The sequence below is a fragment of the Balaenoptera borealis genome, assembly GCF_965194805.1.
Source record: "Balaenoptera borealis genome assembly, chromosome: 1".
Classification (NCBI taxonomy): domain Eukaryota; kingdom Metazoa; phylum Chordata; class Mammalia; order Artiodactyla; family Balaenopteridae; genus Balaenoptera; species Balaenoptera borealis.
Window position 1 is genome coordinate 149158783 of NC_138860.1, and position 285279 is coordinate 149444061.

The 285279-nt window shown below is 50.4% G+C and overlaps 2 protein-coding genes and 1 long non-coding RNA gene across 8 annotated transcripts; 1 reads left to right on the top strand and 2 right to left on the bottom strand.

Annotated features, from left to right (window-relative positions):
- Positions 1-5823: 5823 nt before the first annotated feature.
- Positions 5824-232423, top strand: GLIS1 (GLIS family zinc finger 1). 6 transcript variants are annotated; one of them, XM_082370805.1, is made up of 12 exons: positions 5824-5903; positions 6923-7211; positions 121388-121468; positions 143396-143573; positions 147852-148734; positions 208888-209049; positions 213882-213980; positions 218071-218203; positions 223165-223321; positions 228136-228314; positions 228839-229006; positions 231457-232423. In XM_082370805.1, the coding sequence occupies exons 2-12, from the start codon at positions 6965-6967 to the stop codon at positions 231612-231614; spliced, it is 2445 nt and encodes an 814-aa protein (XP_082226931.1). In that variant the 5' UTR covers positions 5824-5903; positions 6923-6964; the 3' UTR covers positions 231615-232423. The 6 variants fall into 6 exon arrangements, with proteins under 6 accessions (XP_082226931.1, XP_082226929.1, XP_082226932.1 ...); XM_082370803.1 differs by having other exon boundaries at positions 213882-213992; positions 231457-232422; XM_082370804.1 differs by having other exon boundaries at positions 5837-5917; positions 213882-213992; positions 231457-232422.
- On the bottom strand, positions 143621-148285 carry LOC309618455. Its single transcript, XR_014238496.1, has 3 exons — positions 148178-148285; positions 145899-146141; positions 143621-144877 (listed from the first exon to the last, which is right to left on the bottom strand). It is a non-coding gene; the product is annotated as an uncharacterized lncRNA (long non-coding RNA).
- A 26637-nt stretch (positions 232424-259060) lies between the features above and the next one.
- Positions 259061-282655, bottom strand: DMRTB1 (DMRT like family B with proline rich C-terminal 1). The gene is made up of 4 exons (XM_082371339.1): positions 278920-282655; positions 276775-276980; positions 273400-273565; positions 259061-272039 (listed from the first exon to the last, which is right to left on the bottom strand). Exons 1-4 carry the CDS (start codon positions 279785-279787, stop codon positions 271975-271977), a joined length of 1305 nt encoding a protein of 434 aa, XP_082227465.1. The 5' UTR covers positions 279788-282655; the 3' UTR covers positions 259061-271974.
- Positions 282656-285279: the final 2624 nt, after the last annotated feature.

Below are 285279 nucleotides of genomic sequence, written 5' to 3' on the forward strand. Positions count from 1 at the left end.
AGTGAAATTCATATAACATAAAAGTAGCCATTTAAAAGTGAACAATTCAGTGTCATTTAGTACATTCACAATGTTGTGTAACCACCACCTCTACCTAGTGCCAGCATTTTTTCATTATCTCAAAAGGAAACCTATACCCATTAAGCAGATACTTCCCATTGGTCCCTCCCCCAAGCCCCTGTCAACCACTAATCTGCTTTCTATCTCCTATGAATTTACCTATTCTGGATATTTCATATAAGTGGACTCATACAATACATGGCCTGTTGTGTCTGGCTTCTTTCACTTAGGGTAATGTTTTTGAGGTTTATCCATGTTGTAGCATGTGTCAGTACTTTATTCCTTTACATATATTTTTTCACAATTTGTTTATCCATTCATCCATTCATTCTTTGATGAACATCTGGATTGTTTTCACAACAATGTTCATTTGGGCATATACCTAGACGTAGAATTGCTGGGTCATATGGTAATTCCATGTTTAACTTTTTGAGGAATTGTCAAACTGTTTTCCAGTTGTGGCTAAACGATTTTACATTCCCACCAGCAATGTATGAGGGCCCAACTTTCTCCACATCCTTGCCAATATTTGTTATTTTCTGTTCTTTCGATTTTTTTAAAATAAATAAATTTATTTATTTATTTATTTATGGTTGTGTTGGGTCTTTGTTGCTGTACGCAGACCTTCTCTAGTTGCGGCAAGCGGGGGTTACTCTTTGTTGTGGTGCGCGGGCTTCTCATTGCAGTGGCTTCTCTTGTTGTGGAGCACGGGTTCTAGGAGCATGGGCTTCAGTAGTTGTGGCACGCAGCCTCAGTAGTTGTGGTTCCTGGGCTCTAGAATGTAGGCTCAGTTAGTTGTGGCACATGGGCTTAGTTGCCCTGCGGCACGTGGGATCTTCCCCGACCAGGGCTCGAACCCGTGTCCCCTGCATTGGCAGGTGGATTCTTAACCACTGCGCCACCAGGGAGGTCCCTGTTCTTTTGATTTTTAATTTTTAAAATTATAGCCATCCTAATAGGTGTGAAGTGATATCTCACTGTGGTTTTGATTTGCATTTCCCTAATTACTAATAATGTTGAACATCTTTTCATGTACATACTTGTTGGCCATTTGTGTATCTTCTTTGGAGAGATGTCTATTCAAGTCCTTTGCCCATTTTTTTTTTAACATCTTTATTGGAGTATAATTGCTTTACAATGTTGTGTTAGTTTCTGCTGTATGACAAAGTGAATCAGCTATATGTATACATATATCCCCATATCCCCTCTCTCTTGCGCCTCCCTCCCACCCTCCCTATCCCACCCCTCTAGGTGGTCACAAAGCACCAAGCTGACATCCCTGTGCTGTGCAGCTGCTTCCCACTAGCTATCTGTTTTACATTTGGTAGTGTATATATGTCAATGCTACTCTCTCACTTCATCCCAGCTTACCCTTCCCCCCTCCCCGTGTCCTCGAGTCCATTCTCTATGTCTTTTGCTCATTTTTTTGATTGGGTTGTTTTTGTTGTTGAGTTGTAAGAGTTCTTTATATATTCTGGATACTAGACTCTTATCAGTTGCATGATTTGCAAATATTTTTCTCCCATTCTCTAAGTTGTTTTTTCACTATCTTCATAATGTTCTTTGATGCACAAAGGTTTTTAATTTTGATGAAGTCAATTTATCTATTTTTTTCTTTTGTGCTTGTGTTTTTGGTGTCACATCTAAGAATCCATTGCCAAATCCAAGGTCACATAGATTTCCCCTATGTTTTCTTCTAAGTGTTTTATGGTTTTAGCTCTTATATTTAGGATGTTGATCCATTTTGGGTCACTTTTTGTATATGGTTTGAGATAGGGATCCAACTTCATTCTTTTGCATGTAGATATCCAGTTGTCCTAGCACCATTTGTTGAAAAGATTATTCTTTCCTCAATGAGCGATCTTGGCACTCGTATCAAAGATCAGTTGGCCATAGATGTATGGGAGGCAGACACTTTTGACTGTGAGAACTTTGGCAAATCAATTTTGAGCTTTTATTTTTTTCATCTATAAGATAGGAAAGATATCCTCTTTTTCTCAGAGTTGTCAGAATTAAATGAGATTACATATGGAGACTATTAGCCATAGTACCCGGCACATAGTAGTTTCCCCAGTGAATGTTAATTCTTCCCTTGCTGCAAGAAATAGAGGGAGGATAAGCAGTGTAACATCTATCACCTCTATTCCTTCTCCTTCCTCATGTCTCCAGGACACAGGAGACCCTAGACATAGAAATGTCTATTTTTTCTGAGTATATGCTTATAAAGGTGGTGAGGGGGGAGGTCACAATGGGATGAAGAAGCACTTAGCCAGAAATTCAGGCAAGCAAAGGAAGTAGTGGTCATTCTTTAATAATTCAATCGACATTCAATAAACACTTACCTAGTGCTGACTTTGTGCCTGAATCATTTCTAGGCTCTGGAGTTACAAAGGCAAAAGGTCCTCCTGCTCTCAGAGAGCTCTCAGTCTAGAGGGAGAGACAGATAGGTCATTATAAAGCAGTGTAACAAGTTCTGAGATAGAATGAAGCAGAGATTGCTGTGAGAATATGCAGGAAGAAAATAATTCTAGCCAGAGGATTCAGGGAAGTCTTCTGGGAAAAAGTGATGCTTGAGCTGGGTATTAAATGATTCTTAGGAAGGAGTGAACCAAAGGGAAAGTGTTAGCATAGGAAACATCATATACAAAGCTATGAAGGCATGAATATATGTTCCAGGTTCTAGGAGATGAAAAATATTCTAAGGTACTTGGAACATAGGATAGAGCTAAGAGGTGCAGTGAGAAAATGGTTTGACTTTATTTAGATGGCCATTGGAAGTTGTTAATGAGGCTTAAACAGGGAAGTGACATGGTCAGATCTATATTTTAGAGATTTATAGGGAGACCAGTATGGAAAATGAATGATTGGGAAGAAGATGAAGCTGGAGGCAGGAAGAAGAGTTGGGAAGAGATGTAGCAGTGAGGAGTGAGGATGGAGAGGAGGAGGACTGTTAGGTGTATTCATGGCAGACCAGATACAGGAGTATGGGAGAGGAGGAGGGACAAAGTCAGAGAAGAAATAATGATGTTTGTTTTGGTAGATGGATACAGATGGAGTTACCTAGTAGACAGACCATATGTGGGACCAGAGGGCAAAAATAAAAACCAAAAAAACCCCAAAACAAGACAGACTGTGTTGAGCAGGCACATTGGTTAGTGTAAAAAAGCACACATTATTGCCTGGCTTGCTAAAGGGAGAAGTGGATTTTATTTGTTTTGTTCTTGACAATTAAAATATTAATGAATTTTATTTTCATACTAAAAGTATAAAGAAAAAATTACAGTCTGTAATCCTACTACTCTTAAATAACCCTTGTTGAAAGGGAGAGAGGAAAATATATATTGTTAGAAAATGCAAACAGTTCAGAGAAATGTAAAATGAAAAGTACAGGCTTCCCCCCAGTCCTCCATTCCCTTAACCACTGTTAACACTTCTTGTGTTTCCTTCTAGGAAAAAAAAAAAGTATATACCCACTGGATTCTGTATATCCGCAAAGAGGTCCTGCCACATACCACGTTTAAGAGGTCTGTTCTATTGAGTAGATTAACCTTCTCATTGCTTTGCCAGGCTTCACAAACCCATCCGTCCTGGTAGGGTGGAGCTGTGAATTCACTGAGGGAAAGGCAGGATCTCCACGTCCCTAGCTCAGGCATGGGACTTGCATCAGGGTAGGTGCTCAGCAAAGAATAACTAAATGAGCTGTTGCTGTAACTTGGAAATTTGGAGAATCTTTGCCTGCAGTTCCAGTTCGTTAAGTGACTTCTTCAGCAAATGTTTCCTGAGTTCTGACTAAGTGTGCAGTGCTGTGTGTGTGGGTACGTGTGTGTACGTGCGGTGGGGAGGGAAGGCAGAGGACTTGGTTCCTGGCCTCACCAAAGAGCAGAACTGGAAAGGTCAGTGATCTCCCAGTCCTCTTGCTTTTTGAGGGGGGAACTTAGGTGCAGAATGAGGTCCTGATTTACCTAAAGCCGCAAGGCTTATTGGTGCCAGAACCAGCCCTAGAGCTTCAGAAGAGTGAGGGGGTGGGGGAGGAGCACCTGGTGGTGCGTTGGAGGTGGAGGTGTTCGTGAGCTACTCTTACTCCTTCCATCCCTTCCTCTCCTGCCATATAAGTAGCAGTAATCCCCAACTCCAGATCCTCGGGTAGAGGCAAGACCTTTGTGCTGTCTTATGTAGCCCATGGCCCTTGGCCTGTGTGCAATGGGTGGGATTGGCTGACATCCTGTACCTATTAGAGGCATCATGGCTGGTAGAGAGGAAGAGTGCTGGACTAGGAGTCAGGAAGCCTGGATTCCAGTGCCAGCTCTGCCTCACCCCACCATATTGTTGTGGGCGGGTCACATCCTCTCTCCTCTGAACGTGGGGTTGGGTCTAACGAAATCTCCAAGGTCCTTCCTACCTTTATTGCTCTCTAATTGTAAGATGCTATATTTAACCAATGATAGGAAATCAGATTTTAGGATTCTGTGATTCTGAAATCCTGGTTTTCCAAGAATCCGGGGATGCTGCTTGAGGTGTCTTACTCCGTGTGGACTCCTATGTTGTGAGGCCTGACCTGTTGAGTAGTAGGGAGGTGCTCCATATACATTTTTCAATTTGAGACCAAGGCCAAAGAGACCAGACCCCTCTCTTCAAAGAGTGCGGAGCCAGGCAGGGTCTTTGGAGTGGGCCCAGATCACAAGTAAACAGTGTGGCGCGGGGCAGGCCGACATGAAATGCAGGGACCGTCTCAAGGACTTGGGTGGAAACTCCAGTAGTCTTTGCAAATAGACCTGGCCTGGGTGAATAACCCCATTTTACACAGGAGGAAACTGAGGCTCAGAAAAGGGAACTGAGCTACCGCTTCCAGTCACCCTGAGGTCTTGTTCTTGGTCCAGTGTTCTTTGTACACGTTGGGCAGGACTCGCTGGGACACTGCTGTCTGTGAGGGGAGCCAGAATGCAGGGGAACCAGGTTGCAGGTCCTGGAGGAACTTAGAGGAGTGGGTCTCAACCCCCAGGGCTGTAAGCGCCTCCTGGGGGCTCGCTAAAATTCGAGGTGCTGGGACCCTGCTCCCAGACAGATTCACAGATTCACTTGGGCTGTTTTCTAGTTGGGATCCGGGTATCTATTTTTGTTTAACTTCGGAATGAGACCCTCTAGTCTGGTTCCTTTTTGGTGAAAAACACCACAGAAACAAAAACTTAAGACAAGTGGTCTGAGAGCCGTGGGTTCGGTCCCAACCTCGCTGCTGACCCGCTGTGAAAGCTGTGGGAGCTCTGGAGTGAGGGGTTGGATTCTGCAGGAAAACTTTGAAAGCACTTTCACATCCATTGTCTCCGCGGTAGCAGGGTTGGCCGTTCCCATTTGACCAGGAGAAAACTGATGCTGGACAGGGCAAGAAGGGTCTTGTCTCAGCCACTGGGAAAGGCGGAGAAGAGCCAGGTTGAGCCCGGCTTTCCTGATACCCAAGGCGTTCCGCCGCCCTGGCCAGCCCAGCCCCGACGACAGAGCCCAGGCCCTGCAGCCCGCGGCGCCGCCCCGCGGGCCTGCCCTCATCGGCAGCCGGAGGAGGGGGGCCGCGCAGCACCGGGCGCCGCCGGCCGCCGCCTGTCAAACCCTCCGCCCAGCCTTGTGCCCGGCTGGCCCGGGCCCGAGGACGGAGGCTCCGCCCTCGCGCCGCGATTGGCCTTGGCGGGGCGGCCGCAGCGAGCCAGTGGCTGGAGAGGCTGTCAGGCAGGCCGCGGCCCCGCCCCCGCCCCGGGGTGCCGCCCCGCTGGACTCTGCTGCTGCTGGGGCTGCGGCGCCAGTGGAGGCGCGCCTAGCCTCGCGCCCCGGGAGCAAGCTGCTGCGGTCGCCGCGAGGTGAGCGGGGCGAGGTGAGAGGGGGCGCGGCCCGCGGCCCGGGAAGCGGGCGGGCGTCCGGCCAGACATCCGAGGCTGGCGTCCCAGGGAAGGTGGAATTGGGGAGCTTTGGGGTGGCGCGGGGAGCGCGAGGGGAAAGGAGAGTTTGGGGGCCCGGGGCCCTTTTCCAGGAGGGACGATGGAAGGCCCAAGGCTCTGTGGAGGGGCAGGCAGCGCGCGCGCGCGGGGAGTGTGAGACCGTGCGGCTGCTAGTGTTGCTGAGAGTCTGAGCGGGTGAATGAGGGTAGTGTGTATGGCACGTCGTGTCCCCGAGTGTGCATTTGCGGGGTGTTTGGTGTGTGTGGGAGCGGGCGTGCATGGGCTACCGACTTTGTGCAGGTTTGCACGCGCGATAGGTTCGTTTTCTCAGCTGCGCGTGGGAGTGTGCGTGTCTCGGTGCGTGTGATGGGTTCGCGTCGCGGGAGTGAGCGCCCATCCTCCGACTCCCGTTTTCGCAGCTTGGGTGGTGGTGGTGGGATCTCAGAGGGTCTGTCCCCCGGCCCGTGGGTGCTCAGTCCGTGGTCCCTGCGCGCAGCCGGCTCCCAGAGCGCCCACGAGGCGAGGAGTGCAGCGGGTGACCCACCCCGAGCAGTCTCCGCGGCTTCTCCAGAGCCCTGCTCCGGGAATCTCTGGTTGCCGCCCGCTCTGTATCTCACTGGGTGACGCGCACAGGCGCTGTCCCTTTTCCAGGCCTCAGTTTCCCCATTCGTCCAAAGAGGGCTTGGTGGGGGCGTATTGGGTGGCCGGGCCCTCCACAAGCCAGGGAAGGACGGCCAGCCGCTCCTGCGCCCTGGAAGGGGCTTTTACGCGGATCAGGTAGGTTAGGGTGAGTGTCACGTTAGGGTGAGTGTGGTGGCGCGAACCCGTTTCAAAAAGGAGGAATAAACGGAGGGATGGTGACCTGCCCAAACCTCGGCCTCCAGACGAGAAGGGGACCGCTCCGCTCATTCTAATGCGCCTGTGCTTTCTCCCCTCCGCAGGAGCCCGGCGCGACCTCCAGCGGTGCGCCCCGCCCCGGCGCCATGCACTGCGAGGTGGCCGAGGCGCACTCAGACAAGAGGCCGAAGGAGGCCCCCGGCGCTCCGGGTCCCGGCCGGGGGCCCGCTGGCCTCGGCCCGCACATGGCCTTCAGGGTCACGGTGAGCAGCGGGGGCTGCGGGGATGGGGGTCCGCGTGACTTGCTGCCCGCGCCACCGCGCGCCCACGACCTCCTCGAGCCCCGGAGCCCCCGAGACTATGGTCCGTCCAAGGCCTCTGCCGCCGGGAAGGGTAAGTCTGGCCCCGCCGACGTGCCTGGCCGTGGGTGTGGAGAGATTTGGGCTCTCTGACGTTTCCACCGCAGGCCTTTGTAGGAATCCTCCGGAGAAAACTTGGTAGAACCTTCTCCGGAGTTCATCAGTTTCTCTCAAGTTGTTTGGGACTCCCTTGTCATTCTGAAACGATGATTGTTTAGGAAGCATCTAATTTAAACTCAGTAGCCTATATTGGGGGAGATGGGTGTATAGACAGCTCAGATTACATAATTTTGCTTCTGTATGTTTCTGATAAAAGTTGTGTGAAACTTGTCAAAATCTTATTATAAATTAGGATGAGTAGCAACTCGAGTATGTCTATCTCTGAGGCTGCTAAAGGCATCCTTTGAAGTATTCCAGTCTCCCTCAATAACAAAAACCAGAAGCCTTCAGCAAGACCCCTCGCCTGTTGGGACCTCAGTTTCCCCATCTGTCAAGTAAGGAATTAATTATACCAGATGATTTCTGGATTCCTGATGGAAAATTTTATGAATCTATAATCTAGCCTGAGTCAAGTCCCGACTTTAACAATGGCTGTTCTGTATTTGATGCTTCAGAAGCATAGTTTTGGGTCAAAAGTTAGTTTGCCATACCCTTCCTCTACCCAGTGAGGCTGGTGGGTATAAGGTGCAGGCTCCAGTATAATTAATGGGTCAAAGTCAGCGATGAGGCTGGATTCTCATGAACATGTTCTTCTCATCACAGTTAATTATTATTGAGCCATTATTTATAAGTTTCATGCTGACAGATAATTAACCAGAAATTGGGGAAATTGTTGAGGCACCGTGTCCTCCCCCCTGCCCCCACCTTTTTTTCCCTGGGAGAAACCAAAGCTTTGGGGTTTCATTATTTCAGTGTTTGGGACCTCTTGGTTCTATTTCCAGCTGATTCTTAAGGAAAGACAAAAAGTGTGTTTTATGGCTCTGTAGGCATCACTACTTTAGCATCAATGAGCCCCAGCAACTTAGAAAAGGTAGGGTGGCTTGCTTTTAGAGATGAGAGCTCCTTTTAGGTTAAAAAAACAAAAACAAAAAAAACCCCAACTCCCCAATGCAAAGACTGGTAAAATGAAATAAATATAAACACTTTTTTTCTTTTTAATGAAAACACCTGACTTTGTAGGAGAGCACTATTTCTTGTCTCGTTGTTTTAAATGTCAGTCTCTTCTCCAAGAGACAGAGGTCATTTTTTAAAGGGTAGATATAGAAAAAAACGCCTTTAGCGTATTATTACTGGAATACACACGAGGTTCTCTTTTACTAGGGAGAGAGAGGGCTGTGCAGCAAGACATGAGTAATATTTGCTGCCCTGAGCTCCCTCGCTTGCCCCCTCCATACACAACCCTCCCTTAAGTAGATACCCTCCTGCAACATTTTGTGTTTAAAAAAAATAGCTGTCAATTGGAGATCGAGTTCTCTGCAGACCTAATAAATGGCTCTCCCAAACATAGCCTTTGTTCCAAGCCATAGTTAGAGACCTTTTGTCTGGATGCATTGTGTACACCTTCTGACTTCCATTCCCCCAAATCCCAATTATTTTTATCCACACCCCCACAGTGTCTAAAACGTGAGATCTTTAAATCAGGATTATATTTGAAAGGGGCAGAGAAGGATAAAAGAATGCGAGGAAGCACCTCTTTCTTTGTACCTTAAGATGGTTGTACTGATTAAACTTTTTTAAGATGCTTCTGTTTTCTTCATAGCCCCCAGCAAGGCTGGTGGGGTAGGATTTGTCCCACCCATTTAAAAGATGAGGAAACTGAGGCCTACTGGGTGCGGGGTTTCTGGCCAGCCCATTGCTTATGGACCTGGGCTTGAAGAGGTTTCCGACCTGGCCTCTGTCCCTCTATGTGAATTTTTCCCCATAGTCAAGCCAGGCAGTGGCCTGACACAAAACCAGAGCTGGGCAGCCCTCTTGAAAATGCCATAAAGGAAACCTCTTACTGCCACCATTCCCACCCAAATATTCCCTAGACATCGCAACCCTTTGAATATTTGGTGTCTAGCTCCAAGTCTCAGGCTTATTGGAAACAGACAGGTAAGAATACCAACTGAAAAATATTTATTGACCGTGCTGGAAATTGTAAGACTCTGCCATCCAGGATCTGTGGGACCGGGGGAAGTTATTTCCCCTCTCTGAGTCTTAGTTTCCTCATTTGTAAATCTACCGTGAGACTTACTTGGATAGACTGAAGAGAGCATTAGTGATAGAGTGTGAAAGGACCGCCTCAGTGCCTGGTTATTTTGGAGATTACTCTTGTAATGTGTCTAACGTTCTCAACTTCTGGTTTTCCATTTGCACGAGAGGTAATAATGCTTCCTCCCAAGGGAAAATGAAACAGTTGTTGTAAGAATACTTTATAAACTAAGAAGGAAAAAGGGGTCACTTTTATTAATTCATGTAGGGCACCGTGTTATGGTCAGCGATACTTGAGATAAAGAGGGTAGGGTGAGGAGGGAGAGAGGTTTGATTTTTTAAATGTTGACTTTAACGACTTTAACTCTGGTGCCCTAGCCAGAGGAAGCTGAGAGGAGCCAAGCTGCAGGTCTTTTGTGGCCACTGCTGCCTGGTGACCGGAGAGAAGACAGTATTGCTTGGTTTGGAATCAGGTTTCAAATGATCTGCCTTCCGTTTCGGACAGACCCTAAGCCGAGGAAGGGAGTGAGCTCTTGAATCCAGCAGCTTATCCGTAAATGTTGGGGTCCTCTGCGTTTCCAGATCTGGAGTTAGGAGGCACTGGGGATGGTGCGTCGTCATGGACTAACATTGTCATCATTTACAATAAGAATCACGATCTGTTTATGACAGAGTCCTGTTTATCCAGATTCCAAACAGCTGAAAAGGCCAAATTACCAGATGCTACGTTTTTTCTTTCTTATTATTAAATACCCGACACTCGGCTTTTGGAAGTCCTGACAAGGAAAGAAAGTAAACATCTGGACTTTATGGAGGCGGTCAGCTTTGTGGCGATGGCCCGATGATGCTCGCTCCCTGTGCACAGTGCTTTACAGTTTTCAGCATGTGTCCCCCACACGTTCCCTCATCTGCCCTCATGCCAGCTGAGCTCTGCCTACCTTGTGGGCTGTTCCGAGGGGACAGATGTAGAAGCGCTGGCTTCTTATTACTGTGATTCCCATTTTATAGATGAAGACATTAAGGTTCAAGGATGTTCTCAAGGCTACAGACAGTAAGTGGCAGTTTCTAAGGCTTCCTGTTCCAAAGTTTGATTCTGGTTCCACAACTTGTACCTTCTATGTGTGTGTGTTGGGGGCCGAGAGCTGGGTGTTCATGACGGCCTCCCGAATGTTCCCAGAGAATTTAAAATATTTTTGCTTTTGGTATTTCTTCTGTCTCGAATCTTTGGAAGTTGGTAACTAGTATCTATGCCATCATTAGATAACTTCGTAGTTTACCAGAAGATTCCGTTTGACCAGAATTGCTTTTCTCAGACCAAACCAGATAATGAGCTCACTATTTAATTCTCAGCGACTCACTGGGCCGTTTTCATTGTGCTCTGAGGCTAGACACGTCCTAGCAATAAAAAGGAGGCTGACGATCATGACAAATGTGGACTCTGCCATTAGTAAAAGGCCACCATAACGTGGCTGGAAATTCCAAAAAGTAGTTAATCTTGTAACTTAAAAAAAAGTTAGTATATATATTTTTCTTTAAAAATGAAAACAAAAAAGGAAAGCAGTTGTAGATTGCATTAGGGGCATTAGGGGCATTAGGGGCTGGTGGTGGAAAGTAAGACATGACAGTTTTGGTTGGCATTACCTGGTAGAGTTTCTTCATCTGAATCAGAAGCCACTGTGATGTTCTGGGGAGGCTTTTGAGGGGCCAGCACATCCATAATAGAAAGGTATGAGTTATTTTGAAAGCATTTACCCCCTCCGGCTCTAGTGGGCAATTTGCTTGCATTTCATCCATTTTAAAGTGCTGGTCCTGTGATCCGGAAATAATCAGATCCAAATTTTTTCAGTGCTTGAGGTTTCAAATAAGGGGGAGAAAAACCTGCTGGCCAAATGTCAGGCTCAGTGAGACAAAGAGAAACATGTATGTGTGTGGGTACACAAATAAGATAGGAACATGTTGCGTCTACAGTCATAAGAATTATGTACCCGACAAATCTTTTATAGACATGTAGCGGAAATATAATTCCCAAAGATTCCCTAAGAATCTTGTGTGGCTAGAATTCCTCTTCCCTTCCTGCCTCCTAAGCTCTTTAGAAGCTGCTAAGACTTGGCGTGCAAAATGGAAAGGGGACCAGCACCTGAGATCGTAACTTAATTTAGGCTTAGTTGTTTCTGAGTCGTTTACCTGAAGTGCTCAGCTGGGCTGAGGTCTCAGGACTGTCTTGGCTGCGGAATCATATCCATAGGCTGTGTTGCTCCATCTGTGATGAAAATACACGTTTCTTTATACACCGTGGTTATACGCCGTGGTTTTCCTTCACACTTCTCCTCCTTCTGAAAAAAAAAAAACCAAAAACCTCACCCCATCTTTGAGTTCTTCATCTCCCTGCGTTACAGTTGCATGAGAAGTGAAGTGAGCCAGCACACTTATTTTTACAGTGTGTTAAAATCCCATTACAGGCATAAGTGCACAATGAATCATTTAAAAAAATATATTCTTATGTTCTTTGTTCTGAATGTTGCATAATTATCATCATTTTCTTTGGTTTTATTTTGTGGAGTTTGGCCAGCATCCTAGAAAAGGGGAGAAACTAAAGTTTGGAATGGGGTTTTCAACCCTTTTTTGGATAGGAATAGGGAAAAAAAAACAACAAACAAATAAATACCAACTTTATTTGTAAATTGACCAGTGACTGTCGCTAACTGTGACTTTTGTATAGAGAGGATAATCTCCCTTCTTTCTCTCAATTTTCTTAGAAAAGCAATTCCTTGTTTTGAAGCTGATATGGTAGTATTTCAACAACCTCACCTTGTATCTGTGATTACATTCAAAGTTAAATTACAGGGTGTGGTTTGCTAATTTTTTTTTCCTAATACAGATTTTAGTTGCAATTAGTTTAGACCTGGAGACTTGCAGTTGTTTCTTCTGGTAGGGGGTAGTCTATTTTTGTGTTTAAAGAAACAAAGACATTCAGTTCAAGGGGGAGAAGAAATGAAACAAACTCTACCCTGGGCTTTGAAAAATTCAGCTGCAACATGCAGAAAGCCCAGCTGCGATACCAGGGCCAGGAAAAAAGAGCAACCTCCTGAAATATTTGTGCTGCTCGCCTTCCCTGTGCTAATGATTCTAGCAGTTTAAAAACGGACTTCTTGTTTATCAACAGCCGCTGCCTGAATTAATAGTTTACAATGAAAAAAAAAAATGCTTTGGCGTTAGAAGCAAAGTCCGGGACTGATAGCTGAGTTACTGAGTTAAGGGAAGCAGAAAAGAGGGGGGAAAAGTTTTGTGGCTGCTTTGGTCTCCTAAAGCCTTATTTATAAGAAACTGAAAGAAAACAGAGACCTGGGGTGGGGTGGGGTGGAGAAAATACAACCCTAACCCAGTGTCTTTTAGTTTAAAGTCACTTGAAGCATCTGTTTTCTTCTTTTCCCCGTCTTTCCCTAAACTCCAAAGGGTTATTCCTTCAGAAGGTTTCCGGTGGATTGAGGCGGATTGTGTTAGCATTACGAGCTGTGTTTTTAAAGTCAGCATTTGAGTCAGATGCACTGAGAGGAGCCCTTCAGTCCGCTCACTGAATAATGCATTTCCTGCATGGCCTGAATTTTTTTGGTGGTTATGGTTGGGCCTGTCTGGAGCAAACACACGCGCCATTGTACAGCCTCAATGCATGTGGGCCATGCCCTTGGCTTTGAGTCTCGGTTTCCCCATCTGTAAAATGGGAAGCAATTCCATAGGATGACCCATAGTCTCTTCCTACTCTGTTGCTCCGGGATTCCACATGAACTTCGCTGGGGCAGTTGGGAAGGATCTAGGGTATGGAAAGAGGTCAGGTTCTAGATTTGATCTCTCCTTGGAACTCTTGACTCCTGAAGTAGAGCACAGAAGGAACCGGAAGAGGGAGGGAGGTCAACTAATCTTTATTGAGCACCTATTCATTGCCAGGCCGAGCAGTTTATAGCTGTCATTGCACTTAATAAAGCCCAACAACCCTATGAGGAAAGGAGGCATTATTCTAAATTTACAGATGGGGGAAATGAGGCTTGGAAAGGTTAATTGATTTGTCCAAATAATGAGCCTACGATTTAATTCACAGTGACTCACTGTATAGGTAGCAGGTAGTAGAGGCTGGAATTTGAACCCAGCTCTGTCTGACTGCAAAGCCTGTGCTTTCCCCCTAAAGTACAGAGCTCTCACAGACAGCCCTTAAAACCCAAGTAGTGGCAAGGAGTCGCTGTGGCTGCAGAGTGTGCCCCGAACCCTGGGGGAAGGCAGCAGAAGGCCACAGGCCGGTCCGGATGACCAGTCCCCGGAGCAGACTTCTGAGTCTCAGCTAACAGGCCGAGGTGTGATTTTAGGGGGGGCTCTGCCTCCATTGGGCTCTGCCCACCGCTCTGCTGCAGAAGTGGCGGAAGGACAGTGGTTCCTGGTTGTGACATGGGGTCCTCAGGCAAGGAGTCCGAGACCGGAGGGCCTCTAGAAGCAGCCCCTTCTCAGAAGCAGCGCATACACGCATCCCGCCGGTTACTGCAGCTTCAGGTCCCTCTTTGAGCCTGTCATGCAGTTTGGGGAGCTTCGTTGCCCGAGCCCTGGCTGCAGTCGCCCTTCCACCGGTTCTGAAGACATCTGTTTGAAGAGAATTCCTCATGATCGCACCACACGTCGTGTGTAGAATGCATGCTTCACTGGGCATGATGGCTTGAGATCTATTAAATAATTATTTCTTATTAAACGCTTGGTGGGATGAAGAAAGGCTTGTGGGGAGAACAGGCCAGGGATCAGAGTGAACTTGAGAGTTTGTGGGAAATGGGTCTTTTGTGTCAAATGATGAATGAGTCAAATGACCCTCTATGGAAGGAAGAGGTCCCACGGCTGGGTTGTGTCTGTGGTCTTGCATGGGGGTGTGTGCATTCATGAGAATGTATGTGAGTGTGGACATTCTCAAGGGATCATACTTCTTCTGAAGTGGAAATTGCAGGAGTCTTTATTGCCCAAAGCTTCTTTGCCTTTGGATGTTGACCCTGGGTCTGAAAGGGAGAGTATGAAGGGGTATCAGGGATGGCCTGCTTGCATTGTGGCCCAGTCTCTTCCTATTTGTGTCTTTTCTAGCAGCCAGATTACTCTTTTAGATGTTGTTGCTTTTGTTTTTAAATAACAGGTTTGATGGCAAATAAGGCTTTAGCAAGAAACCAGGGCGTGTTATAAACCCAGCTTTAAAAATACAGATCCCATTTGCTGTTTTAAGCTCTCCGGAGGGCCTGGAGATTGGGTTTATTTTGGAACGTTGGTGGACTATATGAATTACTTCTCTGAGGCTTGGGTATTTAATACCTAATAGAAGTTTGTATAAGAGTTGATGATGTATTTTGCCGACTTTCCAACCCTGTAAATAAATTACACGTGCCGGCAGAGGCTGCCAGGATCCACTGTGTCAATTGAAGCTTAATTTTTATCCCAAACCACTTAATACTTTTGTCCTAGTGAGTAGAGAAAATTCCCGGGTTTCGCCCAGCACCGGGCCCATTCTGAGATGTAGACGGTTTCATGAGCCCACGAACAGGCCTCCGTGGATTCACCGATCTTGACACAGTTTTCAGTGGTTAAGTAGCTTCAGCCCTCTCAAGTCCAACCCCCAAGGCAGAGAATGATAATATAATTTTAAGTGTATCGTAAAAATGAAACTCAATCGCTTCCACTCCGCAAACCTGTCTCGCTCCCCTTCTCTCTGGAGAAAACAGCCGTAATTGTGTGTTTAATCTCAAGACCGCCTGTGCATTTTATCTTATTTGAGTGCAAAGCCCAGGTAATAACGTTGGCATTTCCAGTGCGAAACAAAATCGGGTTTCTAATTTGGAGACACTATTAAATATTTCATGCTTCAACCAAACTCAATTCTTTTTTCCTATAATAAGTTTAAATATTAATTCTCTGGAATGTCAGATGCCTAAAGCTAGGCATTTAGTGATCTGCAGTTTCAAGTATCTCGAAGAAGGTTTATGAAACAGGATATTTCACTGGGAGGGATGAGTAGTGTGTTTCAGAGATATCTGAATTCAAGGCAGCGTCTTCTGATTTACTTTTTAAAGGGAAAAGGTCATAAAATAAGTTGCTTTATGTGCTGAAGTATTAAGTGGCTTAGGCTGAAATAACAGCAGAGACTTTACTGTTTTTCCCCGTTATATTTTAACAATGCTTTTTGGGGGAGGGGGTGGGTCATTTTCCCGCCTGCTTGTCTCCTCCCCCAGCCACCCGCCCCCCCCCCCCAACCAGATGGCTTTAATTCTAACCAAATCCCACGCTGAGGCCAAATGATTGATCAAACAGTCATTTGTACTTACGTAGCTCTCTTTGTGAGAATATCTCTGCATCGGAGCTTTTTGCCGGGCTCGGCTCATCTTTGGGACTTCAGATGGTTGATTTCCAGCCTGGAGAGGTGGAGGTATAGGGGTAGGTGGAGGGCAAAAATCCCAGACCTTCAATCCAAAGAATTCCTTGCTTAAAACCTTTTTGTTACTTCCCATCCCTGACAGCAGGGGTATCCAAGTTTTCTAAATACAAGGACAAAAATCGATCCCCTGTCCAGATAGCTGTTATATTTTTAGTATCTGTTGATGGAGAAAATACCTGGAGGTTACTAGTTTTAAGGGCTCTTTTAAATAGATTTGTATTTTATCAACCACTCACATATCTGTAGAGACATCGATTTGTTCTATAGACAGTCTTTGCCTTCAAGCTCTCCCCTGAAATTACAACTTGGCATGTAGATTCGCAACCAGTTGACTGATGGAAGAAATCTGAGCCCCTTGGTCTGGTGTTCAAGGCCTTCCCGCCGATCCAGTTCCACCTCTTCCTAATGTCTGCTTTGCTTGTCCTCCAGCAGCGTCGGATTTTTCTTTTTCTTATAAATTTATTTATTTATTTTTATCTTTGGCTGCGTTGGTCTTCGTTGCTGTGCGCGGGGTTTCTTTAGTTGCGGTGAGTGGGGGCTACTCTTCGTCGCGGTGTGCAGGCTTCTTATTGCGGTGGCTTCTCTTGTTGTGGAGCACAGGCCTAGTTGCTGCACGGCATGTGGGATCTTCCCGGACCAGGGCTCGAACCCGTGTCCCCTGCATTGACAGGAGGATTCTTAACCACTGAGCTACCAGGGAAGTCCCAGCATCGGACTTTTCCTTGTGCAGCTTCAGACCTGGAATTTTCTCTTGTCCTTCTGTCCTTACACACTTTGAGCTTCTTTTTATTCATTTTTGTGCCTCTTTAAATCATTTTTGGAACATAAAATAGTTCATATTCAAATATTCATCTTTGTAGCCTTACGTCCAGTACCAGGTCTGGCAAAGTACATATCTGAGAAGCAAATAGTGTGCTGGTTGGGGCTGTAGGTGTGGGACCAAACCACTATGTTTGAACTCTGGTTCCAGGTACAAACTTCGGGATCTTGGGCAAGTTATTAAGCTCTTTGGGCCTCAATATTCTTACCTGTAAAATGGGGATAATAATAGTAACAGTCTCAAAAGACTGTTACGAGGATGAAACGAGTTAACACATGTATAAGTGCTTAAATACAGAGATAGGCACATGGTAAGATGCTCAATTAATGTTGAGGTTATTATTGTTATTGTTATTGCTACCATGTAAATGTTTGGTAAACAGAATCTCTTAGAAGGGCCTTTCTTCCCTTCCTTTTCACCAGTCTGACTCCTACTTATTCTTTAAGACCCAGCTCAGGTGCCACCTCTTCCTGGAAGCCTTCCCTTTCTCCCTTGGCCTGGTTATGCTAGAGCTCTGGCACCCACACCTTTATCCTTCCTTCTGTGGTAGCACAGGTCATACTCTGTGGCGATTTTCCATTTACTTATGTGTCCTTGAGGACAGGGGCAGAGTCTCATTATTCCTGCATCCCAGTGCCCAGCACAGGGCCTGGCTCAAGGTGGGTGTCAAGGAAGGTTGGGAATGGACTCCAACCAAGTCTCTGCCCTCAAGGAGCTTGTAGCCTAGAAAGGAGAAGCTGAGTTTTATGTCTTTGTTTTTCCTACAAGGTTAATCACATGGTAAGGTCTCAGCACATGTGAGACTCCAGTGAATGCACAAGGAGTTCTCAAGTACAGACACAGCCCTATCCTCCTTCCCACACCGTCTTGGGGCACTTCACAACGAGGTCTGTCCTACTTTTCTAGGTGACATTGGGCAAGTCTTCTCACCTGTCTGGGCCTCCCTTTCCTCTCCTTTCTGGGAAGAGTTGGCTTCAGTGATCACAGATCTTTCTTGGTGGCTGCCAGGCCATGGGCCAGGTGGAGGAGCTAGGGGCCTGACGGCTGTCCCGAGTGACTGGCCTGGATCGTAGGCACACTTTGCCACACACCTGCCCCCCTTCTAGGCAAAGTCCCAGGTGCTTTAAAGTGTGTCTCATCTTATGGTTTAAAGAGCAGGTATTGGTGGTTGCAACACATCTGACCCAGATTTCTCTACGATGAAGAAGAACCTTGGAAATGAGAGCGAGGAGCCAGCTCTTGGTCACCCTGCTGGGGTGGAGATTGATGTATACACCCTGGATCCCCACTTCAGGACAGGCTTAGACAGACCCCGGGGGGATTGTGTTGGCCTCCTGGCCGCTCTCTGGGTACTGTTGTGGTTTGAGCTTTGTGAACTGTAGAGCTCTGCTCAAATCACTATTATTCATTCAATCCCCCATGAACAGATGGGAAAACTAAGGTTCAGAGAGGTCATGTTACTGTGCAAAGGTGGCCACATGGCTTTTGGAGTCAGAACTGAGTTCAGATCCTGATTATACCATTTGCTGGAACTTGCTTGGGCAAGTTCATTGGACTCTGAGTCCCAATCTTTCTCATTTATAGAATGGAGATAATGCCTATCTCATAGAGTTGATGAGGGGCTTAAGGTGAGGCGTCTGTAGAGCACCTAGCTCAGGGGCTGGCACATAGTAGGTATGTAACACAGGTAAGCTGCTGTTACTGCTCTTACTGATTGGCAGAGCTGGGCCTAGGTCCCCAAGCCTGACTTGGTCTGATGCTGTTTCTCCTCTACACTGCGGTGTCCCATCCCCTTACTCTGGTGTTTTGTTTTGTTTTGTTCTTTCTTTCTTTCTTTCTTTTTTTTTTTGGAGAAATTAGAAGAATAAGGACTTTGGGGTTTCAGAGACTGAGGTCCTAACCCCAGCACTGGAGGACACAGATCTGAAGCCCCTTGGCTTCACTTAGGGTTAGGGGAAGGTTAGGAGCTGTCTATGTCCCTTGCCCAGGTGGGCATGGGCTACCTCACTCAGCACAACTGTCTGACAGGTCCTGGCCCTGGGGTCAGTCCAAGACATTCACTCAACCTGTGGTGGCTCTGGTGTCTGGCAGGAGGGGGCTGTTTCTGGGGTGGGTCAGGAGGTACAGACCTCCCTCCCCCTGTTCCTGGTTTATTGGGTTGGGAGTTGCCTTCGGACTCTAATATCCAGGTGAATTACCTTGCTTCTGCCTCCCAAACTCATGATGCTGTTCCTGTTCTGCTCCCACATCCCTGTGCTTGCGGGTCTCTGCAGCACTGTGGAGGCTTCCATTTGTTGGGCCCTGCTGTGAGCAGATATCCCCTGAAGCCATTCACTCCTCGTGAGGTGAGTATCATCACCCCCATTTTACAGATGAGAAATACTGAGGCCCAGAGAGACCAAATGACTTGCCCAAGGTTCTAGAGCTGGTAGGTGGTAGCTGCAGGCCTGACTCCAAGACCCCGCCCTTTCTCACACCTTGCCACTGCTCTGGGCCTTTCCCCAGGCCCTCTGAACTCTGCTGCCTTGGGTCCAATCTTCCCCATTCGTCACGGTCGAGAAACTGCCTCCTCCAGCCAGAATTACCGTTGCCCTCCTTCATCTTCCACTGCCCTTTGTCACTTTTCTCCCGTTGAACAGTTGGGTATTATAGATGCTTCCTCCCTGACGAGACTGTGAGCTCCATGGAGCAGGGTCTGTAATGACTGCATCTCTGACTTGCAGAAGGAGTGTGGACCAGAGAAGAGAATGAATGCAGGATCCCAGCAGAATTAATCTGTCCCTCTGCAGTCCAGGTGTGGCTTCCTGGGGAGTTCCCCAAGCAGATTTTCAGGACAGGAACCCAGAGTGGCTCTCTATGTCTGAGCCTCAGATAGTGATCTCTGCCTGGCCAATTGTCAGGAGCATATGGGATGAAGTGTGGGGAAGTATCTTGAAAATGGAAGGGCTGCATCCGGGTTTGGTTGTTGCTTGGTTCGTTCATCAGTGTTTTGAATGGCTGCTATGTCCCAGGTATTGGGTTGGGCCCTGGGACACTGTGGTGGGCTAACAGATAGAGCCCGTGCCTGCATGGGGCTGTCAGTCAGGAGGGCTGGGGGACAGTGGGCAAGTGTGTGCAGGTTCCCTCCCAGCCTGGCCGGGTCCCCAGTCCTCACCTGTGCAGCTTCACCACCTCATCACCTGGCTTGCTGTCCTAAGCAGACTCCTGAGCTCCAGACAGTCTGAGACCCATGACCTCAGCCAGTCTCACGGAGCCTTGGTTTGCCAGCTTATAAAATGGAAATATTTACTAGCTAGCTCCCCTTGTGAGGCCAGCGTGAGAATCAGTGATGTCGGCAGGGAAAGGGCTGACTGCGGGGCCTCTGAGGTCGGGCGGGAACAGGGGTGTGTAGAGCAGCTCTCTGCAGGACACTGGTTGTGGAGCCGCACAGGTTACCCAGTCCCGGGGGTGGGGACACCTCTGCCAGCCCTTTTCCTGCACCTGTTGCCACTTCCTGCTTGCATAAGCCTTCCTCTTGGAGGGAATATCCTTTCTCCTTACCTGTGGCAATAAAAAAAAGGCCAGAGTTTTCCTTTTGCAACATGTTTAGAGTCTCTCCTGTCTCAGCCTCACACCCCTCCCTTCTTCTCACTCATCCCAGTCTTTCATTCTCTCAATGGCTCTGGCTGTTGGGTACTCAGAATACAGCAGAGCTACTTGCTAAGGAGTCATGGAGACAAGTAAATTCCCATTGTGTGATATTGGCCAGGTAGGTGGGGGCTTGGGGGCTGTTGGGGACCTTCCTTCTCTTCCCCCTCCTCCTCCTCATTTTCAGTATCCTGCCGTGATCATCTTTGGACTACGGCAAGACATTGGATCATCTCTTTTTTTTTTAATGGATCATCTTATAATTATCCTGTGATGTAAGTGTTCTTATGGAAGAACTTATGGCGATTTACATTTAAATTAATTACAATTAAATAAAATCAAAAATTCAGTCCCTGAGTCTACTAGCCACATTTTAGTGCTCAGTAGACCCATGTGGCTAGTGGCTACCATATTGGGCAGCAAATATAGAACATTTCCATCACCAGAGAAAGTTCAGTTGGACGGTGCTAGTCTAGAGTATCTTTCTTTAATTTATTCATTTGTTCGGCAAACATTTCCTGGAGCCCTATCATATACTAGACTCTCTGTTAGGCTCTAGAGAAGTAGGTATAACCCAAGCGCGGCCTCTGCTTTGGGGAGCATCCAGTCTAGAGGGCAGGCAGATGGACATACCAGCTTGGAGGTGGGGCCAGCGTGCTGGTTACTGGGCTCCTGCTGGGGATGCAGACGTGAATCTTAGGGTCTGCCTGCTCTCAGAGAGCTCACCGGCTACCACTGACAAGACAGAGATCAGAGCAGCCTTCCTGGAAAGGTAGCATTTGAATGGCTGGGCCCTAGTGGGTGTGTTCTACTGATTCCCCAGGAAGCAGTCCAGAGAGGGCAAATGGTTCATGCAAGTACATCTCTGAAGCTGGAATCACACACAGGGTCTCCTGACGGCATCCCGCATAGCCACTTAGATAGGAATGGGTTCCTGCCCTCCAACAAATTACTTGATCTTACTCCTAATCCTTCTCTGGGAAGTGGCTGACCCTTTAAAGATAATTTAATAATCGTTATTTTTCCCACTTATATCAGTAGTATATACTTATTGTAGAAAATTTGGAAACTATAAAAACATTTAAAGATGGAAATAATCTCACCCCCAGAAGTGATTACCATTTACATTTTAGTATATTTCTTTTTAGTCTTTTTTCTGTGCTTATCTGTATATTAATAGTTTTCATTATCATTGGTATCATTCTGAATATAAAGCCTTGTGTACTTAAACTTAACATTCTAACATAATAAATCTTTTCCATGCTGTTAAATTTTTTTGTGAACATTCAAAAATGTATTGCATTTTACTACATTTGTTAAATTATTTTGAATAGGTGATACATTTAAAATGGTTCAAAATTCAGAAGACCCAAAAAAGGGTTCTTAGGAAGAGCCTTCCTTTTCTCCCCCCAACCCCCAGTTCCTCTTGCTGGAGGCAACTAGTAACACCCCCTCTTCCTTCCCCCATTTTTATTTAGCCTCTCAGATAGTTGATGTGAGTACAAACAAATATGTATATATATTACTTGCGTGTGCATGATGCTTAGAGTTTTTCATCTTTTCCCTTAGTATAGATAATGCTGCAGTGACTATCTTTCTGCAGTAATCATCATTTGCATCTATGATTGTTTTCTTAGGCTAGATTACCAGAATTGAAAATTACTGGGCCAAAGGCTAAGTGGCATTTGACACACATATTACCAAATAGCTCTTTAGAAGGTTGCACGAATTTTCACAACTGCAAGCAGTGTCTTAAAGAACTTACTTCCCTGAATCTTCACCAGTGTTTCCAAAGTAATTTCCTAATTGGAAGGTGGAAGTGACAACTGGTTATTGTTTCACCTTACGTTTATTTGATCGTTAGTGTAGTGGAATATGTACTGTGTATTGATTCACAGTTCATAGCTCCTCTTTTGCAAGTTGGTGTCTGTGTTGTGGTCTGAACATTTTACGTATAAAATGTAAAACTTTACATATTTTAAAGTGTTCAGTAAGTTAGGAATGTTAATATTTTGTTCATATTTGTTGCTAATATTTTTATGAGTCTGCTGTTTCAATGTTTTTTATGATGATTTTGAAACAAAAATTCAAAATTTTTATATAGTCTTAATTCCAAGATTTTCTTTTGTCATTTCCTCCATTGCTTTTCTTTTTGTCATTGGCCAAGTCCTATTGTTTGCTATTATTACTATTTTGGGGAGCTTGTTTTATTAACATTCTAAAAATATTTTTATTTTCAGCAAAATAATGCTAAACATAGTTTTAAAATCATCTAATACTGTAAGACTTTACAGGGAGTCAGTCCCTTGCCTTCATTGTCACACTGCTGAGAGGCAGCTGCCTTCAGCCAGGGCTGCTGGGACGCTCACTTCCAGCGGGCATCGCTTACCCCCATCTACGTGGATGGTGCTCCCTGGACTTGCGCAACACAGGGGTCCTGCCTTCAACTCATTTAGTTGTCATTTTCTAGTGTTTGCTTCCATTTGTCTCAGTTACAAAAATAAAAGCAATAATAGCTAAACATGGTGCTTATTACCATGGTCCAGTCATGCTCTAAGAGCATTCCGAACGTAATGCCTTTGATTCTCCCAACAACCCTGTGAAGGAGTTGCTGTTATTATCCCTGATTTGCAGATGAAGAAACAGACCCAGAGGAGGGAGCCATGTGTCCAAGGTTGCACAGCTGGTGAGTGGTGAAGCCTGAACTGCTAGGCTCCACAGCCTCTAAGTAAGACTTAGGCTGCTGTTTCTGGATCAGCTGTGTTCACTGGCTGCGGGCTTCTTGTGTGATGGGTGAGGATTTAGTTCTCTTGAACCCCCCACTCCCCCCCACACCCCCCGCCCAGTTCTTATCCCGCTCGTGCTGGCCCTCTCCTCCCTCCTGCTCTGGTTGTCGCAGCAGCCTGTGCACAGGTGGGACTGTGGGTAGCAGGATGCCAGTGTGGGGACTTTGCTTGCTTGGTTCTGGCTGAGCCCCAAGACGATGGGTATTGATAATAGGCATTGGCTGCTACCTTCTAGAGCAGGATTTCAGGTGCCTAAACTTAACTCTGGTTTTGAGATCCTTAACTGGCACACACTTTGAGGGTGTCAAAGGGTTGAGATGGAGGAGACGAGGGAGGGCATTTCCTTAGAGAGAGCTGTTGAGAAAGCTGTGACACTTCCTCCCCCGTGACAGGTGGGCGGGGAGGGGATTGCTTTCTCCTCACGCAGGACTCAAGTGAGAGGGGCTCTGAGAGCCCCACTCAGAGGAACGACGTGTTTTTCCATGCCTGAAGGTATTGAAGATGAAAGCTGTGGTTGGAGCCCCTGCCTGGAAGCAGAGTGAAGGGGGTGGCTGCACTGTTGTTGTGATGGACAGAGGGTTCTGTTCCACGGGTCCTGCCTGGTGGTCATTTTCAGACTGACCCACCCTGCCAGAGAGGACTTCTTGCCAGGCAGAGGGGAGAGAAACTGGAGGTGTCCCGTGGGACACAGTGGGGTTCTCTCCTGGGAACCCACGGAAGTGGGCACTGAACACGCAAGTCCAGAGAGCTCCCCTGGTACCTGGCAAGTGAGTCCCTTCTTGCCACTCCAGTAGACAGAGTAAGGGCACTGGAGACATTGCCCCTCCACCCCTGCTCAGGGACCCCACCAGGAGGCAGGCCCCAGCTGGGGGAGGGGAGGAATTTGGCTGTAAATGAAGCTCAGAATTGAGATTATTAATCTGCACGGGACATCTTAATCGCTAAGATGAGATATTCTTAGGACTGAAAGTGTCTGGAAGATGTTTTATGATCTAAGAGTGGTTCAAAGAGTTAAGGGAACTTCTGGAGACTTCACAGGGGTGGGGAGTGGGGACGGGGAACAAATCTGCAGATTGGGTTTTAAATAAGGGCCGGTGGGGTCGGGTGGCACGGGGTAATGACATTGTTTCTGGAGCACCCTCTGGGGTCCACTTTTTCAGCATAGGGTTGGTTACATTTGAAACAGGATGTTGAATTAAGTCATGCACTGTGGGAACTTTCCCTTTGGGGTATAGCATTTTGTTTTCCTGGGGTTAAATAGGGTCTCTTTTTTTCATTTGCTTAGTTTTATACTTATGTATCTATTACCATTTTCCCCTAAATACTCCATCAGTTTTGTCAAACATCTGTCAGTCATACTTTCTTAAATGCTCAAATGCATCAGGTTATCTTAGTTCCATTTCTCATGCACCCCAAAGAAGTGGGGAGCACTTCTATTGCACCTCCTGGGATTGTCACTGATGCTCTCCTATGTAGGATTCCCTAATTCTTGCCTCACACATGTATCACATTATCTGGCTGATTTAAGCAGAAAAGAGATTTTATTAAAAGGATGCTGGGTGGCTCTCAGAATTACTTACTAAGGTTTGGAAGCTACGTAGCTGAGAACTGTACCCCAAAGTCCGCCACAGGGCTGTGCAGTGAAAACAGTGGGTGCCAGACATTGGCAGCAGAGCCCCATCCCTGGTCACTGGCTGTCGCTGACTCCTTGGTTTTGCTTGTGTAGACGGATTTGAGCCATCCCCCTAGGTTTATGCTTCTAATTGGCAGAGCCTGGGCCGTGTGCCCATGCCTCATCTCCAAGGGAGGCTGGGGAAACACAATCTTTTCATGCAACATATTTTTACTGAGCACCTGCTAGGCACCCTTCTAGATGCTGGGAAAACAAGCAAACAGGCAAGAATCTCTGCACTTACATTTTAGAGGAGGAAGATACGATGATCAAATAAACAATCAAATATAATGTTTACCAAATGATGGTACATACTTTGGAGAAAAAGCAGGGAAGAGGGCTGGGGACTTATGCTGAGCAAAGACAAAGTACGTGAGGGATCTGACACTTTCAGCTTCGGTGTGCATTTTCAGTGTGCGCGCGTATGTGTGTGTGTGCGCGCATGCGTGTGTGTGTGTGTGTTGGAGTGGAGTGGGGGTTTTTTGCCTTGTAAGTTGAGTGATTTTCCCAGTAGAAAGGTGTTCAGATGCTGAGCACCCAAAAGAAAGACAAATGTCCTTTGCATTGTATTTTCCTTTTTCTTAGTTTAACCCCATAATTTGCTGGAGCCCATCCTCCAATGACTTTGTAAGAAAGGTAAGTAAGGGTGTTTGTCTGAAAAGTGTCTCATTCCTGATTAATAGTTTGGCTGGAGAACTTTAATTATAAGAAGAACTAATCTTTAAATGCTTATTATCATGTGCCAGGCATAGTTCTGAGTGCCTTACATCAGTTAATTCATACTCACAACGGTCCATTGACTGTTATACCCGTTTTACAGATGAGGAAACTGAGATCCAGTGAGGTTAAGTAACTTGGCCATGGTCACACAGCTAGTAAGTGTCAGGGCCAGGATCTGAACTCAGGCTGTCTGGCTTCAGAGCTGATCCTGTTAAGAATTTTGACGATAGTGTCCCATTGTCTCCCAGCTTCCCTCATTGCTGTTGAGAAGTCAATGCCATGTGATTCCTGAAACTCCACGTAGGTCCCCTTCCCCTCCAATCTATTTTCTAGCTTTCGGGTTATTCTTTTCATCCCTGATGTTCTGAAGTTTTCTAGTGATGTGCCTTGGTGTGGGTTTTTTTCCATTAATTGGACGGAGTATGTGTTGTGCCCTTTGTTTCTGAAGATCCATGACCTTCAGTTCTAGATGTTTTTATGTAGCAGGTCTTAGATGGTTTTTTCCATGCCATTTGTCTATTTCTTTTCCTGGAAATCCCACTAGTTGCATGTTTTGCTTTCTGTATCGATCCTCTCGTTTTCTTATCTTTCTTTAATATGTAGCTCTTTGTCTTTTTGACCTGCTTTCTGAGAATTTCCTTGACTTTCTCTCCCATTTTATTTAAAAATTTTAGTTATTTTTGGTTTGCAGAAGTACTTTCTTGGTCTCCAACAGTTCCTTTTCATGCATGTTGTCTCTGGTTATGGATGCAATATCTTATACCTCTCTAAGGAGATTTTAGGATTTTAAACCATCTTTTCTCCTATCCCCTGTGTTCCTGTTTTCTGTTTGTGGATTTCCATTTGTTATTGTTTGGTCTCATTCTTTCAGGTTGGGGCTTTCCTCCCATGCTGGTGACAATGACCTGACCTTATGAAGACATCTCGTCTACTAACCCTATCTCTTTTTGGCTGCCCAATGCCCCTTGCGTCTGCTCTCCTTGCCCAGCTTAGAGTCCATCCCTATACTTACTCCTTTCCAAGCAGCTCTTCTCACGTCAGGCCCCAACCCTGGTTCAGACAGGACCACCTGAGCCTGCCTGTTGACGGGTGCTGCTGGAGACAGCCGTGCTGAGTGGTCGGGTCTGCATCCGTGAGCTCAGCTCCAGCAGGCCTCTCCGCAGCCCGGCCACCCGCTCCTCCTCGCTGTGTGCCCGCAGGGACCCTGCTTTGGTCAAGGCCAAACTGTCCTTACTTGTTCTTCTCATCCTGTTCTCTCTCATTTTCCTCACAGACTTTGCTTCTGCACTTCCCTTTCCTGCAGTGTGAATTTCGCCCTCTCTAGAGGTCCTTCCCATCAGCATACAACCTGCTCCAGAACCTTCCAGCCTGAAAAGCAGAACCAACATTTCTTCCTTGAGCTCACACTCCCTCCTGCTACAGCCCCCTTTCTCTGCTTCTGCTGAGGCTGAAACTTCCAGAAGGAGTCACCTCGGTTTACAGCCCTCCTTCGGTCACGTCCCAGTTTCTGTCCTCCTCTGTCTGCAGACTGCTCGTGTCAAGGTGCCCGTGGCCTCCGCGTGGCCGGAGCTAGCCACTGTGCCCGTCTCCGTCTCACTGCCCACGCAGCAGCATCAGTGCAGTGACCGCTCCCGGTTCTCCCTGGCTGCCCCCCTGCTCTGGCTGCCCCTTCTCACTGCCTTTGCCGGCTTCTCCACCTGCAGTGCCCAAGTTCTAGAGTCTCTGGGCTCCGGGCTCAGCCCTGCGTCTCCGCCACCTGGTCCGTGTCGCTCCCTGGCACCCCTCTCCTGGGAGTTGCAGCAGTCACCTCACTGGCCCCCTGCTGCCACCCTCACCTCTCTGGAGTCCAGTGCAGGTATGAGCTAAAATGCAAGTCACGCCACGACACTTCTCTGTTTAAAGCTCCCCATCAGTTTTCTGTTCTGTCCAGGCCCATGAGGCTGACGTGATGTCTGCCCTCATCCTCTACATCCTCTGCCTCCCTCACTGCACTCTAGCCACACTGACCTTTCTGTCCTGTGAGCACGGTAAGCTTGTCCTCTCGTGAGGGCCTTAGCACGGCCTGTTCCCGCTACCTGACTCGCTTTTCTAGCTCATCTTCGCACGGCAGACCCAGGTGTCTGCTTAAGGGTCACCTCCCAGAGAGGCCTTCCCTGACCACCCAGTTTCTTTGTGTTATTTTACTAGTGGGTTTTCATCGGAGCACTTGTTATTACTCCATGTTTTCTTTTCTTTTTTTTGAGGGGGGCAGCGTTGGGTCTTTGTTGCTGTGCGCGGGCTTTCTGTAGTTGTGGTGAGCGGGGGCTACTCTTTGTTGTGGTGCGCGGGCTTCTCATTGCGGTGGCTTCTCTTGTTGCGGAGCACGGGCTCTAGGTGTGCGGGCTTCAGTAGTTGTGGCACTCGGGCTCAGTAGTTGTGGCTTGCGGGCTCCAGAGCGCAGGCTCAGTAGTTGTGGCACACGGGCTTAGTTGCTCCGCGGCATGTGGGATCTTCCCGGACCAGGGCTCGAACCTGTGTCGCCGGCATTGGCAGGTGGATTCTTAACCACTGCGCCACCAGGGAAGCCCCTACTCCCTGTTTTCTTGTTCATGGTCATCCTTCACTCCCAAGAAGGAAAACTCCACGAGATGCAAGGACCCCGCAGGGCCCAGAACAGGTGGGCAGAGTGCCCTCCCACCGCTCCTGTCTGTCTTGGCAGTGGTCACACTGTGATGTCTGTCTCCCAGGGAGGCAGGGCCACGCTTCATCCACCTCTGGGCCCATCTTTGCACGGGGCTTGCGGCTTCCGCAGAGGCGTGGCCACTTTTTGTAGGAAAAAAAATGCATTTCTTTTTTTCTTTTTAAATTAATTAATTAATTATTATTATTATTATTTTTTGGCTGTGTTGGGTCTTCGTTTCTGTGCGAGGGCTTTCTCTAGTTGCGGCAAGCGGGGGCCACTCTTCATCGCAGTGCGCGGGCCTCTCACTGTCGCGGCCTCTCTTGTTGCGGAGCACAGGCTCCAGACGCGCAGGCTCAGTAGTTGTGGCTCACGGGCCCAGTTGCTCTGTGGCATGTGGGATCTTCCCAGACCAGGGCTCGAACCCGTGTCCCCTGCATTGGCAGGCAGATTCTCAACCACTGCGCCACCAGGGAAGCCCCAAAAATTCATTTCTTGTTAATCCTGTGTGGGCCTTAGTTTTGATGCTGCCTGCAGCTGGTAGAGTAGAAAACGTGGGGCCATTGTGGACCTGAACATCCATACTGTCTTGAGCACTGGGGGGCTGCCATGGAAGATCTCTCAGTTTTTTCTTCTGTGAAATGGGGCAATAATCCATGCCTGGGCTCCCGTGAGGCTCGGGAGAAACAGGATAGGAAAGGACTTAAGAAAAAAACAAACCTAAAAAGAGGGTGTTTGTGTAACCCATTCTGCAGTTCAAATGCAGTGACCATTTATGAAGCACCTACTGTGTGCTGTACTAAGGGGCTGTTCTCATGTTTACATAATTCATTTAATCTTTAAACACTCTTGTGAGGCTCCTGGTGATTTTGCACCTGAAGAAGCCGAGACTCTGAGAAGATGAATGACTTGCTGATAATTTGCAGAGCTTGTGATACCTGTGTTTTCTTAGGCTCAGCTCAGTTTCCTACTAGTTTTGGACTTTGTCTTTAGACCAAAAAAAAAAAAAAAATTCTAATTGCTGTTTCCAGTTTCTTTCTTCATTTAGTAACTTTACGGGGAAGGGGGAGGATTAGGGAAGGTAGAGGGAAATGGGGAGATCTCAGGACTTTCCCTGTCCAGCCACATACCCCAAATCCCATCCCAGCATGAAGAGGCTAAGGCCCTCAGGGGACCAGACATCCTTTTGTGAGGAAGCTGTCATACACCCTCTGGATTCATGTCTTTTCGGGATGAATTAGCTATAATCTTAGGGGCTGTCCCCTCCTGCTCCCTTTTCAAAATTCTCTTCTCCCCCGTTTCTCTTCTCTCCTGCTCCTGAGCATGTGCTCTCTGTCTCTCTATGTACTTGGTCCCCTCTTCTTTCTGTGGTCCCTATTTCCCTCCTTTTTGGTGTCTCTCTTTATACTCTCTCTATTTCTGACTTTCCCTTTTTTCCCTTCTGCATCCTTCTATGTCCTTTTATCCAGGCTTCTTTCTGCCTCACTTTCTGTGCTTTTTCCTTCCTTCTCTCTGGTGCTGCCTTTCTGGGTCCATATTAACATTTAGGTTCCTGCTACCTGCTATTGCTGAAAGGTCCCCCTTTGGAGTTGTGTTTACAAAGAATCCATGTGGTGGCCCACGGCCATGGCAGCTCTTCTCTGCACCTGAACTGCCTGGAAACCGGCCCCAGTGGGCAGGTCTGAGAACGACCCTGCTGCCCATGACCATATTCAGCTGGGGGATGCTCCTGCCTCTCCCTCTGTGCAAGTCCTGTGCTGGACACCGGGACATGCCCCACCCTCAAGGGGCCCTTGCTGGGGACACAGACAGAGACGCTGCTTGTCGTGAGCATCGCTGGGCGGTGATCATCAGTTCCACACACAGGAGTACTGCTGGGGCTTTATGAATCCTGCTTCGGGTGCAGGTGTCTCAACAGAAGGGTTGCTTGAGCCAGGCTTTGAATGGTGAGGAGGCCCTTTAACTAGGTGGTGAGCAGGGAGAAGGCATTCTAGGCCCTCGCTACTCAAAGTGTGATTTGCAGACCAGCAGCATGGGCACCACTAGGAGCTTCTTAGAAACGCAGAATCTCAGCCCTACCTCAGACCTGCTGAACCAGAATCTGCTTTCTAACAAGATTCCCAGGTGATTCACGTGCGCAAAAGCTGGAGAAGCACTGCACCAGCCAAGACTGTGTAAAGGTCTGGTGGGAGAGAGCCCGTGTGTTGGGCAATGGGGAGGAATTTGGTGTTGCAGGAGATTGGCTGAAAGTGGCCAGAATGAAGCTAGAAACAGAAGATGGACTCAGGTTGTGCTGGGCCTTAAATAATCCACTCAAGATGAGGACAGAGCTGGAGCCATGCTTGCTGCTTCACGGTACCTGCCAGACCCCCCAGGCCACCGTTTCAGTGAAGCCCTTTAGGGCAGGGGTCCCCAACCACCGGGCCGAGGACTGGTGCCAGTCTCTGGGCTGCTAGGAACAGGGCCGCACAGTAGGAGGTGAGCGGAGGGTGAGCGAGCGAAAATTCATCTGCTGCACCCCATCGCTTGCATTACTGCCTGAACCATCCCCTCCCCCTCCACCTCGGTCCATGGAAAAATTGTCTTCCACGAAATTGGTCCCTGGTGCCAAAAAGGTTGGGGACCACTGCTTTAGGGATCATCAGGTCCTGTCTTCTCACGAGATGAATGGGGAGACTGAAGCCCAGAGATACCAAGTGACTAGCTTAAGATCACACAGCAAATAAGATGAGGGATGGGATGAAAAATCATGGCTCTCAGACTCCACAGTTCTCTGACTCTTTTGGGAATGTGTTTGCTTGTAATAAGAATGACTACTGCTGGGACTTCCCTGGTGGCGCAGTGGTTAAGACTCTGCACTCCCAATGCAGGCGGCCCAGGTTTGATCCCTGGTCAGGGAATTAGATCCCATATGCATGCCGCAACTAAGAGCCCACATGCCACAACTAAGGAGCCCGCCTGCCGCAACTAAGACCCAGTGCAACCAAAATAAATAATAAATAAATAAGTATTAAAAAAATAAATAAATGCATAAATACAATTAAAAAAAAAAAGAATGACTACTGCTTATTAAGGTCATGCTATGGGCCAGGCGTGGAACTAAGTGCTTCCCATTGGGTTAATGAAATAGTTCATTTCCCTATTGTGATCTACATTTAACACGCAAGAAACTAAGGCTCTGAGAGGTAAAGTCATTTGCCTAACGACAAGTGACTTAAGAGACAGAGCTGGGCTCTGAATTGATGTGTGGCTGATTCCAGGGCCCGCTGCTCTACCCACCTGGAGGACAGGCAGAGAAATGTGAGCTTTATCCTAGAGGGGATGGGAAGTCATAGAGGCTTTTGAGCAGGGGAAGGAGCTGGTCAGACCTGGTTTCTGGGAAGCTCACACCAGTGTGGCAGTCCCTGAGCTCTTTGGATGGCCTTGGGTGAGCAAGTCCCTTCTTAGTTTCCTCACCTGTTTGGGTTCTAGTAGAGGCTCTCGAAGGTCCATCCTGAGTCTGGCTTTGGGTGTGTCATGCTGTGACTGCAGAGCTGCTGGTGGGTGGCGTGGCCCTGGACCTACCAGCGTGTGGGTCGTTTCAGTCCTGGGGTGGGAGGTGGGGGGGGTGTGTAGTCAGAGAAACGCAGAAGGGGTGGTGGTTGTGGGGGGGGAGACTGACCAGCCTCCCCTCCAGCTCAGCCACCATCGCCAACTCCGTCCCACATGTGATTTTGATTAGGGGGCCTGTGTAAAAGTTACCTAAACACCACTCTAATTACTCTGTTTAGGAACATTCACATGCGTGGGAGGGTTCCTGGCCCTGGCTTCCCACATATGCTGGGGGCCTGCGAGGAGGCACCACGTCTGCACGAGCATGAGGGCGCTGTGTCGGAGCTCCGTAGCTGCCCGGGCACAGGGACCCTGCAGGACCGGCTCAGGGAGTTCCTCCCGGGCCCTGGCAGGCGGAAGGGTGGAGTGACTGGTCTAGGCAGGCGCTTGTAGAGGAGAACTTGTTTAGAATCTCTCATCCTCCCGTGAAATAGGTGGTGTTGTCCCCGTGAGGAGTGAGAGACAGCCTCGGAGGAAGGTATCGCGACAGAGCACGGGACTCGGAGTCAGCGAGACAGCCCTCTCACTGTACGACCTTGGGCAAGTGCCCTCACCTCTTTGAATCTCGGTTTCTTGGTTTGTCTAAGACCGCCTGTCTTTCAGGCTTGTGAAGATGAGATGAAGCACGTGAGAGGACTTGAACTGTTGTCTGACCGGGGCTGCCGTAGCTCACAGCTTCCCCGGGCTCCACTTGCAGTGAGAGTGCACAGCCTCTGCGCCCACACACAGCTCCTGCGTGTGACGTGTAAAAGGCCGTGGGGCTGTTTATTTCATTTACAGCCTGGTCGGGGAGACAAGACACCTTCCGGCCGAGTATGCTTCAGAGCGCCCCCTGGAGGCGGAGAGGCATGGCGTTTGGGGGCCTTGGGTGAGCAGAGAGCCGCACCCAGGACTCTTTGGAGCTTCAGGAAGAAGGAGCCCCCTCCGAGATGAATGGGTGGTCCCAGCAGGGGTTTGCAGCTAGTGGGCTGTCAGTGTTTCCCTACTCCTGTAGGGTTGGATGAAGGGGTGTGGGCAGCATGAAAAATGATGACATAGATAAAGGTTTCTTGTGCCTTGCGCTTCCCCGCCCAACCTCCCTATTCTTCTGTCCAAGGATTCCCCTCCCATCCTTCTGTACATCTGTGGGTACTCCCACGTGCCTCCGCATCTGTCCACCCACCATTCCCCCCAACAATAAGGCTTCCAGATACCCACTGTTCTTTTGCCCACCCAGCTCCATATCCATCTTCATGCCTCTTTGTGTGAACACCCATCAGTATTTGTATCCATCTAGCTAGTCACCATCAGCCAACATTCACCAAGCCCCATCATGAGCCCTGCTCTTGCTCTGTACTAGATTACATGAGATGAATCAGATTTGCCTCTGTGAGGAATCATTGGAGGTGCTTGTGGCTTTCTGTCTTTGACATCAAAGAAGACCATAAACTCCTTGACCTTCCTTTAAAGATGAATCAGATCAGACAGTAAATCTGAATAAGTCTTTCCCTTCCACCTTTCCTTTCCCTTCCACCTACTTGTCCATTTACTCATTCATGTGTCCATCCATCTTGCCATCTATCCACCCACCTACCCACTCACCCACCCACCTATATAACCCACCATGAAGCCATCTAACTGCCACGAACCACCCAACTATCCTGCGACCCATTCACCCACCCAGCTACCTATCAACTCATTCACCTTTACACCTTACTTTCAAGATCCCAATAGGTATGTATGAGGTACTGTATTAGATTCTGGAATACTAGCCTGATATATGCCCTGGGTCAGTTGAGTTACTGGGATTTACTTTTAAAGTCCCTTCCAGCTCTGACATTCTGAAATACATAGAAGCACAAGGCAGGGATCCTACTCCCATTTATTCAACAAATCCACATATTCAGCAGTTGTTGAATGCCTACTGTGTACCTGATACTTTTCTAGACACTTGGGATACTGTGGTGAACAAGACAGATAGTCCTCAACCTTGCTGAGTTTATATTCTAGTGGGGGAGACAGACAGTAAAGGAGTAAATAAATTGCAGTAAGTGCCTCTGTGTGCCAGCTGTGGGTGAGGCTCCCTCGGGGAGCTTCTAGTCTAGTTGGCAGTGAGACAAGTTTGGTCAAAGATAAAACTCCCAGACTCTGTCTGTGTGTGCTGTGTTCCAAAGTGGAGTGCACCTGTACAGCAGGGACTCCAGGTGGTCAGAGGGGTAGCTGAGGAGGACCTCCTGGGGAAGGGAAGCCAGAGTTTAGCCTAGGACATTACAGTACCCGGGGACCTGCCGAAACACGCAGATGAGGTCCCTCAGTGCCGTCTGATTCCCGGATCCAGTGTTCAGTTCACTAAACTTGCTGGATGAAGCCAGAGCCTTGCCTACTCTGAGCCCCTGGTCCAGAACCACAAAGTGAAGGGGTGGGATGAGATGAACTATAAAGTCTTCTGGACCATGACTCTGAGATCTATGAATCTAATTAGTAGGGGAGACATAGTTATGTCATATTTTATGGTGGCATTCTTGAATATACCATTTCGAGTAATAATCCTTGTAACAGTCTTGTGAGGGAGGAGGTGCTACCCCCATTTTGCATATGAGAAAGCTGAGTCTTCCCCCTCTATCAAGCTGCCTTTTAGCCTTTGATTTCCTTTCAAAGCTTCAGGGAAAGCTTCACTGCTGGGTGGATGGACGTGTGTGTCTGGAAGCACCTGCCCTGAGCAGGGCACGTGTTAGGGGTACAAGAGCTCTGCCTTCACCTAGTAGGTATCATCTTTGAAGATGGCAAATGCTTTTTCATTTCTTTTTGAGGGAAGAAGTCAATAAATGGTTTCGATGTCTTTAATAGCAGGGACACTGGAAAAGAACATATTGTAATTAACTGCTTTCCTATTAGATGAGGGTCAGACAAGAGGCTGGCAGTGGTCACTTGGTCCTAAGTGGCAGAACTGGGACTCAAACCCAAGACTGTTTGACTCCCCAAGCCTCATCCTCTTTCCCTGTCTCCATTTCAGGGCTTTCTGAAGAGCCTGGGAGAGTGCCAGGGAGGAAGGGGATTGAAAGGGAAGAGGGAAGGTTTTTATCCTATCACCCTCTCCTGTATTTTCCCTATGAGGAAAATGGGGAGTAACACTCCTTCTTTTACAAAAGAAGCTTCTTGGGCCCTCAGAGCCTTTTTGCAGTGGAGATAGCCAGTTTTTGGTCCAGCTAGGAATGCTTTGGAATGATTTAACAGGTGCTGCTGACGCAGAATCTTTTGTTGAAGGGCTCTGCGTGCACTTTCATTATGCACGGGACCAGCTCCAGTCTCTCTATTAATTATGAACATTTAGAAATGTTCCTCACTATACCCAGAGTTCCCGCTTGTGAAACTCCACACAGGTCAGAGGCCACACATGTTTTGATTTTCTTATTTGAGGTATTATGTGTTCAAGGTAGATTTATGCTGCAACCTTTGTTTATTGACTTGTACTTTTCCCTGTGAACCTAATGAAACATGACAGATGATATTTACAAGGCACGTGTTTCCGATTAAATCATGTGAGACATTAAAGCCCGATAAATGAAAGCCCCTTTGAAAGGCCAGGTTCAGAGAGAAGGAGGCAGTCCCTGATGGGGCCTGGATGGTGGAGTCGCCCCTCAGCTGGCTGCAGGAAATGCGGAAGGTGGCAGGCAGTCCCTTTGCTAGGGTGGGACCCATTTGTCGCGATTTCCCACCTAGGGATCTAGGCTGCATAGAGGTCTGAAAAAAATGGTCACAAAGAGCCCCTCTTAGTCTCAACCGCCTGAGGAAGAAGGAAGGGAAAGAGTGCTCCTTTTTGGAGCGCTTACTGTGTGCCAGGCTCTCTTGCAGAAGTGCTTTCCTGCAGAGTCTAGCTGAACCTCGCGACAACTCTGAGGTTGTTACCTTCCTGAAGGGGAATCCGAAAGGCATGGGGTTGAGAATGTTGACTGCAGCCCGCAGGGACTGCTTTCAGGTCTTGGCTCTGCCAATTCACTGTCACTAAGCCTTGGTTGCTTTACCTGTAAAGTGGGGACAGTAATACCATTATTGTCTGTGCTCCATGGTACATGAGCCAGTGTTATCAAATGGAGGCACCGAGAGGCTAACTTGTCAAGGTCACTGCCAGTAGGAGATTACAGCCAGAACCCAGGCCTTCAGGTTCCACAGCCTTTCCCGATGCTGTCCAGGCTGCTCTGATGGGGCTGTGCTGGGCAGCAGATGGCCAGCAAGGGCCTGCCTGCTGACTCCTGCACTGGGAAGTGGGGTATTCCCTTGGCCTTCCTGAGACTTCCCAGGAGCATTAATGGGAAAGCTTGGTAGGCAAGATTAGCCTAATCGGGAGTCTTTCCATGGAGGTCAATTAAAGGATTTGGGTAAATATAAAAAGTGGAAACAGCTTGGGATGGGAGGCTTTCCCTGCCCCCATCTCCCTCCCTCTTTCTCCCTCCCTTCCACTTCCTCCCTACTTCTGCCTCAGAAGGGATGGGATGGGGGTGGGGGGGGGGTGGCTGCTGACCCGTGGGACTGAGCACAGCCAGAAGACTCACCTTGTTTTCCTTTTCTGGACACCTGGTGGCAGGTGACCTGAGAACTAATGAGAACAGGATTGGATATTTTTCATATTTAAAATTTCTTTTTAGGACCTCAAACTAGCTTAGCTGCTTTATAGGAGCAGAGACTGACAAAGAGGAGAGAAGGAAAGATGCCAAGCCACCTCCACTTCCCATAATAGAAAAGCTTGCTTTTGGAAACATTGATTTCCTTTCTGTGTAAGAGCCTTTATGGACCGTCATTGGCCATTTCCCTGGAGATTAAACATCTGATTTTCATCGCGATGCAGGGGTAAGGCAGGGATCTGTGGAGTAGTGGGGAGGCTGGCTCTGGAATCTGCCAGCTTGGATTTACCCCCTGGCCTTGCCATTTGCCAACTGGGCATCTTGGGCAGGTTGCTTTCTCCCTCTGGGCCTTGGTGTCCTCATATGATAAATAGTTGTTATGGGAGTCAGATGCCATAGTAGATGTGAAGGTTCTGGACTGGGGCTGACACCACGTTAGAATTTGCCAGATCTTCCCGGGAAGCAGCAGGGACCTAGGAAAAGCCCTAAGGAGCCAAAGCCTCCTTCATTCACTGCTCAGTGCCGTAGGTGTGTGCAGGGAGCTGGTGTGAGTGCAAGCTCCCCTACTCATTTCCCCTCCCCTGGCCTCCCTTTACTCATCTGCAAAATGGGGATGAGAATCCCTCTTCTGCCTCCCAAGAGGTAGCTCTTATGAAAGTACTTGGAAAACTGCAGACCCTACAAATAAAATAATGATAGCAATGATCATGCTTCCCATGGAAGGTTATAAAGAACATCCTCCTTTAACTTCCCAGCACTCCCCTGGGGTGGCTGTCATCTCTCTCACTATGAGGCAGTGCTGGGAAGGGAAGTGATTTGGGGACTACGAGGTCCCACAGAGCCAGGAGCTAACCTGAGGTCTGTCCCACTGCAGGTCAGGCCTGCTTCATCCCCGCCCTGAAGCCCCACCCACTCTTGCAGAGACCCTGGATTCCTGGAGTTGGAAGGGCTCATTAAGCAGGAGGTTCCTCTAGTTCCCTTTATCCTAAATGAGCTCTCCTCTTCCCCCTCCCCCTCTTCTCTCATCCTTTCCCCTCCCCCTTCTTCTCCACAGTCCATCTACTGACCCAGGCTTAGGGTGGTGTGGCTGAGTGGTGCAAGACGGGGAGTCCACTGAATTAAAAGCTCTGTGTACGAACACGTGAATGACCCTGCCGCTAAATCTATGTGTCCTTGGGCAAGTTACTGTCTCTCTCTGTGCCTTGATTTCTCCAATAGTGAAATAGGATTGATAACATCTGCTTTATTCCTGCCACAAATTTGTTACAATGGATTAAAAGTAGTGCCCACAACGTGAGCAGGTGGGACCCAGTTAAAGGAGTTGTCGCACAAGGTGCCCTTATGGCACGTTGATCCTGGGAGAAGACCCTGTGTCTGCAGCCTCGGCTGTGACCAGACATTTCTAAGTGGAGAGAGAAGGATTTTTAAAGGCCACGTATGGTCTTTTTTTTTTTTTATTTAATTAATTTATTTTTGGCTGCATTGGGTCTTCGTTGCTGCACGCGGGCTTTCTCTAGTTGCGGCGAGCAGGGACTCCTCTTCGTTGCGGTGTGCGGGCTTCTCATTGAGGTGGCTTCTCTTGTTGCGGAGCACGGACACTAGGGCGCGTGGGCTTCAGTAGTTGTGGCATATGGGCTTCAGTAGTTGTGGCTTGCAGGCTCTAGAGTGCAGGCTCAGTAGTTGTGGCGCACGGGCTTAGTTGCTCTGCGGCATGTGGGATCTTCCTGGACCAGGGCTCGAACCCGTGTCCCCTGAGTTGGCAAGTGGATTCTTAACCACTGTGCCACCAGGGAAGCCCCCACGTATGGTCTTAAATGTGCAAGTGGGACCGGGGGGGGGAGGGAGAAGGGTTTTATTTCTTTAGTAGGTAACGCTGATTCTCAGAACAAGCTAAATGAATCCCCCTTTACTGAAGAATGTTGCTCGAGGCTAGGCTTGATTAGAATCGGAAAATCTAAGAGGCTTAAATGTGTGCGGTTTGGAGCGATCCGGAGTGCTTTCCCTGCCCTGCGTCTCCCTGGCCATGGTTATAGGATCAGGAGGCTGCAGAGGGTCTGTGGCAGTGATCAGCCCATCCAGCACCACAGTGGGGAACTGGAAAGCCTTCCCCCTGGGCATGCAGAATCCACAGCACCTCCCCTGGCTCTGGATGCCTCGGGTCGGGTCGGGAGGTTTGTGTTGAGGGCTGCATGGCAACCAGTTTGCTCTGTGGACTCTTTGGAACAAGGGCGGTCCTGTTACTCTCAGGGACCCCAAGCCCTGCCCCCATCCAATCAAGGAGAGAGGACTCATGCTTTGAGCAGCTCTAGATGCCAGGGCTTGTGCCAGGCGCCCTGCATACGTGTCGCCTGTACACCTCTCTCTGTCTTGTTCCTTCCTCTGTAAAGTGGGGATCCTGACAGTGTCTACTTCATAGGGTGGTGGTGAAGGTAAAGTGAGTTAATACATAGAAAGAGCTTAGAGCAGGGCAGGGCACAGGGTAAATGCACAGTAACGTCAGCTCCCTTGAGGACCCTGCCAGGAGGGATGAAATGACTTTTTTTTCTCTTGAATTATGGTTTATTTCAAGATATTAAATGTAGTTTCCTGTGTTATACAGTAGGACCTTGTTGTTTATCTATTTTATATATAGTAGTTTGCATCTGCTAATCCCAAACTCCTAATTTATCCCTCCCCTATCCCCTTTCCCCTTTGGTAACTGTAAGTTTGTTTTCTATATCAGTGAGTCTGTTTCTGTTTCATAAATAAGTTCATTTGTGTCATATCTTAGATTCCACATACAAGTGGTATCATATGGCATTTGTCTTTCTCTTTCTGACCTACTTCACTTAGTATGATAATCTCCAGGTCCATCCATATTGCTGCAAATGACATTATTTCATTCCTTTTAATGGCTGAGTAATAGTCCATCATATATATATATATATATATATGTCACATCTTCTTTATCCATTCGTCTTATGATGGACATTTAGGTTGCTTCTGTGTCTTGGTTATTGTAAATAGTGCTGCTGTGAACATTGGGGTGCACGTATCTTTTCGAATTATAGTTTTCTCCGGATATATGCCCAGGAGTGGGATTGCTGGATCTACTTTTAGGTTTTTTAAGGAAACTCCATACTGTTTTCCATAGTGGCTGCACTATGGAATTACTGACACTTACATGGAAGTGTAAGTGTCACTTACACTTACATGGAATTACTTTTACATGGAATTACTTTTTACGTTGAATGTGGATGAAGCTGACAGAGGTGAAGTCATTTGCCCACGCTGGTGAGTGGCAGACCAGGAGTTCGAGCCTGGGTCTGGTCAATTTCAAAGCCAGAGAAAGTCTGTTGGCAGACTAGAGCTTTGACGCCACGATGCGTCTCCGGCTGCACGAGCATCCCCACAAGGGACGTGCTGTCTCCAGTGCTACTTCCCCCACGAGCCCTGTGGGCAGGCTGGGCTTCTGAGGACAGGATCCCGAGCGTGTGGGAGGGCTTTAGCAGACTGGTCAGGGCTGGCGCTTTGCTTAGAGTTTTATGGCCACGCAGAGAATGCGACCAGAATCTTCTGTGGCTGAAGTCCCAAGGCAGATGGTCCCTTGCTGACAATTGTTCCTCATTACTTGTTCAGGGCAGACTGCCAAGTGGAGAGCAGCCCCGCACCCTTGCACTTCTGCTACCTGGGATTGCCAGCAGGGATGCCCTGGTCTGGGCTGTGAGTGTGACTCGGATTGGGGGTCGATGAGAAGAAAGCTGGCCTATGGCCGGGTGGCTCAGGGTCGGCATCTCTCTCTCTGTTCCTACCACAGCCAGGAGGCCCTGCCACCCACTCCCCCGGGCTGAAGATCTGTGCTCCCCACACTTTGGCGAGGGGGCAGATGCAAGGGAAGCCTCCCTTGTGGGAGCCGATGGTTACTGTACATTCGTCCTGAGCCTGGCCCTTTTCTAAGCTCTTTCTTTGTGTTAACTCACTTAATCTTCACTGTAATCCTGTGAAGTAGCTGCTATTGTTACCCCATTTTACAGGTGAGGAGAGAGCCTTGGCATCCTCCTGGAGAGGCAGCCTGGCGAGGGGAAGGAGTACTGACCTCGGAGCCAGGACGGAGGTCTAGCGCACGTCCTGTCTTGACCCTGTAGCCCTTGATGGAAAGGAGTGGGAAGGAATTGGAGTAGAAGCAAAGCTCCGGGAGCAAATGCAGGGAGGGAGAAATGCTTGAAGCCTGCCTGTCTCCTATAAACATTTACTAAATGCCTACTGTTTGTTGGGCATTGTGTCGGTGGCTGGGGCACTGGGCTGACTGCAGAGGAAGCTGGGCTTTATGGTAGCAGTGACTGCAAGTGGTGGTGCAGTCCTTTAGTTTCCAAACCAAGTGTGTTCCCAGCATTGTCTTTTTTGACTCAGGAGGCAGAAGATGCTAGTGGTTAAGAGCCAGCCAGGTCTCTGGAGCCAGACTCCTAGCTTTGAACCCCGATTCTACCACTTACCAGCTTGGGTAATCACTTCTTTCTGTGCCTCAGTTTCTGTATCTGTACAATGGGGATAACAGCAGGGCTTAGGACAGTACCTGGCACATTGTGAGCACTCTCGGTAAGTGTGCCTTTTTGCAGGAGAGGAGGGTGTGGAACAGGAGGGAGAGGAGGTGGAGCAGATTCTGGGAGCCTCTAAACCCCAAAGTTATTCTTTATGGGGGAAGAGGACTATCCCTGAGTCAGGAGTTCACAGCCCTGCCTAACCACAAAGAGGTGCCGTGGCATACCCACTAGGATGGCTCTGGTAAAAAAGATGCCAGCAAGTGTCAGGCAGGACGTGGAGAAACCAGAATCCCTGTACCCTGGTGGTGGGAATGGAAAATGGTGCTGCAGAAAACAGTCTGCAGTTCCTCCAGAATTTAAACATAGAGAGACCATATGACCCAGCAGAATTGAAAACATGCATCTACACAAAACTTGTACATGAATGTTAATAGCAATATTATTCATCGTAGCACAAAAGTGGAAACAACCCAAAATGTCCATCGGCTGATGGATGGACAAACAAAATGTCATCTATCCATACAAAGGAATGCTATTCAACCATAAAAATGATTGAAGTACTGATTATGCTACAACATGGATGAACCTTGAAAACGTTCTGATAAGTGAAAGAAGTCAGATGCAGAAGGCCCCATATTATATGATTCTATTTATAGGAAATGCCCACAGTAGGCCAATCTATAGAGATAGAAAGTAGATTAGTGGTTGCCAGGGGCTGGAGGGGAAAATAGGGAGTGACTCTTAACAGGTATGAGTTTCTTTTTGGGCTGATGGAAATGTTTTGGAATTAGACAGAGGTGATGGGTGTACAGTTCTGCAAATATATTGAAACCACCAATAGTACACGTTAATAGTGTTAATAATAACACTTTAAAAATAAAAGATATCTCAGTTTTTAAAAAACAAATAAGTAAAACAAAACCCCTCCCTGACCTGACCCCTTCACTCGCTCTGGGGACACATCTCGCTCTGTGCTCCAGGCAGTAAGATCTGGTGCAGCCAGGCCTGTGCTCATCTGGTTCTCCATCCCATTCCCCCTTGGCAGGCTGTCTGGGCCAAGAAGTAAACACTTCATAGATGATATCTTGGGAAGAAACCCATGGCTTTGGAGCCACCGAGCCTTGCATTTTCCCATTCGTGCCCCTTCTTCTGAGTCTCAGTTTCCTTACCTGAAAGCGAGGAGGATAGAATCTCTGGCGTAGGACTCTTGTGAGGGGGAAATGAGGGCAGGCAGCGGCTTGGTATAGGTATCGAGAGCAGGAGCATCTGCATTCTCCATCGTGCGTCAGTTCCTCCAGGTCAAGTGCCTTGTGCACGGTAAGTGTTCCAGAATGTTTGGTGTAGTGTAGGACAGTGGCCGAGGCCCTGGGTGAGCAGAGAGCTGGGCTCTGCCATCACCTGATAGAGGCAGCACCAGCTCTGAGTCCCAGCTAGGGCTCAGGAAGGCCTAGATTTGAATCCCAGCTCTTCTCTTCCTAGTTGAGTGACCCTTTGAGATGGCTCAGCTTTCTGTGCTTCAGTGTCCTCTGTAGTAGACACGGGTTGTGGTAGGCATGCTTTGGACTGAATTGTGTCTCCTCTCCAATTCATATGTTGAAGCCCTAACCCACCATTGTGATGATATTTAGAGATAGGGCCTCATCTAAATCAGGTTTAGATGAGGTCATGAGGATGGGGTCTTCATGATGGGATTAGTGCCCTTATAAGAAGAGACACCAGAGAGCTTTCTCTCCTCTCTCTTTCATCTTTCTCTGCCATGTGAGGACCCATCCAGGAGGTGGCCATCTACAAACCAGGAGGAGAGCTCGCACTAGAAATTGACCATGTGCCATCCTGATCTCAGACTTCCAGCCTCCAGACTGTGAGAAATAAATGTCTGTTGTTTAACCCCCCCAGCCTATGGTATCTTGTTATGGCAGCCCGAGCAGACTACAAGAAGACATTAGAAACAGTAGTGCGGATGTACAGTGCGGAGTGCAGTGCTTGGCATGTGGCAGGCATGCCTGCTATTACTCCCAGGTGTCTCCATTTATGACTGTGATGGTCACTAGTAGCTGTGGGGCCTTGGGCGAGTCACTTGACTCTCTGAAGTGTCGTCACTTCCTCCTCTGTAGAATGAGGTCAAGACGCCACCCACTCAGGGCTGCGGCATGGTCAGATAAGATAATCTAAGTCGAGGGGCTCGTAAACAGTGAGATGGCATGCCTGTCGAAGGGGCTGGGTGTTTATGGAATGGAGCTTGGCAGACAAACGTGGGATGGAGTGTGAGCGGCACCGTGATGCAGTGGGTCTGGCGGGCACTCCTGGCTGGGAGGCTCTCCGTGTGGTCCTTTCAGGAAGTCTCTGTTTTGGCAGCAGCATCTGTCTCTACCTGTACCCAGGTGGCTGAGCAGAAGTCCCTAGGCTTGGTGTTCTGGGCTCAGTGTCTCGTCACTGAATGGGGAGCCAGGTGGAAGGGAAGAGGGGCGCGTGCCCAGAGGCAGTGGTGTGTGCTCAGGACTCGGGGTGGAGGAAGACCTGCAAACAGCTCGTGACCTTGCCGCTTGGCAGTGTCGGACCCTGAGTAGGGGAGCACCCTGGATAACAGGGAAACCTCACAAGCTGATTCCAAAAGCTGCCTTTGGGGAGCTGAGGAGACCTAGAAGCACCAGCCGAGCTGGCTCCTGATCCTGCTCGGTGACATCAGGAACTCGGAAGTCTTCGGATGGAAAAGCACTGTCTGGAACTCCTTCTGCGTCATCCTCTGGAGCGCGTCCCGAGGGGCCCTAGACCATTGCATTTGTCTTCAGAGCTGTGGGCTGAGGTCGTTCCCCAGCTCAGACGTCCCACACCGGGCGGCGGGAGGGGCATGTTCCCGGGAGAGTTTATGGGATTTTCTGGTTGGTTCTTTAATCATGTCCTGTTTGTTTGCTGTCTGGTCTGGGGCTGTGGGGTGGGGAGTCCTCGGAATGTTGGCCTGGGCAGCACAGAAGGCCTCTCTGGGGCAGAGGAGGGCAGACGTCAGAAAACGGATGTGGAGACAGGGAGGTTTTCAGACATAAGGGGTAGGGGGTTTGGTTGCTAGAATAGCTCTGGTCTAGCCACACCCCATAGGTCCTTGTATTTCAGAGAGGCGTTGGCTGTAGTGGTTAGAACCACTGGCGCTGAACCCAGTTCCACCGCTGATGGGCTCTGTGACCTTGGCAAGTTTCTTAACCTCTCTGTGCCTCCATTCCCTCATCTGTAAAATAACAATAGTAGCACCTATCTCATAGACTGTTGTTAAGATGAAGTGAGGTGATACAGGCAAAGCATTTAGAACAGTGTCTGGCACAGAGTAATGCTAAGTAAACCTTCACTGGACTGTGCAAGAGGCATGGAGGACAGGGCGGTCCTTCCAGAAGAACTGTTTCTCCTTCTTCCTCTGAGTTCCTGTTTAGTTCAGCTCCACTGATGATCACTGAGCCCTTTGCAGGGGTAAGCGCTCTGCTGGGAGTGGATTCAATCCTCTGAGCCTATCTGGGAATGCTCACAGCTTGGGTGAAGGGAGGCTCAAGAACAGACAGTGGCCCTCCAGGGGAGGGAGGGATTAGGGAGGCGACAGTGGGCTCTGTTTTGAAGGATGGATAGGAGTTCCCTAGGCAGAGTGGAGGGGAGCAATTGCACACGTAAGGCGACTAGGTTCGGAAGTGCAAGCGGAGAATTGGGTGACGAGGCTGGTAATCTGTTCACAAAGGGCCTTGAATGCCAAGGTAAGGAAATCCAAACTCTGCCCAGTAGGCAGGGGAACCATGGGGGATTTGTGGTGTCGCCTTCCCCTTATTTTGCTTAGTGAGCCATTGCATCATTCTCAGGGTTATATGCGTATGGCTGTCTCCCGCACTTCCTGGTTAGTGTCCTGAGGGTCCTTGTCCTGCCTCCTCCCTTCCTGGTCTTGAGGGAAGTAGGCCTCAGTGGTTATGGAGTCCATCTCTTAGTTCATGCAGTGGAATTGGATGCAACTCCTGGAAAATCCTGGGCACCATGCCAGGCCCAGTGGAGGGGTGTGCAAATATGAGTCAGTTGCAGGGTGATACCATGTTGAAGGTGTTCGGTTCTAGTCAAGGTGGCTCTCGCAGGAGGCTATCACCCGAGGCCAAAAGGAGAAGGTCTTCATGAGACAGAGAATGCTGCGGGAGTTACATGAGTGGACGACCTGCTCCAGCTCAGGAATCGGGCATTGGCGGGAAGGGAATTCCAGGCAGCGCCGTTGGTATGGGCAAAGGCACGGCGGTGGGAAAGCAGAGGGCGTGCGTGAGGAGCAGCCATGGGTTCTGCTTGGCTGGAGAGAAGGGTCTATGGAGGGAACAGAGAGAAATAAGGTTGGAGGGCCTTGTGTGCCAGGGCAAGAGGAGGGGTGAGGGGTAAGGGGAGTTTTGTTTGTTTGTTTGGAGAGCTTTTTGCTCTGGTACCCTTAATTTTTATAGACTATGATTCTTTGGAGAAGGGGTAAGGAGTGAATTTATCGGTCTTTAAGATGGGGGTGGGTAGAAAGGTAACTTGTAATGAAACCATTATAAAAATCCTCAGAGATTTCTGCCTTAATGAAGGAGGCAGGTCTTCTCCCACAGATTCTTTAAAACTTTGGTTTCAAGGGGGGGAGTAGCGATACATAATTTATTTCTCCTGGTGCTTTATCTGAGATCCCATGGGAAAGAATAGGAAGGAATTAGTGAGCTCTATATTACAATTTAATTGCTTGGAGGAAAAATATTATTTTTTATTGTTAGCCATTAGCTGCTTCTAGTGTTATTAAATTCAACCCTCTGCCGAGCACAGCATTAGCCATTTGGAGCTTGCTGGGAGGAAAACCCTCAGAATGGTCCCACCTTGTAAAGCAAGGGTTACTGCTGGGATCCAAGAGGCCCCGGGGATTCTTGCATTTCAGGCATCTCTGTACTTGGAGTGCAGCCTCCTGATGGTGGGTTCAGCCCTCGTTCTGTCCCCCGATACCGGGAACAGAGGTCGAGGAAGGCTGAGAAAAGGATCCTGGTGCCTGGGTCGGGTCTGGGTCTCTCCTAAGATGGGTGAACTTGGCTGCGTTGCTTAATCTCACATTTTACAGATGGGGAGTTTTCATTTCTAGGGGTAATTGATAGGGATAAATGAGACACTATATGTAAACAGTATACTCTAGTATTCAGTGGTGCTCAATAAATGCCAGTTAATGGGTATGGCACACTTCTCCAGGCTGTTTCCCCTCCTTTGTTCTGACTCCAGGCTCCAAGCTCTTGCCTACCGGATCCCTGCTCCAAGGGCCAGTTCCCAACCCACTCCCCATGCACAGGGCAGAGGGGAGAGGCCCTGGCTCAGTTTGACCCCTCCACCGTGCTGGGCAGTTCACTCCCTGATGTCTGCCTTAGACAGGCCCCTGCCCTAGACAGGTCCCTGCCCTCAGGGAGCCCCCAGCTGGATGGATGAAGACAGGTGAGTGAACCACTGTGATATGCGGAGTGGCCGGGCGGGACCTCATCCTGCCTGAGGGACGGTGGAAGGTTTCCCATTCTGAGGGACCAGGGGGAATGAGCTCGCTGCGGGAGACTGCCTTCTTGGCTGTCACAGCCCTGTGGCGGCCACCTTCTGGCTGGAAGGTGTCTGCTCACCCAGCCCTGAAGGCCTCTCCCTGACCTCCACTTCCTCCCTCACCCGGCTCCTTCACTCTTCACCTACACCTCCTCCGCATTTACACACATCTTCTCTGTGGACTTTCACCTCGACCTTGGAGGCTTCTCACCCACCCTTTACAGGCGGGGGGTCACCTAGATGGGCATCCGGCTGCAGTCTGGCAGAGGGCAGCAGAGCCTGGGGCTTTCCTAGGCCCCAGCGACCCTAGCAGACCACTCAGCGGGCTTTTTAACAGATATGGGCCTACTGTGGATTGTCATGTTTTTCACTGACTTACCTTCCCCATTTATTAGGAACCATTTGCTCCCTGGCCTTGGTCCCTCCCGTAGGGGGTGGGAGAGAGCCAGCGTTTTTTTGCAGAGTGGCCTTGAGCAGCCTTCCACTGTGGTTGCCCTCTCCCCTGTCCCTGCCCCACGACTGTGGCTGCCCTCTGCATTAGAGCTGCTGCCCGCACAGCATTTCATGCTTATCGAATGACCCTATGGCCTGGGGTTTTGGAGAGATCCTCAATTTACTCAGATAGTGAGAATTTATCTCCCTCTCCCAAACACTTATGGTGCGTGCAGGACTATGCTGGAGCCTTGTGTAACCTTGTCCACAGCAACTCCCTGTACCGCAAGTCCGGGGTCTGAGCCCGGGAGCGACTTGCCCGAGGTCACACAGCCGCTACGAGGCAGAGCCGGGGTCCCCACAGCATCTGTCCAGCCTGGGCTTTCTCCCTGGGTGGCATTCCTGCCTCATCGGTCTCCCTTTGGCATCATCTTAATTAATGGGTGGGTCCCAGTTTGGAGCCCAGAAGACCGTGTCAGCAGGGCTCTCCTGGAACACTGGGTCCCAGCCCAGGGAGCAGAGAAGGCAGATGGGGTCCAGGCCACAGGGAGCCAGCTTGTGGAGAGGGAGTGCGGAGCCCTGCGCTTGGACCTGAGTCCATGGGGGCGTGCGGGGATAGGAGCCTACTGTGTGCCTTGCCCTTTGCTGCATCATCGCTCCTTGTCACCTCCCCAGCACCCCAGCTCTCCTTACTCTGAAACCACCACACTGCCTCCATCTCCACGCTTTTCCCCACACCCTGCTCTGCCTGGAGGGCCCTCCCCTCCTTCTTGATTCGGCTAACTCCCGCTGGTCTTTTACGATGCATTACAAGACCCGAGGAGACCTGCCCTGACCCCCAGGCTGGGTTGGAGCTCTTTCTCGGGGCGCCCGCAGTCCCCGGTGCATCCTTTCGCAAAGCACTGACTCACCTGTGTGGTGATCACTTGTTCACGGTCCGTCTCCCCCAACAGGCAGCAGATCTTGGGGGCTAGGACTGTGTTTATTCCTCTCTGGGCCCCCCCCAGTGCCCTTCATCAGGCCTGGCACACTGGGGGAAGGCTTGTCCAATTTGATTAGTAATGATAGTCCCCTCGTGTTTGGACTGTATTGTCTATTTTCCAAAGCATGTTCACGTCCATGGTCCCTTTGAGCCACACAACTGTTGGAGAGTTAGGTAAGGCAGCGGTCATAAGGTTCGGAAGCAGAAGCTCAGGAAGCTGCCCATGGTGATGGTGGTAGAGCCTGGCCTCCACGTCCAAGGCTCGCTGCGCTGTCTCCCCCCACCGTGTGCGTGTGCCCCGATGGCGCCCACACCCTTGGCGACCCTGAGGCCGCGACTGCTTGTAATCAGATTGCCTTCCTCCCCACTGAGCTCATGCTGCTGAGGGAATGGAAATTTGCACCGGCGGGCGGGGTGGCGGGGGTGGCTTTGGCTCAGGTGCTGGGGGACCAGGATGGGTGGGGGGTCTGGGTGAACACACCAGAACCAGACTTAGTGGTTCTGGCCTTTGGCCCTGGGGGCTGGTGAAAACCATCCTAAGTGGTTGGCCAGAGGCCTGCTGCATGCATCTGGGTATCCAGAAGGTTTTGGATGGTCAACAGCAGCAGGGAGATGGATCAGACTCCTCTGGCCTTTTGAGGTTAGGTTGGCTATGGTGGTGGCCTTCAGGCACTAACTGCACCAGGGAGACCTGGTTCAAGTTCAACCTGGTCGGTAATGCCACTGACCTGAGGCTATGCAAGTCACTTCCCTTCTCTGTGCCTCAGTTTTCTTATGTATAACGGGGATAGTAGTAATCTCAGAGGGAGGATTAAATTAGTAAACAGTGCCTGGAGCATACTGAGTGGCACAGTTATTTCCTTTTCTGGGTAATGGCCTTTTACCCTACTCTGGTCATCTCCCTGGGTTGATGTGAGGTCCACATGAAGCGGTCTGTACACTGTGAACTGCTGTGCACCTGTCTTTTTTTAGAAAGAAGCAGGGTGGATGTGGAGGACAGACCCCTGGGAGCCAACCCAGGGCCAGGCTGACAAATGGGCCAGTCCAGCCAGCAAAGCCTGGGCATCTCTGGCCAGAGTGCAGGCAGGCAGTTGGTGGGTTCCGGGAAGAGCTGGGGTGTTTCTCAGGGTGGCAATGTCCGTCCGTCCAGAGAACTGGGCCTGCAGGGATTCCCGGGCCAGAGTGTGCTTCCAGCCCATTGGGGAGAAAGGAGCCTGCAGCTGAGGTGGCCTGGATTTCTCTAACTTCCCCTCTCAACCCTGCTCCTGACTGCAGCCTCTAACCCTAAAACAAGGATAATAATAGCACCCACCTGGCAGGGTTGTTGTGCCAGTTACTATAACCCTGTGAGGTCATGGAAGTAATGTGTGTGGAGCACACAGTAAGTGCTCAATAATTGTTAGATTATATATTTTTTGTTATTGTTACATTCTTCACATTATTACTCCATTCTTTCCACACACATCCCAAGTACATTGGATACCACTTGCTGTTTTACGGTTGGGCTGAGTACTTTTATCCTTCAGGCAATGGAGAGCCATGGAGAGCTTTTGAGCAAGGCTGTGACATAGAGCTGGGCTCCAGGATGATTAACCTGGCAGTGGGCTTAAGCCTCATTACGAGGTGTGGTTAGCTCAAAAAGGGACTTGTTGTTTTATGGTATTTAAAAATTGACTTTTCAAATCCTTTCCTATTTAGTTGAGGGGAAAAGAGAGGTTGGAGGAAAAGGAAAAGAAGGTTTGTGTTAAGAAAAAAGAAAACAGTTGGAGGAGGTCAGGTATTTAGCAGAGATGGGAAGACCTGTCGAGTGGGCTGCAAGACTGGGCCTGGGGTTGCCAGTGCCCTCAGGTCAGACTGTTGTATGGAATCTCCCCACCCCATCGCCCCCACACATGTGGGACTTGAGAATAATCAGAATGTAAATCATCTCTGTGCCTTCAGGGATGCAGAAACCTGGGGTGGGGCTGCTTTGAACTCGGAACCTGGTATTGCTCCTGGGTGTGACTCTGGATTGGGGTGGGAGGAGGAGGGAGGTTGGGATTGACCATGAAAGGAATACAGAGGCCATTTAGAGAAACTGGAAGTTCGATAAGGCGGGGCTGTGTGGAAATGACGAACCCTTTTTTTTTCTTTAAGCAACCCTGGAGCCGGGCTAGTGTATGATTTGATGCTGGCTGAGCAGGCTGCAGGGGTGGGCTTTGGAAAAGGCAGAGGGGAGGCTGGAGGGGTGTGGGTGGAGGGTTGAGGGAGGAGGAGCTGAAGAGGGAGGGAGGGAGGTTTGGGAGGTGGGAGTGTGGGTGAGCAGGGCCCTCAGCTCCTCTGAATGTGTGTGCATTTGGGACCCTGGGCCTAGGGGTCTTCCCAGGCTCCTTTCTTGGTGGTTCTGACTCAGGGAGTCCAGGGTGGACCCAGAAATCTGCATTTTCAACATGATTCTGTAGACAGAGGCAAAGACCAGACTCTGAGGAACACTGATTTAGGTCCACCTCCGGCCCCCATGGTGGGTAGAGGGATGATGTGGCAGGCAGCAGATGTTGAGAGGGGCTGAGTCTGGGCATGAGGGGCTCCCAGTGGAGGGATGGAAGGGGTGGACCTAGCCTGGGTGGAGGAGAGGGACCCTGGCCTGGGTGGGTGGGAGTGAGCCTTTAGAGGGCTTTGATTAGAAGCTGGTCGTGAGAGATGGTAAAACGGGTGTGTGTGTGTGGATCCATGAGTTGGATGGGGACTGGAGCGGGGTCAGACCAGGGAATCAGACTTCGGGGGGTGTCGAGGAGCAGGGGTGCACAGTTAGGGAGACAGAGGCAGGACCAGAGCCAGCCTGATGATGGTGTGGATGGTGAGGACACAGTGGTCTTTCCCAGAGAGATGGGCTGAGGTCAGAGCGAGACCAGTAGGTCGCCCTGGGCTCCTCACTCTGGATCCCTTAAAACCGTCACCAGCAACTGGTTGGATCCCAGAGCCTGGGCGAGGATGAGTGTGCTGGGCTGGGGCGGTAAGTAGTCCCAGCCAGTGGTGAGGGCTGCTGGCGGGGAGCTAATGTTACAGAGAGGGGGAGATGCCGAGCCTCTCCATTCATTCATCCACGTGTTTGCTCATCAAATATGAATTAAGGGCCAGGCGCTGAACAGAGTGCTTTCACATGCTCCTGTACTTTTCAGGAGGCTTCTGGAGCCTGGGTTTGCATCGTTCTTGCTCCTTCCCCTGCCAGCTGCCTTGGGAAAGGTACTTGATCTTTGTGTTTCATCTGTAGAAAGGGGGAAATAATTGTCTCCACCTCAAGGGGCTGTCATGAGGGCTAAAGGTCTAAAGCCATGCAGGGTGGCTAGAGTGGCACCCGGTTTTGATTGTTCTTGCTCCAGGCGCACCCTGGGACAGCCCAGGCATCGCCACCAGTGTCTCTTCCTGCTGACGTCAGTCCCTCTGCCGCAGTGCCCTCTCTTCCCATCTCTGCTTGTTAAGGCCCAGGTCGAGTGTGCTGCCTTCTGACTCATTTCCTTAGCTGTAAAAAGGGGCTGATCATCCCTGTCCTGCTGCCTCAACGGGTGACAAAGGGAAGAGAGACAGCCTTGGCACACTGCACGGTGCTGTACAACGGAAGCTGCTCTGCAGTCTCTGACTTGTTTTCCCACGTCCCTTTCAAGGTGAGAAGTTGAGCCTGAGAGGTGCTTACTGTGTTAGAGTCCCCTCCATCCTGGGGTTTGGCAGGTCAGTTCAGGCAGAGGGCACTTTGATATTTGGTTCTGGGAGGAGACCCTGCCGTGTCCCTACGAGACCTGCTGAAGCTGTCCCAGCTGCGTCCCGCATTACAGACCTTCGGTGGGCCTTGGACATCACACCTTCCCAATCGTGGTGCTGTCGGGGGGGCTGGAGTCAGGGGTGTGAGATGACAGACACAGCCCATCCCTGCCTGTGGCCCTGGAGATGCTCCGGATGGTGCCGAGTGGGTGAGGCTCACTTGCCCGATGCCTTTATTAACAGCACATGACTCAGGCCTCAGCTGGACCTGCCTCTTTTTGATGCCTGTTCTCTGTCCCTTCTGGCTACTGCTGGATGCTGGGGACTCAGAGACAAATCAGATCCAGGCCTGTCTCGGGGAGCTCACAGCTGAGGGGTCAGACAGCCGGGTGTGAAATGATGACCACATAGAGTGACTCAGAGTCGGGGAGCCCAGAGGGAGCCAGGCCCAGTGCAGGACACGAGAAAGCTTCGTTCCAGAAGAGGTGTGCTGCCTGGAGAGCCAGGAGCCCTCTGTCTTCCCTCCCTTGCTCCCGCTAATGTCTGCACCTCCCGGCCTGGCCTGCCTCGGCAGGTGGCTCCTTCTGCCCCCTTCCGCGGGGGTGAGGACCCGGCCTGGCACACAGTGCCTGCTGCACTCTGTCTCGTCTGTCTTGCTGCCTTTACTCCAGTCACACTGAACTGTGTGCTCTTGCCTCACATGGCTGCGCCTTTGCCTATGCTGTTCCCTCTGCCTGGGCTGCCCTTCTTTATGTTGTTGCCTATTTCCTACCTGCTTTTCAATATCCAGCTTAGATGTCACCTCGGTGGGGCCTTCCCTGAGACTGCCTTCCCTCTAACTGGGCCAGTGGCCCCCCCAGTGCTCCCACCACCCCCCTCCTTTCTCGGTGTCTGTCTGTCTAATTCACTCTCTTGAATTAGACAAATGGATAAACTGTGACTTTGGGCTGGTCTCTTAACCTCCCTCATCTCACAAGGGTGGCGACTTATGGAGACAATGAAATAACCCGAGAGAGAGCACTCAGTGTCACACAGAGTGCTGTTAGAGCCAAAGGCAGTGCTTCTATTCCTGACATTCGTGTTTTATGCCCCCTCCGTGCCTGGCATCGAGTTGGCCCCTGACCTGGGGATGTGGATGGTGCCACGTGGACCCGACTCCTGGGCCTTTGAGGGCTCTGCCAGCAGGTGCCCCTCCAGAGTCCTCCGGGTGCTCACCGAGTGAATTCTCTACCATTCAGTAACAACGGGAAAACTGTCAGAGTGAGAACATTTATTTATTGACTTACTCGTGAGCAGGGTTTTCCTTACTGTGGTACGTGATGCTTTATGGGAGCTGTGGGCCTGCTGTTGAGGAGCTTGTGGTCTCGTGGGGAAAGCAAGCGTCAGAGAAAGGAGGAAGCTCAGGGCAGAAGGGCGTCATTCCCAGTGGGGGTGAACCCGGGAAGACTTCGTGGAGGAGGGGACATGTGCCCATGGCGTTAAAGAATGGGAAGGGTTGTAGGGGTGGTGATGGGAGGGAGAGCAGAGGGTGGAGGGGAGGCAGGCACAAAGGTGGGAGGAGGACTGGGGGCCGCTTGGCAGCCCCAGCAGGAGCACCTTCTCTCCTCCCACCTCTTCCCCTCTTCCCCACACTTCCCTTGCTAAGAGCTCAGAGCACGTGTTGTAGGGACTAGTCAAAATACAGACTCAGACGGACTTATCCCCCGTGAGCCCATGGTCGCATTCCTGGGCACAGGAGGGGCGGCGGGCCCGTGGAGATGTTTGCAGAGAAAACAGAGCCTAATGAGAGTCTGATGAGGGGGCTCGCCGTGAACCAGGGGTGGGGCAGGCATCTCCTGCCACACACAGGGCCTAGCTGGCTGTGCAGGAAACTCTGCTTATCTGGCGGTAGGGCCACTCTGGCCTCCGGTGGGGCGGCCCACAGTTCCGCAGCCTTGACAGTGTCCTAATGGCACGAGGGAGGGCGGGGAGGCTGGGGTTCTCCAGGCTTGAGATGGGGCTGTGTGGCCCCAGATGGTCTAGTTTACCTCTGCGACTGTTTCCTCACCTGTAACTTGATGGATGCGCTGGCCTCCCCGAGTCAGGGTGAGAGTTAGATACAGCGAGGTAAGCCCCTGGCCCAGAGCCTGCACCTGGGAGGCTGTCAGTGTCTCCTGCCAGTGGAGACAGTGATCACCATCACCTGGTGATGTGGGGCTGCCATCAGGGCCTGGGGCTGCCCACCCGGTTAACTGGAACCCCCATCAGCCAGCATCCCTGCCTCACCGTCGTCGCCATACAGAGGAGGTGACCAGATGGTGTAGAAAAGACCCCTGGGCTGGTGGCGGGAGGTGGGGGCTTTGGTCCAGCGCCGTCACTTCTTCTCTGGGTGGATCCATCATTTGTTGAGCAAACCTTGTGGATTGAGGAAGAGAATAAACAAACACATTCTCTAGCTGGGCGACCTTGGCTTGTCATTGGGGTACGGGTAACAGGGATATAGTGGTATCTCCCACGAGGCGTTCCTGTGGGGATTAAACCATACAAGGGCTGACACAGGGGTCTTGAATTTTGGTAAAAGCAGGGTTGGATGGTTGGACCAGGTGGTAGATGTTGCCTCCAAGTCTCCTTGGAATGGCTGGGGATGAGTAATTAGTGAAAGAACCCCAAGGGAAGGCCTCAGGAGATCCTCACTTTCTTTCCTCCTGCCTGAGAGAGTGTCTGAGAGACAAGGCGGGTGGGCTTTGGAGGGTGTGAGAGGTGATTCGAGCTGGGCCCACCCCCTCCGACGTCTGTCGAAGAGGCCACCTTGCAAGTCCAGTTCTCCTGCCTGGCTCTGGTTCTGGCTTCCACCTCCCCTTGCTCATCTGCCTCCATCCTGGGAACTTCTGCCCTTAACTCTGGAAATGCTGGGTTCCAGCCCAGGCTCTGCCCCTTGCAGGCTGTGTGACCTGGGCTAAGTCACTTGGCTTCTCTGAGCCTGTATCCTCACAGGAAGGATCCTGGCATTGGGATAGCTCTCAGGAGACTTGTATACACAGCTCTGGAATCCTTTGCATATAAAGGCAAGGGAAAGGCTCAACACTGTTAGGAAGTTCAGTTTGTGGCAGACATAGTGATCCTGCAGGACATGGTGCAAGCTCCCGCAGGCCCTTCATGATCTGGCCCCAGTAAACTTACCGCTCCGCCCCTGCTCCATTTAGGCCACCCTGAACTTTTTCCATTCTCTGAACATACCATGTGCTCTCGTACTTCTGGGCCTTTGCACGGTCACTCTTTCCTTGGCTAGAGAGCTCCTATTTATTGCTCAAAACCCAGATCTGATGTTCCCTCTTTGAATCCTTCCCATCTCTTTCAGGCAGTCAGTTACCCTGACTAGGTACAAGCAGTATTTTCCCCGTGTTCTAGTTTATCTGCTCCTCTCTCTGGTTCCCCCAGTAGGCTTTGAGCTTCCCAGGGAGAGGAAGAGGGCAGGGTCCAGACCCCTTCTGCACCCAGCTCAGGGTCTGGCACAGACCAAGCAGGACCATTTTCCTCTGCTCGTGAGGAGTTTTGCTCCATTCCCACCTGCTCTTCTTTTTCCCTTTGGAGGAAATAGCACTGTAGGCGAGAGCAGTGTCCTCTGTCTGGGAGGCATAGGAGCTGGTGGAAAGTGGAATGGGGCTGAGCCAGGCAGGGGAGAAGTGTGCTTTGTGGAACTGAAAGGTGAGAAGGGGCCAGGCTTTGACCACCAGTGTGCTGCCTCCATAGTGGGCTGTAAGAGATCTCCACTCATTCATTCAGTGAGCATTTTGTGAGTACCCGACTTCATGTCCAGCATTGCTCTAGTTCCCAGGGAAACAGTGGAGAACGGGAGAGAGAGACACTGCCTAGAGGAGCTCACAATCTGGTGGGAGAGATGGAGGAAACAGTGACCATAGGTGGCGCGACTGGGAGGCGGAGGGAAGCCCCCAGGACCCGGAAGCTGAGAGGAGCCAGCCGGCAGCCTGGTGTGAGAGTGAGGCAGAGCCAGGCGTGTGAATGATGGAGAGACGTGGACTAGACCAAGGGTCCGGTGGAGGGGAGGGTGTGTTTCCGACAGAACCTGTGGACATGAGAGTTGGTGGGAGGTCACAGGTCAGGCTGGAGGGGTCAGCAGGGCGCCGTTCCTGAGGCCAGACGGTTGGGGATGGGGGTGCCTCTGGTGTGGCTGTGGTGTGGGCAGGAGGGGCGAGGCAGGGCAGGAGGTGCAGACTGGGATAACCTGGTTAACCATGGCCAAGGCCAAGGCCACCAGAGAGAAGGGGATGGGCCAGGGCCCGCTATTTGAGACTTGGTGACTGACTGGATGTGAAAGATGAGGGTGAGGGAGACAGTCACGGGCAAGTGGGGAAGTGACAGTTGTCTCAGGAAATAACTCGTTGGAAGAGAGGGGAAAAACACAAAGAACTCAGCAGGAATCTCTGCAACTCAGGGTAATTTTGGCTTTGGAGAGCCAGCCCTGCTAATCAGATTGTAAAAATCAGGTACCGGGGTTTTTGCAGAAAATGAAGCAGATCAAAGCCAGGGTCGATTAGGCTCTGATTAAACATGGCTGAGGAGGGTCAGACTCATTACGGAGGAATGTACACAGGCCGGCAGCGCTGACGGGGAATAATAACAGATCGCACCCGGCAGCGCAGACACCACGGCGCGCTGGGGACGCAGCGCTCCGCGGCGGGGCGGCCACAAGGAATGGTGTGTCCGCAGGCTCCAAGGGGAATGAAGGTGACAGGGGGCGCCTGTGCAAGCCTCGTCCCCTCTCTGTGGCCTGTCTGTTTCCGCAGCCTCTGCGTGGGGACTGCTCCATCGGCACAGGTCAGCCAGAGCACTCGCCTTGCTCTTTTCCACCTCTGTGAGCTTGCTCATGCCCCTCCTGCTGTGTCGAATGCCTCCCTCACCCTTTCCTGTCTTCTGTTTCCCTCCAGGATGCCGCTTGCTTGCACCTCCTCCAGGAAGCCTTCCCTGACCCCCAACCAGGTCAGGTGTCTCCTCTGGGTCCCCACAGCCCCCATCACTCAGGGTTGTCATCATCTGTGTCCACATGTGTCCCCCAGTCCCCTCCTGACTGTGAATCCCTTGATGGCAGCATGCCTCTCCATGTCCTATGTGTCCAGCTCAGTGCCAGGCACAGAGCAGATGTCAGGCTGTGTTCACTGATGTGGGCAGAGCCAAGTCTGTGAAACCGCACAGCTGGGCAAGAGCAAAGCAAGGTCAGGCTCCACCTGCCTGTCATGGGAGTAGTCCCAGGACTTCTGCCGAGAGGTGCTCGTGGGGTGGGGACGGGGTGCGGGCCAGGGGAAGGTGTCCCCCGGATCTCCCTCACCTGCTGCCCAGCCGAGGAGAGGCAGGTGGCTCCGCCAGGCTGAAGTGCATGAAGGAGACGCACTGGAAGGGATGATGGGAATGTGGGTGCCAGGCTGAAGAGCATGGACTTGACTCTCTGGACACTGGGGAGCCATTGAAGATGCTTGATTTGGGGCAGTGACAGAAACTGAGCTTCAGGAGAAGCCTGTTTCTTCTGCTGTCAGATGGGATCCCTCTGCACGCCCAGCTGCCCTGGTGGATCTGACCTCCACTAGCTGCTTCACCTCGCAGTGCAAACTGAGGCACACCTGCACTGGTCTCCATGCGTGGCCTCAAGGGGCCTGGCCTGGTCCTGATCACAGAGAGGGCACTTCAGCCCAGGAGTGAGAGGGAGCAGGGCTGGACTAGCCTAAAATCAGGCTGAGCTTGGTTTACACACTCCAGAAACACTCACCTACTGTGTGCCACACCTACTGTGTGAGCCCTGGGGATGCTCTGAGGTTCTGGCAGCCTGGCTCCCTCCGGAGACGGGAGGAGGAGCTGGACTACAGAGGTCTGGGAGGGGGACGCCCATCTGAGGGAGACACGGATGCCCCCAGGCCTGGCTGGAAACGTTTGGGGTTTAGAAGGAAGGAACACAAAAGCCCTTAACCTCCCAGCTGGAATGTGGACACTTCATCCATCCTGCTCTTCTGTCCCTCCTCCAGCCCCATAAACGTCCAATTTGGGGAAAGGATTCAACTCTAAGCCCTGGCAGAATAAGGTTGATTAAGAAACTGAGCTCCATAAAATTGTCCTTGCTCTGGCAGGCTGGTGGGTGGGGAGAGTCACTGGAGCTCAGGCCTGGAAAGGACGGTACAAAGCCTTCCTCCTTCTAATTCAGGCCCTACCAGCACCCGAATCCCTTCTGCAGCAGCCCCAGCAAGTGATCACCCGTGTGTGCTTGAGTATCTCCACCCACCCCCACATGGTGTGCCCACTTCAGGACTGTAACACTCATTACTGGACAAGCATTTACTGGGCACCTGGGCCGTTCCTTTGTTCCACATACCTGCCCTGTGCCAGGCCTTCCCAGTGTTGGAAACACAGATTTGCTCTGGCCAGGACTGGCTTATATCCTTTGTGCCCTGTGAGCCAGACATGGTGCTGACTGACTTTTGCGATGCTCTCGTTTGATCTATGTGGGGACTCTCTGTGGTAGGTGGTACCATCGTATCCCCATTTCACAGATGGGGTCCACAGAGGTAGAGTAACTCACCTCAGGTCATGCAGGAAATGAGAAGGAGAGATGGAGCTTGAGCCCAGGATTCTGACCCACGGTCTCTGCTCTCGGTCACTGTGTACCATGGCTTGTTGAGAGGGGGGCCTTTGGTGAGGGGCTCAGGCTCCGGAGACTTTCTGTCTGGGTTACAGTCACATCCACCAGATTCGAGGACTATAGAAAGGGAGTTATGGGTGTAAGTGCTCAGAAGAGGTCCCGTACTTGGTAGATGCTTGCAGGTGTTAGTGCAGGTAGAGGAGCGAGGAAGTGGGACCCCAGACTCCACGTGCCAGGACTGAGCTCGTCTGATCTTCGCCTGATGTTTCTGGCTCAGTGGAAGGCGCTGCCACCAATACCTCAGAATTGTTCTTGAGGGCAGCTCCCTACTCCCTATTCCCAGTTCCTCTGCAGGCTCTATCCTGTAACCTCCTGGGTCTCTCTTGAGTGTGTCCACTTGTCTCCATCCCCACTGTCACCACCCCAGTCCAAGCCTCCCAGCTGGGCTCCCTGTCTCCCCTCTAGGTTGTTTCCCTCCCTGTAGTTAGGGTGACCTTTTATTTTATGACACAAATGTGATCCTGTCACATACCCTCAACCTGCTTAAGACTTCACTAGTTTGCTGCTGTTTTCAGAACAGCATCCACGTTTTGCACCTTGACCCACAGGGTCCTGCGCAATCTGGCCCGACTACCCCCGTGGCTTCATTCCTCCCTCGCTGCCCCCTTACTGTCTGTACTCCAGCCACACTAGTTCTCTTTCCTTCCCTCCCAAAGCACTGTTATCACTGCCTTGGGGTCTTTGCACAGGCTATTCCCATGGCCTGGAATGCTCTTCTTTCCTCTTCTGAAACCTTTGCTCACTTAATATTTACTCATAATTCATGTCTTGGTTCAAATGCCACTTCTGCAGGGAAGCCTTCCCTGATTTTTCTCCTGTATTCTCATTGCCCTGTCCACGCACTTCATGCCACTAACAGTTTATTCTGCATCTGTTTGTGCGATTCTTGGTTACTTTAGCATCCTCCCTAGGTGCTAAGCTCAAGGCAGGGACATCTGTTTGGCCCATCATTTTGTCCATAGTGTCCCATACATAGTAGGCCCGCAACCAATACTTGTTGAATATAAGTTCAAAGAAAAGAAATCAGAGTACCTGGGACCTTTGGGAGGAGAGGAAGAGGCTCCAGTGAAGCTGGCCCGGGTCTCAAGGTGGTCAGCGTTTCCAGGGACCCTCCCTGTGACAACTCCACTTCTTCTTGGCACCTTGCTGGGGAGCTCGTGAGCTGTGGGCCAACATCCTCCTCCAGCCGCTGGGACCTTTCTGTGGCGGGCAGGGGCAGTCTGGACTAATGAAGCTGGCTTCAGCCTTTTTGCTGGACACCACACCTGGCCTCCTGTCCAGGTCCTGTCCCTGCCTCTCTGTGAGGCCTGGGGTAGCCCCTCTTCTTTTCTGGGCCTCAGTCTCACCATCTGTAAAATGGCAGGGTTGTCTGAGACAATCTTTGAGGTCCCTTCCTACTCTTTCGTCGTATGATTTAATGCATTACTCCTGCACTTTTTTCGGGGTAGAAGACAGATCTTCATAGATTAACCGTTGGTAAAAAGGCCTCTCCTAATTCTTGTCCTCCTTGCCTCCCTTCCTTGGCTCTGTGGTTATTGCTTATGAAGAATCAGTTCACAGGAGGTAGATGTATTCTAGTAAGTGATGCCATATCCACCCTGGTGAAAAGTTACCAACCCGCAGCACCAGCACTCAGGGTCACCACTAGGGCCCTTGGCATCAGCTTGTGCCCCAACATTCCTTATGGGGATACACGTGGAAAGATAACCCACAGAGGAAGGCCCTGTTCTGATAACGTGCAGTTTATTTTAGCCACATCTACAGGGTGAGAGGTGCATAGCCCTAGGCCATCCCCCCCAGAGCACACTCTGAGCTCCTTGTGCAGGGACTTGGGGACCGTGCCCGATTCACCTTGCATCCCTGGCCGAGCCCAGGGCCTGCCACCAGGTGTCAGCTCTACGGACGGCTGTTAGCTGCGTGGCTCAAGGAGAGAATGAATGGTTGCAGAGTGGGTCCCGCCGTCGGGCTTGTTGAAGGGGTTGCAGAGAAGGAGAGAGGCTCCCCACCTTTACAACAGGAAGCATCTGTGCAGAGTTGGTGCCGAAACTGCCTGGAATGGCCCCCGCCGGCCAGATGCCAAGAGTTTATTGCAGGCAGCCTAGCAATTTCAAATTTCCTTTATTCTTCAAGAGCTGATGAATTAGTTGAAAGATTAAGAACACTTGCAAAGTAGCCGACAAAGTGGTTTAAGTTAGTGTAGAATAAACTCGGCACAGGAATGTGTGTGTGTGTGTGTGTTTGTGTGTGTGTGTGTGGAGGAGGGTGACAGTCACAGTCAGGGAAGGACCCCGAGAGAAGGAACAAATGGCTGACTGGGTGCTGTGGTTCTATGGAAAGAGATGATGGGAGATCGGAAAACAGGGTTTTGAGTCCCAGCTCCACCACCTACCAGCCATGTGACCTGGGGCACTTCTCTTACCTCTGAGCTGTTTAGGAGGAGGTGGGATGTCTGTCGTGTAAGTCCCCTGAGGGTAGGGCCGTGTCCGGGGCAGAGCGGGCACTCCACACGTGTCTGAGGGACAGCAGTGGGCCCAGGCCCTTCTACCTGCTCCTCCTTGGTAGTCCTTGAAAAGCAGTCAGCCTCCCAGAGCTCTGGAGGTTTTGGGAAGTTCAGCCTCTCACTTGGTCAGCAGAGACAATGTGAATGTTCTCTTTCTTGGCCGCCTTTGATTGGAGACATTGGTCCAGGCGGGCGGCATCCATTTCTCTCATTTTGCTCATGGTTTTACAAGAATTCTTCCAAGTCTCTTTTCGGGTCCCAGTCCCTCCTCCCGCCCCGGCTCTGATCAGCATATTCCACCCCACTTGGCATCATCCCTGGAGCAGTGAGGGGACCGTCTCAACAGCCCAGACAAGAGGCAGCGAGGCTGTGCAGCTCTGCCTCAGTGGTCTTTGCCCCACGGCTACATTCCTGGTTCTGATGCAGTTTGTGCCGTGTGCCCATCTTAGTCCATTCACAGCCAGAACACATCATGCACCCATGAACTTGGAAAAGAGCCCTACTCTCCTGGTGCAACTGTAGATCCCAGGGCAGCTGCAAGAGTGCTTTAGTTTTCTTCTTTGACTTAATTTAGGAGACCTGGGGCTTGGGTGGACCCAAGGCCGGGAAAGAGGGGTGTGCACGCCTCCCTCTGACACCGGCAGATGTTATCAGTGCAGTCAGGCCCCAGGCCCAGGAATCATTTACCCAGCTGTGTCCAGTCTTGAGATGATTGGGCCAGTGTCCGCTGCAGGGTGAAAGTGTCAGATGGCGGCGATGTGTGTGCCAACTTTTGGAGAAGTTCACCTTGGGTATGGAAGGGGTGAGGCTCTTGCCCACAGTCAAATCCAAGTCCTCAGGCATCTCACCCTGCTCTTTAAATGCAGTGTGTGTGTGTGTGTGTGTGTGTGTGTGTGGCGGGGGGATTTCCTGGTGGTTCAGTGGTTAGGACTCCGAGCTTTCACTGCTGAGCGCCTGGGTTCAATCCCTGATCGGGGAGCTAAGATCCCACAAGCTGTGCAGTGCGGCCAAAAAAAAAAAAAGGCAGTGGGATTGGATATTTTATTCCTACTGCTCTTAGGGCGAGTTAGTCTTGGCACACATTCAGATGGCCTGAGGAGCTTTGCTTTTGGAATGTCACTTATTTGTTCATTCACTCAGCCTGTATGAGGAGCATCACACACACTTGCCTATATCTAACCCTTCCCCGAATAAGATTGATTTGTTTTCTGATCATGTGAGTTTTAAAACCTTCTCTGATCATAACAGGATGGTGGCCCCTCACGTTTCCATGCTGTTTACATTTCATGGAACATCTTCCCTTCCATTATTTCATTTAATGTTCATGAGGAGAGGGGGATTTATTGTCTCTATTTTGTAAGAGAAGGCAACCGAGGCTCAGAGAGGTTAAGTGTCTTGCCCAGGGTTGTGTAGCTCGGTCAGTAGCAGAGCTCTGTGGCTGTCCCCTCTCTCTGCACTGTCCCTGTCTGGTACTGGTGCCACTGGGTGAGCAGTTCCCATGCTCACGACACAGATAGCATCCACTTCCTGCCAAAAAACAGGGATTTGTGGACAGGGAAGTAAGTTCCTAATCTGTTTGGGCCTCAGTGTTCCCATGATGATATCTGTGTGATGGAAATCTCTCTCCTTGCCTTTCCTTATGAGGACATTAAGGGCAAATGTTGTAATTGACAGGAAAAGGTTTAAAGCTATTAGCTGACACTTGATGGACAGTCAGACCCTTCCTGGAGTGAGTGGAGGCTCCCTCCCTCCCTGCCGTCTCCCTCCTTCATTCAACAGAATGTCTGGGGACCACTGCTCTGTGTCCAGCTCTGGGCTGGGACTGGGGACCAAGAGAATCCGACCTGTACCTGACCTTGAGGAGTTCATAGAACGTGGCAGTGGCCCTTCTCAGGCCAGGCTGCCTCAGGTGGGCAGCCTGGGGGTCGCTCTTTACAAGAAAAGACCGACAGGCTGGAGGGAGAAGTAGGGAAGTGGGCTTGTGTTGCTGTCCTGGAGCCCCCTGTGGCCAGCCCTGGGCCAGGGCCTTTCTAGATTTACCCGACATGTAGGAAGTGGGCGTGTGCTTTCCAGCTGAGGAGGTAGGCTCAGAGCAGCACAGTGACTTGTCGAGGGCTGCACAGCTGGCATTTGAACTTTCATCTCTGAGATTCTGAAGGCCAGACTTCTTTCTGGGACACCTTGCCTCTGAGAAAGCCTCTGCATCAGTGGAGGAAGCTGACAAACGGAGCTGGAACACTGACTTTCTGGGCCCTGGACGGCCTGTGGTTTGGGGCAGGGGTCTGGGTCTCTGGGTCTTCACTGTCTTGTTCTGGGCGGTCCCTGCTCCCCAGGCGTGCCAGGGCTCCTGCCGGAGCAGCAGATGCTGCAGGTCAGACGTTCAGCCTCACATCTGGTCTCCCTCCTACTTTCATCTGAAACCCAACTCAGATTGTCTCAGTAAACAAACAGTAAATTCAACAGTACAGTCTTCTTGAAATGCCTTGTAGTTATTTTAAGGCTGTTTGGGGGTTTATTTTAATTGCGGGCCCAGCTCCCACAGCCATCCAGCTGCTGCTGGGGGCATTCATGGCTGCCACCTCCCTCCCCTCTCCTTGTGGACTCCATCACCTTCCCGCCAGGGGCCCAGGGTGGCCTGGAGGTAGTAGTGGGAGATAAAATGAGGTGTCAGGCCGCTCCCTTCCAGGTCGCTGATGCATCTAAGAACTCGAGGGGCTGCAGTGGCCAAGAGGGCAGCTTTGGACCTGGGCCTGTGGGAGGAAGACACAGCAGAGCGGGGATGACCTCCCAGGCTGAGGAGGGGTCGCTAGGGAAGGAGCAGTCCGGCCCGGTTGTAGGCTTACACTCTGGTTACCAGGACCACAGTCACACCCCACTTTATAGCAGAAATGGGCTGGAGAGTTGGGTCTAAATAAGTCAGTTTCTGGCTAGGGTAGGGCCCTGGGGGTTATCTTGTCCAGTGCTTTCCTTTTACAGTTCAGGAGACTGAGGTTCAGAGAGTGAGGGGCTCACTTCCCCACGCCCAGAGGTTTCACTCTTACTCTGCTCCCAGCTAATTCTGTCTGTGTCCCGGCTGATAGCACCAGGAATGACTGACCCCATGCACACCCTCAGTGATGTTCCATTCAAACGAGTGGCTCTGGAAGCCAGAGCCTTTAAGTCCCAAGGGAAATGGGCACTCAGGGTGGATGTTAGTACTTGGACAGGCTGGGAGCCAATGTGCCATCAGCGCCTCCTGCATTGACCTCCCCGTCATGACTTGGGGTGGCAGGTACCAGCTCTTTCTCATTGGTGTGAACTGGAAAATATTGGGACTGGGAGTGTAGAGACCTGGCTTTCTGAGTGATGCCAGGCAAATGACCTCACCTCTCTGGGCCTCTTTTTCTTCTTCCGTGTGGTGGGGAACAGCCTGAGCTGCCGGACCTGATGGGCAGTCTTTGTGTTTGACAACAACTCCACAGCAAGTTTCCTGACGACAAGGCCGGCTCCGTCGGGGGTGTAGTGCGGGGTGCGCGGGGTACGCAGTGTGGATCCCCAGGAGGGGGCGCAGACTGTCTCCAGGGCCTGGTCTGGTGGGGAGCACAGTCAGGAGTGATGGGGGTGCTCGCTGCCCCAGGAGCTTGGGAGGACAGGCTTGGCTGAGCTTCCGGTGATCCACAGCCAGTATGTTTCCCAAGGACCTGAGGGTGCTGAGGAACAGTGGGGCCGTCTCCTAAGTGCCAGGCTCTATGAGCAGGGACTTCAGGTGCTTTTGTTCTTGTAACACCTCTGGCAGGAAGACATCATTTCCCCCATTTTACACATGAGGAGACTGAGGCCCCCCCTGAACCTCAGAGCAGGGAGGTGGGAGGCAACCACCAGAGACCTTGCTTCTCCCCTGGGGCAGGGGGAGAGGGACTGCGCAGTTCTTGAGGTGACAGCAGAGAAGGGGGTGGGGAGGGGAGGGGTGCAGCAGACCCCAGGGATGGCACGAGAACAAGTGAGAAGTGAGGGTACTCCGCGTGGCGCCCCATGCCAGAGCCAATCAGAGCGGGGCCCAGGCCCTGGGAGACGTCTGGTCTGGACCTGGCCGAGTGCCCTCTATTTATTTGTACATCACCAGATGTAAACTAATTTGTTTAGCAAGAAAAAACACATTTTTATTGCCTTCTAAACTGGGCTGTTTTTCCTCCGGTTGGCTGTCACACGTTGAGTGGCCGAGCTGGGGAGCAGAACTTTTGGGAACACGCTGAGGTGTTGGTGAGGCCAGGCTGTCATTTGCGAGGTGTTTCTCCACAGTTGACCCCGGAGCCAGCACCCAGATTCCAGCCCCAGCTTGGTCGCCACTGGCTGTGAGACTTTGGCAAGTTGCTCGGCTGCTTTGTGCCCTCATTTTCTCACCTGGGAGACGGGGACGACTGCATGTCCTGCGCAGAAAGGGACTCTGGTACCACCAATCTTGTTCATTGGTGAAAAGCCGTTTCAGCAATCATTAACTTCCATTACAACTAATCCACGCTCCGCACCCTGCTAATGGAACCGTCAGCCCCAGAGTGAAGCCTGCTATATACCCCCATGTGCGTTTGTAATTACGAGCTGTGGATAGCCGCGTGCCCTGTCCTCATATGCAGAAACAAGGGACTGCGCCCTGGGAGGGAGGAGGGGAGGAAGGAGAACTGGGGTTTCCTGGGTACCTACTATGTGCCAGTTGCTCTGCTGGGTGTAATCATTAAGTGTTTGTTTGTTTGTTTGTTTGTTTCTGTTTTGGCTGCACCGTGCAGCTTGTGGGGCCTTAGTTCCCTGGCCAGGGATGGAACCCTGGGCAGTGAAAGCCCGAAGCGCAAGTCTTAACCACTGGACCGCCAGGGAATTCCCAGTCATTAAGTGTTTTGGAGACAACTCCACAGCAAGGTTCCTGACGACAGATAGGCTCCCTCGGGGGTGTAGTGCTGGTACGCGGTGTGGATTCCCAGGAAGGGGTGCAGAGTGTCTCCTGGGCCTGGTCTGGTGGGGAGCACAGTTGGGAATGATGGGGGCACTCACCACTCCAGGAGCAAACTAGGTATTATTGATATTGAGACCCTGCAAAATCGGTATTATTGACATTCAAATTTTGCAGATAAGGCTCAGAGGCCAGAGGGCCTGCTCAAGGTTGCATGACTGGTAAGTGGGATTTGGAGGCATGTTTGTCCAAAGCCCATACCCCTTCTGGTGTAAGGCAGGAGGGAGAGAGAAATTTTAATAACTTCAAGCTCCTCAGTGAGGCCAAGGAAGGGGTTACAGCCCTGGAAGTCTCAGCCTGAGGGTTGGAGAAGGACTGGGCGCCTTGCTTGTTTCAGCCTGAGTTTTCTTAAGGAATGTGTCTGTGACAGACCCAATGGGTAGGTGATTTCTGACTGAGAGCCTGATGTGGCCAGGCCTGGGCCTGGCACGGGGACCTGCTCGCACGGGCCCCCAGTGCAGGTGGGAGGTGGAAGGATCGTTGGGAAGACCCGGACAGGCCGAGAGGGGGACGTAGTTGGAACCCTTAGGCTCAGAGGTTCCATATCGGGTGGTCGTACCAGCGTTGTCAGGGGCGATGCTGGGCTCTCCTGCGAGCGGCCAGGAGGCTGGTCCAGCACTCTCCTTGGCTGGAGGAGGAGATGGAGCTGGGCAAGGAGGGATGCTTCTCAGTCCAGGCCTGGACTGCCTGCTCTTAGAACTTTAAGGAGAACCGGGACTCCTGCCTGAATGGTCTTTTTTTTTATTCCCTGTCCCTCAAATAGAGCCATTGAGGCCGATGCCTTTGGGGCCTGTGGAATGAGGTATCCCCAATTGTTGCTTCCCACAGTCTTGACCAAAACTTCAAATCCCAAACTGGAGCAAACGGTGCTAATGTGCTGGATCCCACACCAAACCCAAAGATGAATTTTTTTCCCTTGAACTGTGAACCAAGTCTCCAGTTTCTTCCTCGCAATAAAAGAAGGCTCTGTTCAAGAAGTTTTGCCTCTTAACTGTGCCTCTTTTTGCCCTTCTGCTTTTGTCTAGGGTTCCTTGGCCAGGGTCTTGGTAGCTGCTGGCTCCAGGCTGGATTCCTTGGGCCAGGTAGGGAGAGGAGGTGGAATGGGTAGGGTGGGAGGGCCCTGTGCCAGCAGCGGTTATGGGAGGAGGTTTGGTGAAAGAGGCGGCAGGACAGTGAGAGCCCCGGTGGAAGGAAGGCGCCCTGGCCCAGGAGGTCAAATGCCGGCTTTGCTGCAGTACGCCTCTTTGAGAGCAGTGAGTCTCAAAGCCTCTATTGGAATGGGGGAACTAGCCCTTGCAGGGTGGTGAGGAGAGATCCCCTGCAGGTGTCTGTCCTTGCAGCCAGGGTGAGAGGTGACCAGGCAAGGACTCTGCATGTTTTCACATCTCCTTGTTTCCATCTTCTCGTTAGATTTCTCCAGACAGACCCGGGAGATAGATGATATTTTTCCCCCTGGCTTTGGGGCATCTGGGCTCACTCAGATGGAGCTGTGACTTGCCTAATCTGGAACCTAATGTGGGGCTAAGCCAGGCACAAACCCAAGCTTCTAATTCAGGGAAGCAGCAAGAGCACGGGTGGAGCACGAGCTTTGGTGTCAGACCACCCTACTCTGCCTCTCTTGAGCTGTGTGACCACAGGCAGGTCATGTAACCTCTCTGAGCCTCATCTCTAAAAGCACAGTGATAATCCCACATGAATGATTTTCTTGCCCTCGCTGGGATTAGAGCCACCTGCACAGAGCCTGGCATAGGAGGTGCTCAGAAAGTAATTGTCAAATGACTAAATGAATGAATGTGAGTTTAAGAGTCAGAGTTGGGAAAAGAGACTGCTTTGAGGAGGAATTCCAGGTTGCTGGAGTTATCTGGACCCCCACTTTTAACCCCAATCCAGCAAAGCAGGGGGCCCAAGAAAACCAGCTGTCACCAGCTGGGGTGCTGTGGCTCCTCACCTTGAATGTCAGCTCATGTGAGGCTCCTGGCCAAGAGCGAGTTGGCCCCTACTGTATGCAGGTAGCCTGTCCCCACTGCTCTTGGGCTGAGGTGAGTGAGGGGGTCCTGCAGTGGGCACTTCTGCTTGAAATCTGCTGCAAATAGAAGCCTGCATCTCAGGCTGGGTGACCTCAGACCAGTCTTGTCCCTCTCTGACCTCAGTTTCCTCCTGTACAAAATGGAACTTGCAGGTTCCTGTAGGTTCCTAGTATCCTTTATGGGGACAGCTTCAGCTCAATCCCGGGGACATCTGGGTCAGCCGTGAGGTTTCACTCACGTGACCCCAGCCACACCGCCAAGCACGTCATTATACCCGCCTCGGTGTTACGTGCCTTTCTGCCGAGGCTGAGCTCTGGCACACAGAACTCTGGAGAGCAGGCTGGGCTGTATCCCTCCCAGGGCCTCCCGCAGGCTGTCGCCAATTAGTAACAACAGCCTGCCTGCGACTCTCCTGAGCACGTTTCCATGTATTGTACCCGCATTGCAGAGGTCGAAACGGCAACAGAGAACTTCAGTAACGTAGACCTATGATCGAAACTAGTGTTTCTCAAACTTTCCTATGCAGTAAAATCAGCTGACAGGCTTGTTAAGATCCAGATTCCAGAGAATCTGTTTCAGTAGGTCTGGGGTGGGACCTGGGAATTTGCATTTCTAGCAAGTTCCCAGGTGATGCTGATGCCGCTGGACTTCGGCCCACACTTTGGGTGGCCCCAGTCCAAGCCACCCTCACACTGGTATTTGCAGTGTTCTCACTCGCATCTCCGCTGATCTTTACCACCGTAGGAGCCAGGCCACTCAGGTTTCCATTCATTCCTGCCTTCATTCAGCCATTAGCATCTACCTTGCACTACCAAGCATTGTGCTCGGCACTAAGGGTATAGTGGAGGGAGGCTTAATTCTTTTTCTAAAGATGAAAAATAGGCCCAAAGAGTTGAACTTTGTTTGTTCTTTGTTTTTCTATCCATCTATTCATCTACCCATCCAACCAAAGCCCACCGGTAGCTCCTCTGCCCCAGGCCCTGAGCTGAGTGTCCCTGACTGGGAAGGAAATCCCAGTGAAGTAGGAGATGCATGGGAAGCTCAAGGAATAGTTGGTGCCCATAGATAGGGGCTGGTCAGGGACAGGGGGTGGATCAGGGAAGGCTCCCTGGAGGAGGTGACTTGCCTAAGACCACATGATTGATAAGCATTGAGTCAAGGCTTGAAGCCAGGTCTCCCCTGCACTGTGCTGCCTCTCTATAAAACCCTTTTGGCTCATTTTCTCAACACGGTCTAACTGGAGGCATGGATTTATTTTGTTTTTCCTCTGTGTCTGGGGCTGGGTTTTTTTTCCCTGGGCAAGTGGCTCCAGTGTTAATCCAGGCCCTTTCAGAGTAATTTTATCACCACTATCTCTCGAGACTACTCCAGTGTTCCACTAATAAAGAAAATTCTATAGGGATGGTGTGGACAGGAGGTTAAAGACATAACACTTACAGTCCTAAACTGAGCGTGGGCTCAGGGAGCTGGACCTCAGTCTGGGGACCCAGACTGGAACGAGGCTTCCATGACCACTGGCGCCTCTCTGGCCTTTATAGGCTTGAGATTGTGGGGAACATGGCGTGCTTGCCAGCTCAGGGAATAATGCACCCAAACTGGAGTGACCTGGCTGGGCAAAGACCTGGGGACAGTCTGGCCCGGCTGGGCCTGGGGGAGGGCCCTGCACTGCTGCAGCCTGGTGGGTGGGGTAAAGATTGGCCAAGAGCCAGGCGGCCAGTCCCAGTTGAGAGGAAGGGTAGGGCCACAGCAGCTCCAGGGCACTCTCTCTGCTGTGCACAGATAGATTTGGGGAGGTGTGGTCCTATTACGTGCCCATCCCTGAGCTAGGTACTGGGGGGCATAGAAAGGAGAGAGAAAACAGTGTTTGTGTGAGGGAGGCGGGGTGAAAGGAGCAGGAGGAAAAGCTGCTCTCAGAGGCTGCAGGGAGTTTCCACAGAGATCTGTAAATGCCATGCTGGTTCTGGGTTGGCAGAGAGGCCTTGTTGTCAATCCAGCTTACCAGTCTGTCCAGCTGGAGACACACAGCACCTGCTCCAAGGCCCACAGTCACATAAATAATCCAGGGATAAGGGATGTTCTGAGTACTAGAGAAGAACAGAGTTACTCTGGGCCCAGGGATAGGAAATGATCAGGGAAGGCTTCACAGAGTAGGTGACTTTGGGGCTGGGCCTTAAAGGATGTGTAGCAGTTCACAGACAGGATAGTGAGAGGACGTTCGGGCAGAACTGCGTGCAGCTTTGAGTTGGGCCAGGTGGATGGAATGGTTCCATTTTGCACAAAGGAAAGCAGGGCTCAGGAAGATGGAGTGGCTTGCCTAGGGTGATGGAGGCCAGACCTCCTCCCGATTCCTCATCCGATGTTCTGCCCACTTCCCCACACTGTTTCCTAGGTCCACTCTCAGGCACCGCAGGAGCCCTGGGAAGGCTTAGGATGTGCCCTGGGCGTCTGTTCCACTTTAACTCCTGGACTAGGGGGAACGGCTGGGCAGGGTGGCTTCAGGGCTGCTTGGAGGCAGGGCCTGACCCCATTGGCCTTGGCCCTCCTACCCTGCAGGTGGGCCGCTGCCAGCTTGGCCAGGGCTTGCTGTGTTCCTGCCACCACAGCTCATAGATGGAGAAGTTGAGAATTGCCTCATCCTACAGGAAGAGGAAGTCTGAATGAAGACTAGAGTGTATTCTTGATAATGAAGGAAATATTTAAGAAGTTAAAGGTCGGAGTGAAGGGAAGGAGCTTTGGAGTTGGGCGGATCTGGGTTCTAATTTCTGCTCTGCCTTGGCTGGCTTTGAAAGCTTGAGCAAACCATTTCACCTTCCAAAACCTCAGTTTCCTCATCTGTAAAAATCTGTGAAGATCCCATGGAATAGTATGTATTTAAAGTGTATTCCAATTTATACAGGTGCTGAATAAATATAAGTTCTATTTCCCACAGCATGCATGAAATTCATCTGCTTATCTCCCTAAAATATTCCCAGACTGGAAAATATTCTCCAGTCTGCCCTGAATACCTGTAGTGATGGAGGAGCTTTCTACTTTCAAGACAATATTGAGCAAAATCTGACCCCTTTAGCTTCCCCCATTGATCCTGGTTCTGCTCTGTGAGGCCTCAGGCACTGGAGGCCAGTGAGCCTTCCCTTATCCAGGAGCCATATCCTTGGGGCCATCAGCTCTGGGCATCCTTCTCAGAAGGCAGGGTACCCACGCTGCTTTTAGAATTTGTTGCCAGAAGCTGAGCCTGGTTCCCCAGGTAACCTAGCTGGGCCTGGGAGTAGAGTTTTACACCTGAACATTTGCAGCAAATGCAGCTTGAGATCTCAACTTGTAAACTCAGTATATACAAGCATCTCCATCCCTCAAAACCCTCTAGCCTTTAAAGACATCCTCTGCTATTAAGACAGGTTTCCACCTTCTTGTTCTTCTGTAAGTGATTTTTTAAAAAAAATTCTTCACTGATAGCAGTATAGCAATAACTAGTTCCAAATGAGATGCATTCTCCCATTTACATCTGAGCCCAAGGCACTTCTAGAGTTTGCCCAGAATTACTCTTCTCATCCTCGTGTAATTATTAAAAGAGTCCCTTTTCACTGTCAGAAGTGTTCCTGGTGGGGATAAGTTACATTAACTTCCTAGTGTTAGTCCTTTTGGTTTGAGATAGGGAGGAGGTGGGAGGGAGAAGGAGGCAGCAGATTGCGGCTTGGGGGAGCAGTCTCACTTTGGGGGGATTTATAGTCCAAAGGTTTGTTGCCTTGTCTGATATACCTCATGCTGCCCAAGTTATTCCGTCTGTTTGGCCGTGTGCTGTGTGACTTGGGAAGCCATCTGCCCTCACTGGAGATGTGGGTTTGGGCTAGGAGAGAACTCAGTTCTTGTCAGCTGAGCCATTCTTGGCCAGAGCTGGTTGAGTATTGAATCCAGAGAGAGATCCAGTCCAGAACTAGAATTCCCGCCTGGGCTGTGGCTGCTGAGCCGCTTTGGTTTTATGCTTTGGGTCACTTAGATAAAAGCAGGTAGGGACGTCCCTGGTTGTCCAGTGGTTAAGACTCTGTGCTTCCACTGCAGGGGGCACAGGTTTGATCCCTGGTCAGGGAACTAAGATCCCACCTATTGTGTGGCACAGCAAAAAAAAAAAAAAAAAAGCAGGTAAAAAGCTTCAAGTGCCTGCTCTGCTGCTGGTCTGACAAAGCAGCGCTGGGCTGCAGGCTGCCCTGGTCAGGAAGTCCTCTCTGGAGCAGACAACGCCCCTCACCCCAATCCTGGGATGCACTGTTTGTTCATTTCAACCAGCAAGTGGTCCCTCAGGGCCAGGCTGGTGCTGGGTGCTGGGTGTGGTCACACAGGGAGGAGGTAGACCCCACCTCTGCTTTCAGGGAGCTCTCGGTTCATGTGGGGCAGATACTTACCAGGCAGTGACCAGGTGGTGGGAGGAGTTGGGACGGAGGGAAGTACGGGGGCTGTGGAGCTGGACATCCTGCCAGCCCGTAGGGTTCATGAGGGCTGGGTGGTGCCTGGCTTGTTCTCCACAGTACCTTCAGCCCTCCATGCTGCCTGACACAGAGTAGATGCCCAGTAGATATCTGTGAAATGAGTAACTAGGTAGCGCCTAACCCAGCCCAGGTATGCTTGTTAGGGGGGAATCAGTCATCACCCAGTCTCACCTGGTAGGAAGCAATCTTCCCTCCCTCTCTTTGTCTTTCCTTTCTCCCTTTCTTCCATCTGTCCCTTACTGAGCTCCTGCTGGGATCCAGGCCCTGTGCTGGTAACTGGGTATCCAGAGGGGCCCCCAGGGAGGAGGACATGGAGCCCTGCTCTCACCCCACCCCATTTCTGTGGGTCGTCCATCATAGCCCCCATGACACCTCAGTGTACTTCTCTGTGTCCATGCCTCCCACCTCGAGCTCCTGCAGGATGGGCAAGGGCTTGCGCCCAGGACCAGCAGTGGAGAAGGGATTTGGGAAAGTGCTCTCGAGGGCATGGGGGTGGGTGTACATGATTATTGCCACCGTCCAGGGGCTTGCCTGGGCTCCGCGCCTCTCTGTGCTGAGCTTTAAGTCTGCCGGACCAGGGTGTGGATCCCCAGGAATGACAGCAGACGGGTGGGAGGTGGGGCAAAAGATGAAGCTGGTGAGGAAGCAGGCCAGACTCTGCAGGGACCCCAAGAACCGCCCACAGTGCTTGGACTCTTTCAACCAGTGGGATTTGGGGGCCCCAAGTCAGGGGTTGGCCCTCTCCCTGCCTGAACAGAGTGTCCAATCCAGTGGGACCTGGGATGCCATCCTGGAAGCTATCAATTAAGGGCACAGGCATTGGAGTCACCCTGACCTGGGTTCGCATGCCGGCCTCACCTCTTGCTAACTCCGAGCCCAGGTTTCCTCATTCGCGAGGTGGGAAATCACAACTGACCTTCAGCTGGTGGGGGGAGGTGCAATGCTGCCTGAGCGGTGTAGTGAAGAGCTAGCCCTGGCACATGGCAGGTGCTCAATAAACAGGCGGCTGTATGTTCATAGGAGTGAAGGATAGCAAAGCAGAGTGGGTGAGACCAGAGGCCCTCGGGCCACCTTGCCCGGCTTCAAAGCCTGGCTGTGTGACCTTGGGCACTCTGGTTAGCCCTCCCTGAGTCTCTTTTGTTTTTGTTGTTTTTAATTTATAACGATGAGAAAAATCGTACTGACCTCCTGGGATTGTTGTATCAAGTGAGTTAATACCAGCTTTCTCTCTTCCCATTCTCTTTGAATCCTCTCCACTCAGGCTCTCGCCGCCATCACAGGAGTCACCCAGTCAGGGTCAGCAGTGCCCTCCGTGTTGCTGGATCTGGGAGTGGTTCATCGTAGTTGACCTTTCTGCAGCATCCGACACAGTTGCTCACTCCCTGGTCCTTGAAACACTTTCTTTGTCTGCTTCCGGGACACCTCTTGGCTCTCCCTCCTCCTCCCTCCCTGGCAGCTCCTCACTCACCTCTGCTGGTTCCTCCTCCTGATATCTGAATGTCCCTGTGCCCCAAGCTTCTCATCTCTGCATTCACCCTTGGTAATCTCCTCCACGCTCATGGCTTTAAATATCATTGGGTGAATTCCACATTTATACTTCCAGCTTGGATCTCACCTCCGAACTCCAGACTGCCCTGCGTTTCAACTGGATGTGTCTAATCGATATCTCAAACTTAGCACATCCAGAGCTGAACTCCTGATAACACCCCAGCCTCCCGCATTTTCCTGCTAGTTGCTCAGGCCCAAAGCCTTGGAGTCCCTTCTCTCTCCAACATCCTACATCAAATTCCTCTGTCTATCTCGTTGGTTCTGCCTTCACCACACAGGCAGACTCTGACCCTTTGCATCCCGTCCTTTCCCTGCTGTCATCCTGGCCCACACCACCATTGTTCTCACCTGGATTATTGTAGTTGCCTCCTCTCTGGCTTCCTTGCTTCCACCCTGGCCCCCTTGTGGCCAGGGTCCTGTTCTGACAGGAGCCCAGTGATGTCACTTCTCTGCTCAGAACCCCCCAGTGACTGCACACCAGAATCTCCAGTGAGCTGGGCTCTCCCTGGAATGGCTACTGGGTGGACCCTGTCAGGATATTTCAGACTCTGGCTGGGGCTTGACTGGGTGAAGAGCACATTCCGGTTGTCCCTCTTTGTCTGAGCTGGCTTTTCTGCCCCCTCCCAATCAATGGGCTAGGGGAAGGCAAAAGGGAAGGGAGGGCAGGCTTGGGATGGGGCCACCCGGGCTAGTCTTGTGCTGCTCTCCCGGCTGCTTTAATAGGTGTCTGGAGCCACATCAGAGGAGGCTTTCCTTACGACCTGAGCCCATAAATCATGACTCCTTGTAAAGGCCAGTGCCTGGGGCTGCCCGACCGCTGGCCCAGAGGGGGCCACAGCTCTGCCTCGGGACATTCTGTCCTCCTGACCCCTGGCTCCGGCACCCTTCCCCAAGAGAGACCTCTGTGGAGTATGGGCAGCCAGCGTTGCTCCAGCTCTAGCTCCATGCCAGAGCTGCGCCGGCCGCCCATTGACGTGCACTCCTCCAGCTGCCCCGACCACCCTTCAGGAAGGCATGGCTCGCCCCGCCGGACAGACGAGGAAACTGAGGCACAGCGCAGTGAAGGGCCATGAGGTGGGGCTCAGAGGTCAGCCTCATCTCCCATCTGAAATCATGCTCGTTGCTCACCTCTGCAGTCCAGAAGAGAACTCTCCAGCTGGTGGAAAAGAAGGAGCCTGGATCTGCCCAGTGGCACAGTTGTACCTGGAGGGGTCCTCACGTGAATGAAATAGGGTGAGGCGTGGAAAGCACTCAGTCCATTCCTGGCACCCACAAGCCATCCATTTGCTGCCTGTGGCCCCCTCCCCAGCCTTAGCAGCCCCCAGGCTGCCCGAGTGGGTTTGGCTTGGTTCAGTGTACTTGGTGCTCATTGATGCCAGCCTGCTTTGGGCCCAGCCTTGGGCCAGAATTTGAAAGCCTAGAAAAGAGGCCAGACAGGTCCAGGCCCTTGAGTTGCTCACCCTGGGTGTGGCAGACAGGTGGTCATACAGGCTGAGGTGAGAGGTGCTGGTGGCCTGGACTAGGGTGATGGCTGTGGTCACAGAGTGGAGATGTGAAATGCATTTAGGAGATGGGAGAGGCAGTTTGTTGGCTGCATATTGCCTCAGTTCAAACCCTGGCTCCATTATTTACCAGCTGTGTGACCTTGGGCAGGTTACTTACCCTTTTTGTGACTCTGTTTCCTCAGCTATAAAATGGGGGTGTTAACAGTCCTTTCTTTATGAGCTAGGGGAGATGGCCTTCAAAAGGGCTTAGAGGATCCCCACATATGTGGTGCTCACGTTAGCTGTCATTATTATTGGTGGCTGATCGGATGGGGGACTGGGGCAGAGGGAGGCATCTAGGATGATGCCTTGGGTATCTGGAGGTGGGAAAGGAGGAGCAGGTTGGGGGTGGGGTCGGAGGGAGCTTGGCTGAATCCGGGGTACCTGTGGGGCATCCCATGGAGATGCGCAGGCCCTTCTGGGCTTGGCCAGGGCTGTTGAAAAGTGCTTGTCAGCCACCTCCAAACCAGGAGGCTGATGGCCCCATAGGTGACAGGTCTGCTTTCAGAACCTATGGGTTGATTATTTTTGGCCGCTTGGGGTCCCTGCGGCTGGTAGCTGGGAGAACAGTGATCATCATCACCATCACCACCACCATCATCATGATAATGGCAATGATAACAACTACCATTTGTGTGGGGATTTACATTTTACAAAGTGCTTTCTCCTCCATTACCTCATTGGGAACACATGGTTCCAATAGAAGGCAAGGATGCATTTCTCTTGGGTCCTGTGGGGCCCACTCCTCTGAAAGTCTGTTTCAAATGATAATAATGCCGTGCATTTTTATAGTGCTTTGTACTTTGCCAAGTGCCCTCACGTCCATGCTCACATTTGGCTCTCACTATGGCTCCTCACAAGGCCCATCAACCAGGAATGAACATCCTGTTTGACAAGCAAATCTGAGGCCCTGAGAGTTCCAGTGACTTGCTTGAGGTGACCCAGCTTATGAGGCTGGGACTTAAGTGGTAAAATGAGGGATTTGTGGGGTCTTCATTTTCAGTTTAGCCTTCCATACAGGGCAGGCCTCCCTTCTGTAGCAGCAGCTCAGCCACTTGATTGCATACCTCTAGGGATGGGAAGCTGACTACCTGAGTCAAGCAGAGGTCTGTCCCCCAATCCATGATTCTCCGTCCCTCCCACTGGTCCTAGCTGGCCTGGCGATGCACAGCCTGGCTGAGACATCAGGACAGGAGGTTTGTCTCTCCTGATGTGCAGCCCTGGGCTGAATGACCTTTCAAATGACCAGATGTTATCCAGGCGCCCACCCCCCACCCCCCGCCCTGTGCCACTATCCCTGCCTATTTTGCCCCCTATTAGGACACATCCTGGGGCTGTCCCAGAAAGGGGGCAGAATAGAGACCACGTGGGGAGTGGTGTGCAAAGGAGCCTTGGGCTGGGCATCAGGGGATCTGAGCTCCGCTTGATCCTGGCACGTCAGTATCTTCCTAGTCCTCCTTGAATCAGAAGGTCTTTAAGGTCCCTCCGGAGTCCAAAAACTCAGTCGTGTCCTCTCTAGACCCTCCCCTTTAAGGGCCTTCCACCTGTGTGGGCCTGTGTGGAATAGTCTAGGGGAGCTTAGAAGACCAGGCATTTGGAGGGGGGTTCAGTGTTGAGGGATTGTTTTTGATAAGAGCAAATTAGGCTTTTTTGGGAATTTTGTTTCAGGAGAGAGCTCAAATGTGTAGCCAAGCAAACAAGCCATCGTGGTGGGCCTGGCCTGCCTTTTCAACCCTTCCTTTGTCTCTCTGCCCTAGTTCGCTGCCCTCAGTCTCCCCACCTCCATGCTCCTGTGCAGCTCAAATACCGCCTCCTCCAGGAAGCCTTCTCTGACTTCCTTGACTGGGTGAGGGGCCTCTTTTGGGCTCCTGCAGTCCTCAGGCATCTCTCTGTCACCAACCATTTGCTTTCCTATCTTCTCAACAGTCAGGGACCCCAGCCTTGTCCCTGACTCCCAAAAAGTGTTAGTATTTCTCACTTGGTGCCTCTCCCAATTATATCCTATGAGCCAGGCAGCACTGAAATATGTATACATGTTCGCCCACATAGGCATTTATCTCCTTTCTCAATCCTACAACCTGTGGAGTGGGTATTGCCCACGGCCCCTCAGTGGGCAGGTCACAGAGTCACATTCAAACGTGGCTCTGCCAGTGCATGTTCCACTCAGCCCGGCCACCTCCCCGGGGAATGGCACTGTGGCTGCTGAGTGGGGTCCACTCTGCCCGGCTGGGAGAGCAGGCTCGCTGGTGGACTGAGCTTTGACTTGCAGTGACCCACTGCTCTCTTTGTAGTTGATCCTTCCCACTGAGCCCTGGGGGGACACATTCCTGTAAACTTGAGCATCACAGGGAGCCCCCACCTCCCCCAACCAGCCAGATAAGAAGATGAGAGGGAGGAATGTCCAGGCTGGGCTCAGCTCAGGGGTCCAAATCTGCATGCATCCCCTGGGGCCCCGCTTTCCCCTCTCCCTGCCCCACTCCAGGCTGGCCCAGGCTGGCCCCTTTTCCCCATTCCTGGCCAGCGGTCAGGTTCAAGGGGACTGTGGTCTAAGCTCTCTCCCTCTTCCTGGGGTCCTTACTCAGCCTGGGGTCCCAGGAAGGTACCTGAGGGTGGAGTGTGTGCTTGAGGTCCAGTCTCTTTCCTGCCACCTTACCAGGGTGGCCAGGGTCAATGTGACCAGGGGCCAGTCAGTTCCCCTCTCTGAGCTGGCTTTCTCAGGGTCAGATGGGGTATGCTATCCCCATCCAGGAGTGGCTGTGACAGTTAGGTGAAATTACATAGGTGAAGGGCCTGGTGCCCAAAGTGCAACATAGTAGATGCTGAATAAACGTTAGCTCTTTTTACTGCGTTCATTAGAAACCAGCCTCTTTCTTGCTGAGAATGGGGGACGGCGGGGTGAGAGAGGCATGGGGGCGGGGTGCATGTGAAGTGAGCCAAGAAAAACCTTGCCAGAGGTCTGGAAGGTGGGAACGAGGCAGTGGCTCCCTGGCCTCCTAAGGAAGGCCCTAATGCTTTTCGGATGTTCCCCCAACCTGAGGTGTCTGGAAAAGGGGCCAGGCTTCTCCTATGCTAGTGAGATGGCTCCCCAACTCAGAGAATGTCTGGGAAAACCTGAAGTAGATGTGAAGAATTTTTGAGCTGGCTAGGACCTTTGTGATCACTTACACGAACTGCTCACTTTAGATGAGGCAAAGGGACTCAGAGAGGGAAAGAGGCCTTCCTAAGGCCACCCAGCCAGAAGGGAGCAGAGCTGGGTCCTTTCCATTCCAGTGCCTCAAATGGTTTTAAAAAAAAAGGCAACAACTGACATTTATTGAGACTTTGCAACATGCTGGGCCTGTTCTGAGTGCTTTTTATCTTTTATTTTGTTAGTCCTCACACAAACCCTTTGAGGTGGGACCTATTATTATTTCCATTTTACAGGTGAGCGAACAAACTGAGACTCAAAGTCACTGAACAGCTTTCCCAGGGTGGTACAACCCTCTTGGTGCTGCAGAGCCTTGGGGTTCGGATTTGGCATCAGTGGGAAGGGGCCTGGGGGTGTCTGGGGGTGGAGTTTGCCTATAGGCCCCCTCATAAGCATCCCTGGCTCTCTGGGTCAGCTGAGGAGGGTCTGTGGGGAGTGCTGTCTTGACTGGGAGTAGGGAGGACAGGGTGCAAGTCTTGCTCTGTCATTAACTCACTGTGTAACCTTGAGTGAGGTCTTTTGCTTCTCTGGGCCTCAGTGTCTCCATGTGCATAATGAGGAAAATTGAAAGACTCTCCAGACCTGAGATTCTGAGGTTACCCGATTGCTAAATGTCTTGTGATGGGCAGCTCACTACCTGTCCAGTCAGCCCACCCCAGTGCTGGACAGCTCTCCTCCATGTGGAACCAAACTCTTTGAGTGCTCCAGAGTTTCTCTGCTGCCTGTTGCCCTCCTGGTTCCCCTCATCTCTCCCTGAGTGTGGCAGCCAAGCCTGGGGCTTGGCCCTTGGCTGCTGCTTTGGAAACGTTTCCATCCCTTTCCTGGGCCTTCCTTGCCTTCTCCAAGGGGCCTTCAGGGCCCAGGCTCATCCCCTAGCAACCCCAGAAGCTCAGACTCGTGTCTAGTGGGCATCAGTGCGCACTACTCTGTGCCAGGCGCTTATGCACTAACCTGCCACCATCCCTGGTCCCAGAGGGGTAGCTGTGGGCTTGCAGGTCAGTGCCCTGTGGCTCCTTGGTGTGTTCTTCAGGCCTCTCTGACCCTCCTCCTCCCACAGTGCCTCCCTAACCTCCCCCTCATTCATTCAGCAACTAGCCTCTTCCTGCTTGCTCTGGGTGGGTCCCCCTGCTGGTCCCTGTCTCTGAGAGGGAGGAGAGACAAGCAACCGAGTTATTATGCCCTGGTGGAAGTCAGCTTGTCCCTAATCCCCCAGGCTGGGCGCTGTGGATGCAGCAGTGAGTGGGGAGTGGGGTGCGTGAGCAGCACCCATGATGCAGTCAGGCGAGTGCAGCTAGTGGGAGTGCAGGGGGCAGCCTCAGCACGGAGGAGGACTCTCTGGAGGAGCTTCTGGAGGAGGAGACTGTGACATCAGCATGGTCTTCCTCTTCCAGGAAGTCCTCTCTGGCTACTTGGGCCCCAGTGGCCTCTGCCTTCTCTGACTTGAACCCTTAATCTCTGCTGTGCTGCTTGTTGGAATTCAACTTGTCATGTTTTCCTTTCCTCTAGACAGGTTGGGCCAGGACGTGTACTGAACTTCCTGCATCATGCATTTATTTTATTAACTTATTCAATAAAACTCTGTTGGATTCTAAGTCAGGTGCCATGTTAAACACTGGGCAGAGAGAAACCCAAGAGTGTCTTCCTTTTCTCAAGTTGCTTTTATAATGAGAGTCAAGCGTATAATGACACTACAGGATAGTGAAGGCTAAAAATTCCCAGGGGAGGGAGCTAACAAATGCCCTGGATTTGAGCTGGGCATTGAGGGATGAGTAAGAGTTTGCCAAGAGACAGCAGGGAGCAGGGCATGAGGCAGAGGGAACAGCATGTGCAGCAGCAAGAGGGGCTTTCAAGAGTGAGCTCCCTCTGCGGAATGATGGGCCTACAGGTGGGAAGGGGAGTGGTGGGCAGGGTGTTGGAGAGGTGGTCAGGACCCCACAGGGCTTTAAGCACCAGTGAAGAGGGTGGATGTGATCAGAGCCTCAGCTTATTTAGCAAGGTCACTGGAGCCAGAGGGATCTGACTAGTAGGAAACCAGATGGGAGGCTGGGAAGCCAGGCCAGGGCAGCTCTCCAGGCTGAGATGATGAGGATGAAAGGGAGGGAACAGTGAGTCTGGGGAGGAAGGGGGCAAGGGTGGATGACTCACATAACGAGCCACCCCAAGATGTAGTGGTTTAAATCACCAAACATTTCACTGTGTCTCACAGTTCTGTGGGTCAGGAATTTGGGGCAAGGCTCTTCTGGGTGAACCTTCCCACATGACATCGACTGGGGTCACTTTGGTGGTATTCAGTTGGCATCTGGTCTGATTGGAGAGTCCAGGACAGATTGGTTGTGTGCTGACGCATGGATGAGGGTGGCTGGGAGGCTGGGCTCAGCTGGGCTCTTCTGTCTCTCTCTGCAGTCTCCATGGGGTGCCTCCAGCAGGGTAGTCAGACTTCTTATGTGGCAGCTCAGGGCTCCAGGAGACCAAAAGGGAAGCCACTAGTCCTTAGAAAGGCAAGCTCAGGAACAGGCTCACTTCCACCATGCTCCATTGGTCAAGGCAGTCACAGGCCAGCCCACATTCAGAGAGGGGACACAGCCCAACTCTTAGTGGGAGGACTATCAAAGAATTTCGGCCATCTTTAATCCACATGCAACCCCTCTCCTCCATCTCCATCAGAGAGATTTGAGTCCCTCTGAGGACTGGGAGGTGAAATCTTCCAGATGCTGTCAGGCACTTGGTAAAGAAGCTTAACTCTGTAGCACAGATTTGAATCTCTGACCAGTTAGCACACACCTCAACTCCTGAACCATTCCACACACTTGAACCTGGAACTTATTAGCATATATCAAGATCATTAGGAGTTTAAAGCACACCTGTTTCCTTCAATGCCCGAGCAACACACCACTGGTGCTCCAGCCTCAGCACACACCACGAGGCCCCCCAGTGCTTGAGCCCAGGGCTGGCAAACGGGTTTCCACTCTTAGCTCAGCTTCAGTCACTTGCTGGTGCTGCCTGGAGAACTGTGTTGAGCAGGATTCTGAACTTAGCAGGAAAGAGATGGTGTGAATTAGTGACGTCTGCTTTGTGCAAGACAAGGGCAGAAGCAGTACCACTGTCCCTCAGCTCACTGATTCTGGTGGCCTCTTTCCCCTTAGCACCTCCAGGACCACTGCCATTGTAAGGATCCCTCTAGCCTAGCCAAGTATACCCAGAGGGTCAGCAGATTTGCAAATACCTGTCCCTTCGAAAGCCTGTCAGCACCCTTCTGCCCCCAACCCATCACCACAAGCTGGGCCTCCAAACCGATGGCACGTGCCTGGGTTTCGGATGCACCAGCACACCTAGACCCTCCCCTGCCAGCTGGTACCTGAACAGGGCAGACGCCCAGCTTGACAGTTGCTAACACCAGCCTTTATCAGCCTCACACCACATTCCTTAACTTCACCATCTCCCTCTAGCCCCCTCCGACCCCTTTCTCAACCACGGAAGGTTTAATTGTTGCAAATGGAATCCGTGTTCTACAGAAGTCCAATAAATCTGCAGTCTGTCTTCCTGGTAATCAATCACAGATTGCAAATCGCACGAGGAGAAGTCTATAAGATATGTTCTTCATGTCTAGTATGTTGGGTTATTTTCATGTCTTGTGGTTTGAATTTGGCCACTGTCATTTTAGAGGAATTTCCTGCCATCTGCGTTCAATTGAATTTTCTCACAGATTTGTGCTTGCTTGTAAATACTAGGGGCTGGCAGAAAGGGGAGCTTTGTTCTTGGTGACATTTCAGAAATCCGTTAATGCAGGCTTGCCAGCTGATCTGTAGCTCGGCCGGGAGGGAGGCGTGAGATGAAGGGAAGGTGCAGATTCCCTAATGGCAGCGATGCGTCTCTGGCTCAGGCCAGGAGACTGGGTGGAGTGGGGCGGGACGGCCAGGTTAGGGTCTCTGTCTCCTCCAGCCTTTCCTGCCTACAGCCAGGCTCCATTTTCCTCTGCGCTTCTGCTAATTATGAGGGGTGTGTGCATTTGCCCAGCTAATCCTTCCTCTTCTGCTGGGGGGCTGGGGGACAATCAAGCTAAGAGCCAACCCTTGCCCCCCAAGGAGCCAGAATTCGGGCAGTATATTCTGGCTGCACCTCTGTGATGGGGAGAGGCCACTACTAGCCAGGGCACTAGGCATCCGGCTGCCCCAGCGTGGCCCCAGCTCTGCTCTAACTTGCTCTGCGACCTTAGACCAATCACCTTACCCCTCAGAGCCTCAGTCCCTCCCATTGTAAATGGAATATCAATCCCCACCTCAGTGGTTGGTGCAGGGATTAAGTGATGTGCGGCTCACGGTTGGGCCTCAACAATGGCGAGTCTTAATTCCAGCAACAGTTTGTTGCCCACTTGCTGTGTGCCAGGCCCTCTGCAAGGCATTGATGAGACGCATGGTCCTGGTCCTTGGGGACCTCATGTTGTGGCCCAGTGATCACTAAGGTGGGACACCAAGACCATCTATGGGGTGGGGGAGAAATATTAGAGAGTGATTTATGTTTATGACATAGCTCATTTTTGGTATAGTGATGTCGATGATCTTATGTGTCAGGCACTGTTCTGAGCACTGCTTGTGTTTTTAACTCATGTGGTCTTCACAACAACCATATGAGTTGGGTCTCTTATAATCTCCCATTTTATGGGTGTGGAAACTGAGGCACAGAGAGGTTACTTGGGCCACGTGCCCAAGGCTGCACACCTAGCATGTGGTAGAGTGTTTTTGATAATACATATAAGAATAGTAGTTCATGTCTATGATTTAGAAATGAATACATTTTCCCCTGATAGGGATATGAGATAAAAAAAAGTCTGATGCCTGCTGGCCTACAGCAGTGATTGTCATACTTCTGTGTGGGTGAGAAACATCTAAGGGGCAGGCTCAAATGCAGATTCCTGCCCCACTTCAGTGGGTAGAGGAGGGTTTTGAGCAGGGCGCAGGTGAGGAAGGAAGGAAACTCCTGGGTGACTGTTCTGGAGCTGCAGGATAGCCATTTCCCCTCAGTGTCCTCATCTGAAAAATGAGGACAGGCCCCCCCTACCCACCAGCCTGTGGGATGTGTGGGTGTCAGACAGACCGTGCACTCTATGCCCTTCACCTGCTCAAGGACGCGGCCCCAGCAGGCCCCCTGCTCCTGCTGTGTCAGCTCTTCCTTTCTGCTGAGTCATTCCCAACCCCACGTAAGCAAGCTGTTTTCTCTACCATATTACAAACAAAACAAACCTCTGGACCCACTTCTCTCTTCAGATACCGCCTCAATTCTTTCCTTCAGAGCAAAGCTCTTTGAAAGAGTCGGCTGTGCTCTTTGTCCCATTTCTCTTCTCTTCTCTCTGGGCCTGTGCTAGGCTTTCCCATCCGCAGCTGTACTGCTGCTGCTCCTGTCCAGGTCCCTGTGGCCTCCGTGTTGCCCAGGCCACCATCATCCCTCAGTCCCTCTGCCCATCAGCAGCGTTTGCCTGTGCTCACTCCCCTCCTCACCGACCCCGCGCTCTCCTGACCTCCCCACCTCTCTGCTGCTTCTGGCCCCCTTCCCTGGGTCCTCCTCATCTCACTGACCTCTCTCCCTCTCTCAGTGACCTCATCCAGGCTGTGGCTCTGAAGAATATCCATCTGTTGATGACTCCCCATTGTATATGCCCAGCCCAGACCTTCCCCTGGAGCTCAGACGTGTACCTCTGGCCGCCTTCCCTGCATCTCCATGTGGTTGCCAGTGGTTGATTATGTATGTTGCATGTTGTCCATTTCTTCCACTAGACTGTCAGTTCCACATGGGCAGGGGCTTTTGTCTGTCTTGTTCCCACTCTATCTAGGTTCAGGACCCAGAACCGTGCCTGGCACAGAGGAGTGCTTAGTAAGTATCTGTTGAATGGATGGGTGGAGTGTCAGGACCTTGGAAATTATGAAGTGCTGGCCTATGTGTGCAGGTGACCAACATTGCTGTTGTGCTGAGGGGTTCTCAGCCCCAAGCCAGGTGGGTTTGGTGCTGTCCCACACAGAAGGATCCCCCTGCTTCTGGCCAGGGTGGTGGTACTTTGTCTGGAAGCCCCTTAGTGAAAACTAAGCCCAGTGGTCCCATGGTACCCATTCATTAGGGTCTGGTCCAGGTGGCACCCTCTCCTTTGGGTGCCTCCCTTCCTCCTTACCCACTGCTGGCAGCCAGGAGGGCTGGGCCAAGGGAGTGCCAGGGGTGGGGAGGAGGTGTGATGCACGGGTAGGGTGGGGCATGACAGGGACGCTGGTCTCTCCCTGCTTTGACCTGGATCACAGCTGGGCTTCAGGTCATGCCCCCTTTCAACAGGGATGTCTGCCTTGCCCTCATCCTCTCTCACTGCTTACAAGCAGTGTCTCCCTGGATAAAACATCTGCAGACACACCTGTGCCGGCTGGAAGCTAGGCTTTCATGGGGGACTGGGAAGACAGATGGGCGATGGGGTGGAGGGAAGGAGAGAAGAAAAGAAAAGAGAAGACAGAGAGAGGCCGAAAAGAGAGGCAGACACCAAGAAAGATGGATAAAGATACCCACCTACTGAGAAAAACAGAATGAGACAGAAAGTCAGAGAGTGAAGGAACCGAGAGATGTCCAGGAAGAGACAAATAGGGACAGAGTGGGAGGCAGACACGTGGGCTGGGTCTTTGGGCTGTGATGCACGCTGTTTACAGGCCTTACCATGGGGTCACCAGAAGAATGTGGATCTGGGTGTGGGTTTTTGAGGACAGGGCATAGCAGACTGCCTCCATGGGAGCAGGAGGGACTGAAAACTAGAGGTTTGAGTCTTGCCCACTCCTTCGTTCATTCCTTCGTCCCCAGCCATATGTCCATCCCTCCGTCTATTTATCAGTCCACCATTTACTAAGCTCCCATTCGAGCCAGGCACTGTGTCCACTGCCGCCTTTTCTTCCCCTCTGCCTTTTCCAGGCTTGGTGATACTCAGGACCCCCACTGGCCTCTAGGCTAGCCTCCAGCCTGGGCTCATCCCCCAGGCCACAGAGTCTTGCCCACAGTAGGTGCGCAGTCGAAATCGGTTGCGAGATAGAGACAGAGAGAGCTGGAGAGAGATGGGAGCCTCCTGTGTGGCCAGCACTCCTCGTTCCCTTCTGTTAGGTCACTTGGTCCTCTCGGCAGCCCTGGCAGGCAGAATGGCTGCTTCATCATCCCCACTTACGGATGAGGAAGTGGAGGCTCAGCCCCCTCCTCCTTTTCGGTGGCCTTAGCCGGTCCTTGTGTCTCCTAGGACTGGCCCCAGAGTCCAGGTTCTTCTGCGACACCTCAGTTTTAAGAGGCCCGGGAGGCTCGTATCGCACGGGGATAAATGCTTCCACCCAGGATGCCCTCCATCCTGAACCAGAGGAAACATAGGGAAGATGTCGTTGGGGGCTCATTTGTTTATCAAGAACTGTCACTGAGTTTCTGTCTGTTCCCGGCCTGGCTGGGCACTGAGGACTCAGAGATGAGTCAGACACTATCTTCGCCCTCAGGGGGCTGATGGTCACAGGGCCTGAGGGACATGGACATATAAACCATCCATCTCAGGATGGCCTGGGGTTCCTGGAGGGTCCTTGGTTGTGTCTTCCTGGCCTGGCTTCCTCAACTGTGCTGCCACCCGCATTCCTGGTCAGCACTGGTCTGAGTGGCCAGCAGCTGAGGACACCCCTTCAGGAATGGCACACGTGGGACTCACCCCTGAGCCTCAGATCCCAGCCTCCTCTGCCCCTGAGCTCCCATGGCACGCCATGCCTCCTGCTCCAGCGAGCTGGCTGTCCACCGGGAGCAGTGACCGATTCTTGTCTCTGCATCCTCAGCACAGAGTTGGCTCAGAAGGCGAGAAAGGGCCCAACATCCGATGACACCCTGCTGCATGCCGAGTGTGTGCTGGATTCTGTATTGACAAGGACACATCAAGTTCATAGAACAGCCCCATTTTACAGATGAAGACATTGAGACCATGGAGCTAGGACGTGGCATAGCTGAGATTTAGTCCATCTGTCTGACTCCTGGTCCTGCAGTCTTTCCCCTTGACCAGCTGCCCCACAGCGGGTGCACCGTCAACGCTTGCTGACCGCATGTCCCTGGAGAGGCCTTGGGGACTTGTGTTTGTCTCATCCACTCCTCGCTACTCTGGTGGAGCCCGGGACCTCGTGTGCCTCGCTCATTCACAGATGGTTGAACAAAGAGAACAGCACGCCATTCACCAGTCCATGGCACCACGAGGCCGCTGCCCTGCCCAAACCACCTGAAGGCATCATCATGGGGACTTGGGTCTCGGTTTTGAGTGGATCTGCTGCTCCTCTGGGTTACATGTTTCAGAACAACAACAGCAACGCTGCGAAAATGTTCTTGGAAATTACGTGGTTAATTTCGTGTTTTTGTTTAGGCAGGGCTGGGAGTGGGAGCCCTTATTAGTATAAGTTTGGAAGAAATACTGAGGCATTCACGGCCAACTGCTTAATAGTTTTCACTGAATTAATTTTAAAATGAGAACCTTGTTTCCCTTATTTAATAGTGGAAAACGACTTCCACATTCTGCCCAGTAACAGCCTGGGTTACGGGCTCTCCACAAACAATATGCACATTAAAGGCATCACTCTGCCCATATGTGGAATGAATAATTTTGTGCAAACTATTTATTATAAGCACACGATGCACTTAAACTTTTTTTTTTGATTTTTATTTTTTACTGTCGTGGTGACAGATCTAGCCCAGAACTGGACCGTTAAAAAAGACTCTGGCTCTTTCAGGCTGTGAAAAAATGGACTAACATTTGAGAAATGCCATAGGGTTGAAAGGAAATTGTTAACTCATTTGGCCCAACGTCCAGGGCTCCCTGGGCCCGTGTGCGATGCTGGAGATAGGGTGGCGAGGGGGTTTGAATAGAGGCTGCACTAATTTGGCCAGTGCTAGCTGAAATGAAACATAAGCATGGGGAGAGGATGCTGGTGGATGGATGGGGTGAGACGCTCTTTGAGGGTCATGTCCTGCTTCACCTGTTGGTTTGTCCATCTGTCTTTCTTTTTTCCAGTTTTATTGAGATACTGTGGACACGTAACCCTGTGTAAGTTTGTGTGCAACATGATGATTTGATATATGTATATATTACAAAATGATTACCACAATAAGCTTAGTTAAAATCATCACCTCACATAGTTACAGACTTATATTTCCTGTGATGAGAATTTTTAAGGTCTGCTCTCTTAGCGACTTTCAAATATACAATGTGGTATTGTTAACTATAGTCACCATGCTGTACATTACATGCCTAGGACTTATTTATCTTAAGAGAACATCCATCTCTTCATGCAGAAATTATTTTTTGGAGATCTGTCTTGTTCTACATGCTGAATACAAATTTAAAAAATAATATTTATTCCAGCTTTAACAGAGCACGACATCACTTACTTGTCTCATGACCCCATGAGGTAGGTGGTGGTGTTCTGATTCCAATGATTTCCTCCTGGAATGTGGTCCTTTTTAGGTATTTATGTTTTTAATCTTAAATGCATAGAATTGGATTAAAGCCCATTATTAGTTTGTGTCACTGTCTTCTTTGGTCCGTTAATGTGCTCACCTCTTTCTCTTCCCCTCTCCCTCCTCCTCCCTGTCCTTTCTCCTCCCCCCTCATTCAACCACTAATAAGAAAATACATTTACCTATGTGCTCTCAATCACTCTACTGAATTCTGTTCCTGTTATTCCATTTTAATTGTGTTTTCACTGAAGTAAATCTTATCTGTAGAAAAGTGCACAAATCATGTGTACAGTTTGATGAATATCACAATGCGGACATAACTGTGAGACCAGTACTTACTTAGGTCAAGAAATGGAATATCACCATCACCCCAGAGAGCCTGGCTCCTCCCAGTGTCTACTCCCTGCCTCCTCCCCCAGGTGAATACAGGCCTGCTTTCCAACACCACAGCCTGGTTTTCCTTGCTTCTGAACTTTATATAGCTAGGGTCGTATGGTACATTCTCTTGTTTAGCTTTTTTCACCCAACGACATGTTTCTGAAATCTGTTCATGTTGTTGTGTAGCTATGGTTTACTTGTTTTTATAGATGTATTTTAGTTTTATAGTTGTATTATAGTTTATTGATCTTTTCTTTTTTTAAAAAATTTTTATTGGAATATAGTTGATTTACAATGTTGGGTTCGTTTCAGGTGTACAGCAAAGTGAATCAGTTATACATATACATCTATCCACTCTTTTTTAGATTCTTTTCCCATATAGGCCATTACAGAGTATTGAGTAGAGTTCCCTGTGCTATACAGTAGATCCTTGTTAGTTATCTATTTCATAAATAGTAGTGTGTATATGTCAATCCCAATCTTCCAATTTATCCCCCCCCCACTCCTTACCCCCAGTAACCATAAGTTTGTTTTCTACATCTGTAACTCTCTTTCTGTTTTGTGGATAAGTTCATTTGTACCCTTTTTTTTAGATTCCACATATAAACGATACCATATGATGTTTGTCTTTCTCTGTCTGACTTACTTTACTTAGTATGGCAATCTCTAGGTCCATTCGTATTGTTGCAAATGGCATTATTTTGTCCTTTTTATGGCTGAGTAATATTCCATAGTATATATGTATACATCCTTTTTATCCATTCCTCTGTCGATGGACATTTAGGTTGCTTCCATGTCCTGGCTATTATAAATAGTGCTGCAGTGAACATTGGGGTGCATGTATCTTTTCGAATTACTGTCGATCTTTTAATCTGCTGGTGAACATTTGAGTTGTGTCTGGTTTGTGACTGAGTAACATTACTATGAACACAGGTGTACATGTGTTATGATGCACATACACTTGTGCTTCTGTTGGGTATATACCTAGGAATGGAATTGCTGAGCTATAGGGTTCAGATGTGTTCACTTTTAATGTGTAATGCCATATGGTTTTCCATAGTGACCACACCATTTTAACTCTCCCGTTAGCGGCGAAACAGAGTTCCCATAGCTCATCATCCTTGCTAACACTTGGTGTTGCCTGTCTTAAGTTGTAGCCATTCTGATGGGTGTGTGGTGGTATCTTACTGTGGTTTTGATTTGCATTTTCCTGATGACAAATTATACTCAGCACTATTTCATATGTTTTTTGACCATTGAATATTCTCTTTTGTGAAGTGTCTATCCAAGTCCTTAAAAATTTTTTTCAGGGGGGATAATTTACCTTTTTCTATGTAGAAGATCTTCATTCTAGATCTAAGCCTTCTGTTAGTCAAGTGGGCTACAAATATCTTTTCCCACTCTGGCTTGTCCTTTTCCTCTCTTCATGGTGCCTTTTGAAGAGTAGAAGCTCTTAATTTTAAAACAGTCTTCTTTATCGGTTGTTATTTTTATGGTTAGCGCTTGAGTCCCAGTTAAGAAATCTTTGCCTACCTCAAATTGTGAAAATAGTCTCCTGTATTTTCTTCTTGAAGCTTGGCTGTTTTACACCTCATATTTAGATCTATAATCAATCTGGATTTTATTTTTGTGTACGGTGTGTGGTAGGGGCCAAGTTTCATTTTTTTAAAAATATGGAGTATAATTGGAGTATAATTGCTTCACAATTATATAATTATTGGAGTATAATTGCTTCACAATACCATGTTAGTTTCTGTTGCACAACAAAACATCAGCCATATGCATACACATGTCCCCATATCCCCTCCCTCTTGAGCCTCCCTCCCGTTCTCCCTATCCCACCCCTCCAGGTCATCACAAAGCACTGAGCTGATCTCCCTGTGCTATGCTGCTGCTTCCCACCAGCCAACTATTTTACATTCGGTAGTGTATATATGTCGATGCTACTCTCACTTCGCCCCAGCTTCACCCTCCCACCCTGCGTCATCAAGTGCATTCTCTATGTCTACCTCTTTATTCCTGCCCTGCAACTAGGTTCATCAGTACCATCCTTTTTTTTTTTTTAGATTCCATATATGAAATATATGGTATTAGCATATGGTATTTGTTTTTCTCTTTCTGACTTACTTCACTCTGTATGACAGACTCTAGGTCCATCCACCTCACTACAAATAACTCAATTTCATTTCTTTTTATGGCTGAGTAATATTCCATTGTATATATATGCCACATCTTCTTTATCCGTTCATCTGTCGATGGACATTTAGGTTGGTTCTAGGTCCTGGCTACTGTAAATAGTGCTGCAATGAACATTGTGGTGCATGTCTCTTTTTGAATTATGGTTTTCTCAGTGTATACCCCCTGTAGTGGGATTGCTGGGTCATATGGTAGTTCTATTTTTAGTTTTTTAAGGAACCTCCATACTGTTTTCTATAGTGGTTGTATCAATTTACATTCCCACCAACAGTGTAGGAGGGTTCCCTTTTCACTACACCCTTTCCAGCATTTATTGTTTCTAGCTTTTTTGATGATGGCCATTCTGACCTGCGTGAGGTGATACCTCATTGTAGTTTTGATTTGCATTTCTCTAATAATTAGGATGTTGAGCATCTTTTCATGTGCCTCCTGGCCATCTGTATGTCTTCCTTGGTGAAATGTCTATTTAGGTTTTCAGCCCATTTTTTAACTGGATTGTTTGTGTTTTGATTTTTTTTTAAAAATTTATTTATTTTATTTATTTTTATTTTTGGCTGTGTTGTGTCTTCATTGCTGCGTGCAGGCTTTCTCTAGTTGCGGCGCGCGGGGACTACTCTTTGTTGCGGTGCGCGGGCTTCTCATTGTGGTGGCTTCTCTTGTGGCAGAGCACGGGCTCTAGGCGCAGGCTCAGTAGTTGTGGCTTGCAGACTCTAGAACGCAGGCTCAGTAGTTGTGGCGCATGGGGTTAGTTGCTCTGCGGCATGTGGTATCTTCCCGGACCAGGGCTCGAACCCGTGTCCCCTGCATTGGCAGGTGGATTCTTAATCACTGCGCCACCAGGGAAGCCCCTTTTTTTTTGATATTAAGCTGCATGAGCTGTTTGTATATTTTGGAGATTAATCCTTTGTTGTTTCATTTGCAAATATTTTCTCACATTCTGAGGGTTGTCTTTTTGTCTTGTTTATGGTTTCCTTTGCTGTGCAAAAGCTTTTAAGTTAATTAAGTCCCATTTATTTATTTTTGTTTCTCTTTCCGTTACTCTAGGAGGTGGCTCAAAAAAGATCTTGCTGTGGTTTATGTCAAAGAGTGTTTTTCCTGTGTTTTCCTCTAAGAGTTTTATAGTGTCTGGTCTTACATTTAAGTCTTTAATCCTTTTGGAGTTTATTTTTGTGTATGGTGTTAGGTAGTGTTCTAATTTCATTCTTTCACATGTAGCTGTCCAGTTTTCCCAGCACCACTTATTGAAGAGGCTGTCTTTTCTCCACTGTATGTTCTTGCCTCCTTTGTCATATAAATTAGGTGCCCGAATGTGTGTGGGTTTATCTTTGGGCATTCTATCCTTGATCTATACCATTGATCTATATTTCTGTTTTTGTGCCAGTACCATACTGTCTTGATTAATGTAGCTTTGTGGTATAGTTTGAAGTTGAGGAGCCTGATTCCTCCAACTCTGTTTTTCTTTCTCAAGATTGCTTTGGCTACTTGGGGTCTTTTGTGTTTCCATACGAATTGTAAGATTTTTTGTTCTAATTCTGTGAAGAATGCCATTGGTAGTTTGATAGGGATTGCATTGAATCTGTAGATTGCTTTGAAGTTTCATTTTTTTAAGTGTAGAAATTGAGGGAGCCAGCAGCTTTTATCAAATACCATGTCCTTTCTCCACTCTCCCTTAAATCAATTCAGCGAGTGGGTCTATTTCTGCATTCTCTGTTCTGTTCCATTGGTCTGTTTCTTTTTTTTGCCAATTTCACAGTCTTAGTTACTGCAGTTTTCCAATGAGGCTTCATATCTAATAGTGGATGCCACTTCATTTTTCTTCAAGATTACCCTGGCTGTTCTTGGATGTTTGGATTTTAATATAAATTTTAGAATTAGCTTGGTGATTTCCACACATGAAAAGACCCTGTTGGGATTTTGATTTAGATTGCATTGACTCTCTAGATAAATTTGAGAAGATAAATGTAGAATTTGCAAATTCATGTTTGGGATCTTTTGGTGCATGAATATGATATATCCCTCTTAAGTCTTAATTTCTCTCAATAATGTTTTGTAATTTTCTATGTGGCGGTCTTGCATGTATTACGTTAGATTTATCCATAGCTGTTTGATGTTTTTGGATGTTATTGTAAATGCTATCTAAAAAATTTCTTTTTCTGTTTATTGCAGATTGACACCCAATTGATTTTTGAGGATTCAACCTATGTGTACTGACCTTGTCAAGTTCACTTATTAATGTTGATCATTTGTTTCTAGATTCTTTTTGTCATCTGTGAATGCTAACAATTTTCTTTCTTTCTTTTTAATTCTTACATATTTTGTTTCTTTTATCCCTACCTAATGTAATTTTATGTTTGTCATTCTATTTCCTTAAAATAGTTTTATCCAAAAAATAATTTTCATCACATACATATGTGTACCTAAACAACATATTGTTTAGTTTTAGTTGAATTTGAACTTTATTCTATATTCTGGGACTCATTTTTTTAAATCCAGTATTATGTTACTGGTCATGGCAGGTGCCTCTAGTTCATTCATTTTCTCTGCTGTGTAATGTTTCATTGTATGAATATACCATTGTTATTATCCACTCCAGTTGATGAGTATTTGGATCGTTTCCAGTATTTAGGCTGTTTTCCAGTCTTGACTTGAGTTTCCTTGTAGTCCCAGCTTCCTAACTCACGAAGAAGGCCTTATGTCATCCAACTCCTATCTCCTGTTTTAGCCTCCTCTTACAGGTGTCCATCCAGACTGAAGCATTCACCTCTGGGCCTTTGTACCTGCTGTTCCATGCATGAAATACTCCTCTTCACCTCGCTCTCTCCCCCATCCCCCTTGTTCACTGCTGCCTTCCTCAGGACCAAGCACAGGGTCACGCATGGCCTGGCAGGTCAATAAGACTTGGACTGAATAAAAACTGGAAGGATTAAATAGTCTCAGGTTCAAATCCCAGCTCTGCCATCTCCTAAATTCTGTGGTTGTGGGAAAATTGCTTAGCTTCTCTGAACTTCAGTTTTTCCTCTTGAGTAGAACAGAGATGATGATACTTAGTTTGTGTGGTTCATGAGATAACTTTATGAAACCACTTACCACGGGATGGCACCGCCCTTCCTTCTGCTCTGGCCTCTGTCTCCAGGCTTATGGTTAACAGGGGGTCTTGCTGTTGGACAGGGGTTCCTCACCATCGCTTGTTGCCCTTGCCTACCATCCTGCTCACTGAGGTTGGACGAGGGAGCAGGCAGGAGGAGTCACTCACTCATTCAGCAAACATTTCCTGGGCTCCTACTATGTGTTAGCAACTGTCCTAAATGCTGCGGCTCGATCAGTGAGTAACATAGACAAAAGTCTCTAACTTCCAAGAGCCTATTTTCTAGTGGGTGGAGACAGATAGTAAGAAAGGAAAATAGAGTGTATGTCATTTGGTAACAAGTGCAACAGAGAAAAAAATGAGCAGGGAAGAGAGATGGAAGTGCTGGAGGGGAATATTTGGCATACCCCTCCAGGAAAGGCCTCAGGGTCCATGTGATGTTTGAGCAAAGGTCCAAATTGTGGGAATAAGCCATGAAGATATCTGGGGAAGAGCATTCCAGTAAAAGTGCGCAGTAAATGCAAAGGCCCTGAGGCTAGAGCGTGTTTGTCATGTGTGAGGGCTAGCCGGGAGGCAGGTGTGGCTGGAGCACTTGTTTGCTTGTTTGGTCAGTCATCTCACAGACATTTAATGAGTACCTGTATGTGCCAAGCTTTGTTCTGGACACTGAGGAGATAATGGTGACCAACTCAGGTCAAGTGCTGCCCTCAACGATCTCATATTTTTGTGGAGGAGACGAACAGTAAACCAACAAACAGGCGAGACAGTCTACTCTCAACACAGCAGCCCGAGTGATGCTTTTATTCTGTGAGTCAAATCTGTCTCTCCTCTGTCATTGATCCTTGCTATTGTGAGATGACTCCCCGTGTCACTCAGAGCAGGAGCCCGAGGTGCTCACGGTGGCCTGCAGTACGATTCTGGAGCCCTCTGACCACAGCATCGTTTACTTCTGTCCTTCTTACTTCCTCCACTCCAGCCAAGCACACTGGAGTGTGCCCTCGCACTGTCTGTTCCCTTGGTGGGGCACGCCCTTCCCCCAGATATCTGCGGGACCAACTCCTCCTCTTCTCTGTGGTGCCCACCTCAACACCCTATTTAAAAATGCCCCCCTTGACCCACCCTGTCATGCCTAATCTCATTACTCTGCTCAGTTATTTTTCAAATAACTTTTCACATTCTAACAGCCTATACAGTTAACTTATTTATCCTGTTTATGATGTATTATTTGTCTCCCCTTCTGGTATGTAAGCTCCAGGAGGGGAGGGGTTTTTGTTTGTTTTGTTCATTTCCCAAACATCTACTACAGCTTCTTGTACATAATAGGTACTTAGTAAGTATTTGTTGAATGAGAAAAAAATTGATGTTGTGTCTGGTAGTATGATATATGGTGATTTATAGAAAAGGCAGGGTGAGAGCCTGGGGACTGACGGGGTGGAGGTGCTATTTTAGCTGGGTGGGGATGGACTCTCTGGGGCGGTGGCATCTGAGCACAGGCCTCAGTAGAGTGAGGGAGGGGCCCGGCGCTCTGCAGGGAACAGGCAGCCTGACCACAGTGGGAGCTAGCGACTGGGGTGGGACAGAAAGAAACAGAGGCAGGTCAGCTGACCCTAAGTGGTGTCTTTTAGGCACATCTTCCAGTATATTTGAGTCGACCTTAATATGGATCCTTGCCCCCTCCTCCACTTTGCCTCTTTTTTCAAAACACGTTGGCCTGGAACATTCTGTGTCAGGGGAAGAACACGGGGCTTGGCATTGGGAATCCAAGGCCGGGCCCCCAGCTCACTGAATTACAGGCAAGTTAAGACCCCTCTCAGGCCTTGTTTCTCTCATCTCTTAACACGGAGATAACATCATGTACCTCCTAGCTTGCTTGAGGGATACACTTGGACAATAGATTTGGAAGGGCCTCGTGTCCACTTGTCAGCATCTGTCGGCTGAGGACGGTGGGAGAAGACCCACGGGAGCAGAATGGGGGGCTCACTGTGTGCAGAGCGCTGGTCTGCACCCTTCTCCAGCACAAACCCCCGTAGTGCTCATGGCAGCTCTTGACACAGTTCCTGGTGCCGTCCTGACACCGTTCCCCCATATTAGAGATGTGCAGAGTGAGGCAGAGAGCCTCAATAGCTTGTCCAAATCACATAGCTAGTGAGATTCGAACTCACGGCTGCTGTTATGCTGCACCCTTGAACATTAGTGGTAGATCTGGCCTAACTTCCTCCTTCCCTAAGGCCATTGTACAGATGGGGAGACTGAGACCCAGACTGGGGAGTAGCCTGTAAAGCCACACCCATGGGCATAGCAGAGTCTGTACTAGAATCCGGGTCTCTGGGCCCCCAGCCCTCTCCAGGCCTCATCCACTGCACCTGGTTCAGGTGACTCGACCTACAGGGTTACTGGGAGGGCAGAAGCATCTGGGAGCCCCTTCTCCTCCTGAGTCATAATGGGCCATTTCCTGTTGCTCTGAAGGGTTGTTCCAAGGGCTTGCTGGGGCAAAGGTAAAACTTTACAGAGCTTCTGGAAAGAAGAAACCTGAGTGTAAATCAGGTTTATGGCCTGGATAATAAAGTGTCTATTCCAACTGATACTTTATTCCTCAGTCCTCTTGATTCCTTCCATATGAAGCCTTCTGCGCTTGGGTCATGGCAGCCCTCGGTGGTTTCATTTGTCAGTTATTAGGAGCCGGGGCTTGTCAGTCTGAGAGGACAGGATTCAGGGGATTCAGACCACAGTCTGTGGGCCTCAAATTGTCCTGCCCCTTGACTGATAGCGAGTGAATGCACGTCTTCAGCACACATTCTCTGAGCTCCTGCTGGGTTCCAGGCCTGTGCTGGGCACTGGGAACAGAGAGCTTCTAGGTTAGGATGGGACACAAATATGCAAACTGACAATCACAGCACAGTAGGCAAGTGCAGGGAGCTGGGGGGGAGGGTGGGGCAGCACCCAAGGCAGCCTGGCAGCAGATCAGGGAGGGCTTCCAGAGGAGATGATGTCTAATCCGAGGCAAGAGAGGTGAGCTGGAGTTACAGCTGCAGGGGGAAGGCAGAGGGACCGGCATACGCAAAGCCAAGAGAAAAGATGGAGTTTAGTTCAGGTGAGGCTGGAGAGACAGGTCTTACAGCAAGGGGAGGGAGTACTTTACTGTATGGAGTGCTCAGAAGGCTTCCAGGAAGAGGTGGCATTTGAGCCGGGTGTTAGAGGATGGAAAGGACTTCATCGGCACGCAGATAACCTTCGCAAAGGCCTGGAACTGTGAAGTGACGTGGTGAGTGTGGATAGCAATGGGCAGTTCTAGTTCCAGCGGGGTGTTGCGAAGGCGGGGGTGAAGGCGGAGGTGAAGAAGTCGGCGGGGTCCCGTGGTGAAAGGCCTCGTGTGCCATGAAGCAGCTTGAAACTCCCTAGCAGTGTCCTGGGGAGTCGGAGTAGAGGACTGGCTCCTCCTGCCTCCGATGTCCAGAACAATCTAAACTGAGCTGCGCTGCTGCTTGCCCCCCATCAAAGCAAGGCGGCTCCCCTGATCCCAGATTGCTGAGCTGCTGCTGTTCATAATTACAGCATCCCACCGTCAGAATCTTTGTGCATCAGGCTTCATGAGCCTGATTTGTTTGACGGGCACTGGTCCTCGCTTATAATGGGGAACAGAAGCAGGGCGGCACGCTGCCTGGGGATTCATCAGGGTGGGTGTGGCCTGGCCCAAGGGGCTCCGCTGGGCCCCTGAGGTGTACCTGGCCCTGGCCAGGTGGCCCCAGGAGCAGCCTGTGAGGCCCCATGCCTGGCAGTGCCTAAGGGGAGGCTAGACACATGGTCAAGGAGAGCTTTGGACGCAGCCTAGAGTGGGAGACGCAGAAAAGACGGGCTCTGGGGTGGGAGTGCCCTGAGCTTCAGACCTGGGCCAAGCATCTCACCTCTTGGCATCAGTGGCTGATGCTTCCTGGGGCTGGGGGATTAGCTGAGGTGCTATCTGTGGCAGTTCCCAGCACAGAACAAGTGCTCAGTGATCATTCATTCCCCTACTTTTTTCTAGCACAGGTGAGCAGACTGACTATTCCATCCCGAGAAGCTGGAGGTGAGGTGGACATGTGTCAGGAGGGCGTGTTAGGAACATCACCTTCACTCCACAACTGAGGTGGTGCCTGTCCCCATTGCCCCATCATCATTACTAGCCACCCCCCATTGTCCTTATGTATTTAAAGCGCCATAATTCACAAAGTGCCTCTGTACTCTCAATCTCATTTGATCTGTATGACAACCCCACAGGGCAGAATTTGTCACTCATGTTTTTTTCAGGTGAGGAGCCCAAGGCCCCAGAGAGGGGAATTAAGTTTCCCAAGGTCACACAGTTGGCAAGTGATGGAGTCAGGACTCACCCCCAGGACCTTTCCCAGAGTGCTTGGGCTCCTCTGGCCTTCTCTGCCCTCCTCTGGCCTTCTCTGCCCTCCTCCTTCCCCAGACACCGCTGGAGCACCTACTGTGGGAGCTGGGACATTCCTGCCTTAGAGGAGCTAATGCATGGGCGTCAACAGGTGGGCAGAGTTGTTTCACACTGTGCCACACAGGGCATGAGAGAGAGGACACACAGGAGCACAGGAGAGGGGTCAAGGAGCGTGTCTTGGAGGACGTGTACACTGGAGCAAGCCTCCTAGTAAGAGAGGGACTTCTCTGAGGGGAAGGGCTTTCCTGGCAGGGGAAACAGCATGTACAAAAGCAGGAGGCCAGCTTTTGCTGAAGGACCTTGGCCCTTTCCATTCATGGGAGGAAAACTGACATTTTCAGGACATTCTGGTTTTGCTGCTCATAGATCCCTTTGGGGTAATGGCTCAGGAAGGCAAGTAAGGCTCTTTGTCCAGATGGATGGGATGGACCAGGGGAAAGGCAGCAGGGTTCATACCAGGTCTGGGTTCAGACTGTGCCAACGCCACGACTGACCTGTGTCTTTGGGCAAGTCTTCCTGCCCCTCTGGACCTCTCTGTGAGACACGAGGTCGAAGAGTCTCATGCGGGAGGGAGTTACGGTCTGAGCTGCCATCAGGTGAGGCTCCTGGATTTTCCCAGGGCTGGGATTCTTGGGCCTTTGGTTTTAGATTTCTCCAAGTACAAAGTGTTTCTGAGCTGCTCCAAAGGGAAATGGTTGGCCAGATGCTCCCAGGTCAGGCAAGGGAACAGGCAGGAGGGTTAACAGGGCTTGAGTTGGGAGGCATTTCTGACTTTGTAGGGAGGAGAAGAATAGAGAACACGACAGTTTCTCTGGTTGAGTGGGGAGGGAGTGCTGGGTGTGTGTGTGACGGAGTGGGCACCTGACCCCATGAGGATTTTCATTCTCAGAGTCCTGAGGATGTTGGATCGGGCAGTTTGCTTCTCCTGTCAGAAAACCTACCCTCCAGGAGTTTTGTGCTTGAACCTGCTGTGGCTCCCTATTGCCGCCGATAAGCCATAAGCACCTTGAGAGGCAGGCAGCAAAATGGCAAAATGACAGGCCCTGGGGTCAGACAGACCTGGGTTTGAGTCCTGGCCTGGCCTCTTTACATGGAAAGCACTTCACACAGGAACTGGCTCTGAGTGTTCATTCTGAGGGTCCATCTGTTTGTCCAGAGCTCACACAACCACAGCGACCCTCTGGAGCCAGGAGGCCTTGATGCCGCTGGTTGTCGAGTCCCAGCTGGGCCGTTGATTGTTCAGAAGAGCTGGGGGCTCTTTCAAAGGAAACTGCAGTCAATTAGTGGAGAGTGGAATTTGAAAGGCCCAAATCCCTTTTTTTCCCCAAACTTCAAATCTGGTTTTCGTCAGTGGCTTTGAAAACAAATACTGAAAGAACCCTTTTTTTGATTATTTTTTTCCGTCTCCCCTTTTCCCTACCCTCCTTTGCATGTTCTTGTTTCCCAGGCTTTTATCTCTTTGCAGAGTCAGCTCTGGCAGCTCAGCCCGCCTGCCTGCTTTGGCCACACCATGGTGGTCAAGCAGGTGGCCATTGGGGTGGCACGGCCCCCTCCCTCCCAGTGCTGGTGGTTGCTGGGAGGACCCAGTGCGACACTTTTACCTGTGAGTTGCAGTCCCTCCTGAGCCCCTCTGGTGCATCTCCACGTTCCCTGGGCCCAGTCCAGAGAAAGGGTCAGTACGGGTGTCCTAAAGGAGCAGTGGGAGGGAGGTGGATGGACAGAATGCCGTCAGGGAGCAGAGAGGACTTCACAGTGGGAGAGGCACAGAGCTGGGTCTTCAGGGAGGTGTTCTGGCCACCCATCACTGCCTCATCCATCTGCTGAGTTACTGACTCATTCATGCCACAGACATCCACTGAACATCCACTGCTCTGGGCCAGCCCCTGTGCTGGGGACCCCAGGTGAACAGACAGAGCATTAGCCCTAGATGAGCCCAGAGCCTGCTGGAGGAGAGTATGTAACAGCTGCGTCCACCCAGGGTGAGCAGGGCTGGGATGGAGAGAGGAGCAGCCAGAGCTAGAAGAGGCACCAGCCTAACCTGTAGTAGGCTTCCTGGAGGAGGTGGCTGATGAACTGAGTCCTGAAGGGTGAGTTAGGAGTTTGCCAAGGAAAAGGGTGAGGAAGGACATTCCGGGCAGATAGGTTCAGAGAGCAGAGGCCCAGAGTCAGTAAAGAGCCAGACTGCTCTGTGGGAGGTTGGGGGTAGCTGTACCCTGAGAGCAGGTCATGGTGAGAGGTGGGCAGAGGCCAGGCTGTAGAGGGCCTTGAGGGCCAGGCTGAGGCCTGTGCTGTCTGCATCTTGTTGTAATTCTCTATGCTTGACTTTCCCATTAACTCCTAAGGGCAGGGAGGCTGTGTCAGGTTCACCTCTGAAACCGTGTGTCATCTGGTGTAGTTTAATCTATAGGACAGCCCTGTGAGGTAGGTGTTATCCCCGTTTCACAGATGAGGAAACTGAGGCTCAGAGATAATAAGGTCACAATCCTGCTATGAATCTCAGCTGAGCCTAGACTCTGGGAGCTGCCTCAGCATAGGTGGTGTGTGTGTGTGTGTGTATGTCTGTTGTATAACGGAACAGGGTAGGGGTGGGGGCAGCAGAGTGGCTGAGGGCCCAGACTGCCTGGGTTTCAAATCCTGCCATTAGATGACTTTGGGTCAGTTACTTAACTTTTCTGCCTGATAACGTTCCTCCTCTGTGTAGTGGGCACAGTGCTGGTGCTCCCCACCTTATCAGGCTGTGGGGAGAAGGGAGAGAGACAGCATGATGCCCACACATAGCGAGCGCTCAGTAAACTCTGTGGTGGTTTGACTCCACATACCCATCCGACAGGCAGGCTCAGATCCAGCCCCCTCAGACAGCTGGGCAGAGCGCTGGGGATCTCAGAAACCTGCCATCGGATGAACAGCTGAGATCCAGGGAGGGGCAGGTCGGGATTTTAGCCAGAAAAGGTGTGTGGGGACTGGCCTGTTTTTAAACCAGACGCGTAGCTTTTTTATATTCCTTCTCTTTGGTTACAACAAAAAGTAGTTGAGACCTTAACTTGTTCTGGATGCAGACTCAGATATTTTCCCTACTTACTGGACATTCTTTATGAAGGGAGTTGGTGTTTGCCTGGCCTGAAGCCTGGCCGCCCGAGGAACGGGCTGAGTTGTGCTGGGAAGGCACCTCAACTCCAACTTCCGGGTATCACATCCCTGCCTCATGGGATGGGGCCCAGCACGAAGGCACACCCATTGTGGTGTATCTTCTTTTCCTTTTCTTCTCCTTGACTGGCTGCCCTGGTGCCCCCTGTACAGGGGGAGGGGCCAGCCAGTCCAGTGGGCTGCAGAGAAAGCCGTGGGACCAGCTGGAGCAGGCGGCTGACCTCCTCCACACGACGACGACATGGTGTATGACATAGGATGACAGGGTCTACAGTATGACCTTGTCATAGGGCTAGCTATCCCTTCTCTGAGCACTCAGAATATTATTAACACTAATAGTGACAGTCTATTGAGTATCTAAAATGTGCTGGTCCTGGGTAAGCTATTAACGTATATTATTTTAATTTAAATCTCAGCTTTCTATGATTTGTCAAATGTATTATCCCTATTTACAAAATAAAAACGTAAACTGAGGCTTGGTGAAGTGTCAGACCTGGGGTTCGAATCCGGGACCATCAGGAGCAAAGCCTCAGCTTTTAGTCACAGCTACCCTCTGCTGGTTTCCTCAGGCAGAGCCTGGTAGGGAGCTTGAGGAAAGTGGAGTCCTATGGGGGAGGGTGTCGGCACACTGGGAAGCCCCACGGCAATGCTGGTCATCCTTGCTACTGGCTTCCCCAAGCCTGGGGGTCTATAAATATGCACTGAGTAAACCTGGGTTTGCTGTCAGCCCAGGATAGAGGGCTGGAAAAAAAACCGCACCCTGTCTCCGAGGTAAGACAGGAAAGAAAATATTATCGTCACCCTCTGGTGGATCCAGGCCCGGCCCCGTCAAATTGTGAATCACCTGAGAGAGTCTGGTTTCATGGCAACCGTAGGAAAGAGCCAAGGTTCCAAGCAAAACAACGTGTGTGCATCTGCTTGGAATTTATTGATTGATTTATAGGGCGCCTCCTGCCAGCCCTGAGGAGATGGACAGGCCTTCTCAGAGTTGCCACCCTGTGGGCCAAGGGGAGAGGGAAGGAGAGAAGCCCACCGGGACCAAGGAAAATGCCTCCGAATGTGGTGAGAAAGCCCAGCTGTGGGCTGGAGAGGCTTCCCCAGAAGCCTGGCCGGATGGCCGCAGACCTAGTGCAGCTCAGAGAGGCAGTGGGGGCCTGGCAGAGCCCACAGACCACATCCTCCCTTAGCCTCCCCTGGGGTCATGCTGGAGAGTGTGGTCATTGTCAGGTAGCTACTCTGCGTCACCTGGTGTAGTTCAATCTCTAGAACAACCCTATGGGGGTGTGTGTGTGTGTAGAACAACCCTATGGGGGTGTGTGTGTGTGTGTGTGTGTGTGTGTGTGTGTGTGTGTGTGTGGTATTATCCCCATTTTACAGATGAGGAAACTGAGGCTTAGAGAGAATAAGGACTTTCTTGAAGTCACATAGTTCCCAGTGGCAGATCCTGGTTTCAGTCCTTTGTTATTCAGGCTTGTGCTGTCAGTGTGAAGCTGAAAGACCCTGGACGCAACCGGTCCAGCTCACTCCCCCTGACCCCAGTTTGTGGATGAGGAAGTCCAGGCACCAAGGTGGGGCGTGACTTGCCTGAGCTCTTCTGGTGAGTCAAGGCAGCCCCTAACCCCAGCAGCCCCCTTCCCATTGCTGCCTCTGTTTTCTAGCTGCCTGGACCAGCCCTGCCTCTTCCAGTGGCCTTCCTGACCGGTTCCTCCATGATCACTTCCGGTTTTATGTCCATTGGCTCCTTCTGCCTGTTGGCTTCTGGGTGTGTGAAATTTTAGGGGTGGAAAGGAACTTACTGACTGCCATCTGGCCTGAGGCTGCAGTGAGAGGAGCTGGCTAGGGCCACACGATGGTGGCAGTTGGGACGTGGACACGGGACTCCCTGCTCCCACGCTCTGTGCTGCTTCAGTGGCCCACTGGGGTTGGGAGGCAGCCAGGCTGGGGCAAGAGGGAGGACAGACCAGATTCAGGACTGCCGTGGCCACTTATAGACTCTGTGACTCTGCAGTGGCCCCTGGTTAACCCTGTGCGGGTCTTGGCCTTATGTGTCTGCTGAGGGAGGGACCTGGACTCCTGACCAGCTGGGCCTTTGCTGACATAGAAGAAACCTGTCCTTTTCGGCCAATATCTGTTTCGCTCAGTCGTTCCTTCCTGCAGCCAATGCCCAGTATAGTTGCTGTGATGGTTAACGAGCTGGCAGGCACTCTTTCCTTTGGATCTTTGGTGTTCATCACCAAGCAGACCTGTAGTTGTTATCATCTGTCAAAATGAAAAGAAACACAGAAACCCCCCTTTCCTCAGAGATGCTCTCCCTGGTTCCCCGGCCGTGTACACTGCCTCTCGCAGGTTGGGCACTCCCTTGGACATAGCGTGGCGGTTACCACCACGGTTATGGATCCTTCTTCACACCCAACCAGAGTGCACTCTCTAAGCCTAAACTGGATGCTGGCTCTCTCCTGCCCTCAGGACAGCATCTAAGCTCTGGGGTCTGGCCCACAGGGGCCAGCTTCTCTCACACATATCCAGTCAGTGTCCTGGCATTGGATCCTCCAGCCAGGCCCCCTGAAGCACGAGGTTCTTTCATGCCCATGTCCTCTGCTCACACGCGTCCTGTTTTAGGAACTTTCTTCTCTTTCCTGTCTGCTTGGCACATGTCTGTCCATCCCTGCTTGAGTGCTCAGCAATCTTGGTGGTTATGGTGCCGCTCACGAGGGGGATGGTGACATTTCCTTCCCAGTGATGGGGTCACTGCAAGGCCTCTGTCCGGCGTGCTCTGCCCAGTGCCGGCGAGACCCTCGCATGTTGGATTGAGTGTCTGTTCCAGCCAGGAGGTCAAGCTTGGCCCTGGGGGGATTATTTTGGATCTTGGCCAAGGTCATGGGTGAAAGTGGACAGCAGTTGAAGCTCACTTGTATCTTTCTTCCCCTAAATCTGGAACAGTTCGATTTTGCCATCCTCTGGATATAGCCCAGATTCTTAGAACCCCGGGCTCCAGGGTGGGCTTCAATGTATGTGCACAATCTTATGATGCATTCATGCATTTTTCTAGCAGGAGGGTTCACAGTTCCACACATTCTAGGAGCGACGTCTCTGGTCTCATTGTTCCCTGCTGACTCTCACAGTGCTCTACCCGCAGGGACCCACTTGTAGCTCTTCAGCCCCAAACATCCTCCCACCTCCAACCTCCTTTAGACAATAACTAACACCTCTCATATTCTGTAGCTTAGTTTAGAAGCCCCCTCCTCCTGGAAGCCTCTCCTGATCTTACAGGCTGGGTCAGGCACCTTCTTGCTCCCAGTGCTCTGTGTGGCCATTGTCAGCACACCAGGGAGGGGCTGGGTCTCGGCGTGCCCCTTTATGTCCCCAGTGCCCCCAGCAGAGGGCCAGTACAGAGTAGCTGCTCAGTGCAGGGCAGCGGGAAGGAAGGAAGAAAGGAAGCAGCTGATATATGTTGGTGAAGCAGGAAGCCCTGCCTGGGAGAGTGTCTTGCTGCTTCTGTCACCTTCCATCTACTCACTCGTCGTTTAGTAAGTGGGCTGGGACATGCTGTGTGTGAGGGGCTAGGAGCCCAGGTGAATCAGACCTGGTCCTGCCCACAAGGAGCTGAAGAACCTGAGGTCAGGACAGTGCAGCTCACGGAAGAATCCGAGAGTGGTCCCGGCCCCCCGCATGCAGTCTGTGAGGAAGCGTCTTCAAAAACACACCACAGGGCAGAGCAGGGAGAGGCAGAAAATGTCAGGTGACCAGTGGGTTCACAGAAGGCCCAGCAGGCATTCGCTGAGGGAGTAGGGGGAGGACTGAAGACCGGTGAAACGGAAAAAAAAAAAAAAAGACAGGTAAAGCACAGGTTGGAATCAGAGGTGGGAGTCCTCTGTATGAGCTGGAATCAGAGAAACCTGGGTGTGGATTTCAGCTGTATTCATACATCCTAAATCTTTTTATTTCTTTTTTCTTGCCTTTCCTTTCTGGCTAGGACCTCCAGAATATAATATGTAAAATTTTTATATAGCACATACTATGTAATATAGTAGGACTGGAGGATGGAAGTCAAGGATGGAGGGCACCTTTTCTGCTTCCAGTGTCAACGGGAGATCTTTCAATAACTTATCACTAACTGTGAAATTGACTGTTAGCTTTTTCTAAATACTCTTTATCATAGTAAGGAAGTTCCTTTCTTTTCCAGATTGACTAACAGTTTTCTTTTAAAATCATGAATGGGTGTAGAATTTTATCAAATGCTCTTTCTGCAATTATTGAGATGCTCATTTTGTTTTTAAATCTGTTAATGTGATGAATAACATTAAATGATAAACCAACTTTGAATTCCTTGAATATACCCAACCTGGTCATCATGTAGTTTTCCTATTTATGTACTGTTGGATTCAGTTTATTAATGTTATTTAAAATTTTCCCATCTATGTTCATGAATGAAATTAACTTGTAGTTTTCCTTCCTCATACTGTCTTTTTTTGAGGCTTGATATCAGGGTTTTCCTAGCCTTATACAGTGAATTGTGGAGTATTCCCTCTTCTAGTTTCTGGAAGAGTGAGTATAAGATTAGAAGTGTTTCTTCCTTGAACGTTTGGTAGAAATCACTGGAAAAGGGATCTGGGCCTGGAGTTTTCTTTGTGGGAAGATTTTAGACCATTTATTTAATTACTTTAATGCCTATAGGACTATTCAGGTTTTCTATTCCTTCTTTAAAGTTTTGTTAAATTATATTTTCCTAGGAATTTGTCCATTTTGACTACGTTTCGAAGTTATTGGCATAAAGACATTTAAAATATTGTCTAAGTATCTTTATATTGCCTGTAGCATCAAGTGTTGTCTTTTTTTTTTAAATTTATTTATTTTTATTTTTGGCTGTGTTGGGTTTTCGTTGTTGCACTAGGGCTTTCTCTAGTTGCGGCCAGGGGGGGCTACTCTTTGTTGTGGTGCCCGGGCTCCTCATTGCAGTGGCTTCTCTTGTTGCGGCACGTGGGCTCAGCTGCTGTGGCTCATGGACTCTAGAGCACAGGCTCAGCAGTTGTGGCGCACGGGCTTAGTTCCTCCGCGGCATGTGGGATCCACCCGGACCAGGGCTCGAACCCGTGTCCCCTGCATTGGCAGGCGGATTCTTAACCACTGCACCACAAGGGAAGCCCTCAAGTGTTGCCTTGTTTTTCATTCCTGGTATTACTTATTTGTTCCTCCTACTTTTTTCTTGTGATCTGTCTTGTCTGTTGTTTGTCAGTCTTATTTTTGTTTTCAAAGAACCAACTTTAGGCTAATTTATTGATCCTCTCTATTGTGTATGTGCACATCTGTGTATATTTTCTATATTATTGATTTCTGCCTATATCTTTATTATTTCTCTCGTCCTGCTTTATTTTGCTCTTTTAAAAACAAAAATCTTGAAATGAACATTTAACTCATTAAATCTCAACATTTCTTTTCTGATAAATGTGTTTAAGACATTAAAAACCATAAAGTTTTCTTAAGTACTGCTTTAGCAGTATCCCACAGTTTTGATATGTAGATTTCTCATTATCAATTACTTCAAAATATTTTCTAATTTTCATTCTATTTTTTGACCCACAGTTACAGGGCATCTTTTTAATTTGCAAACATATGAGATTTCGAGTTATCTTTTACACTGTGGTCAGAGAATATGTTCTATTCATTTCAGTCCTTTGAAATGTATTCAGACTCGCTTTGTGGCCCAGTTTTGTAAATACAACTGTGGACCCTCCTCTCACTTACTCAGGGACAGCACGGCTCCAATGATTCTCCGCTCTTTCCTGCATCAATTTTTGCTTTCCCCCTGGGTCATTCCCATCAGCATACATGCCTGCTGTTATTTCTAACGTCTTAAAAAAAAACAAAACCCAAACCCTCTCGTGACTCCATATCCACCTCCAGCCTCCTTCTCCTCTCTCTCCTTCCCATTTGTCTTAGCCTGGTTTCCCCCAACAGCAGAGAGTTTCATGCTCTGGGGCAGGTAGTTTCCTTGGGAGGTGATCCCAGGGAGCAGGTATGAGAGCTGAGGGAATGAAACAGAGCGGGGTGGGGACGTGGGGAGAGCCAGTGCAAGAGTGCATTCCTGCAAACTGGTACAGCCACTATGGAGAACAGTATGGAGGTTCCTTAAAAAACTAAAAATAGAGCTGCCATATGATCCAGCAATCCCACTCCTGGGCATATATCCAGAGAAAATCATAATTCGAAAAGATACATGCACCCCAGTGTTCATTACAGCACTGTTTACAATAGCCAGGACATGGAAGCAACCTAAATGTCCATCAAGAGAGGAATGGATAAAGAGGATGTGGCACATATATACAATGGAATATTACTCAGCCATAAAAAGAAACGAAATTGAGTTATTTGTAGTGAGGTGGATGGACCTAGAGTCTGTCATACAGAGTGAAGTAAGTCAGAAAGAGAAAAACAAATACCGTATGCTAACACATATATATGGAATCTAAAAAAAAAAAAAAAGGTTCTGAAGAACCTAGGGGCAGGACAGGAATAAAGACTCAGACGTAGAGAATGGACTTGAGGACATGGGGAGGGGGAAGGGTAAGCTGGGACAAAGTGAGAGATTGGCATGGACATATATACACTACCAAATGTAAAATAGCTAGCTAGTGGGAAGCAGCCGCATAGCACAGGGAGATCAGCTCGGTGCTTTGTGACCACATAGAGGGGTGGGATAGGGAGGGTGGGAGGGAGATGCAAGAGGGAGGAGATATAGGGATATATGTATACATATAGCTGACTCACTTTGTTATACAGCAGAAACTAAGACACCATTGTAATGCAATTATACTCCAATAAAGATGTTAAAAAAAAAAAAGATGTGGTACATGTATACAGTGGAATATTATTCAGCCATAAAAAGAACAAAATAATGCCATTTGCAGCAACATGGATGGACCTAGAGATTGTCATACTGAGTGAAATAAGTCAGACAGAGAAAGACAAATAACGTATGATATCGCTTATATGTAGAACCTAAAAAAAGGGTACAAATGAACGTATCTACAAAACAGAAATAGAGTTACAGATGTAGAAAACAATCTTATGGTTACTGTGGGGTAAGGAGGGGGGAGGGATAAATTGGAAAATTGGGATTGACATATACACACTACTATATATAAAATAGGTAACTAATAAGGACCTACTGTATAATAGTGGTCCCCAACCTTTTTGGCACCAGGGACTGGTTTCGTGGAAGACAATTTTTCCACGGACGGGGCTGGGGGGTGTGAGGGGTGGGGGGGGGGATGGTTCGGGGGTAATGCGAGCGATGGGGAGCGGTAGATGAAGCTTTGCTTGCTCGCCTGCCGCTCACCTCCTGCTGTGCGCCCGGTTCCTCGCAGGCCGTGGACCGTTACTGGTCAGCGGCCCGGGGGACCGCTGCTGTATAGCACAGGGAACTCTACTCAATACTCTGTAATGGCCTATAGGGGAAAAGAATCTAAAAAAGAGTGGATGTATGTGTATGTATCAATATAACTGAATCACTTTGCTGTACGCCTAAAACTAATACAACATTGTAAATCAACCATACTCCAATAAAAAAAAAAAAAAGAGTGCATTCCTGAGCTGCCTCACCTTCCAAGGGGTCTTTAAAATTCCTCTCAAGGACTTCCCTGGGGGCACAGTGGATAAACTCCACGCTCCCAGTGCGGGGGGCCTGCGTTTGATCCCTGGTCTTGTAACTAGATCCCACATGTACACCTCAGCTAAGGAGCCCGCGTGCCACAACTGAGACCCCGCACAACCAAATAAGTAAATAAATATTTAAAAAAATAAAAATAAAAAAATAAAATTCCTCTCAGAGCACTGTCTAGGGGACAGTATTTATTCATGGGTGTCCATACTCACTGGTCAGGGGCACAGCAGAAGCATTAACCCGCCACCCACTTTAGGGTCGTTGTCTGAGGTTGCCTGGCATGCGTGTGTTTTGTAGGAGACGCTGTCAGGCTGCCCCTGCCTGAAGCCGGGAAGCATGCCTGCGCCTGGCTGCTGTGGCAGTGACAGCAGTAAGACGCGTGGCCGAGAGGGGTCTGGGAACCCATTTCAGCAAAATGAAAGAGCTGCCTTGGCTCAGCGTCTTACACTGCTCTCCTCCAGTCAAGCCCTCACTCCACCCTCACCTCCAAACAGCTCTTGCCTCTAGCCAAGGTTTCTAGTGCCTTTCATGCGGCCCAATGGACAACGCTCAGCCTTGGATGCAGTTGACCGCTCTCTACTCCCTGCAACACCGCCCTCTCACAGCTTCAGGACACGGCTCTTGCTCTTCTACTACTCGGGCCACTGCTCCTCAGCTCCCTGACTTCTAGCATTGGCGGCCCTGGGCTTAGTCCTTGGACCGCTTGCTTTTCTGTTTATGCTGTCTCCCTTGGTGGGCTCATCTTGTATCACTTCGTTTCAAACACCACCGACTTGCTGCTGATCCAGAGTCATGTCTTGGGCTCTGACCTGGGCTCTGAACTCCAGACTTGTCAATCTTGTTGCTCTGCAGGGTCTCCATTGGCATGTCTCAAACATACGTGACCAAAATAGCTCCTGGGAGTCTCCCCAAACCTGGTTCTTCTCCTGTCGTCATCTTGGTAAATGGCAACTCCGTCCTTACATATCTTAAGGATCAAGCCCTGGTGTCATACTTGACTCTTCTCTTTCACTCCCTATAGCTGATCTGTCAGTAAATCCTGGTGCCTCTACACTCACAGTATATCCAGTCCAGCCACTCCTCACCACCCTGGCTGAAGCTACTACCATCATCTCTCACTGATCGATTGCAGTAGCTGCTCAGCTGGTTCTCTGTCTCTGCCTTTGCCCCCATCAGCACAGTAGTCAGAGTGATCTTGTTAAAGCAGTGGTTCTCAACTGGGGGCATTTTGCCCCCACGAGGAACAATTTGACAGTGACATTTTTAATTGTCAGCAGAGTGTGTGTGTGTGTGTGTGTGTGTGTGTGTGTGTGTGTGTGTGTGCACGTACATGTACACATGTGAGCTACTGGGGATGCTGCTAGACATCCTGCAATGCACAAGACAGCCTCCCAGAGCAAAAAATTATCCGGCCTCGAATGTCAGCAGTGCTGAGGTTGACAAACCCTGTGTTAAAATATCAGTGATGTTGCTCTTCTGTTTAAAATTCACCAGAACTCTCATCTCATCCAGATGTGGAGGTAAAGCACAAAGGCCTGGGAGGTCCTACATGATACACACACACGCACCCTTATTCCTCTGGCCTCAGCTCTTCCTTCATGCCCTCAGGCCTGCTCCACCACAGCCACGCTGGCTTTTGCTGATCCTGGAACACGTTAGGTCTCCTGCTGCCTCAGCGCCTTGGCACTGGCTGTTTCCTTTGCCTGGATGTCCTCCCCCTACAGCCAGACATCCATATGGCTCAGCCCCCCACCCAGGTCTTTATCCAAGTGACACTTCTCAGTGAGGCCTTCCCTGAGCATCCTATGTAGAAGTGCGTGCTCCCCTCAAATACTTTCAATCCCCCTTCCTTTTTATTTTTCTCATTATCGCGAACATCCTGTATAATTTACTTACTTATTTTACTTCCCCCATTAGAAGGTGTGCTCCATGAGAGCAGAGATTATTATCTGGTTTATTCACTGCTGGATTCCTAGCACTTAGAATAGTCCCTAGTGCATAACAGGCACTCAACAAAAACGTGATGAATGAATGATAAATGAATAATGCTTTGTAAAGTGTAAGTGATATATGTGATATTTGTGATTATTATTACACTGTGGTGCTACTAAGGGAGATGGTAGAAACCGTGCTATAAGGGTCTTGAAAAAAATAACACAGATGGGGACAATTGGTTAACTATTTGGGGAAAAAAATAAAGTTAAATCCTCACCTACATTATCCTGCAAAATACATTCCAGATGGATTAAGGAGTTAAGTGTGAAAAATGAAACCACACAAAAAATTAGAAGGTATTATAGGGAAATATTTATCTTATGTCTGGTTGGAAAAGAACTAGCTTTACTTAAAGCCCATGGAAGTGATCTCAACTAAAGACTGTTGGATTAGACTACTTGAAAATTTAGAACATTTTTATGTGTAAAAATTTATAAACAATAATGAAAGGCAATAAGCAAAATGAGAAAAGTATGTAAGCCTGATGTATTTAATACCTAAGAAAAGCTCCCCAAAATGATAAGAAAAATGCAGAAAGGATGGGAACAGGCATTTGACAGAAGAAGAAATATGGATAGCCAAAGATATTTTCAAATATTTGCCTCCACTAGTAATAAAATCCAAATAAAAATGAAATCTGATTTCAGTCTCACAAATTAGCAAAGCTAAAGGAAATCCTGTTGCTTATTGTTGCAACGTGCAGTGAAGTTGGCCCCCTCACCAGTCACTGGTGGGAATGTAAATGGGGACAGTCTTTCTGGATGGCAATTTGACGATACGTTCTGTGAGCCTGGAAAATATTCAATCCCTTTGACCCAGGAATTCCTCTTCTTGGAAGTTGTCCCGAGGAAGCGTTCAGAGATGCAGACAGTGATTTATGTTCAAGGGTGCTCATAACAGCATTATTTATAATAGCAAAAAATTGGAAACACCCTACCTAAATGTCTAACAATGAGGAATAACTAAATAAGTTATGATGAATTCCATGATGGAATACTATGCAGCTGTTCAAAGGGGGCTTTTGAAGAATCCTTAGTGACAAGGGAAAAAATGCTCATGATTTGATAGTTAGTGTTACAAATACTAAACAAGTGTCAATATGTAGTAAAATGTTAAATATGTGTGTGTATGTGTATATGCACAGATACAATCACACACATAGGTGTAGTGGAAAAAAATGAACATTTTAAAACCTAAGCAGTCTGAGGAAGCAACTCAAGTGTCCATCGACCAATGAATGGATTACCAAAATGTGGTATATACATACAATGGAATATAATTCAGCCTTAAATAGGAAGGAAATTCTGTAATATTCTACGAGGTGGATGAACCTTGAGGACATTATACTAAACAAAATAAGCCAGTCACAAAAAGACAAATACTGTATGATTCTACTTATATGAGGTGCTTAGAGTGGTCAAAACCATAGAGCCAGAAAGCAGAACGGTGGTTGCCAGGGGCTGGTGGGGAGGGGAGAATAGGGAGTTCTTGTTTAATGGGTACAGAGTTTCAGATTTATAAGATGAAAAGAGTTAGGGTGATGGATGGTAGTGATGGCTGCACAACAATGAGAATGTATTTAATACCATGAACCGCACACTTAAAAATGGTTAAGATGGTAAATTTTATGTTCTGTGTACTTTAACACAATTTTTTAAAAAAGAAAGAAATCTAAGCTGTCTGAGAGATAGGGTTATGGAATTTAAAACAATTTTTGAAGATATTTTGTCCCTTAAAACTCACGACACATGAACATGGTGAGTCAGGAGAGGAAAACCCAAGACTCACATATGGAATGGTCTAGGATGGCTTTCTCAAGGCCTGTACGTGTGTGCAGGAATAATCAGGAAGGCTCTCCAGGCTTTCCAGAAACCACTTGATTTAGTAAATATTAGTCCCTGCCCTCATGGAGCTTGTGTTCAAGTGGGGCAGACAGACGTGAGCAGCCAGAATACTATGTAGGCAATGGTACGTGCTAAGAAGGGAGATGAAGCAGATGAGGGGTTAGTGAGTGGTGGGGCCTGGGGGCGGTCAGGGAAGGGCCTCTCGTAGGAAGGGAGGTCTGAATGACAGGAAGCAGGCATCCTTGAACCCGGGGCAGAGGAGACAGCTAGTGCAAAGGCCCAGAAGGAGGAGCAACCTCCCCGAGTGGGACGAGGCCAGCGTGTCTGCAGTGGGGCTGGGACAGTGGAACAAGGAGCCCAGTGATGCCTCCCCTTCTCCTCTGTATCTTTGGGTCATGGCCTGTTCTCCGAGACCATCTCATGCCTTGTTCATTTCTAGGACTCCGTTCTGAGCCAGGTGCTGGGCCAGGGAGTCAGGCTGGCGGGAGAACTGGGGAGAGGCCCTGAGGAGCCAACCGTCCAGTGGTGGGGATAGCAGGGGCCCAGCAGGGGCTAATTCATGGGGCTATGAAGCACGGAGGAGATCCGGGAGGGCTTCAGGGAGGAAATGTTTGAGCTGGACCTTGAAAGATAAGTAGGAATGGATTCCCCAGGTGGAAGTGGGTGAAAGGCATTTCGGGAGAGGGAACGGCATGGAGCATGGGGTGGGGTGGGCTTGCACATTCAGGGCTTATCAGGGGAATGGTAAATAGCTGTTAGGCCTGGACTCTATGACTGTATGGGGGGTGTGTGTGTGTGTGTGTGTGTGTGTGTGTGTGTGTGTGTGTGTGTAGTCTTGGAAGCTCAGACCAGAGGGGTGGTTTGGAGCCAGGCTGTGAAGGGCCGTGGGTGTGCCAGGCCAAAGAGGGAGACTTTCTTTTAAAGTTTGGTGGTGGCCAAACACTAGGCTAGCAGCAGGATCAGCTCAGCAGGACCCTCTGGAGCACTCATAAAAGGCAGCTTCCCTGGCCGTATCCCACGAGATTCTCATTTGCTATATCTAGGGCAGGGCCCAGATATATTTTTCATAAGTCCCCCAGGTGATTCCGATGCGCCACAGAGTGTGGGGCTCACCGCTCTGGACGAAGAGTCATTGAATTGTAAAAGAGAGATCCGGGACCCTGTTCTCTGCCCTGGGAGCCTTCCCTGATGGCCGTCCCTTCTGACCTCTCAGGGTGTTGCTTGTCCCCCTAGGTCGATAGGGTTAAATTAGTTTATAAGGTGCCTGGTACTCAGATGTAAGTTCCATGTGGGCACTATGTCTGGTTCACGATTCTATCCCTGGTGCTGGTACAGAGCGGGCACCAAAAATGTGTGAGGTGCTTCATGAATATTAGCGTCTTGCCTTGGCCATCCCCCTGCCCTTGGTAGATGTGATGCTCGTATTCAAGGTGCTGGGGCATCAGGGAATGATAAAAACAGCATTGAGCATCTCCTGGGTGGCCATGGAAGGATACAGGAATGGATACGGTCATATTTATTTGAGGGAAGCCTTCTAGGGATATATAACACAAATATAAAAATGCTGTAATTCAGGGCACTCTCTTGAGGGCAGAGACCCAGGCTGGGTACTGACATGATCGTGAGCTCAGGACGTGACCACTGAAGGCACCCCAGGCAGAGGGCACAGCAAGACTGAAGGACCAGCAGTGGAAAAGGGCACCAATCCTTGGGGCACTGGCCCCTTGGGGTGCAGAAGCTCATACACTTGCTGTTTGTCTGTCTGTCTGTCTGTCTGTCTCTCAGGTGCTCTCTCCTGTCACGTTGGGCCATCTGTTTTCCTGCATTCTTTTGGGTGGAAGGACTAGAGCTTTGGCGTCAGGGAGGCCAGGCTGTGTGGCCTGGAACAAGTTATCTTGGAGTATCTTAGAGTCTTCATCCATAAAATGGGAACAATATTGTCTCCTTCACATGGTTGGCTTAAACAAAACAAGTCACGCCAAGCCCAGTGCCTGGCACACAGCAGGTACATAATTAATGTCGGTTCTTATGTCCCTCCTCCCTTCCTGTCCCACCTCTTCTCTGGTTGATAATCAGCCATAGGAAGTCCCGGTGGATTTCCCAGCCAGGCGTGTTGGCCCGGCATTCTGCTATCTCTTTGAGATAATAAATATACGAATAAAACCGAAATCCATTATTAGCTTCTTCTAGACTGTCTGCATGATTTATGGCTTCAAAGTGTCTCTAGTTAATCTGTCGAAAGGGATTTTAAATTTCATCCGTCTTCCCTGCTGGCAGCCTCCTCTACCTTGAATTCAGCTGTTTGACATGTCTAGTACCGGGGTCCCATTTTAAAAACATTTACAGTGGGCCGGCAGGAAAAAAAATCAGAGATGGAGCAGCAAGCAGGAGGCTCAATTTGGCACATCTGCTTTTAATTCTATGCATCTCCAAAAGTGCAAGTAACTTGAAAGTTCTCCCAGGGAAGAAGTCCGCTGTGCCCACGAGGGCTACCTTAGGTGACTTTAAAGGAGAGAGGGATAATTACTGAAAATGAATTGTCACTGAAAGGGAACCCTCCCGATTGGCCAGGCTGACCATCTGCTGCTCACATGTGCAGGCAGCTCTCCACACCCCCTCCAGGACTGCGGAGCACTCAGCTCTGTGGTTTTCTTAACCTCTGCCTCCTGGCCACGCAGATAATGAGTTGTCCGACTCACGCCAACTGAGGTAGGGGCTGCACAGGGCCCATGTGTGGCTGTGACTATTGGCCTTGGAGTTAGGGCACAGGCAGAACTGCCCAGAATTCAGTTCAACAGACCGTGCGGTAAGGCCCTGTGACTGTCAGGCCCTGGAATATGTGTGTGTGTGTGTGTGTGTGTGTGTGCGCGCGCGCGCATGTACGTGAGTGCCCGCTGCACTCTACAGTTGACAAAGCCCTTTTACATTTATCACAGGTGGGGAAGCTGAATTGCATTCATTTATTTATTCAGAGAAAATGTGTTCATTCAACCCCTGAGGCGTACCGGTCCCTATATTAGGTGCTGGACACAGAGATGAATCAGCCACAGCCCGGCCTTTGGGCACCAGTGGGAAAGATTTGGGAGGGGTTGGTGAGGTCTGCACCTCTGAGAGATCTGAGCAGAGGTGTCCAGGAAGGTTGCACTGAGGCGGCGTCACTTCAGCTGGGCCTTGTGGGATTCATGCACGTGACAGTTGAATTATTGAATTCCTATTATTCTGAGGCAGTGCTCTCAGATCTAGGTGGTGATCAAAATAGACCAAGTTCATGAGAGCAGAAAATAAATAGGTGAGTAAAGAAACAAGATGCTTTTAAATAATGATGAGTGCTATAAAGATGGTCAGACTGGATGGTGTGAGGGTGAGGTTCCCAGAGCATCAGGGAAGCCCTCCCAGATGAGGTGGCTTTTGCTCCAAGATATGAATGGGGACAAGGAGCTGCACAGACATGAGAGAAGAGAGGCCAGAGAGACTAGGAAAGCAAAGCCCCTGAGGTATGTTTGGGGACAGGGCATGTGTCTTAGCCATTCAGGCTGCTGTAACAAAAATACAACAAACATTTAATTCTCAGTTCTGGAGGCTAGGAATTCTGAGGTCAAGGTACTGGCAGATTGAGTGACTGGCGAGGACCCGATTCCTGGTTTGTGGGTGGCCATCTTCTCTCTGTGCTCTCATATAGGGGAAAGTAGAGGGAAGTATGCTCTCTTCTGACTCTTAGAAGGGCACTAATCCCATTCATGAGGGCTCCACCCTTGTGACCTCATCTAATCCTAATCACTTTCCAAAGGCCCCACCTCTAACACCATCACACAGCAGGTATGGTTTCAACACGTGAATTTTGGGGGACACAAACATTCAGTCCGTCACAGTGGGTGTGGCAGGAGCAGAGCAGTGAGGGGCTGATAGGCAGAGAAGTTAGCCCGGCTAGCTCGGGGATCCTCTGGACACAGGCTGGTGACCATCAGGCCTGGGGAATGAGGGTCACTGAAAAGGGTTTGGAGCAGAAATGGGAGTCCCTGGGGTGAGGTGGCAGTGTGTAGAGCCTGTGGCCGCCTAGCTGTGGAGGACAGACTTGGCAGGAGCTCCAGAGAGAGGTGTGGGGAGCTGTCTCCTGGTGAAGCTATGGGTTGTGTCTGCTGTTTGTTTGACTTACTTCTAGATGGATTAACAACTAGCTGCAGTACTGGGAACTTCAGTATTTGGCCAGGGTCTGGTCACACCAAAGGGAGATGTGGGCTTGGTGTGGAAGAGGCTGGACCTTGGCACCATGCCTCGTTTGCACTCTGGGCCTGGTGTTTCCACCAGGAGGCAAAGGGACAGAGCATCTGTTGTCATGAGCGGCTAGAGAGGGGAGTCCATAAGACCGAGCTGGTGCCCTCCCTACAGCTCCACGGTCACTCAGCCTGGGCATGTGGGGGCTGGCCTGGACCTCTGTGAGGGAAGGTGGCTCCCCCTCTGATGGGAGAGGCAAGTCACGGGCAGACAGGTGTGAGCACTCAAGGGCAGCACTGTGAACACCTGTGCCCCTGTGCTGGTTACAGGGCCTGGCCTGCAGCCTGTACTTGGGTATTGTTTCTGCACAGATGGGTGGATCAATCTGAATGGGGGTTTGGGATTCAGTTAGGCCAAGGTTTGAATCAGTTTCTTCTCTGAGCCTCTCATTTCTTCATCTGCAAAACGGAGAATACATGAAAATTAAATAAGATTTTGCTTATATAGTATTGGGCCCAGCACCTGGCACCTAATAGGAGTTCACTCTATAGTGGCTGTATATCCCAGAGAAAGAGCCAGGGCTGGGAATGCAGGGTGCTCTCTAGGCTGGGGAGACAAGAATGTCAACAGCAGGTGCCTAGTAAATGTTTGTTGAATGAATACTTGAGTCAATGAAGAACGAATGGATAATACAGTTTGCATGTTGGGACTTGGTCCAGAACTGGACCAAGTGACAGAATCTGTGACTCCATCATGATAGAGGATAAAGTCCAAGGTTACTGAGGTGGCCCACCGGGCCCCACCTGCTCCAGCCCCTGCTCATCTTAATTCCTGGGCTTCCTAATCCCAGCTCTGAAATACTCAAAGCTCCCGATACCTCCTGCTCTTGCATGTCTGGTCCTTGCATTTTTGATGCTGTTCATGCCCTGCCTTCCTGGCAAGTAATCTTTCAGTATTTAGCTCAAGTCATCTCCTCTAGGAGGTTTTTCTGACTTTTTCCTGCTAGGAGGAAAAGGAGGTCCATACAAATGAAGCCAGGTGTGTCATCCAGACCTGGAGCTGCAGGAAGCTGGACTTGCATTTTGTTTTCTCTTCAGAACTGGCCAGCAGGAAGACAGTCCTTCATTCTAGCAGCAATCATTAGCCCTTCAGTGAGTGTCCAGTTACCCACATTCCAATAAGCCAGTGTTGCTATTGTCCCCTGGTTTTACTTTAGTTTCCCTGATGATTAGAGATGCAAAGCATCTTTGGATCTTCCTATGTGCATATCTTCTTTTGAGAAATCTATTCATGTCCTTTGTCCATTTTTCAATTGGGTTATTTATCCTTTTATTATTGAGTTGTGAGAGTTCTTTATATATTCAGGATACAAGTCTTGTTAGGTATATGTGTAGGGAATATTTTCTCCCATTATCTGCCTTGCCTTTTCATTTTCTAAATGGTGTTTCTTAAAGAACAAAGATTTTAAATTTTGAATCAGTCTAGTTTATCGACTTTTTCTTTTGTTTCCTGCTTTTTTAAAGAAACTTTTGCCTGTCTTGAGGTATACTCTATTCTAGAAGTTTTATGGTTTTAGCTTTAAATTCAGGTTGATGATGCATTATGAATTAATTTTTGGGTACAGTGTGAGATAAGGGTCAATGTTCATCTTTTCCATATAGGTATCCAGTTATTCTAGCAACATGTGTTGAAGAGACTTCTTTCCCTTATTGGTTGTCTTGGCACTTTAGGGAAAAATCAGTTGACCATATTAATGTGGGTTTATTTGTGGGCTTTCTGTTTTTTCCACTGATCTATGTGTATTCATCTATTCTTATGCCAGTACCACGCTGTCTTGATGACTGTAGCTTTATAGAATGTCTTGAATCAGATAGTGTGAGCCCCCAACTTTGTACTTCATTTTCAATATTGTTTTGGCTATTCTAGGTCCTTAATATTTTCATATATATTTTAGAATTAACTAGTCAAGCTTTACCAAAAAACCAGCTAGAACTTTGATTGGGATGACATTAAATGTATAGATTAACTTGGATAGAATTGACATCTTAACAATATTGAATCTTCCATCCATGAACATAGTATCTCTCCTTGTTTATTTAGGTGTTGATTACTTTCTCTCAGCAGTGTTAATAGTTTTCAGTGTAAAGGTCTTACAAAACTTTAACTTTGTTCCCAACAATTTTATGTTTTTTTGATGTTATTATATGTGAGATAGCTTTTTTTTTTTAATTTTTATTTATTTATTCATTTATTTATCTTTGGCTGTGTTGGGTCTTCGTTCCTGTGCAAGGGCCTTCTCCAGTTGCAGCAAGTGGGGGCTACTCTTCATCGTGGTGCACGGGCCTCTCACTATCGCAGCCTCTTTTGTTGTGGAGCACAGGCTCCAGACGCGCAGGCTCAGTAGTTGTGGCTCACGGGCCCAGTTGCTCCGCGGCATGTGGGATCCTCCTAGACCAGGGCTCGAACCCGTGTCCCCTGCATTGGCAGGCAGATTCTCAACCACTGCGCCACCAGGGAAGCCCGAGATTGCTTTTTAAATTCTATTTCCCCATTAATTCCTCTAGTATGTAGAATTATAATTGTTTTTACATGTTGACCTTGTATCCTGTGACACTGCTAAATTAATTTATTCTTTCCATGTTTTTCTTTTTGGAGATTTCTTAGGAATTTCCATGTAAGTAATCATGTCATCTGAGAGTAAAGAGTTATGCTTCTTTTTCTATTTTCATGCCATCTTCTTTCCTTCCCTAATTGTACTAGCTGTGGGACCTCTAATATGTTGAATAGAAGTGGTGAGTATCGACATCCTTACTTTTTCCCAATCTTAGAAGAAAGCATTCAGTGTTTCACTGTTAAGCTTGATGTTAGCTGTAGTTTATCATTGATGTACTTTATTATATTGAGGACATTCATTTCTTTTCCTAGTGTGCTGAGAATTTTTATCGTGAATTTTTTTTCTGCATCAGTTGAGCTGATCATAAGTCTCTTCTCCTTCATTCTTTTGATTTAGTGAATTATGCTGATTAATCTAGAACCTTACATTCTGAGGATAAACCTCACTTGGTCATGATGAATCATCCTTTTCATATATTGCTGGATTTGATTCATTAGTTTTTTTAAAAGAGTTGGTATCAAATTTGATACTTTAACCATAAATGAGAAATTGTAAAGAGTAAAAGAAGTTGGTTGTAAACCATAAAAAGTACTAAAAGATACTTAAAGTAATAAATAAACTAAGAAGTGGCATAAGCAGCCCTATCACCATTGTGTGTTAATTGCTAGAAACAGACAAACTAAAGTTAACAAGTTTTTTGAGAAATTAGCAAAAGAATCCCCCCCTCCAAAAAAAGTAATAGGCAAAACAGAAAATGACATTAAATAATGATGAAAGAAATGTGTATTAGTTTCCTGAGGCTGCCATAACAAATTAGCACAAACTTGGTGCTTAAAAAACAACGGAAGTTTATTCTCACAGCTGTGGAAGATTCTGGCATCAAGGTGCTGGCTCTGGAGGCTTGCGGGGAGCATGCATTCTTTGCCTGTTCCAGCTTCTGGTGGCTGTTGGCATTCCATGACTTGTGGCTGTGTTGCTCCCGTCTCTGCCCCTGTGGTCATGTCGTCTCCTGTGTCTCTCCTCATATGGATCCTTTTCACTGGATTTAGGACCCACCAGGATAATCTCTTCAGCTCAAAATCTTTAACTTCATTACATCTAAAAAGACCCTTTTTCCAAATAAGATCACATTCCCAGGTTCCAGAAATTTGAAATGGACATGTCTTTTCAGGAGCCACCATTCAACCTACTGCACAATATAACTTCAAGATTTCCTGTATGAAACATTGACATTTGATAACTGATAATGAAATACACTGAATAGTAAATACTAAATAAGAGGACTAAACCAACCCATGATCCTTGATTTTGACCAGCTTAATATTCTTTAAAATGCTGCTCTGAACACAAAATCAAAACTTATTAACTAAAACTAAAACCATCTCCTCCAACACAAATGGTTGTCATCTTTATAAATGGCTAAAATAAATAAGTTTTGGGTAACTGTTGAGGTAATTTGGGAATGTAGCCACTTGGCGAAGTAATTTGTGGCTAATTGGCTTTTGATGAATTGGTCATTTGACACATTGATTTTCGGCCAGCTGGCACTTGAGAATTGATGTTCGTCAAGTTGGACAGCCTCCCACACGGGCCTGGGGCTTGATGTCTGGGGCCAGGCTGTGAGGCCCACATGGGCGCCTGGCAGGCTGAGCGCTTGGTCAGGGATCCAGAGATCATCTTGGACCGGGAGGGGAGAATCCAGAAGACCTGGCCACTCCCCAGCCTTGGCCACCCGCTTCATCCTGAGAGCCTGCTCCGGGCAAGGCTCTGTGAGATTTGGGGCATACAAATCCTAACAGAATGAGAGTGACCTTTTATTACTGCATTATAAAACGCCTGTGAGCATTGTCTCATTTGCCCCTCACCACTGCTGGTGCAACAGGTATGATCATTTGAATCTTACAGATAAGGGAGGTTCAGAGAGGTTGGGTTACCTGGCCAAGAACACATCAGTGGGTGAACGGCAGAGTTCGGATTCCAGACCAGGTAAGTTGTCTGTCTCTGAAGCCCGCGCTGTTAATCACTGGGCCAAAATGGATCGGATGTAGTTCTTGTCCTCAAGCAGCTGCTGGTGCAGTCAGCTCCTTCATCAAGCATTTCTGAGGGCCTCCTTGCAGCCGACAGTGGAGCCCTTTCCTGTTTCTCCAGATGAGGAGGCTGAGGCCCGGACAAGGTGTGAGTTTTGTCAAAACAAAAGTCACCCAGTATGTGCGTCAGAGCGAAGATTGGAACCAGGCGGGGCCTCGTTCCTCCCCACCCGGCTGCCACCACCTCCAGCCTGGCTCCTGGATTTCTGTCTTTGTGTTCTTGTCTCCGAAAGTGGGACAGACCCCAGCGGCCTCCTGCCTTCCATCCCCCAGCCCTCCTTGTTTATGTCCATGTTAATGGGCCTTTGCAGGCTGGCCCAGCTGCCGAGCGCGAGCCAGCGAGCCACCTGGAGCTGCGTCTGCCACAGAATGTTTACGGTGCACGGAGCCGAACCGAAACAACATCCATCTTGTTGACTGGTCCCAAACACTGCACTCATTCACGGCCTGTCCGCTGACGGGGTCCCCATGCTTGGCAGTGAGCTGCCGTGGCTCACCAGGCAAAACCTGGCAGTGCGATGGTGAGAAGAAAGCAGGAGGGCTTTGGGGAAATCACGCCCTGAGCCCCAGGAGGCCCTCTGGCCCATTTTCTATTCACCTCATCCTTTAACCAGATTCATCCGTCAGGATGGTACACTGTGATGTCAGGGTTGGTCTGAAGAAAAGATGCTGGGCACTGAGCTGGCATCAGGAATGCAGGTCAGTGCTAGCCACAGGCCTCGGTGAGGACAGATGAGATCATCTGTGTACACGCGAAGTGCCACGTTGTGGAGGCCAGCAGCCCAGCACCCTGGAGACGGCCGGGGCTTTACCCCAGACAGACCTGGCTTGAATCCGGGCATGGCTCTCATCACCTCCCAGACTCAGTTTCCTTATCTCTCGATGATCCCTGCCTGGCAGAGCTCATGGGAGAAGCTTTAAGATACATTCATAAACCAAGTTGTCCCGTGAATGTCCCATTTCTGCCAGAACACTAGGGAGAGTGTTACCCTCTCCAGCTGCCTTTAAGAAGTAGCAGTGAGGTGCCATGGAGTGAATGCCTGATGGAGACTCTGGAGAATTGGGTCTGATCCTGACTTGGCCACTGGCTGTATAAATGTGGACAAGCCCCTTGCTCTCTGTGGGTCTCAGTATCCCTTTTCTGTAAAATAGGAGGCTGAGATTAGATTATCTTTCAGGGCCATTTTAGCCCTGACATCTTACAATAGAGTAACTGAGGGATGCTCCTCAGGGAGTGTGCACTTCCTTCCCCCTAGGAATGGCCTCTCTGGGCCTCTGGGCAACCCTGTGGGTGGGGTGTGGGATGATCACTTCAGCCCTGGCTGAGGACTGTAGTCTGGAATCACCAGCCCTGCGATCGAATCCTAGGTCCGTTTCTAAGTGTGTTACTCAGGAGAAGTCATTTTGCCTTCCTGGGCCTCAGTTTCCTCATCTGTAAAATGGGCTAATAGATCTATCTAGCAAGACTGTGGAGAGGCTTGGATGAAACATTTAGCTCTGCCCTCCAAGGTATGGACACATCACTTACATCGTATGGTAAGGACTGTGGGGGAGTGATTCCCAGAGTGCCTGGGAGCAGCCAACCACGTGGGGAGAGGGTGGCAGAATCAGGGAAGGCTTCATGGAGGCAGTGGCCATGCTAGAGGAAGGATAAGAGGAGGCAGGTATGCTCCTTCATCCTTGTAGAGGGAAGAGGGCTTCAGTTCTGGCACTGATCCATCCCAGAGTCTTTTTCTGTTTAAGGGTCATGTCACTCACGAGACTATGGGCTCCTGAGGGAAGCACCAGTGTCTGGCTCACCTCTGTGTCCCAGTGCCCAGGCCTGGCACACATAGGTGCTCAGAGTCGGGGGGTGGATGGGTGCTGACTTCAGCCCATTCCAGGGAAAGCCGTGGGAAGTGGCAGGCCTGTCAGGTAGTAAGGAGTCCCGAATGCTAGAGCTGGCGGGAAGGAGAAGTCAGGGTCTTGTTCAAGACCGGCCCCCACTCTGGGTCATGAGGCCTCTTGACAGGGCATTCATGATGCTCTTTGGGGTGAGAAGAGAACAGGAACATTTAGAGACACCTCCAGTCCACTCCCCTTGTTTTACAGCAAAGGAAACTGAGACCCAGGAGCTGGGGGCTGCCCAAGATATGTAGTGAGTCTTCTGGGAAGCCCAGAACACTGGGCTCAGCTTCCCTGCCCAGGGGGCCTTTCCCCGGACTCTTAACCTGAAGTGTGAAAAAGGGGCTTGGGACTGAACTCGGGGGCTACTGCACCAAACACACGAGCACTGATTCATTTATTTTGGATTGAGAACCCAGCTCCCTCCTCGTGGAGTGAAGTGTGACCTCGTGGACCTTTCTCCTCGGTGACGTATGTCGACGGTATGTGCCTGAATAGGCTGCCCCATCAGCTGTATCTTCCTAGACACCCTCCCTTGCAGCCTCGGAAGTCGGGGCAGTGTGGTCCTGTGTGGGCCGGGCAGTCCAGCGTAGAGCCCAGGCTGGGCCAGGGCTGGACCTGCAGTCTCCCCACTCCTCACCGAGGCCTGCTCCTGTTTGGAATGAAAACACTTCTAGGTGCTGCTTCAAGTTCCCTCAATCATGTTTTTGGAAATGTTGCTTATGTTTCCATCCCCCACCTTTCCAGGGAAATCAGTGAGTTTCAGCCAGTAGAGCTGTAATGGCTGGAGTGGAGTCTGCAGCCTGACCGGCACCCCCTCCCCCTCCCTGCCCCCACCAGGGGCCTATGTCTTTGCGAAAAGGCTTCTGTCTGTCTTGTGTTTCTAGGTCTCTCTTTCCTGGTAGCAGAGGTTCGAGTGTCATTCAAGGCCTTGCTCAGCTCTCCCCTGATGTATTGTTCTCTGCATTTGTCCTTCAGATTGTCATTTAATGCACTTACACATGGGCCACACACGCAGTGCAAAGGGAGCTGTGACGGGGGCCACACGGGGCTGGCGTAGCGCAGAGGGAGTAGTGAAGGCTGCTCCACAGGGAGATGGCAAGGGCAAGGGCAGTACTTACAGGGCAGGTCTGGGGGGCTGTGAGCAGCCGGGTGCAGCTCTAGGCTGGCGGTGTTGGGAACCTGCAGGAAAGGGACTGGACGGTGGGAACAAATAGAAGGTACAGGGTTTTATTTGCCTGGCTTAGGCATTCAGAGGTATCTTGTGGGTAGTGGGAGCCATGGAAGGTTAGGAACGGGGGAAAACCGGACAGATTTTTGTGCTTTGGAAAGATCACCCTGGCTTCAGTGGAGTGACTGTGTCACGTCTAGGTGAAAGATAGTGGTGGTTTGAACTGAGGCAAAGATGGTGAGGACGGGGAGGAAGGGATGGATTGAGAGCTGTCAAGTGTGGGGCACGGGGGCTGAGGGTGAGGAGAGAGCTGGGTCAGGGGGCACAGCAGGAGAAGGGGAAGGTGTAGGGTTGGGGGAAAGGGAGTGGGGAGGTGAGCTTGGTCCCAAAGTCTCAAGCCTCAGACTCTGCTCCCAGGCCTGGGAGACTCACCTGCCTGAGGCCCTCTGTCTGGCCTGCCTCTCCCAGGGCTTCCAGAGTCAGCCAGGCACACCCACACCTCCTGTCCCTGGCACGGGGCCTGGGCTGCCCACTCGCCTTCTCTGGAGAGCCCGCATGGGAACCGTGTGCCTGCCTTCCTGGGGGTCCTTATGGGCCCAGGGCTCTCTGTGTGTCACTGAATCCAGAAACAGGTCCTGGGAGTCAAAGACATCATACCAGGCCTATCCTCGGAGTGTCTCAGAGCTGCAGAGTCAGACACACCTGGCTGAATCCCAACCTCCCAATGCTCACCTCACTATGTGACTTTGGAGGACACCTCCCTTTCCCCATCTGGAAAACGAGGAGTTGGCCTGGTCAGTGGTTCTCAGCACTTCCTTTTTCTAACAGGACCCTCTTGTACTGCCTCCTTTACGCTCTTGAAATGAAATGGGTAGATAATGATACCCGTCGGCACCATAGTTCTTAAAAATTCCATATAATATTTCAACTGTATTATAGAGAAGAAATGAAAGGGAAGAAACCCTTAAGTCATGTGTGCTTCCCCATATAAGCGCCCAGAGAAGTCGCCAGTTGCTCACACCTGTGCCCGGCATCCCTGACCAAACCTGCCAGCTACAGATGCATAGACGTCACGAACGGAGGGACTGAGGGTGACCTCATTTTCTGAAATGGTGAACAACTGGTCAAGTTCCAAACAAAACACAGTACCGGGCTTCCCTGGTGGCGCAGTGGTTGAGAATCTGCCTGCCAATGCAGGGGACACGGGTTCGAGCCCTAGTCTGGGAAGATCCCACATGCCGCGGAGCAACTAGGCCCGTGAGCCACAACTACTGAGCCTGCGCGTCTGGAGCCTGTGCTCTGCAACAGGAGAGGCCACGATAGTGAGAGGCCCCTGCACCGCGATGAAGGGTGGCCCCCGCTTGCCGCAACTAGAGAAAGCCCTAGCACAGAAACGAAGACCCAACACAGCCAAAAATAAAAATAAATAAATAAATTTAAAAAGCAAACAAACAAACAAAAAAAACCACAGTACCATCTTTCCTCCATGTACATCATACATAGTTCCATTCCTGGAAAATTCAATGTATATTAAAACCATGAAAAAAATACTTTGTGTTTATGTGTAAAATGGGGCTATGTTCTAGACTTAGATGACCAGGTTGCTTGCTTACAGATATTTTGAATATCTGGCAACATATTCAAAAGTTAGTGTAGGGCTGACCCACCCTGGGCAGTGAGTTGGCCATCCCTGGCTCTTCCCCACTAAAAGACAGTGACTCCCAGTCATTGTGATGCCAGATATCCCCCCAGGGATATTCAGTGTGCCCCCTGGGGCAGAACCTCCACTCTGGGGAATCCCTGTTGCAATGATGGCTGAGGGAGGGTGCCTTGTGCCCTGTGGGTAAGGGTGCAGACTGGAGCACTGGCTGTGGGTCCTCGAGGAGGGCAGAGGAGGAGAGCAGAAAGCCCTGTGGGATGTGACTGATCAGGGAGGTCTTCCTGGAGGAGGGGCCCTGGGAGCTGAGTGATTTCAGTTCTGGGGCCCAGGAGAGGGGATTTTTCATAAGCCAAATCAACATCTATGACTTCCTCAGTAAGCTTTGCCAGCCTTTCTGGCCACACTGTGGAACAAATGATCTTTTCCAAGAGTCTAGAAACTCTGAGCCTCTCTGAGGTACAAGGAACCATTCTCACTGCCTGCTCCGTGCTGCATCTCTGGATGTAATCTTTTCTGAAGGTTGGGACATCTTCCTTGGGATGGTGGTATTTTTTCAGTCATAACAACTGATCCTTCCCCAAGGACGCGAGATGGAGGGAGGGGATTTTAAGGTGCTGACATCTTGCGTGCCCAGACCTGCCTGCAGCTGCCTGGAGCTGGGCATTTCTCCTCATTGCCTGTATGTCTTCCTTCTTGCTTTATAGATATTTTTAGCAGTTTGAGGGGCTGTTTCATTGGTTAGGGGGTAAAAAACTGACATGGGCATAGGAGTTAACTAATTAGCTTGATTTAAGGGGAGGGAGTTAAAAAAAAGGCCAAACATGAAATGTTAAATATATGCCTGACATAAATATTTATGGTCCTGTATTTACTGAAAAAACACAGATGGAATATGTTTGTCTTTGAGAAGTTTTATAGATTTTAACAGCCATTTCCTCTGGATTTCTTGTCATCCCATTACTCTCTTGTTTTCGTCTTGGACAAAAACAAAGGGGTTTTGGTGACCATAACTATTGCTCCCTGATGATTTAGGCCAGGCAGGGACTAATGTGGGGTTCAGGGCACCCTAGGAAGTGGCAGGCTTTCTGATCCGAGAAGCATGGGTTTTTACACCCTTGGAATCAGAGAATTTCCTTATGTCTGATCCATAACATCATAGACTCTTAGAACCATAGTAATTTAAATGCTTAGCTTTATAAAATTACATCATCTCAGAATGAGAGAGTCATGGAATTTTAGAATCCCAGATGCATGGAAATCTCTAATCTTAAATTTTGGAACCATGATGGCTCACTGTGATGAAATGTAGAATCTGAGAGTTTTAAGGGCTATCAGTTTATTTACTAGACCCCGCTTCCCTTACCCCTGGGAAATACATAAATATGCTGAATATGTGCAGTGCTTTCTTCTGGCAGCCCTGGGGCCCCTGCTTTGTGTTGCTCCCTCCTCACTCACTCACTCACTCAACCTGGAATCTGGTGTGTGTGTGTGTGTGTGTGTGTGTGTATCTTCCTGGGCACTCTAGCAGTCATTTACACCTAGTGTAAGTGCAGCCTTTCCAGGGAAGGATCTGAGAGGAGGGGGAGGAGGGGGGGAGGAGGAAGACGAGGAGGAGGAGGAGGAGGAGGAGGAGGAGGAGGAGGAGGAGGAGGAGGTGGTGGTGGGAGGCTGTGAGACTGCAGTAGGAACAGAGAGAGGACAGAGGCTCCGGCAGAGCAGCCTGAGGAGGGGAAGCCCTGGGTCCTGAAGACTCATTGGGCTGTGCATCTCTCCTGTCTGCCGTCTTATCTCATGTGAAGGCACCTGTCTCCTTAGGGCTGTCCTCTTCTGTAAGCCTTCAAGAGGAAGGGTACCCAGGGGTCCTCTGGTCCAGTGTGGAGAGTACCCACACTCCCCCTGCCTGGAATTGCTGGTGGTGGGCTGGGAAGGACGGGGCCTGTTCACAGATCCATGTGCTGGATGATGGTCCATGCCAAGTTGGGGGCAGCAGAGCTATCCCAGCTCTATCTTTGGTCTATTCTCAAGGACGGATATTGGCACAGTTTTTTAAATTACTGAAACAATATGAAATATTTTGAAATATGGAATACAGAGATTTTTAAATCTTTCAAAATTTATGTACAGTAAAAATCACTAAAACAGTGTGTGTATGAACAGTTCTGTGAGTTTTGATAAATGCAGTCATGTTATCACCATTACAATCAGGAATCAGAATAATGCACTCAATCCAAAAAGGAATGGAGGTTTTAGGAAACACTCTGATAATAAAGCCACCACTCTCCCCGCAGCTACTGTTTTTCTTCTAAAGTCTTTTTTCAACACAAACTCAGACATCTTTCCACACCATAAGTCAAGTCTGGTCTCTCACCCTTCCATGGCTTTCTGCTATGTCGGTACAAAACCCGGAGCTTCGGGAATTCCCTGGCGGTCCAATGGTTAGGACTCTGTGCTTCCATGCAGGGGACACAGGTTTGATCCCTGGTCGGGGAACTAGGATCCTGCATGGCACGCGTGGCATGGCCAAAACAAACAAACAACAAAACAACAATAACAAAAAGCATAGTGAAAAAAAAAACCTGAAGCCTCAACAGGACTCTCAAGACCCTGCTGGTCAGACCCAGCTGGGTCTCATCACCTGCCTCTCTCATCCTTGCTCACTAGGCTCCAGCCACACCTGGGCTTCTTGTGTTCCTACCCTGGCTAACACTTCTACCTCGGGGTCTTTGTACCTGCTGCTCGCTCTGTGTGAAAGCTCTTTCCCCAGGTGTCCACATGGCTCCCTTCTTCCCTTCACTAGGGCCTTTGTGTAGATGTCTGCCCCTCGGAGAGACCTGCCCCGACTGTCCCCATCTCCCTGCACTTTCTAGCTTCTTACCTTTAGTTTAATTCACATTTATCCCTACTTGATATTATAGTATATATTTATGTGTTTACTTTTGAAATTGTCTTCTCTCTGATCAGAATGTCAACACCGTGAGAATAGAGATTTTCCTTTCTTGTTCATCATTGCATTCCTGTGCCTGGTGCCTGGTCCTTGCACAAAGTAGGTATTCAATAGACATATGTTAAATGAATGAATGAGTGATTAATGTTTTTTAAAATTTATTTTATTATATTTTATTTTTGGCTGTGTTGGGTCTTTGTTGCTGTGTGTAGGCTTTCTCTAGTTGTGGCGAGCAGGGGCTACTCTTTGTTGTGGTGCGTGGGCTTCTCATTGTAGTGGCTTCTCTTGTTGCGGAGCACGGGCTCTAGGCGCGCGGGCGTCAGTAGTTGCAGCGCACAGGCTCTAAGGCGCACAGGCTTCAGTAGTTGTGGCACGTGGGCTCAGTAGTTGTGGCGCACGGGCTTAGTTGCTCCGTGGCATGTGAGATCTTCCCAGACCAGGGATTGAACCCGTGTCTGCATTGGCAGGCAGATTCTTAACCACTGCGCCACCAGGGAAGTCCGTGATTAATATTTGATGTATTGATTTTCCTTTTTTTTTCTATTCAAGTTAGTTTCATGTATGTGGAATTTTGAATCTTCTTTTTATTTAATTCTTATAAATATTTTCCCTTGTAATTAAAACCTTTAGTAAATCCAATAAAACTAATGATAAGATACCTTGTGATAAGATGCCTTCATATAAAACATGGGAGTAGCTCCTATCCCCTGTCCAACCTCTTCACAAAAGAGTTCTTCTCTCTGGAGGTTGCAGGGGATTATGGGTTAGGAAGTGACTGCCTCATAACCATTTGAGGTTTTCTTAGTTCCTTGTGTAGTGTGTACTTTGTGATAAGTGGGCTGTTTCTGACATATCTAATAAATGAAAACATCTTTTTCCCATATATTAACTGGAAAAACCACCAAAAATACCATTTTAAGCTCTGCATTTTAAAGTAATTGAAGATTTTGGACCACAGTTAATTGCATTATGATGGAATTCTACTATATTTAATGGCTACATAAAATTTCTGCTGAGTAACTTTATGTAATAATTTTTCTATTATTTGATATACAGGCTATATCCTATTCTTTTCTATTATAAATCACCCTGAACTGTTAAATTAACAGATTTTTTAAAAAATGAGAATACCTAGAGTGGTGAGAGTGCAAGGAAACAGGGGCTTTCCTGCACTGCTGATGGTATAAATTGATATATTCCTTTTGGAGAGCAGTTTGAATAGCAGGTAGCAAAATTCTTTAAAATTTTGCATGTCCTTTGACTCAGCCATCTCACATCTAGGAATTTATTCTAAGGCTATAAATATGGGTGGACATGAAGACAGGTCTGTAAGGACATTCATTACATGATAGTTTCTAGTTTTAATCTTTTTAAACAATATAAATCCTAACTATGGAGGATGGATTAAATAAAGTATGTACAAGCATATTATGGAATACTATGCAGTCATTAAAATTATATGTTGGAAGGGGCTTTTTGCATCTGTTTATAGCAGATAAACTTATATCAGACTAACCTTCCCTCTGAATAAAATATAAAACCCAGCTGTTTGAAAGCATCATGAACTACCAAGACAATGAGGACTTGAGGCACCAACACCCTGAAGAGAAGGGAAATACACTGACATGTATCTGACACTCTGCACAACTTCTTCCTTTCAGGCATTTGCCAGATTGCAAGTTGTATAAGACCAAGTTGTATAGGACCAAGAATTGGAGAAATGAACAGAGCTTTCTGCAGCCTTACTATGCTAGAGATACAAAAACTGGAGTTTAGGGCCACCAAAATAGGCAGATTTTGAGGGGCCAAGATTCCATGGAGATAGGAAGTGCCGAAAAGTGAGCTGAACCTTAAATGTTGCGTTTCCTTCCAAGATATTTGTTGATTCTTAAGTGGCATAGGCTATACGACTGAGAAATCAACAGTGTGGCAGTTAAGAGGTTGAGGAACTAAGCAAAGCTTTCAACAGCCTCAGGTTCTGGGAACTTATAATGAAGTTCAGTGTCAACCAGGGAGGAGGAGTCCGGGCAACCCAAGCTTTCAGCTGGGGACCCTGAAGGGCAGCATCCTAGGAGAAAGGATGAACCAGAAAGAGAGCAACCTTTACAAAGCCTAAAGCTGAAATCCTAGAGTGGATAAAGATCATCTTCCCTTCTTTTAACTGCCTTTGAGAAGCAAAAGAAAATTCTCTCTGGAGGAAGATATCATCTGGAGCCTGTACAGATTTCATACACAATGTTGGGCATTCAGTCAGAAAGTACCAGGGATACGAGGAGGCAGGACCAATGTGTGGGGGGGGAAACATACAAAAACAGACTCACAGGTGGTCCACGTGTTGGATTTATCGGGTACAAGATTTAAAATAACTGTGATTAATGTGTTCAAGAAAATAGATTACCAAATGGAGAATTTCAATGGATATCTGAAAGCTATAAAAATTAATCAAATGGAAAATTTTAAACTAAAAAATAGAAAAATTTAAGAACTCAAAAGATGGATTTAATAGATTTTTAAAAAATTTTTATTGGAGCATAGCTGATTTACAACATTGTGCTAGTTTTAGGTGTACAGCAAAGTGAATCAGTTATACATATACATATATCCACTCTTTTTCAGATTCTTTTCCCATATAGGTCATTACAGAGTATTGAGTAGAGTTCCCTGTGCTATACAGTAGGTCCTTATTAGTTATCTATTTTATATATAGTAGTGTATATATGTCAATCCCAATCTCCCAATTTCTCCCTGCCCCTTTCCCCCTGGTAAACATAAGATTGTTTTCTACATCTGTGACTCTATCTCTGCTTTGTAAATAAGTTCATTTGTACCATTTTTAAAAGATTCCACATATAAGCAATATCATACGATATTTGTCCTTCTCTGTCTGACTTACTTCACTCAGTATGACGGTCTCTAAGTCCATCCATGTTGCTGCAAATGACATTATTTCATTCTTTTTTATGGCCAAGTAATATTCCATTGTATATGTGTACCATGTCTTCTTTATCAATTCCTCTGTTGATGGACATTTAGGTTGTTTCCATGTCCTGGATATTGTAAATAGTACTGCAATGAACATTGGGGTGCATGTATCTTTTTGAATTATGGTTTTCTCTGGATATATGCCCAGGAGTGGGATTGCTGGATCATATGGCAACTCTATTTTTAGTTTTTTAAGGAAGCACCATACTGTTCTCCATAGTGGCTGTATCAATTTACATTCCCACCAACAGTGTAGGAGGGTTCCCTTGTCTCCACACCCTCTCCAGCATTTATTGTTTGTTTTTCGATGATCACCATTCTGACTGGTGTGAGGTGATACCTCATTGTAGTTTTGATGTGCATTTCTCTAATAATTAGTGATGTTGAACATCTTTTCATGTGCTTTTTAGCCATCTGTATGTCTTCTTTGCAGAAATGTCTATTTTTTAAAAAATTTATTTATTTATTTATTTATTTATTTTTGGCTACATTGGGTCTTCGTTGCTGCACACAGGCTTTCTCTAGTTGTGACGAGCGGGGCTACTCCTCATTGTGGTGCACGGGCTTCTCCTTGCAGTGGCTTCTCTGGTTGTGGAGCACAGGCTCTAGGCGCGCGGGCTTCAGTAGTTGTGGTTCACGGGCTCTAGAGTGCAGGCTCAGTAGTTGTGGTGCACGGGCTGAGTTGCTCCACGGCATGTGGGATCTTCCCGGACCAGGGCTCGAACCTGTGTCCCCTGCATTGGCAGGCGGATTCTTAACCACCGCACCACCAGGGAAGTCCTGAGAAATGTTTATTTAGATCTGCCCATTTTTTTGATTGGGTTGTTTATTTTTGTTATTGAGCTGCATTAGCTGTTTGTGTATTTTGGAGATTAATCCCTTGTCAGTCGCTTCGTTTGCAAATATTTTCTCCCTTTCTATGGGTTGTCTTTTTGTTTTGTTTATGGTTTCCTTTGCTGTGCAAAAGCTTTTAAATTTAATTAAGTCCTATTTGTTTATTTTTATTTTCATTACTCTAAGAGGTGGATCAAAAAAGATCTTGCTTCGATTTATGTCAGAGAGTGTTCTGCCTATGTTTTCCTCTAAGAGTTTAATAGTATCTGGCCTTACATTTAGATCTTTAATCCATTTTGAGTTTATTTTTGTGTATCGTATTAGGAAGTGTTCCAATTTCATTCTTTTACATGTAGCTGTCCAGTTTTCCCAGCACCACTTATTGAAGAGACTATCTTTTCTCTGTTGTATATTCTTGCCTCCTTTGTCATAGATTAAACTACGGATGTGTGGGTTTATCTCTGGACTGTCCATCCTATTCCACTGAACTATATTTCTGTTTTTGTGCTAGCACCATGCTGTTTTGATTACTGTAGCTTTGTAGTATAGTCTGAAGCCAAGGAGCCTGATTCCTCCTGCTCCATTTTTCTTTCTCAAGATTGCTTTGGCTATTCGGGGTCTTTTGTGTTTCCATACAAATTGTAAAATTTTTTGTTCTAATTCTGTGAAAAATGCCATTGGTAATTTGATAGGGATTGCATTGAATCTGTAGATTGCTTTGGGTAGTATAGTCATTTTCACAATATTGATTCGTCCATTCCAAGAACATGGTATATCTCTCCATCTGTTTATGTCATCTTTGATTTTTAATCAGTATCTTATAGTTTTCTGGGTACAGGTGTTTTGCCTCCCTAGGTAGGTTTATTTCTAGGTATTTTATTCTTTTGGATGCAATGGTAAATGGGATTACTTCCTTAATGTCTCTTTCTGATCTTTTGTTGCTAGTGTATAGGAATGCAAGCGATTTCTGTGTATTAATTTTGTATCCTGCAACTTTACCGAATTCACTGATGAGCTCCAGTAGTTTTCTGGTAGCATCTTTAGGATTTTCTAAGTATAGTATCATGTCATCTGCAAACAGTGACAGTTTTACTTCTTATTTTCCAATTTAGATTCCTTTTATTTCTTTTTCTTCTCTGATTGCCATGGCTAGGACTTCCAAAACTATGTTGAATAAAAGTGAGAGTGGACATCCTTGTCTTGTTCCTAATCTTAGAGGAAATGCTTTCAGTTTTCCACCATCGAGAATGATGTTTGCTGTGGGTTTGTTGTATATGGCCCTTATTATGTTGAGGTAGGGTCCCTCTATACCCACTTCCTGGAGAATTTTTATCATAGCGACTTAATAGATTAGATGCAGTTAAAGAGAAGATTGATAAATTGGAAAATAAGTTAGTAGACAATATCTAGACAGAAGCATGAAAGTTAAAAAAAGATGAAAAATTCAGAAAAGAGCATAAGAGAGATATAGAACATGGTGAAAAGGTCTAACATACATTGTTGCCCCAGAAAGATAGATAACGGGCAAAAGTAATGTCTGAAGTGATGATGGCTAGTAATTTTTCAAAGCAGACAGTTTTGCATGTAGGGGAGTGGAGGCTGCTCTTTCCTTAGTGTTAGAGAAGTTCCAGGCCTCTGTCTAATTAACCCAACTTGCATTACGTGCCTATCTCTGAGCCCGTCACTGTGGCACTGTGGCTGGGGAGATGAGACTATGCTGATGGTCTAACCTACCCTGGAAAATGAATAAGAACAACAGTGAGAGCAGACATTTATATAGTGCCTACTGTGTGCCAGGTGTACTGTTCTATGTACTTTACATTTGGTATATAAACCCATTTTAACTTCATAAACTGTGGCACAGAGAAGTTAAGTCACTTGACTTAGACAAGATCACAGCTGGTAAATGGCAAAACCAGGATTCAATCCTAGTCAGTTAGGCCCCAGAATCTGCACTCTTATCTGCTGTGCTATACTGTCTCTTCTTCTCAAGCCTCATAGATAGATATGGAAATACGGGACCCTATTAAGGCTAGGAAGGGAGGGAATGAATATTAGGTGTTATGGACTGGATGTTTGTGTCCCTCCCCAAATTCATATGTTGAAGCCCTAACCTATAGTGTGGCTGTATTTGGAGATGGGACCTCTAAGGAAGTGATGAAGGTTAAATGAGGTCATAATGGTGGGGCCCTGATCCAATAGGATTAATGTCCTTATAAGAAGAGATACAGCACATGTGTGCTCTCCCTCTCCTACCCCCCACCTCCATGCATGCACTGGGAAAGGGCATATGAGGGACATAGTGAGAAGGTGGCTGTCTGCAAGCCAGGAAGAGAGCCCTCACCAGAAACCAAATCATCAGGAACCTTGATCATTGACTTCTAGTGTCCAGATCTGTGAGAAAATACATTTCTGTTGTTTAAACCACCCAGTCTATGGCATTGTGGAATGTCAGTCCAAGCAGACGTATACAAGCAATCAGCTGCGTTGACCCTAAATTTCTTAATGATGTGGAGCAATGTCTGGGTCACCACTGCCTTCCAAGTCTGAGAGAGCTGGACTTGCATTTTGATTCCACCATTCAACAGATGCATGACCTTGGGCAAGTCACTTACTCTTCCTCTGGGAAATGGCATTAGTAATTCTGGCATGGAAAGAGCCTAGTACTGTGCATGGCACATAATGGGCACTCTATAAACTTTAATATTCATGATATATTACTAAGTGAAAGAAGCAGAATACAAGAAAATAAGTATATCGTCCTTCTTTTTGTCAAAAAATTATATGGATGCTTAGGGAAATACCATAGAGGTTTATGTGTCATCATGTCTGCTGTGGCTCTCTGGTTTGTGGTCTTATACATGATGTCTATTTTCTAATTGTTGCCTCAATACATTTTCTAATTTTTTCTATAGCAAATGTGAGCTAATTTGAGAGCAATAAGAGAGTCTGAGGGAAAACTTGGCCCATATATGTGTTTATATACATACCTGCATCTCCACGTGCAGCCAGCCTTGGGCTGCTCATTTCCTGGCCCTGGATAGGACAGAGTTGCAGGCTCACTCTGGTTTCTCTGTGGCGCCTCCATGCTGCTCAGGTTTTAGTGAGCCTGAGGTGAGCCTGCTCAGGTTTTACTGGCCTGAGTCCCCGTAAATCTAGCTTAGCTTTAAAGGGGAATTTATGGAGTTTTTTGTGACCTGGGATAAGAGACGCCGGGCGGCCATAAGCCCGGCGTGAGGCCTCGAGCATCAGGCTCTATAGCTCCAGAGGCCCTGCCAAGGTTACAAACCCCCTGATGGGGCCTGGGACACCCCAAGGCAGCTCTGCATCGAGCAGCCCATCTCGCTGGGCTGTGGAGACTGGAGAAAAAGCTCGGATGTCCACCTTCCTGCTTCTACTCTTTCAGAAGCCCCCACTTCCTGCTGATTGCCAGGCCTTTGGGTTTGATGAGGAGAGGGAAGAGAGGGGATGAAGAGGCAGCACGGAGGCGGAAGGGGCCCTGAGTGTGGATGCAGCACAGGCTTGGCATCTGCTGAGCATCCTTAGAGAGCCAGCACTCACCTCCCTGGGCCTGAGAATGGAGCCTGATATTCCCTGCTGTTTGGGGTCTCTAGTGCCCCTCCTGCTCGGGCCTGGCACTCCCACTACTCCGAGGGGAAAGCTAAGGCTCAGAGAGGGGGCCTGCAGAGCCCAGGCTCAGACTCAAGACCCTGTTGGCCTGAGGCTGCCCTCTGTGGCCACTGGGGCTCACTGCCTGGGAAAGTGGGCCACTGTTGCTGGAGAAACACCACCTCAGGGTGCTGTGACCGTGTGTCCCCTGCCTGTCAAAAAGGCAATAGAGGGACTTTTACTAAAGTGCTGACTGCACCAGGCACCAGACTGCTACATGTATTATCTCATTTACCCCTCACAGCCACCCCTTGGAGCTGAGATTCTTATCTCTGTTTTACAGATGAAGGAACTGAGGCTCAGAAGAGTAAGGTAGCTCATCTAGGATGAAGCAGCCAGCAAGTTAATGGTGGAGCTAGGGCTTCAACCTAGGTGTGTGTGTGCAAAAGCTTGTTCTGTTTCCCAGGGTCATGATGTCTGCTGTAGAGGAAGCACGAAAGTGAACTTTGGACAATCCTCCCAGCCACCCCGCCCCCTTCCCAGTGTTTCCAAGCACCTACTGTAGTTCTAACCGTGTGCTAGGAGTGAGGGGAATATCCCCAGTGGGGCTCAGGTGTTGAGAGAACCTGCTTGCTGTGTGACTAGGACCAGCCTCTCCCCCATCCGGGCCCCTGTTTTCTCTTCTGTATGTGAAGTAAGTTGAACAAAATCATGTGTCAGAATGCACGGACATTCAGCAGCTCTGGAGCTCCAAGACCTTGTCCTGAAGGATTTCACAGACTCTAGATGAGGCGGGACTTTAACCGCACTTACAAGCGTCAATGTGGCCGTACAGAGTATTATAGTCCCCACCTTGTGGTGATGTTGTGGAGATTTAGAGATCAAACATGTCAAGTATTTGGGACTTCCCTGGTGGCGCAGTGGCAAGTTAAGAATCAGCCTGCCAAGGCAGGGGACACAGATTCGATCCCTGTTCTGGGAAGATCCCACATGCCACAGAGCAACTAAGCCCGTGCGACACAACTACTGAGCCTACGCTCTAGAGCCCAGGAGCCACAACTACTGAGCCTGCATGCCACAACTACTGAAGCCCGTGCACCTAGAGCCTGTGCTCCACAACAAGAGAAGCCACCGCAATGAGAAGCCTGCGCACTGCAGCAAAGAGTAGCCCCTGCTCGCCGCAACTAGAGATAGCATGTGCACAGCAACGAAGACCCAACGCAGCAAGAAAGAAAGAAAGGAAGAAAGGAAGGAAGGAAGGAAGGAAAGAAGGAAGGAAGGAAAGAAGGAAGGAAGGAAGGAAGGACGAGGGAGGGAGGAAGGGGGAGGGAGGGAGAGAGAGAGAGAAAGAAAGAGAGAAAGAAAAGAAAGGAAGAAAGAAAGAAAGGGGGAGGGGGGAGTGGGGGGAGGGAGAGACAGAAAGAAAAGAAAGGAAGGAAGGAAGAAAGAAAGAAAGAAAAGAAAGAAAGAAAGAAAGAAAGAGAAAAAGAGGGAGGGAGGGGGAGGGAGGGAGAGAGAAAGAAAAGAAAGGAAGGAAGGAAGAAAGGAAGGAAGGAAGGAAGGAAGGAAGGAAGGAAGAAAGAAAGAAAAAAAGAAAGAAAGGAAGAAAGGAAGAAAGAAAGAAGGAAAGAAAGAAAGAAACCATATGTCAGATGCTGGGTTAGGTGCACCCTAACAGGCAGCTATTTGCAGGGGCTGCTGTGTGCAGAGGTGGGGAAGCTTGGGGGAGGGCGGGAGAGACCAAGGAACGTTCCAGAAGGAGATGCACTTCTGCTAAGCTCTGAGGGCCCAGAGAGATTTGGGAGGTGTCAGGCACCCTGACTGGAGGGCTGGGGTGTATACAGTGCAGCAGCAAAGCACTGTGGGAGTGGGAGGTAATGCCCAGATAGGAGGTGAGCCCAGGCTGTGGGGACCCCTGAGCCAGGCTGATAGCACCTCCATTTATCAGGTGCCACCAGGGGCTGGCCCTGCAGTCAGAGTCGACAGTGGTTTTCATGTCATCAACACCTGTAAAATGCTCCTCGTTTTACAGATGCAGGAAAGTCTTTCTAACTGCAAAGCCCACCTCTAACTGCTGCACTAGATTGGGGTCAGCATGTTACAGCCCAAGAGCCGGTGAGCTCTTTTTCTCAATAAAGTTTTATTAGAACACAGCTTAATCTTCTGTTTACATGCTGTCTGTGGCTGCCTTTCATGGTACAACAACAGAGATGAGTAGTGGCAGAGAATGTATGGCCTGCAAAGCTTAAAGTATGTGCTATCTTGCCTGTTACAGAGAAAGTTTGCTCTCTGAGCCCTACACTTGCCGTGTGAGCTTGGGTAAATTGCTTGCCCCCTCTGAGCCTGTCTGGCCAATTTCTGATGGTTGTAGCAAAGCTCATAGGTGATGGCTCTGAAATGTTTCGTGGACTGTAAAGTGCAGTACCCTGTCACCAGCCTGGCACCTGGCGAGCACTAAAAGTCTGCTTGTCCATGAATGAGGAGCAGTCATCGTGTGGGCCTTCCTAGACCCAGCCAATGGCTGCTTCTGGGACAGCAAGGAGGCGGCATCTGGGCCCGAGATGCTGAATGCATCATTGTCCCTCTCATGCAGACTTGGCAGTTTTCAGTGTAAATTAAAATTCCTGTGGGGAGTCACCTTATATGTGGTACCACTTTATAGCCAAGTCATTACGGTAATTTGCAAAGCTCTGTGGTGTGTAACTGGAGCCATTTGCTTTGGATTTGCTGGCTGTGACCTCATTCAGGCTGCCCACTTCTGCATTTGGCGACCCCTGAGACTTGGGGGCTTGTCCTTCTGAGCCTGGCCTCAGGGTCATCCAGACCTGACCTTCTTGGGGATAGAATACTTCTCATACAAGGCCCTGCCTCCCAGCCCCATCCTGAATTCAAGGATAAACAGAAGAAGTAATTATCATTATGATCATCATAACTTTTCGAGTGCTTGCTGTGAGATAGGCACCATGCCAAATGCATTGTGTTTGTAATTTCACTTAATTGTCACCACAATCTTGTGAGGTAAGTGTTAGCACCATTTTACAAATGAGAAAACTGAGGCTTGAAGAGGAAACTAAACCAAACTCTTACCTAGCCCTGGGGGTGCCAGTCCAGGTTCTGCTATGGATTTGCTGTGTGATTAAAGCAGAGTCTTTCCCTCTCTGAGCCTCAGTTTCTTCATCTATTAATGAAATAGTCACTCAGTCCCAGCCCTGACATTCTAGGTTTTCTCATCAATCTGTAAAAATGTACAGAGGACCTTCTCACCCTCCAAGCCTCCAAAGAAGCTTGATGTATGTGGGGAGAGCCAGGTCCAGGGTCTGCTCTTGGCCCCCTGTGGCACAGAGGGGGGCATGGCTGCTGGGTGCCAGTCCCTTTTCAGGGCACCCCCAGCCTGCCTTAGGGCAGGGGGGCTGACATGCCCCTCTCATTCCCCTGCCTTCCCAGAGAAAGACTCCATCCCTGCTCCCTGGAGATAGAGAGTAAGCCAGGGTTGGTCCTGTGATGCCCTTGGGGACAGAGAGGCAAGATGTCAATAGGCAGGAAGGCAGTGGGAGGGCCCAGGGTTGAAGAGTGACTGTAGCCACATCTTTCCAGTGGTGACAGCACTGCTGGGACAAAACGTCTGGTTTAATTTCCAGGCTTTGAGAAAGCAGGTGGCCTGGAGCAGGGTCCAGCATGGGTTTGGGGAGACCTGGGTTTGGACTCAGCTATGCCAGCAATTGCCATGTGACCTTGGGTGGCCACTTGCCAGCTCTGGTGCTCATGTCCTTCCCTCTGTGAGGCGGGGAGGGCAATGCTTTCATCAGGGTGCTGTGAGAGTCACATAAGACAAGGGCTTGAATGGGCTTGGATCCCCGAGCAGTGCCAAACTGTGACCTGAGGGGCTCCTTCCTCCCTCCCTCCCAAAGCTGTGTGTTTATTTATTGTAGGAAAACTTCTTACTGTATCCAGTGGAAAAGAAGCCAATAGTCCCCAATTGTTTGTCTGGTAATGACTGTTTCTTCCCCCAGAGGTGATGGGTTTGCATCCCAACTGAGCCCCTTACTCCCTGTGTGACCTTGGGTAACCCACTAAATTTCTCTGAGCCTTCGTATGCTCATCTGAGATGGAGAGGTCTTACCGCCTGGCAGAGTTGTTGCAAAGATTGAAGTTTAGCAGTCATTGTAACGGTTGCCCTTTGACTTCCCCAAAGGCTCCCCAGCATGATCTTATTGGAGTCAAAGGTGGGGATGCTTGTTTGGGGGTCCCCAGTCGTTCATCAGTTGGCTGAGAGGCAGCAGGACAGGACTTGAGCTTTGAAGTGTGTGAGAGATATGGGTTTGAATTGTGGCCCCGCGTCTTACAGACCCCAGAGCCTGGTGGAAGGCACCTAATCTCTCCAACCTTCAACATTTCTCATCTGGAAAGTGGCTGTAATGAGCCCACCTCACAGGAATGGACACTTAAAAGAATCAAATGTTCCTGTTGATCAAATAGGAAGGACTGATGAATAGGGCTTGATACATGCTGGGCTCCCTGGCGCCTTTCTGGGGCCCCGCCTTCCATCTCTCCATACATCCTCCTGTGGGAAGGAGGGGTAGGTAAACCAGAGGTCCCCAACGGGCCTCGTGGGTCCTTGAAAGAAGCTTGGAACCACGTCCCTGACCCAAAGACGCTGGAAGAAAGACCCTGGCAGAACAGCCCCGTGTGGTGATGAAGCTCTCTTTGCGCCAAATGCTATTAATGGTCATAAAATCATCCACAGTTTTCTCAGGCCCAGTCCCAGGGTTTGCCTCAATGGGGCAATAAAATCACAAGCAGAAACAATTTGGAAAAGGCAGAGACCGCCTTGCAGAGGAGGACTTAAATGAGCGGCAGCCGGCTCTCATTAACTCAGGCCATTCACATTTGTTACCAGGGATTTCTTTTTAATTAAAAAACAACCAAGTTATTAAAAAATAAGCTTGTGAGGGGCTGGCCAAGCAGCAGCCAAAGCCAGCAGGAGTGAGCGTTCCTCACAGCAGGACATTGGCCCAGTGCTTGGCCTGGGAAGGTGACCAGAGGTCCACTTCTGAGGAAATACTTGTCTGGAGACTTGTCACCTGCCCTGGGACCTTGAGAGCATGGCATTCTCATCTGCAAACTGTAAAGTGCTGGGCAGGAGAATGCCTAGTGCCTGTTCGGAGCTTTGGGCACGTGGCGAGTAAGCACTGAGGGTCTGGCCTTCTGTGAAGGGGCTGCCTGGGGGTGGGGTAAAGCTAGAATTAGGGTTGGGGGAGCTGGATCCTTGAGGATGAGGTTGGACTTCTGTCTTCCTAAGAGGCCACTTTTTATTACATAGTGATTAAGACATGGGTTTGGGTCTGATGGACCTGAGCCAGAGATCCAGCCCAGACTCTTACTAGCTGTGTGATCTTGGGTGAGTGGTTTAGCCTTCCTGAACCTCTGCTCTCTCCTCTGTACAATGGGCATAATACTGATCTCTCCCTACGAGGGCTGCAGGAAGCCCCAGTGAGGCAGTGGAGTCAGGGCCTGCACATCCTGCTTAGCTTCAGGGCTGATCGTGTGCTGGTGTCAGCTCTTTTCTCATCTTAATGGTTTATCTCGCTCAGTGTTGACAGTCCCTGACCAATCCTTGGGCCTGTTAATAACGTTTTATTGCATCTGTCAGACACTTTATACTTTTCAAAGTGCTCTTTGACAATACGATCGCTTTCCACTCCAGATGCACCACCTACTAGGCACCCGCGCGTGGCTAGGGGCTCTGCACCTCAGCTCTCCACACCTCACAGCATCTCTGGAGAACTGGTGTGGCTGTCCCCATTTGACACAGGGGGACTCAGCCTCTGGAAGGGACCTGTCCGAGTCACAGGCTTGTTTGGGGGCAGTAGGGGCTCACATTGGGCACATCAGGCCCCAAAGCCCTTTGCTCCTTAGCATAACCCTGCCAAGTGGCTGGGCAGAAAGCCCAAGAAGATAGTCTTCAGATTAACCCTCCTCACACTATAGATGAGAAAACTGAGGCCCAGAGAGGGCAAGTGGCTTATAACAACCATGGCTAACATTTTTGTTATACTTTATATAGTTTTTAAGGGCTTTCAAGGGCTTTCTATAGATTTCAAGACTAATTGAGGCACATCTGCCTCAGTTTGTCTTCCTAAAAATCCCAGGGGTGGGGCACGGCAGGGCATATGATAGTTAGGCTATCAAAGAACCGTGGAGGATACGGAGGCGTGAATAACTGTATACTGTGCTTCTTTGGGGTAATGCAATTTGGAAAACAATGTGGTTTCAGCTTCGGTGATAAGAAGGGCACATGCTGTTTAGTGAGCACCTCTTCCTTGACCTCCAGATGTTAGTGATGCTCACCCGGCCTGCTGGGCAGCTAGCCCCAGCCATGGCCTTGCATCTTGTCAAATGAGCGCCAGGATCATAGATCGTAAGCTCCAAGAGGCAGGCGTGTGTGTCTAGCTCACCATGTTTCCTGCACCCACGATAGTGTCTGGTACGTTGTAAGTGCTCTGTGTTTGTGTAAAGATCAATTACCCACTGGAGCTCAGCATCTGCATCTGAGAACTGGGGATTTTATTATTGATCCTGCTGGTGATTATGGGAATTAATAGGTGTCCCCAGCGCCTGGAATGCAGCAAGGGTTCAGTTAGTGTTTCTCAAGGGCACTCTGTCCCACCCGGTACCCCAGTGACTGCCCTCTGCAGGCCATCCCCACTCACTTTGTCTCCTTTTCCTGTCTTTCTCTTCATAGTGAACGGGAGCTACGGCCACCGCACTCCGGGCTCGGAGAAGAGTCTACTGGACCTGGACCTTGCTGAAGGCCCTGGCCCCCCCTGCCGCCAGGGCCTGTTTCTCCCTGCAGGAAGCCCACCACCCCGGGGCCACCCCTCAGCCTGCGAGAGGCTGCTGCATTTCCCCCACCCCAGCAGGTATGTGCTCCGACCCCATGCATCAGCTGCCTTCTGTGGACGGTAGCTGGAAGCCACAGACCTAGGGCCTCCAGACCTCACCTGGTCTGCCTGGCTCGTGGGACACACAGGGAAACTGAGGCACAGGAGGGCCAGAGACCAGCCGGAGCCCAGTAGCACATGGATGGCCGCCTAGTCTAGGCTCTGGACCTCAGCATTGCAAGGCCCCATGAGAGACAGGAGTGGCTTTATTGAGGTGTGTTTCCCTGTTGCAGAAGCTGAGCTGACTTTACAGAGAATCAGTCATTTCAGAAGAAGAAAAAGATTCAGAGGATGGGGGGAAGAGGTTGGGGAGGGAAGACCCAGCTCAGGGTTCACGCATGCTGTAGTGATGAACCCTGGACTGCTCCGAGAGCCTAGAGGGGTTCCTCCACCCAGGCGTCTCCTGCCCCAGGAAGCCATCACCCCATAGAACTCTGCCAGGTAACCATCATTCAGTGCTGGCACATTACCAGTGATGTTCACCTCTGGACAGATGTTCTGCCAGATTGCATATGGGGCTGAACTCTGCCTCCTGCGGCTTCTCCCAGGATCCAAGCCATGCCTCTGTGCCCTCTGGTTTGCTGACAGGCAGACAGACAGGCCTCTGCACCCACCTGCTCAGCCCTAGGGCCCTGAGCCAGTGCCTGGGGCTGCTGGCCTGGGGCCTGTCTCACAGATCACAGAGTCTAAAAACTGGCCCAGTTGCCTGCAACTGGTTGCTTGCAATTGCTTCCTTCACCAGTCATTTATCAGGGGTGGGTGCCTTGGTGAAGGAAGCAGAGATCTCCCCGACAGAGTTTACTTTCCAGTGGGAGCTCCGTGGTGGGAGATATTACTAATTAGCAGGATGCTTATTCTTCCCACATGGAACCATTTTTCTTTGAGAATGTAGATTCCCTGTGGCTTTCTTTGGTATTAGTGAGACTTCTGATTTACAGGAGTGTGTTAGTCTGCTTGGGCTGCCATAACAAAACACCTCAGGTTGGGTGGCTTAAACAACAGACATTTATTTCCTCACAGGGAAGTTGGAAGTCCAAGATCAGGGTGTCTGCAGGTTTGGTTTCTCCTGAGAGCTCTCTCCTTGGCTTGCAGATGGCCACCTTCTCACTCGCTGTGTCCTCACATGGTCTTTTCTCGGTGTGCACACCCCTGGTGTCTTTTCTTCTTACAAGGACTCCAGTCTGGTTGGATCAGGGCCCCACCCTATGACCTCATTTAACCTTAATTACCTCCCTGAAGGCCCTACCTCCAAATCCAGTCACAATGGGGTTTAGGACTTCAACCTGTGAATTTTAGGGGGACACAATTAAGTACATGATGAGGAGTTAAGCAAGCATCTTTTAGACCTGGAGCTGTGCATTGTTTGGTGACAGTCAAATGCATTTATCTGCTTGATTATTCACTGAGGCCCCCCTGGCAGCATCCAGTTTCTCCAGTGAAATTCTTTCTATCTCATGGCAGAAGCTACACTAACCTAGTGAAAGCTAAGGAAGTGGATTTTGTTTTCTTTTCTGTTTTGGTAGAGATGATCAGAAACATCATTTGTCTTTTGAATGTCATTTGACAGGGCACAGGAGAGTCTGTACCCAGAACCCTATGCCAGCCTCAGTCTGAGTTGCTGCCACCTCTGCTGCTGATCTGGCTCTCCCAAACTCCCTCATTTTCCTAAAGAAAAAGAGGGCCCCAGCCCCTATCCCATACCCAGTTGGATCCTGTGCCTTCTCCCTCCCACCAGATTGCCTTGTGTTTGGGGTCTCTCCGTTCATGCGGCTCCCTCTGATTCAAACAGATCCAGGTTCACATTCCTGCTCTATCACTGCCTGCCTCTGAGGGCTTGGGCAAGTTGCTTCAGTTTTCAAAAGTGTCAAACAGATAGTAGTCTCTCCCTTGAAGAACTTGGCCATGCCTTCAGCTACCGTGCACCGTTACACTGTTAGGATTCATGAGACGGCCCCTGGGAAAGCGCCTGGTGTTGTCCACTTTTTCTAGGGACCACACTCACAATTTCTAGAGATGTGATGGGATTTGCCTGGGGTGTACAGGGCTCAGCGGCAGAGCAGGGCCAGAACCACTGCCCAGCCTCACAGGGACACTGAGGGCAAGGGGAGGGGCTGCCTTAGCTGGCATTCGGAGCCAGGAAACCCTAAGGCCTGAGCTGCCCCCTCCCTGCCTGATGCCATTCGAGGTTTTGCTGTTGATTATTCGGCTAACTTCAGTCACAGAACACCACAGCTGTTCTCTTCTGGTGTTGGTTGCTTTAAGCTGGCACTGTTGTTAAAGCAGTTGCTTCAAACAGATGCTTACCTGGCTGCCCTTCCCCACCTGTGCCCACCTCTGCCAGGCCCAGGATCATGACCACGCAAGGAACAGCTGTGCACTTATTTTTTTTAAAGCTCCACAAAGTCACAACTTCAAATCCGATCTTTAAGCCACTCGGAGCTTTCTGCTGGCAATGGTGGGCCCAGGATCCCCAGCCCTGGAGATGGAGGGGTATGTGTTTGCTCCTTCTGATTCCAGCTGGTGACCGTGCTCTGGACAGCAGAGTTCCTGGGAGGGAAGAGAGGTCTCTGGTGAGTGAGGCAGAGAATTGTTCAAGTGTAGTTGAGAACCAAACAGAAGAAGAGCCCCTCCCCCAACCTCCTATCCAGGGAGCACTTCAGGTTAGGTCTACACAGGAGAGCTCTACACCCCGGAGGGAGAAGGGGAGCCTGGGTTCTGGTCCCAGCCCTGCTGCTGGTTTGCTGCTTGTGACTGCAGTGAGCCCTGTGCCCTCTTGGTAGCGATGGGGTTTGGAGCCGGTGCTCTCGGACGGCTCCGGGCTCTGACTTTCCTTCTCCCCTGTCCTGTCCCCTCCCTTCCACCTCAGGGCTGGAGCGGAGGATGCCACAGCTGCAGGGAGCCCGAGAGGGAAGGGCTGGGGCTACAGGGCCACGCTGGGAAGCAGAGGGACAGGTGATGGCGCCACAACCCCCGGCTGCAAAGAGCCCCAGGACGGCAGTGTTAATGATGGCAGTGCTGATTGCACCATTCACCCTGCTGTCCTCTTCCCAGAGGGCTGTCACAGCATCTGTTTCCTCCCTTGATCCTGGCAGCCTCCCTCTGAGGTTGGGAGGGTTAGTCCTTATTTCACAGGTGAGAAGACTGAGGCTCGGTTGGGGACAGGTGTGAGGGTGCATGGGGTATCCTAGTCAGACTTTGGGCACATAAGCAGGCCTCCTGCTCTGCCCAGCCAGCTCCTGGGGCTTCTCGGACCCTGAGCCCAGTGTCACCTTGCTGGTCTCTCTCCTTCTCAGAGCCCTCTGATGACCGGCAGGCCCTGATATCTCTTCCTGCACTTACTTGTCCCACATTTGGGAGAGGCCCCCTCCAGGAATGCATGTACCGCATGTGTGATGATGATAGCATCTTGGCCAGCTGGGCCCTGCCCATCACCATCCTCACCCTCAGGAGAACCATTCGACGCTGGGCTACAGGGAGAGGCCCAGAGCACCTTGCTATGTAAGGTTCGCTGAGCTGCGAGTGGCTGAGACCTGAGGGTTAAGAGATGTTAACCCAGGTCTCTTGCTGCCGCACCTGGCCTGCCTGCCTACAGCTTCATTTTGTACATTCATGACCTTGAAATTCTGGACATTCCCCCCAAGAAACTTTTCCTCAGTTTTTCCTAGGATGACCCCTCACTGTGACTGTGATTCAAACCCCACCCGCTGATGTTCACAGTGGAAAGAACAGATTACTTGGGGCAAAACATCACATTTTGAGAAATTAAGAAAGATTACAAGAATCAAGAGAGATTTAAGGGACAAGTAAGCAGAATTTAAAACAAACTGGACCTGGTGTCCCTCAAAGAGCCATCCTCAGCCTTCTTCCTCCAGAAGTCACTAGAAGGTCACGGGGAGGGGGACAGGGCAGACCCAGGGAGGCCTCAGTGCTTGGGCTGGAGAGGGTGGTCTGGAGTTAATAAAAGGATGAAATGCGCTCCTTTCGGGCATCCTCCTCGGCACATTCATGCTTTCAGACCTCCTGCCTCCTTGAACCTCTCCCCAGCCCCCTCCTCTTCCTCTCTCTCCCCTTCTCCCTCCACATTCTTCCCTGCTGACCGGGCAACCAGTCCTGGTCTGTCTGCTGCCAGCCCTCAGCCTCCCTCTCTTGCTCTGGGCTTCTCCGCCCCTCGGTCGTCAGGCTCGCCACTGTCCCCTGCCCGGACCTCCCCACTGTGGAGTGCCCACCCTCTCATGACCCCTGTGCACTGTCTTCCAGGTCGCCCAGGCCCCAGGCCACCTATGTGAACGGAGGCCTCCCGGCCACACAGCACATCAAGCAGGAGTCCCTGCCTGACTACCGGGCCATGACGGAAGCTCGCGCACCCGTGTCTGCCCACTGCCGGGCCCCGCCAGCCACGGGCCTGCACACAGACCTGGACCTCTCGGGCCGAGGCCTCGCCAACCCCGCACCTTCCTGCTACCTTCTGGGCAGTGAACCCAGCTCTGGCCTGGGCCCCCCACCTGAGGCCCACCCGCCCGAGGGTAGCCTGAAGCGCTGCTGCCTCTTGGGCCTGCCCCCCGCCTCCTCAGCCTCCGCCTCACCCTGCGCCTCCTCCGACATCACCTCCATCATCCGCTCCTCCCAGACAGCTCTGGTCACCTGCGTAAATGGACTCCGGAGCCCCCCTCTGCCGGGAGACCCGGGGGGCCCTCCCAAGAGGGCCCGGCCCAGCCCTGCGTCCACCGAGAGCCACGAGGGCAGTTTGCAACTGGAAGCCTGCCGGAAGGCCGGCTTCCTGAAGCAGGAGCCCGCGGACGAGTTCTCAGAGCTCTTCGGGCCTCACCAGCAGGGCCTGCCGCCCCCCTACCCACTGTCTCAGCTGCCGCCTGGCCCGGGCCTTGGAGGCCTGGGGCTGGGCCTGGCGGGCAGGGGCGTGGCTGGGCGGCAGGCGTGCCGTTGGGTGGACTGCTGTGCAGCCTACGAGCAGCAGGAGGAGCTGGTGCGGCACATTGAGAAGAGCCACATTGACCAGCGCAAGGGCGAGGACTTCACCTGCTTCTGGGCGGGGTGCGTGCGCCGCTACAAGCCCTTCAATGCCCGCTACAAGCTGCTCATCCACATGAGGGTGCACTCGGGCGAGAAGCCCAACAAGTGCATGGTGAGTTCCCACGGCCGCCGGGCTGTGCCCCCGCCGCCCCCAGCAGGGCAGCACCCACCTCACTGCCCTGGGAGAGCCCTGCCTAGGCTCCTCACCCTGGGGGCTGGCTGGGCTGTGGCCACTGGTCACAGTGGTCAGTGCCCTGTCACTGGGAACCTTGGTGGAGGGCCAGGTACCCCATCCTCCACCCTCCACGGCCTGGTGTCACACACACTCGTTCAGGTGGTGACACACGTGCTCTGAGGTCAAAGCGGCTCGGCCAGCCTTCTCTCTTACGTACAAATGCTCAGTGTCACACCTGCCGACGGCCAGGTGAGTCATGGAGAGTACGCTCTCCCCCAGCACTGGCTCTTCACCCGGAGCCCTTCCCAGGGAGGCTCTGGGGCCTCCTGGAGCAGCCACAGGCTTGATTTCCTCCAGAGAGCACCGGGTCCTCACAGGCGTCTGGCTTCAGAGCTGTGGGTACCCAGGGCAGGCTTTGGGGTAAGGCCAAGGGTTAGCAGATAAGGCCCTGGATAGCACCTGCAGTGTTCTGGCTGAGGCTGAAACTAAGCTTTTCAGGGAGACACACACACACACACACGCACACACACAAAATATAGGCACCCAGGCCTCCAGCCCTTCTAAGTGGTCATTTGCATGTTCTGCTCTCACTGCGGTGGAAATCCGTATCAGAGGTTAGAAATGTAGTCTTAGTCCCTGATATCTTTAGCCAAGCCACTGTGCCTACCCACAAGGCCCAGCCAGCCCACCAGGACAGGCGCCTGCCTGGGATTGGAAGGGCTGATGGAGCCACCAAGGCCCAGCTGTGTCTTCCCAGCTGCTGGGGCTTGGGTAAGGCAGAGGAAGGAAGCAGTGTGTCTGGTCTTCAGGGCCAGTGTTGTAGCCAAAGTTGAGTTCTTCCAACACTTGTGTGCTGTCACTGGGCCCTGCCTCATGGAGAACTCAGTCTGGGAAGGGGTGCAGCTCGGGGAGAGGTGCACCTCTGTCCCTGCTCAAAGTGCAGGGCAACATTTGCAGGACCAGGGAGGGGCAACCAGCAGCATAAACTCCATCCTCCTGGGACTAGCTGTTCGCCCTTGGGGCGCATCTGCTTGTGGAGCTGTGAGCTGGGCACCCACTGGACCAACTTATTCAGCTTTGAGGAGGCTGGGTCTTGAGTAGGAGAAGGAATTCACTTTGCAGACAAGTGAGGGTCAGGGTTGGCGTGCTGGGATCGGGGGGAGAGGCTGGAGTGAGCAGGCTGAGAAGCTGACTGTATCGTGTGTCTTTGGGCCGAGAGTGTGCTGGAGGGAGAACTGGTGGCTGGGCCGGTTCCTGGCGACGCCCCTGTTCCTTTGGGGTGTTGTGGCACGTGCCTTGTGAGAGGGCACGCCCCTGCCTGGAAAGAGATGCCCAGCGGACATCGCAGGGTAAGGCTCCTGGACCGCAGACAGTCCTGTCTCTCTCTGAGATCCTGCAGTTGACAGCTGCCGGGCTACAGTTCTCCTTCGTGTCTTCTCTCCTGGGGTGATCCCAGTGGTGTACGCAGGGTCCTCGAAGAGGCTGCCTGGCCTGAACCCTCGTGTGGCGTGGTCAGTGGCCTTCTCGCACTCCAGCTCCCGTGTAGAATCACAGCATCCATGAGTTTCTGTGTTAGACATGAGGGACCTTGGAGATGATCTAGGCCTTCCCTGTCCATTTTCCAGGTTGGGAAATTGATGCCCAGTGAGTGGGTCACAGAGGCTCAAATCACTCAGAGCAGTCTCAGGATCTCTCTGTAGGTTTCTTCTCTGGGGCCAGCCTGCCAGAATCTCTTTTGGTTCAGCAGATTCCACAGAACACTGGCTTACACCTGGCTCTGGAGACAGACCTGGACCTGCCAAGATCTTTGCCTGAGGGCACTCACAGTCAGAGATGCGTGGGAGATGGGTGTGGAGATGAGTGGCAGCGTCTGGGATGGAGTTTGCATCGGCCCAGGGAGGAGAGATCTAGAAGGGCTTCATGCAGGAGATGATGTTCAAGCCATGTCTATACTTACCTATGGTTGCGTTTAATCTTTACAAGAGTCCTGTAAAACCAAGGGTTTTTATAGATGAAGAAACAAAGGTTCAGTAGGGTCCAGCTGGCCTTCCACCTACTGCTGTGAGAACACTTCATCTTGCCTCTTAGGGGGTTTAGGATTATGGTAATAACACCAGCAAGCAGCTCCTGAGTGCTGACTGTGTGCGGGGGCTATTCTAAGCCCATGGTCCTCATACTCCATGTGGTCCTCACAACAACCCTATGGGGCAGATACTATTAATCCCCATTTTACAGATGAGGGAACTGAGGCTCAGAGAGACTGCATAATTTACCCCAGGCCACACAGCTAGTTAGAGACAAACCATAGTAACAATAATAATAGAGGCTAATAATCATGATAGTAATAATAGTATTGATAACAACGATAAAAGTAACTTGCCCAGGGTTACACGGCTAGTAACCATTGGAGTGGAAGTTGAACTCACATCTTTCTAAGCCGTGATGCTCTTGTTTGTGTATATCTTCTCCTGTTAAACTGATTATTCTCTGGGGTCCAGGTACCAGCCCTGCTGGGTGCCATCCTCTGGAGATAGTAGCAGAGATCTCTGAGCTCCGCCCTGCCCGCAGTGGGAGTGCTCCCGCTTCCTGCGAGGCTGGTGCAGTAGGTAACCCAGGGGAAGGGGCGGGCCCTAACCCGCACCCCAGATAAATACAATCTCCCTTCCCTGTAAAATTATTAATTTCTCATGACAGGCCTCTGCTACCATGTGCTGTAATAGACAAAGGAATTTTGGACCCGGAGCCTCTGGAGAACAGGAAATAGATGAGACACTTTGATTGCAGAGTAAATGGCCCACTAAAATAGCAGTTAATCCTTTTATTATCTTTCCAGCAGCCGTTTCCACAGTTCTTTCATGAGGTAAGCCTTCCCCGCCCCGTCCAACTGTAACACTCCCATCCTTGCAGCTGGTTCACATTTAGCCTGCGGAACCTCTGCTCCCGCACCGGGCGGGCCTAGAGGTGCCTGGAGGAGCCCAGCTCCCCTCTGCCCAGGCCGTTCATCCTCAGGCTCAGCCAGGGACTCAGGACTCGCCTCACTGGCCCCCAGGGTGCACTGCCCGCCCCCCACCCTGCCCTTTCCACGGCCCTTCCACGCTGTCCAGCGGAAGCTCCTTAATCTCTTTGCAATATCCTGTTATGTTTCTTACGTTGTCGGAGTTGTCTTAGCCTTATTATATTTGGGGTTTCATCTGTGTTACGATAGCAAGGTTACGTCCAACCCAAATACTGACGCGACGCCTCGAAGACGTTAACTTTGAAAAGATTACTTTCTTGCTTTCTTAGGTTGGCTCTCTCAGACGGTTGGAATTCTGATTGTCTGAGACTGCAGAAATTAGCAGACTCTGAGTTTGCATTTCTCCACATCAAGAAAAAGATAGGCAGAGGAGAAAGAGGAAAACTTCTCATAACCTTGGGTTTTATGAAATAATCATGACAACAACCCCTGACTTTTGTGAAGAGCTTGACCAAAGCTCTGAGCGCAGCATGAAGGTGTAAGAGGCAGGTGAAAGCCCAAGTCTGGAGTCACACCGACCTCGGGCCCTGCCACTTACCAGCTGTGTGACCTCAGGCAGGTGACTTAACCTTTCTGAACCATAGCATACTCAATTGTAAAACGGGGTGATAATAGTACCTACCTTTTAGGACTGTCGTTATTAGGATTAAAAGAGATGACATAGGGAACTGCTTAGTTAATTCTCATCTTCCCCAATCACACTCTTCACACTGATGGTCTTAGGAGATTCATACATTAGCCCTAGGAGTTAGGACAGGATCTTTGACAGCTATTTTACAAATGAGGAACCTGAGGCTCAAAAGAGCCAGTCAGGAGTGGAACCTGGACTTGAGGTCAGCTAACTGCTGCAGCCTCTGCTGTTGGTGAGGTGGGCAGGGCTATCACATGTGCTGGTGGCCTTGTGGTCAAGTGTCTGCCAGCGATGCAGAGCCCCTGCTCGGTGCCAGACAGTGGCTGTTCGGGGTAAGAAGGCGGAGCCAGGGCAGAGGCACAGGGAGGAGGCTCTAGTCCCTGCCCTCCAAGTTCTGATGCACAGCTGGAGCCTTGAGGCTGGACTTAACATCCTGCCCGGGTTCCTCTGGCAGCTGCGGCCGCACTGACCATTGGTCCCCATCCCTTACCCCGCCCAGTCTGTCCTAGGTGCCACTGGACCTGGGACCAGGGATATACCTCAGAGAGAGGCTTGACAGGGGGTCCGGGATGGCATCTTATGGGAAGTCCTGAGGGAGAAGAGACCTAATATATTCTGAGACAGTCTCTCTCCAGCCAGGGATTACCATGCCCATTTTACAGAAGAAGAAACTGACATTCAGAGACGCAATGGCCTGCTCTGTATCACCGGGCACAGCTGCCTAGACCATTCCACAGGCCACACTGCCCTCTACCACCTGCCTTTGCCCAGCTTCTCTATTCAGCAGAGTAGAGTCCTCTGTGTGTCTCACATCACAGTGTGTGGGGTCCCAGGGCATCTGCTCCTTCCGGCCCCCATGTCCTGAGAGCAGCCTAGTGGGTTGGGCACATTCCCAGGGCAGCTGACACCCCTGACTCATCTCAACATCTCAGCCTCATCCCAGGGAATTATCCGGGAGTTCGAGGTGTCTGAGCTTTACCAGTCCATCCTCATCACGTAGGGACAGGGCATGGGGAAGACAGGCCCTGAGAGGATGGGGGTCCAGGATGGCACAGCAAATGGGGCAGCTTCAGTGGGCAGGGGGTTTCCTGAAGGGGCCGGTAACCAAACGTTGGGGAAGTTAGACTGTGGGAAAGTGACCCTCAACTGAGGGAAGAATCCTCCCCTTGAGACACTTGCCTCACTGGAGGGGCAGCAGCCTCTCCTGTGCGCCAGGATTCGGGGGTCCAGAGACGAAGATGATGTGATGTGAGACTTCTAGCGCCATGGGGAGGATTCTGCCCTTGAATCTTGCCATCTCATTGCTGGATGATGGAGGGAGGGAGGGAAGCCAGGAGCTGAGGATTTGAGCCTGGCTGCTTAAGCTTGTTTGAGTCAGTCAAGGGGGACAGGAACATTATTGAAATACTCATTGGGTGTTTTTCAGTATTGAGGGCTTCCACACATGTGTGATCTCAGCACTCAGAACATTCCTGGAGACTGAAATTATCCCCATTTTACAGATGGGGAAAGGATAGTCCAGTTCATGCCCAAGTTCAGGCCCCAAGTGCATCATGGGGTCAAATTTGAACCCAGGTCTCAGCCTGACTCCAAAGACTGTGTGCTAGCCATGACCCCAAGTCACCTCCCAGGCAGAGAATCATCAGTCTGCTTGCAAATATCGAGAGAATATCCAGATCTGAAACTTATTCGGCAAGCTGACACTGAGCACCTCCTGTGTGCCAGGCCCTGGTGGGCCGTGGGGTCACAGAAGGGAATCAAAGCCAGCCTGGCCCTGTGGAGCCCTGATGGAGCAGGGAAGCAGATAGACGTCTGCATTTAACTACTTTTCCCAAGCCAGCGCCCCATCATCTTGAGAGCCTGCAGGTCCCTGCCCTGCTGACATGATGGGTCTTTTGTCCTATATGAGAGGAGAGAGCACTCATGGGATGAAGAATAAGACATTTTACCTTTTTAAAAATAAATAAGTCACCTGAAAACAGTCTCCCTTTCTGGAGGCTGGGGTTTCTGGTAAGATTAAAAGGCTGCAAAATTGAATATGGTTTTAAACCCCTTGCCCTGGAGGAGCCTGCTGTACATGAGCCCATAGAGGCCAAGCTGTTCCAACCAGGTCAAGCCCACCCACTTTGGAAACGGGCCTGAGCTGCACCTCGTTCTGGGGGTGGGGGGCGGGAGGGTCTGGGTAGGAAAACCTTTTTGAGCAAAGGCAGCCATCTAGTTTGCATCCAGATACGCCCTCGTTGACAACCCTTACTGAAGTCCCTCCTCTGGGCCTTGGCTTTTGCTGATACTTCTGCCTGGAATGCCTTTCCCAACCCAGCAAACTCCTAACCATCCTGCACAACCCAGTCCAGTGTCCCCTCCTCGGCACCCCTTTTCTCCGTGTGTCCTGCCCTCCCAGCACATGTTGCCCCATTTATAACAGTGCTCCTGGTATGGCTGAGTGTCTTGGGGACCACATGCTCTTTGGCACCTGGCCTAGCCTTGGAGGCAGAGGAGTTGAGTCTGCTCCCTAGTACAGAGGCTCTGCCCTAGTGGCCATCTGCCCTCTCTGCTCCGACACTGTGTGAGGTTGCCCAGACACTGCCCTCCAGAGCAATTTCCCATAAAGTCACAAGAATGGAGGGACCTTAAAGATGGTCACATCCATCCCTAATCTGGTGCTTGAAGTTTTCCTGCAAGAAAGCCTTCATTTGAAACCTGGCTTTGCTACCTAGCAGCCTATGATTGTGTGCAAGTAACTTGATTTCTGTAAGCCTCTGTTTTCTTACCTGTAAAGTGGAGGGAGTAGAACTGTTGTGAGGCTTCGATGAGGTACTATACATGAGCTGTTGCGTACTGCCTGGCACACAGTGAGTGCACAACAAATGGTCTGACTGCTCTGGGCAGTTTGCATTAGGAAAGGAGAAGAGGGAGGGTCTAAAAAGCATAGGAGCCATGCAGGCATGAGTGTCCCTAAAGGAACAGAAAAGGCTGTTGTAAGTCCCAGCTCTGCCATGGATGTGACCTTGGATGGGTCCCTTGGCTATGCTGAGCCTCAGTTTCCTGAACTGTGAAATGGGATTAATGCCTAGCACTCTGTGTTCCTTGGGTGCCCAGCAGATGCTAATGCCCTTTCTCCTCTTGAAGCCAAGGTTCCAGCTCCACAGATCTTGGCTTACACTGGATGCCTTCCTATCTCCTCCAGTTTTTAAAAATCAAACTCAGGGACCTTCATAAGGAGAGGCTTTCTGGAAACTCCAGCTTTGCATTCAACTCAGAGCCCTGAGGGCCCCCTCTCATCACTGTACAGAGCGGGAAACTGAGGCCGCAGATGGAAAAGACTTGCCTGGGAAAGAGGAGAGGAAGGAGACAGGTGGAGCTGGAGACTCATCCCAGCTTTGCTGCTCACTGACTGTGCCACCTTGGACAAGTCACTTCACTCCTGAGCCTCCGTTAATGTATCTGTAAAATAGGGCTTCTGATGCTCACCCCAGAAGAGTCTCTGTGAGGGGTGGACACCTGTGGTCCACAAACTGCAGAGGGCTCTGCAGAGGGGATCAAGTTGAGTCCCCAACTCCCGGTCCAGTGCTCCTGCCCGTAACCCGGCCCCAGAGTACACAATCACCCTCATAGGCGTGTCCCTCCCAGATGGGTTTCCCATCCGGCACAGAATCTTTTAGCCACATGCTCCCCAAATGCAGTGCTTGGCCTTTAGGCCTCTGTCTGCAGCTCTTCCAGCTTCCTCCTTCTCTGCTCCACAGCGCCCCCATACCTCCCCCCTCTCTCTTCCACCTCTATCCCCCATCCCTCCTACTCCCATTCACTTCCCCATCCCCAGCCCTACCTCATCTCCATCCCTGACTCCCCGCCCTCCATCTTATTTGAATTCTGAGCCAGAAATTGGTGAGCCAGGGTGGACCAATGGCTAAAGGTATAGGATAACTGTTGGGGTTCAAATTTCTGCTCTGACCCTTAACCAGCCGTGAGACCTCAAACAAGTCACGTGGCCTCTTTGAGCCTCAGTTTCCTGTCTGTGTAAAAGGGAGAGTGTTGTGAGAATTAAATGAGATCATGTATATGGAGCACTTATCTCATGCCTGGCAAAATACTCCATGCTTGAAAACAGGAGCCCTTGTTCCTTTTTTTTTTTTTTTTTGAGTCATCAAACCCAAGCTCTCATAGAGATGAGAATTCCTGGGAGCACCAAACTTGAGGGTACAGGAACACTGGCCAAGTTTTGTGAACTCCACACTGCTTTATGGAATATGAAAAAAATTAAGGATAAAAAAACACAGCCCTCTGAATTGAATTTAAAATAATAAAAGGAGAGAAAGCTTTTGAATTTAATGTAAATGGAATTGAAATGATTCTCTTATTGGACTGAGAAAGTCAGATAAAATCAACAGTGACTTGAAGAAAGTGTCCAGAACATGTTTTCTAAGAGGGACATCCTGGAAATGGTAAACTTCGTGATTGAGCATTAATAGGCTCTGTCTCCACAGGATGGCAGATGGGTTATCTGAGCCGACTTCACGCGCCTCGCTTGGCCTGCTGCAGTGACCGACCTCATCCGTTAAAGGGGTGATGGGCCACACCAGCGCTATGGCCTCAGTCCTCTCCAAGACCCAGGGGACACTCAGCTTACCTGTTCCCCTCCCTCGGGAGAGTGCCCTGGGCTCAGCTGTGCTGTCTCCCCACTCACTTCTGCCACCTTTTCAACACAGCTTTATTGACACCCATACTGTGCCAGGTTTGGTGCTAGAAGCAGGAGGCGCAGCATCAAATGAGGAATGGTCTGGTGCCGAAGGAATTAACCACATGCTGCAGAGGCACAGAGGAGGGAGAAGGCTTCCCCCAGGATGTCGTGAGAGCTGGGCTTTGAAGGGAGGGTAGGAGCTTTCCAGGTGCAGACCATGAGGAAAGGCATTTCAAGGAAAGGGAACAGCATATGCAAAAGATGTGACAGTCTTGGCCCTTGAGGGGAGCATAGGTAGCCTCTTGTGCTGGGAGTGCGTTCCGTGCATGGGGGCTGGGAGTAGAAATGGCAGCTGGAATTGAACCTTAAAGGGCCTTGAAGTCCAGTATGAAGAGCTGGGACTCTGTCCTGAGGGCAAGGGAGAGAGTGGTGGAAGGGTTCTGAGCAGGAGAGTGACACGATCAGCATTAACTTTTAGAATGTTGGTCGTGTGGTGGGTGCGTGCGAGGGGGAGCAGCAGTAGGCAGATGAGGACACAGAGGCCCAGGAAGGAGCCTTCTTCCCGGGTCCACCAGAGCAGACAGCAGCACCTGGCTGCCAGCCAAGGCCTGGGCACCACGGGCCAGGCCAGCTCAGCCCAGCGAGCCGTGCCGGGCGCAGTGATTGGGTCCCGGAGCTCAGTCCCCCTTTGGAAACAGCATCCAGCACATTTACCAGTGGGAAATGGGAAAGGCATTTCCCATAATGTGGCTCCGTAAAGTTTGCACAACTGTTCTTTGTTTTCCGTCCATCCCCACAATAAATCTTCCTCCACTGCCAGGACTGGGGCCTCCGTGGTCTGTAAGTGATTACAGCGCTGACTTGTGCAGTGCTGCCCCCTCAAGATGCATTCTTCTGACGTGGGTAATGATAAAATGAGAGTCCATCACTGAGACTCATGGCCTTGCAAATGGCCATTTCCAAACAGCTGGGAGGTGGCCGCCTGATGGAGGGCGGCCTGCTCTTGCCTCCTGCACGTACCCCCCAAGCCTCCCTTGATAAGTCTGCCACGTTGGGAGCATGAGCCTCGGAGAGCAGAGAGCGTGGTACTCCTGGGCTGTGCGTTTCTTGGGGATATCGGTCTCTGCTGGGCATGGAGGAAGGCAAGTGCCCTGTGAGTGTTCAGCTGATGTTCCATGAGCCAGCCTCTTTGTTGTACTGAGCCAGAAAGAGTAGGGTTTTCGAGCTGAAAGTAACATTTGTAGCTTCCCAGGCCATGACCAGGCCCTGGGGTGCAGTTTTGATGGGTGTAGTTCCTGTGCTCAGGGAATGCACAGGGCAGTGGCAGGATCCCTGTTTTATAATGGGCTCGCTGAAATCCACGGAGGGGAAGCTACCTGGCTGGGTGTCACATCTGGGACTCCACCTCCTGTCCATGGCTCCGTGCTCTGTCATCTTCCCACTGCCCACAGCTGCCTTCTGCACCCCTATTTAACCACAAGTCTGTGCTCCGCAGAATCTGCTGAATCCCTCATTTGGGGAGGCAGTTTGGCCTATGGGGTCATCTCTGACCAGGTTTAGTTGCCAAGGAACATGATAGCAATTGGAAGTCAAGAGAGTTTGGCCCCAGGAAGAAAAATGAGTCTGCTGTGCCTCCAATACTTCCCCAAGATCCCACCCCCCACTGCCTGCTCCCATTGCTTCTCCCCAGGCATCCAGGACCAGAGGAGGTGGCCGAATGCCTGTGTTTGCACTTTTGCTGTTTGCTGCTGTGGGAACTGAGGCACGTAGAGAGGGTTTGGCTCATTGAGATCACGGAGCAAAAGAACCAAAGCTCAGGTCCCTTGCCTTCCAGTGCAGTGCTCGTCCCGCTGTGCAGAGCCGCAAAGTCTGTTGAGTACCTGCTATGTGCCAGGCCCCGTGTTGACAGCTGACTTGCATTGCCTCCACCTGTACCATCACTGCCTCCCAAATTCTGGAGAACGCTGGCTTGTGTTGTGTTCACACTGGGGAAGAACCCTCCAGGGAATCTCATCTGATGCTGCTCCCAAGCCCTGCAGCACCTTTTGACAAATGAGGACTCGAGGCCCAGGGTGGGGAGACAACCCCCTGGAGGTCACGCAGAGGAGATGGCTGGCAGCTTGTGCAGTCCACACGTGTCAGAATCACCTTCCCTCCCAGCAGGATCGGGTTCAGGCAGCACTGTCCAGCAGGCTCCAGGGAGGTTGTAATCAACGGTGGGTTTCAGACATCACAGCTCCTCACGTGCATTAGAAAAGCACGCTGATTGATTGCCTTGGGTGTTAGGCCCAGAGGAAGCCTGGCTTGTGCAAAGGCCCACACGGGTGTGCACCAACAAGAGTCTGCAGTTCCTCTACCCACCCCCACCCCTTCTTCATGCACACGCAGCCACCTGGCCTTGGGCCTCAGTTTCTTCACGTGTGTGACAAGGACTTTGATCAGTCCCAAGCCCTTAGGTTTCCTGACCCTGACTCCAGCAGTCTGCGTAGAGACAGCGTGGGCCAGGGCTCAGCGCTCGGTTCCCTCCCCAGCTCTGCATCAGACTGCCTTATGGCTCTGGGAGAGTCACCAGACCCTATGGGGCCTCCGTTTTCTCATCCATAAAATGAAAGGACTCCAGAATCCCTAAGATCCTTTGAACTCAGACAGTTACCTTTCCACATTCCTGGCAGGGCCCTAGGGGAGGAGGAAAGAGGTGAAGGACAAGGAAGGGGCAGGTGTGGGCCTCTGCTGAGCTCTCTGACCTCAGTTCCTTCCACACTCCTCTCTTGCTCTGCTCCAGCCACACTGGCTCCTGGCTGTTCCTCACACATGCCAGCTTCATTCCCACCTCAGGCTCTGCATGGCTCTTCCCTCCATCCAGAATTCTCTTGCTCCAGCCCCACCTCCCTTCACTCAGGCCCATGGAGGGCTTTCATGGAGGTCCATGTCACCTCCTCCAGGAGGCCTTCCCTGACCACCTGTCTAATGTAATATCTTCATCCCCTCTCTGCCCCTCATACTACCCAACACTGTGTGTTTGTCTCTGATCTGTTCCCTCCACTCAACTGTAAGCTCCATAAAGTCTAGATCCTTTTATGTTTTGTTCCCTGTTACGTTTCCAAGGTCTTGAACAGTATGTGATTGACAACTGTTTCCTGAATGAATGTGATTGAGTGAAAAGGGGAAGAGCCGGACTCAGTGGGGCAGAAGTGATGGAGTGTGCTGGGGAGGGCCCAGGCTGAGAATCAGGAGTCTTGTCTTGTAAAATGAAGGTTTTTGCAGCAGACTCACAGGGCCATGGTGAGGACTGCATGGGTTGCTGTCTGAGGGGCATTTCTGGGTTAGGCTAGATGGGTAGTGTGCCCAGAGGGCCCAGCCAAGCACCCGGTGCACAGTGTTAGTTCACTCCTCCTACCCCATCCCCGCCTTGATTTCCCTCCCTCCTTGATCTGCAATATGAGGGTAAAGGAGAGTCTGCACCCCAAGTCCTCCAGCTCATGGTATGTCAGACCCAGACAAGAGCTTAGAAACCGTCAGCTTGGAAACCATCTGGCTCAATCCTGTTTGTGGATTTGGAAACTGAGGCCTAGAGAGGAGGAGTTCTTGTCCACATTCCCACGCTTGGAGAGAAATTTACAATCAAGCCCTCCACAGAGTAGAAGCTCTGTAATTAGCTGCTGCTGCTGCTGCAGCTGTTTATCATTAATTCGGTCTCCACAGATCCTGTTTTTATGACCATGGGCACAGAGATAGAGTAAGAGTACAATTTTGCATTAATTGACAACAAAAGGACTATTATAGCCAAGAATGCAGCAGAGGAAATGATTAAACTACCCCAAAGCAGCTACTTTAAAGTGTGAGGAAGGAGGGAAAGTGGCACTTTTTTAGGTATGTGCTCTTCTCCAGATAGCAGATTAAGCCCTTTGTTTTCTCAGTGAATCTTTTGATGTTGGCATTACTGTCCCATTTTATGGATGAGGAGACTGAGGCTCAGAGAAGTTAAGTGCTGGGGTTCCAATCCCCGGCCACCCACTGCTCCGGGTTGTCCTCTGTGTCAGCATGTTTTTCTGTAATTGATCATGAGCTGATCACTCCCTGTTTTCACTGAGCTCAGCCCAGAGAATGCCTGTCAAGACATCTTAATTAGTTACTGTAACTCCTCAGAAACAATCCCACATAATCTGGACTTTGCATGGATCCTTGCACTTAACCTACACTGGTCGGGGGTGGGGTTTGCTTTATCCAGAATTAGCACCACGAGCCCAAGGCATACTTTGCCCCACTTCCCTGGCTTCTTGTGCAGGGAGACAGCGACCTCACAGGTTAGGGGAGGTGTGCAGGGGTCAGAGGAAGGGAGGGGTTTCGGGGGCAGTTACCTGGGGCTCCATCCCTGAGGCCGGATGAGAGAACCAAGTCGGGATGGAGGCCTCTGCAGCCCATGACTATGTACACGGGGCAGGAGAGAGAATGTGGGGAGGTCCCACAGCCAGTAAGAGTTGGAGTCGAGATTCGAATCCAGGGAAGCCTGAAGGCATAACCGCTCCTCAGGAAGAGCTGAACCCTACCGTCAAGGCTTCTGGAATCCAGTTCTGATCCCTTATTCACCATGATGTTGGCTAGGCAAACTATTTCTTTGTTCTGGTCTCAATTTCCTTCTGTTTAGTGGGAATGATAATCCTGCTTCATCTGCTGGAGGTTGTTTACTGCCCATCATCCCATGTCATCCTCACAACAACCATTGCCCCATCTTCCCAGTGAGGACACTTGGACCTGGTGAGGCAAGGTGACCAGTGAAGGGTGCCCAGGGTCACACGGTGCGTCAGTGGTGATGCCCAGGACAGGCTATTCCCCTGCCGCCCCTCTCCTCTGAGTTCCATTGCTGCTTGTACCCCAGGTGGGATGGTAGTATTTGTCAGGCCCGCTCTGCTCCTGCTGTGGCCCCCACAGTGAGCCCAGCTCGTGAGCTGGGGAAGACGAGGGGTGGTCCTGAGCCAAGCAGAACAGAGGGTCTGCGGCCCGCAGTCAACACCTCTGTCAGGAAGTTCGCGGCTCGTGCCTTCCAAGCGCCAGCCCTTTCATTGTCTCCACACTGTGAACCCAGGAAGGTTTGTCCTGACAACTGGTTGGCAAAGTCAGCCAGGGGAAACGCCTCCACCCCGCAGCCAGGAGGTGGTTTCGGGCTTTCAGGAGCTCTCTGAGGAGCTTACTACCGGGTATAAATTAGATTCACCTGGCAAGGCCCCACTTCCCACTAGAATCTTCATGAAAACGCTCCCTTTGGATCCCGTCAGAGAGGGAAGTGTGGAGGAGGCCTGGGTCCCCTGGAAGCCAGCAGGTGGGAAGTAGAAGCTTCCCGGACTCATTGGTGAGGTGGGTAAAGCGAGCAGGGCCTCATCATGACGTTTGCTGACCCCAGCACTTCTGGCTTCAGCTTCTTCCTCTGTAAAAAATACTAAAAATTACATTTTATGACAGCATTGGTTTAAGGACAACATATTAATTTTATGTATTAAAACATTTTCTTTGACCTAAAAGTTCCTTTTTTCTTCTGATTATAAATTAAATTCAAACATTTTCAAGGGCTCCTAAAAGTATTGTGGACTCTTGTGTACTGTGTGTGCTGTGCCTGGTGGACAAGGCAGCCCAAAAGCAAGGCCTGCAGAGGCTGGGAGCACTTGAGGTGCAGTCCAGGCCTTGCCTCCCCCTCCCCTTCTCTAGACTTCAGTTTCATCCTCTGTGAAGAGGAGTGAGTGGAGGAAACACCGGAAAATCCTGCTGTGATGTTCTACTATGTCCCATTCTGTTCTAGTCCATCTTATTCCTGATCATTGAGTTCTTGTCTTTCATTAAGAATTCACGGGTATTTACTACAAGAGATCTATATGCAGTTAAACTGACATAGAGAAAAGGACATAAATATGTGAAAAACCTAAGCTCACTTAGTTACTGAGATTGAACCCTGTATTTACTGGAGCTTCCTGGAAGCCAAGGCAAAGAAGGCAAGTTGTTGAATTGTAGAATTCTTATTGTCTGGGAAAGGAAGAAGAGCAGCCAGCTTGTGTGTTGGGGCCAGTTTTGTCTGGATATCAAATCTTTATGAGGCCTGGTGAGAGTCACACAAGTTGATTGCTGGAGGAAGGCTGTACGAATGACTGATGATGATACAGAGTCACTGAACAAAGCCATAGACCTTGCTTTCACAAATAACTTTGCTAATGTTCTTTGAGAAAAGCCAGGGCCAAGTAAATACTTACAATGAAGGAACCTCACCTGTGTCTTATAGTCTATGTTATATTCTTAGTCTGTCCATACAGCAGCCCTCTGAGGTAGCCATCATTATTCTCACTTTACAGATGAGGAAACTGAGGCTCAGAGAAGTTAAGTGACTTGACCCTGACCACTCAGTGGGAGCTGACTTCTATAGCAAGTGGCCTCTCTCTACAGACTTCACGGGTCAGTCTGTTACTTGGGGCAGACTCAGCCCCTTGCTCAAGGAGCTCATAGCCTAGTGGACTCTGCAGATCTTAAAAAGAAGAGGGCAACACCATGATCCATGCCTTGAGGGGTGCTCAGGGGTGATGGGGCCTAGTAGAGGGAGCATCTGTCAGCCAGGACGTAGGGTGGGGGGGGGGATCAGAATAACATCATGGAGGAGGTGAGAAAGGGCACTAGCGTGGGCCGAGAGGTAAGGCAATGAAGCCTGGATCTGGGTGGTGGCAGAAGGGAGAGAAGCAGCTGCCTGCTAAGTTTCTTACTTATAAGCAGCAGAAACCAGCTCTGGCCATAATGAGCCCTGCATCCCCTCCCTCCCCACCCCCTAGAATTTATGGGCAGGCCCTGTGACCACAGACCATTTGTCTAAGGAAAGAGGAGCAGGCTTTGAGGACAGGCAGGATCCCAGGACCCCAGGGGCCTAGAAGCAGGGAACCTAGACCTGCTTCTCCAGATACCAGACTATCCAGACACCACACTGGGGTCCTCAGCCTCTGTGCTCTCACTCCAGGGCTAAAGCTGTAGCAGGGCATCCCACTGACCAGGCCTGTCTTGGGTCCCCCGCACCCAGGTTGACAGGGGTTGCCCCCCTCCTTTGTGGGAGGCATAAATATCCTCCCTATTCACACCTTCACTTCCCACACTGAAGGATTCTTTAATATGGGGAAACTGGGCAACCAATCAAACTGGCACATCTGCAGCTACAGAAATGATTGGATTTGAGAGATATTCAGGAGAGACAGTTGACAGAAAGGGATGGGAAGCCTGTTAAATGTGGGGTTAGAGGAGGAGCTCAGGTTGGTGCTCCACTCTCCCGCCTGCATTCATTGTGTGGACGTGAGTACAAGCCCTGGCAGCACGAGGGAGGAAGATGTGAGCTGGTTTCAGGTGTGCTGAGTAGGGAGGTGCCAGCCAGAGGGCCCCAGGGGGCTAGAGATGTGGGAGTCTGGGGCTCCTGAGACAGGAGATGGGTGTCATCAGCCTAGAGGTGGGCCTGAGAGCATAAGGGGCTGGAGGATCTGGTCAGGGAGATGGATGGGGGGCGGGGACTGGAGAGAGCCATCACCCTCCTGACTGCGCTTGCCTGTGTCTCCAAGAAGAGATAGCAGGCCAGTAGGCTGGGATGCCTCCTCCTGCTGGGATAACAGAGCGCCCTGACGAAGTCCTCCTGTGCGGTGGCTCCTGCACCATCTCCAGGGGCCCAGGCTGGCGCAAGGGCCAGCTCAGAGCAGCCTCTGAGCGCGTGCAGCTGTGCTTGTGTGTGTTCATTCATTTACCACCACGCGCCTGCTCTGTGCTCTGCCTGTCCTGCCCTGGAGAAGCTCGCCATCTAGAGGGGGGCCAGTCTTTGAACCTGAGTTACAAAATGCCATGATGAATCCCCTGGAGGAAAATAAATGGGAACTCAGAGGAGAGGATTTAATACCGGGTGGGGAGGCCTCCAGAGAGAAGGTAGGTAAGAGTTATCCAGGTGCAAAAGGATGGGAAGGGTGTCCCAAGGAGAGGGAACAGCATAAGAAAAGCCTGGAGGTGAGAGTTTCAAATGGCTCAGTGATGGAGTGATGGAGAGGTAAACAGGGCTGGTGACAGAGGACCTTGTGTGTCAGATGGAGGAGCTCAGGCTCTGTCCGCAGGGCTGCAGAGACCCGAGGGTGAGTTAGAGCAGGAGGGGCCTGAGGTACGTGTGAACATAGATGTGTGTGTGCTTCCTTTCCCTCTCAAGGGCCAGCATGCACACAGCCATGCCATCAACTAAAATCTCTGCCCAGCTCGTGTTAATTAACAGGTAATGACTTAATTCTAGAGGCTTTTCTAAGAACGGAGTTAGTGCCTTTGGTTGCGGTTTCCCAGGGCTCAATGACCCCTTTCCTCCAGATTTATATAGGCTGCTGGAGAGCACTGCACTTGCAAGCAGTTTTCCAACTTGGCCCAAGAATCCTCTGTGCTGGGCCAGGGTGTCCAGTGAGGGCCCCTGACAAGATATCAGGTCCCGAGGGGGGCCACCACTCTGCCCCTGGACTGATCACATTGTTTATGGAGAGGCTTCCTCTCAAGGAGCCCGAGGTTTGGGCTGGCTGAACGTCCCCCCTTCAGCGGGCCTGTGGTCAAACCCTGGCTGAACTTGGTCCTCCTCTTCTTAGACATATTCACATCTAGACCCCATGGCTAGGCGGGGATCACAGCGCCCCTTGTTAATGGTACAGCTGGAACCACGAATGTGGCTTGGACACAAGGGCAAAGTAGGGCTGCTTCCTTTACCTGTATTAGGGACCAGCAGACATCAGGACCTCACCAGCCTCCCAACCAGAGGAGGAGTCGGGGGCTGCCTCCCCAGAACTAACCCCCAAGGGCAGCTGTGCTGTGTGACATTGGGAGAGTTACTTTACCTTTCTGAAGCTTCCATTTCCTCATCTGTAAAATGGCATTTAGGTGGATGCCCCAGAAGCAGACCCTGAGAGGAAGATTTGTGTACAAGTGATCTCCCAGGGGAGACCGGGGGTGAGGGTCTGCCACAAGTGGGGGTAACGATGCCTGTCTTCCAGGGTGGGAAGGGGGTTCATTCATTCATTCCACAGTCTTACTTAGTCTTTGAAATATGCCCGGCATTGAGTGAAGTGCTGGGGACAGAGGTGAATGGGACCTGGGAGAAAGGCAGGCTGGGTGGAGAAGCTGCAGCGGAAGCTGACCAAAGGCCCGGTGACCTCTGGGAAAACTGAGGCTCAGAGCTGTGCTCCACCAGGGCCTCACCCAGCGTGACCTCAGAGCAACTCAGAGCCAGGACCACAGAAGTGGATGTCAGAAGTGCAGATGGTCTCGCTCGCTGGGTGAGGCCCTGCTGGGGTCACAGCGTCCTGCTGTCTGGAGCGCCTGGAGGGGGCTGCAGGGGCGGTGTGGGGAGCAGCGGGGTCTCTGTTTGCACAAGCTAACCGGCCTGCGGCAATTGCTGCTCTAATTGTCATTGTACTGCAATTTGTGCGACAATTTGTACGGCATGGAATGGAGCAGAGATTATGCCCTGAATGTCTGTTTATGTCATCTCTAAAAATGCCCCTCAGATGCCAGGTTTGCTGAACAACCAACGGGAGACCTGTGGTCTCCAGCATCAGCCTGAGCTGCCCCCCAGGGACGTGTCCAGGGTAAATCAAGTCTATTTCTAGGAAAGCACAGAGCCCTCCCCCACAAGGGGCTCTGACCCTGGCTCCCCAGCTTCTGGAGTTCTGAGAGCCCGTGCTTATGTGTGTTTGCCTGTCTCTGGGTGCCTGTCGCCAGGTCTCTATGTGCTTATGGGGTGTGTGTGTGCGCACGCGCGCGTGCGTGCACCCTCGCAGGCCTGTGTGTTAGTGTCTGTAGGCACGTTTGTGTTGTTGAATGTGTCCCCAAGGTCCAGGGTGTTGTGTGTGTTCCTCTGAGTGGGTTGATTTGTAAGTGTGTATCTGGGGTGTGTGTCTGCACATCTCTGTGTGTCCGTGCAGCATATGTCTGTGAATGTGGGTTCTACAAGCCTGAGGAAGGTGTCATTCCTCCTGGTCAGGGTGGTCAGGGGAAGCACCACTGAAAAGTGCAGACTGGATTTGGGCCCTGGCGAGTGTGTACAAATGGGGTGTGTGGGCGCTTCTCCTCCCCACTGTTCTTCCCCTGTTCCCAAAACTTGGAGGGAGGAAGCTGCCAGGAAGCAAGTTAAGCCCAGTACCAGGAAGGACTTTATAGCACGCAGGACCTTCCCCAGTGGAGGGAACTGTGGGAGCAGAGGCCGGCCTGCCACTTGGCAATTTCGTTCAGCAAACATTCCCTGAAGCGTCTTATTCTTTATCAGGCCTTGCTCTGGGCCCTGGGACAGACGGAATTCAGGTTGAGTTCCAGGACCCACAGACTAATGATATTAACCCTTGAGACTGGGTCCCAAAAGGCATAATAGCAGTTAAAGTGATGGAGCCCTTACACTGCTGGGCACAGCTCTAAGCTCGCTAACACATTTGGGCCAGGTGCTGTTTTACAAATGAGAGACAGAAGCCCGAGTGATGAAGCAGCTTGCCTGGGGACCCTGCAGCAAGCAGAGGCACAGCTAGGAGTGGAACCCGCATCCCTGAGTCAGGAGGACTTGAGCTGCCGGCCCCCCTCCCTTGCCCCAGCTCTAGGCGATGGTGCTGGCCAGGGCCTAGAAGAGGCTGATTTCTGCCCCCAGAGCTCATGTGCATCCAGGAGGTGCCTGTGCCATCCTGCCTGTTCCCTGCCAGCCATCCTCTGAGAGCTCTTAGCGCTAGGCCAGGTTATTAATCAGTAAGGCCCAGAGGCCACCGCAGTGCTGGCTGAGGATTTCAATCCAGCAGGAATGTATACGTCCCCTGATTGCATGGGGCTGTTGGCCATGGTGCTGTCTGAATCAGTTGCCCCTCTGACAAGGCGGGAAAGAGTCACCCTGCTGCAGCCCACAGGGGTCTGGGGGCACCAGGCCGAAAGGACAGCATAGAAAAAGCACTAGATTGGGAGATGGGGGTGGCCTGGGTCCCTGCCCTGCCACTGCCTATGTTTATCACTATTAATAGTAATAATAAAAATAGCAAACCCTTACTTAGTGCTTGATACATGCCAGATACTGTGCTAAATTAGGATTGGCTCTCAACACCCCAGGAGAGGGGTGTCACTAACCCCATTTTACAGACGAGGAAACAGAAGCTTTGGAAAGGGAAGGATTTGCCAGGGTCACACATTAGGAAGTAGAGACAACCAAGATTTAGACTACATTTTAAAAAATTATATCGTATTTGATACTTTGAAAGTAATACATGCAAATATGTGTAAATAATAAGGCATAGCAAAATGAACATCCTTGAATTTCTGGAACCACTGTTTATTTTCTGTTTAGCATCACACATATATATCTATAAACAATGTATTGTTTAGTTTTGCTTGGTTTAAAACTTTACAAAAATAGTATCATACTGTATGTGGTCTTTGCCATATTTTCACTTAATGTTATATTTGATTGTATCCATATTACTGTGTGTAGCTATAATTCATTCATTCTTACTACTGTGTAATATTACATTGTGTGAGTAAACTTTAATCATTTTCTTGTTGATGGACATTTGGGTTGTTTCTGTTTTGTGCTAGCTCACAATGCTGCTGTGAACATTCCTCTTCATGTGTCTTTTTGGACGAGTGGAAGAGTTTCACTAGAGTGTGAGCCTAGAAATGGAATTGCTGGCTCAGAGAATGTAAGATGATGCCATATTGTTTTCAAAAGTGGTTGTACCAGTTTACACTCCCACCCACGTGGCGTGTAGAAGTTCTGTTGTTCCACAGCCTCAAAAGCGTTGCATAACTGTCAGTCTGGTGGGTGTGAAATGGTATCTGGTGGTGGTCTTAATTCGCATATAGATGATTACTAATGAGATTATGTACCTTGTCATAGTTTGTAGGCCATTCATGTTTCCTCTTCTGTGAAATGCCTTTAATGTCCTCTGCCTATTTTTCTATTGGTTTGTCTTTTTCTTATTGATTGATAGGAATTCTTGGTATTTTCTACCAGTTGGTGACTCATATTTTCTTTCTTGATGGTGTTTTTCTTGAACGGAAGGTCTTAGTTTTAATGAGTGAATTTATCAATCTTTCCTTTAGTTGCTTAAATCTTTTCTTTCTTAAAAGAAATCCTTCTTTACCTTGATGTCACAAGTAAATTCTCTTGTATCATAATGAGAGGATTTATTTTTAAGTTTTTAAAGTCTTACTTTCATTTAAGGTTTTAATCCATTGGAGTTAGAGGGTATGGTGTGAGGTAGGAACCCAATTTAATTTTTTTCCATCTGGGTAGCCATTCACTGAATTGCTCATCCTTTCTCCAGAGATCTGCAATACTGCCCTGTCATATATACGTTTTTATGTATTTATTAGTCTGTTTCTAGGTGCTTCTGTTCCATTAGTCAATTTTTTTTTAACCCTGTACCAGTATTACACTATCTTAATTACCATAGTTTTGTAAGAAGTTTTTGCTAATATCTACTAGGAAAATCTATCGCCCTACTCTCACTCCAGTCTTCTTTAGGTATTCCTTGGCTATTCTTAGGACTTTACTCTTCCATATATATTTTAGAATCAACTTTAAAATTTCAAAAACTTAACATTTTTTATTGCAATTCTGCTTACAGATCATCTGGGGGAAATGGACCTCTTTATGATATTTATTCTTTCTGTCTATAAACATGGTCTTTGTTAATGATTTTCTGCAAGATTTTATGTTTCTTCATACATGTATTGCATGTATTTCTTTTAAGTATTTATTCATAGGCTTCTTTTGATTTTTGCTGCTAGTGTGAATTATATCTCTTTTTAAATTATCTTTTTTGTTTGTTCCTGGTGAATAGAAATACAATTGCTCTCACTATATGTATCTTATACCCAGCTATCTTGACAAATTCTCTTATTATTTCTATTAATTTTTATGTAATAGATTCTTTGGGGATTTCTATACAGACTCTCATATATGTGAATAATGATGATTTTACTTCTTCCTTTTCAATCTTTATACTTTTATCTCTTTGAAAAGAAACAATGATAGTGGATATTGTTGTCTTGCTCTTACTTAAAATACTTCTAACATTTTACCATTAAGTATAAAACTTCCTATAGAACTTCTGTACATATCTTCTATCAGATAAAAGGCATTACTTTTTTAAAAAATAGATTTTATTTTTGAGGGAAGTTTTAGGTTCACAAAAAAATTAAGTGGAAAGTACAGAGAGTTTCCATCTATCTTCTACACCACCCTCCCCCCACCCCAGCTTCTCCCACTGTCAACATCCTGGACTAGAGTGGTACATTTGTTACAATCAGTGAACCTACACTGACACATCATTATCACTCAAAGTCCATAGTTTATATTAGGGTTTACGCTTGGTGTTGTACATTTATGAGTTTGACAAATGCATAATGACATGTATCTGCCATTGTAGTATCATACAGAATAGTTTCACTGGCCTAAAAATTCTCTGCTGTGTCTAGTCATCCCTCCCTTCCCCCTAACCCCAGGCAACCACTGATCTTCATAATTTTCTTTTTTCCAGAATGTCATACAGTTGGAATCATACAATACGTATCCTTCTCAGATTGGCATCTTTCGTTTAGTAATATGCATTTAAGTTTCTTCCATGTCTTTTCATGGCTTGATAGCTTATTTCTTTTTGGAATTGAATAATATTCCATTGTCTGGATGTACCACAGTCTATCCATTTATCTACTGAAAGACATCTTGGTTGCTTCCAAGTTTTGGGAATCATTAATACGGTTTCCAAAAACATCCATGTGCAAGTTTTTGTGTGGACATAACTTTTCAACTCATTTGGATAAATACCAGGAGTACAATTTCTGGATCATACAGTAAGAGTATATTTATTAGTTTTGTAAGAAGCTGTCAAACTGTCTTCCAAAGTGACTGTACCATTTTGCATTCCCATCAGCAATGAATGAGAGGTCCTGTTGCTCCACATTCTCTCCAGCATTTGGTGTTGTTAGTGTTTTGGATTTTAGCCATTCTAATAGATATGTAGTGGTATCCATTATTGTTTTAATTTGCAATTCCCTAATGACATAGGATGTGGAGCATCTTTTCATATGCTTATTTGCCATCTGTATATCTTCTTTGGTGAGGTTTCTGTTCAGATATTTTGCCCATTTTTAAAAATTTTATTTATTTTTTATTTATTTATTTTTGGCTGCATTGGGTCTTTGTTGCTTGTGAGGGCTTTCTCTAGTTGCAGCAAGCGGGGGCTACTCTTCATTGCGGTGCAAGGGCTTCTCATTGCGGTGGCTTCTCTTGTTGCAGAGCACGGGCTCTAGGCACGGGGGCTTCAGTAGTTGTGGCTCACGGGCTGTAGAGTTCAGGCTCAGCAGTTGTGGTGCATGGGCTTAGCTGCTCCATGGCATGTGAGATCTTCCTGGACCAGGGATCGAACCCGTGTCTCCTGCATTGGCAGGCAGATTCCCAACCACTGTGCCACCAGGGAAGTCCCTTGCCCATTTTTTAATAAGGATAATATTTGTTTTTCAGATATGTCTTTTGCAAATATTTTCTCCCAGTCTGTGGCTTGTCTTCTCATTCTCTTGACAATGTTTTTTGCAGAGCAGGAGTTTTTAATTTTAATGAAGTCCAATTTATTCCAATTAGAATAAATTATTTCTTTCATGGATCATGCCTTTGGTATTATATCTTAAAAATCATTGCCAAACCCAAGTTCACCAAGATTTTCTCCTATGTTATATTCTGGGAGTTCTATAGTTTTATATTTTTTATTTAGATCTATGACCCATTTAGAGTGAATTTTTGTGAAGTGTGTAAGGTCTGTGTCTAGACTTTTTTTTTTTTGCATGTGGATGTCTAGTTGTTCCAACACCATTTCTTGAAAAGACTGTCTTTCTGCCATTGTATTACCTTCTCCCCCTTTGTCAAAGATCAGGTGATTGTATTTATGGGGGTCTATTTCTGGACTGTCTGTTCTGTTCCACTGATCCATTTGTCTATTCTTTCACCAGTACCACACTGTCTTGATTACCATATCCTTAGAGCAAGTCTTGAAGTCAGGTAGCGTCAGTTCTCCAACTTTGCTATTCTCCTTTAATATTGTGTTGGCTATTATGAGTATTTTGCCTTTCTTATGTGAACTTTCGAATAAGTTTATCAATATCCACAAAATAACTTGCTGGGATTTGGATTGAGATTGTATTGAATCTATTAACTAAATTGGGAAGAACTGGCTTCATGACAGTATTGAGTCTTCTTATCCATAAACATGGACTATATCTCCATTAATTAAGCTCTTCTTTGATTTCTTTCACCACAGTTTTATAGTTTTCCTCATATAGATCTTGTACATATTTTGTTAGATTTATACCTAGGTATTTTATTTGGCAGGGCTGTGCTAATCTAAATTCTATTGTGTTTTTTATTTCAATTCCATTTTTCATTGCTGACATGTAAGAAAGTGGTTGACTTTTGTATGTAAACCTTGTATACTGCTATAATCACTTATTAATTTTGGTAGTTAGCTGATTCTTTTGTATTTTCTACATAGACAATCATGTCGTCTGCAAAAAAAGACAGTTTTATTTCTTCCTTCCTCATCTGTATTCCTTTTATTTCCTTTTCTTATCTCACTAGCTAGGATTTCCAGTATGATGTTGAAAAGGAGTGGTGATAGGGGACATCCTTGTTTTGTTTTAAGGCATTCCTTTTTATTCCTAATTTGCTAAGAATTTTAGAATATATGAGCATTGAATTTTAATCAAAGGGTCTTTTTAAATCTGTTGAGGTTACCATATATAGTTTACTTCAACTTGTAAATATGGTAAGTTAAGTTTATAGATTTTTCTGATGTTAAATTGTTTACATTCTTAGAATTCACCCAACTTGGTTATGGTGTGTTATCTTTTCTTTATATCACTTAACTCAGGATTTTTACATCTTTGTTAATGAGTGATATTTGCCTGTAGTTCTCCTTTCACATACTTCTGTCATTTGATTTTGGTATCAGGGTTTTATTGGCCTCATAGAATGTGTTGAGGAGTAGTTCTCTTTTTTCTATCCCTTGAGGAGTTTGTATAAGATTGGAATGATATGTTCTTTGAATATTTGGTAAAACTTGCCTGTAAATCTGAGTCTGGTGTTATCTTTGTGGGAAGATTTAAAACTACTGTTTCAATTATCTTAATTGGCATAGAACGATTAAGGCTTTTTTTTTCTTCTGAAGTCAGTTCCCCTACCCCTATCCCTCATTCTTTTAAAAAATTTAAAACAATAGAAACTTGCAGAAAAGTTGAAAGTACAGTATAAAAATTTTTTTCTGAATAATTTGATAATAAGTTGCCAAATGATATCCTATCAGTCTTGAATTTTAGTATGTGTTTCTTACAAAAAAGGATAAAAGTTAACCATCAAAATCAGGAAATTAATACTGATACACTGCTACCATCTAATCCTCAGGCCCCATTCAAATGTCACCAACTGTCCCAGTAATGTTCCTTATTAAAAAAGGATCCAGGTCAGAATCATTCATTGCTCCTTTTTGTCTCATCTGTTTTGTTTCCCCCAACCCTCAGACTTTCCTTGACTGTCATGTCTTTGATACATGGGAAGATTACAGGCCGGCTGTTTTATAAGATGTGCATCATTTTGGGTTTATCTGATGTTTTCAAATTTATTGTCATAAAATTGGTTATAGTGTTCCCTTTAATTTTTAAATCTTTGGTGGATCTGTAGTTATGTCTCCCTTTTTAAATCCTAATATTACTCTTCTTGTATGCCTTTTCTCTTTTTTTCTTAATTCATTTCACCAGAGGTTTGTCTCTGTTATTAGTTGTTCCAAGAACTAATTCCTGGCTTTGTTGGTTCTCTCTATTGTATCTTTGTTTTCAACTTTATTCATTTCTGCTTTTATATTTATTATCTTCTTCTTTTTATATTTTTTAGTTTATTTCACTGTCCCTTTTATAATTTCTAAAATGGATTGCCTAGCACATTAATTTTCAGACTTTCTCTTTTTCTAGTATAATCATTTGCAAAATAATTTTTTAATGCTACTTTTACTGCATCTCAGAATTTCTTATATGTAGTATTGGCATTATTGTTCAGTTCTAAGTAAATATTTTAAATATCCATTATGATGCTTTGACTGACTCAGTAAGTCTTTAATTTTCCAAACATAGGGAAATATGTTTCCCTTTTTGTTATTAACTTGTAATTTAATTTTACAGTCATTGGAGAACATTTATTTATATAATATCACCCATTATGACTGTAATTATGACAGTTTTTTGTAAATGTTCCATGTGCTTGAAGAGAATGTGTTTGTTTTATGTTCAATAGATCAAAAGTCTTGTATTATTCAAAATTTCTATAACTTTACTAATTTTTTCTCTGTTTGACCTATTAATAATTGAGAGAAAAGTATTGAAATCTCCCACCAAGATGGTAGGCTTTGCATTTCTATCAGTATTTGCAACATCATTAGATTCCTAGAAGTTTAAAACTTTTATCATTAGATAACTCCATACCTAATAATTTGTTGGTTTAAATTCTACTTTATCTAATATTAATAGGCTATAGCATCTTTCTTTTGGATAGCATTTGTATGATATATCTTTTTCTATCCTTTAACTTTCAACTTTTTCATGTCCTTATGCTTTAGGTGTATTTATTGAAATTAGCACATAGTGGGAGGTGTGATTTGTTTTGTTTCTTTAGTTCATTCTGATGTGCTCTCAAGTTTAATCCATTTTCAGTTATGATTACCAACGTATTAGGACATGTTTCTGATATCTTACATTTTGCTTTCTACTTCTGCTTTTTTGTTTGTTTTGCCTTAGTTTTTTTGTTGTTCATTTTATTTTGCTTTTTTGATTGATTACAAGAGGTTGGGTTTTTTTGTTTTGGGGTTTTTTTCCTCCATATTACTTTTCCCTCTCTCTGCTGGTGTGGAAGTTATACACTCTAGAAGTCTAATGTTAATACCTTAAGCCTTTCCCCAGCAGTACAAGACCCTTAGAACACTACCTCTAATTCCTCCATCCAAACTTGTTCCTACTGTTGGACAGTATTCTAGTTCTGTCCTTGTTTCAACTCCACAAATTAGAGAGCATTGTTATTTTATAAAACAATGTTTTTTTAGCTCCACCTCCATGTTTACATATTTACAAATTTATTTGCCCTTCATCAGTTCTTGCACATTTTATACCTTCCTTCTGGGATCATTTTCCTTCTTCTGAAATTTATCCTTTAGAAGTTCCTGGAGTAAGTTCGTCTGTCTCGTTTGTTTATCTGAAAATATCTTTTCTTTCACCTTCATTTTGAAAGATAGTTTTTGGAGTACCCATTCTATGTTGACAATTATTTTCTTTTTTGGAATTTTATTTTATTTATTTTCTTATACAGCAGGTTCTTATTAGGTATCCATTTTATACATATTAGTGTATATATGTCAGTTCCAATCTCCCAATTCATCCCATCACCACCACCCCAACCCTGCCACTTTCTCCCCTTGGTGTCCATACGTTTGTTCTCTACATCTGTGTCTCATGACAGTTATTTTCTGTCAGCGCTTTGAAAATACTAGTTCATTCATTGCCCCTTGTTTCCATTTTGTTGTAGAAAAGCCTGTTGATATAATTGGCATTCTTTTATGAGTTTTCTCACAACATAGGTTTTCTCTCTGTTATTTTCTATATAAAGATCTTCTACTTTGGTGTTCTGAATTTTCACTACCCTGTAAGTAGAAGGGGATTTCTTTAATTTTTTTTTTCCTCCTTGTAGCGCTTGACAATTCTCAGCCATTATCTCTTCAAATATTGCTTGTTTTCCATTTTTTTTCTTTGCTTTTGAAACTTTGACTAAAGGTATATTACGCCTTTTTTACTCTGGCCTCCAAGTCTCTTATTTTCCCGCTACTTATCTCTCTGATCTGAATTCTGTGAAATTTCTTCAGCTTTTCCAGTTCAGCTGTGTCTAACCTGCTGTTTTATCCATTTTGGTTTTGTTTTTTTTTAATACTTTTTAAAAGTGTTCTTTCTTTCTTTCTTTCTTTCTTTTTGGCTGTGTTGGGTCTTCGTTTCTGTGCGAGGGCTTTCTCTAGTTGTGGCAAGCGGGGGCCACTCTTCATCGCGGTGCACGGGCCTCTCACTATCGCGGCCTCTCTTGTTGCGGAGCACAGGCTCCAGATACGCAGGCTCAGTAGTTGTGGCTCATGGGCCTAGTTGCTCCGCGGCATGTGGGATCCTCCCAGACCAGGGCTCGAACCCGTGTCCCCTGCACTAGCAGGCAGACTCTCAACCACTGCGCCACCAGGGAAACCCTCCATTTTGGTTTTTAAAAATTTATTTTAGCAATTACATTTTTTTAAAAATTATTTATTTATTTATTTATGACTGTGTTGGGTCTTCGTTTCTGTGCGAGGGCTTTCTCTAGTAGCGGCAAGCGGGGGCCACTCTTCATAGCGGTGCGCGGGCCTCTCATCATCGCGGCCTCTCCTGTTGCCAAGCACAGGCTCCAGACGCACAGGCTCAGTAGTTGTGGCTCACGGGCCCAGCTGCTCTGCGGCATGTGGGGTCCTCCCAGACCAGGGCTCGAACCCGTGTCCCCTGCATTGGCAGGCAGACTCCCAACCACTGCGCCACCAGGAAAGCCCCAGCAATTACATTTTTAATTGCTAGAAATTCTGTTTGATCTTTTTCAAACGTCACTGGTTATTTTTGATAGTCTCTTACTACTTGCTCATATTTTGTGATTCCATCCTTTATTTCTTTAAACATTTCACCCATATTAGTTTATATTCTAGATCTGATAGTTTTAAATTTGAAATCCTTGGGGCAAGGGATGGCTACTTTTGTGATCCTTTGTCTCTTCGGGTTCTTCCTCTGCTTGTCCCCTTGTGTGCCGGGTAGTTTTGAGTGTGAGGACGTGTGGGTGATCTTTATCTCTGGGTACCCTGGAGGCCTGAGATGAACATGCTTGCCTCCCTAGAGGAAATCCAGAAGCCAGGAGCCCTCAGAACCAGGTTGCCCCAAACCCCGGCCAGGTCCCCAAGCCCAGTGTAGGAGTTGAAGGTCTAGCCCCCCCACTTTGCTGCAGTCGTGGTGTCAACACCTGCTTCAGGGCAACCCCATGCGGCAGCAGTCTATTTTTAGCTCATGATTTCCTCCTTTTGTCTCCCCTAGCAGCTGAAATTTTCCTTACCTTCTAGGATACAAGTAACTCAACAAAAACCATGTTTTATATATAATCTGGTTATTTTGCAGCAGAAAGGCCCAGAAACAAAACCTCAGTTTCCTCGTCTGTAAAATGGTCACCAGTCATAATAACAATAATAGTAACAACAACTCCCCCACGAGTTGTTACAAGAATCATAGGAACTCAGATATGGCAAAGCACCATAAATGTGTCATTTTAAGAATCAGCTATTGATACGTTGTTGATCTTTTACAGTGCTGAGTGCTTTACATGCATTATTTTATTTAATCCTCCAACAGATCTGGTTCTGTCATCACCCCCATGAGAAAATTGGTTTCAAAGGGTTAAGGTTCATGTGCCTCACCCTTGCTATTATCATGATTGTTACGTTGTTGGAGGAGAGGGAAATGAGAATACCTGTGGGCAGAGCAGGTCCAAGGGAGTGGGGCGGGGTGCCTGCCTTTTGGTTGAAGGGCTGTGTGGTGCAATGGGGAGTGCTGGGCTGGGACTCAGGAGAAAGGGTGGGTTCTTGCTGGGTGATCTTGAGCCAGCTCAGCTCATGGTCTGGGGTGCTGGCTGCAGAATCCCAGCCTGCTCGTCTCCTGGGAGCAGAAGGGTGCGTTGTGGGTGCAGGAGTGTTTCCATACATTGTGAGTCACCATGGAGGTGCAACCCCAGTTGTTTCCCAGGTAGGATTATACTTCTCTGATGTCCCCAGGTTTCTTCTGTGTTTCATCTCTGTGTGCAGTAGAATTCTTGGTGCCCTGTTTTCTGTTCACCACTTAGATCCTTGAGTGGCTGAACTCCTTGAAGGCAGGCACTGATTCTACTTGGCTCTTTGTGACCTGGCAGGGGCCTGGCACACCGCAGGTGTTCAGCAAATGATGATGACAGGAATTCACAATGGATCTTCTCTACCGCATTGTGCGCAAACCCCATCTACAGAATCTTTGTAAGCCTCTGTTCATTCATCTCTGGGACGCTCACTCCTTTCCCCAGTATTGTGTTCTGGCATCATCCCACATTAACATGCTCTGTTGCGTTGCCCTCATAACCATACTCGTATTTGTCATTCCTGGTGGACAGATTTTTGGTTTGGCAAATATGATCTCTGTTACCTGTCTGCTCCAAGTCCTCTCCTCGTGTGTGACATGGAAAAAGTCTTTGGAACTCGGCAGCCCTGGATCCAAACTGGCTTCTCCACTTGCTGGCTCTGTGGACAAATAGTGTAACCCCGTGAGCGTCAGTCTCCCTACCTCTAAAATGGGGAGGGGGAAGCCAGCCTTCCAGGGGTGTGGAGAGATTCGCGTGCTGTTGGTTCATGGTAAGGGTGAGTTCCCTCCAGCTTCCCTGGCCAGCCTCTGGACATACTCTGTTTGCTGGCGTGTTCCACACAACCAGAGCGCTGTGGCTCCCATGGGCCTAAGCTACTTTACTCCACACCTTAGGATGACAACGCCAAGAACTGCTGGGCCCACTGGCTCCCTTCGGCCTCTGCCGAGCCCAGCATGTTCTGTGGCTTCCTGGGAGCTGTCTGGGCCCCAACCCCAGGCCCATTGCTCTAGTTCTTGGCTGGCCGGGAGGCAGCTGCCAGCCAACTGTTTACCTTGGGAACATGGTGTCCTCTCCGGCAGCATTTGCCAGCCATGGAGCGAGGGCAGATTTATGAAGTTGGTCACACAGAAACTATTTAAGGCCCTGGTTGGCCAACAGTAATGTAAAGATATACAGTGCCTGTTTGCAAAAGATTGCATTTAGGTGCCCACATTTTGATCTCATTTACAGCATAGGTCAAGGCTCCAATTAGCAGTCATAGCTGTCTTTTAGACAAAACCTAGCACCTTTCAGGATTATGCAGACTTTCCAGGGCCTGGCTTATGATGAAATTATAGCTGGAGGCTTGTAAATTCATGCACCATTTATAAATGCAGTATATTCTTAACTGCCCTGCTGCTCACCTTACCTGCAAGGCCAGGGCCCCCGTGGCCTAGCTGCTTGTTAAAGTGACCCTAGGAAATTATTGGAAAGTGGGACCTGGTTTCAATCCTGGCTCTCTATTCCTTGCTGCGTGACCTTGGAAAGTGGTTTAGTCTCTCTGATCCTGAATTTCTTCATCTATAACTTGACCAGTGTGGCAGGATGGGACTTGGGAAGAGTAGTAGACACTCTGCTTTGTGGGGATCAAACAAACTGGGTAACAGCTATAGAGAACCCATCACAGTTTCTGGCACATAGTAGGTGCTCAGTGATGGCGTGTACATTAGAGTTCCTAAAAGGGACAACAGTCCAAGATGGGGCTGGCCTCTTCTCTGGTACTCTGCCAGCTGCCTGGCAGGGGCGGGAGCAGGAGCAGGGAGAGGCCGCGGAGTGTTATCTATTGCCTGTGGTCCTTCAGACAGCGAGGCCTGGAGTCCTGAGGGCAGGGTGGGTGGTCCACCCTGGAGTGAGTCCAAAGACTCATCACCATCACAGGCTGCATCTGAGCAGTCTACTGGGCAGGCTGTGGCCAAGGCCTTCTTAAAGCACTTACTGCATGCACTACTGCCCCAGTGCCTAGCCCCATGCTGGACTCATAACAGGCCATCAACAGTACTTGCCGAAGGCATGGTAAAGCCAGCTATGCTGATGTGCCCTTAGGCCAGCTATACGCTGTCTCCAGTCCCCCCTGCGTCCCACCCCATCCTCCTCACTGCAGCTTCTGCCCTCGTGGGGAGGGGGAGGGCTGTCTGATGGATGTCGGAGGGAAGCTGACGTCAGGTCAGCACGTGGACAAGTTTCTCCTGATCAAAACTGTCCACAGGTAGAAACTCTGCCCTTCAAGCAGGGAGTGAGCTCTCATCCTGGGTAGGCTGAGTGCTGTGAGGGGATTCAGTCACGGGGAAGATTAGCAAAAGGAGGGACTGACACAGGGCCGAGGACCAGGCCCTTACGCCACATTAAGGCGATCGGGCTTGACCCTGCGGACAAGGGGAGCCGTGGGGTGGGACTGGGAGGGAGGAGTAGGCCTGGCAGCTGCGTACCAGTAGAAGCCTGCCGGTCATCATCTCAACCTTCAGTGGCACGGGAGGATCAGGACAGGGGCCAAGCAGATGGAGGGATGTTCAGAAGGACAGTTACCAGGACTGAGGGGTTGACAAGCAGTCAAGGGAGAGGACAGAGCCCTTCTAACTTGGGAAGTCTCAAGTCCTGGGCCAGTTCTGGGATTGAACACATGGCAAGGTAGGGTTGTGGCCTTGTGGGCTCTGGGGCCTTGAGGTCCTCTCTCCAGTCAGCAGGCCCCAGTGCCTGTCCACTCGGTGCCAGGTCAGTCTCTGAGGGGAGTGGGCACAGCCAAGAAAGACTCGGTCCCTGCCTTCAGAGAAGCCAAAGTCTGAAAAGACAAGGTTTATACAAAATGGCAGAGGCCAACAAAGCCCACTGCATCGTGCGTTACTGTTTCTAAGAAGCCCCGGGTTTCTAAGACCTAGAAAATTTTTCAGGCCCTTCTAGCTCCGGGTCTGATTCTTCTCTCTGCTACAGCAAACCCTCATCAGTTTGGGCTTTGCATCGTTCCTGCTTTTCGGTTTCCGGGATGGCACAGACAAGTCCAAGACTACGCTCCGTTTACCTTCAGGCCGTAAGGCACTATGACAGGTTCTAGGTGGCCCAGAAGAGCAAAGAAATACACACTAAGGGTGTCCTGCACATACAGGGTCCTGAATCAAGCAAGGTAAATGGCTCACCCAAGGGGAAGTGGGTGTTCCTTCACTCATTGACTCAGCCTTTACCAAGAGCTCCTCTGGACCAGGCCCCGGGCTGGTGCTGGGCACCATGACACGAATGGGCCACCCTTCTCAACCCTTGTCCCAAGTTTTGGGGGAAGCCAAACACTGGAGCAAGGGGAGTGGACATAAGCGTTGGCCCAAGGCAGGGTGGAGTTTATTAGGAGGAGACGTGGAGGACAATGTCATGTTCTGGGAATGCCTGGGAGTTTGCCGGGGCTGGAGTAGAGGGCCTGGGGTGGAGAGCAGCAAATGGGAAGGTTGACTGGGGCTGGATCACATAGAGCCACGCATGCAGAGGAACTGGGACATTTTCCTGGAGATCCACTGAGGGCTGCTATCATCAGCGGCTGCTTTCAAAAGATCACTTTGATAGTGACAGGTGAGGGACTGAACCCCAGGGGACGGCGCTCAGTATGACCCTGGGCCTGCCTCCAGGGGTCATTAAGCTACCCCGCTAAACTGGACCCTTTGAATGTGTCCCTCTGCCTTTCTGCCCCACCTGCATGCTGTCGCACTTCCCAAGCCCAGGCTCCCATCACATTGCTTACACACCTTGTGTGTTTGACAGTGAGCCCTTACAGCCTGACAAGCAGTGCCCACTGCAGGCCTGGTGCTGCCAGCCCCTGCTGGCCTCATCCCATGTTATCCAGAGCCCCGTTCCCCATCTAATCAGCGGCTCCGTCCTGCTTTGATTTGGGGCTCTCCTAAGGACATTTGATTGGCAGTAACTGGAGTCAACCATAAGCTCATGCAAAAGGGCAGATTATTTATGTGTTTTCTGCTGTTCTGTTAACAATGACTTCAGAAGGGCATATGGAATGGATAAGGGATTATTTAGAAATCAGAAATTTGCAGGAGACTGGAAAGAACTTGATAAAAACCATTTAGGTACTATAATGTGCTTCACTTAAAAAAAGATATATATTTACCTCGTCTGTCTGATTATACAGGAAGTGAATTAGGAGAGGTATTCAGAAACGTTATTGGAGTGACAAGATATTTCATGGAAGCTGCTGGACAGCACCATGTGAGCATGTGCTCTGCCACGTGTCTGTTTCAAGGCAGACCTGATGGGCTCAGAGGGTCGGTTCCTCCCCAGCTGGCCTCAGCCATGGCTTGTGGTTGCTCTGCATCTGGATACCTGCTGCTGCCCCCACCCCCTTCCTCCACAACCCCAAGAGGCTTTCTGGATGCTTTCTCACCTCCCTATGTTTCGCTGGTTACCAAGTGCTGATGACTCGGACTCCTAAACCTCTCTGTCCAGCCAGACTGCCTGAGTCAAACCCTAGCTGCTACTACAGTCATTCCTGTAGTAGGGACTCCCCAGCCAACCCACACACTTACCAAAATCTGCGGGTGCTCAAGTTCCTTATATAAAATGGCCTAGTACAGTCGACCTTCTGTGTCCGTGGGTACCATGGATACGAAGTTGGTTGAATCCACAGGTGCGAACTGGTGGATGCAGAAGCAGAGTGTATTTTCCATCTGAGGGAACAGGGGCAAGTTCCATAATGCTGTGTGCTTCAGTTTCTCCATCTGTAAAGTAGGGACCATGATGATATCACCTACCATTGGGGCCATTCTGGGGACTTGATGATATAATGTACAGTGTCCAGGGTGGCACAAGCATGACCGAACAGATACATTTTGTTTCCAGTCCTAGCCTGGGGTTTAGGGAGGTGAGCGGGTCTGGGCGCTGGCCCCGCACCACTCCTGTGCTGGGCACAAACCACGCTGCGCTCCAGGCTGGCTCTGAGTGATGGTTGAACACGGTCGGCAGCGTAGTGCTCTCCTCCCACACCTGGGAGTAAATGCTTCTTGTTTTGACTGATTGCAGCTCCCCAAGGTGCCTTGTTTCAGAGTTGAGGGGCTTTTGTTGCTCAGGCTCTCCCAAAGCAGGACGGCACAGCCCCAAGCCCACTGGGGCAGGGTAGCCCGGTGCCCTCATGTAAGCACGCACTCACCCGCACACCCTCTTCGGGTCCCCTTCAGTCCGGCTCTGTGCCAAGGCCAAGCCACAAATGAGGTCTGAGGCAGAGGATTTTCAGAATGAGAGTGGCCCAAGAGGCCACTGACACACTGCTTTGTAGGGAAGACAGTGACCTGGTCACCTGAGGCAGGGGGAGGGGTGGCCAATCTTTAGACCTGACAGTCCCCGTGGAACTTTCCGGAACATGCCAACCTTTCCTATGTCTGCGCCTAGAGAAGCTACCCCTGCACGGCACTCAAGTCTGCCCAGAAAGACAGCTGCCAGCCCCTCTCAGATTCCCAGGTCCCCTGCCCTCCTTGTGAGGCCTTTTCCATTCTGCACCCCAGAGAATGTCTCCTTCAAGCCTCATAGGCCCTGACGAAGCCTGGGAGGATGACAGAGTGTCCTTCACTGGTGGCTTCAGCAGGATCAGAGGGGATGTCAGGGGTGGGGAAGCCCTCCTGAGCCCCGTGAGACAGTGGCTCTTGGGAGTGTCCACCAGCTTCTCAGAGCTGGCCAGTAGGGCCTGGTAACAGGTCAGGACTGGTGGGGCCTGTGTCACTGCCTCCCTGATGTGACCCGTCCCCACCCACACCCTTCCCCAGTGTCCCTATTGCAACAGACTCAAACCTGAGTCCAGATCGACAGCAGAAGAGGAAACTTGCCTGAACTAATGAGCTGCTTGATTAGTCCCGTGGTGCCAGACTTGAGTCAAGTCCTGGCTCCTCCTCAGATTTGCTGTGTGACCTTAGGCAGTCATTTACCCTCCCTGAGCTTTGGTTCTCTAGTTTTATAAGCTAATACATATAAATAACCTGGCACTTTGCCTGGTCCCTACTGCCTGCCCCTACCTCAGTTATCCAAACATTACCCCAGAGGGCTGTGGTTGGGTTGGTGGGATCCTCTGGATACCCCAGAAAAGGGCTTGGATTCAAATCCCACTCACTGTCTGACCTCAGATGACAGTTCTGCCTTCTCTGTGCTTCAGTTTCCTCATCTGTCAAAAAGAAGTTGTCATGACTGTCCCTCCCTTCCTTGTTTTGAAGATGCTCAGATGGGACTGCAAATGTGAAAGTCCCACAAGGGCAGGTAATGGAAGGTGAGATGTTATGTCCAGGAACTCAAGGTAGGGTCTTCTGGCCTTGTGGGTGCCCGATGGCGTTCTCTGCACTGACAGGGGTCCCTGAGCCAGGCTTTGGGGGAGGCCCAGTGTACTGGTTTCTCTTTAGGGACATCCAGGGAGGGTGATGCCGCCCCATCTGCTGGAACACTGGCCAAACCCTCGTCTGGCCAATAAGGCAGGCCCATCCACCTCTCTAGACCCTTCTGGCCGTCCTCCCCCTTGCCCTCCCTACTCCACTCACACTGGCCTCCTTGCTCTATCTCTCTTCCCACCTCAGGGCCTTTGCGCTGATGTTTCGTCCTACCTGGGATTCTCTGTCCCTAAAGCTTAGTGTGCCTGGCTCCTTCTCATTCTTGAGGTCTCAAGTCAAATGCCACCTCTTCACAGTACTTCTGTCTCATCACAAGGCCAAGTGCTTTTACCCATAGCACTCACATGGTGTGGGTCACCATGTGAGTGCTGTGGGTAAAAGCACTTGGCCTTGTGATGAGACACAATAAGATCATAATAAGTCACAAGACATTATCTTATTTACTTACTTGGCTAGTGTCTGTGTCGCCCCAATAGCATGTTACCTGCACAAGGGCAGAGGTCATGTGTGTCTTGTTCACCACTATGTCACCATCAGCTGGAATGGTACCCAGCATCTCGTAGGCACTTAACATTAGATTAGATGGGTGAGTGTGTGGAGGGTCACGGTTGGATGGAGAGGTGGTGGATGGATAGGGAAAGGCTGCCTCAGATCCGGGGTACCATCTCAGCAGGTGTGTAGTAAGCCAAGGGGAATGGTCCCTGGCAGGGGGCCATGAAATGGATTCCTATTCTTGGGGAAAGTGGATGAAGTAACCCCACAAGTCCCTCCAGCCTTGGCTGTGCTCTCCTGGTGTACCCCAGGTCTGAAGGACAACCTGTATTCACCAAGGCTTCCAGGGGTGGGGTTGGCTGCAGCTGCCAGACCAGCCAGTGGGGGAAATGTCTTAAGAAAGGCAGAGAAGGTTGGTGGTGCCCTTGCTCGGGCTGTGGACTCAGCTCGAATACCAGCTTTGTGTTGCCTTGGTTGGGGCCTGACACCAGTTGAGGACTGGAACAAGTTACTTATTACCTCTATGCTCAGTTTGTTCATATGTAAAATGGAAATTACACTAGTACCTACCCGACCCCCAGGTTGTTAACTGTTTAAGAGGACTGATTAAGCAAACAGGAGTCTTCGGTTCTGTTGCTGAGGAAGTTTGTCTCTGCCTGCCCAGCTCCCTCCCCTAGGGTTGATGATAAACATAAAAATAGAAAACTCTCATAGAGGTAGTCTCACGTGGGGGCTGCGGCCCAGGGTCCAGTCAGGTCCTCCCTCCGCCCCTTGGCCTCCAGGCGGGAGGGACGGGGCCGGAGGAGCCGTCCTTGGGAATGAGCTGAGCCGGCTGAGAGGATGGTGAGCAGAGGGGGAATGTTTCTATTAGGCTGCTGGAATGTTTTCCTTTTTTCTCCAAGAACTGGTTGTGGTCATGTAAATCACCCTGGAGGAAAATCAGAGGGTCCCCATACGCATCTGTTGGTTTTGGTTTTTATAAAAAAAAAAAAAAAAAAGACGAAGACAACAATCTTTGCGGTCTGCTTAAAAGGATTTTAATCATCAATGAACAAGGGAAGAGTAAACCCCTGGAGCAGGCAGGAATGTGGCCAGGGGACCTGAGGAGGCAGGCCCCGTGGGGCTGCCCATCCCCCTGCCACCTGGGTCCCTCTGCACAGAGCCAGCCCACGCACGGGGCTTGTGTGCGGGCTCGTGGGGTCCCTGCCTGGTCCCACTCCCATGGGGTCTGCCCTCCACCCATAGAAGTTTAGGATTGGGGTGTATGGTGAGGCCCGGAGAGCAGGTAGGGGAGAGTCCAGGGGGTTCCATCTTTGGGTGTGGGCAGGGGTTCTGTGAGAGTGTGTGTGTATCAGTGTGATTGCCTGTACCCGGGTGTGTGTTAAGCACTGGGGAGGATTAGGAGACCAAGTGGGCATGTGTGTTGGTATGAGTAGGTCTGTGTGGTGTGTGTGCGGGTTGTTCGCAGTGTGATTGAAATGTGTGTGGTTGTAGAGCTCATGTTTGGGATTGGGATTGGGGTGTGGGGGAGGTTTGGTGTGGGATGGGGGTGTCTGTGCAGTTAAGTACCTACGTACTGGGGTTATGGTTGCAGAGTGTGTGGCTGAGATAGACATATACGCACTGCACACCCCGTGTGTCCCTGTATGTCAACACCCACAGCATACGCAGCCACTTCCGATGCCACGCCCATGCACAAATCCAGCACACTCCCAGAGCACACTCTCAAACACCCTCCTCCAGTACACGTGTGTGCGTGTGTGTGTGGTTAGGTTAAGTGAGTGTGAGTGTGCATATGTTTGTGTGGGGTATGAGTTTGAGTTTAAGTTTGGGGGTGGGTGGTCATGGTCTGTGCTTGTGTTGCGGGGAGTAGTTTGAGTGTTCGGGTGAGTGTCGTACGTTCAGTGTGTGTGTGTCAGGTGTATGGTGTTGCATTGGGCGTTGACTGTTTTGGATGTGCACGTGGTCAAGGCACACGTGTGTTTGGAGGAGTGTATTTGAAAATCTGTTTGCTGTACGTGCATAGATATTGGGTATGGGCATGTGTGTTGGCCTGGGGTTCGTGTGTGTGTATTTAGGTGTGTGGTAGGATGTTGGATGTGCATTGGGGGGGGTGTGTGTGTCGGATGTAGGGTGAGGGAGTAGGGCTCACACTGGCTGGGAGAGAAGAGTCTCCTGCCCAGCCCAGGCTGTGATTTGAACCCAGGAGCCTGTAGCCCCCACTTCGTCCTCAAGTTGAGGACCATGTGAGGTGCTGGAGGGGACATCTGGGAGAATCTTGGAGGGAATGAGATTGAGCAGGGCCTGGAGTGGTGAAAAGAGCACGGTGTCCAAGGACTTTCAAGGCAGAGGGACCAGGAGGCAGGTCAGCCAGTGCATCCAGGAAAGCAGTGGAGTGTAGGGGGAGGGAGGGCAGAAGGAAGTGAGGCTTGGGCCATGGCCTGGTGAGTCTGAATGTCAAGCCCAGGAGTGGAGACTTGATCCTGTGGGCAGAGGATGGGAGAGATGGAGCAGGCATGACTGCAGAGCTCACAAATGGAAGAAGCCCTAGTAGGGGCGGTATTGCCAACAGCACTCTCTCAGGTACTCATGGGGTCCCTGAGAAAAGCAGCCCCTTCCTGAGGCTTCACCTTGGTCCCCCAGGGCTCTGAGCTGCCTGCAGTAGATCACTGCTTGACCTGGCCTCCTCCCAGCACTCAGGGAGGCAATAGGGCAGAGGTTGTTACCCCATTTGGCGGATGAGGACACCGGACCAGAGGGGAGGGAGGAAGCGGCCTGAGGCTCCTCCTTCCCAACCTGAGCATCTCCCACCAGCTGGGAGAGGCCTCCATCCTGGGGGCCTGGGGTTTGGGTGCTGAGTGTAGGTGGGCTGCCACAGTTTCCAAAGTGCTACGTTGTGACGTCCCAAGGGCTTCCTTGCATCCCCAAGAGGTGGGTGTTTCGGGTGTTCTGAATTTCTCTGAGTGTGACATAATCATTTGCTAGAAATTTTGCAAAACCAAAAAGAACAGATGACTCAAACCACCAGAGTGGAATGTTTTCTTTGGTCATGAGCCCATCCATGTATGACATGGTGCTTATTAGCACAATGTCTGGCGCATGGTAAGTGCTCAACAGGGGTGATTTCAGATTCATTGCCAGGATTTTAGAGTGAGAAGGGTCCAAGCTATGGACCAGTCCAGGCCTCATCTCAGATGAGGTGCTTCACTTCTCTGTGCCTCAAGTTCTCAATGGGGTTGTTGAGAAGATTATTAACAATAATGAGCGTTGATGAATTTAGCACTGGGGCTAAGAAATTTCCCCTGATTCCAGGTGCGTCATCGTGATCGTTTTTCATAGCCGTCTTATAGTCTATCATGAGGACTGTGGTGCAGTCTACTCAGCTTTTCTCCCACTGTTGGATATTTAGGTTGTTCCTAATTTTCCACTATTCATATTTGGTAACAAGAATGTTTCATTAACCACCTTCTTGCACAAAGTTTGTCTGATCTTTAGCCTGGGTGGGCGCCCAGAACCCAGATGTTAAAGAGCAATGGAACCTGGCTCTGTGTGAGCCAGTGTTCGTTCTGTCCACTGTCACATCTAACCCTCCAACCCCTGGGGCAAGGCTTTCCCCCTCTGAGCCCTGTGTTCCACCGGCACCACCTCCTTCCTGCCCAGGCCTACTGCAGAGAAAGGCCAGGGAAGCTCGCTTGCTAATGTGTTAATGGGCTGGGCTCCCTCTGGTGCTGATGGCTGAAAACTTCACCCATGATTTGCAGTGGGTCAGTTCCTGAGCCAGTCTGCAATCTCCACCCAATCTGAGCATGCATGGCTGAAGGAAACTGAATCCTTCCTGAATAAAATTGAACCCAGAGTCCCTGAGGCTGGCAGAGGAGAAGGAAAACCTTGTGAGGTGGGCTCAGTCTTGTGGCCCTGTCTCCTGTCCCAGAGTTGAGTCCCCTTTTAGGGGTCCCTGGCTGCTCTGCCCCATATCAGTCCAAGGAGGCATCACTTCCCAGTTTGTCCCATGGCTCAAGGGTTTGCCATGACCTTCCCTTAGTACCCCAGAACTTACGCTTTGCCCCTTCCTAGATGGGTGACTTGAAAAGGGTGCTGCTCTGTGACTCTCTTTACTCATCTGTAATATGGGGATAACAACAACAACAATAAAATCTACCTTGTGGAGCTGTTGTAGGGATTAAAACACTTACTGCATGTAAAGCACTTGAAACAGGGCCCAGCACATGATAAGCACTCAGTAAATGTTAGCTGTTGTTGTTTTAGCTCAAAAATGACTTTACTTTTGCAATCACTTTTCTGATAAGGGGCTTGTACCCAGCATATATTAAGAACTCTTACAATTCAATAATGAAAAAGATAAATAACTAAGTAAAAAATGGGCAAAGGGCTTGAATAGACATTTCTCCAAAGAAGGTATACAGATGGCCGTATGAAGAGATGTTCAACATCATTAGCTGTCAGGGAAATGCAAATCCGAACCATAATGAGATACTACTTCACACCCACTAGAATGGCTATAATGAAAAAGATGGGCAGTAACGGGTGTTAACAAGGACATGGACAAATTAGAACCCTCATACAGTGAGGATGGGAAGGTAGAATGGTGCAGCTGCTTTGGAAAACAGTCTGGCAGTTCCTCAAACAATTAAACATAGAATTACCATGTGATCTAGAAATTCTGCTCCTGGATATATATACCCAAAATAAATGAAAACATGGGTCTTCACAAAATTTTGTACATGAATGTTCACAGCAGCATTATTCACAATAACTAAAAAGTGGAAACAACCTAAATATCCATCAACTGATGAATAAAATGTGGTGCATCCATAGAATGGAATATTATTTAGCCACAAAAAGCATGAAGCACTGATACACGCAACAACATGAATGAACCTTGAAAACATTATGCTAAGCAAAAGAAACCAGCCACAAAAGACCACATATTGGATGATTCTAGTTACATGAAATTTCCCAAATAGGCAAATCTATAGAAATAGAAAGTAGATTAGTGGTTGTCAGGGGTTACAGAGAGGGAGGAATGACTGCTAATGGGTATGGGGTTCCTTTTAGGGATGATGAAAATGTTCTAAAATTGATTGTGGTAATAGTTGCACAACTCTGTGAATATACTTCAAAACACTGAACTGTGTACTTCAAACGGATAGATTTTATGGTTATGTGAATTACATCTTAACAGAGCTGTAAAAAAAAAGAAAAGAAAAAAAAAAGACTTTATGAAGGGCTCATGGAAGACCACAGGGAAGCAGACACACAGAATAACATCACCCAAAGAACCTGGCCCACCCTCAGCATTCCTCCTGGTCTACTTTCATAGGGCAGAGGCCATCTAATCCTCATCTTGCCATAGCAGGTCAGCAACTTCTGAACTCATGCAGGCCTGTCCCCAAAAGCCAGGCCCAGAGTTGTGGTCGCAGTGAAAGACAGTGTGGTCAAGTGGTGGGACCCTGAGCTGGGATTACGTTAGCGTGACACCATTGTTATAGGATTAGCAGAAGTTATAGGTGTAAGCATGTGGCCCAGAGCAGGGGTCCACATATCATGTGGGGCCCTCCTCCCCTGCCCCTTACTGCCATGCGAGTCCCCCCCCACACCCCCATCCATGATGGACATGGCAGTGCCAATGGCAGCATGCTACAGGTCTGGCAGATAAACACCTACTCAGTGCTGCACAGAGACCCCAGTTCTCCAATTAGAGACATGCACAGATAGGGCCTTTTGCTGGAAAGGGCAAAGTCCAATGTTGGTGTGAGTAGGGAGGCCCTCAGAACTCACCCCTGAGCCTCGCCTTCAGGTGCCTGGCGGTGCACACGAGGTGTGGCATGCCAGAGCCAGAAGGGGTCTGTGAGACCACCTTCAGTCTCTTCCCCTTTATTTTATTTTATTTTTTGGCCACAACATGCATCATGCAGGATCTTAGTTCCCCAACCCAGGACCAAAACTGTGCCCCTTGCAGTGGAAGTGCCAGGGAAGTCCCCCTTTATTTTATAGATGGTTAACTGAGGCCCAGAGAGGCGAGGTGGTATAGTGGAAAAGAGGAAGTGCATTTTTGCATTCAGGTCCCGGTCAGTCAGGGACTCCTGGGGCGGCCTTGGACAGGAGTCATCTTTAAAAGGTGGAGTTGCTGAGAAGGTAAAGCCAGCAGACACAAGGTCCAGTTAGAGCTTGGCAGCTGGAGGGGAGAGATTCAGCCCGTGTTCAGCAGAAACCAACCCCGTACAAAGGAGCAATGAGAGGCCAGCAGGGAGAAGTCGGAGAAGCAGGAGGATTCTATCCTTGAGTTTTTAAAAATAAATATTTGTAAAAGTTTTTATATGCTTGTTGCAGAAAACATGGAAAACACAATAATCATAGATTTATAAGAAAACAAAAGTCCTCTCTGCGGCTCCCTCACAAAGAGACTCTCAAGTTGGACCTCTTTGGGCTGTTCCTGGCTCCTTGAGGAAAATGGAAATGGACTTTATGAAACATATTTCGAATGAGAAATTACTGTCATTCTGCTCCGGTAATCCCCGGCAGCCCGGCTTGGCTCGCACAAAGGGAGAAGCAACAAATAGAATTTGCCAGACCCAGTCTGAGCCCGGTTCACCGAGTTTGTGTTCCAAAATGCACAGTCATTCAAAAGACGATGAAAACCCATTGTGTAGCATGCAGTTAGCAAATACGTTTGAGTGGGCCTGCAGGGTCCACTGGAGGGCTTGCTGGTGGTGAAGTTCTGGGAGCTACATGTGTCGGCAGGACTGCCTGGGTTAGGGCCTGAGAAATGGGACCTTACAGAGATAAGCAACACCTTCCATCCATTAAAGGCAGGAGCGTGAAAGGTGGAGGAGAGCTCGGGACCCAGGAGTCAAGAGCTAGTTCTCTGCGGATGCAGGAGGAGAGGGAGGGGCCACAGATGAGGACCCACTGTTGTTACCACCTTCAGCCCATGTTGAAACTGGAGCTGCTGCCTTTTTTCTGGGTGTGAGGAGGAGAGTGCCCCAAGGCCAAAGGTCAGGGAGCACTGGGCTGGGAACCTGGAGTCTGGGCTCCCTGTCTTGGTGTCACCATTGACTTTCTGGGCAGCCTTAAGCCGGTCTCTTCTCCTTCCCCAGCCTCAGTCTCCCCAGTATAAAACGGGCAGACTTATTCTAACACCTGTTCCAATGAGACCTGTGATTTTTTCTCCTTACCCAGGGGGGAATGGGACATGGGTGGCTAACCCCAATTGAGCAGATTGTTTCAGTAAGCAAACATGCCCTGAGCCCCTGCTGTGAGTACAGTCTACTGCTGGGCCCTGGGTGAGAGGCCAGCTGGTGGGACCAGCACTATTCCATGTCTGAGTCACAGCCCTGGTGGTGGGAGCAAGGGACCCAGAGGCAGACAGTTACGATCCTGAGTCCTAGGGTCTGTGATGAGGGAAGGCCAGGGCTGTGGGACCCCAGGGGAGCCTTGCCCTAACAGTAGGGGAATCAAGGAAGGCTCCTTGGAAGAGGTGGCATGTGATCTGAAACTTGGAGGATGAGCAGGATTTTGCCAGGTGAAGTGGCAGGTGATGGGAGCAGAGGTACATCAGTGCAGGCTGCATGGAGAATGACACCCGTGCCTGGCATGCAGTAGTGCTGGGGCGAGGGCCTGTCCACGCCCAGAGGTGGAAGGCCCTGCCATCTCCCTCTCTCTTTTTAATGTTTTAAAGTATTATTGAAATATAACTCACAAGATTCATCTTTCTAAAGTATACAGTGTTTTGAGTATATTCACAAAGTTGTGAAACCATTATTACTATCTGAATTCCAGAACATTTTCATCATCCCAAAAAGAAACCCTATACCTGTTAGCAGTCACTCCCATTCTCCCCTCCACCCAGCCTCTGACAACCACCAATCTACTTTCTGTCTCTATGGATTTGCCTATTCTGGCATTTCACATAGGTGGAATCATACAATATGTGGTGTTTTGTATCTGGCTTCTTTCACTCGCTATAATGTTTTCAAAGTTTATCCATATTGTAGAATGTATCAGTGTTTTACTTCTTTTTATGGCCAAATAATATTCAATTGTATTGATATACTATTTTTGTTTATCTATGCATCACTTGATGGGTATTAGGGTTTTTTTCTATATGATTTAATAGATTTAAAAAATTAAACTTATTATTACTGAATCACTTGTAGGAGTAAGAAATGATAGATCCCATGCAGTCTCTTATCTCATTTGGCCCTTACAATAAACCTACAAGGAAGGAGTGTTAACCGTTTTCCAGAAGACAGCTCTGGACCAGAGCGGCTAAGAACCATGCCTAAGGGCAGGGGCCAGTCAGCAGCAGGGCTGGGACTTGAACCCAGCTCTGCCTGCTCTAAAGCCTGCAGCCCATCTACCTGTCTCAGAGACGTGTCCCCAGACATTCAGCTGAGGCTGCAGAGAAGGATGTTGAAGGAGCCTTTGCTCCCCACGGCGCTCTGCGGCTCATGGCTACTGCTGCGGCGTGAAATGCAGCCTTGCCCGCCCCCATGCAGTCTTGTGGCTCGGACCTGCCTGTGTGTCCTCTGCCCTAGGAGTGAGCTTGTTTGTGTCCACTGTTTACTTAAGCTGGCCGCTCTGTCTCCTGAGACTCCTCAGTCATCACTGGTCACCATGTGTGAAACAGCTTGGCGATGTCACTCTGTGAGGAGGCATCCCTCAGTGCGTCCCATGGGGTGGGCCTGGGTTCCCTGATGCAGGCACACAGCTGTCATCGTCATGGGCTATGTCACCATCCATGAAAGCTGGTCACCATCCATGTCTTCCTTGATCCTCAGATCCCCTCTGGAGGTCATCATGTTGTTCCCATGTATTTGTGTGGAAACTGAGATCAGAGGCAAGTCCTTCGCCCACATCACATAGGACAGGGGCAAGTGTCGGATCCAGACCTGACTCAGATCTTTCAGGCTCCACATCGAGGGTGGGAACATCCCCAGGTCCTGTTATGCAGGACAACTCACCCAAAGCCATGTGCAGAATTAAGAAGGAAGTCTAGTTCTTCTGCAACCTAGATCTGTCTGTGAAAGTATCACACTGGCCACTGTGAATTTTTTTTTAAACTTCAACAAAACAGAGTAGTATAAAGTATAAAGCAAAAGTATAATGTATCAAGAGGTAGAAAGTAGAGAGTAAAGTATAAAGAAAAGAGGAAAAGTTACCTCTAGCTATAGTACTCAGAAATAACCACTGTTTAACATTTTGGAGTATTTTTCCAGACTTCTCTGTGTATATGATAATTATACTCTTTACAGGAATGGAATCATACTAGATATGTTGTTTGGTAATTTGCTTTCTTCACTGCAGTGTATTTTGGACACCTAGCCATGTGCACTTAGCTGAGTGAATGAATGAGTGAGGAAATGAGTGAATGACTTGTCTGCTCTCTTGTGCCACTGGACAAGTCAGGCTTTGTGAACTCTGCCCAGACTACCTTTCCAGAGCCGGGAGCCTTCGTCACCATCCTGTCATTGATTCCCTGTCCTCTGTAGCCTTGGACCTCAGTTTCTCCGTCTGCACAGGGGGTCACTGGCGGTGACTGGTGGTGATAGAGCAGAGCCTGGTGCCGATTCTCCACAGCCCTGGGAGTGGGTAACACTATACCATCATTTCCATCCTTGCAATGCCAACAAAGATGCTGAACCCCAGAGAGATTAGGTGATTTGTGCCTCTCGCAGAGTGGAAGGGGAGTTGGGATTTGAACTTCAGCCTGGATGACTTCAGAGCACTCTTTAACCCAGAATGAGCACGCCCTGAGAATCCAGGGGGGCCAAAGCTGGGGGCAGGAGTAGCCATGCCCTCTCTGGGCTGTCGTGGTGTCCCCACCTATAACACAGGGGCCTCCGAGGGCCGGCCAGTCCTGACATTGTGTGAGTCTCAGGTCCCCACGCAGCCCAGCCCAGCCACCTTGCTGTTACCCCTGAGCCTAGGAGGACCCAGAGAGGAGTCTGGCCCAGGACCTGCCCCCAGAGCCCAGGGCCTCTGCAGAGGAGCCACCATTGGCGCTGAGCCCTGGCGTCTGAGGGAATTCCAGGCTGAGGGAACAGCATATGCGAGAGCACAGAGGTATAAAGGTCCAAGAGCCCAAGTAGTCAGGGTAAGTGGAGACTAGAGAGGGAGGAGGGAACTTGGGGAGCCAGCCACCGCTGGAAGGCCTGCAGATTCAGATGGTGGGAAGCTGGAAATGCCAGGCTGAGGGCCTTGGGTTGTATCCTGAAGGCAGTAGGGAGCCGTTCTGAGCAATGTTGGGGGCAGGTTGCCACTTAGGAGTCTCTCTGGCTGCAGGACAGATGATGGATTTGGGGGCGGTGGCCAGGGTGGAGACAGTGAGGAGAGTGGCAGGATTGGCATATAACTGGCACTGCCAGAGGGAGTGAGTGGTCGGAAGACCTCACCTGGGCCCCACCCGGGCTCCCAACTTGATTCCCCCAGGACGGAGCTGGAGACTCCGCTCTCTGTCCTCAGCCCCCGCTAGCAGGGTGCCCCGGCTGGGCCCCAGTACAAGGCAGTGATTTTTTATTTTCTGTAAATTATTGGTGCCCAAGTCGTAGCTGAGTGGCTCAGCACAATGGCATCCTTCTCTTTTTGTCCTCCTTAATTTTAGAATCCAAAGCTAAATGTTTTAATTTTACATTATTCCTGACATAATGCTAATGAGTTCCAGGTGTCCCCCTGAGTCAGGCTGTGCAGCCAGCCATCTGGGCGGGGCCCTGCTCCCCAGGACGCCCCTCCTGCCACCCTCTCAGTTCTCAGAGAAGTGCCTCGCAGTGTGTTCCTCCTTAAGGACCCCTTCCTGCTTTATCATATGGTTGTAATTTTTTTCAGTTTACTTGGTCGTTCTTTTGTGTGGTGACCACAGGGTGATTCTCCCTTGCTCGAGAGACGGAAGGTTCCCACGAGAGTCGGACAGCTTCCCTGGCCCAGCAGAAGGCATGCTTCCTTTTCAGACCCCTGAGGCACCAGGCGCAGGTGAGGGGTGGGATGCCTCCCCCAGACCCTTCCAGCGCTTTCCAACCTGTGTTGGACTGAACATCTGGAGAATTTGTGTTTTAAGGGAAATAAACACTCTCAGGGGATCTGAAAAACAGCGTGGTGGCTATTATCACTAGTATTGTTATTTTCTGGTGACGTGAAACATTTAATTCTTTGTTTCTAGTCATTTCTTGCCCGTGGCCTAATGTTTCCTAAATCTGCAGACCCGTCTGCTTTTTGTTGAATGCGATGTGAGAACAGGGACAGGGCTTTGGCATCAGACAGCCTTGGGTTCAGTCCGGCTGCTGCTCTTAACCCCTGGGCGCCCTGAGCACAGGCTCTCTGGGAAACAGGGTGATAGAGCACCTTCTGTCCAGGGTGCCCCGAAGAGCACAGACGGCGGTGCACAGAAAGGGGGCCGCACAGGCCGACTCAGAGGTGTACACCTCAGGAGCAGTTTTCCTCCCTTCTGCCTTTTCCACATCCTCGTGACAGGGCAGACAATGGTCTCTATTTTATTTATGTCAGGTCTGAACCTGAAGTCCACAGACTTGAGTGTGAGAGAAAAGAAATGTAACTTGAAAGTCTTCCTTGAACTCCCATCCTGTTCTGAGTCCCCGTAGCTGGGTAGCAAATCTCAGGCAGTTCACAAACCCCTGTGCCAGTTCTGTGGGGGGGGGGGGGGGGGGCTTGCACTGAACCGAGGGGCCCTCAGAGTCATTTCTCACACCGGCATCTTCTGAGCCGTCCAGCATCCCACCTCGTCTTTGGCCAGAGCCCACCGGTCTCCCGTCCATCTGAAAGGCTGCCCTGGGGCCAGCTTGGACTCAACGTCTGGGTGTGGGACCTCCTGAGAGATCCAGAGTCCTGCCCACAGGGGGCCTCGGCCCCGCCTGGGAGGAGACCTGCTTCAGGTCCCACAAGCCTAACTGGGGGTGCTATCAGCACACCAGAGCCTGGCCCCAGGGTGAAAGGGCAGAGCTCTGAGCCTCCCCACTCTGAGGGAGCCCTGCCATCTCCCCGTGTCTTGCTTTCCCTCCAGCGTCCCTTTCCCAGCCAGACATTTTCCAGGGGTGGGAACACAGGAAGCTTTGCTCTTCCTCCCGCCTAGGCTTCTCCTGGGCTCCACTAATCTGGGGGGCTCCCTGCCCTGCTCCACACGTCCCTCAAGGTTCATATGTTTGTTGCTTGCTTCTTTCATTCATTAACAGATATCCTCACACAAGCTCACTGTGTGCCAGGCCTGTGCTGGGCACTCTCAGATGGGTTTATGGCAGAAAATCGTTTGAAATATTTACCGTGCGTGACTCATCTCTGTCTCCAGAGTTCTTTCCATTCGGTCCTGAGACTTGAGATTTTGAAACCCAAAAGCCACGAGTTCACTCCTATCTGCTCTGCTTTCTGGCAACTTATCTCCTCCAGAAGCACTTGGGTGGAGGCACAATGCTATTACTACATACCCATTTGACAGATGAGAACTGAGGCCTAGCAGGGAAAGGGACGTTCCCAGGACACCTGGCCCAGGGGAGTCCTCTGTGGCTGAACCAGCCGGGTGCACAGCTCACAGCTGGATGTCTCTTGCACAGTGGGCCAGCTGGGGGTTGGGAGGCATGAGCAGTGGCTCCCAACCACCGAGAAGCCCCAGAGCGAGCCTGTGAGCCTCAGTCCTGCCTCTGGCGGGGTGGCCGTGATACTGGTTAGACCAGGGAAGAGAGGTGTCCTGCAGACTGAGGCACTTGGTCACTGGAAAGGTCTGCCCTGTCTCTTCCCAGCTTCTCGTCCTTCCGTACGTTGGATTTCATTTGTTTTGTTGTTGTTGTTGTTGTTTGTGTACTTGGTTCCTAATGGCAATTGACCTTCCTTCATTAGCTCGAGTTTGAAAGCTGGGCTGTCATCGTTCCTTCCATCCACCATTATTAGTGAGTCCAGGCACTGGGTTCAGTCAGTGGCAGCAGCGAGCAATGTGGAGCCACATGACCCTCTTCAGTGTGTGGCCCTCAGTTGCCATCACAGGGCCTCCCAGAGGATCTGTGGCGGGTGGGAGAGTGGTGAAAATGCTGAGGCAGGTCAGCCTGGCCTGTTTATCCCACTGGGGCCCAGGTGTCAGATCCAACCCAATTTAGAGCCATTGGATATCCCCGAAGGTAACTTAGGAACCATCTTGCACCCTCCAAGCAGCCCTGGTGAACATGCAGTCACCCGACTCTGTTCCTGAGCACCTGGGAATGGGTCACTCATGCCCTCTCCAGTAGGGCTCCCCCTGACTGAGCACAGCCCTCTGTGGCTCCCCACACCCTCACTACGACCTCCACAGGCCCCTGCTACCCCAGAGCTACACACACCAGCTGTCTGGCCCAGCCCTGCCCCTGCCCCCTCCCAAGGGGCCCAGAGCCTCACGGGACATTCCTGGTGGGAACTGAGCCCCAGGTGCACACGGGGCAGGTTGCTCCCACCCAACCATGACCTCAGAAGGGAACTTCGCACGTGTACATTTGTCATGATTCGCACTGACGCGACATGAGGTTTTCTTTCAGGTGATGGGTGGAATGTCTTGGATCTCCTTTCTCCCCGGGGCAGCCCCAGGGTGCTGCGGGTTATACAGGGCTTAATTCATGCAGTCGCCACCTGTGCCCTCGCCAATCCTGGGCAGGCGGCCCCGGGTAATTAAGCCCAAGGAAGGCAGGTGACTGGTTTAAGGTCACACAGTAACCTGTGACAGAGCCGGGGCTGGAATCAGGTCTTCAGACCCTAATGTTTTTCACATCATGGACCCATCCTCTGTTGTTTCTTCTTGGAATTCGGAAGAGGAGCCGAAAAGAGGACTGAGCACCTGTCCTGTGCCCAGTACCAAGGCCACACCCTGATGTCCATAATAGGCTCCTGAGGCCAGGAGTGTCACCCCCTTCGCAGGGAGCACACTGAGGTTCGCAGGGGCCAGGAAGAGGAGGAATTGGACCTGAGACCCAGGCTGTGGGCGCAGGCTTATTTGGGGGAGGGTTGAGGCTGGAGAGAACCCTTTCATTCATTACGGTCCCTCCCCTCCTCCTCCTGGAGCAGCGCTCACCTGCCTTACCCCCAGCTCTAAGGATCAGATGTTGATGCACCTGGAAAGGTGTCTCCTCAGCAAATGGGCCAGGTGCTTCTGCTTCTTAGTTGGCTGTGGAAATGGAATGGGCTGCCGTGTGGCTTTCCTGCCTGTGCCTGCCTCCCCTCTTGGGGGTGAGCTCTAGAGGCCGGGCAGCATCTGTCAAGGCCCAGGGGGTGTGCGGCGTCCGCAGAGAGGACGAGCAGTGGGAGACAGGCCGTCCTGGCCTCAATGCATCAGGGTGGTGTCTGGGCGCTCAGGGCAGGGTGGGAACAGGGGCGATTAGGGAAGGCCTGGCACAGGAGGAGGGGAGGGCTGAGGCTTGAGCCAAGCCCAGAAGGGCAGGGAGGACCGGACAGGCGGAGGACACTGCATGGGCAAAGGCCTGCAGCTGGAGCTTAGAAAGGGGGAGTGGGCACTGGGCTAGAGGTCAGTGGGACCAAAGGGTGGCCTGCGGCCCTGTCTTGGAGTTCTCTACGGCCACATGTTCCCTCCCCAAAGCCAAGCCAGTCCAGCTGCCATGGGAAAATCAGGAGGTACAGCGGGCTCAGCTGGCTCTTCCCACCTGCAGCCTCCTCTCCTGGGCGGCCTGGAGCCATGGAGAGGCGTGTGGGAGCGTGACTGTCCATGGGTCTGGCTGTGTTGGGTGTGGAGATGTTGGTGTGAGGACATGTCTTTATCCACTGGCCTCTTGGAGGAAGCCTTTGCTGGATTTTGTCTCTGGGTGTCTCTCCCTGTGCACACACAGACCACCATGAGGCCATCTGTGTTCTGATATGTGAGCCAGTTTCTGCTGTGCTGTACGTGGGGCTGTGTGTCAGTGCATCTAGAGTCTGTGGAGTTTGTATGTTTGTGCCTGTGGTGGGGTCTGGGCTTGGGTGTCCTTGGGTATATGTATGAGCGTGTGTGTGTGTGTGTGTGTGTGTGTGTGCGTGCTGGCCTGTGTGTGTGGCATGAGTCATGATTGTGTGTGTGTGTGTGTGTGTGTGTGTGTGTGTGTGTGCGCGCGTGCACTGTGTGTTGGTGTCCTGGGGTTCTGTGTCTTTGATGTGTGGCTTGGTTGGCAGAAGAGGTGTCAGAGTGTGTGTGTGTCTGCATTTCTGGGTCTGCGGCTGGTGGCTTGCTATGTGTGTGTGGGTGTGTCAGCCATTCTGCGCAGTCTGACTTCTGCTGGGCCCTGGCCCCTAGCCGAGCCTCTCTCCACACCTCAAGCCATGTGCCAGCACAGGGAGCCCCCTGGATCCCACCTGTCTACTGGTGAGCAGACTCAACCTCCCCGTGCACCTCCTACTCTGGGGGGCTCTGCATATCCTGGAAAGGTGGCCTAGCCCTCTTGGCTCTCTCTGGCTGGGAACAGGAACCTGTTTCTTGCCCAGGCAGGGACTTTCTGCTGGAAAAGGGCCCAGCCCAGAGCCTCCAGCGCAGTCCTGGTGAGGAAGAGTTGGGGAATCTCCAGCCCGCACCTCGCTAGCTTGAGAAATCTCCTCCCAAGGGCAGGCCCAGTCTGACCGGCTCTGGGAAGGAGGACTGTGGCCCCCTAGCCCAGTCTCTCTCTGCCTTTTGTGTGCCTCCAGCTTCTCTAGGTGGTCATGAAGGCCTAGAGAGCTGAGAGACGCTCGCCTTGGAGCTCATGGCGCCCCTCGGTCCTGGCTGCCTAGGACAAGAGTGGGCCCAGGCACAGAAGGGCACTGGAGGCAAACCCAGGCTCCATCCCTCATGAGCTCGGGGTCTCTCTCACATAAACTCCCTGGGCCTCAGTTTCCGCCTCTGTAACAAGGGGACCTGTCATGCTGGTTAATGCGACTAAGGAGACGTGTTTAGGGAGAGTTTGGCCCAGTCCCCCACCTGGTAAATGTGATAGCTGCTGTTACAGTCATGGTCTCCCTCCTGCCCCCATCTGCCCGTTCATTCATTCACTCAGACGGCACTAGGTACCCGAGGCTGGACCAGACCCTCACAGCCTTCACAGGGCACAGTCCAGGCCAGTGCCATCCAGCCTCACCTCCGAGGACTCTCCACATGTGTCCCTCCCCTTATTGCCTCCACCTACCTCCGAGGACCCTCGAAGCACAAGGCCTTGAGAAGACCCTCGTGGAAAACCCGTGAGGTTCAGAGGACAGTAAGTGCAGGGGAGCAGGGTGCACCCTGCACCTCCCGGGGTGCAGGGTGAGGCATGGACCTCAGCTCCCGGCTGGCTGGCCTTTCAAGCTGGCCAAACACAGAATTATTTGACATCTTGGAGAAGGATCTGGCACCGTGCAGCTCTCCCATCCAAATCACTGTTGTAAAGTAGGTTAAAAGTTTGTACGAAAATGAAAAGTTGATCCCCGAACGGCCTGCCAGACTGTTGAAACCCAATATATTTTACCCTTAAACCAGAAATGTGTTTGTTTAGAAGCAAGTCACTGGCAAAGGCCAAAACTGGAGGCATTTCCTCTCCTGCCCCCACCCGTGTGCCCTGTTCCCCCAAACCTCCTCCTTGCCCTTTGTGTCCAGATCCTTAGCCAGAGCATGAGAAAAGGGCCTCCCTCCTCCTTGGCCCATGTCAGCCACAGGGAGGAAACTTGACATTCCTCAGGGACAGCTGTGTGCCAGGTCCCGTGCTGGGCATGTCCTTTTATTTACTTCTAGCAGCCGTTTGTGGTGGCCCCATTTTAGAGAGGAGAAAAATGAGGGCAGAGGTGGGACATGACTTGCCCAAGCTCGTGGCGGTCGGTGGCGAGACCCTGGCACAAACTTCTGTCTGCGAGACCTCGCGGCCTTCGGCTGTGGCACAATGTCCCACACCTCACATGTGACACAGGGCCCTTGATCATCCCCCAGGGCCCAGAGGGAGAGAACAGACATGCCCGGCACCAGCTGGCTCCGTGCCGGGGCTGCCCTGAATGAACTCGCTCTGCCCTTTCACAGGTGCGAGAAAGGCTCAGAGACGGCAGCTTGCTGAGTGGCGTGAGCCCAGCCCTGCAGATTCTGATGCCAGACCCAGTGCCCTCTCCTTCCCCCAGCCAGAGTTTGAAGGGTCCTTGGGCTTGGTCTGGAAGGGAAGAGGGAGTCCCCTCCCCAGCTCCCGGGACGGCTCCTCTCAGTCTTTCATCTCCTGCCCTTGGTTCTGTGAGCTGCATGCAGCGGTAATGGATTGCAGTGGACTTTTTTCAATTAGGTTCTGATTTTCCCCTGCCTGTTACTATAAAACTCCAGATGGTCTAGGGCTTCATGGTTCCCGGGGTATTTTCCCCCGTTATTTGAATCTTCTTTTGTAACACGCCCCACATGTGGGAACTGGGCCTTTCAAGACTCTGTGCCTCAGCCGGGCTCGCCCTTCTCTGCTGTGTCGCCTTGGCTTTCCTCTTTGTGTGGTGGCCTCTCCTCTTGGAGGCACCGGGAGGAAGGAGGGTGTCCCCTTTGCCCAGCATCAGCTCTGCATCCAGGGCTGGGCCTGATTTTGCCTGGGAAGGAACCCAGGAGGTGAGCCCAGTTGGAAATCACGGTCATAGTTCCCGAGTACCAGTCTGTTTTTGGTGCTTTCTGTAGAGGTCCCTGAGGCGGTAGCCAGAGCAGTTAGGGACACATATATACAGCCTTGCACATCAGCCAGACCTCAGATCCAGTCCCAGCTCTGCCACTTACTGGCTGTGTGACATCACTTAGGGCCAGTGATGTCACTTTTCTGAGCCTCAGTTTCCTCATCTGCAGAGTGGCGCTAGAAAGGAGCCTCACCAGAAGAGCATGTTGTCACAATTAAACGAAGTACCACGCAAAACACACATGGCTCCCGACTCCTGATAGGTGACTGAGAGGGTGTCACCCAGTCACTAAGGTCATTCTGAATTCACCCCAGTTTCATCTTAGTACATATTTTAATGTTTATGCCTTCTAAGTAAATAAGAAAAACCTAGCACTCACTCTTACATTTTTCTAGACTGTTAGATATCTCTTCTCTTCCTTCTCCCCTCTTCGTGTACGCCTTACCCACAGTAGTGACCCTCTCTGTTGCCCATGGCATGTGAGCCTTGGCTTCTGGCCGGATAAATCTGTTGTGTTTGGTTATGTGAACTGATGTGTTGCAAATTCATCCCGAATAAGAGGTGCCTGGGTAATCCTCTGGATGCACACAGGTGGCATCAGGGCTCTGGCCACAGGATGCTGCATATACCCTGTGGTTCACAGAGAGCACCCACCCACCGTGTGCCCAGGTGTGCCCAAGTGGATGCCCCCATTTACAGATAAGGCACCTGAGCTCTGACAAGTGAAATGAACTTGCCCAGGTCATCCAGTTCGGAAGAATGGATTTGAACCCAGGCCAATTTGATGCTGAAACGCAGTGGTGGGGGTGTGGAGAGGGCAGACATCCCCAAGCCGTTACCAGGGCCAGGTCGCACCAGCCAGAATGCTGGGGTGAGGGTTTGTACTTGCCGAGGCACTGGGGAACCATGCAGGGTGTGAGCGGGGGTGGCGGGGAAAGGGGGCTCAGACACACCTATAGGCTTCTGTCTTTGTTCTAGATACTGGATATCATGTGGGAATGAATTGGGAGGGGAGGGTGGAGGCAGAATGGCTGGTACAGTCACCTTGGTAAGCAGTGCTGGGGTGTGGACTAGAGTAGTGGGCGGATGTGAAAGATGTTTAAGAGGTTTCATTTCCCTGGCTTAGCAGATGGTTGGATGCAGGGGCCAGGGAGGAAGGAACAGGTTTCTGGCTCAAGTGTCCAGGTGGAAGGTGGGAGGTCAGTGGCCGGGGAGTCCAACCAGCAGAAGTGGCACCAGAGTTCCCCAAGTGAATAGCCCTGTGCTGCACCGTTGGCTGGGCCATGTGAATGGTTGCACAGGGCAGTTTCTGTGGACAAACAGAGTGGAGGGCATAGGCAGAATTGGAGGGGTGGTGTATATTCTGGAAACAGCTAAGAATCTGAAGGGAAGGAGATCTAGAAGTAGAAATGGGAGTTTCTGAGGGTCCCTTCATTCAAACCCATGGGGTGGTGATTCATTCTGGAGCAGGTGAGTTTGGGGATGTTTTGATCCCAAGACTCCACACTTGGGGCACACGAGTGACTTTCAGAGCTGTAGGGTTTGTCTGACATTGCTACCTTGTGTTGAAGATGGATGGGTCACTTCTTTCTAGAAGAGACGGCAGTTCTGACTGCAGCCGAGCCCAGGCTCGGTGCCCTCTGGCACAGTGGGGGCAATTACACCTCCTTGCCCCCTTGCAGTGGGAGCAGGGCTGTTCCAGGAGGTGTGCTCTGCAGGCTATACACCTGGACATGGACAACAGAGAGGAGGGGCCTGTGCAGGGCAAAATCTGCCCTAGAACCTCCGGAGACTGGAGTGTTGGGGGAGGAATGTCAGGAAGGCCCCACCCTAGCGTGTACCCCGTGGGGTGCAGACCCTGCAGAAGCATCATTACACCCTTGGGTCACCATAGCATTGCCTTAAGGCCCATCCTCCACCCCCCTCAAGCAAACTGAGACCCAAAGCCTGGATGTGCCCGTCGACTCCATTTCTGTTCCAATAAGACCCATGTTTCCATTCTGGCAGCATCTGTACCCCCATGACACAGCAGTGGTGGGGCAGGTCTCCCTGCTGCCCCCCAGGCCCCACACAGTCTGTGCATGGGGCCCCTTCAAGCCACTCCCTTCCCAAAAGGCAGCCTCACTCTCTTTGGATGTGCCCAAAGGGTACTCCACGGGCTTGGCATGGAAAGAGTTTTAGGGCCACACCAATCAATGGCAAACACGTCAACCAGGGCCTCCTGTTCTTTACTTCTGGGGTCAGTAAAACCTGCCCCACAGGGGTGTCCTCCCTCAGGGCAAGACACCACCACCACCACCATGATAACAGTGACAACATTGATGTCCTGTGTGACATGCAGATATGCACATTGCCCCACTGCCACAACTCTGTGAGCTGCTTCCTCGCATCTTCATTTTACAGAGAAAGAAACTGAGCCACAGAGAGGGCACTGACTTGCCAAGATTACAGAGCTGTCTGCTTTCCAAGTTTGAACCCTTCACCCCAGGCTCTGACACACCAGACCGTGGAGGGCATTGAATGCCAGCCTGAGGGGGTTGACCGGATGTCAGAAGGCACAACGAGCCCTGGAGGGTCCTGAGCAGGGGTGACCTGGTTAGATTTACAATTTAAAAATAGACTCATAAAGCATTAGAGCTGGAGGGGTCTTGGGGGCTGTCTGATGAAGCTGCCAGCTGTAAGGCAGCAGAGGACTCATGAGAAACTCAGGTGCCCCAGCTCTAGGATTCCAGACCAGGCCCTTCCACCACTGTGTGAGCCCTGCCAGGTCCTGGCTCCCCAGGGTACAGATGGGGGGCTTGGTGGGGGAACAGACCTGTCCAGGGCACCTGTTCCTTGGAGGTGGAGCCAGGACAGCACTGGGATAACTCCCCATCACAGGAGGTGCTGGGGCACCTGCCCCTCCAGACTGTTGCCCAGTCCCCAGCCTGCTCCAGGCCCCAGGAGCAGGCTGACACCCCTTTGATATGCCTGAGCCCACGGGCTGGAGAGCCCAGGGTGTGTTGAGAAGGTTAGTCTGGATGTCAGGCTGGAGGAGGAAGATGGGGAGTGAGGTGAGGGGTTAAGGAGTGAGAAGTAGAAACAGGACTCTGGGGGGACTTGAGAGCCCACCATGCCCAGCGGGACATCACACACACACACATACACACGCACCCTTCCAACTCTGCAGAGGGCCAGCAGGCCCAGGAGTTGCCACCCCAGGCAGAATGCCACTCCACTACTTACCTGCTCTGTGATCCTAAATAATAGCTACAATGACGGTATTGAGCAAGAACCTGGTTCCAAGATAAGCACTTACTGTGCAGTCCTCACAGCCACCTTCTGAGGTTGGTAGAACTCACCCAGTTTTACGATGAGGAAACAGGCTCAAAGAACTGAAGGGACTCACTTCGAATCACTCACAAGTGGAGCAGTCAAGACACAAGCCGTGGTCGTCCCACACCAGGGTCCATGTCTGTAACTGTTGTGCTGATTCCCCCGAGCCTTGGCTCCTGACAGTGGGAGAGATATTTGCCCCGAGGGCTATGGAGAGGATACTCGATCACACTGGGGACATTACCAGGCCTAGCAGAGTGAGCGCACAGGTGCTGAACCCACGAGCATTCCGTCCTCTTCTCTCTGCCTCTGTTAGCCCATCTCTGGGGTTGTTAAAGGGGGAGGATCGCGGGGACCTTGGCAAGCAGCTGCAGGCAGAGCCCATCTCCCCTCAAGGCCCTGGCATGCCTGGGATGCTGGCTCTGATGGGGGCGTTGCTCTGCCAGGTGTCCCTGCAACAGCCTCGTCCCAGACCTGTCCTGATGGGGCAGTTGCTACCCCACCTGCTGCTACCTCTGGTTCTACCTTGAGGGATGGGTCTCCCATCATGGTGCCCTGGCCAGCCTGGGACTCAGCTCTGGGAAGTTCCAATGGGGTAGGTGTGGGCAGGATGAGCTGGGCATACACAGGCATGGCATGGGCACAGCGCACATGCGCAGGTGTGGGGTACCTTGATGAACACGAGGGAGGCGTGTGCACCCCTAGGCTCCAGAACCCCTATTCTTACCCACCATTGGATCACATTTCTAACTCACCCTTTGCCCCATAAGTGAGATGCTAGCCCTGCCCGCAGGGAACTCCCAAACCCTTAGCCTGGAGGCATGGAGAAAGGGCAAAGGGTGTGCAGTGAAAACCTCAACACAGCTCAGGGTGTGACCGAGGAGGAGCAGGAGGTTGGCAGAGGCTTCTCCAAGGAGGTGGTGCTTGGGCACCATGAGTAGATGTCTGCTAAGTGAGTGAAGGAAGGCAAGGCGTTCCATTCCAAGGGAACAGCTCCAGCAGGCCTGGGGGCATTCAAGTTCCCGACACGTTCGGGGTCTGATCACTCCTGTGTGGCTACAGCATAACGTGTGGGGTGTATGCAGATGGGAGAGGCGTCCAGCCGTGTTGGAAGACCGCGAACACCAAGCTGCAGATCGTGAAAAGTGTATGAATTGAATTGTCAGCGAATTGGAAGGGAAGGTGTCCTAGGAGGGGCACAGCCCGAACAAAGGCATGGGGGTGGGGGCAACGGTGCTGAGACGGACGGCTGGCCAGATAGGCGCACAGACCGGGTGGGGAGACGATATATGGATCTCCAGAGTCGGGCGGACCCTGCAAAGTCAGGAGCGGCACGCGGCCCGTGAGGGGTTATTGCCCCTCCGCCCCACATGTCCACCTTCCCGGCTCGGGCCAGAGAGGAACAGAGGGACCGGCTGGGAGCCCAGAGGCAGCCTGCTCCTCAGCCGCTGCCCCACCTCACTGTGGGCGAACCTGGCACCGGCCTTGCAGGAGAGCAAGGGGGGCGTGGCTTGCGGCCTGTTTACTCCCCACACAGGATTTCCTTCTGGTTTCGATGCACGGAAGAGGCATAACATCTGGAAATAGGAAGCGGAACAGCTTCTAAAACCCAGCTGCGGGCAGCTTGCCTGGGACCAGCCCCAGCAGAGCACGGCCCGCAGCTGTGGCCGGGTCTTCAAGGGAGAGGCTCCAGGAGAGCCCGCCCCAGACCGTTGTCTCTGGGTCCTTGTTCCGACGTCTGCCCTGGCCTGAGGGACGGAACCAATGGCTCATGAGAGGAAACCCGGCCTCCCCGATCTCTTCTTCCTCAAGGGTCACCTCCCCCTGCCCCCTGCCCTGGGAAGGCAGCGGGCACAGAGTAGCCACCTGGGCTTTGGCCCAGATGTGGCCTGCATCTTGTCCCAACACTGTGATCACCCCTGGCAGCCTCCGTCTCTGAGGTGGGGACATTGAGGCCGCACACTTCACGGTTGTCATGTGGTTAAACACCCGGCACCACACCTGGACGGATGGAGCAGGGGTGGGCCGGTGTAGCTCCTCCTCCCGCCCACAGCGAGCACCGTGGGAATGGCGGCCAGACAGTGGGGAGAAGGAGCCAGTCACACCAGGACTAGGGCGTGCTCTGGCGGGCAGTGTTTGAAGGATTTTGAAGGCTGAAGGGGGTTGGATGCACTGTTACGAGATAGGACATTCTTTGCTGAGTACCTTTCTAGAACAAAGTCTTGAAATTGCCTGGAGGACCCCTGCTGTTTCAAGCTTCTGGTGGGGAGTCAAGAGGGGCTGGAACGTGTGTCGGGCTGAGTGTTTGAATGCCAGGCCTGCAGGACTTAAGGCGGAAGCAACAGGGTCCCTTTCCTACACCAGAGGCTCCTGGGGTAGCTGTGTAGAGAGTAGGGAGGGAGAAGTTTGAAGTTAGAGGATTCTGGGGAGAGAGATGGGAGCTGGGCAGAGGCTGCTGGGATCGGCACTGTATTTGTTGCTCTCTGCTCATCCCCACCCTGACCAGGGGCATCACATGTCTGTGCTGTACCTACTGAATGCCCACTGCCTGGCATGGGGCCTAGTGCATACTTGGTGGATGTTAAACAGATAAACGGCCAAATGATAAATCAGAGACACTGAGTTTACAAATGTGGTCATCGTTCTGACAGCAGTCAGCATTGATGCTGTGTTCCAGGTGGGCAAAGCCCTTTGACAGTCAGTGTCCTACCCCTTGGGACCTTCATATCAGCCCGGAGTGGTGGCCACACAGTCTTAAGTTTGTAGGCAAGGAAATAAGGCACAGGGAGGTCAAGGGCACTGCCCAAAGCCTCACTGAGACAGAGCCCGACTCACATCCAGGCCTTGGGTTCTAAATCCAGGGCTGTCTGCAATAGATGTGTACCTACATCCTGTCCGTTCAGGGCAGTGCTGCCATTAGAGCAGCACGTCATTTCCAGATGCCGATGGAGGGCAAACCTGTCCAGATCCAGAGTTGGAAAGACCACTTTTTTCTCAAGCCCTAGTGGCCATTTGTAAGTCAGGGGTGTATTTTTTTCTGGACCCACCAGGGCTTCCCAGATAGAGTTTGGGTCCTGAGCACTTCATGGGGAGCTGAACTGGGGCAGCTGGAGGCCTCGGGCAGGGTCAGGGGGTTGGGGGGCAGAGGATGCTGGGGCCCACTTCCAGGCTGGGCGGTGGGCCTCCCGGGGGCTGCAGAGCACCCCTCACCAGCCTTTCCTGCAGTTTGAGGGCTGCAGCAAGGCCTTCTCGAGGCTGGAGAACCTCAAGATCCACCTGCGGAGCCACACGGGCGAGAAGCCATACCTGTGCCAGCACCCGGGCTGTCAGAAGGCCTTCAGCAACTCCAGCGACCGCGCCAAGCACCAGCGCACCCACCTCGACACGGTAGGCCCGAGGGCAGAGGCCGAGGGTGGGGTTGGAGGACGCGCACTCTGCCCCCACTTGCCTATGCAGGGCAGCAGGCGGCTCCAGGCAGAAACCCTGCCTTCATCCTTGAGCCCTGTTGACATTTTGAGCAGGACGATTCTTTGCGGGGAGAGGGAAGTACTGTCATTATAGGATGTTTAGCAGTATCCCTGGCCTCTATCCATTAGACAGGAGCGATCTCCCACTTCCCAGTTATGACAGCCAAAAATGTCCTTCAACGTTGCCAAAAATCCCGGGGAGGAGGAATTAAACTCTCCCCTAGTTGAGAACCACTGCTTTAGCCCAGGGGTACCGGCCCAGGCACTAGTGTGGGCCGCACTGAGAGGGTGGGCTCACGTCCTGCATCCTATCCCCAGGCCTGTCAGTCACCCCCAGAGCAGGTCCTCCCTGCTCTTCCCACCCACCCCCTCCATGGAGACAGGCCAGAGGCTCTCCAGGGCCATTCTGTATCTCCCGGGCACGGTGGGTGAGGAGTTGAGGTGAGCAGGGCCTAAGACTCCAGGCCCCTGGAATAGTGGCCTGGGCCCCAGACGCCCGTGTGTCCACCTCCTTTCCCTTGTTTGTGCCAGTGTGATAACCTGCAGCTCCATCATGACATCAGTCCAAGCATTCTCTCCTGTGCATACAGACCTCAGCGGTTAGCAGAGCACTTCCTAGGACATCGTCTCCCACGATCTCACAGTGACCCTGCCAGTCAGGGGATCACTAGCCCATTTGACAGATGAGGGAAGCGGGGCTCTGGGCATTTCACTACTCAGCTGGAAGGTGGCAGAGCTGACTCAGAACTGGGCCTCACCCCAGTCTCATAGGGCCTATGTGATGGGATGCACCCAGCCTGGGAGGCCCCCAGCCCCCATGTGCAGCAGGAGACGGGTCCGTAGCCAGATTCCACGTCTGGGCCACTGGCCTGTGTCTCTGCATTTTGTGCAAATATTTGGGGAACTCTGCTGGTCGGGGACTGGGAGACCTGAGTGGCCGTCCAGCCCAGCCTGTCCAGTATACAGACATACAGATGAGGAAACAGAGGCCCAGGAGGGTGACTGACCCCTCCAGGGTAAGTTGGAAGCCACATAACAATAGAGGTCAGAGCTAGAGGCCCTCTGGGGTTTTATAGCTGGGAAAACCAAGACCCAAAAAAGATGGGGGAAGTGGGTAGCAGAAAATAGCAGGGAAGTCAGGTTTTGGGGCCAGGCCAGGCCCTGGGCAGAATATTCTACACATCTCCCCTCTCCCCTAATATCACACACACTGTCCCCCAGTTTAATCCTAGTGACAAACCACAATGTGTAGGGGCCTATCCCCATCTTGCAAACAAAGAAACAAAGTCAGAGATGAAGTCATTGACTGTCACACAGCTGGTAAGTGGCAGAGCTGGGATGCCACCCAGTCTGCCTGACCCCAAGTCCGGTGCCCCTTGCTGGAAAAGGGGAGAAGAGCCGAGGGGAGAGGGTGGGAAGGGAGAGCCCTCCCCCCCAACCTGAGCCCAACCGCTGTCCCCAGCCCTCCCCTCTCAGGCTCACTGTCACGGGGGTTGGGGACATGAAGTGAGGAGGTATGCTAACAAATCCCTCTGCCTTCATTACCTCCTCACATGCCCAGCCCTTGGGGCCCTTGGCACCTGTCCCGGCCCTGAGAGGCATGGCTTGTGCCCCAGCACCCTGGTTACATCTCCCAGAGGCCACAAGGCAGCCTCAACAGCACAAGGCCTCTCTGTACCCTCCTCCCCCCGGGCGACGTCCCTCCAGCACCTCGGGGTCACCTACCCTGACTCACCCCCTTCCTCCCTTCCCCTTACTGCACTTCCTGGACCCAGCCCCAAAGCAACACGCCTCTGGCCCCAACTTGGTGTGTGAACAGAGCTCCAAGGGCTGGGTTGGGTCAGGCCCAGAATGAGCCCGCAGGGTTGTCTCAGGCCTGCATCTCCCCAGAAGGTCCTGGTCAAGCCCGGGAGGTGCAGCCACCAAGCGCAGCCCCCGCGTTCTCCAGCCCCATGGAGACATGCAGGCGGACCCCCCCGTGGCTAGTTTGCTTTCCCAGCACCCAAGCCTCAGGCCCATTGGGTCAGCCCCATGTAGGCTGGCTGGGCCTTGTTTTCCAGAGAGGACCCAGTCGTGTCCCCAGCTCCCCTCTGACACCAGAGAACATGGGATTCTCTCCATGGGCAGGAAAGCAGTGGGACAGACTGGAGAGAACCAGCCTGGGTTCTAACCCTGGCCCTCCACCTGGTCCCGGAGGTCCGAGGACTGCCACCCATCCTCTCTGGCCTCAGTTTCCTCAAACACCTACCTCACGTGAGAGGGGTAGGGGATCAACTGAGGTGACAGATGTGGAGCCCAGACACAGGATCTGCACGGCAAACTTGAGTCCCTCCTTTCCTGGCCTATGACTCACTGACTGAATGCTGACTGAATCCTGCCACGCCCCAGACACTCCATGCAGGGTTCATGTCCCGACCGCCACAGACCATCCTGCCCTGGCCTCCATTTCCTTATAGGGAAGAAGGGGGTGATAATCTCTCCTTTGCCCACTTCCCTGGACCCTTCAGGGCTGCAGAAGAGAGGGGGCACCCTAGCAGAGTGTCATGGGCACTCCACTCACTGTGAGGTCTTGGGCAAAGCATCAGCCTCGATATCCTCATCGGCAGAGCGGGGATGCTTCTCCCGGGGTGGGTGTGAGACTGAAAGGAGATCGTGGGTGGCCAGCCCCGCCCGCAGGGCCTGCACTCTGGGGACTCAGTAGGTGAGGGCGCTGTGAGGTGCTCCATGCTCACAGCACGGCCGTGAGCGTCCTGCTGTTAACGAGGCTTCGGAGCTGGTGTGGGGACTCCAGGCCCGGGCCTTGGCTTCTGCTTGGGACAGCCACAGGGTTTCCTGAGGGCTCATGAGGGAGCTGGGCCAGAGGAATGTTCTACACACGTCAGGCCCTGGAAAAACAAACACAGAGATGGGCCTTGTGCCCTCTTTCCAGGCGAGGGTGCCTGCACACACGGAGCTCTGTTTGTTTGCTTTTTGACAAAAGCGTGTGGATTTGTATCAGCGTCCCCAGGGGACTGGGCCTGGGGCAGGGCAGGGTAGGGCCCATGAGAGAAAGTGTGTGTCTATGTGTGTGTGTGTGTGTGTGTGTGTGTGCACGCGCACGCACGCGCGCATATGTTGGGGTAGGGAGCAGGCCTGTGTGAGAGGGACCCTGTAGCGTGTTGGTCTGTGTCTGTGTCTCCGTGTGGTTGTGTGGGGACAGGTCTGAGGCCTGCCTTCCACCCTCCCGCCCATACCTTCCTTTCAGCAAGGCAAGCCTCTCACTGCTCTGTCTCTCTCTTTTTGCTCTCCTCCGTTTCTTTAACCTGGCAACTCTCCGTGGCAGCACCAAGGTATGGCCGTCTCTCTCTGCTTCCCCCTCCCCGCGAGGTCCAGCAGGGCTGACTCACCTTGAGGTTTGGGGGGCAGTTCCCGTGGGCGTGTCTGACGGGGACATAGGCATCACCTCCAAACGTCCCCTCCCCATGACATCCCCTGCAGTCGCTGCAGGCCAGAAGGCCCCGAGAAATCGGAGCCACTAGATGTGTTCAAAAAGGGCGCCTTAGGGACTTCAAGTAGCAGCTGGAGTCCCCAAGCAAGGTCTTGTGGAGGCCCCTACAGAGAGCTCAGAATTCAGTTAGAGCCAGAGGGTCCCTGCCCTGGGTCAGACCCTGGGGCCTGAGATGAATCAGAAGGGAGCCTCTCCTGAGGAAAACTCACCACTGAACAGACCCAGCAGCGCAGGTGGACAGCGCTGCCCGTGGCAGCTCGGGAGGTGGCAGTGGGAAGAAGACTCGAGGAGAGGTTGGAGAGGAGGTGACGAGGGCTGGGCGGTGGGTGTGCAGGGGCAGGAGGAGGGGTGAGGACTCAAGCAGGGCCCAAGTCACAGAGGGCCATCAGTGCCCGGACGTGGGCTGTATCCAAGGACACCAGGGAGCCAAAGGGGGTTAGAAGGTGAGAGCATGGCCAGGCCTGTGAGAAAGGCCCTCTGGCTGTGAGTGTGAGGGGAGGTTGGAGGCGCAGAGAGCAGGGTGGGGTCTGGACAGGAACTAGGGGAGGCGGTGGGCATGGATTCGTTCTAGAGGAGGGATGGGGCTCTGAGGGGAAGGGACGCAAAGGGCACAGATGGAGGCACAGCCTCCCCAGGGCTGTGTCTGAGATCCAGTTCCCTCTGGTCTCCCGTGATTGTTGGGTCAAGGACCTGTGATTCTGGACCCACGGCAAGTTTTGGTCAGTGGCTCCCAGCCCGGGCCCTGCCGTGGTGCAGCTCGGCTCCATGTTTGCGCCCGCCTTGCCCTGTGCTGTCCGCCCGCCCATCTCCCTGCCCTCCTCCTCCTCCTCCTCTCCAAGGCAGCGCCTCACTTTACTCGTTGTCTACTTGCTGCTTCTCTGCAGCCATGAGCCCCAAAGGGTATATTTTCTCAGAGCTAGTGTTAGAGCTGAAAGAAAGAATCCTTAGAACTCAGTTGGCCCCATTATGCAGAGGAGAAACGTGAGACTCAGAGAGGGGAGGCAACTTACCTGAGGTCCCAGCATGAGGGTAGAATGGAGACACAAACCCCCTCCTTCACCGCCAGGCCAGGCACCTTCCCCGCACCCATCGGCAGGCCTGGCTGAGTCAGACCCCTCCTGGCCCAGGACACGGAGGGAGGGACAGGGTGTGAGCCTGCAGCCGCCCCTTGCCCAGTCGTCCTCCCCGCTGCAGGCCACGCAGCGGTACCTTGGGCCTGGCAGGTGGACCCTCACTCACCCCACCTCTGCCCTCTGATGTTACAGAAGCCGTACGCCTGCCAGATCCCTGGCTGCTCCAAGCGCTACACAGACCCCAGCTCCCTCCGCAAGCACGTGAAGGCCCATTCAGCCAAAGAGCAGCAGGTGCGTAAGAAGGTAAGAGGGCTCCGTTCCAGGCCCGTCTCTGCAGATGCCCCCACCTGGCCTCCCGGCCTCCCGTCCAGCATCAAGGCAGGTACAAGGCACACTGCTCGCGTGCGTTCAGCCTTCCACACCCAAGGGTGCCGCTGTCCCTTGCCCTCCATCTGCCTCCCACCAGCCCAAGTGTCCAGACAGTCCCTGACTTACGATGGTTTGACTTATGATGGTTCAACTTACAATTGTTCAACTTTGGTACGATGGTATTTTTACAAATTCAGTAAAAACCATACTTCGAATTTTGAATTTTGATCGTTTTCCAGGCCTGCGATGTGCAGTAGATCCTCTCTCGTGATGCTGGGCAGCGGCAGTGGCCGCAGCTCCCAGTCAGCTGCACGATCACGAGGGTGAACAGCTGATACGCTAACAGCCATTCTGTTCCCAGACCTCCGTTCTGTTTTTCACTTTCAGGACAGTATCCAATATGTTACATGAGCTATTCAACACTTTATTATAAGATAGGCTTTGTGTGCGTGTAAGTGCTCTTAGCACATTGAAGGTAGGTGAGGCTAAGCTATGGTGTTTGGTAGGTTAGGTGTATTAAATGCATTTTTGACTTGTGATATTTTCAACTTACAATGGGTTATTGGGGACATAGTCCCATTATAAGTTGAGGAAGATCTGTACTTCCTCACCCTCAGCCAGCGGGCATCTATCCACCCACAGACTGTCCACCAGCTCCTCTCTCATCCATCTGCCCACTGGCCATGGCTTGTTTATAAATATTTGATGTCAAGCATCAAGGATGCAAAAATACAAAACCATGGTCCCCACCTTCAATGGGGACCTGGCAGTGAGAGACAGACATAAAGAGATATGACAAAGACTGCAATAGACGTGTGCAGAGAACAGGGCACAGAGAAGGGGCTTTAGCCCGTCAGGGTGGGAATGAGAGGGTCGTGGAAGAAGTGACATGGGGCCAGGGGTGGGGCAGTGGTGTGCGCTCTGGCCAGCCTGCGGGCTCACCGCTACTAGCGCCATGGCCTCGGTCACGCACGCGTCTTAGCGCCTTTGTTCTTCATGTCCTCAGCTGTCAGATGGGGCAAAGAGGGCTTGCTTTAAAGTGTTGTCATGAGGATTAAATGAGTAAATCTATGTCAAGAGTTTTGAGCAGTACTTGGCCAAAGTAAAAGTTCAGAACAGAAGTCGGTGGGTGTTGTCATTAAGTCTTGAAGAAGGAGTAAGCATTGGGCCGGTGAAGATGGTGCGCAAGAGAGCAACTGAAGCTGAAATCACTATGTGAGGACCAGTGGGCCCCCTACCTGTCTCGGAGCTGAGCAGCAAGCCACATGGAGGGGAGGCGGTGGGGACAGGGCGACAGGACAGCCCAAAGCCCTGCAGAGGAGTCTGGGCTGTCCTGAGGACAGGGGGTGCCATCAAGGGGTTATAAGCAAAAAAGGGACCTGTCACCCTGAAAGATGGCTCTGGGGCCTAGTGGAGAATGAATGGGTCGAGGTGGTTGGAGGGAAATTCAAGGCAGGGAGGCCACTGCTGGGGAGCAGGGGAGACAGTGGGGGCTGACCTGGGGCAAGGTGGGAGGGGATTGGGTTTGGCGACTGCTTGGCTAGGCAGTGGGGGAGCTGGCAGAAGGAGCATCAGTGTCAGACGTTTGGGGGCAGGATGGACGGATGGGTGGTGGTCCCCTTCACCAGGAAAGAGAATCTAAGAAAGAAGCAGGTTTGCAGAAGAAAGCAGCAGGTTCTGTTTTGGACAGGCGGTGTGTGAGCCGCTGGGTTTAACCCACATCTCCTGAGGACCACTGGGGCCACAGGTGCTTGAGTGCCAGGGAGGGTATGGGGGGGGGGAGAGAAACACCAGGGGCCAATCTGGGGACATGAGCATGACAGAGGAGGACAGAGGGGGAAGAGCCCATTGATTTGTTCGGCAAGATTTATGGAGCAGCTCCTGTCCTCCAGGCACTGTTCTCAGAACTGTGGATACGGCATGAATAAAACAGAGAAAGGCCTAGAGGCTGGAGAAATAGACTGTTGTAGTCTGTGGGATGGGTGTATACAGAGATGGGGTGCTAGAAGCAAGCAGGCCTCAGTGGCAAAGACAATGAGGAGGGAACAGGCAGGCTTGGGAGCCCCTGGAAGCAGTAGAGCAGAGAAGGGACATGTTCACAGCATGGGCCACGAGCTCGCCATGAACACACGTTCACCCTGAGAAAGGAGAGACGAGCCTGATGCTTCACAGACTGTATCTCAGCTAGTCCTCACTATAACCCTCACTATAACTAGGAAGTGGGCAATTTTCCCCCCATTTTAGAGATGTGGAAACTGAGGCTCAGAGAGGTAACAAATCTGCCCAGAGTTGTTCAGTGTGGGAGTGACAGTGCCAGACCCATCTGCTTCCAGGGCCAAGCTCTCTCCAGTGCTCTCAGGTTGAGGGGCTTGGGCAGGGACAGGGAATGGCCCAGGCTCCACACCAGGGGGGGGCTTCCGTCCCAAGCGGACTGGTGCCCGAGGACCAGAATCCTGCCCTGGTTTTCCCAGGCCCTGTGCTTGGCTTGCACTGAGCCCCAGGGACCTGGGGCCGCAGATCTGCAAACTTCCCAACAATAAGCATCCATTAAAAGCCATCGGGGATGATGTATCTTTCTGGGTAAAGCGACCCTTGTATTATGACAGCTCTTTGGCAGCCCTGCTGCGTTTCAGAGAGAATTAGAAATGCTTTTCTTCCTTAATTCTCCTCTCCCGCTGCTCCTAATCCGATCGACATTGCGGTCTGTAAGAACATGCCTTGGCCCTCTTTTGCCAGAAACTTAACTTACATGGAAAACAGCTGCTGGGTCAGGGAGCCGAGAGCCCATCGGGAGGCTGGGCATGCCTTCCCCAAGCCTGGGTGCTGGCCCAGCTGGCCTGAGAGGGTAGAAAAACCCTCAGGGCTGACTCCCAGCTGCTGTGTGACATGCGACAAGGCTCTTGCCTTCTCTGGGTCGGTTTCGTCCCAGATAAAATGAGGGTTTGGACAAGTCAATCTTCAGGACTCTGATGGTCAGCTTTGGGATTTCCCTGGGAGAAGGGGCCCTCCCATCCTGGTGCATGCCAGCCCCCCCATTGCCCGAGGGCCCCAACCAGCCCCTCCCTGTGCCCATCTGGCCCCATCTGGAGACGTGAAGATGGTCTGAGGTGTCGAGCTCAAGTCTGTCTTTAGGGACAGCTGAGGGCGGTTGGCCAAAGACTTGCCCGCCCAAGTGTACTCTTAGCCAACACCCTCAAGGCCAGGTATCGACCCAGCGAGCCCACTGTCATGTGAGCCTGGGGGACTCCGCCAGTGGAGCCAGCCAGCCCTTGACACAGCACCTTCAACAAGCGTTCATGCCCATCCTCTCATCCTCCTCACAGCAGCCTGGCCTGAGGGGTATTGTTGCTTATTATGGGCAGGGGAGGGGAGGGCCAGAGAGGAGACACTTAACCCCACGCCCCCTGTATCTTACTCCATGGCATCGGTCACCCCGGCAGCAGCCCGGAGAATGGGCCTCACAGAGCTCCAGCTACCTGGGAGGCCCCAGCTGCTGCAGTTTGATGCCCTCTCGGCGTCTGTGCCGAGGCCACCCCTCCTGCGAGCGCTCCCAGCCAGAGACAGAGCCTGGCAGGCCCTGTGGGGATGTGAGGCCAGACCCCTTCCTGGGAGACTTGGACCCCCCTGACTCCCAGCAGACTTTGGCTCCCTGAGGACTCCCTGGTCCCTAGGCTCCCAGTCGAGGAAGCTTCCTCTGCCTCCCTCCTTCCCTTGGTCTGACGGCTCTCCCAGCCTGCCCAGCTCTCCCTGTTTTCTCTCACACAGGCACTCTCCCTATTAAAACCCTTGCATGTTCAATCTTCCCTTAGCATCTGCTTCTCAGCCCTGAACTAACACAACCTTCGCTGTGTACATAATTAGCTCCATTTGACAGATGAGCAAACTGAGGTACAGTGAGGGAGGGGTCGTGCCCTGGGGCCACTGTCCTTCCTGCCCTGTCCCCTAAAGCGAGGGTTGCCGGTGGGCAGGTGGTCTCGCGCTCACACCCTCTCTCTCTCTGCTCACTCCCCAGCTGCACATGTGCCCTGATGCCGAGGCCGATGTCCTGACCGAGTGTCTGGCCCTACAGCAGCTCCACGCATCCACACAGCTGGCTGCCAGCAACGGGAAGGGTGGCCGCACCCTGAGCCAGGAGCTGCTCCCAGGTACGCAAGCAGGGAGGCAGGGCTAGGCGCACAGCCCGGAGGGGCCCCTTCCTGTACCCAGCCCTCCAGGAGGACGGCCAGGCTCTGTGGGCAGCGGGGGCCACGTGGGCATGACCTGCTGGAGGGCACCCACTCCTTGGGGCTTACTGACTCTGCAGCTTATCTGACCAGGCGTATGTTCCTTCACACTCCTCTGTGGCTCCCCATTGCCCGTGGGATGAAGCCCAGGCTCCTCCCAGCTGGGCCTCCCAGGCCTCACGGGGCCTAGGCACTCCTGGCCGCCTCCTGCCCCAACCTTGGCACGTTGGACGCAGTTCCCGAACACCCCATGCTCCCTCTTGCCTCTGAACCACTGTACACACCTTGCCAGCCTCCACACCCCTCCCCTTCACGAAGGCAGCTCCTGCACTTCCTTCAGGACCTGCCTCAGGGCTCAGGCCTGGACCCCAACTTAAAGTCCCATGTACTCCCCACCACGACTCCTTGCTTCAGAGGAGAAAACCGAGGCTCTGAGAGGGTGGGCAGCTTGGCCATAATCAGTTCCAGCTCATCATAAGATAGGGCCCGCCAAACCCCTGGAACCCTGCAGCCTATCCAGCCGGACACTCAGAGCCTCTGGTCCAGCCGAGGCAGCCTGTGTGTCCCTCCCAGCTGCCGCGGGCCATGGAGCAGGTCTCAGGCCCTGGCAGGAATTCCTGGATGCTTGGGAATCCAGCCCAGAAAAGGGCAGTGTGGCCTGTGGATTCCAGCTGATAATGCTTGTGCTCTACCCCCTCCCCACCCCCCAAAGAAACCACAGTATCAGAGCAGAAAGCTTTTCCCACCCTTCGGGATTTCTTGAATTACCCCAACCATTTTAAACATTTTTTATTTTCTAGTTTTTAAAAATTCTCCCCCCTCAGCCTTAGAGTTGCAGCAAATTTAAAACTGTGTCAAAGCGCTTCACCAAACAACCTCGGGAAGAGAAGGTGTTTCCTCTTTCTCTAGGTAGCCCTTCACAGGGTCTGTGCTCATACAGGTCCACAAAGGTGAGGACACCCCAGGAGGATGGGTCCATGGAGGAGGGACCACATCCACCTCCCTCCAGCTAGGGGGCCCATCTGCCATGGCTGTTTCTCATAGGGTCAGAGTTGCTAAAATAGGGACCCTAGTAGAGAAGAGACCCTAGGGATGACCTAGTCTAGGGATAAAGGTTTGCATCTCAAGTGCCAGCTGCCTGTGGCTGGAGCTGTGTGTTGAGAAGGATTCTGAGGCTCAGCAGGAAAGAGGGCTGGGACTGATTAATAATGGCTACCCTGGGGCCGAGGTCCTGCAGCCGCATCATTTTTACCCTGGGAGGACTCAGGTCTGGGCAGGAAAAGGACTGACCCAAGGTCATCCAGAAAAGTCAGCAACAGATCCAATTTGGAAGCCTGTTCTCCCAGATGCTATCCCAGGGCTTGTCCCAGCAAGAGCAGTCGGAACCAGCAACAACCATCTCTTGAGCACCTGCTTGGGCTGGTCACTTTACAAACATCATCTCATCCAGTCACCAGTGAGCCCATGCTGCAGATGAGAAGTGAAGTCACTGAGGCAGCATCGTGGACGGGAAGGGCACTGGGGTGATACCAAGCCTGCCCAGGCCTGCTCCGACAGTGAGTGAGGGGTGTCTCCCCTGCCTTGAGCCTCAGTTCCCCGCCCCGTCCCACACCTGCCGTGGCAACAAATGGGACTGTGGATGTGATCCCTTGTATGAACCCATGTGACTGAGAATTTTATCATTATCTTTTGTGTCTCATGGTGAAGGAGAAGAGTAACTATTTACTCATCCATCTCCTAATAATGCAACAGCCAACATTTATTGAATATGTGCTGCCAGGAGCCGTTCTAGGGCCTATACATATGTGTGTTAACTAACATAATCCTCACATCAGTCTCAGAAAGTACATGCTAGTATGCTCTTTCTTTTCCAGATGAGGCAACTGAGGCCTTGAGAGCTTAAGTAACTTTTTGCTGAGGTTCCACAACCAGTAAATGGCAGAGGCCAATTTCAGCCCAGGCCATCTGGCTGCAGCCTGTGCCCTTAACCAAACCATCTGCTGCCTCCCTGCTGCCAATGCTACATCTCGCCATACTGAGCATCTACTGTGTGCCAGGCTCTGTTCTAGTCCCTGTCCTTGAGCTGCTTCCAGCACAGTGGGGAGAAAAGGACCAGCCAGAAAAACCCAGGAGTCCTGGGTCCCCCTGGGATTCGACCGTCAGGTTCTTCTACAGACCCTACAGCAGATGCCTGAGGCACGGTTGGGAACAGATGTTGGGGCCAGAGGTTAAGTGCTCACGGCTGATGATTGATGATGCTGATTTACAGCCTGCAGTGGTATGTTCTGGGGAGAGAACGGGCAGGCCCCATGGTGTCCCCGCTCCTGCTGTTCCTCACGATACAGTGGTTCCCTCCTTCCCACACGCTGTCTGTCCACATGTTCAACATGCCTGGTCCGCATACTCAGCCGCCTACCGTGTGTTCATCCTCAGGGGGCTGTACAGAGAGGGACCTGGACCAGGCAGGGCAAAGGCAGGGGGAATGGGACAGATTCGATGAGTGTGGACAGAAGAGTCCAGAACAGAGGGGTGAGGTTAGGGAGGGGCTGGTGAGGGCGGCCTCAAATCTTCATTTGTCTGACTATGGGAAGCTCCCTCTAGCTTGTCTCTCATCAGGGAGGACCAGCTCTCTTTACAGGAAACCCTCAGGAGCTTACCCGGCAGGCCTCCCTCAGCTGACCCTGGTAACGTGATGGGCAGTGAGGACATGAGAAGCATGAGGTCAGCATGGCTGAGGGAGAGGGAGCAGGATTTATCAGGATTCTAGGCCTTCCCAGCTGTCAGACTCCCAGATTGGTTCAAGATGGCAGGTGAGGAGGTGCCGTAGAGAGCGGTGAGCGGAGCAGGCCGTGGGCAGCACTGAGCCAGGCCCCATCCGCAGAAACCCCCTCCTGTGCCTTCCTGACCAAGCTGGGAGGGATGTGTGGCCGAAGGAGACGGCCGATGGATGTTGCCCGTGGGAACAGAGGTCCCCGAGATGGAGCGGGAGGGACTGGGGCTGAGAGGCGGAGGCTCCCAGGAGCCCATTCAGAGCCTGGGTCTCACAGCCAGCCCACAGTGAAGCCTGGACCAGAGGGCCCTAGCCAGACATCCAGGCTGCAGCCTGAGCTGGAGCCCCAGGCCATTTCCTTGGGAAATAGGAGGCCTGATTAGCTGCCCATTGCATGACTTTTGACAAATCACCGAAGTTCTTAAGACTTAGTTTCTTCATCTTTAAATGAGATCATATTATCTGCCCGATTGACAGTTGTTGAGATGCTTAAACTTGATAGTGTGGAAAAAGAGCTTGATGTATAGTATATTCTTAATTAACTGTTGTTAATAATAGATTAGAATTTCACCTAATGTAACCCTTCCATAGGATGTCTGTTGCTCCAACTCCTGGCCAGGGATTGCAAACTGTTTGGTCTACAACCTGTGTGGTGCCACAGTCCCCTACCGTAAACCCTGCCGGTTCATTTACTTTGCTCCCTGCCGTGCCACCTAAGGCGTTGAGCTTGCAATCCCTACCATAGCCCTGCTCAGTTCCTGGTAGTAGTTCCCTGACTTGCAGGCCTGGGATGGGCTAGCCTTAGAACCACCTAAGAAGGTAAAAGTTCCTCCTTTACTGCATCCATGAAAGGAGTGTGGTGTATTCTCAGATGGTCCTCATGAGGTGCTGAGAACATTGGGTCTGGATCCACGATGACCAGAGTGATGTTCGAAACGTAGCAGCTGACAGAGTGGACGCTGCATCAGTGCAGCTCGGGGCACAATCCCCCAGGTCCACAGAGTCCTCCCAGGGCATCAACTTGATGAACTGATTTCTGGGAAAATGATGTCAATTTCTATTAATGTTCAAATAAACATGGCCAGATTAAAGAAGGGGTGCAAAATTGGCCTCATTTTTTTTTTCAGATGAAATAGGGAACGTCAAAACTTGCAGCCTTTGCTGTGACCTTCTCAGACTCTAGTCCCAGAGTTGGGATTCATTCTCCCCTCTAATTGGGGTTCCTTGGTGAAGGCATTTGGGAAGCAGTGGCCTCAGTAACTACTCTCAGACCCTCAGTTGGGACCCTGGACTGACTAGTGTCCCCCATTTGATTCATTAGCCCACCTGTCTTCTTAACAAGGGTAAGACCCTTGAGAGTAAAAGGTGATAAAAGGTGGTACCAGCCTGCAGGTGTCTGCTAGAGGTGTAGAATCTGAGACTAGAGCATGGCTGACACCTCTTCTCGGTCGGGACCCTTGTGCAGTGTACAGCCTACACAGCCATCTGTGGTATCCCTCCTCCCAAGTCTCCCAGGCCAGCCTGCCATCCAGCTACATAGCCATCCTCTCTCTAGAACCCCTCACAGCAGACATCCCGGCGCTGCTTGCACACCTCTGGGGTTGGGTAGTTAATTTCCTCCAAAGGCAGCCTGTGACCCTACAGCAGCTCTGCCTATTAGAAGGAACGGCCAGGCCTGGAGCTAGAGTCTGCTTCTCTCAAACATCTCTTCATTCCAGGGTCTCTGTCTACTGGGGCTACACAGAGCAAGCCCCTTCTTTCCCAGAACAGCCCCAGAGGTTTGAGGCAGCCTGCTCCATTCAACACCCCTCTGCCCCAGTAAACACACACGCACACACACAGCCCGACCACCCCATGCCTCTGACAGCCCCTGTCAGTCCACCCCTGCTCTCAGCACAGGCCTCAGCCCCGCACACAGCCCTTCAGCTACAGCATGAACAGAGCAGAGTGGGGCCATCGTCTCCCCCGTTTGGGCCCCTAACCTTCTATGAATACAACCTCGCTGGTTTCCCTTCTTGTCTTTCTCTCTCCGCAGGCGCACGGCTTCTGGGGCATCCGCAGCCATCTCTGGGGAGTGGCCGAAGCCCAGTGATATTTGTTTGCTTTCCTGCAGGCGTGTATCCCGGCTCCATCACCCCCCATAATGGGCTCGCATCAAGCATCCTGCCCCCTATGCACGATGTCCCTTCCAGGCACCACCCACTGGACGCCACCACCAGTTCCCACCATCATCTGTCCCCTCTGCCCACGGCTGAGAGCACCAGGGATGGGTATGTACAGCAAGCCAGTCCTCCTCCGGGACAGCAGGTGGGCACCTGCACGGGCAGCAGGTGAGGGCAGGCGTCCCACCCACTAAATGGTTGTTACTAATAATGAAAAGAGCCAGCGTTTATGCAGCACCTACATGTACTGCGCTCTGTACCAAATACTAGCCGTGCACGATTTCATCAGTGCCTCACGGTAACCCTACCAGGTGGACGATATCAGTTTGGGGCTTCTCAGTGCCTCACCTCGTGCCCCTTCCACCCCCTGGGGGGCGGCCCTGGGAAGATGCTGCATCCCCACCTGACCCTGCATTCTGGGCTTCCACAGCCAGGCCTCCTTGGGAGCCTCACCCTGACTTCTCTTTGGCTGGCACCGTGTATCTGGTGAGCAGACTGCCCACCGCCCACTCCAGAGAGGCCCGCCTGGTCTCGTCCCCACTTCCGGCCGATGCAGCTGTGACCATTGGCCGGCCCGCCAGGGCTGTCCAGAAGCCCTTACTGCAGGATCACTGCAGGGAGGAGGCCTCTTTCTGCATTCAGGGTGGTTCCCATTGTGGCCATTTAATTGGCTGGAAACAAGGAATGTGCTAATTGCTGGCCCCTAATGCTTCAGAAATCTGTTTTCCTTGCAAATGGGCAGAGGGAAGTTTCACAGCCCTACCGCCTGCCCTCCCTGCCACTTTTGCTTGATCAAAACTTGTCCCCCAAGTTTGACTTGATCAGACTTGTCCCCCAAGGCCTGGTCCCATCACCTTCCTCCTCCCCTGCCCTTTCTTCTCAAGGCTGCAGCTGTGGCCTGCCTGTGCGTGGGGCCATCAGCCTGAGTTCATTACCAAATTCGCTGTCCAGGGCTCCTCTTGCTACTCACTCATCCGTTCATTCAGTGTCCAGCTATTGAGCCCCTGATGAGGGCAGGGCCCTGGGCCTGGTGCTGAGGCCACTGATGCCCCCAGCCAGCCCTGGTGAAGCTCCCTGTGATAGACCTACAGGGATTGATGATGCGGGGCAAGTGCCCTCAGGGAAGAAAGCAGAAGGGGCTGTGGAAACCCAGAGAAGAACCCAGTGTGGTGGGGGAGGATGTCAGGGAAGGCTTCCTGGAGGTGGTGTTAAGCCGGGCCTCCAAGGTTAAGTAGGAGCTGGCCGAGTAGAGAGGTTGGGAGGAAGGAGCAGCCAGAGCATGGGCAGGTGTGGTGAGAGCTTGGTGTGTTCTGAGAAGCCTGAACCTTCGTGTGGGGTGATAGGCTCAGGAGAGCGGTCACCAGGGCCAGATCATGGGGCCTGTGTCAGGGCTCTGTCTGAAGGGTGTTGAGCAGTGAGCAGGTCAGGTTTGGGGATGAGAAGGCACAGCCTGCACTGTGGGGCTGGACTGCAGCGTCCAAGGTGGGTGGATGGCAGCCTGAGCCAGCACCTGTGGGAGGGAGGAGGAACGCTCAGAAGGCATGAGTGCCATGGAATGAGCAGGACTTGAGGACACTCTGGCTGGGTGGGGAGAGAAGGGCTGGTCAGAGATGAACCCCTGGGTGAGCAGGGAAGACTGGCTATGAGTAGGGGAAGAGCCACAAAGAGGCAGCATGATGGAGTGCAAAGGGGGACCCAGAAAACCAAGCCCTCCCCAAGCCTCAGTTTCCTCTTCTGTAAAATGGGCATTAAAATACCCTCCTCTAGGAAGGTGGTGAGGATCAGCTACACATGCCTGACAATGTATGTGTCACCCGGTACAGGTTCCTTGGACACTACCCCCCTGTCCCCCACCCACTGGCTCAGGCCACCTGTTCACCCACAGCCAGCCCCAAAACATCGCCAACCAAAGAAAAATAAACCAGAGGCCTTTCCCCTCTCAGGCCTGTGCACTCTGCTCCTCCTCATTCATCACCTGCCTGCCGCCTGCATAAGTGCCCATCAAGAATTCCTGCAGCGAGAGGCAGAGTGATGACAGGACGGAGACAGGACCCCAGGCCCGCTCGGCCACCCGTGCCTGCAGGAGCAACGGGCAAGCCAGCCCCACCAACCAGGTGCCCAGGCTCCCATGGGCTGCCCGAGAGAAGGGTCCTCACGCCTGACACCAGGCCCAGGCCCAGCTTGAATGGGTTTCTTTTTTCAGCCCCTGAGAAGAGGCGAGGAAGGGGGGAAGGCCTTCAGCCTCCCCTTCCTGCCAAAGTCAACATGGAAGGCCACTCGCAGCTCCCTGGTGGTTTGCTGGGACGTTAAATAGCTTGACAGAATTATCTGATTCACTCAAAAATATGCTAAGAGGGCCTGACTTCATGACCAAATTTGTTTACCCTGGCTAAGAGAAGACTCTCAATAGGGTGTTTTTTTCTCCCCGGCCCTGTACGAGGTATGAAGCCCTAGTCTGCCAGGCCAGTGAGGTTTTATATTAATTTTTATAGGTTCCAATTGAAGCAAAAATATTTGATTTAGGGATCATTTGCATGACTCAGAAGAGGAGCTCCAGATGATCTTTTTTCCTTTTAAAGAGTTCAGGTAGAGCAGTATAACCTCAGCCTTCACGTCTGCTGAGGGGAGAGTCGTGTTCTGTTTAATTTCACTGGCTGTGAAGGTGGCAAATGGGAATTTATGGCAGGTTTGAGACAGGAGAAACAAACTTTGAAAATGCATGTTTTTTCCCCTTCGGATCTGGTTCTCCTTAAGTCTGCAGTGCCGTTAATCTCTGGATTTTGTAGCTGAGTGATTCAGAAGCCCATTTGTTAGTATTTATCAGCTGTTTGCTATGTGCCAGGCCCGGTGCTGAGCAGGGAGTAACTGAGAGGACCAGGCCTGGCCCTCCCCGCAGGGGCTCCCAGGGGAGGGGACCGACAGGAAGTCGCGGAAGAACTGGGCTGTGGGTGCCAGGATGGGGTGGGCATAAGACAGGAGGGTACCACTCAGCAGGCTGGAAGGAGGAAGACCCACCCTCCTGGCCACACCTGGACCCAGCCTCAGCTGAGAAAACTGGTTATGAGGACCCATGGCTTGTGCACAGCCCTACACAGTTTATAGAGCACAGTTGTAGACCCACTTGATGGCCCTGTGAGACAGGTCTAAAAATATACATGTTGATGATAATGACAATTAATTCATGGAGTCACGATGAGGATCAGTTCATCAGCTTACGGAGGCTGACGTGTACCTCCAGGGCCTTAGATGCTGGGCCTGGGGACCAGGGACCTGGCGTGGAAGCCCCTTTCTGCTGTCTTCAGCATACTCACACAGTGGTGGGGGTCCCAGACATGGGAATGATGACAGTGCAGTGTCATCACAGGGGCAGTGACAGCAGGATGCTCAAGTTAGAGCACATGGGGACCCTGCAGAGCTACAGACGTGAAGCCCACCAACCTCTCCCCAAATCTTTCCTTGTTTTGAGATAGTCCTGCTCCCCTCAGAGAGAGGCACTGATCTGTCTGTTCACACCTCTTCATGTGTTGGAGGGTGGGCAGGGGTAACATGCCTAGCCTGAAAAGGTCACCTGGAGCTTCACCTGGAGCTGTGACATTGAGTTCATAGAGTATTCTAACGTGAATGGTCCAACATAACCATTAATGCAAACAAGAAAATAAAGACTCTGAGCCCTCACACTCGTCCTCTTTCTGCAGTGCACATAAATGCTTCATAGGCTGTGAGCCTTCAGCCAAGTCCCCCTGACCCCAGGGTCATTTGGGTTCCTGTGAGCGGACCTCAGAGGCTTAGGAAGGCGGCAAGAGGAAGGAACCTGGTGTACAGTGACATGAAGCCTAGTTACACAGCCCACTGGGGCTCAGCTGGGTTCAGGGTGGCTGCATAGCTCTCAACCGCTGCAGGCTCGTTTCAGAAGGTGAGCTTCCAGAGAGTACGGGCTGAGGCCCGCACCCCTTCAGGCTGCGTACGAAGGGAGGTGGTGAGTCCCCCATCACAGGATGTGTGCAAGTGGAGGAGAGATGGCCAGAGATGGAGATAGAAGGTCCCTCAAAGTACACCATGCAGAGGACTAGAGACCAATTTGGACATCAGACCTAAGTGCTAGTTTTCCTTCCTTTCACCTTGATGATGATGCTGATGATTCACGGTGTGGCTAAGAATGTATCTGACATCATACTGGGTGCTTCGTCTACATTGCTTTATTTAATTTTATCCTCACCATAACCCATGGGGTCAGTGCTGTGTGGCTGGGACTAACTTGGGCAACCTCTCTGAGCCTTGGTTTTCTGATTTGTGAACATCTCTCACAGGGTCTGGAGCGAGGCAGAGGTTCAATGGGTGAATGGTGACTGTTAGTGCCTTGGGATGTTATCCTGCTGAGAAACTGCCCCGACTTTCAGTGGGGCTGTTCCTGGACTCATCCTGCTGGTGACCAGAGCGGTTTGCACAGAGTTAGGGTGTGGGGATCCAGCAGGGGTGGCTGGTATTTAACCCTGGGTAAAGAGTTGCAGTGGAGTTGCGAGGTGGAGAACACAGCAACCCTGTGAGGAAACCAAGGCTCAGAGACATTAAGCATTTTGCCCAAAGTCACATGGGCAGTGAGAGCAGATGGAGTTTTAAACAGTTTTGTGGACTCCAGAGGTTGTGGTTATAACCAGTGGTCTTGACTATCAGTCCTAAATACCAAATAGAAGCTTTTCTTTAGCGGTTCCTTTGGACTCTAAAGCTTACAGGATTTAAAATTTTAATTCCGGTTTGAACATAATCAGAAATAAAAGCTTCCTCTTCTAACTGCACTGTTGTAAGTTAGAGCAGGTCAGTGAGTGAGCTCACCGTTGCTGAAGGGGAACAAGAAGTGGCAGGCACGCCTGTGGCGCCCACATGCCCCAGAGCCCATCCTGCTAAGGGCTGTCTCTTCTCTCCAGGTTGGGACCCGGCCTCCTCTCGCCCATGGTTAGCCCACTGAAGGGGCTTGCGCCACCGCCACTGCCACCATCCTCCCAGAGCCATTCTCCAGGGGGCCAGTCCTTCCCCACGCTCCCCAGCAAGCCACCCTACCCGCCCTTCCAGAGCCCTCCGCCCCAGCCTCTGCCCAGCCCGCAAGGTAAGCTCTGGCCAGGGGGCCCTCTCCATATGTACCCACCGATTCCACTCAGGCTGCCCAAGAGGCAGGAGACACTGGCCTGGGGGTGGCAGGTGGGTACTCAGAATGATGGCGGGCACTGAGGGCCACACTGGGAAAAGCCGGGAGGCAGGGCTGAGTAAGAGTTTGTTCCATCGACCAGACATCAAAGGGAACAGCGTTCCCTTTGATGGCTGGGGGTGGGACTGGCCTGCTGCTTGGAGGAGCAGTGAGTGATGGGGTATCTCGGAGCGGAAGTCGGGGGAGGGCCCACAGTCCCTTCCCCCCAAGCACTGTCGTCGGGCACAGCCACGTGAGACCACCTCGCCCAACCCCATGCAGGGCAGGACCCCCCGCGCCTCCTCCACCCTGGGGCTCTCTTCACTCATTCACACCCCCCATGCCCACAGGACAGTGTGGGGGGCTGAGCACTGCAGTGGGGGACCGTCCCCTCCCTCCCTGGGCATTTTCCCTCTGAATGCAGCCCCCGCTGACTCCCCCTGCAGGCTACCAGGGCAGTTTCCACTCCATCCAGAATTGCTTCCCTTATGGTGACTGCTACCGGTCAGCCGAGCAGGCCGCCAGTGGGGACGGACTGGCCGGGGAGGCCCACGGTTTCAACCCCCTGCGGCCCAATGGCTACCATGGCCTCAGTGCACCTTTACCTGCCACAGGTAAGCCCTGCCTGCATGCCTCCTTTCCATTCCTGTGCCGCGTGCTTCGTGCATATTGTCCCACAGCCTTGGGACAGCCCTATGAGGTAGGATCATCCCCACTTTACAGAGGTGGAGCTAAAGGCGCAGGGAGGTCCCAGGACCCCACAGAGTGGGGATTTGCACGCTGCCTGACCCCAGCCTCAGTGTTCCTTCCGCACTCTCACACAGAGAAGAATCAGACTAGGAGCTCCCTGTCTAACTGATGCTTCCTTTTAAATATTTATTGAGCACCTACTGTGTGCCAGGCACAGTTGTAAACCCTGAGAATACAGCAGGGAATGAGACAAGTACTGATCCCCATTTAACACATGAGGGAACCGAGGCCCACAGAGGCCACACTGTAGGAAGAGACAGAGCCTAGAGGTTGTGCTTGTTCCTTATGCTGCATCTGTGTCCCCCTCAGGGCCCTGGGCCTTCCTCGAGTAATGCCCCCAGCTGGGGTGGAGAACCCAGTGAGAGGGGAGGGCTGTGCACGGCCCGAGTGGAGGTCTCAGACCCCAGGGCCAGGCCTGGTCAGAGCGGGGGCATCAGATGGGTGGTACCGGAAGTCCCCAAGCCAAGCCCACCCCAGATCAGCCTCAGGGCTCAGATCTAGCTGGAAGCTGCAAGGCCTGGGCAGGATGGTGGGGCCCCAGACAAAGGGGAGCCTGAGACCCTTCCCAGAGGCCCCTTGGGCAGCTCTGGGTGTGTGCGGCTGGGGGTGGAGGGATAAGGACCAGGGACAAGCACCAAGGCCACAGCCGAGCACACACAAACCTGTGGGTCACCTGCGTGTGGACCCGTGTTCCTGCTCACACACATGCTCCGGGTCTGTGCGTGTCTTCTTTCTACACGTGTTTGTGGGGCACGTCTGTGTGGCCATGTGCATGCATGTGCATGCAGGGCCAGCACGGTGGGTTCCCGGCAGTGTGAGCCCCCCACGTGTGTAAGGAGCTCGGTGGCACGTGTGTTTGTGTCTGCAGACATGTGCTCCACATCGTGCTTGTGCTGATGTTCATGCCGTGTCTGTGCACACATGTGTCCTCCTCCTGTGATTCCCCTCTGTGTGTGTACACGTGTGTGTGCATGGTTGTGTATTAGCATGTTTGGGCCATTTCATATGAGCATGCTTGTGTGCAGGTGTGTGCCTGTGTGTTCGGGTATGGTGTACATACTTCTGTGAGTGGACATGTGTCACACGCATGCACGAGAGGCAGATGTGAACCTGACCACAGGTCTGCGGGGGGCGGGGGGGCGTGTTCCGTGATTGCTTGCACGTGGGTTGGTGCGTGATTAGGCACCCGCCGCCACCGTCTCCAGCGCTGCCAGCTCTCACCACCCCATCCTCCCCCTGGCCCCATCCAGCTCTAGGCGGGATTTTCTTGGTTTAGCAGCAAGCCCTGAAATAAATAGCTCTGAGGGGGGGGCGAGAGGCAGCTTCCATGCCCCCACACCTGGGTAGGGGGTTCTTTTGGCCTCCCCTCTCCCTTTCTGTCTGGGTGGCAGCCCAGCATCTAGTGCCCTTGCCCATACCTCCTCTGCCAAGCTGAGAGCAGACTCACAGGATTGAATCCGGACCAACAAGGTAGGGCCATGGGGCCTCAGGATTAGTTTGGTCAGATCCCATTGCACAGACAGGAAGACTGAGACCCATCTGTCTCAGGTTATACAAATTCATGACAGCAGCTCAGGGACAGAGTCCTTAGGTCAGGGACTGGATAAGACGACCTTTCTAGGCTCCTTCTAGGTTTCAGGCCCCCACCCCAGAGACAGTGTGTCCAATGGAAGAGCCAGGTGTCTCAGAGCCAGATGGACCTGGGTTCAAATCCCAGCTCCCCTGCTTACTATGACCTGGGGCAAGGAGCTTGCCTTCTCTGAGCCTGTCTTCTCACCTGTAAAATGGGATAATGAATCCCACCTCATAGGATTGTTGTGAAGCTTAAGTGAGACAAGATTTAAATGAGCTTTTGGTAAACGCCCAATGAGTGCTGGCCCCCTTCTTTGGGTTTCTTGTGTCTGCTGGGTCAGAGGAACCTGAAAGGGTGGCGGTGGGCGGGGGTCCTTCTGCCAGGAGAAAACCAGCCCTTGAGGGCTAGAGCTGTGATGTTCCCACCTCGACCTCCCCTTCCTCCCCACATTCCGCCCCACAGTCCAGCACTGGGTGATGGACTGCCCCACGCCAGCCCTTGCCTCTCTCCCCAACTGCCCTGGGCCCCTTGGAGGTACAAGGCCTAAGGAGCCTCCTCCCAAGCCCCCTCCCCGCCCACCAGCTCCCCCATCTGGAAGAGCAGAGGGCTCAGAGCACCCTGCTGAGGGGACACCGTGACGAGGGAGCCTGGGCAGGAGGGTGGGGTCTGGGAGCTGGGAAAAGATGACAAGGCATGGCCCTTGAGTTCTCCAGTCTGGACCCTGTCCCCCTACACCCACAGGCTACGAGGCCCTGGCCGAGGCCCCATGCCCCACAGTGCTGCCACCGCAGCCATCAGAAGACGTCGTGTCCAGCGGCCCCGAGGACTGCGGCTTCTTCCCCAACGGGGCCTTTGACCACTGCCTGAGTCACATCCCCTCCATCTACACAGACACCTGAAGGAACGCCGCCCACACCTGCCTGACCTCCACCGCAGACGCTCCCTTGCCCGCCCCGCCGTCTGTTCCCACCTTCGGGGCACGCGGCCCGAGCAGCCGGGCCACCGCTCCGCAGAGCGCGGGGTGCCTGGTCTGGGGCAGCTGCGCAGCACTGGCCGGGACTGAGCCTCCGAGCCTGAGCCAGGTGCTCAGAGGTGCCCGTCAGCATCTGTGACCTGTGGCATCCCTTGACTGTGTCTTCCTTTTGTTTCCCCCATGGTTTCGAAATCACAGACCTCGTGTATATAACATGTACAGAACTTGTTTTCCATTCCCCTGCCAGTTTTATATTTTTGGTTTTACAAGAAAAACATTAAAAACTGGAAATGAGACTTGGGGGCCCGGTTCTGCTTTGCGATTCAGCCTAGAGGCCGAGACCAGGAGAGCAGTGGAGGCGTGTGTAAGAGAGCCGAGGTGCGGAGCCCAGCTCGGTCCCTGGGTTCCCTCGGCAGGGACGGGGGCCCGCATCACAGGGCCGCCACCACGTGCTGTGGGCCTTACAGACACCGGCACTGGTCCCCGGACACCAATGAAAGGCAGGCTCACCCCCGCTGGCAGTCAAGCAGACCAAGGCTGGGACTGAAATTGGAATCCCTATATGAACCAGACCTTTGCTCTCTGCACTGACTCCTCAGCTGGTGGGAAAACGTGCTTCAATTCTGGCACTGGCTTTGGGTAAACAGGGGAAGCCAGGGGAGGGCAGAGCAGGCCTTCCAGGGACAGAGCCCGAACAGCCTCCAGCGGGCAAGGGGCAGAGGCAGGGCCACTACAGGCGGGCGGGGGTGCAGAGAACATCCTTTTCACATAGAGCCCCACCCACCCTGAGTGGCCCAGGAGGGAGGGAAGAGGAGGCCAGTTCGGAGGGCACCAAGGCTCCCACAAGGCGGCCACCCTCCCACAGCCCAGGCCCATGCAGGTGCCCTGAACAGTGTCCTGTCTCACCATGTCATCCTGAAGGTCAGCTTGTAAAAACAAATCCTCAGGGAAAATTCCTGCCTCATTACTGCTGAAGTGAAATGAAGCAAGGGAGGTCATGTTTACTGAGCACCTACTCTGTGCAGGGCTCTCCTCCCACTGCCCCCCACCCCGGCTCTGGGAAACAGCCCTGTGGAGGGTCTTTCTATCCCCATTTAGGTGAGAGGAGCGACCAGGATTCAAAGCCAGGTCAAAGGGACACCTCTTCGTACTGCGTGGCTGCGTTAGGCAAAGCAAGATGGAAAGATCCAGCAACCCCTTCTTTATAAAGAGAGGAAACTAGGATTCAGAGAGGCCACCCAGCCAAGTGGCGACAGAACCTGTGACGTGTGCCTGGCTTCCCCGCCCCCCACCATAATCTACGGGGGGTCTGTGAGTGCCGCTCTGTGCTGGCCTGCGTGTGCTTCCTGGGTCAGCTCCCCGACGCCCATTCACCCCAGGTAGACGCTTTGCCTGCCCTGTGTCCAGGGCCAACCTATCTCTGGGGCTCCCTTCGTGCTGGCTCCCAGCTGGCTGCGGCCAATGAGGAGCCCAGTATGGCAGGGAGAGCAAGAAGGAGGGTCCCCGGCAGGCTATATCTTCCATTGAAGGTCAAGGGCCCTCTCACATGGCCCCCAGCCTACCTGTTCAGGCAGGGGCTGGCACTGGAATTGCTCCCACTCTTAGGGAAGTCAGCACACTGCACTGTCTCTTGCTTGCCTGACACCCGGCTCACAGCCTTGTGTGTAGTCCCTTCATTGAACCTTCCTCAACTGCCCAAGACTGAGAGGGCCATCTGCTTCTTGCCAGAGCCAGACTGACAGTTCCTCCCATTTTACAGATGCAGAAACTGAGGGACGGTGAAGTTAAGTCACTTGCCCTCACAGCACAGCCAGCAGATGGTGAGCTGGGATCCAAACCTAGGCCTCGGGCTCCACAACGCATGCTCTCACCCAGTGCACCTCTGACCCCTTGAAGACTCGGGGTGACCTGGCTCCCACCTCCTCTCCCAGCTCCAGCCTCCCGGAGCAGGCCAGTTCCTCCCCAGTGACATCGGGAGGAACGGGCACGATGTCACTCAGCACATTGACATTATGGGATGGGGATCCAGGGCTCTTGACTCCCACCCAGGCTCCCCTCATCCCCTGGTCCCGTCCCCCACTGGTTTTATGGAACTAATTAGGTCGTGGTAGAATTCCTTTAACAGGGATGCTCAGGAATCAGTACTGCATGTCACTGTGAGCACTTAATCCACTCCAGATAAGCAGAATTAAGCTGTACAATGAGGACATATTTCTATTAATAATGAAAAGGGCTGAGTCGTGAGCAGGAGAACACACAGGGAGCTGGCAGTTGGATTCTATTTAATTTCAGAGAGCCAGAGAAAGGGAGGAAAGGAGACAAAGGCAGGAGAAGCAAAGGACAAAGAAAGAGAAAAGACAGACAAGTGAGCTGGGGAGCAGGCGGGTGCTGAGAGCCGGCACGCAGTAGGGCTCGGTAGGTCATAGCTTTCGTGAGCGACCATGAGCTAGAAATGTGATTGCTCCCCTCCCTGCTGGGGTCTCCTCAGAGCCTCCGCTCCTCCTCTTGGCATCCTCGGGGATCCTCTGCCCTGATGCCCCAAGCCCGCAGGGTGCCTCCAAGTCTAGGGGAGCACAGCAGCAGGCAGGGCCCTCTGGGAGACCGGACCTGAGCGCCTTCCCAGCCAGTGCTGTTTGTATCCCTTATTTAGAAAACACGGAGAACTGTGGCCCCTCCTGAGCTCTGACCCTGTGCCAGGGACTCCGCCGCAGGAGTCACGCCATCACAGGGGGCATGGGGGTTACTGCCCCTAATGAGGAGGTGTGCCCGCTGCCCACCCTCCCAAGGGAGGACCCGGGTCAGGTGGAGGGCGTGGTGTTTCTCACTTGGGGAGCCCATCCAGGGTGGCCAAGGCTGGGGGCCCTGCGGGGTCTGTAGGGCGGTGGAGCTGAGTCAGCCCGGGGGCCCTCAAGGAGGACCCAGAGTGCAGACACACAGGCCTGCAGAGACTGACCACGCTCCCCTTCCAGCGCAGCCGCTCCAGACAGCCCCGCAGCCCTAGCCTTTGTCCAGGCCAGGCTGAGACTGGCCTGCCTCCCCTAGGCCTGGTCTCTGTCTCCATCGGGGCCCTCTGTCCTCCATCTCCCTGTCTGTCCTCTGTCTCCCTGTCCATCTGTCCTCCATCTCCCTGTCTGTCCTCTGTCTCCATCTCCCTGTCCCTCTGTCCTCCGTCTCCCTGTCTGTCTTCTGTCTCCCTGGCCCTCTGTTCTCTGTCTGTCTCTGGCTCTCCTCCCTCCCGTTTCCCTCTCCCTGTCTCACCATTTCTCTGCAGTGCCCTTTTTCCCTCCCTCCTCCTCCAATTCTCTCCTTCCTCCCTTTCTCAGCTCCTCCCAGTTCATTCCTTTTGTTTCTCTTTTTCCTCCATTTTCTCTTTCCCTTTCTCTTTAAATTGCAAGGTCTGATCCTAGATAAGGAGGCTTCCTTCTCTCTCTCCCGACCCTCCCATGTGTGCTTCCTTCTTCCTCACTCCCGTCTGAGTCTCTGTGGTCCAGGGGCCGAGGGGGTCTTGCCCAAGGCCCCATTGAGCCTTGATGGCCAAGGAGCAGAGGAGGGCTGAGAGGCAAGCCTAAAGGAGGTTGGTGGGAGAGGTTTTGGGGGCAGCGGCCAGGTGGGTTTTTCCCCAGTAATATTTTATGCAGCATTTATATGTGTTTGGAGTGGGGATGGTAGAGGAGCATGGTGTCAACTCAGATCATCCTCTGTCGGAAGTGGAATCTCCCAGCCTTGTGCTTCGATACTTGTTTTCTTCTGTGGTTAAAAACCAGCCCCCAGCCAGTTGTTGTTTCAGTCTCCTGTCAAGTCGCGTGTCCCCGGCCGCGTTACCCACGCAGATGCCCCACAGTGGCAGTGATGGTGAGGGTTTCTCTTGTGACTTCAAAGCTTCTGGATTCCTCTGCCTGCAAGTCCCCCACACCCACATTCAGGCCTCTGCCCATGATTCCTGGTCCATCCATCCCGGCGCCGCCGGCAGCAGGCACAGAGCAGTGCGAGTTGCAGCCCATTTGGTTGAGTAGGAGGCAGCAGGACTCGGGTGGGCAGGAAGGACCGCCCCCTGGTGGTGGCGGCAACCCAGCCCACATCCCTTGGCCGGTCCCTCTGGCTGTCCCCGGGCCCCCGGCGCTTCTAGGCTGTTTCACCTCTGGCTCCCTGAGCCACCGCTGACCCCTGCTGTGCCACTGCTGCCCCAGCTGCCCTATTTCTGCCGCCGGGACCAGAGCCCATGACATTGATGCCCTCCTCAGCCTGAATTCCACCTGCCAGGGGTCTCTGGGGTGAATGGGTTTTAGGACCTCCCCTTTTGCCTTCATAGCCAGGCCCAGGGTTCCCCTTGATGCTGGGCACATACCTGGATCTGCCCTCCAGGGACTCCCCTGCCTCCCCATCCTCTGTTCCTGGTGGTCCTTTTGGTCCCCTGTGACCCAGACCATCAGGGCTGAGAGGGCCTGCTGAGGCCACCTGCCCCACCCTCCTCACTTCACAGATGGGGAAAGACCCAGAGAGACTCCATTTCTGCAACCGCTTCCAGCCTCCACCCACACTCCCTAATCCAGCCTAAAGGGCGTGGAGAATGGGGCTCCAGGCAAGGAAGCAGTCAGGAGGGATGCGCCAGGTTTATATCCGAGATGCCACCTCCTGCCCGCGCCCATGGAGGAACGGATTGGGGAAGCTCCCACTAGAATGTTTGCCCCGTGAGGGCAGGTCCTGACCTCAGGCTTCACCTTGAGTTGAAAGCACTTCTAGGACAGCGCCGGGCACACAGAGGTGCTCAACACCTGTTTGTTACATACATTGATGGAGCAGAGAGATGGGAGCAAGGAAACAAGGGCCCATCTGCACAGAACCTCGTGCACAGTATGGCCACAGCAAATACTTGTTAATTCACTGCCTGACCAACCCCTCATTTTCAAAATGAGGAGACAGGCCCAGAGGGGATGTGATGTGTCCAAAGTGACAGAGCAGGTCAGTGACCATCAGGGGAGAACCCTGGCCTCCTAGACCCAGCCTGTGCTCTGTCCACATACCCTGCCGGCCCACCAAAAAAGCTGCTGCAGCCCATGTTTTACGGCTCCTACGGCACTTGCACGACGTTGCTGTGACATGCTGCTAGGTAAGTGTGATGGCCCCATTTTACAGAGGAAAGAACTGAGGCTCAGAGAGGTGGCTTGCCTGAGGCTGCCAAGAGAGTCAGGGCAGACAGAGCTGGAATCCCAGTGCGGGTCCTGGGGGGCAACCAGAGGAGTTCTGGCACATGCCCCTCTGCGCCATCCAGAGGGGACCATTATGCTTTTACAAGTGCCAGTTTATATACTCTCCTGGGTCATCAACCCTGCCAGGGATTTATAAGTTTCTAAGTGATCGTGCCTCTGGGGGAAAATGCAAATGGAAAGTGAACCGGGCAGGAGTTGCCAGCCCTCATCAGCCCCAGGGCTGTGGAGCCAGAGCTCTTCTTTGATTTATTCCCAGGGGTCCCGGGGGCTGTGGTGCAGCCGGACCCTGCAGAAGGGCCACCAAGAGGCCAACGAAACAGCCCCTGTGCCAGGCTTCCACCAAGGACATGTGTCCTATCTGTGCAGGAGCCTGGGGGCTGCCTGAGCTCCCACGGGGCCAGGGCTTGGACTGGGGTCTGGTGGGTGATTTTAGGGCCTAGGAAGAACTGGAGCAGCCAGGTTTCAACGTAATTTGGGGAGGGGGGAGGTGCAGAGGGGATAGAAACAGGCTTCACCTTGAGTTGAAAGCACTGAAGCTGGAGGAGGGTCCACTCCACTATTCTCTGGGGGTTCGTTTTACTTCTCTGTACTTTTGGGTATGCTTGAAATTTTCCAGAAAAGAACTGATGTGGTCCTGGTGTGGCCAGGCTGGGATTTTTCTCGCTGGCTTGGCAGCCTGGATGGGTCCAGGAGGCAAGTCCAGGCTAGGCCCCTGCTGGGGGAGGGGCTGGAGCCTCAGTTCACCTTCACTGTATGACTGTCTTGTCACTGCAGGGACCGTGTTGGGGCCCTGTGTCCCCAGTGCCCAGTGCAGGACCTGGCCCACAGTTGGGATTTAATAAACGCTTCTTTGTTTGGGTTAATTTGCCAGTGACATACATGTGTGTGCAGAACTTGGGCCAGGACCGGGAGAGGTCTGCTCACCTCCTACCTGACAGTGGCCGCACGTGCTGGAGGCATGCTCAGGAGACCTTGGCCCCAACCCCAAAGCTCTGCGGGGAGCCCTGGAGAGAGGGAGCTGACTTGCTGGAGACCCTCAAGCAAGCAAGACTGGGATGCCAGGCAGTGGGGCTGGGGGCAGATCTCAGATTTCTAAAAGGCAAAGCCCTCGAAAGCAGAACGGACTACTCTGGGATGAAGTGAACTCCCCATCCCTGGGGGTGTACAAGCAAGAGCGTGCAGGAAGCTACGAAGCGGTCCTGTCACTCGGTCAAAGGCTGGACTGCACAATCTCGAAAGGCCTCTCAGGCTCACTCAGGGCTCTGAGGCAGCCGCTGTCTCACACCCACACAGGCCGCAGCAGGGCCAGCCACCCAGCGTCGCCGTCCCTGAGGCTGGACGGAGGGAAGCGCGCGTCCAGGTGACTAACTGCACACCTGCAGGGAAAGCAGGTGGCCGAGGCTTGGGTTACTGCCTCAGTAGTTCTCAGAGGTTCAGGGCTGTCAGGCCTCAAGCCCAGGACAGCAGCAAGGGGAGACCAGGACGGGGGCTCTGCTCTCAGCCGCCTCTCGTTCCCCCGCATCAGGAGACTACACCTGGTCTGGAGGCTGCAGGGAAGAGCAGCGTTGACCCAGGGGCTGCACACTGAGCACACGAGCGTCTGTCGGCCTTTGGTGCCTTGCGGGCAGGCAGGCCGCCGTCGGGGCGGCATCTCACCAACGCCCTAACTTGCCAGATGGGGAAACCGAGGCTCCGAGAGGTCAGACTGGCCCTGAGGTGGGGAGGTGAGGGAGAGGTATTATTGACAAGAGGAAAATTAAGTCCCGGAGAAGGAAAGGCTTTGCCTGAAGCAGCTCAGCAAGTCCCTGGCAGTGAGGCCAGAGCCTCCCCGCCTGGGCACCCAGCAGCTCCCTCAGGAACGAGCCATCTGAGGGCAGCCGAGTCTTGGAGCTGCAGGAACAGAAGCCCAGACAACCTGTGGGTCACCGCGCTGCTCAGAGACCAGCTGACCCACCTACCTGATGCCTGAGGCCGCGCAGCCTCCTCCGCCGACTGCACGGCCAGACCATCCGAGAGCCTCCGACAGCTTCAGTGCCCAGGGAGGGAGGGCTGGGGATGCTGGTCCTGAGATTACACTAACGGCCGTCACTTAGCAGGGGCCGCACCGTCAGTGCTTCACGTGTGTAATCTGTTTAATCTCCACGCAGCCCTGCAGCAAAGGTCTATTCTCATCCCCGTTTTATAGATAAGAAATCTAAAAGCCAGAGAGATGAAGTCAGTTGCCCAGGATCACACACGGCCAAGCCAGATTTTGGACTCATGTCCTTCTGACTGCAAAGCCCTCACCCTTGGTCAACCTCCGAGTCCCAGTACTTTGCTCTCCCCAAACTCCTGGGGTGAATGGCACATGCCAAGTTGAGATGAAATCCCAAGGTTGGGAGTCAACCCCAGTTTATCACCTGCCTCTGCCACTGACTTGTTTCACACTTGGGGCGTCAGTTTCCTCATCTGTAGAATGGGAATGATACTCGCAGCCCTCCTGGCTCCTGGAGAATCAAGAGCTCTAATGGAACAGGAGATCTGCTTGGCAAACTGGGAAGGTCTGTGCCGGGGCGAGCTGGAGCTTTCACAGAAGTTCGGCACTTTGCACTCACCCAAGCTTTCCTCCGGCTCAGTCGTGCCTCCACCCCGGACGGTGAGCAACCTGAGACAGGGCCCAGGGGAGGGGTGGGGAGGTGATGGGTGTCTCCTGCTAGAAAGCAAAGGGGGAGGTGGGGGGCGGCCCCAAGTTGAAGTCATAAGTTCTGCGTGGGGCGGGCTGCCAGGAGCACAGGCTCGTGGCCCCTCCCCAGCAGGCGCTGTGTGTTGTGCAGATGTCTCCACGGAGCCTGGCTTTACAAGGTGCCTGCGTGCCCCAGAGAGGCCTGGAATGCGACTGGCACCGCGGCTCTCCTTTTACTGATGGAGAAACTGAGGCTTAGGAAGTCTGTGGCTCCCAAAAGATGGTGAGGCCCGGAGCACTGACAGCAGGGGTTCTAGTGTCCTCAGATCTGCTCAGACTGGGGCCCTGGGCAGGTCTCCTCACGGAGTCTGGGCTTCTATTCTGTAAAATGGGACGATGGCCCTCCCCTAGTAGGCAGATTAAATGGGGTGATATTGTCACATAGTAGGATCTTAAGAAATGTAACTATTTTCTTCCATTTGAGGGCTGCCCATTTAGATAAATGCCCTGAGCATTCTCCTCATAACTCTAAACTCAGGGTCATGGTACAAGTGGGAAACTGAGGCCCAGGAATTGGTCTGACTTGGTTGGGGACACATGGTAACTTGGTGGTGGATCTGCTTTCAGGGTTCCAGGGCAGCGCTCTCATCACCCCATGTTGTCTTGGGCAGAAGCCTCACTGGCCAGAACACGCCAGTCTCTCTACCCAGGGCTTGGGACCTCTATTCAAATTCTGGGTGTGCAGCCTTAGACAAGTCACATGCTCTCCCTGAGCCTTAGTGTCCTCAACTGAAAAATGAAAACCATGATTACACGTAAGGTTGTGCTGAGGAAGACATAAGAAATCAGAGGCTGCAGTATTTGGTGACCGTGGAAAGCCACAGTGGTGGTGAGGGGTGAGGAGGAGTCAGCCTCCATCTATCAATTCAGCAGCTGAGTAATTCACTATACATCACTTTGTTCTAAAAAGAATTTGAAGATGCTCCAAGTATTCTTACACTCATCCAGCAAGGTAGGCTTCTGTAAAGGTGTTTCAGGGACCCACACCCAGAAGCACCCGCAACGTGACCTACCTTCCCATCGCTTACAAGTCTCTCCTCTCAATTTCTCTCTGTGCATTTAATGTGCTCTTGAAATAGACTTCCCTCCATGGAGCCCTCTTGATGGCCACTGGACATATGCACAGGAATAGGCACTGCTTTTAGCATCTCCCTGAGTAGGTTGATAATTAAGGAGGGAAAATCTTGCTGTTGCCAGAAACAAAGATAGAATGCAACCTTGCCCGCTGATGGGCCTGGGCTGTCCAAAGGCAAGGCCATCACTCCAAGGTCAAGACATCTTCTACAATCCAGACTGCTTACTCCCTCCCACTGGCCAAAAAAGAGCCTGCCTTTGTCTCCCCAACTTTCAGACCTTGTGTATGACAACAGGAGTTTTTTGAGCCCCCTCTGTGTGTCAAGCACATGACATACGTTAACTCATTCACTCTTCAAACAACCTAGAGAGAAACAATCCAAGCTCAGAGCACCGGACCAGGGCTGCTGGACCCTAAGATCGCTCCTCTTCCTCTGAGTCCCACTTCCTTCAAGTTGGCCCTTGTGTTTTGTTCACAGTGCAGCTCCCAGCACCAGAGCAGAGTGAATGCTCAACAGCCCACATGACAGCGTGCAAAGGCTCTAGATGAGCTCACAGGGTTGTGGGCTCAGAGCCAGGAGAGACAAAGGGAAGTGGGGCCTGCACAGGTCACTCTGCAAGTGGGAGAGTGGCAGAGGCTGGATGCACAGGCTTGCTAACTCCCAGCCAGGGCTCTGGGATACACACAGCCCCTCCAAGCTGGTCAGTCTTTCCATGAACTTTTTCTCAGGGCATCTCATCTCCTAATGATGGGAGTTCCTTGAGGCCAGGTCATTCAAGTCTTCCTTTCACACAACAAACGCTCAGTATGTCACACAGCATGGATGCCCACAGTTTTGCTGGAGACCCCCATGTGGCTGTCAGGCTCCACTCAGGGAGATGGCCCCAACTCTCGAATCCCAAGGCCTCCAGGTCTGTCAACAAGACCCAGAGTTTCACCAGGCCTTCTCAGAAGGGCTTGAAGGGAAATCAGTTGAACCCCTATTTTACAGATAGGGAAGGGCAGGGACTTGCCACTTAGTGTAGAACCCAGGGAAGGAAAACAGGAGCCACATCTCAGGCTTTGTCAGCTTGTCACTCTCCTTTTTCCTTTCTCCCCCAGACAACAGTTCCAAGATTCTGTTTCCCTACCTGTAAAATGAGAGGATTGGGATTTATAGTTGCTAAGGTTTTCTTTAGCCCTTTTTGGGTTCTAACATTCTGTAACTAGTATTTACAATAGGCATCATTTATTAAATGTGGAAAGAATAGTCTCTTCAACAAATGGTGCTGGGACAAGATGCAAAAGAATGAAGTTAGACCCTTACCTCACATCATATACAAAAATTAACTTAAAATGAATCAAAGACCTAAAGGAAAGAGTTAAAACTATAAAACCTAGAAAAAAATAGGAGTAAATCTTCACAACCTTGAATTAGGCAATATTTTCTTAAATATGACATTAAAAGCACAAGCAGCAAAAACAACAAAGATAAACTGAACTCCACTAAAATGGAAATTTTTTGTGCTTCAAGGGGTACCATTAAGAAAGGGAAAAGACCCTCTGAGACCCTCTCCAACCAGGCTGGGCCTAAACCCCACCCACACACCCTCACCCAGGGCCTTACCTCCAAACTCCAGAACTCCACACTCCAGAGGCCCCCCTTTGGATGTGCTGCCTCTCCCCTTCCATATAGGTCCTAAGCAGAGGCTCCGCTCCACACTTCAGTGTTGCCCTGCCTAGGCCCCACCCCCAAGGCCTTTTCGGCTGCGTGGGTCCTGAGCCTAGGCCCCGCCCCACCCTAAACCCCACCCCTGCCTAAAGGTAGTTTAGTTCTACCGCCCGCCTAAACTCCACCCTCATAGACAAGGCCTTTTTCTTTTTTTCTTTTTCTTCTTTCTTCTTTTAGGTTGGAGTTCTGTTTTACCTTGTTGTTGTTGATTCATTTATATTTTTATTTTTTCTAATAAATCTTTTATTTTTCTAACTTTATTTTATTCTTTACACTTTGTTATTGTTCTGCTCATTTTAGCTTGTTCCCCTTTTTTTTTTCTTTTTCTGTTGTGGTTTTGTTTTACCTTGTTGCAGTTGATTCAATTACATTTTTATTTTTCCTAATATATTTTTTATCATTCAAATTTTACTTTATTTTTTATTCTTTGTTGTTGTACTGCTCCTTTTCTTCTTTCTGTTTTTTTGTTTGTTTGTTTTTTGTTTTTGGTTTTGGTTTTTTTTGTGGGTTTTTTTGCCATGCCATGCAGCTTGCGGGATCTTGGTTCCCAAACCAGAGGTTGGGCCCGAGCTCCTGTGGTGCGAGCACTGAGTCCAAACCACTGTACTAATGGAGAACCTCAGACCCCAGGGAATATTAATCGGAGTGAGACCTCCTAGAGGGCCTCATCTCAGCACCAAGACCTGGCTCTACCCAACTGCCTGCAAACTCCAGCACTGGATGCCTCAGGCCAAACAATTAGTAAGACAGGAATACAGCCCCACCCATCAGAAAAAAAAATGAAATGACAAAATAATATCTTGCAGACAAAGGAGCAAAGTAAAAACCTACAAGAGCAAATAAATGAAGATGAAATAGGCAACGTACCTGAAAAAGAATTCAGAGTAATGATAGTGAAGATGATCCAAAATCTCGGAAACAGAATGGAGAAAATACAAGAAACGTTTAACAAGGATCTAGAAGAACTAAAGAGCAAATGAACAGTGATGAATAACACAATAACTGAAATTAAAAATACTCTAGAAGGAATCAATAAGAGAATAACTGAGACAGAAGAACGATAAGTGAGCTGGAAGATAAAATGGTGGAAATAACTGCTGGGGAGCAGAATAAAGAAAAAAGAATGAAAAGAATTGAGGGCAGTCTCAGAGACCTCTGGAACAACATTAAGTGCACCAACATTCGAATTATAAGGGTCCCAGAAGAAGAAGAGAAAAAGAAAGGGTCTGAGAAAATATTTGAAAAGATTATAGTTGAAGACTTCCCTAACATGGGAAAGGAAATAGTCACCCAAGTCCAGGAAGCACAGAGAGTCCCATACAGGATAAACCCAAAGAGAAACATACAGAGACACATATTAATCAAACTATCAAAAATTAAATAGAAAAATTATTCAAAGCAGCAAGGGAAAAGAAACAAATAACATACAAGGGAATCCCCATAAGGTTAACAGCTGATCTTTCAGCAGAAACTCTGCATGCTGTAAGGGAATGGCAAGACATATTTAAAATGATGAAAGAGAAAAACCTACAACCAAGATTACTCTACCTGGCAAGGATCTCAGTCATATTCGACAGAGAAATCAGTAGCTTTACAGACAAGCAACATCTACGAGAATTCAGCACCACCATACCAGCTTTACAACAAATGCTAAAGGAACTTCTCTAAGCGGGAAACACAAGAGAAGAAAAAGACCCACAAAACAAACCCAATTCAATTAAGAAAATGGTAATAGGAACATACATATCGATAATAACCTTGAATGTAAATGGATTAAATGCTCCAACCAAAAGACACAGACTGGCTGAATGAATACAAAAACAAGACACTTATATATGCTGTCTACAAGAAACCCACTTCAGACGTAGGGACACTTACAGACTGAAAGTGAGGGGATGGAAAAAGATATTCCATGCAAACGGAAATCACAAGAAAGCTAGAGTAGCAATACTCATATCAGATAGAATAGACTTTAAAATAAAGACTGTTACAAGAGATAAGTAATGGCACTACATAATGATCAAGGGATCAATCCAAGAAGAAAACATAACAATTATAAATATTTATGCACCCAACATAGGAGCACCTCAATACATAAGGCAAATGCTAACAGCCATAAAAGGAGAAATCGACAGTAGCACAATAATAGTGGGGGACTTTAACACCCCACTCATACCAATAGACAGATCATGCAGACAGCAGATAAATAAGGAAACACACGCTTTAAATGACACAATAGACCAGATAGACTTAATTGATATTTTTAAGACATTCCGCCTGAAAGTGGAAGAATACACTTTCTTCTCAAGTGCACACAGAACGTCCTCCAGAATAAATCACATCTTGGGTCACAAATCAAGCCTTGGAAAATGTAAGAAAATTGAAATCATATCAAGCATCTTTTCCAACCACAACACTATGAGATTAGAAATCAATTGCAGGAAAAAAAAAAACAGTAAAAAACACAAACACATGAAAGCTAAACAGTGCACTACTAAATAACCAAGAGATCACTGAAGAAATCAAAGAAGAAATTTTTAAAAATACCTAGAAACAAATGACAATGAAAACGATGATCCAAAACCTATGGGATGCAGTAAAAGCCGTTCTAAGAGGGAAATTCAGAGCAATTCATGCTCACCTCAAGAAACAAGAAAAATCTCAAATAAACAATCTAACCTTACACCTAAAGCAACTAGAAAAAGAAGAACAAACAAAACCCAAAGTTAGTAGAAGGAAAGAAATCATAAAGATCAGAGCAGAAATAAATGAAAAAGAAATGAAGGAAACAATAGCAAAGATCAATAAAACTAAAAGCTGGTTCTTTGAGAAGATAAACAAAATTGATAAACCCTTAGCCAGACTCATCAAGAAAAAACAGGAGAGGACTCAAATCAATAAAATTAGAAATGAAAAAGGAGAGATTACAAATAACACTGCAGAAATACAAAAGATCATAAGAGACTACTACAAGCAACTATATGCCAATAAAATGGACAACCTGGAAGAAACAGACAAATTCTTGGAAAAGTACAACCTTCCAAGGTTGACCCAGGAAGAATTAGAAAATATAAACAGACCAATCACAGGTAATTAAATTGAAACAGGAATTTAAAATCTTCCAACAAACAAAAGTCCAGGACCAGCTGGCTTCACAGGTGAATTCTATCAGACATTTAGAGAAGACTTAATTCCTATCCTTCTCAAACTCTTCCAAAAATTTTCAGAGGGAGGAACACTCCCAAACTAATTCTACAAGGCCACCATCACCCTGATACAAAAACCAGATAAAAATATCAAAAAAAAAAATTATAGACCAATATCACTGATGAACATAGACGAAAAATCCTCAACAAAATACTAGCAAACAGAATCCAACAGCACATTAAAAGGATCATACACCATGATCAAGAGGGATTTATCCTAGGGATGCAAAGATTCTTCACTATAAGCAAAACAATCAATGTGATACACCATATTAACAAATTAAAGAATAAAAACCATATGATCATCTCAATAGATGCAGAAAAACCTTTTGACAAAATTCAACACCGATTTATGATAAAAACTCTCCAGAAAGTGGGCATAGAGGGAAACTACCTCAACATAATAAAAGCCGTATACAACAAACACATAGCAAACATCATTCTCAATGGTGAAAAACTGAAAGCATTTCCTCTAAGATCAGGAACAAGACAAGGATGCCCACTCTCATCACTATTATTCAACATAATATTTGAAGTCCTAGCTATGGCAACCAGAGAAGAAAAAATAAATAAAAGGAATACAAATTGGAAAAGAAGTAAAACTGTCACTGTTTGCCGATGACATGATACTATACATAGAAAATCCTAAAGACGTCACCAGAAAACTACTAGAACTAATCAGTGAATTTGGTAAAGTTGCAGGATACAAAATTAATGCACAGAAATCTCTTGCATTTCTATACACTAACAATGAAAGATCAGAAAGAGAAATTAAGGAAACAATCCCATTTACCATTGCAACAAAAAGAATAAAATACCTAGGAATAAACCGAAGGAGGCAAAAGACCTGTACTCAGAAAACTATAAAACACTGAAGAAAGAAATCAAAGATAATGTAAACAGATGGAGAGATATACCATGCTCATGGATTAGAAGAATCAATATTGTGAAAATGACTATACTACGCAAAGCAATCTACAGATTCAATGCAATCCTGATCAAGCTACCAATGGCATTCTTCACAGAACTAGAACAAAAAATTTTACAATTCGTATGGAAACACAAAAGACCCGGAATAGCCAAAGCAATCTTGAGAAAGAAAAATGGAGTTGGAGGAATCAGGTTTCCTGACTTCAAACTATACCACAAAGCTACAGTAATCAAGACAGTATGGTACTGGCACAAAAACAGAAATATATATCAATGGTATAGATCAAGGATAGAATGCCCAGAGATAAACCCACACACATATGGGCACCTAATTTATGACAAAGGTGGCAAGAACATGCAATGGAGAAAAGACAGCCTCTTCAATAAGTGGTGCTGGGAAAACTGGACAGCTACATGTAAAAGAATGAAATTAGAACACACCTTAACACCATACACAAAAATAAACTCCAAATGGATTAATGACCTAAATGTAAGGCCAGACACTATAAAACTCTTAGAGGAAAACATGGGCAGAACACTCTGACATAAATCACAGCAAGATCCTTTTTGACCCACCTCCTAGAGTAAGGGAATAAAAACAAAAATAAACAAATGGGACCTAATGAAACTTAAAAAAGTTTTTGAATAGTAAAGGAAACCATAAACAAGATGAAAAGACAACCCTCAGAATGGGAGAAAGTATTTGCAAATGAAGCAACTAACAAAGGATTAATCTCCAAAATATACAAGCAACTCATGCAGCTCAATATCACAAAAACAAACAATCCAATCCAAAAAGTGGGCAGAAGACCTAAATAGACATTTCTCCAAAGAAGACATACAGATTGCCAGCAAATACATGAAAAGATGCTCAACATCACTAATCATTAGAGAAGTGCAAATCAAAACCACAGTGAGGTATCACCTCACACCAGTCAGAATGGCCATCATCAAAAAATCTAGAAAAAATAAATGCTGGAAAGGGTGTGGAGAAAAGGGAACCCTCCTGCACTGTTGGTGGGAATGTAAACTGATATAGCCACTATGGAGAACAGTATGGAAGTCCCTTAAAAAACGAAAAATAGAACTACCATGTGACCCAGCAATCCCACCACTGGGCATATACCCTGAGAAAACCATAATTCAAAAACAGTCATGTACCACAATGTTCATTGCAGCACTATTTACAATAGTCAGGACATGGAAGCAACCTAAGTGTCCATCGACAGATGAATGGATAAAGAAGAGGTGGCACATATATACAATGGAATATTACTCAGCCATAAAAAGGAATGAAATTGAATTATTTGTAGTGAGGTGGATGGACCTAGAATCTGTCATACAGAGTGAAGTAAGTCAGAAAGAGAAAAACAAATGCTATATGCTAACACATACATATGGAATTTTAAAAAGCAGTACTGATGAACTTAGTGTCAGGGCAGGAATAAATACACAGACATAGAGAATGGACTTGAGGGCACAGTGGGGAAGGGGAAGCTGGGATGAAGTGAGAGAGTAGCATTGACATATATACACAACCAAATGTAAAATGGATGGCTAGTGGGAAGCTGCTGCATAGCACAAGGAGATCAACTCAATGCTTTGTGATGACCTAGAGGGATGGGATAGGGAGGGTAGGAGGGAGGCTCAAGAGGGAGGGGACATGGGAGTATATGTATACATATAGCTGATTCACTTTGTTGTACAGCGGAAACTAACACAACATTGTAAAGCATTTATACTCCAATAAAGATGTGAAAAAAAAAAAGAAAGGGAAAGGACAATCCACAGAATGGGAGAAAATATTTGCAAATCATATATCTGATAAGACACTTGTATCTAGAATACATAAAGAACTTCTACAACTCAATAATAAAAAGACAACCTAATTTTAAAATGGGCTAAAGATCTGAATCAACATTGCTCCAAAGAAGATTTACAAATGGCTGAAAAGCACATGAAAAGATGCTCAACATCACTTGCCCCAGAGAAATGCAAATCAAAACCACAGTGGAATACCACTTCACACCAACTAGGATGGCTGTCATCAAAAGTCAGATAATAACATGTGTTGGTGAGGATATGAACAAATCAGAACCCTCATACAGTGCTGGTAGGAATGTAATAGGGCAGTTGCTGTGGAAAACAGTTTGGCAAGTTCTTGAACAGTTAAACATAGTGTTACCATATGACCTAGCCACTCTACTCTTCCATAGAATAAATACCCAAGAGAAATTAAAAACATGTTCACACAAAATCTTGTACATGAATGTTTACAGCAGCATTATTCATAATAGCCAAAAAAATGGAAACAATCCAAATGTCCACCGACTGATGAATGGATAAACAAAATGTGGTATATACATACAATGGAATATTATTCAGCCCTAAAAAGGAATAAAATATTAATACTGCCACAACATGGGCGAACCTTGAAAACATTATGCTAAGTGAAAAAAGCCAGTCACAAAAGACCATACATTGTATGATTCCATTTATATGAAGTGTGTAGAATAGGCAAATTCATAAAGACAGAAAATAGATGAGTGTTCGTCCAGGAATGAGAGCTTGGGGCAAATGGGAAGTAACTCTTAATTGTTATAAGGTTTCTTAGCGGGGGTGGTAAAAATGTTCTAAAATTGATTATAATGATGGTTGCACAATTCTAAAAACCATTGAATTGTACACTTTAAATGGATGAATTGTATGGTATGTAAATTATGTCTCAATAAACCCATTATTTTTGAAAAAGAGAGTCTGTGTGTGGAATTTGTTCTTATAAACCTAGAGAAATGATGGCAGAACCCATGCAGTCTAATTAAGTGACATCTTGGCAGCAGCACCAAATGACTAATCTGTTATTTTTCCCACTGGCACTGCATTTCTCATCAGTATGCAGCCCTGTCCCTTGCTTGGTCAGCTGTCTCACCTCAGAGACAGAAAACTAACAGGTCAGGTACTAATTATAAAAAAAACTCTCTTTGAGCAGAAGAAAGGAACAACAGGGAAACGTGTGCATACCAGGTACATACTGCAGCAAACCTTTTACTTTTTTTTTTTAATTTTTAAAAAATTACTTTAGGGCTTCCCTGGTGGTGCAGTGGTTGAGAATCTGCCTGCTAATGCAGGGGACACAGGTTCGAGCCCTGGTCTGGGAAGATCCCACATGCTGCGGAGCAACTAGGCCCGTGAGCCACAACTACTGAGCCTGCGTGTCTGGAGCCTGTGCTCCGCAACAAGAGAGGCCGCGATAGAGAGAGGCCCGGGCACTGCGATGAAGAGTGGCTCCCACTTGCCGCAACTAGAGAAAGCCCTCGCACAGAAACGAAGACCCAACACAGCCAAAAAAAAAAAAAAATTATTTTTAAAAAGATTTTTATATTTTATTTATTTTTGAATTTAATTTTAATTTTATTTATTTATTTTTAATTTCTGGCTGCACTGGGCCTTCACTGTAGCTCATGGACTCTTTTGTTGCAGGCTTAGTAGTTGCAGCCTGTGGGCTTAGTTGTCCTGAGGCATGTGGGATCTTAGTTTCCCAACCAGGGATCAAACCCACGTCCCCTCCATTGGAAGACAGATTCTTAACCACTAGACCACCAGGGAAGTCCCTGCAGCACACCTTTTATACAAACTAAAAGAATTAAAGTCAAGGGTTGATCTCTAAAGAAACCTCAAAGAAACACCATGGAAAAACATGCTCTTACAGGCACAAGGGCTGATAGGAGGTGAGTTGGGTGCTTTTACAGCTGTGCCGGGAGCCTGGGTAGTCTTTGTTCTTACAAGCAAGTTTTCCCACAACTTCTTTTGTTCTTTCTCCAGGGGAACAGCCTGTGCAAAGGTGTAGAAGTGGGAGAGAGACAGTGGGGTGAGCTGAGCACTGAGGTCGTTCAGGCCGATGCAGTGGGCAGGGTGGGGAGGGTGGGAGGCTGGAGAGGTCAGTGCGCCAGGACCACCCAGGGCTCTGACTCCAGCTGACGAGTTTGGATGGTCTAGCTGGGTGACCTTGGGCAAGTCACCGACATCTCTGAGCCCAGTTGCACATCTATAAGTGTCCTCGGAGGGTGGTAGTAAGAATCCCATGAGATAATACATTGTAACAGGATTAAGAAGGTTCTTGGAAGGAGCAAGCACTGAGTAAATATTAGCTGTTACAAGGACGATGATGTTTCTCTGGCTTCCCCAGATTGCCTGACACAGGGAAAGTCTAAGTGAAATAAGAGAGGGAGCCTTGATAAGCATTGATCTCATCTCCTCCTAAAACCCCATTAAGGTGACGGGACAGAAATAAGAAAGACCGTGGGAACAGGAGCAGAGCCAGTGGAAGACGGGGCTGATGGGGCCGTGGAGACTGCACTAGCCGGGCAGAAGCAGCTCCATGTCTGCGGAGGGGGCACTGCTGGACATGAACAGGGTCTCCCACGGAGCCCCAGAAACGCCCAGGACTCAGAGGCACCAGATATTGAAGAAGGTGGGGGCTAGGGGTGGATTAAAAAGAAGGGGGGTGGTGGAAAGTCAGTGTGGGAGATGTTAGACTTCCTGGTACCCCCTTTCCCAACCCTAAAGCCAGGCAACTAGTCCTCTCCTTACCACTCACCTCCCACTCCCAGGAGACCAGGAGATGAAGGTTCATTCTCCAGAGACAAAGAACCAGGGCAGATCCTGACCCAGAAACATCCTGAAGGACAGGAGGATGGAGAGTCCTCTCCGCAGTAACTGGTCTCTAGAACCCTCTCCTCGAAAAGCTGACTTGCTACCAGAGCACCCCAATGGAGCCCACAGTCAACAAGTTGTGCCCCCCGCCATCCTGAAATCAGACACACAGCTTCTTTTTTTTTTTTTTTTTAGTGCCTGTAACAATCACCAGGAACAAACAGGGACAAAATAAACCCTGGAGGAAACAGACAATGCAGGCAGCAGAGCAAAACTGAAACAACAAACAAAGGAGAACTGAAATGAAACCCTGGACAGAAGGTTTGAAAGGTAACATTAAGGAAACCCTTCAGAGAGTAGGCAAAAAGTATAGAAATAGAGAATAGGAAAAGATAAATAAGAAGGCTTGAAGATCAATCCTGGGAGTAATATCTGACTAATAAAAGTTCCAGAGAGAAAAGAGAAAATGAAGGAAGGGAAGCTACAAAAGAAGCATTAAAAGAAAAATTTTCATAATGGAAGGATATGATCCTCCAACTTGGGAGGCCAGGACAATGGATGAACAAAAGAGCCTCACCGAGACAAGTCATTTGAAAACGTCTGAAGACCAGGGATGAAGGAGGGGTCCTAAAAAGAGGAGGAGGAAGTGGAGGCTAAAAGGAGCAAGAGAGCCCCATACAAAGATACAGGGTCAGAACGTCAGCGAATTTCTCAGAGTAACACTGGAAGACAGACAACTGTAGAGACAAGTCTTAAACCTTCTGAATGGAAACAACTTTCACCGTAAAATTCTATGCCCAGCTAAACTAGTAATCAAAGGTGAGTGTGGAATAAAGATATTTTCAGACGTGAGCTACAGAAAAAAGTATTTTCTATGCACCATTTTTCAAAAAGCTACCAGAGGACAAGCTCCACTAAACTAAGGAAATAAAGCAAGAACGAGGAAGGAATTGGATCTTGCAAACAAGGAAGCCAGTGCAGGAGAGGTCAAAGCCAAGGCTAAGTGGACAGCCACGCAGCAGGGCTAGAGGAGCAGAGGGCTGAACTGGAGCCTCTGACGCATCCGGCAGTGTGGACAGTGCTACGGAGAGGTGATATACGTGGCCATCAGAGGGTTTGCGAGGGATGAGCAATAGGAACATAGAAAACTAGACAAATGAGAAAACAAGGCAATTATTAATTTCAGAAAACAGTAGAAGTATGAGAAAAAGAAACTAATCAGAGTACAGTACTTGGATTAGCAAATATTTACACAGTCACGATAACAAAACTCCAGAATATCTATTTAATGAAAATTTATGTGCTATAACTACTGGGAGTTTGGGGAAGAGGGAAGTGGTGGGAGCATCAGAAGAAAACCAGGCCATCACTGTCCCCCAGGAAGCCAGCAGAAAATATCTCAAAGTTAAGAGGCAAGAAATAGCAGTTAACGTATTGTATTGAAGTGTGAAAGTGAATACAGAGGAAAAAGCTTCAGGATTTGACTGTAGCTGCCCCTGGGAAGTGGAACTGGAATTGAGGCTTCTTGAAACTGGGATAATTTGGGGACTGTTGATTTTTCTTCTCAGCCCATAGTACACTACTTGGTTTTTTTAAAAAAACAATGTGTTTATATTACTTTGAGAAAAATTAAAATGAAGGAGCAGTAGGAATAATTAATCCTCTTGGTAGGTGAAGATACTGATGCTCACTAAGTCTAAGGGGCGTGCCCAAGACCCCAGCATGGCCAAGTTAGGACAGGAGCTGGGTGCCCCACTGCCAGGTGGCTCTCGGGTACCAATGACTGTAAGCCATGGTCACAGGAAAGATGAAAACGGGAACGTTACCATGTTGAACCTCAACCTTCCAACGCTGGAAGGACCATTTGAAAAAAGTTCAATCCATGTATGTTATGGTTGGTGAAGCCAGTTGAGTTCAGGAGAAACGTATGACCAGAATTTGTATTTATTTGATCCAAAAGCTTGACTTTCAAAGAGGGGGAAATACGGGACCAGGGGAAATTCTTCTCAGTGACCGTGAATTCCCGGGTCACAAAGCAGAGGAGACAATTTCCATAATATTCCACCTTATTCTGTGCACGCTTCCAAGCAGCCTTTGAAGCTGAGTTTAGAAAGCAGCCGAGAGGCTCTTGCTCTAAAACAAATCAGCTGTTTCCCGCCTACCCCTCCCCAATGCCCACCCCCTCCACCCCACCCCACTGCCTACTTTTGCAGCCTCAGCTCCCAGCAGCCCTCTCTCAACCTACACTCCAAATGGGGGCAGCTCAAATATAGGGTGTGGGGTTTGGGGGTGCCAGGGCTGGACCGGGTGTGGTTGCTCTGTGAGTGCCCTGGGCACAGCGGGCCTCGCCCGGACTGGAAGCCAGTTAATGTTGATGGAGGGAGGAAAGGAATGAACATGTGAGTGCTGGGCTCGGAGGTGCATCCAGCCTGGCACCCCGGACAAGCTGCCTTCGCCTGCAAAGTGGTGTCTCATAGGGTTGTCTGCGGGGCCCCTGGTTCAGAGCCACTGGGGGCCAGTGGTACAAATGCAGATTCCCGGCTCCCTCTCAGGCCCTCTGAGCTTTGCAGCCTGCGCCCCAGGGCTCAGCGCCCTTCCTCCAGCTGTGGCAGCCTTCTACTGGGCTGAGAGGTCTACTTGCGGCCCCCAACCCTGGTCCCAGGGATTTGTGCCTCCTGGCTACTCACAGAGCAGGGTGAGAACAGAGCCGAAGGCCCAAGACCCTCCCCTGGTGGGGGCATTTGGGGGCAGGTGGCCTTGAAAGCATTCAGTTCCTTGTGCCTCAGTTTCCACACCAGCAGAGTCAGGGCGCCGACTTCCCAGAGGGGTGTGGGGATTGGGCCAGTGTGGAAACATCCTCAGCAAACTTCAAAGCCCTTCAGAGCCGGGAGGCAGCCTCCTGGCCGAGAACACTAGCGGAGGCCGCAGCGGGCAGTGGGTAGGTGGGTCCAGGCACAAATCACTGCAGGGTGTGGGGCTAGGGAGGCACAGGCGCTGCTGGGCCCACCTCCCTGCACTTCCCACACCCACCCAAGTGAAGAAGGCACCACCATTGACCAACGGGAAACAGGCCTGACAGCGCTTGCGGGGACTTTACCCAAGGTCTCTGGTGGAGCTGGGAACCGAGCTGGGCCTCCTGCCTCCTCTCCAGGACGGGAGAAGCCCTACCCCAAGACAAACTTTCAAATTCTCATTGCAGCTAATAGCCCCTTCGAGATATAGTTAAGTAGAGACTACGGAGCCCTCTCTGCTGGAACAGCCTGGGTCCTGGCGCCCCCTCGTGGCCGTTCCTTCAGCTTTCCCCAAAAGCACTTTGCAGTCCAGCTGCCTGAATTGCTGGTGGGAGGAGACCCCGGGGTCCCCACCAGCTGCAGGGGGCTATCCCAGGTGGAGGAAGGGGTCAGAGGCCTGGATGCCTCTTGGATTCACTGTGCAACCTTGGACAAGCTCCTGAATGCAGCCAAACCAAATTGTCAGGGGAGATTAGAGCAGAAGGCACCCTGGAGACTACTAACCTCCCCCGACTCATCTTACAGGGGAGCAAGCGGGCCTAGAGATGCCAGGCAGGTGTGATGCGGGAGTGGACACGGGGGTGCTGGGGAAGGTGCACCATCATGCACTGGCTGGCTCTGGAGAGGGGGGCTTCCAGAACCAGGAGAACGCGCCCTCCCGACTCTCACCCCCAGCCCAGGACCCAGGGTCTTCGGGTCAGCCGCTTCCCTCCCCCCCTCACTGTCTCCACTGTCCTCCCTCCCCACAGCCCGACTCCTGGCTGCTCCTCCTGCCCCAGACCCTCAGCACTGCCAGGACGGTCCCTGGGCAGGCTGGGGGCAAGCTGGAATTCACATCCAGCCTCAGTGCCACCCCAGCCTTGCCCCTGGGGCCCCCTCCCAGCTCCACGCCCCTCCACCCATGCAGTGCTCACACTGAGGACCCCACGGGCCAGTCCTGTCCAGGTGCTAGTGGCAGACTCTCCTGGAGAGGCAAACCTCCTTTCCCTCCTCCCTCCCAGAACCCCAGCCACAGGCCCCCCTCCTGCCCCCCCAGAGTCGGGAGTGCTGATGGCCCTCTGTGACCATCAGAGGGCCCTCTTGTGACAGCTGGCCCAAAACCCCACAAACTACCCCCCATCCTCTGCCTCCTCCATCTGTAGCCTCTTTGCTCTTTCCTCGTCAGCACTTAAAGAAGTTCTCAGCTAATCTTAACACACACACACTCACAGACCCCCTTCCCTCACCAGCTACTTCCTATTTCTTCAGAGCCCAGTCTTCAAAAGAGCAGTTACACTCATTATCTCCCCCTTCCCACTTCACAATCACTCCAAAGCCCTCTTGTTCTGAAATCCATTTGACACTCTTTAGTCCACTCTTGACCCATTCAGCTCAACCAGCTGACCCAGGTTCACCCACTATGTCTGTCCTCTCGGGTCTCCAGGCCTTTGCATATGCTGTTCCCTCTGCCTGGAACACCCTTCCCTCCTTTCCTCACAATACTAATACCTTCTTATTCTTCAGCACCAAGCCTGAGTGTCACTTCCTTTGGGAAGCCTTCTCTGATGCCCCAGCCTGGTCTGGCACACCCTCTAAAGGCAGCCCATGATTCATGTGACCTGGCCCCTGGTCCTCTCAGCCCCAGGGAATTTCTTTCAGTTTCTCAAATATGAAAACCTTTTTCCTACCTCAGAACCTTTACCTGTGCTACTTTCCTGCCAGGACCCATATCTGCCCACCCTGTCCCCCATTTATATCTGGAAAACTGGTGTCTCCTCTTCCGGGAAACCCTCTCTGCCTCTTCAGAGGCCTCCCTGGGTTCCTGAGGTCCCAGGCTTCCTCTGTCACAGCATTGACCCCTCTGGGTGTCACGGAATGCATATGTCTGCCTCCTGTAAGCTTAATGGCTCGTCATTCCTGGGCACCGTTCGAAGCACTTTGTATATATTAATCCTATACTGTATAGAATAATCCTATTGCTATCCCTGTTTCACAAGGAGAGAAAGTGAGGCCCTGTGTCCTTCATTAAGGCCAGAGCCAAGCACACAGTCTGCACCAGGCAGAGCTTCCCAGATCTAGAGCTGAGAACCGACGCCTCCAAATCTGGTTTAAATGGAAACCAGCCTCTGAGCAGCTCCCCACCACCCCCCCCAAACCAGCCCTGGATGAAGGGTCTGCATCCCCTTTCATGCTGTTTATTCTTTTGAACAAATTGTGAGTTTTATAAGACATTCAAGGCCTGTGGTGGCAAACACATGTTCCCATGGTGAGAGTCATTGGACCTGCTGGGCAGAGGGCTGTGAGTGCAGACGGCCCAGCCACCCAGCCCTGCTCTTCCTGTCCCTACTCTTCCAAGAGCTGTGGACACCCTCAAGCACCTACAGCCCCTTGGACCACTGGAGAGAGAGGCCGCAGCTTCATCTCCGCAGCTCCCTGACTCCACCCCCCGCCAGCATCTCCTTCACATCCATGGCTCCCACACTCCAAGGAATGCCCCCCAACCCCACTCTGCAGCAGCCGGAGCCTCACAACACTGCTGTCATCTCCACTCAGCAGGGAAGGAAACCGAGGTTCAGAGAGGGGAGGTGCCTTACCCAAGGTCACACAGCTGGTTAGCCGAAAGGTTTTGTGTCCCTTGTACCTGGCGCATTGTACTCCACGCATGATGTCCTGGAAAAGCCTGAAGCTCTAGGAAGCAGGGGCGCTGCAGTCTAGGCCTGACTCTGCACCTTGGGAAGTCACTCACCTCCTCAGGCCTCAGTTTCTCCTTCTGAAGAACAAGGGGGATGGGCCCACAGAGCTCTGCAGACCCCACACTTCCAAGGAAACAGCTTGGCCGTGTGACCTCAGGCAGCCCTCACAATCATCAGGTCCACCCCTCTGAATGCTGACTCTGTCAGTGAAAAGACTCTCCCTATCTCTTTTTTATCAATTTTACAGGTAACCCTCAGAAGTGTCCAAAACAACGGAGGTTGTTTTAGTCTCACAAGCATTCTCCAACCAGAACTTGGTTTTTCAAAATAAAGTAATTGAACAAGTGCCCCATAAAATGTGACACTACGTAAAGATTCAAATATGAGGCAACCTCTCTTTTCGGAGGGATAAATTTGGGGGAATAACCACTTGCCTCATATTTGATCATGTATGGTAGCTGCCCCTCCCCAGAGGCCTGGGGGAGCACCCTGGCTGCACTAGGCCTCTTTCAGGGCACCACTGACTCCGTGCTCCAGCCACACCCACAGCAGCCCCTCCCTGAACCCCTTAGGAAGACTTTGGTCTTATGGGGATAGTTCCTGGGAGGGGAAGGCTGCAGACCCAGGTGGGCTAGGGCAGATATGTGAGACAGTGACATTGCAACAAAAACAGAATGATGAAGAAGAGCTAGACCAGCAAAAGCATTCTGAGATGAGGAAACAGCAGGTGCAAAGGCCCTGGGGCAGGGATGAGCTGGGAGTATGAACTAAGGGGCAAGAGTGGCTGGCAGGAGGTGGGTGAGGGAAAGAGTGCTAGAAGGTGGGCCGGCAGGGGCCTGGGCAGTGAGGTTCATAGCAGCACTGCCCCCCACAGCCAAACCTGCACACCGAGTGCCAGCAAGAGGGACAATGTGAGAAATCTGGGACACCACACAGGAATATCACATAGCAGGTAAAACAAAAGGGCCACAGCAGCCCACAATGATGTGGATGAGTGTGAACGATATATTGTAATAATCGGTGAAAAAAGTTCGCCCCAAAGACTACAGCCTAAAATAACTTTAAAAAAACACTTAGGAAAACATATGGATGTGATGAAATAAAAAAATGAAAGCTAGTGAATGAGACACAGGGATTCAGGGTGCTGGCTACAGTGGGTGGGGGAGGTGAGGGTAGAATTGGGGACCAGATGGCTGGATGGATACTGTCAAGGGCCTGGCTTTTGTCTGGAGCAATGGAGTGATGGGTGCTTATCACATTATTAAAAACAAACAAGCAAATGGAAGTAGGCCGTGCATGGGCCAATGATGAATTTATCTCATGTACCAGCCTGGGTGGTGACCATTTGATTCAGAACCTCAGAAACCAGGCCAAGGAGTTGGGGTTTTACTGGAAGAGCAATGGGAGCCACTGCAGGGTTTGGGGCCGGGAGTGACCTGATTTGATTCATATTTTATAAGGATCACTCTAGTTGATTACGGAGAATGGAGTGGGGAGGGGAGGCAGGGCGTCCAGTTAGAAGGCCACTGCCATCCACCAGGCAGGAGGTAATGCTGGGGGCAGGGGTCAGTGGTGGCTGATAAAGCTGAGAGCTCTGTTTTGCCATGTCCAGTTTGAGATGTGGAGCTGGTTACTCTCCCTTTGCATCTCACACACAGATCCCTTCTCCACCCTGTGTCCCGAGGGGCTGACCCCTGTGGACAGCATCTCCTGGGCTCCTTTGCTCTCTGGCTTCCAGTAGGAGACCAGAGGATGGGAGGAGATAGAACTTGGGATATCTCCTCTGCAATGAAAGGTATGTGGCTCCGTGTGGTACCAACTACCACTAAATAAGAGGCATGGTGCTAAAGGGGCCTCTGGGTTTTGGAGGTTGCATACACCACACCTGGGGGTGCAGCTCTGACCTACTGACTGGGGAACTGGTACGCCTGCCAGTTTTGGATGGGCCCATAGTAAGAGCGGGCTCTGCATTTGGTCCAGACTGTAGTGCAAGCTGTCCTGCCACACGGGCCCTATGACCCAATAGATCCAACGGGACTTGGGGTGATGGGGGCCGAATGGCGTGGGCTGGTGTCCCTGGCATGGCCCCCACAGAATCGCAGCGCAGACCGCTGAGGTTTGGGAGCCCAGCTTGCTCTCCTCCACTGACAGCTCTTCAGGCTCTGGGAGAGACTGGACCCCGTGGCCACGGGACACTGAAAGGCTGGGTGACCTGAGCTGCCGGCTGGATGTCCTCCTGCTGCCTACCCTCCGCTGCCCCTGCCTTCTCCCCTGCTCTGTGCCCCGGAGCCTGACCTGTGTGGACTCTATCAAGGCGCTCCTTTGTCCTCTGGCTTCTGGCTGAGCTCAGCATTGAGGAGCCCCAGCAGGAGATTGGAGGGGGGAGGGGAGAGGGGTCAAAGTGGAGTGTCCCTGGGAGAGGTCCTTGCTCTGTCACAGCAGACTTCTCTACACGACTCCTTCCATGTCCCACTAGCTGCTCTGTCCCCTCGCCCCTCAGCCACCCCAGGGATGCTACCCAAGCTCTCTAGGTACTGCACTGTCCTTGTGGTTTCTCACTCCTCACCAAGCTTTTTTATTAATTCCTTTATTGGGCCCCTTAAATTATCTTAATTTGAACATGCTGTTTCCTACGGGGATCCCGTATGATAGGTGTGTAGGCAGAATTCTAAAATGACCCCAGGAGTCCGCCCCCTGGTGTACATGTCCTGTAGAAACCCCTCCCCATGAGTCTAAATATGATGGGATAGTCACTCCTGTGACTACATTACGTAAGACCCTATCATAGCAGACTGGAGAGAGATTCTCCCGCTGGCTTTGAAGAAGTAGGCTGCCATGTTGTGAGAGGCCCACATGCCTGGGGCTGAAGGTGGCCTTTAGGAACTGAGGGTGATTCACCACCAACAGCCTGCAAGAAGACCCCAGTCCAACACCTGCAAGGAAGCGAATTCTGCCCGAATGAGCTTGGAAGAGGATCCTGAGCCTCAGACGACATTGCCACCCTGGCCGACACCTTGATTTCAGCCTGATGAGACTCTGAGCAGAGAACCCAGTTATGCAGTTACCCAGCTTCTGACTTACAGGAACTACGAGACAATAAATGGGTGTTGTTTTAAGCCACTAAGTTTGTAGTGATTTGTTATGCAGTCATAGAAAACAAACACGCTGGATTTTATCCGCTCCTCCAAACCATAGGGTTGAGCGTGAGCAGCAAATATGTGCGCAACACTGGGCTGCAGCAGGTCCACAGGCAGAAATAAATCATGCGAACACTTGGCTTACACGCCCATGGAACCTTCTGCTGGACTCTGCCATCTCCTTTGGGGAATTCCCTGTGACCAGTTAGCAGAAGAGAAGCCACTAGGAGCCTGATTTACAAATGGGTGTGCATGGTGTGTCACCACCAGCCAGAGTGGATGGACGCTGCATTACAACCCCATTCAGGGGCTTCCCTGCGAGTGGTGAAAGGAGATCCTCCTATGCGCAGGGCTTAACTTGTACCTGATGCCCACGTCAGAGGAAGGAGGGACGGCCTGAGGTATGGATCTACACTGATTCATGGGCAGAGGCGTATGGGTTAGCTGGCTGCTCAGGGTTTTGGAAAGAACAAGATTGGAAAACTGGTGGGTATGTGGCTGGACCTCTCAAAAGAGGCAGTGTGTGAAGATATTCACTCCCAGGAAATGTGCACCAGAGGGTAACCACTGCAGGTGAGGCTCTCAATAGCTAGAGGGACAAGAGGACCCATCTTGCAGATGTCAGTTAATCTCTCTCCCCAGCTCAGTGGGCTCATGAACAAAGTGAGTGTGACAGCAGGTGTATTAGTCTGCTTGGGTTGCCATAACAGACTGGGTGGCTTAAACAACAGAATCTACTACACACAATTCTGGAGGGTGGGAAGTCCAAGATCAAGGTGCCGTCAAGGTAGGTTTCATTCTGAGGGCTCTTCTCTTGGCTTGTAGGCAGCGTCATCTTGCTGTGTGTTCACCTGACCTCTTCTTTGCATGCATGGAGAGAAAGAGAGAGGGAGCTCGCTGGCGTCTCTTCTTATGAAGACTATTCTTATGGGATCGGGGCCCCAGACTTATGACCTCATTTAACCTTAATTACCTCCTTAGAAATCCCATCTCCAAATACAGCCACACTGGGAATTAGGGCTTCAACATATGAATTTGGGGAAGACACACTCAACCCATAACAGCGGGGAGGAAGGCTTTTCATAGGCTCAACAACATGAACTCCCCCTTACCACAGCTGATCTGGCTGCTGCCGTTGTTGAGTGCCAAGTCTGCCAAGAACAGGCCAGTGCTGGCCAATGGTGCCCAAATGGCACCACTGTCCAGGAAACCACGATGATGGCAAGTTGATTACCTTGGATGTCTTCCACCATGAGGACTGCATCAATTCATCCTCATGGAATCTGGGTATAGATTTGCCTTTTCTGCTGGATACTTCTGCCAGCACCACCATCTGTGGTCATACAGAATGATTTCTCCATCACTATGGTGTGCCGCACTGTTGCCTTCAACCCAGAAGCGCAATTAATAGGGAGAAAAGTGTCGCAGGGGGCTTGCACCCAGCAGCTAGCCTGAGGGGATGGAGGAATGGCTGCTGAGGGCTCAGTTACAGCACCAGCTGGGAGTCAGCACCCTGTGACGACGTAGGGGATCCACTGCTTAGGATGGGGTGTGTGCTTAATCAGTGACCGATGTACAGTGCTGTCTCCCACCAGGAGCGTCCCCACTCACTTTTAAAAACAATAACAGCTTTATTGTATATAATGCACATGCCATATTATTCACTTATTTAAAGTGTACAATTCAGTGGGCTTTGGTATATTCATAGTAGTGCAGCCATTACCACAGCCCACTCACGGTTATCCCTTCATAACCCACTTGCGAAGTTTTGGCTTCCCGTCTCTGCAACATAACAGACCATGTTGGAGCTCTGCCCAAATTCCCTCCGATTGCTGCTGTCCATGTTTGGGCCCTTCCTGGGTTCGGCGTGTTTTTGCTTCCAACAGGCACATCTGAGACCTTTTCAGAGAACATCCCTTGGGCTTCCAGAGCCTGGTTGGCCCACAAGCTCAGACAGCTGGAGGTGCCTGGGCATTTACATCACCCCCGGGGCGGTCCTTAACCAGTGACTGAGGGTGAAGGAGTGTGACAGCCCAGTTCTCTGGCCTCAGCTCCCGGGCTGAGGCTGAGAGCTTGCCTGAAATGGCATCCTTCCTGGCTTCTCCCCCTTCCCTGTCCTGCTCTCCCCTCTCCCTAACTGGTCTCTCCCAAGAGCACCTCCTTCATAAATCACTTCTACACTAACCTCACCTTGGGGTCTGCTTTGAGGAATCCAAACTACAACAGCAGCCTTGGGCTCAGCAGGCTGGGGGGTGCTAGTTCTCAAGGCTTCCACCAGAAAACACTGCCATGGTTCCGCTAAATTAGAAGCGGGGCTGCCTCTTGGCCACTTTGGACTCCTTGTGCTATTGAACTGACAGGCAAAGCGTTGCCGTGCTGTCCTGAGTGGGTGACCGCAACTACCAAGGGGCCACCGGGCTCTGCTGCACACAGGGAAAAGAAAACTGGGCCTGGAACCTGCAGAGCCACTGAGGTCAGGGACAGATGCTTCCATATCCTCTAAAACAGTAGGCGGAAAGCTGCAGCAAATGACAATGATGGGCTGACCAAGGACTCGGGCCACGTGAGGAGGAAGAGCTGGGTCACCCTCCCTGGCACAGAGCTCCCACCAGCTGAGCGGCTGGCAGAGCATGAGGGGAACATAGAACGGGTGCTAGAAAGAAGCACTAATGATGATTCGCCTCTGCCTCTCAACCAGCTACAGACGTGGCGACTGCCACCACGATCCGCGTCTTATGCTGACTGGTCAGTTTCTTTCCCCTTTCCTGCCATCTAGCTGATGCTCTGGTTTAGGTTCCAGGCTGGAGTGTGACTGAAGTGACATCACACCAGGACGATCCAGAGGCTGATGGCTTGTGTCCCTCCTCTGATCTTGAAGAGTTTCTTGCTCTGAGAGAAGGGTAAGGACGCTGAGTGGCACGGGGTGGACTGTGGCAGCGACTCTCTGCCTCCCCCCAACTATTCTCTGCCCTCTTGCCCTATTCTGTGCCCAAGGGGCTAAGCCAGAGCACTGTGAACTGCATCCCACCCTCACCACCAACCCCACCGCTGCCCACAGCTCCTTTGCCCTGTGGCTTCCAGTTGGGTTTGGCCAATGGAAAGCACCAGCAGGAGATCAGAGGAGGGTGGGAGGAGAGTGAGGTAGGGCTGTTTCTACCCAGTTCCCTCCATGGTCTAAGCTATTTTGTGGGGCCAAAGTTATATCCCTCCATGACTGCAGCCCCTGCAGGCAGACCCGCCTCCACAGGCTCCAGCTCACTGTGGGAACACTATTTTCTAGTCTAATCCTGAACCTTCCAAGTTGACTCCTGTTTCCTGCCAGGACACCTTTTAGACATGCAGGGAGAGAGGTGCGTAGACAAAGCCGACACAAGTGTGGAGCCCGGGCCAGCCCTTACAGCACACTAGACTGAGTGTAAGGACGTGGATCTGGACGAGTAACTCCAGAGAAAGAGCATTGTCAGGAAAAAAGGAGGGTCCAGGGCCTGCCTGAGGAGTGCCAACATCCAGAAAGCAGGCAGAGCAGGGGGCAGAGCAGCCATGCATGAAGGAGCAGCGGTGAGGCAGGAATCAGGAGAGAATAGCGTCCCAGAATCTAGAGAAATGTGTGCAAAATGCATCAGGAGGTTGAGGGAGCGGAGGACAGAGGATTGACCACTGGATTTGGCCATGAGGCTATCACTGGTGACCTGGATGGATGAGTCAGATGTCATCCTTACCTGTGACGATCCCACTGGAGAGGCAAGTGAGTGCAGTAATGTCTTGGAGGGAGAGGTACAGGACACACCTGGCATCAAAGGAGAGCAAGACTGGACTTCCTTGGGAGGCTCAGAGCAGGCTCCATGGAGGTGCTGATGAGGCCCAGGGGAAGGGTGGCCCAGGCAGAGGATGCTGTGTGAGCAAGGCATTTTGGGAAATTCTCGTGCAATGGGGGCAAAGAGGCATAGAAGACTCTGAAATGCTCAGCTGGACTGTGGGTTGTGAAAGGCCTGTAGGTCAGCCTGAAGAACTGGGCCTTGCAGCAGTGGGGAGCAAGAGGAGGGTTTCATGCTGGGGACTGCCCAGGCCAGGATGTGGGAGGGAAACAGCCACCTTATCCTAGGAGCCCAGCACAAGGCCTGGCCCATTGCAGGCACGCAATAGATGCTCATTGGCACTGCGGACAGAATACGGGCCGCTGCTGATGTTAAAGATGGTGGCTGGCATCACCCTGTGACTAGGTTGGTACACTGTGTTAGCAAAACATTCATTCCAAATCGGAAAAAAAAAAATCCAAAATCCAGATGTTCAAAAACACTGACAAAGACCGACAGTGAAATGGCCAGGGTTTCCAAACCAGGTGTGTTTCACATATTTCGGAACGAGGTGTTATTATCTCTTGTTTCCCCAAGTCGGGGGGTGGGGGGAGCAACTCTACCAGCAAATGGCTGACAACACTGGGAGGCAACTCAGTGTTTGCTGGGTACCTGGAGTATAGCTGGGAATTAATTGTCCATGAATGCGGAAACGCAGCCAAGTCCACACAGAGTTCCATGGACAGCATCTGCTCCCAGGAAGAAAGGAAGGAAGGGAGGGAGGGAGAAAGGAAAGAGGGAAGGAAGGAAGGAAGGAAGGAAGGAAGGAAGGAAGGAAGGAAGGAAGGAAGGAAGGAAGAAAGAAAGAAAGAAAGAAAGAGAAAGAAAGAAAGAAAGAAAGAAAGAAAGTCCTGATTCCAATTAAAAGAAGAAAAAAGATGAAGACACCACCCAGCACCTAATTACTGACAGACCAATGCCTGTGTTAGCTCGAATGTAAGAGCTGACATGATAGAATGTTAGCATCTCACGATCTGCTGTTAATTAAACGTAGCACAAAGGCGCAGAGGAGCCATACATCTGCTCACAGGATGCCGCGTGGCTTGGGGAACGCTTCCTGGCCCGCCTACCCGCTCACTCACCGGGGCTGGCGTGGAATCCCCAGCCTGGGCTTGAGGGCGGGGGTGAAGGACTCTATGGTTGGAGGTTGGACGGCCCCAGAAGGAGTGAGAGGTGGGCTTGAGCTTGCTCACCCAGATGCCCTCTGCAGATCGGCTGTGTGTGTGTGCCCAGCCAAGGGTTTCTCTGAAGGCGGAGGGGTCAGTTTGGTGGCCCTGCTTGAGAAGAAAATCTTAGCCGGAGAAACCTTTAAAATTTTAAGTTAGCAGTAAGAGCAAAATATTGGAAACAACCTAAAAGTTTCATAGCGGGGCACTGGTTACATAAAGTAAGGTGCATCCATGTAGTGAAGGACTACTCAGCTGCTATCAAGAATGAGGCCAGGAGGATCTCCAAGCTCTGATGCGGAAGTTCATAACCAGGGTCCGGAAGAGAATTAGGGGCTCTGTGAACTTGGCTGGGGGAAAATTACATCTTGATTTTCACTAACCTCTAACTATAATTCAGTGTTTCTGTCAATTATGAGTTCAGGCCACCAATCCCAGTAGAATTAGCAGTGACTTGGTCACCAATAGAAATCACAGATTTCCTTATGTCACTTTACAGTGGTTGCAAATAACTCAAAATATCAATTATATCACTACTTAAAAACGGTTAATAGTGATTAGACCCACCGATAGATTTTGTTATTTAATGTGTTAGTAAAGAAGTACACGTATTACTAAACCACAAATGTATTTCTCTATTTTGACAAGTATATTAAACATAATTGGTTTCCTCTGTAACCTTATGTGTTTTATTTTATCCATTTAAAGCAATGCTCTGAGAAGGGGTCATAGGCTTTTCCAGACTGACAAAGGGGTCCATGGCTCAAAAAAAGCTCAGAAAATCTGATCTGGTGTTAACGAAAAGAGAAATGTGCAGAACAGTGTGGATCATACACTACCATTTGTGTGTTTTAAAAAAACATATCAGTGGAACAGATTAGAGAACTAAGAAATAGATCCACACAAATATGCTCAATTGATCTTTGACAAAGGTGCAAAAACAATTCGATGGAGGAAAGACAGACTTTTCAACACATGGTGCTGGAGCAATTGGTGCTGGAGCAATTGGACATCCACAGGAAAAAAAATGAAACTCAACCTCACACCTCAGACAAAAATTAACTCAGATGTAAAATGTAACACTGAATCTGAAAAAACTGAGTAGGCTGTATCAATTATCAATATTCTGGTTATGATACTGCATCATTGAGGGAAACTGGGTAAAGGGCATGTGAGATTTCTCTGTGTTATTTCTTAGAACTGCATGTGAATCTATACTTATCTCAAAATCAAAGTTTAGTTAAACAAACAAACAAAAAAGCTTGTACAAATCATCTCTGGAAGGAGACAGAAAAAAGAGGAGATGTCTCTGAGGAAAGAAACGAGAATGGGTAACAGAGGTGGTGAAAAAAAAATCTGCTTCTGGCTTATACTTTTACCGTTTTCTTATATTCACAATTAATTAATTATTTTAAAACAAAAACAAACAAAAAGTTTGGAGAAAAATGAAGAAATGAGCATGACGAGAAATCATCCCGATGAAAATCAAAACTGTTTCCTAGGTTACATTTGAACTAAAAGTACCATTACTGATAATTTTCCTATCTACCTTGTGGAAGGGTATATATTTAAATTTTAATATACCTCATTTTTAAAAAATCAAGTACTCATTTTTTAAAAATCAACTTCATGCTACTTTGTTCATTTTCAAAATGAAAATAAAAGGTTTTAATTTTTAAAATAATTTTATTCCTTGTATAAGACCTGAGCTAGGTTGTTCTTTGTGTTCAGCCTGTCCACATGCCTTGAAAGCAGCTAGGCTGGGTGGACTACCATTGGGCAGCAAGTCTCAGGGGGCCCATGACTTCCCCAAGACTCACAACTCTCCCTTGCTGAGAAGCAGGAGAGGCCAGTGTGGTTGGGAACTTAGCTCTGGACTCAGATGGAACTCAGATTTGATCCTGGCTCTGCCACTTATAGACTGTATGACCAAGAGCAGGAACTTAACCCCTGTGGGCCTCAGTTTTGCCATCTGTAAGATGGAGGAATTACAGTGCCTGCCTGGAGGAGTCGCTGTGAGAATTCACAGAGAGAATTTGTGGAAGCACTCATACAGTGCCTAGCACATGGGGAGCATCAGGAAGTAAAGAGCCACAGCTGTTAGCCTTTGTGTTTCTTAGCCTCCCAACACAGACTCAAAGAGGATGCTGCCTTCAATCATCTGACCCCACGAGTACCATATACCGTGCACTGAGAGGTGGCATCGAAGGCGTATTTCTCATGAGAGCTCCCTGCATCCTCAGCACACCCCTGAGCCAGTGCTAAGAGGGCAAAGGAGGCTCAGAGAGGTTATGTGATGTGCCCAAGTGCACACAGCTAGGAAGAGGTAAGGAGGAAGAGTGGGGCCCTAAGACCTTGGGTCTTGGCCAAGGAGAAGAAGCCACGGCTCATTCTAGGGCCTCTGAGCAGCTCTCTAGTAAGAGGGGCTAGGTCCAAGCCCTCCAAGACCACGGCGTACAGGAGTGGAAGGAGCTGTGAGAATCCCCAGGACGGCAGGAGACGAGGGAGAGGACCTCGTCTCCTGCCCTAGACCCAGAAGGGCATGTTTAGGCTGCAGAGGATCCCCACCCCACTCTCCAGGAAAACTGGGAAGGTCAAGGAGGGAGGGCTTCTCTCCAGTAGGGTTTGGGGGGCCAAAACCTACAGGTGCAGCTTTAGAAGACACGCCTCTGTCCTCCACTCTGGCCACAAGAACAAGCATTCTGTCAGTCCCAGCTCACACCATGGGGCTTGAGGTGAAGCCCAGGCCAGAGCAGGGGCTCGAGCAACAGGAGGTGTTGACTGCCTTCTGGCCCAAAGACCCCAAGGGCCCTTTCCACACTGGTCACAACAATGCCTATTTTAGCATTCTCTCAGGAGGCTTTGCATGCTGGGGTCAGTGAATAGAGTGAGCAGTGGTTTTAGGAGGCAAAAGTCCTCAGGCCTCTCTCTCTGTGCTATGCTAGAATCTGCCGAGAAACAAGGGTACATTCAGGTAGTCTGTGTTCAAAAAAATCTCAAGATGGTAAGTCAGGGCAAAATGGATATTAACAACTCTGTAACTGGTGCCCAGGGATGTATGTCATCCTCTGTACGCCCTTAGCCACTTATAAGCTGTGTGACTTTAGGCAAATCACTATCCCTCTCTATGCCTCACTTTCCTTCATAAAACAGGGATGATAACATACCTCTTCCCTGGGTTGCTGTGAGTATTAAATGAGGGAGCGGTGCAGTGCTTGGCACACAGTAGAGTTTCAGTAAAGGCTGACTCCCTGTTCCTCTGCCCCCGTGTGACGCCCGAGCAGATAGAGCACAAGTGTAAGGCAGAAACGCCGAGTGAGTGGCCAGAGGCAGGGTAACTCAACCCTCCACCCAATAATGCACAAAATGACCCTGAAATTCTGCAACTGGTGCTGGATAACTGTAGTCCTAACGAATGCTGAGCCCACCTGGGAGTGGGGACACAGAGACAAATGAGACCTTGTCATTGCCCCCAGGAAGCTCACGGGCTTGTGGGAGGGACATCTACTCGGTGGGATCAGTGTGATAGAGGGCCTGGGCAGGCCCCAGAGATCCTCCTAACCCAGGCTGAGGAGCCCTGGAGGAGAGGTCACCTGGACCAAGTCGGAAAGGGATAAGTAAAAGATGAGTTAGTTGAAGCTGGAAAGTCTAGGAAGAAGGCTTAGCGTGAGCCAAAGTGCAGAAAGGAGAGAAAGGGTGGGGGGATACGTCATGGGACACGGGGATTGGGGCTGGTGTCTGAACACAAAGATAGTAGAGCATCTATTTCAAGAGCAGGGCAGGGCAAAGGTGATTGCTGAGAGGTTGGTGATCATACAGCCCGGGCTAGAGGCTCATCATTTTGATTTCCCAGGGAGATCCCAGGTCTCCTGGGGGCGCTGCACGCCTATTCCTCCAGCTGTGCTTGCGGAGGCGCAGCAATGGACCCGCGCGCTTCTGCGGAGGCCAGTCGCTGAGCAACAGGCCCCGCCCCTGCGGTTGTCTCGCCTCCACGCGCCCTCTCCTGGCGGCCCCTTGCCACTGCATCCGGCGTCAGGGAATGCCGCCTGCTGCCCTCCAGAACGTTCTTCCAACTCATAGCCAAGCCTTGGTTATTTGGGTTGAGCAATGCTGCCCCCGCCGACGGTCTCTCTGCTTCCAATCTTTTTCTGTCTGGACCTGGCTGACTCCACCCCTGCAGGACCTGGGCTGGGCCAGCCAGTGAGGGAGGCGGCCAGAGAGGGGGGCAGGCAGGTTGTGCTGAGAACGTTGGTCTCAGAGCAGTAGGGAGCCATGAAAGGTGTGTGAGCGGGACAGCAACATGAGCGGATCTGGTGTTGCAATGCTCATGCTGAAGCTGCTGGAGGACAGCCTTGTGGAGCAGGGCATTCAGGGAGCACGGATTAAATTGACTGCAAAGGCTACAGGCAGCAGGGGTCAACTGAGCCCACCAGGAAGTAACCATGGTGACGGCACACAGGAAAGGGCAGGCTGGGGCTCTCAGAACTTGGGGTTCACATCAAGGGGAAGGGAGCTAGGCAGGGTTCCACCCTGCCCCACAGCTGGTCTTTTCAGCCCCAGCAGGCACCCTCAAGGCTGCAGGAAAAATGCTGACCAGTCTCTGAGACTCATCAGTTCACAGGTCTGCAGGACAACTGAGCGATCCTCCCCTTCCAGGAGTCCTATGGACATGGATCCCTAGAGGACAAGGGGACATTGCTCTTCTCCATAGGACAGAGCTTCCCATCTCAACCCTGCAGGCTAATTAAACATTGGTCTGGAATGGTGTGGAGTCCATGTGGTCACAGACTGCCTCTTACTTGAGTGTGTTGATCAGAAATGCAAAAACAGCTTTACGGATTAATGCAGTTTGGTTGAAAAATCTTTCAAAGCATGGGGTCTAAGATAAAGCAAAGTGATGAAAAATTAGGGTCACTGATCCAGCCCCACCTGGCCATACTGTCAGAAGGTCACAGGTCCAGTGAGGGCAGAGTTACGCCAAGTGGAACCAGACGCCGGGTCTTCCCCCACCCTCCTGGGGTTCCTACAGCCCTATGGACCCAGGGGCAGCACCAGCATTGGGGTGGCTGATAGCTTTAGCCTCAAAGCCAGGCTAGTCCAAAATCACTGCATCATCAGGTCCAGACTGAAGCCAGTGTGACCTGCAGGCCTCAGTATGCCTGGTTCTGTTCTGCTGAAAGCACTGTCTGTAAAGCAGTAACTGAAAAATTCCTATGACTGTACTTGCTCCAGTACCTTCCAACAGAACAGGCCCAGGCCCTCGACCTCCAGCCACCACACTGATGTTGAGAGAACAGTTAGAATATCACTTCTCAGTGTTCTTCCTGCCACCTGTCCTAAGACGCCTGGCCCACAGGCAAGACAGGAGGCAGGTCGGCCTAGTTTCCTGGGTGCCAATCCTTCCCAGACAGAGAACAGGACACTGTCCCTCACCCTCAAATCTGTCACTCCAGGTCTCCTACCCTTTCTATCTCCCTACTGAGAGTGCCTACCCTCACCTAACTCATTCTTGCACTTTAAGATGCAGTCAAAGCCCCAATTTTTCCAGAAGGCTTTCTCTGACCACCCCCCCCACCCCCGCCAACAGCCCCTTTGCCTCTCTCTGTCCCATAGCAATCCCACTGGACTGTCTATTTGTCCCACTAGATTCCATGCTCCTCATGGGCAGAGCTGATTGCCAGGTTCTGAATCCAGCAGAGATGCAGGATGCTTTTTAAATGACAGAGGAAGCGAAAACAAGGGAAGAGAACCAGGACCCTAAAACACAAAAATGGGATCAAGTTCTGTTTTTTAAAACCATGTCACTCAGCAGGGACCATGAAAGGAGCTAGGGAAGAGAAACTACAAGAAATCTTTACATTTTATGTGTCTGCATCAAATTTCCTTAAAAGGTCTCTACTGCTTAAAATAATAACAACAATACTGATAGTAAAAAACCTACTAGCCTGGTCCAAGGCTCTCACTTGGTAACCGAAGTAAAGGAAGGGCCTTGCCTAACTACATAGAAAGAGCAGGCCAACAGGCCACAAACCCCAGCTCCCGACTCCCCTACCCAATGCTGCCTTCTACGAAGATTTAAAGAGAGGATAAACCTTCCACAAGGATTTCTACTGCCAATTTTATTTCAATAGTCAACTGTTCCCAGAGAAGAAACTGCTGGTGCCACAGGTGATGTGGAAGAACCGTCCTATTCTCTGAGAACTGCATCAATGCTTATGAACAGACTACTTTTTAAAGCTGGCAATCACTATAAAAACACCAAACAGTCAAACTTTAATAGATTTTTTAAAACCAGAAATGATGCCTATAATGGCTTAAACTTCATGGAGGACAAGTAAAGCAGCCCTAGCGGCCGGAATGCTTATAGTAAAGGCCCCTGGAGAAGGGGCGAGGGGGAGTGGCCAGGCTGACCCTGGGGGACAGAGCAGAAAGGAAGGATGCTGCAGAACCTGCTGTCAGCACCCTAGTCCTGGCTGCTTGTGCCATCCACCTGGATGTGCTGGACACCTGATGTCTGTGTGGCCCCCAGCTGGGGACCAGGTGGAGGCAGCAAAACCAGAAGGCTGAAGTAGACGATGCCTCCTGTCCTGGAGCGGGACCTAAGGAATGAAAGGCTGCCTCTGGGGGTGAGTCTGATAACAGCAGCACAACTCAGAGATGGTTAAATTCATTCCTTAACGTGAGCTTCCGCCAGTCCCCCACTCCTTACAGCCCTGGCTCTGCCTTGGTGATTTCATCCTCCAAGCTCCTTTTCAACCCCCTGTTATCTCAGGATTGAGAGAACTTAAGCAATCACCTTCCTTCCTCCAATCTTGAAATGGGAATTAACTGCCATCTTACGCCTATCACTATCCTTCCTCCCTACACATCACTGAACAGAGACAAGAAAATTATTGCTGTAACACCCCCAAGGCCCCACTCTGCTGGCCTGAGGGCCTGGGCCTAGTCGGACTGCTCCTGGGACGAAGGCTGGCTGGGCTCACACGGCCCCTCCGCATACTGGTCATCTGTGAAGGACAGAGAAGAGGGGCTGGATTTAGCAAGAGGGAAAATTACCTGTTTTCAGATGTAAGTTTTCTCTAAGGCATTCTCATCATTCCCAGTCCCTACGGAGAATTAGTTATTCCCACTGCCACCTTTAATTTGCTAGGAGTCAGGACACTGGAATTCTAGCCCTGGCCACATGATACATATTCAAGTTCAAACTCCAGCTCTGCTTGTCACAAGCTGGGTGGGAGGAAGCAAGCTACTCCCAGCTGTGAACCTCAGTTTCTCCTTCTCCTCAGCTTCTCCTTCTGTCAAAGGAGATGAGGCCATACTTTGCAGCATCAGGGGATTAGGTGAAACAGTAAATGAGAACTAACTTTTACTACCGCCTTCATCGTTTCAGCCATCTTCAGGATGGCCTCATGAAGTAAGGGACCCTTATTAGTCCGCTTGTGCAGATATTGAAACTGAGGCACCAAGGAGTGAATTAACAGGCCCGAGGTCACACCGTTGGCAAGTGCTGGAGTCAGGACTTATACCCAGGCTGTGCGGCACCAGGGCCAGCATACTTCAAGCCACACTGCACCATCTCCCCAGCTAACAGATCTAGGTGTTGCACACACAGCAAGTGTACAATAGGCCTCAGTTTCTTTTCCTGTGGAGCCTCAGGGGAGGATGGAAAGGGAAAAAAAAAAAAAAATCCTAGAACCTTTAAAGCTGCAAGGGCCCTCAAAAGAAAACCCAAAGCATTTTCACATCCAGAGTTGCAGTTGACCCTCACAGTAACCCTGTGACAGGGCCCGTTTTACAGGTGAGAAGACTGAGATCTAGAGGAGGGTGTGAGTGCCCAAGATCACCCAGTACACCAGTGGCAGAGCTGTGAAGGGCAGGTTCTCTCCAGAGTGGCCTGGGGGAGAGGAATCATCCCCACCAGCCCCCAAACTGGCTCCAGCTGCTGCTCCAGGCTCAGCACGTGCTGTTTCCCCAGCCAGAGAGGCCTGGCACCTCTGGTCTTCTGAACACACCACATGCGTGCCATCCTCCAAGTCTCTGTCCACGGGCACTACTAAGGTGAGGAAATTAGCATTGGACCTGGAGCCAGACAGAGAATTCTGTTGAAATCTGAGCTCCGCCACGGACATATAGGAGAAGCTCTCAGGGTTCTGTCGGTTTCCTCACCTGGGAATGGGGACCCACCTCCCCTAGATGCTCACGGATGGAATTTAGGGAAGGGTGCAAGGAAGAGCTTACCCAGGGCCCAGCACATTTAAAATTCTGTTCTCCATTTCCCTTCTCTGCACGTCCACTTCACAATAGGGCCCCCTTCCTCCAGAAAGTCTCCCTGGCACCCCGGCAGCTGGAAGATGGGGGCTCACTCACCAGTGTCCACGTCAGACACGATGGACAGCGAGAAGGACGGCGGCGGGGGCAGGCAGTGGAGCACAGAGAGGTACCGCGGGGGGAACTGGGGCGGCGGCGGGGGGAACTGGGGCGGCGGCGGCGGCAGGTAGTAGCCGGGCTGGAGGTCTTCCACTGGCTCCACCACCTGTGGGGCACACACAGCAGAGAGCCAGAGGGGAGAGGGTTGGCCAGAAGGGCCGACCCAACGTTCATTCTCCTGAACGGGGGGCTCCCCATGGGGCAGATTCACCTCCGTGGCCCAGACACCGGGGCACAGGGCGCTCGGCAAGCACCTGCCATAGATGACTGAGGCAAGAAGGAACACAGGCACACCTCAGATAAGCCCAGGAGCAGGCGCACTTGCACAGGTCCACAACCTCCTTCCATCCTTACGACCCTAGGAGGGAGGTTCTACTACTATCCTCACTGTGGTGACCAAAAACTGCATCAGTGAGATGAAGGTACAGGCCCAGGGCCACAGAGCTGGTGAGTGGCAGAGGCAGCACTGAATCCCAAGTCGGCCTGACCCCACTGCTTTGCCACGGAGAAGGATCTGCATGCACCCCGACTACGTGTGGTCCCACCTTCTGCACGTGTAATGACTCAGACTCCAGGGTCGCTGGGCCTGGGGGGTGTCCCCCTTCTAACCGGACAGTGTAGTGCAGCCGTTCCTGAGGCAAGGGCAGCTGGGTGACCTCAGGAAAGTGGCTTCAGCAATCAGCCCTTCTGTATTTCTGTTCCTTCTCCGGAAGACGGAAGCTCACCCCACACCACAGGACCCCAAGGCTGGAATGAGGGGACGTGGAGGGGTGATGACTACACAGAAAAACTCAGAGAAACTTAACTGGAAAGACATGCATGGAATAGAAAATTATGAATTTCAGGTGTGGGTCCTATTATTTACTTCTCCATCCAGATACTTCAGAGCAGCCCTTCTTAAGCTGTGTTCCAGAGAACTCTGGTGTCCTACAAGGTATTTCCAAAAGTGCTCTCAACAGTGTTCTTTGTCCAGGGAGTTTGAGAAACCCTGCATACCACCTCCACAGTGGTGAGTCACACACAAGCATATTAAAGGCCTCGAGGCAGTCTGCAAAGATCTCCTTAGGTTAACCCAGCACTTCCTAACTTAATTTGACCACAAGGAAGGGAAGATAAGCCCACTTCTGAGTACCTGCCATGTCCCAGACCCTGTGCCAGACACTTTGTACGCATTCACACCTTATTGCTGGAATCTATCAATGGCCCTATGAGATAGGACTCTTACCCCCGTCCTACAGATTAAGAACCCAAGTGAGGTCCTCAGAGGTTAGGTGACATCCCCAGGCCATGTGGCCAGTAAACAGCAGAGGTAGGATTGGTCTTTAGGTCTGTGCGATTCCAGGCCTGTGCTCTTTTGTGGGAAGAGAAAAGAGGAAGAAAGAAGTAGCAGGTGGGGCAGGACAGGAAGAGAAGGTGGAAGGTGGCTCGGGGCGTATCTAGGAGGCTGGGCAGGGGGCAGCAGGACAAGGATGAAAGCAATTCATAGGCTCTTGGGTTCAAAGCAGCTTCACAAATAAACGCCTGATCCTCTCTCCAGACGTGAAGGGGGTGCGAAGGGGGATTATTAGTGCTTTAATTCCAAGCTGCTCAGCGGAGTCTCTCCCTGGATCCCAGCTCCTGCCTGGGGCGTGTGGTGGCAGCTCAGGCCCAGATAAACCAACTGAGATCACACTCGTAACAAAGGCCGTCTGGCAGGCCTGTCAATCAGAGCCAGGCCCCAGGCTTCTGTGTGAGCAGACGGTGGGTGTGTGCTCCATTTGGCCAAGGTCCCTCTCTTTGTGTGGAGGCTAGAGACGCCGTGCTCTCCCTGGGCTGCAATGGGGTGGCCGGCACCCCCAAACTTCCGGCAGGGCAGGGGTGGTGGTGAGAGTCAAGGGCCATGTTTGCCCTGCCTCTGTCCTGGCTCTGTCACTGGCCAGCTGTGTAATCTGAATCCTAGTCCCTCACTCCCCAGTCCTGTGACCCTGGACAAATACATAACTTCATGGAACCTTCTTCCTCTGCCCTACAATGAAATAACATTCACCTCGAGGGCTGACATAAGGGCCAGTAGGCACTCTGGAAATTATCAAGACCAGGGGTGTTCAAACTTTTCCCCCTTGAATGAATGGAAAATGATTTCTAAATAAAACTTTAAAAGATCTGGAACAGACAGAGGAGAAGCTGCTGAGGTGAAGCAAGAGCGGGGATCCAGCCCCTGCGTGCCTGACCTGCCTGGTCACAGCTGCAACCCCACTGAACTGGCGAATGACCTGTGGCTAATGACCTCATTATTAAATGCCAAGCTTTTATCCTTTCTCTTACTCACTTCCCACATTAAACCAAAGAAGCCTACTCTCTACTCACTCTTCTCCACCCTCCACCCAAGGGAAACATCTCTGTAACACCCAGGGTTAGGCTTGTAGCTCTGAGGGAGAGAGTAAAGGTAACAGTGGTCTACATTTCCATGAACTTGAACTGCGTCTGAGCCAACCTCCCCCACAGGTCCAGCCTTATGGGGTCAAAGTCAGGACTGGTCACCCAGGCCTCTCACTGTCCTGCAGTCCTGATGGCCCTCAGTGGTTGCCAAAAGGGAGAAGGGTGGAAGGAGCTGGTAACCAAGGTCACAAAACCTGGTCACCCCACCCGTATCTCACACATCAGCTCTGACTTTTACACATCCAGCACTCAAAACTCCAGGCTCAAAAGCACACCAGTTAGTAGCCAACCACTGATCTTATAAAAGGATTAAATTTCATCCATTCTTTCAACAAATATCTCCTAAGGTGACTGGTGTTTGGGGAAGGTTTCCATATTTTTCATGACTAAGCTTAAATGCCATTTCCTTCTGAAGGCCCTCTGCCGTCTCCAGTGGGATGTACCTTTGGGGCAGGGGACCTACGTCTGCTCCTGGCTCTGCCCTCAAATGTGTGGCTCCAGGAAAGTGATATTTCCTTTCTGGTACCCAGCAAAATGAAGGGCCCTTCTAGCACTGGCATTCCATGGGTCAAGGCTGGTGGTCACTCAGTGTTACTGTGTGGCGGTTCCTTGGGCTCATCTGAAATGTGTCTGTATTCCTTCTTGCCTGAGCTCCCGGAGCCTTTTAACCCATTCCACAGCCCAGTCTGACTTGTCTACATGTGTACAGACTTGGCTACACACGTGCATTCCCAGAGGCACACACGGTACAAGGTCAATGCTGTATCCTTCCGACCAGTGCCCAGGACCTGGTAGAGAGTGGGCACAACGGCTGGCTTCCTGGGACTGAGGGTCCGTAAAAGCAGCCAGGGTAACTGGGATAAGGCGGAACCTCGAAAAGTCAGGGATGGGACTCACCAAGCCTGCTCCATGGTAGTGGCTGCAGGACACGTGCCGGAAGTCCTGCTGCAGGGGGACCCCTGGGGTAAGGGATGCATCCTGGTAGCCCAGCAGGAACGGGTGGTAGGGCTGCATGCTGGAGCAACTGCGGTACCGCTTGGAAGGCTCTCTTTCCAGGTGCTCAGACCCCACCACATGATCTGAGTTGACGCTCAGAGGGGGCCCTGAAAAGGGACACAAAGAGGGAAGTGTTAAGAACACACGGAGCTAGGAAACAGGGCATCACATTACTGTCTGAAGGTAGCAGTACAATAAACACTCATATCCATTTACGGAGAACTCCCACATCCATTATGCTTTTGACCCTCCCTGCTTTTTAAACCCTTCACCCATGTTCCACTCACTGTTCTTAGGAAAAGTCCTTTGGCACAGCCACGAAGCCCCATGTGGGCTGGTTCCTGCCTCCACTCCAGCCTCCTCGTTCCCGAAAATCTAGCAGCTCCTTCTTTCTCCTCCACCTCAGGGCCTCTGCAGATGCTGTTCCCTAAGCTTGGAAGGCTTTTTCTCCTAACCCCACTTTGCCTCTTGAAGTCCTCAGTACTCAGCTCCTAATCTTCCTTCTGACCACAGCTAAACCATCGATTGATTATTAGAGCTCTATACACCAATCTGTGCGACTCTTTGATCAGTGGTGTCCCTCTCCCAAGGACAAGATCCTTGAGGGCAAGGAATCTGACTCATCCTTTTCATCACTAGTGTCTGGCACATAGTGCTCAGGGCTCAGTCCCTGTTCTTTGAGGGATGAAAAACAAAGGAAGGCACTATGGGGCTTCCCCGGGGGAAGAGTGGTTAAGAATCCACCTGCCAACGCAGGGGACACAGGTTGAAGCCCTGGTCCGGGAAGATCTCACATGGCGCGGAGCAACTAAGCCCGTGTGCCACAACTACTGAGCCTGTGCTCTAGAACCCGCATGCCATAACTACTGAGCCCGTGCTCCACAACGAGAAGCCACCACAATGATAAGCCCACGCACCACAACGAAGAGCAGCCCCCGCTCGCTGCAACTAGAGAAAGCCCGGGCACAGCAACGAAGACCCAATGCAGCCAAAAATAAATAAATGGAAGGAAGGAAGGAAGGCACTGTGTCCATGGAAAGGTATCCTTCTCCTAGAATTGCTGTTTCAGATCTGTCTTCCCCATCTAGTTCTCTAGGGACCTATATTTTCCTAGAATGTCCCAGAAGGCAGAAACAGGCTTCAGAGAGCATCAGGCCAATCCCTTCAGCATACAGAGGGGAGAGACTGCCACAGAAGGAAGGAGCTTGCCTAGGGTTACAGAGTGAGCAGGCCCCCAGCGTCCTGACTCAGACTTGTGCTCTTTCTACCACACTGCCATAGAGAAAACCAAGAAAACACGTGTCTGCACCCAAAAAGAGCCCCTTTAAAAAAGCTTCAAATCTACATGTGACTTGAAATTGTAATAGTGAAAGCCACAAGACCTAGGGAACAATGTAATTTATGCATATGGAGGGAGGGGAGAAAAAATAGGCAACAACAATCATCTCAATAGACTGTCCTGTAGGGAGCAGAGATCGCATTCCCACCCACGCCTGGGAAAGGGCTGGAAGGGCTGCACAGATAGACCCATTGGGGCAGGGCAGGGCTGAGGGGCGGGGCCTCTAGGGCACGGAAACGGAGGGGACGGTGCGCAGGCGCAGTCTTGTTGCGCTAGCCCACCCACAGGGACGTCCTGGGGGAGGAGCCTCCAGCCCAAGAAAAGGGCGGGAAGAGGCGCGCAAGCGCAGTATGGTCAGGCTCCCTGGGGCCTCTCCGTGGAGGGGGAGGGGCAGCTATGTCGACTGGAGGCCATTTTTTTCCTTTCAGGATGGAAAGGCAAAAAGCTGTAGCTAAAAGTTAAAAGCCCTCAGAACCACCCATTCCTTTCTCTCTTTTACCTTCTTGCAAAAAAGGCACCGAACCCAAATGCCTACTCAGAAAATGGTATCCCAAAGCAAGGTTACCTCTAGAAAGCATCTTCCCCACCCCCACCCCTTCCCCGCGGGATCCGAGCAGGCCTGGGACGCCGGCGTGGGGGGCGGGGAGGCGGCAGCCCGGAGAGGAACCAACAGCAGGGCAAGGCCGCGCGGGGCCCGGGAATCTTACCAAAGTCGGCGAACGGCGGGCTGAGCGCCGGCCGAAGCGGCCTGCGCAGCTCCAGGCGTCCGGGGCAACCCCGGCCTGCGGCCTCCGCCCCGAGCTGGGGCCTCAGAGAACTGGGCATGGCCGCGGCGGCTCGTTCTCTCGGCCCCACGTGGCCGCGGCCGCCCAGAACTGGCTGGAAGGCACCCGGGCCGGGGCTCGGGCCCCGCGGGCGTCTCTCGGGGAAGAAGGCGGCCGCGCGGCCCTCGGGGCCCGGGTGCGCGACTCCCGAAGCGGCAGGCAGAGGCAGCGTGCGGAAGCTTGAGCCCAGGACAGCGGCCGCGGCCGCGGCCCCGGAGGCCAGCTGGGGCCCCTGCACGCACAGGGCCACCTCCTGCTCCTCCTCGTAGGCCTGGTTCGTGAGCACCTGCTGCGCGGCCATGATCTTCTGGCGCTGGGTGATCAGGTAGCACTTCTCGCAGGTGCACTGCTTCCAGCGGCACTTGCCCGCGTGGCCCTTGAGGGGCACCAGGAAGCCATGGTTCCGGCACCGGCAGCACCTGGGGGCGCGCAGCATCTTGTCGGCCAGCTTGGCAAGGTCTGCCTGCATAGCACAACCGCTACCTCTGGGAGCTGCACAGCGAGTGGAGCAGCGATGAGCAGCGCCCCACGAGTCGCTCGTGCTGGGGACTTTGGATACACTTGTAACAAAGCGGCTCTCAGTGCGTCCCAGGAACTGCAGCAAGACCCTTGCATTTTCCCTTCCTTTTTTGGGTGCAAAATTTGGAGTTTCTATCCCTTGGTTAATAAGATGCAAGGGATTGGGTTGAATAAGTTCTTCATGGAATGCTATTGCATATATGTCATCTGGATTATCTGATGTTTTAGGCATTTAATTTCCAAACTCTTTATTCCCGCCATCCCACAGACAGAAGCTATTTCGTAGTTTCAAAAAAAGGCGGAGTGATATTCAACGGTGCACAGATTTAAAGCTCCAGAGGAACATATAAACCCATTCCGGTAGAAAAGCATTCCAAGAGGCAAACCGTGTTTCTCCTTCCAAAAGCTGCTGCTTCTGCTGAATTTAATTTATCTCCCCTGCAGGGAAGCAACTGTTCACAGTGATGCTTCCAGAATATTCTCAAGAGCTCAGTGCAGTGTGATAGCTGCTCAAGGGTGTGCCCTATAGTAATTCCCATTTTTTAAGAGTCTTATTGGTATAGGAATGCATTTCTGGAAGATGGCATATTGCTGTTGTTGATGCCTTCCAAAGTCAAGCATACTTAGAATGCTTTAAAGTAAAATAGACTTAGGATATTTTAGCATGAGCTTGAACCATTGCCTAACTGTGCCATGAATTTAGTTACCTCTGTAAAACAACCCAAATCTCGGGACACCTAAAAAGCTGCCACAAACTTCATAGTTTCCCAAGACTACTAAACTAATTCATTTTTTTGTTTTATAGAAATTTGTGACTCCCTGAGGTCTTCCCCCTCCCTCCTTAGGTCCAAAAAAGAAAGAAAAAAGCTTATGATCATAGGATCAATCATTTTCTTTAAGGAGGTAGTTATGGTTAATACCTGGCGAAAACGTGTGTAATTTTAACTGTCCTTTCTCTGAAGTTCTCTCTTTCGGGTAGCAGAATGGTAGAAGCTGAGAGCCAAGGCCTGGTGTCCACCTTGATCTTCCTGAGCCTCTGGTTGCAGCTGTATTTTGCATTTCTCACCAGCTGCCTGACAGTAGGAAGTGGTTGCCAATCTGAGGCTGATTATATACTGGAAAGCTGAAAAGAGGTTTCTAAAATCTTTTTCTGCTTTAAAGAAATATATTCCTCATCTTAATAAGAGGGCAAAAAGTATATTCTTCCTGTATTATTTGGCCCTTTAGGAATTTCACTGGTAATTTAAATCCATTTAAAGAGATCTAGGTTTGTCTCTGCTTTGTTCTAACACCCTGTATCTTAATTTTTGATTTAAAAAATAAAATATGGTCCCATAGATACAAGGACAGGCAAGCTCTTTTTCTGACTCTACTCAATTCAGAATGTCTAACTTTTTCACCGACCTTGTCAATTGAAAATGTTACTTAAAAATCATATTTTCAATACTACTGTCAAAAAATCTGGGGCATAAGCTGCATTGTTTCATTATGCTGCAAATTATAAGGTCATTTTCTGCATTATCAAATTTAAATTTTTTTTTATATAAATTTATTTATTTTTTGGCTGTGTTGGGTCTTCGTCTCTGCGTGAGGGGTTTCCCTAGTTGTGGCGAGTGGGTGCCACTCTTCATCGCGGTGCGCGGGCCTCTCACTATCGCGGCCTCTCTTGTTGCAGAGCACAGGCTCCAGACGCGCAGGCTCAGTAGTTGTGGCCCACAGGCCCAGTTGCTCCGCGGCATGTGGGATCCTCCCAGACCAGGGCTCGAACCCGTGTCCCCTGCATTGGCAGGCAGACTCTCAACCACTGCGCTACCAGGGAAGCCCCTCAAATTTAAATTTTAACATCAGGTGACATCAGCTGATAAGGTCTAAACAAGAAAACTACTCTCATTTACATTTCATGCTTGACCACCCAAGCTCTCTTCATTTTCCTATTAATGATTTAAAGGAAAATCCTATTCAAAGACAACTATTTGAATTAACTTATTTTAGCCTTGTTAAGGACAAAATGCTTCCATATTTATTTCATAACTTTAGGGGCAAAATTTACCCAAGGTGATGTGAATTTGCATAGTGCTTTGAATTAATAAACAACCATATATCTTTTTAATCAGTAGTCACATTATAAGATGCAGAAACCTCAGGGTTTATACAGTAAACAAATAAGAAAAAAAGAAATACTAGTTTATTTCTCTCTTCCCCGCAAAGTCTCAATCTGTGTAGGTAAATTCCAACAGAGCTTTATTTATTTCACTCTTGGAAATTCAGGCAAATTGATAGTTTTGTTTTATTTAGGTTGATGACTGATTACTTCTTAGGCTGCTGCTGCTATATAGAAATAGATACAGACATACTTCTTTAAATTATTATTTAAAAAGATGGTAAGATGTAAAAGTGAAAAACTGGAAGTCAGAGAAGGATGACAGCAGTAAGTACATAATAGACCCCTTCCTTCCCCACACCTAAACCTTTGGCTGTTATGTTTAAGAAAGTCTGCATCATTGTAAGCAGTAGTTTATAAAATGACAAGTTATAGTTGCTGGGGAATCACCAGTTTGACTAGTTAACCACAAAGGGGCTGGTTGATGGTCATATCTGAGTTCCAGCTTTAGATACGGCTACTTTTTCCTCGGAGTCCCAAATTTCCTGCTTTGAATGATGCCTCTTCTCTTCGGTTAATACGATTGCTATTCGTAGTGTTTAATTCATATTCATCTTAAAGAGCCCTGTATTATGCAGTACACAGGGGTATCACTTAATCATTAAATATTGCATGCACTATAATGTTTCCTCACTGGTAGCACACAAGAATAAGGAAGGGCTTTTTTGCCTATAGCATCTTTCCCCCAGCGGCTATAACCTAGATATCTTCTATCTTCTTCTTCAGGTTCTCTCTAGTGAGCAATGAAAACTTTATTGAAGATTTTGTAGGGGATAGAGGGGAGGATTTACCTGACACATCCTACAGCAGATGCTTTAAAATCCTGCCTTAGCATTTCTGTTCTCTCAAGATCCTCCTCTGCTGTGCCACGCCCACTGGAGACGAACTGGTCTGGTCCCCCCCCCCATCTCCACCACCTCCCACCCCCACCCCAGTACCCAGCCTCTCTAGTTTTTCTCTCCTTGATTTTTGAGAGTTCTGTAATGGATGTGACTATCTTACTTTTCTTTATGTCTAGTTCAATGTAGACATTCAGTAAATATTTGTTGAATGTACAAATGAATCTTACCTCCCTCTCCTGCCAATGTCAAAGTTATCTCCTTTCTCACCGGCACAGTAAATCAACTTGAATCCACCAACTTTTCCCAAACATCATACAAAACAGAAAGCCCAGAGTGAACAGGACTACTCTCCCGACAAGCAGAATCTGAGGATCAACTTTGGTTCCTTGAGCTTACCCCTTATCCCTGATGGTTTAATAACAGTAATAATACCTACTAGCACTTACTAAGTGTTTGTATGTGCCAGTAATTATTAAGTCCTTTATGTGTATTAATTCATATAATACTCAAAACAACTCTCTAAGGTAGGTACTATTATTTTCAGCCCCACTTTACACATGATGAAACTGAAGCCTACAGAAGTTAAGTATCTTGCCCAAGGTTTTCAGCCATTAAGTGACAGAGCCATGATTCAGAACCAGGAAATTTATCCTCAAGGTCCATGTTCTTAACCATATATCTGCTAGCTCAATATTTCTTCTAAGCAACACAGTGCTCTCCCCAAGAAAGCATTGGTGATTAATAGAAATGTTTGTCTTGTTACATACCCCATTACAGTTGGGGCAAAGGAGGATGAAGGTGTAGCAACTTGGTGAAAATTCCTAGGATGCCCTGCTTACTTGCTTTTCTTTACCCATAGCCAATATTCATTGAGTGCCAACTATGTGCTAAGCATAAAGGACACAGAAGTAAATAAAAAGATAGGATCCTTACCTTTATGTATACTTCCTAGCTGGCAAACCAGGCAGTAAACAAACAATTCCAGATGAAAGCTGAGGAGTAGTGGGGAGACCCAGGATGCTATGGGAGCCCATATGAGGGTCCTAATCTGGATCAAGAAGTCAAGGAAGACTTCCTTGAGGGGCTGATTCCTGAGCTCAGGCCTAAAGGATGAGTAGGAATTAGCCAGGTACAGGAGCAGGAGAGGTGTGTCCCAGAAAGAACAGCATGTTTAAGGCTGCAGCGTGGCTATCGTACAGTGAGGTCAGGAGACTGGAGGGAGAGGAGATGGAGAGGTTGAGCAGTAACCATGTGGAGGGAGTCCTTAGAGGAAACTATAGCAGTCACTTTTGAAACTGAGCAGTCACTTTTGAAACTGAGCAGGACCCTGCAGGGCCCTCCGGCATACAATAGCCCCTCCATGTCTCCCGTTTCTTATAAAGAAAAAGGCTTTATAGTCTCCTAGGCCTTCCCAGAGTTCCAAAGAACAGATGCAATCAGTTACTAATTAGGAAAGTGAGGGAATGTAGAAACAAAGGAAAAGCAGTCAAGAAACAATAGTTCAGCAGTAAAACAGAGTCCTAGTTCCTCCTCAAGGGATATACGCAACAATCTGACACGTATCTTTGAGTTATTCTGTAGGAACTGGAACTAAGACCCCCACCCGAGTGGAGGATGGTGATCACAAGCTGAGCAGGAGCACTAGACCCCAGACTGGTTGGAATCAGAAAGTTAATGGTTAAGATTCCTGAAACACCACCCTGTTACCTCACCACCAACCAATCAGAAGAAAGTCATCCCCCTGCAACCCTCACCCCAAATGTTGCCTCTAAAAGCCCTTCCCTGAAAGACATCGGGGAGTTCAGGTCTTTTGAGCATGAGCTGCCTGTACTCCTTGCATGGCACCCTATAAATAAACACCATACTTTCCTTCACCAGTAAAATGGCTTTGCTGCACAGCAGGTGAGCAGACCCAAGTTCGGTTCAGAATCACTATTTAAGACTAAGGAGTGGAAATGACATGGCAGAGCCAGGCCGAACTAGAACCCACATGTCCAGACATCTAGTATCTGTCCTTGGTTTTTCTTTCAGAAGGTGGAACAATAAGTAACTAGGACTCACATAGGTATTGCAAGATTAAAATGGAGCTGAGTGGGGTTTTCTTTGGGGCAGTTGTTCCAGGTGGGGCACACACTGGAGGCCAGTCATGGCCCTGAGCTAGCACTACGCTAGGCAGGGTTGTTCCTCCTAACCCTGGGTCCCTGACCGATTCATATGACATCTCCTAGGAATCTTAAACAGACGAAACACAAAAAGCAGCAGGGAGAGAAAAGAAAAATGAGATGAAATCAAACAGAAAGCAGTTGAAGAGATTGTGTAGATAAAGACTGGAACAAACAATTCTGTGGAGCAGATAAGAAGTACAACACCTGGGCAGAGAGGGCATGCTCACAGTGGCATTGCTAGCTGAGTTAGACTCAATAGCACTGACATTTGTTTTGTTTTTACTTGCTAATTTAATGGAAACAAGTATTTTTACACACACAGAAACTTTCACAGTATATATAACTGATCACTTGTACTTTTGATAGTACTATCCAATTTCTATAAATTTCAAGAAATTTTTTGTCTTAAAGGGTGACATGTCCCTATAAGTACAGTGTTAAAAGGGGCTAGTAGCTTTAATATCTCTGTCCTTTGTTAAAATGCAGATTTGGTTTAATACAACATGCATGAATTTAATGCCAATATATGCAGGATACTGTTCCCTAGTAAAATCAG

Bases quoted from the DNA above. Each gene is read 5' to 3' on its own strand.
- GLIS1 (XM_082370803.1), top strand. From the start codon at position 6,965: ATGCACTGCGAGGTGGCCGAGGCGCACTCAGACAAGAGGCCGAAGGAG. The intron at 7,212-121,387 runs GTAAGTCTGGCC...TGAATCTTACAG, and splicing joins GGCCTCTGCCGCCGGGAAGG to ATAAGGGAGGTTCAGAGAGG. The intron at 229,007-231,456 runs GTAAGCCCTGCC...CTACACCCACAG, and splicing joins TGCACCTTTACCTGCCACAG to GCTACGAGGCCCTGGCCGAG.
- DMRTB1 (XM_082371339.1), bottom strand. From the start codon at position 279,787: ATGCCTAAAACATCAGATAATCCAGATGACATATATGCAATAGCATTC. The intron at 276,981-278,919 runs GTAAGATTCCCG...GTCCCTTTTCAG, and splicing joins CCCGCCGTTCGCCGACTTTG to GGCCCCCTCTGAGCGTCAAC. The intron at 272,040-273,399 runs GTGAGTGAGCCC...TGTCCTTCACAG, and splicing joins CGTGTCTGACGTGGACACTG to ATGACCAGTATGCGGAGGGG.